This window comes from Rattus norvegicus, chromosome 5, assembly GCF_021556685.1.
Source record: "Rattus norvegicus strain SHRSP/BbbUtx chromosome 5, alternate assembly SHRSP_T2T, whole genome shotgun sequence".
NCBI classification, from domain to species: Eukaryota; Metazoa; Chordata; class Mammalia; order Rodentia; family Muridae; genus Rattus; species Rattus norvegicus.
The window spans coordinates 150,803,623-151,072,650 of NC_141538.1; the positions used below are offsets into that span (position 1 = coordinate 150,803,623).

General features: G+C 46.0%; 7 protein-coding genes, 3 long non-coding RNA genes, 3 other non-coding genes and 1 pseudogene across 40 annotated transcripts in view; 5 read left to right on the plus strand and 9 right to left on the minus strand.

The window, feature by feature from the left end:
- Ptafr (platelet-activating factor receptor) overlaps window positions 1–2,067 on the plus strand; it is a 29,578-nt gene extending 27,511 nt beyond the window's left edge. For all 3 annotated transcript variants that reach the window (NM_001429782.1, NM_001429784.1, NM_053321.3), the window contains 1 exon segment: window positions 1–2,067. This exon segment is cut by the window's left edge and continues 1,195 nt beyond it. The gene's annotated coding sequence lies outside the window, so the exon portion shown is untranslated.
- An 11,676-nt stretch (window positions 2,068–13,743) lies between these two features.
- LOC148006083 (uncharacterized) lies at window positions 13,744–33,287 on the plus strand. 4 transcript variants are annotated; one of them, XR_015621183.1, is made up of 3 exons: window positions 13,744–13,838; window positions 32,552–32,778; window positions 32,862–33,287. It is a non-coding gene; the product is annotated as an uncharacterized LOC148006083 (long non-coding RNA). The 4 variants fall into 4 exon arrangements; XR_015621184.1 differs by having other exon boundaries at window positions 32,883–33,287; XR_015621181.1 differs by having other exon boundaries at window positions 32,646–32,778.
- Window positions 19,132–32,962, minus strand: LOC102548282 (uncharacterized). 3 transcript variants are annotated; one of them, XR_015621185.1, is made up of 6 exons: window positions 31,977–32,962; window positions 30,589–30,944; window positions 29,970–30,390; window positions 28,668–28,793; window positions 25,447–25,592; window positions 20,845–21,012 (listed from the first exon to the last, which is right to left on the minus strand). It is a non-coding gene; the product is annotated as an uncharacterized LOC102548282 (long non-coding RNA). The 3 variants fall into 3 exon arrangements; XR_015621186.1 differs by lacking the exon at window positions 20,845–21,012 and adding an exon at window positions 21,183–22,450; XR_015621187.1 differs by lacking the exons at window positions 28,668–28,793; window positions 31,977–32,962 and having other exon boundaries at window positions 19,132–21,012.
- Window positions 33,288–61,074: 27,787 nt separating the features above from the next.
- Window positions 61,075–141,175, plus strand: Eya3 (EYA transcriptional coactivator and phosphatase 3). Of its 16 annotated transcripts, XM_087548696.1 has the most exons (20): window positions 61,075–61,176; window positions 62,743–62,830; window positions 77,590–77,691; window positions 82,330–82,373; window positions 82,650–82,751; window positions 86,258–86,337; window positions 89,415–89,481; window positions 92,612–92,748; window positions 99,787–99,924; window positions 107,400–107,485; window positions 108,813–108,996; window positions 111,162–111,298; window positions 116,435–116,518; window positions 118,422–118,511; window positions 121,767–121,825; window positions 124,531–124,691; window positions 127,665–127,779; window positions 129,029–129,150; window positions 134,720–134,820; window positions 137,658–141,173. In XM_087548696.1, the coding sequence occupies exons 6-20, from the start codon at window positions 86,325–86,327 to the stop codon at window positions 137,736–137,738; spliced, it is 1,575 nt and encodes a 524-aa protein (XP_087404822.1). In that variant the 5' UTR covers window positions 61,075–61,176; window positions 62,743–62,830; window positions 77,590–77,691; window positions 82,330–82,373; window positions 82,650–82,751; window positions 86,258–86,324; the 3' UTR covers window positions 137,739–141,173.
- Window positions 141,176–144,820: 3,645 nt separating this feature from the next.
- Window positions 144,821–151,942, minus strand: Xkr8 (XK related 8). Its single transcript, NM_001012099.1, is given in 3 exon segments — window positions 144,821–146,099; window positions 149,031–149,227; window positions 150,765–151,942. Coding segments are annotated over 3 exon segments (1,200 nt in total). The 5' UTR covers window positions 151,058–151,942; the 3' UTR covers window positions 144,821–145,389.
- Smpdl3b (sphingomyelin phosphodiesterase, acid-like 3B) lies at window positions 151,365–173,423 on the minus strand. Its single transcript, NM_001025737.1, is given in 8 exon segments — window positions 151,365–152,149; window positions 154,309–154,442; window positions 154,527–154,707; window positions 156,008–156,180; window positions 158,096–158,239; window positions 163,643–163,740; window positions 165,108–165,321; window positions 173,255–173,423. Coding segments are annotated over 8 exon segments (1,371 nt in total). The 5' UTR covers window positions 173,316–173,423; the 3' UTR covers window positions 151,365–151,783.
- On the minus strand, window positions 165,758–165,864 carry LOC120103193 (U6 spliceosomal RNA). Its single transcript, XR_015621634.1, has one exon. It is a non-coding gene; the product is annotated as a U6 spliceosomal RNA (small nuclear RNA).
- A 10,070-nt stretch (window positions 173,424–183,493) lies between the features above and the next one.
- Window positions 183,494–194,051, plus strand: Rpa2 (replication protein A2). 4 transcript variants are annotated; one of them, NM_021582.3, is given in 9 exon segments: window positions 183,494–183,622; window positions 183,820–183,926; window positions 185,530–185,631; window positions 186,601–186,714; window positions 188,875–188,949; window positions 190,548–190,664; window positions 191,762–191,869; window positions 192,193–192,287; window positions 193,451–194,051. In NM_021582.3, coding segments are annotated over 9 exon segments (813 nt in total). In that variant the 5' UTR covers window positions 183,494–183,612; the 3' UTR covers window positions 193,536–194,051.
- Window positions 194,052–197,623: 3,572 nt separating this feature from the next.
- On the minus strand, window positions 197,624–212,945 carry Themis2 (thymocyte selection associated family member 2). 2 transcript variants are annotated; one of them, XM_087550670.1, is made up of 7 exons: window positions 212,837–212,945; window positions 211,663–211,793; window positions 208,825–208,965; window positions 205,585–205,995; window positions 201,304–202,373; window positions 199,192–199,339; window positions 197,624–198,855 (listed from the first exon to the last, which is right to left on the minus strand). In XM_087550670.1, exons 4-7 carry the CDS (start codon window positions 205,931–205,933, stop codon window positions 198,746–198,748), a joined length of 1,677 nt encoding a protein of 558 aa, XP_087406796.1. In that variant the 5' UTR covers window positions 205,934–205,995; window positions 208,825–208,965; window positions 211,663–211,793; window positions 212,837–212,945; the 3' UTR covers window positions 197,624–198,745.
- A 7,797-nt stretch (window positions 212,946–220,742) lies between these two features.
- Window positions 220,743–221,247, minus strand: Swi5l1 (SWI5 homologous recombination repair protein like 1; annotated as a pseudogene).
- A 2,641-nt stretch (window positions 221,248–223,888) lies between these two features.
- On the minus strand, window positions 223,889–230,355 carry LOC148006084 (uncharacterized). 2 transcript variants are annotated; one of them, XR_015621190.1, is made up of 2 exons: window positions 230,260–230,355; window positions 223,889–224,169 (listed from the first exon to the last, which is right to left on the minus strand). It is a non-coding gene; the product is annotated as an uncharacterized LOC148006084 (long non-coding RNA). The 2 variants fall into 2 exon arrangements; XR_015621189.1 differs by having other exon boundaries at window positions 230,246–230,355.
- A 7,808-nt stretch (window positions 230,356–238,163) lies between these two features.
- Ppp1r8 (protein phosphatase 1, regulatory subunit 8) lies at window positions 238,164–255,263 on the minus strand. The gene is given in 7 exon segments (NM_001107911.1): window positions 238,164–239,241; window positions 241,656–241,720; window positions 242,944–243,088; window positions 245,200–245,420; window positions 246,790–246,943; window positions 252,846–252,906; window positions 255,195–255,263. Coding segments are annotated over 7 exon segments (1,056 nt in total). The 5' UTR covers window positions 255,251–255,263; the 3' UTR covers window positions 238,164–238,887.
- On the plus strand, window positions 242,746–242,852 carry LOC120103195 (U6 spliceosomal RNA). The gene has a single exon (XR_015621635.1). It is a non-coding gene; the product is annotated as a U6 spliceosomal RNA (small nuclear RNA).
- On the minus strand, window positions 250,471–250,634 carry Scarna1 (small Cajal body-specific RNA 1). Its single transcript, XR_015621567.1, has one exon.
- Window positions 255,264–269,028: the final 13,765 nt, after the last annotated feature.

Below are 269,028 nucleotides of genomic sequence, written 5' to 3' on the forward strand. Positions count from 1 at the left end.
AGGCAGTTACTTCCTCACAGAGAGCCATTTGCTGGAAAATACAGAACTCCAATGCTCCTTTTCATCCATCTTTGAGTCAACACTAGAGGGTTGTGGCTGATGGACTCATCCAGGGCTTCAGATTGTGACAACCCTGCTAGCACCAGACCTTGGGGAGAGACGCTGAGCAGCCCAGTTCATTCAACTGGGACAGCAATTTAAGGATTGGGCAGTGACTTCCGGGTGCTACAGGAAGAGGGGAGAGGGGTTGTGGGGACTCTTCACTGATTGTGATCTTTGGCAAAACAATTGGGTTTAGGATGGTGCCTTCCTTTATCCATCTACAGATACAAGGTCTTTGTGGCTCTTCCTAAAGGAAGTGGTTTGGTGGTTATCGCCTGACTCACCCAGCACCTTGCCTCAGACATAACCAGAGGAGATAACACAGACGCTGACCAGAAGCTAGGATGGGTGCATGTTTGCTGAGGCAGCTGAGTTTTGCCCGGGCCTGAGTGAGTGCTGAGGGAATGGAAGAGAGGTGGCTACCTCAGAACACTGCACTTTCCACTTCCGGCAGGCAGCTTCTTTTGAGGTCCTCTGGCCACCTGGTGGTGATTTTTTGACAAGTGTCTTAGTCTCATTTCACTCACCGTGCCCAGCAAACAACTCGAGGAGGGAGAGATTTATTTTGGCTCACAGTTTGGAGGACCTCAGTCCCTCACGGCAAGGAAGGCATGGTGGGGCTCAGACTCTGGTGGTGGGAATAGGAGACGGAGGTTGTCCACGTGGCAGTGAGCCAGGAACCAAGACTGCACCTTAACCCAGGGTTGGGATATAACCCACGCCCCCGCGCCCCCAGCCACCTACTTCTACAGCCAGGTCCTACCTCCTCCTAAAGGTTCCACAGTCTCCCGACCTAGAGAGCACGGCCCTGGGCCAGTGAGATGGTCGTGGAGGGTAGAGAGCACTTGCAGCTAACACTGCTGATCAGAGTTTGATCCCAGAAGCCACATGGTACAAAGAGAGAACAGATTTCTGCAAGTTGTCCTTTGACCTTTGCTTTCATGCTGCGGCACACACATGTCCCGCCTCCCCCATATACATATAAATAAATGTACAAAATTAATAGGATAAAGCAAAACGAATATGACCCCATAGGAGTATACATGAAACGGCAGGTGTATTCAAAACATACCTGCTATTTCATTTAAGTGAGATCCCCCCCGGCCCTCTGAGAAGTATCCAGAAGCCTCAGACTCAGAACTCTGAGGACCTTTTCCTGTTTTCCTGAGCCTTGTGCTTTCGAGTGTCTCCTTGAAGCTGGGTCAATTGCTTCCTGTCTGCTAGACAAGCATAGGCTTGTTCCAACGGACAAGCTTGAGTTTGGAATGATGACGGCAGTCTGGATCTAGCTGAAGGGGACAAAGTGGCTAAAACAACTTGAACTTCGTAGACATCTTACAAACCCGGGTTCAAGTCTTGCCTGTGCTGAATGTTGCTTAGGACGTGGGAATATAATTTTCTACCTCTTGGTGTTGTTAGCTGGGAGGTTCAACCTACCTCACGGGACTTCTGGGCAGTGCGTGTTCAGCTGACTCTGGGCTATTTATCCCTATCCTCCCCTTTGCTGGGAATTTGGTGCCCTCAATCCTTGGTTTAGAACTGAAGGGGTGAGGGTTAGATGTCTGGATGCGGGGTGCACCTTTTGGGGAGCTGTGACCATGTTTACATGTGAAGTGGGTTGGGTGGCCACCTAGGTGACTGGTAGATAGAAGTGGCTTTTCAAAGAAATCAGGTTAGACCAGACAGAAGCTAGAACGTGGTGAGAACACTCAGCTTCAGAGGGGCCAGCAGGCACGTCCCCGGTGCTTTCTCTTGCGTCCCGGGAGGTTCTTGTCAGGATTCCTTCTCTCTCCTTCCCTAAGCTCATTGAAATGGTTGTCTAGTGCTTTCAATCAAATAACATCCTCTGCCTCTGTGTTAATATGATATAGTCTGAATTTCATCGTCTGCAAATCTCCCTTGCCACTGGTTTGCAATATCCATTTACCACAGTAGGTTTGCTTAATAAACATTTTTCTCTTCAAATTAGGCCTTTTGGTTTTGTTTTGTCGAGACAGGGTTTCTCTGTGTATCCCTGGCTGTCCTGGACTCACTCTGTAGACCATGCTGGCCTCAGACTCACAGAGATCTGCCTGCCTTCCAAGTGCTGGGATCAAAGGTGTGCGCCATCATGCTCTGCAAACTTTGGTCAACTTTAAAAACTTATAGTTCTTCTGACAGCCACTGCATAGATTATTTTTATGCCCATTTTACATGTGGGGGAAAAGGAGGCTCAGAGGGGCAGAGTCATTAATATTCAAACCTAGAATTCTCCCTGAGCACAGGCTAGCTCCCATCCCCTATCTACCATGTAATCCGTACTCACACTCCAACTCTTCAAGCAAGGCATCCTATGAGTGCTGCTGGTTCAGGAGCTGGTACAGGCCTCCACCCTGAGGTTGGAGATCTCTTGTACAGCTCATGCAGCCTGGAAGCCTCATGGGGACTCTCCCCAGGCACAAGCACTGGTGATGAAGCACTTCAGACACTGGGAGACAGGCACAGCTGTGTTTCTAGGAATCCTGGGAACCAAAGTGCCATCACTGTGGGAGCCAGGAGGAGCACTTAGTGAGACGTGGTTTTACTCGTCAGCTTGAGGGCTCTAGAACCATCTGGAAACACCGGTAGAGTTTCTCCCGGCTCTACAGGTCATCCCGAGCCACGCTTACATCTTCCTTGACGAAGAACTTCCAACTTGCTTCTGACACAGCGGCACCAGTCCACACCCTCACCCGTAGCTTCATGGAGGATTTCGTTGTCCACTTTGTTTGGGTGCGTGGTCTCGCCATGTAGCTTTGGTTGATCTAGAATCACCCTGTAGACCAGGCTGGCCCTGTACTCAGAGATCCACCTGCCTCAGCCTCTTGAGTGAGACTCATCAATCGAAGACGTGCACCACCATGCTAGCCTAATATGTTCTTGGCCTGTGTTAGCTATCCACAATCGCGGGTTTCATTATTGACATTCTCATTCTCGTGTACTCAGTACTGGGTCACATTCACCCCTCCCCCTTTTGCTCTCTGGTCCTCTCTCAACTCCGGCTGATCCCTTTCTGTACCCTTCCTCCTCCTGACTGTCTACTTCTACTTTCAGGTCTCTTTTTAGTGTGTGACCCAGAGTGTCCCTAGGGTTGTTTACTGGAACATGGACACCTTACCTGTTAACTGCATGCAAATCCTCAGGGGGACCGGGCTCCCAGGAGACCCCTCCACCTCAACGGGTTCTCTCTCTCACAAGGCTTTCTATTTCCCCAAAGCCTCTCTCCACCACTGCTGCCCAACTTCCGTGCTACAGAATGTGCAGTCAAGTCTTGATTTTAGTTGGACTCCCTCCAATCACTAAAGGACTGTAATTGGGAACTCGTTAGACATTTGTGTTCGGATTCAAATAATTCAGATTCCTGAGCTTGACACAGGGTGAGCAGTAAAATGGCCGCTGACACCCGAGACCAGGGCTCCTTTTTTCAGCCTCCTCCAGTCTGTGATTTTGGACAGACTGGGGGACCTTTCTGGGTCTATTTCTTTCAAGTGGGAATATTGGTCAGGTGGGGTGGCTCACACTTTAATTCTAGCACTCAAGAGGCTGAAGCAGGAGGATTGCTACAACTTTAAGAGCACTCCGGGCTATATGGGTAGTTATCAGGCCAACTAGGTATGATTTGCATAGTAAAATTTTGTCTAAATGCTATCTATCTATTTGTTTGTTTATGGAGACAGGGTCTCTCTATGCCTAGCTGGAACTCACTCTGCAGACCAGGCTGAATTCAAACTCAGACCTTCCTGAGGGTTAGGATTAAAGGTGTATGCTACACAGCTCTAAATTTATTTTTTCTTTTAAAGAATACATATTGTTAAGGCCTAGGTAAAATGTTAAGGCCTAGGTAACAGTTACCTGTCTAGCTGGCCATTATAAGGAAACTTTCTCATGTTTCTGATGTAACTAGGAAACTTTCTAATGCCAAGATTGATTGAATATTGTTAAGTTCTGTGCCCTTGGAAACCAATCACAATAAAAGCCAATAACTGTCTTGTATAGTTACCCACAATAAGCTTGGACCTGAACCAACCACCCAGTAGCACTTCCTTTACATGTGTATAAACTTTTACATTATAAGCTGCCCCTGGGATGGACCCCAACATCAGAGAGACTCCTGCCCCAGTATAAATAACTATTTGGAATAAGACTTCCGTTTTGAGTAGTGATCCAGTAAAGTTTAAGTTCCCATGTATGTGGGTAACTGACTCTTGGTTGGCAAGTTAGGACATGAATGTTAGACAAGGCACGTCCCCTGACACAGCTGAATACCTCAACCAATGGAAGCAGGATAAGTGTACAACAAAGACATGTTCCTAAGGAAACCTTCTATCCCTACATCCTGATTGGTGAAATAACTTGGCACAGATGTTCGCAGATTTGGACTTAAAAACCCTGAAGGATCTCAGGGTTGTGGTTCAGTTCTGGAATCTGGTTCATGCCCCTGGGGCATATGCTCAATGAACTTTCGCTGTCTGACTGAGATCGGTGTTTGTGTGGTTTGTGAGGTGATTCGTGGACCCCAACATATATATTATCAAAGAAATGGACAGCTTTGTGGGCTTAGACTTGCTCAGGACTGTCCCTGGCACAGACTAAATGTCACAACCATCGTCCCTGGCCTAACAGATTGTCCCCACCCCACAGAGCCTCCTATTTACAACATTGCAAGACTCCAGCCTTCTTCCCCTTACGACTGAGTTCATGTTGTGTAATCTGTGTAGCCTTATGAGTGGGAAAGTGTGCAGAGGAACAGAGTGTGACCAGTCAGGTTTCCCTTTACTTCTAGGTCATTCTACAGGTCTCCCAGGGAGTACGTTTTGGTGGTGGTGGTGGGCTTTTGTTGTTGTTGTTTTTGTTTTTGTTTTGTTTTGGTTCTTTTGTTTTGTTTTGTTTTGAATTTGTTTTTGTTTTTGTTTTTTGTTTTTTGTTTTTTTTTGGTTCTTTTTTTCGGAGCTGGGGACCGAACCCAGGGCCTTGCGCTTCCTAGGTAAGCGCTCTACCACTGAGCTAAATCCCCAGCCCCTGTTTTTGTTTTTTGAGACAGGGTTTCTCTGTGTAGCCCTGGCTATCTTGGACTCGCTTTGTAGACCAGGCTGTCTTCAAACTCAGAGATCCTCCTGTCTCTGACTCCCGGGTCCTGGGACTAAAGGTGTGCACCACCACCACCTGGTTGCCTAGAGACTGTTTTAAGAGGTCAGAGCCAACGCACACATGGATCAGGGGATTTCGATCTTCGATGATCGTCATGACGAATTAGTTCCTTAATTCCTTAAAAAGAGGCCAGATCATCAGAGGGCACTCTCAGCAGAGTGAGGAGGCAGTGCCTGAAATGAGGGGATTGCTTGCAAACTGACTATGTGGTAAAGGGTTGACAATATGCAAAAACCCCCTCTGACTCAATAACAGGAAGCCGAATCTGATTGAAAAAATAGACAAATGACTTGAATATGCATTTCTCTGAAAAAGCATCTAACTGGCTGATAAGCATAGGAAAACATGTTCAACATCTCTGATCATTAGAGGAAACCAAACCAAAACCACAGCGAGAGGAAAAACCAGAAAATATTAAGCAGCGGTGACAGTGTAGAAAAACCAGATTATTTCATTTTATTTTATATTATTTTATATTTTTTGAGTCTGGGTCTGGGATAGCTCAGACTGGCCTTGAACCCACTACGCAGGTGAGCATAACCTTGATCTTGACTTCCTGCTCCTTCTGCTCTGACCTCCGAGTGGTGGGATGGACCACCTATAGGTCGTCCACACACAGGTCCAATTTATGCCGTGCCAGAGACCTAACCCTTGTCTTGAACATGCTAGATTAGATAAGGCCTGTACCAAATGAGGTGGCACAGCCTCAGCCCTCCAAATAGGAGTTCTTGTGCCTCGCTCATGAGGGTGCGAGATGATGCAACTGTAGAAACTGTTCCGATGACTTCCCAAGCCATCAAATACCACTTCTGGGCCTGGTGACACCAGACTGTGATCCCAAGAATTGGAAGACTGAAGCAGGAGTTGGAGGCCAGCCTGGACCATAGAGCACGAGACCTTGTCTCAAACAAGCAAGCAAACAGGAGTTCGGTAAAGCTCAGCAGTAGAGCACCGGGTCCGTGAGGCCTCGGGGCTTCGTTGGTTTGGTTTGGTTTTTAATCCAAGACAGGGTTTCTTTGTGTAGCCCTGACCGTCCTAGAACTCGCTCTGTATGCAAGCTGACCTCAAACTCACAGTTATCCACCTGCCTCTTCCTCTTGAGTACTAGATTCGAAGGCATGGGCCACCACCGCCAAGCTTAGGGTGCCGGGGAGAGGGTGGTGCCAGGGAGAAATGGTCATATTATCTGGTAATATATAATTATCATATTATCTGGTAATTTCACTCCTAGAGGTATACCTAAAATAATTGTAATCGAGGAATCAAGTCTTTGTACATGAACACTCGGAACAGCATTATTCACAGCAGCCAAAAGCGCAAACAACCTATTTGTCTGCTGTCAGAGGAGTGAGAATATGTGGCTTAGACCTACCTTAAAGTAGAAGGGCATTTGACAGGTGGTAACAACCTCCTAAACTAAGCGACAGCAAAGGCACCAAAGGACAAGTGTGTGATCCCACTTACGTGCCTTGTGCCCATGGGGGCCAGAAGAGGGCGCTGGTCTCTCTGTAACTGTGGTTGCACAGTCGTGAGCTGAGTGCAGGGACTAAACCTGAGTCCTTTGCCAAGGGACCCAGCAAAACAGCAGGTATTCTTAAACGCTGAGCTGTCATCCCTCGAGCCCCATAAAATGATACATTTTATGTTGTCATAATGTGATGGTGTCAGTTGTTAGCTTGACAGAATCTAGAATCACCTGGAAGATGGACTTCTGGACTTGCCTGCGGGAGATTATCTCGATTGTGTTAATCGAGGTGGGAATACCCGCCCACTGTGGGTGTCGCCATTCCCTGGCTCGGATCGTGATTGGTCTAACACAGTGGTTCTCAACCTCCCTAGTGTTTCAATCCTCTAACACAGCTGCTCCTGTTGTGGTGACCTCCCAACCATAAAATTACTTTTGTTGCTACTTCGTATCTGTAATTTTGCTATTATGAATCTCAGTGTAAATATCTATGTTTTCTGATGGTTTTGGCTGATTCCTGTGAAAGAGTTGTTCAACCCCCACCCCCAGGGGGGTCACAACCCACAGGTTGAGAACCAACAGGAGAAAGTGAGCGGACTGATTTCATTCCCTTCCTGATTGTGCCTCACACGGTCCAGCTGTCTTGAATTCCCCGCCATGATGGACTAACTGTGTACCCTGGAACTGTGAGCCATGATAGATCCATTCTCCCTGAAGTGTTTTTTTGTCAGAAACTGAAAAAGTAACAATGACAATACAGTTATAAAAGGTGAAAAGGAGGCTTTGTTGGGGATGGGGGTGGGGGGAGCAGGCAGGCAAATTCAGACTCCCATGGAAGACTTCCTCACAACCGGTTCTCATGTTCCAGGTGGTGTTTCCTGCCTCTGAGGCCACAAAGTCTGAGTCACATCGTGTGAAAGAGTCTGGTCAGTAAGTCCCAACCACGTGGGGTATTGTGTGTGTGGCTGTCTGAGGGAAGGTGACACAAGGACAAGAAAACGATTTGTCTCTAAATCCCACAGATGCTTAACGGTCTAGCCCTCTACTGCAGGGCCAAGCTTAAAAAAGAGAGAAGGTCGCCACCTCCAAGTGACAGTGGCGGAATTGTTTACAAGCAAACCCACAACACAACAGATGGTTCTACTCAATACTCCGTGATCACGGGCCTTGTGAGAGTTCATTGGGAGCTTCTCTTCCTAGATGCTTGCCTCGGGAGGCCATGTTTGAAAGTGGCCATGTTGGAAGTATTCATACAAGATCCAGCAGGTGATACAGATGAGCAATATTAGAGTCTCAGGCTTAGCTCCACCCCTGACTGGTTGGCCGTGTGACCCTGGAAATCAGTGTACATCCTAAGCTTCAGTTTATTCCTAGAACAGGCATAATAAGAGGCAAATCCTTTCTCCTTCCTCTCCTGAGGAGAAGTATGATTTGATACTTGGGGTAGGGTGTGGGTTATTATTTAGTGTTAATTTAATGTTATTAATTATTATTTACTTATGCTTCGAGACTGGGTTCCATGTAAGTAGGAACTGCTCTCCAACTTATTGTACTGTCTGGGCTAGCCTTGAACCGCTGGCCCTCCTGCCTCTACCTCCCAAGCGCTGAGATTTTAGGTATGCATCACCATGCCTGACTCATTGGTAACTGGTGTGTGTGTGTGTGTGTGTGTGTGTGTGTGTGTGTGTGTGTGTTGTTGTTGTTGTTTTTGGAGACTGAAGTTAGGGCCTTGTGAATGCTCTGTGGTCTCAGCCCTCCAGAGTTGTTCTTGGCTGATAGTGAATCTCCTGGTAACCGTTGGTAACTTTTTTATCCCCTTAGTTGGTACCAATAGTGCGCAGGCTGGGGATTGACCCACGAGGGCATCATCCCAGCGGTAACTTCACGCACACCTATGATGGAGGGAGGCAAGGAAAGACGTAACTGAGATCTCCACGGCCAGCAGTTAACGTTGTTTATGATTGATTTTCTGGCCTGCTCATGGCTGCTGACCTGGGGAATGTTTCACTGCAGACGACTTTGGCTATCAGCAGCAGCCAACAAGTAGGAAGGCAAGACAGGGGAATGGGAGGGACGTGGGACTAGCATGTCTACTCTCCTGCTCTTCCTAAACCAAAGAACTCCTGTTTTCCATAGCTGATGATAACCCAGGATGAAGCTGTACCCAGTGAGATGCAAGGACGCAAGACGCATGGGGAGGTGGTATGCGGCATGCTACTAAAATGCCAGGTACTGTTCAAACTCACAGAGAAACTGTAGAGGTCAAGTTGGAACCCTGGCTCCAGACCTAACCACGTCTTTGAGTGTGCTCCAAGAGCCCTTGTCTTGAGATGGGGTCGCCTTATTCTCAGACCTGTGAGAATGGGAAAAGAGAACAGCAATGGCCCAGACTGTAGAAATACTATGTCATTGAGGACAGACAGAAGGAGAGTGGATTGTTAGAATAAAAGCAGTGTCCTTGGGGCTGGGGATTTAGCTCAGTGGTAGAGCGCTTACCTTGGAAGCGCAAGGCCCTGGGTTCGGTCCCCAGCTCCGGAAAAAAGAACCAAAAAAAAAAAAAAAAAAGCAGTGTCCTTGTCCACGGCTTGTCATTCGCAGACAACCCCCGAAAGCAAGGAGACAAAGCTACCCTTTATCCCATAATATAAAAGTGTCAGGGGTTGGGGATTTAGCTCAGTGGTAGAGCACTTGCCTAGCAAGCTCAAGGCCCTGGGTTCAGTCCCCAGCTCCGAAAAAAAAGAAAAGGAAAAAAAAAATGTCAGTAGCGGGGGAAGGGCTGAAGAGATGGTTATGCTGCTAAGATTGTGTCCTGAGCTGGGCTGTGGTGCTGCAGACCTTTAACCTTAGCACTCAGGAGGCAGAGGCAGCTTCAAAGATGTATATGTACCAGGCAAGCATTCTACCTCTGAGCCATACTCCCTCCCCCCAGAACCAGTGTTGTTGCCTCCATCACTGCTGGCCATGGCAAAGTGACCTCAGAAATAATCAACATTGTTATTATCCTTGAGAGCTCCACTGTCTCCTGTGGGGACAGCAACTGTGGACACAGACAAGGTCTTGTAGTGTTGGGAGGCTCTCCCAGGATTCCCAGGCATCAAGATGCTCCTTCCTCCATGTCGGTCCTGTCTGGAATTCTGCTTAGCTCTTCAGTTGCATCAAGCCCAGCCTCAGGCTTTGCAGACCAGCCAAGGAGCTTGAATCAACCAAGGGAGCACCTGCCAGGGCCACACCAAGCTCTGTACTTCTCTGGTCCTAGCCAGGGACCCTCTGACATCTTGTCCAAGAAGAGTTTCTGCACCTGGGTCAGTGTCACCCCCATCCCTACCTCCACTCCCTACATATGAGTGGGCTTTCGGCTACTGGGCCCCTGAACCTGTCAGAGGAAGGGAGTGTGGCCTAGAACCAGAGCTCCTGCTTGCTTGTGTGACTTTGAGCTGTCTACTTCCCCTTTGCTACTGTCTCGTCAGATGACAAGCTGTGGTGCTGAGCCTGCCACCAACCTGGGAAACAGCTTCTCCCTATACCACTGGAGAGAAAAGGAGGCAGGGTATTATCAGCCAGGAGCAACTGTCAGTGATGCCACATGTCAACCAGGCACCTAGCATATGAACCCAGAGTTGACTGCTTGAATTCAGTCAGTTCCAACATCTGTCAAACTGCCAGGCAAGTATATTGTTGTCTGGCCAATTTGACATGTTTGGAAGGAAGGAGCCCATTCTTCTAGAATGCTGTCAATGATTGCATTGAGATAGAGAGAAAGAAAGCACTTAAAACAGCCCTGACCAAGGGTGGGGGTGGGATAGGGGCAGGGATGGAGATGTCTCTGTGGTTAAGTGCACTTGCTGCTCTTCCAGAGGAAGAATCCCAGCAAATCTACCATAGGTAATGCAGACGGACTTAGAGGCAACACACACACACACACACACACACACACACACACACACACACACACACAAAAAACCCACCCACCTCAGACACACACACACACACACACACACAAACAAAAAAACCCACCCACCTCAGACACACACACACACACACACACAAACAAAAAACCCACCCACCTCAGACAGACAGACAGACAGACACACACACACAAAACCCACCCACCTCAGACACACACACACACACACACACACAAACAAAAAAACCCACCCACCTCAGACACACACACACACACACACACACACACAAAAACCCACCCACCTCAGACACACACACACACACACACACACACAAACAAAAAAACCCACCCACCTCAGACACACACACACACACACACACACACACAAAAACCCACCCACCTCAGACACACACACACACACACACACACACACACAAACAAAAAAACCCACCCACCTCAGACACACACACACACACACACACACACACACAAAAACCCACCCACCTCAGACACACACACACACACACACACACACACACACAAACAAAAAAACCCACCCACCTCAGACACACACACACACACACACACACACACACACACACACAAAAACCCACCCACCTCAGACACACACACACACACACACACACACACACAAACAAAAAAACCCACCCACCTCAGACACACACACACACACACACACACACACACACAAAAACTCACCCACCTCAGACACACACACACACACACACACACACACACACACACAAACACCCACCTCAGACACGTGACTCATTCCCCACATTCCCACTCGTTCCCTGGTTTTGTTTTGTTTTTGTTTTTTTTTTTTAATTTTTGACTCAGGGTCTCATGGAGCCTAGGTTGGCCTTGAACTTACCACTTAGCTCAGGATGACTTTGAATTTCTGAATTTTCTAAAAGCTGGGATGCAGTGCTGGGGATTGAACCTATGGCCTTGTACATGCTAGCTAAAAAAAAAAAAAAAAAAAAAAAGACTTCATCTTACTGAGCTATGGCCTCAGCCCTGATTTTCTAGCATTTTATTACTTTATTTCTGCTCTTTTCTCTCATGGTGTCAGGGATCGAAGGTAGGGCATCCCACACACTAGGCGAGCACTCCGACAGGGAGTCAAACTCTACTCGAGTTTCTTCTTTCATATAATTTAATTAGGCTAAAGTTCAAAGGTTGGGATTACTACCTTCTAAAACACATTAACAAAGTTCCTTTAATTGATTAATTATTAATTAACCTTGCGGTGCTTGGAAATGAATCCAGATCCTCATGCATGCTATGTAAGCACTCTTATCTATACGTTCAGCAATCAAACTAAAGTTTATTTATTTTATAGGATTACTACTACTAGTAGTAGTACTATTACTGCTGCTGCTGCTGCTACTGCTACTACTAGTAGTAGTAGTGGTTTTTTGAGTCAGGACTTCTCTGTGTAGCTCTGGCTGTCCTAGAACTGGCTCTATAGACCAGGCTGGCCTTAAACTCAGTGATCTGCCTGCCTCTGCCTCCCAAAGCCTACACCATCACAGTCCTACCTATTTATTTATTTTTATTTTATTTGAGGCAAGGTCTCACTCTGTAGCCATGGTTGGCTTGGAACTCATTATGAGTCCAAGTTGTCCCCGAACTCACTGAAATCCTCCTGCCTCACCTTTCTGAATGACAGGATTACAGATGTGAGCTAACCACTCTGAACTCCAAACTGCTTTTAGTGTGGTGGTATCCACCAGAGAAGACTACTCAGACACAGGTTTAAGACAATAGAAACTCGGGGTTGGGGATTTAGCTCAGTGGTAGAGCGCTTGCCTAGGAAGCGCAAGGCCCTGGGTTCGGTCCCCAGCTCCGGAAAAAAAAGACAATAGAAACTCTTAGTTAACAGGAAACTACACCAGGTGTTTGGAATCCCAGTGTAGCCCTGAGACTTTCTCAGATTTTAAGCATAAGAACCAAATTCTGGGTTGACATATGTCAGTTAACAAGAACAGTAAGCCAGAGACAGAACTACAGAAGCCAAAAAGCAAGGTTAGTCTACTTAGAGACTTTCCAGAGCTATGGACGTTGATGGATTAGGTCTCTGTTTTAGTTTTTGGCCGGTTGTGCTGTCTTTGCTGTCTTTGTGCTGAGTTTTATGGCCTTCGTGGCACTTCGTTATGGAGTTAGTTGTGCTAAGGTCTGGGGGCCTGGTGTGGCAGGCCCATTATCAACAAACTATACAGTTCTGACTGCCACATTCGTCAGTACTCACACTTACAATACTTTGTTTCTTTGTTTTTGTTAAGATCTTTTTTTTTTTTTTTTTTTTGGTTCTTTTTTTCGGAGCTGGGAGCTGGGGACCGAACCCAGGGCCTTGCGCTTCCTAGGCAAGCGCTCTACCACTGAGCTAAATCCCCAACCCCTGTTAAGATCTTTCTATGCTGGCTATTTCAGGCTGGCCTGAAATTTGGTGTGTGTGAGACTGACCTTAAACTAGCAATTTATCTCTCTGCCTCTGCCTCTGCCTCTGCCTCTGCCTCTGCCTCTGCCTCTGCCTCTGCCTCTGCCTCTGCCTCTGCCTCTGCCTCTGCCTCTGCCTCTGCCTCTGCCTCTGCCTCTGCCTCTGCCTCTGCCTCTGCCTCTGTGTGCTAGGGTTACAAGCAGGCATCATTCTAAGTTCTTTTTTTTTTAATAATTAAAACATATAAATTATTTTTTGAGATGGGACCTTATCATGTAGCCCAGGCTGGCCCGCAGCTGGCCTGAAACTCCTGATTCCTCTGTCTCTACTTGTGAATGCTGGGACTATAGGCCTGTATCATTGTACCCTGAACAATTTTTTGATTTTTATTAACATTTAAATGACTTCCTAGATGACTTAATTTTTGTACCTTTAACAGCAAAGGTAGGCAGGGTGTGGCACTAAGCTCTTTAGAGCCCGGGAGGGATAATTTCTTTGAAGAGGGAACTTAGAAAGAAAAAAACATACCCACACTTTGTAAATAGTTTGAAAATTGAGGATCTTGGTCTTCCTCTCAAGGCTGTGACTTCTCTTTTTCTGAGACATCCATTTCTATACGTTTCCTTCAGTTCCGCAAGCTTTGCCACTTGCAAATCTAGAATGTGGAAGTGCCCACATGTGACGGCAATCTGTCAGCTTAGATGACACCTCGGAAGAATTTTTCGGGCTTTCTGAAGGTAAGCTGTACCATCACTGTGTAAGTCAGGGGAGAAAATTGCATCAGCTACCAGGTATGGTGGCACATGCCTGTAATCTCAGTTCTGTGGTCTAAGAGGTAAGAGGATCTTGGGGAAAACCAAACCAAATGAAACAAGATAGTTGGAGGCTGAGGCAGGAGGATTGCTGTGAGTTCAACATCGGCTGGAGCTATGTAGTAAAGTTCCAGACTGGTCTGGGCTATAATGTGAGACCCTGTCTCGAAAAATCAAAAACAAGGGGCTGGAGAGATGGTTCAGAAGTTAAGAGCAATTGTTCTCGTGGAGGATCCTGGGTCAGGTCCCAGCACCTACATGATAGTCCACAACCATCCACAGCTCTAATGCTAGGGAACCTGAGATCCACTTCTGACTTCTAAAGGCTCCTGTGTACATGTGGTGAGCATAAACTCACACACACACATAAATAAACTCTGTCTCTGTCTCTCTGTCTCTCTCTCTGTCTCTGTTTCTGTCTCTCTCTGTCTCTGTTTCTGTCTCTGTGTCTGTCTCTCTCTGTCTCTGTCTCTGTCTCTGTGTCTGTCTCTCTCTGTCTCTGTCTCTGTGTCTGTCTCTCTCTGTCTCTGTCTCTGTGTCTGTCTCTCTCTGTCTCTTTCTCTGTCTCTTTGTCTCTCTCACACACATAAATAAACTCTGTCTCTGTCTCTCTCTGTCTCTCTCTGTCTCTGTTTCTGTCTCTCTCTGTCTCTGTGTCTCTCTCTATCTCTGTCTCTCTCTCTCTCTGTCTCTCTCTCTGTCTCTCTCTCTCTCTCTGTCTCTGTCTCTGTGTCTGTCTCTCTCTGTCTCTGTCTCTGTGTCTGTCTCTCTCTGTCTCTTTCTCTGTCTCTTTGTCTCTCTCTCTCACACACATAAATAAACTCTGTCTCTGTCTCTCTCTGTCTCTCTCTGTCTCTGTTTCTGTCTCTCTCTGTCTCTGTGTCTCTCTCTATCTCTGTCTCTCTCTCTCTGTCTCTCTCTCTGTCTCTCTCTCTCTCTCTCTCTCTGTCTCTCTCTCTGTCTCTGTCTCAGGCACTTTAATAAATAAGTCTTAAGGGCAAAAACAAAACAAAACTCCGAAGGGGCTGGGGCCATGGCTAAGAGTGCTTGCCTGCCTGGCGTATGAGAAATACCCTGGACTCCATTTCCAGTATCACAAGGAGAAAGGAAGAAAGGGAAGGAGACAAGAAGGGAGGGAGGTGGGTAAGACTCAGTTTCTCTTTGTGTAAAATGGGGAGAAGAAAAATAAAATAAAATAAATTTAAAAAACACACAGGGAGAAAGGTCCGCTTTTGATTTGGTCCTGACAGGATTTTCTCATCAAATTCCTTTGTCTTGGGAAAAGTCAGGATCAGAAGAAGCTGAGAGAAGCACAGAATTTGTTGTGGATGGAGGCAGTGGAAGGCAGTGGCAAGTGAAAACATTGTTAAGTGCTTTTCCACGGAGTTCTTCGAGGTTTGAGACCTTTAATCTAATGTACAGACAGACACACTGGACTCAGAGACAAAGTTAAGCTGTCTGTCCCAGGTTACATAGCCAGTAAAGGGAAGACCCTGAATTCTGAACCCTTCTCTACATTGCCCCGCCTCTCGCAAGAGGCTGTTGGCCACCCAGAGACTTCAGCCTACCATCAACTCCATGGGTGAGACTGACTGGATGGGGTGGGATGGGGGAGGAACTCTAGGAGAAAAGCTGTTGAGGAGCTGCTTTGCAGGGAGATTCTCAGTGAGCTGTTTGTTTATCTGTGTGATTTAGTGGATGGCTGGGAATTCCTGGATGACAGGAATTCCTGAGAAGAGCTGTTAAACAGAATAGGGCCAGAGTCAGAGGTCCCTGATCTCACAGCCACTCCCTTAGATACTGGGAGGGATTCCAGGTTTCCAACTCTAGGACAGGGAGTTCAAGCCAACTTTAACTTCCCAAGAATTACTGATTCTTTTTTTCCCTTTTGTTTGTCGATTGACTTTTTAGAAGACAGAATCTCATGTAGTTCAGGCTATTATTATTGTTATTATTATTTTTTAATCGTTATTGTCACCATCATTATTACTATTATTTAACTGTCTGTCTGTCTGTCTGTCTGTCTGTCTGTCTGTCTGTCTGTGCATGTAAGCCTAGTCCCTATAGAGGTCAGAAGAGGGAGTTGGATTCCTGGGAGCTAGAGTTACAGGCAGTTGTGAGCTACCCAATTTCCCACCTCCCAAATGCTGGGATCACAGGCATCCACCCATCTTCTTGTTTCCTTTGTGGGACTAAATGTTTGCATTTTTACCCATTACTGTCTGTGCCGGTTAGTTTTTTTAGTTTTTGTTTTGTTTTGTTTTTCTGTCAACTGGATACAAGCCAGGCTCATCTGTGAAGCAGCCTCAGTTGATAAAATACCTCTATCTGATTGGCTGGCGGGCATTTTCTTGACTGGTGGTTGTAGGAGGAAAGCACAGCCCACTGGGAACAGTGCCTCCCCCTCCCCTGCCCTGGGAGGTGGGCCTGGGTTGTTTAAGAGAGCAAGGGGAATAAGCCATGGAGACAAAGCCAGGGAGCTGCGTTCTGCTGTGGTTTCTGCTTTAGTTTCTCCCTCCAGGTGTAGTGGGAACTTTGGTTTCTTCAAAAACGGGGTTATGCTATGTGAATAGATTTTTGTTTTAATCCCGATGTGGCACATGGGGTTGCCTCAGATCGTCCACAGCAGCTGACTGTGATTTGTCTTGTGCTCTGGCAGGGGCGTGATTTTGCCAGCTGAAGACAGTTTACATTTGGAATTCTGGGGACCCTTGAGAGAGTATATAAATGTCAGAGTCCTGAGGGAGTGGTGGCAGCTGTTGCCCCTGCTGCTGCTATGACGGGGAAGTGAAAGCCAAGCAAACCCTGTCCTCCCTAAGCTGCTTTTTAGTGACGGTGTTTAATCACAGAGATAGAAAGCATGATCTATCTTCTTTATTAGAATAAACCCCATGAAGTCAGGGGTTTCCGTAACTGTACCCCCCAGTTTCTGACAAATGTCAGGTATTCGAGAAGCTTTAGTGAACAAGATGGGCAGGATTGCCCATGCTTGTAATGCTGGCACCCAGGAGGTGGAGATGGGGATCAAGCATTCAAGGGAAGAACTGGTGAGATGGTTTGACTTGCTTTGCAAGTCTGAGAACATGAGTTCCATCCCCAAAGCACACATAAAGTGAAAAAATAAAAACAGACTTTATAAAGTAGTTCTGTGTTTTCTGTGTGCTCCAGTATATATACAGTACAGACGTGCACACACACACAGAGATGTGATGATGATGATGATGATGATGATGATGACGACGACGACGACGACGACGATAAAACGTTTTAAAAGCGAAGTTGGTAGTTGGGTGATGATGGTGTATAACTTTAATCCCAGCAGTTGAGAGGCAAAGGCGGGGAGATCTGAGTTCAGGGCCAGCCTGATCTACAGAGTGAATCACAGGACAGCCAAGGCTAGACAGAGAAACCCTGTCTCAGAGAATAAAGAAACAAATTGGGTACCTAGTGAGCTGTTTATCTTGTTTGTGTTTGAGACAGAGTCTCTCTATGTGTCCTTGGCTGTCCTGGAACTCACTATGGAAATCAGGTTGGCCTTGAACTCCCAGAGATCAGCCCGCCTTTGCCTCTTAAATGCTCGATTACATGAAAAAAAATATGAGAAAGAATAACCTTACTTGGTTGGAGATTCAGGGGACATGTGGGCTGCCAAACACGTGGGTTACATCCGTTCCTTTCTCAAAGTGGACTCTGAGCCATGGCTCTGGTGGGAGAGGAGGTACAGAGAAGGTGTACTGGCTTCCACTTTGGTTATTGGACTATTGAAGTGAAGACTCCAAGGAATTAAAAGTAACCCCAGGAAGCCCATACTGAGGCCAGTAAAGGTTAAAGTCTGGGTGACACGGGGGCAGGGACTTTTCTCCCAGGTAGGAAGACATTGACCCTGTTCTGAGAGCTTATCTCACAGTTGAGAAACACAGGGCTGGTGAGAGGGCTTCTTATTAACATATATTAACATATATTAATATATATGATCATAGGTTTCATTATGGTATTTTCATACATGTATATGATGCATTTTGGTCATATTTACCCCCTTCACTTCCTCCTGTCCCCTTCTGCAGGTGCCGGTCCTCTTCTTGTCCCCTTTCTACTTTTGTGTGGTTTTTGTTTGTCTTTTGTGTGAGAGACTCGGTGAGTTTAACTGATTGCTTACAGAGCACAGGCACTGTATTGGTGACTTCAACACTAAAGAAACAGTTTCTCCCTCCCTGGTCAATCAATTAACTGTCTCTAAGTCCTCAGGGATGGGTGAGCCTTGGGAACCCCTCCCCACAGTGTGGTAGGAAGCTGATGGGCCTCCTCTTGTGTAGGGCTTGTGCCTGCTGAGAGTTCAAGAGCTCAGTGGCCTTGCTCTGCCTGAATGAAGGCACTTCATGGCACTCAGCTCTTCTCTCTGCCTCTCACATTCTTCCCAACCCCTTTCCCAAGACGTTCCCTGAGCCTTGGAGGGGGTGACATGTGTGCCATTTGTGGCCACGCATTCAGCAGTCACTGAGTTATAATCCCTTCCTGAATCTCTCTATCTCTCTCTGTGTGTCTCTGTGTCTTTGTCTCTCTCTGTCTCTGTCTCTCTCTGTCTCTGTCTCTCTCTGCCTCTGTCTCTCTCTGCCTCTGTCTCTGTCTCTCTCTGTCTCTGTCTCTCTCTGTCTCTGTCTTGTTCTCTGTCTCTCTGTCTCTGTCTCTTGTTCTCTCTCTCTGTCTCTCTGTCTCTGTTTCTCTCTGTCTCTGTCGCTCTCTTTCCACCCGCTCTCCTCTTCTTTCTTTGACAGGGTCTCATGTGTAGAAGGCACATAGATAGGGCGGGCCTTTAACTCTATGTAGCAGAGTGTGACGGGGGAAGCCTGATCCTCCATCTACCTTCAGAGGGTTGGAATTGCAGGCATCTGACTCCACGCCCAGTGACTTCACCTTTTCTGTAAAATCGTGACAGTGCTCCACAAAAGGCATAGAGAAACCAACTTTCTTTCCCCCATTGGTTCAAACTGTAAATAAATCTACTTGGCTTTACCAAATCCTGTTTCCTAATTTCAGCCACGAGACAGAAAAACTAAACAGCAGGCTTATGGATCGAAGTGCCCCCGTAGCGACCATCAAATATCCTTGGCATGGGTGGGATTAAAAACAAGGCAGGTCGACTTCACAGCCTATGAACATAAGGCTTTATGGCCTTGCAAAGAATGGCTGAGTAGCCGTTAAACTCATGCACAGAAGACTCTTCATTTTAAATTACATTTTTATTTGTGTGTGTGTGTGTGTGTGTGTGTGTGTGTGTGTGTGTGAGTGCAGGTACCCTTGTAGTCCAGAAGAGGGCACTGTGTCTCCTGAAACAGGAGCTACAAGTGGTTGTGAGGCCACCGATGCTGGGAACCAAACTGTGGTCCTGTGCAAGAGCCGCAGGCACTCTTGACTGCTCAGACGTCTCTCCAGCCCCACTTAAACTTCTTTGTCTCATTATTTGTTTATTGATTTATTTCAGCATTAGAGGTTGAAGCCAGAGACTCACACCAGCTAGTATATATATATATATATATATATATATATATATATATATATATATATATATAGTCATTTACTGGGAGGGGGACTGTGTGCAAGTGTTATGATACACACATGGAGATTAGAAGACAACTCGAAGAAATCAGTTCGTTTTCTACCCTGTGAGTCCTGTGGATTGAAGTCAGGTCACCAAGCTTGATAGTGAACCCTTAACCACTGAGCCATGTCATTGGCTTGGTGTTCATTTTTAAGATGGAGCTCACCGTAGCCCAAGTCAGTCTGAAATGTGCTGCCATGGAACCTAGAATGATCTTTACGTCGTGATCCTCCTGCCTCTGCATCCTGAGTTGTAGGATGACAGGCATGAGCCATCTCCAGCCCCTGCATCTTCTTTTCTTGCCTTGTGGTCAAATCTTGCTATATAGTCCAGACTGGTCTTAAACTTGCAATCTTCCCACTTGAGACTCCCAAGTGCTGTATGAGCCACATGTGCTTGTGTATCTGGTTTATATAAAAAATTTTTAAAGATTTATTTATTTATTTTATGTATGTGACTACACTGTAGCTGTCTTCAGATACACCAGAAGATCCCATTATAGATGGTTGTGAGTCACCATGTGGTTGCTGAGAATTGAACTCAGGACCTCTGGAAGAGCAGCCAGTGCTCCCAACCTCTGAGCTATCTCTCCATCCCTGGTTTATGTCATTTTAACAGGAGTTACGAACTCTGAAGATAAGAGAAGACTGTGGGAAAAGGAATCTGGACCATGATCAATTAACTGTGGGACAGTGATGAGAGTGGACTATGGAAGATTTGAATTTGTTCCACAGGGTTGGTAGGAAAAGATGAATCTTATCAGCAACTCTCCATTCCCAGTAATAAGAGAATCTCCTCTTCTGTTACTCATCAAATCAGTGCTTTGATTTTGGGTAGAATATGGGCGGCAAGAAATTCCCTCCGGAGACTCCCGTTTCTCCCTTACCTTCCTCTCAAAATGATTGACGTGTTAAGTGCTGCATTTGGGCTTGTACGTTCCAATCTCATTCATTAGCTGCACTCTTTAGCCTTGCCACAGCCCAACTAGCAGACAGTAAGGTTGATGATAGGGTCTCCTCAGGGTTGTCTCTTCATAGCATTCTCTCTCCTTTCCACATCCTGATTCCCTTCCAATGTCTTTGATCCCGGTGAGAGGTCTGGAAGTGATGGATTAGGTCCATTTTCCTTTGTCAGTTCTGCGTACCAGGAGGGCTCACATTCATTTCAGCATAACAACATGTTATGGTCTCTCCCTAGACAGAGAGTCAGGTAAAGGTCTTCTGTCCAAATTCTATCACGTGACTGTGGTTATCATCTTGGGTTCTGGGTGGTTCTTGGTCTTTGCGTCTTTCTTTCTTTCTTTCTTTCTTTCTTTCTTTCTTTCTTTCTTTCTTTCTCCTAGTTTGAAGGAATTTAATCTTACAAACAAGTGATTGCTGACCAAGGCATACAATGGCCCAAACTTGCCCAGGGCGTGTGTTCCTGCTGTAGTGGGCAAGAGAAAGAGGAAGCACGACTGAGGTTGGACAGGATGAGTCAGAATCTTCCACAAGTTCAAAGGCCCTAAATGGGGCAAAAAATAGCAGAGTTAGGGGTCAGGGCAGGGTTGGTGGAGAGGAGGTTGAGCTAAGTGAGGTGACACTTGAGGCAGTGGCCATTTGCTTTTCTCTTTTTGTTGTTTTTTTTTTTTTGTTTTGTTTTTTTGTTTTGGATCAATTGTCTGTGACATACGGTTGGCTGAAAGAGCTTTGTAACGGTCACTCGCATCTGCATTCCCCTGGCATTTGGTTTTTTTTTTTTGTTTTTTTTTTGAGGCAGGGCTTCTCTATGTAGTTCTGGTTGTTCTGGAACTCCTTCTGTAAACCAGGCTGCCCTCAAACTCAGAGATCTGCCTGCCTCTGCCTCCCGAGTGCTGGGATTAAAGGCATGAGCCATTACTGCCTGATTGGGCATTTTTTTTTTCTTTTCTTCTTTTCAGAGCTGGGGACCGAACCCAGGGCCTTGTGCTTGCTAGGCAAACACTCTACCACTGAGCTAAATCCCCAACCCCGGGCATTTGGTTTTAAATTAATGACTTTTAGCAGGAGTCAAGTTAGATGACTTGAGCCTTTTCAGAGTTTAGTTTATCATTGTTTTTATTTATTTAATTTTTTAAAAAAATTATGTGTTTGTGTGAATGCAGGTGCCTTTGGAGTCCAGAAGAGGGCATCAGCTTCCCTGGAGCAGAGTTACAGGTAGCGATGAGCCACCTGAAGTGGGTGCTGGGAACTTAACTGAGGCCCTCAAGAGCAGTATGTGCTTCCTACTCCACTCCCTAAAAGCTTAAAAAAAAATGATTGTGCTTTTTTTGGAGACAAGGTGTCACGTGTTCAGACTGGCTTCTGACTGGCTGTGTAGCAACTTCTCATCTTCTGCCTGTTGAGGGCTAGGATTCCAGGCTTGTCCCACATTGTCCAGCGGATTTGAATCTTGGCATCAGTTACCAATGATCCTGCCCCACATAGAGCCAGTTAGTTCTGCTCCATGAGTCGTATTAGCATAGCTAGCAGCCCAAAGGCAATCAGAGGCAAAGGACCGTATAGGACATTTCAAGATCTATGTCTTTAAGGGAAGGGACAGCTGCAGGAGGAGGGGCAGGGAAAAATGTTAAGGAAACTAAGGCACCAAGCAGAAGCTCAGCATTCTGGACATTCTTTTGGCCTTGCTCGCCTCTGACTTGCTGAAAGTTATTAATACTTTTCTTTATTCTTTGGAAATTTCATACGAATGTATAATGAATCTTAATTATATCCACCCCAATCCTTCCCAGTCTCTTGCTTCAGTGCTTCTACTCTTCTTCTTCTTCTTCTTCTTCTTCTTCTTCTTCTTCTTCTTCTTCTTCTTCTTCTTCTCCTCCTCCTCCTCCTCCTCCTCCTCCTCCTCCTCCTCCTCCTCTTCCTCCTCCTCCTCCTCTCCTCCTCCTCTCCTTCTTCTCCTCCTCCTTTTCCTCCTTCTTCTTCTCCTATAACCCAGTGAGTATAATGAGTGCTGACTGCAAAAGCATTAATCAACCTACCACACCCTTTAAGAAAAAAGATTTCCTCTCCCCCAGCAACCATCAGTTGCCAATAGCCCCTCAGCTCAGGGTGGAGCCTCAAGAACCTCCCCCCACCCAAACTAACTGTATCCTAACTATATCCCCCCTTTCCTGGCTAAGGCTTCGATAGTTTGTTCCCCAAATATTCATGTCCTGAAAGCTCAGAACAACCTCGGGATGGCTGGCATTGAGTCTGTAGAATCTTGAAGGTTCAGCCTTAGTCATGGGAACTCCATGATTGCAAACAGATGAATTCTGGCTCCTGAATGTGCGTGTCCATTCTCCCATGAGTTGGTCAGTTCTCACAAGAGCTGGCTTTCATAAAGTGAGGTCGCTAGAGGATGGTGGCTTCTATTTATACTTACTTGTCCATGTTACAAATTTTCCTTCCTGCTTCCCTGCCTTGTGTAGCTGGGAAGTGGAGGTTTTGACAGCAGCACACAGTGATGGAGCAAATAGTCCCTGGGATGAAGAGCTAAATAAACCTCTCTCTGTAGAAAGTATCCAGACTCTGAGACAGGCCTAGAACTCACTATGTAGACCAGAGTGGTCTTGAACTTATGGCTATTCTCCTGCTTCTTCTCCTCATGAGTACTACCTACACTACCTGGACTACCACATCTAGCTCTTGTCTCTGGTGTCCTTGCTGGGTTGGGAATTTAACCCAGGGCCTCACAGAAGCTAGATAAGCATTTACCACTGATCTACCTTCTGGTTTACACAGTAACACAAGCCAGACTACAACATCCTTCTTGTCTTAGGGCTGCTATTGCTATGAGGAAGCACCATGACCAAAAGGCAAGTTAGGGAGGAAAGAGTTCAGTTGGCTTACACTTCTACGTCATTGTTTGTCACCAAAAGGAGTCAGGACAGGAACTCAAGCAGGACAGGAACCTGGAGGCAGGAGCTGATGTAGGAGTCACATGCTGCTTACTGGCTTGCTCAGCCTGTTTTCTTTGTAGAGCCCAGGACCACCAGCCCAGGGATGGCCCCACCCACAGTGGGTAGGGCCCTTCCCCATTGATCACTAATTGAGAAAATGCTTTACAGCTGGACCTCATGGAGGCATTTTCTCAACTAAGGCTCTTTCTGATGACTCTAGCTTGTGTCAAGTTGACACAAAACCAACCAGCCAGTACATTTCTTTCTCTGCTTGTTGCCATCCCTGTATAAGGGAAGGTTTCTGTTCCTGCCAGTCTTTGCCTTTCTGGCCTAGAGTGGCTCCCTGGAGCTCCTGAGCCTCTGTTGGCCTCTACTTCAAGGGCTTCCCCCTCATCCCTCATTCATCGCTTTTCTTCACCTTAAGTAAGTCAGGGTAGCAGTGTAGTTCTTAGCACAGGACTAGAGCTTTGAGTTGTAAAGATGCTTCTCCTGCTTGCCCAGCATTTTGGACCAAGCTATGCCACCTCCTTGTGTCTGCTTTCTCATCTATAAAAAGGATATAACAATATGTGATATACCTGCTCAGGGCTGTGGAGGTCTCTGAGGCCTGGGATGCTGGGCTTGCCACAGTGAGCCAGTCAGTCCTGTTCAATGGAGTGCCACTAGTGTGCCTGCAGACACTGACCTGAGGACACAGCTCGGCTGCTTAGCACACACACAGTTGGGTCTGGTGGCACAAGCTGCCTGTAATCCCAGGGGAGGCAGAGGCAGGAGAATCAGGAGCTACGGAGCAAGTTTAAAGCCAGCACAAGCTACACCAGGTTCTGTGTCATGAGAATGCTAGATGGAAGCATTTCTGTCTTTCCACAATGTTGGAATTTGTTAAGGAATAACAAATCAGGGGCTGGGGGTTTAGCTCAGTGGTAGAGCGCTTGCCTAGGAAGCGCAAGGCCCTGGGTTCGGTCCCCAGCTCCGAAAAAAAGAACCAAAGAAAGGAATAACAAATCACAAAGTTCATCAGCTCTTTTCTATCTTTATCTATCTATCCATCTATCTATCCATCCGTCTGTCTGTCTATCCATCCATTCATCCATCCACCCACCCACCCATCTATCCATCTATCCATCTATCTATCTATCTATCTATCTATCTATCTATCTATCTGAGGCAGGGTTTCTCTGTGCAACCCTGGCTGTCCTGGAATTGGCTCTGTAGACCGGGCTGGCCTCGAACTCAGAGACTAGCTTGCCTCTGCCTCCCAGGTGCTGAGATTAAAGGCATGCGCTACCACTACCCAGCTAAGTTGAGCAGTTTTAATGACAGAAATCTGTTATGCAATCCCACCTCCCATGGTAACCTGGTCAAGGCCAACGCGGGTTCTTTTTTTTGCCTGTCTTAATTCATATGAACTCTCATATCACACACTGCAAACACACATTAAGTACAGCTACATATCTATATGCACTCCTATGGGTCACAGAAGGAGTACAAGTTACAAAGGCTGCAGAAGAGGTCGAGGGTCTCCGAGGTAGACCGAGGATGAGTCTGTCGTAAGATAGGAACCAGACCAGTGCCTGGAGGGAGGAGCTGCTGGAGTAAAGAGAGCAAAGCCGCAGAGTTCAGCTGAGAGGAAGAGTTCAGCACTGGTGTCTGGGAGTAGCAAGAGTGGGTTCAGGTCTAGGTTCAAGGCCAGAGAGGGAACAGGTGAGTGGAAAGGCAGCTGAGTGGGGTGCATCGACAACAGGGAGGAAGCTCCAGAGACAGCTGAGAAGACCCCTGTTTGTTGGTTCTGGATGCACATGTGTAGTTGGTCTTTGCTATTTTGTGGATTCTTTTTTCCACCCTTTACTCCCTTCCCCCCATTTCACCCCCTGACATTAGGTAGGAGAGAAACAAGGATAGAGGGGAAAGAGAGCTCTGAATCCAATTTCTTTCCTTTCCTTTCTTCTTTGACCTTAGCTGCTAATAAACCACAACCAACTTCCCTAAATGCCTGACAACCACCCACCCAATCGCTTTGAGTCCTCGTACTTACGTACCCTCTAAGAAGTTCTCAGAGTTCCAGACATCGCACAATCGCAGAAACTTCCTGCAGCTGGCAAAACCACGCCTCTGCTAGAGCACGAGGCAGACAGAGCACGGTCAGCTGCTGCGGAAAGTCAGAAGCAGCCCCTTATCCCCACACCTGGGATTAAAGCGAAAGCATAGTCTTATGTTTTTGTATTTTTTAAAGAAACAAAAGTTCCAGAATTCTCAAAAGTGTTACTACACACGCAACAAGTATCAGATGAGAGGCTTGTGTGGGACCATTGTAGTGTTAGGTGTCTCTCACATGATGGAGTCCAAGTGAGGGAGGTGTATTCTTTCCTTGGTCTGGTGTATCCTCTAAGTTTATGGGCTTGATTTTTTCAAAAATATTTTTAAGTGTTATTTTATGTTTAATTACATGTGTGTGAATGTGTGTATGTGTGTGTGTTCGTGTGTGTGTGTATGTGTGTGTGTGTGTGTGGTGTGTGTAAACTCAAGTACAGGTGCCTGTAGAGGACAGAGGCATTAAATCCCCCTGGAGCTGGGGTAACAGGTGTTGTGAGCTCCTGATATGGGTGTCGAGAACTGAACTCAGATCCTCTTCAAGAAAAGTACACATGGGGCTGGAGAGATGGCTCAGAGGTTAAGAGCACTGACTGCTCTTCCAGAGGTCCTGAGTTCAATTCCCAGCAACTACATGGTGACTCACAACCATCTGTAATGAGATGTGGTGCCCTCTTCTGGTGTGTCTGAAGACAGCGACAGTGTACTCACATACATAGAATAAATAAATCTTAAAAAAAAAAAGAAAAGAAAAGTACACATACTTAATTACCGAACCATCTCTCTAGCTACCTCCCAATATGGTTTTAATCCATCTGTGTGTGCCCATGGTGTCAACTCACCCCATCTATCCTCAGGAATAAGTAGTTTACCAGTCTGTGCTGAAGGGATGTGACCGACACACAGTTCTGGGTCCACCCAGCTATAGTCATTCTCTTCCCATGAGACAGAATCAAAAGCTGCTTGCACTGTGGAGACCCCTAGCAAGACCAAGGCCAGGTCACTGTTCTATATAACATGAAACATCTTAGAGTCCAGTATAGCTTGATTTCATCCATCTGAGGAAACAGACGGATACTGGTTGAGAGCATGAAGCAGAACAGTTGGGCTCACCTGCACACTCATTTTATGAGTATTATTCTATTTTATTTTATTTTATTTTATTTTATTTTATTTTATTTTATTTTATTTTATTTTATTTTATTTTGAGACAGGGTTTCTCTGTGTAGCCCTGGCTGTGCTGGAAGTCTCTCTGTAGACCAGGCTGGCCTCAAACTCACAGAGATCTGCCTTCCTCTGCCTCCTAAATGCTAGGGTTAAAGGCATGTGCCCCCACCGCCTGGCTTGTGAGTTTTACTCTTGTGTATGATGTTGTGGGCCCAGGACAAGAGTCTCGTCCATCCAGACTAGCATTCCACTGCAGAGCCAAACCCAGGCTCCCCAGTCCGTGATTCTTTTCTGTAAAAATAGAAACAGGAACAGCCTACATCTTATCATTTCCCTGAGGCTTAAATGAGCGAGTACATGCAAATTCTTTAGGACAAAGCCTGGCTCAGGGTATGCATGTCAGTGCCTGTGAGAGTTCCCTGCACTTCTTATCTGGTGTGGTAGACATCTCTGGGTATATCATAAGCATTCTTTCCACACCATAAGGTAAGCCATCGCAGACTGCTTCCTTCAGAAGTGCCCTGGAAGAAGGTTTCCCTCAGGAGATCGACTAGTCCTGTGTGCATTACTCACACGTCAAAACGTGTTCTTTTCTGCTGGGCAGATGGCACTGGGTGGTGGGTGAGTTGGAGCAGGCTAGTGAGCCTGCACGTCTCATTGTCAGGGTGATTTGGGTGCAAATAACAGGACCCTCCCCTTACACATTAGCTTACTCAAGCAAAAAGGAAACGGGGTGAGAGTGAGGGTAGGAAGGAGATCGAAGGGGAATTTGGCATGAACTCAGGGGCAAGATGAAAAAGCCTGACTTTATGAGGAACCAGAACCAGGAAGTGGAACTGTCAAAATAGATCCAGACTTCCACTCTTCCTCACTGTTGCCTCCATGGACAGCCTGGCTCTGGCTACCAATACATAGGTCATTCTCCTCGCCCCTCTCTTGCCCAGCTGTTCCCCTGCCCCCAAATTTACACAGTGCCCAGAGTGACCTTTTATTTGAGTTAATTAATTAATGTTTGGCCTTCGAGACAGGTTCTTACTTTTGTTGCCTGCTCTGGTCTGGAACTCACTCCATAGCCCAGGCTGCCCTCAGACCCACAGCAATCTTCCTGAGGATTACAGATTAGAGCTAGCACGCGTTGTTCAGAGTGATTTTAAAATGCTGTGTCTCTGCACAGAGCCTCTCAGTGATGTCTCAACGGACCCGAATCTTTCCAAGTTCCTCACCAAACCTCATGCAGATCTGCTTGTTGCCTAACCCTTTCCCTCCCTCCCTCCCTTCTCCTTGTACAAAGGCCCAGGCGCCTTTCTGGCTGGTTCATGACTGTAGCGCCTCCTGCCACCTCAGGGACTTGACCATAATCTCTGCCCCAGGACTTCTCACGCCCATGCTCTTGAGTCTTCAGAACACACGCCCCAGAGGAAAATCCCTTCCCTCCTGGAAAACAAGTCTGTGGTGGCAATCGCCCTAATGCTATGTCTGGCTCAATTCATCCCAGTGTAATGAGTAAGATAAATAGACTACAGAAAGAAAGAGAGAAAGAAAGAAAGAAAGAAAGAAAGAAAGAAAGAAAGAAAGAATCAAAGGATCAAAGAAACAAAGGAACAAAGAAAGAAAGAAACAAAGAATCAAAGAAACAAAGAAAGAGCGGCCTTTTCAACCATCTCTGTCTCTTTTTTTTTTTTTTAAAGATTTTATTTATTTATTATATATAAGTACACACTGTAGCTGTCTTCAGATACACCAGAAGAGGGCATCGGATCTCTTTACAGATGGTTGTGAGCCACCATGTGGTTGCTGGGAATTGAACTCATAACCTCTGGAAGAGCAGTCGGGTGCTCTTAACCGCTGAGCCATCTCTCCAGCCCCCATCTCTGTTTCTTAACTCTGTTTTGAAAACAGTAGGGCAGTTCTTCCTTCCCGACGCGGTAGTACTGATTCGTAGTTGTGAGACAGGGTCTTGATGGCCTTAAGCACGTGATGATCCTCCTGCCTTAGCGCCCACCTGCTGATATTATAGCTGTCACTGCCACCTTGCCTGTCTTGCAACCGTGACTTCTATTCCCTCTTTAGTGCCAATTCCTCCTATATTGTAGGTCTCTTGGGAGCAGGAAATCCCTCCTTTTGTGACCTGGGAAGAGATTCAATACATTTGTTGAGTGAATGGACAGTGCTTTAGGATCGGCTGTGGGCTGTCTCCGAAAAGCTCGTGTGCTGGAGGCCTGGTCTCCAGTGTGGTCAGAGCTGGGGAATATTTATGGAAAGGGCATTAGGTCCCCGGAACTGGATCAGAGATGGTCTGTGAGCCACTAAATGGATGCAGAGAACTGGACCCAAGCGATCTGCTTAACCCCTGAGCCATCTCCGTGCCCTTCTTGTTGGTTCCTGAGAGAATGAATTGCTTTCAAAGAGCAAGCCTAGTTCCTGGATTTCTCTGCCTTAGACTTAATAAATTAGTTGTGTCTGTTTTTGAGTGGTTGCCAACTCTGATGTTTATGAACTAGGGCTGGGGAGGTGGCTCAGTTGGTAGCTTGCTTGCCTAGTGAGCTTGGAGTTCATAAGCCCGATAGGGCAGTGAATGCCTGTAATCCCAGTACTACTCTGGTAAAGATGGGGATCCGAATTCAAGGTTACATCGTGAGTTTGAAGCTAGCCTGAGTTACACATGATCCCGTCTCTAAAATTAGAAAATGAAAGGGAGGGTTTGGGAGGAGGGTCATATGAATAATCTGGTCTCATCCTGTGATGTCTCCCTCCCTCCTTCATCACAGGGTGACTCAGACAAGGGGGCCATCACCGTAGGCTGAACTGATGGGGCCATCTGATCTTAGCCTTCTAGTTTCCCAGTCTGTGAGCTAAATACTCACCCACGAAGATGGATTTTATTTTGGTACATGTGCACGTGTGAGTGTGTGTGTGATAATGACAGAAAATGGACTAGGATCGAGATCCAAGGCAAAAGCCCTCTGTCTGTCTCCCTCCAAGCCTCTGGGGTTTCATGATCCTCTCTGCCCTGAGAGGGGCACAATCACAGAACACATAAGGCTGCCCCAGCCTGAGGCATGTCACCTCCCAGCTCCCCACGACCTGTTAACGATCCCAGACAATGAAGTCTAGGTTCCTGACTTGGTTGAGGATCATTTAGCTATGGATGGAGACTTCTAGAGCTCACCTTTGTTGGAGAGAGCATGGGCTGGCAGGTTACCTCTATTTGTGTACTACCTTAACTAGGGTTTTACTGTTGTGACCAGATACCATGGCCAAGGCCACTCTAAGAAAGGACAACATTTAATTGGGGCTGACTTACAGGTTCAGAGGTTCGGTCCATTATCATCATGGCAGGAAGCATGGCAGCGTCCCGGCAGACATGGCACTGGAGGAGTTGAGAGTTCTACATCTTCATCCAAAGGAAGCCAGGAGCAGACTTTCCTCAGGCAGCTAGGAGGAGGGTCTCAAAGCCAACCCCAACAGTGACACAATTTTCCCCAACAAAGCCTTACCTCCTAATAGTGCTGCTCCCTGGGTCAAGCATATTCAAACCACTACACCCTCCTTGAGGGCAGGGCTTGTCCCTGGCCAGTGGGGTTCAGTACTAGGTTTCAGTGGGCATCTTGAGCAGTTTACATCTTGAGCAGAAGAGCTCAAACAGTATGTAGGACATAAAATAATTACAGATAAACTAACTACTATTTATTGGACTGCGTCTGAAGCATAATTCTTAAAAATTGCTAAGTATGGGGGCTGGAGAGATGGCTCAGTGGTTAAGAACACCCGACTGTTCTTCCAGAGGTCATGAGTTCAATTCCCAGCAACCACATGGTGGCTCACAACCATCTGTAAAGAGATCCGATGCCCTCTTCTGGTGTGTCTGAAGACAGCTACAGTGTACTTATATATAATAAAATAAATCTTTAAAAAAAAATTGCTAAGTACCAACTCGGTCTTAAAGTCTCAATCATCCAGCGATGTGGGTCTCTTTGACTCCACTTAACAGACGATTATTGATGACAGAGGCAGGACACTAACAAGATCTCCAGGCGCAGGGGCCAGGGACTGTAGATCAGCTGATAGAGTGCTTGCCTGGCACACATGGAGGCCTGGGTTTGATCCCTAGAACCTCATAGACCGGGCGTGGGCCCAGCACTCAGGAGACAGAGGCAGAAGGACCCAAAGTCCATCCTTATTGGCTACATAGGGAGTTCGGGCTTATCTAGGCTACATGAGACAGTCTCACAAGCAAACAACAACAACAACAAAAAGAGAGAGGGGGGAAGGAAGGGGGCTGGAGAGATGGCTCAGCGGTTAAGAGCACCGACTGCTCTTCCAGAGGTCCTGAGTTCAATTCCCAGCAACCACATGGTGGCTCACAACCATCTGTAATGGGATCGGATGCCCTCTTCTGGTGTGTCTAAAGACAGTGACAGTGTACTCACATACATAGAATAAATAAATCTTTAAAAGAAGGGAAGGAAGGAAGGAAGGAAGGAAGGAAGGAAAGAAGGAAGGAAAGAAGGAAGGAAGGACAGACTCTCTGGCTTTCAGCCATTCATTAGTTCTCTCTTACAAGCTGGTAAGATGCTTCTACAGTAAAGGTGCCTGTTGCCAAGCCTGAGACTGAGTTCAATCCCCTGAGTTCAATCCACATGGTGGAAAGAGAAAGGGTTCCAGCACGCTGTCCTCTGACTTTCCGTTACACGCAGAAACACACCAAAGGAATAAAGGCAATCAAAAATTTAATCCTCCTCACAATGAGGAAAATTAGGTTTAGGAAGACAAGGACATGTTGTCCTGTGGCGGCAAAGTAGCAGAACTTTGGTTGCGACAGACCTACGGCCGTCAGACCAGTCAGACCACACTTCCTCTGTTACTTAAGCCGCTATAATTGTTCCCCCACCAATCCTAGATCCAATCCTCCTGCATGCTAAACAAGTGTTCTACCACCTACCATTTTTTTTAAAGATGTATTTATTTACTTACTTATTTATTATAAGCACACTGTAGCTGTCTTCAGACACAGCCAGAAGAGGGCATCAGATCCCATTACAGATGGTTGCGAGCCACCATGTGGTTGTGGGATTTGAACTCAGGGCCTCTAGAAGAGCAGTCAGTGCTCTTAACCGCTGAGCCATCTCTCCAGCCCCCCACCTACCGTTGTTTAAAAAGCAATTTTACTGATACGCAATTTGCATACTGTTTCGTTGACACATTGAAAGCATACAATTCAGTGCATTCTAGAATAGTCATGGAGATGTTTACCATCCATCACCATCATCAAGTCACTCACTGTGTTTGTATGAATAAGATAACTCAGGGCTGGAGAGATGGCTCAGCCATTAACGTGTTTGCTAGGAGGGAAGTTCAGATCTCCAGAAACCCATGTAAAGGCCGCTAGGTGAGGCAGTCATTCTAGCCTCAGGAAGAAGAGACAGAACCCTCAGAGCAAGCTGGCTAAGCAGATCTAACTGCATCAGGGAACTCTGGGATTGACTGAAAGACCCTGCCTCAGTGATGCAAGAATGAAGCTATCAGGACCTTAGCCCCAGGCCTCCACATGTGCGGCACACACTCATGCCCATAGACTCAACGTGGAAAAAGAAAACAGAAAGGAAAAAAAGATAACCCTTCAAGAGGGGAAGTTCCTGAAAGAGTGCTGCTGTAGCCCACCGTCCCAACCAATGCGACAATGTTTCTGGAAAGCCCCACTGTGAATAGAGCTGGTGACTGTGAGTGGGAGAGCTGGGAAGAGGAAGGAGGTATGGGGCTGGGGGCTGGGGGCTGGGGGATGGAGTGAGAAAGTCCCCAGCAGTGAAAGAGCGACAGACAGATCAAAGTCGAAACTCTGGTTTCCCCTGCTTACGTAAGTAATTCTCCTTCATTGCGTTGTACCAGGACTCTCCGGGGCATTGACAGTCTCTGCAGTGTTTTTGGCCTCAGAGGAAAACACCTCCTCCTCCAGAAGATCTTCCTTGATTTCTCTTCCTAGATTGTGCTGAGTGCCGCTCCATGGTGCCTCTATTATCAGAAGTGTGCAGCATCTCTCTACGGTGGCCTCTCTGATCCATATCTGTCTTCTCAATGCTAACCACATGGAGTTTGGAACCAGAAGAAATAGACAGGTTGGTCTAGGCTCTTCCATCTTCCCCCTCTGCAAGCTTTGGGAGGCACAGAGCATGCCTTCCAAAAATCCAAATCCTTTTAGTCTTTCCTCCTGTGTCCTCAGAGAACTGCTGCCAGGCACCAGGCTGGGACCTCGGCCCCTCGCTCTATGGTCAGCGACGGATTCTTGCCCTGTCTTCTTATGGGAAGTCCTTCTGCCACATCCAGTCTCTGTGCTGTTAACCGCAGATTCCAACAGAGTGCAGGGGATCTGAAACAGGTCAACCTAGGTCAGCCTTCATTTGGCCCCAGGAGTGATCCTGGGTTGGGGCTGAGAGGCCCACCATGGTATCTGTTACAAGGTTAAGAAATAAAAAGGGGCTGGGGATTTAGCTCAGTGGACAAGGTTAAGAAATAAAAAGGGGCTGGGGATTTAGCTCAGTGGTAGAGCGCTTACCTAGGAAGCGCAAAGCCCTGGGTTCGGTCCCCAGCTCAAAAAATAAATAAATAAATAAAGGAAATAAAAAAAGTTGTTTCCTCTGTCTTTCCTCTTCCTCCTCCTCTCTCCCCTGTTTTCTCTCCCCACAGCATGTTAGATGAGCCCTCTACTAGCTGAATTGTGTCCCCAGTTCTAAATCGTTGTTCTTTAACATTAGGGGAAAAAAAGAGGCAAAAATATGAAACGTCTAAATTTGTTGTTTCCATTTCTGTTTTTATACAGTGTCTCATTGTGTAACCCCAGCTGGCCTAGAGCTCACTCTGTAGCCTAGGCTAGACTCAGACTCACAGAGATCCATTTGCTTCTGCTTCCCTAAAAATTTTTTTTTGTTTTCCTTTCCTTTTTAAAAAAAATTATTAACTTATATGTGAGTACACTGTTTCCATCTTCAGACACACCAGAAGAGGCATCAGATCTCATTACAGATGGTTGTGAGCCACCATGTGGTTGCTGGGATTTGAACTCAGGACCTCTGGAAGAGCAGTCAGTGCTCTTAACTGCTGAGCCATCTCTCCAGTCCCTGATTTTTTTTTCTAAACAAAATTAAAATCTTGGGTCCATTCTTGTGTGTTTTCGTAAATGAAAGAGAATCCTATAACAACTAACCCTGGTTTAGGCCAACTGCTAACAAGTACAGGATTTTAAAAAACCTTTTCTTGGTATAAAAATCATAGTCGTTCCAGTGTAAGTTTATACATCATCCATGTTCACGTACACTTAAGTACTTTTTATTCGAGACATAGTTCACATATCAGAAAGCTCCCTTCTTTGAAGCGGTGGGGTCTGGGTATTAATATACACATTTATGGGGCACCATTGCTGCTGTTTAATTTCAGAATATTCTCATCATTTCCAAAGAAACCCATAAAGTGCCATAAAGCACTCCCACTCTCCAGTCCCTCTCCCTGCGGCCTCCGAGAATTGTTCTCTTATATTTATTACCTCTGCGTATTTGTGCCACTGTGTGCGTGTTGAAATCAGCGGGTGACTGTGGGATTCAGTTCTCTGTTTCGTCCGTGTCTGGAGATTGAACTTAGGTCGTGGGATTTGACCGAAGGACTCTCTGTTCACTGAGTCCTGTAGTCCTCCCTGGAGTTACTGGTCTTGCCAGTCTCAGGGGAAGGTCTGTCTTTAGGCTTTCATCAGTGAGCATGATGGATTTTAGTAGAGAGCCTTTATCAGGGTGGGAAAGGGAAAATTTCCATCCCTTCCTGAGCGGTCATTTTTCATCTTGAAAGGGCATTGTACTTTATCAAATGTTTCTTGTGTTGACGACTGAGCTGACCGTACTTTTGTGTTCAGTTTCATAGATGTGTTCTAGTACATTCATTAGTCTATAAATATTAACATAATGGTTTTAATATGCTTCGTGCTGATGTGTTACACTACCCTCGCCCCTTGAGATACAGACTTACTATGTTGCTCAGGCGCCCCTCCCCCACACACTAGAGATCCTTCAGCCTCTCGATTGAGGGCATTGAGGTAAATGGTTTGACCATATTGTTCTGTAAATTCAAGTAGACCCGGTGTTAGGAACTGGAGAGATGACTCAGAGATTAAGAGCACTGGTCGCTCTTGTAGAGAACCCAGGTTGGGTTCCCAGCACTCACGTGGTGGCTCTTGAACATTTTTAACTCCAGTTCCTGGGGATCTGACTCACCCTCTTCTGGTCATTGTAGGCATCTGCACTCGGGTGTGCATACATACACGTAAGGGTGATGACCCAGACTTTAGGAACTGCTGTTATGAAATACAATCCAGCAAGTGGATACCTGGTGGGCCCATTCCAAGGTGTGCCCTTGCTTAATTATGCCAGGCAACAGATCTGGTATAAAGGAGTTTGAGGGGGGAAGGGAGAGGAGTGAGGACCTGGGAAGGGGTAGAGGCAGACAGTAGACAGGTAGACAGAGAGAGGGGAGCAGAGCCGTGAGGGCAGAGGAGGGTACACAGGAAAGGGGAGAGGGTGTCGGCGCCAGCACCGACCTGGTACCAAGAATCGGGCGAAAGCCTACGGGATGAAAGAAACACACATACACACAGGTTATTGTGTCAAGCCAGGAGAGGAAGAGAGGAAGAGAGGAAGAGAGAGAGAGAGAGGGAAGGAAGAGTGAGAGTGAGGAAGAAGAGTGAGAGTCTCCTGTAGCTTTATTCACCACTTATATACCCAAGTCTCCAGGTAGAAAATAACTGGGAAGCACAGTAGGAAACCCTGGCTCGTGACTACCTGGCTCGTGACTTCGGTAACAAAAGACCAACTACGAGACCTGATTAGGGAGAAATCCCAGAAGACCAGCCTAAATCTCAAGGATAAAGGCTGAGGAAGTAAAAGGCAGAAGTAAATTGACCACCACCCAGGTGTGGTCCAGGTGTGTCAGTTCCACATGCATCAGCCGGGCTCAGCAGAGGTCATGCAGTGGAGATATCGGGTGTTTACTACTTGGTCTTTTCTTCCTGTGCCGTAAATACATGGGAGAGGCCTCTGTCTAACAATCCCATGACTTTTACTGTGGCCATGCAGTTACAAAGCGGCCAGGCCCAAATCCAATATGGCACTACAAGAGGGAATGCTGGGAACAGAAACAGAGAGACAGAGACAGAGAGACAGAGAGACAAAGAGAACACGTGGGAAGAGAGAACTGGGGTAGTAGGCAGCCCACCCTTGGTAAGCCATTGCTAGGTTCCTGGGAGGAGCCTAGCGGAACCACCTGTAAACTAGCAACTGTAGACTTGTTCACATAGGTCAATACCATTTTGTTTTTGTTTTCGTTTCCTCTCCTTTCCTCTCCTTTCCTCTCTTTTCCTTCCCTTTCCTCTCTTTTCCTCTCCTTTTTTCTCCTCTCCTCTCCTCTCCTGTCCTCCTCTCCTCTCCTCTCCTTTCCTTTCCTTTCTCTTTGTTTCGAGACAGGGTTTCTTTGTGTAGCCATTGCTGTCCTGGTACTCACTCTAGGCCATGCTGGCCTCGAACTCTTAGAGATGTCCCTGCCTCTGCCTCCCAGGTGCTGGGATGAGTGCAGCCAAAGGCTTGCTTTATTTCTTTACAAAATTTTTCTGAGGTGGGAAATTCACTGTGAATGAAGGGATTTGGGATATGCCGCTCTAGACATGTCACTTCAAAACTTTTAATTTTATTTTTGTTATTTGTACTTCTTTTTATTTTTTTGGAGCTGGGGACCAAACCCAGGGCCTTGCGCTTGCTAGGCAAGCTCTCTACCACTGAGCTAAATCCCCAACCCTTGTTATTTTTAAAGTTATGTGTACCCATGTATGTTTGTGTGAATGTGTGCCACATGTGTGTGGATGCCTGTACAAGCCAGAAGAGGGCATGGGACCGCTAGGAGCTGGACTTAACCGGTGGTCGTGAACCATCAGATGTGCTGCTGGGAATGGAGTCCAAATCCTTGTCAAGAGCCACAGGAGTGAAGAAATGCTCAGCTCTCTCTCCAGCCCTAAAACCTTTTTGTCAGTTTAGAAGATTAATTATTTGTAGCTGAAGGCCCTGAGATACAGTAAATTCAGGAAAAGCTGAGATTCCACTTTCTGCCTAAAAGCATCCTATGGCCGTCTCTCTGAAGAGCCCTTGCTGGTTCCAGGATGAGAGCAGTCTTCTTTCCAGATATGGGCAGCTGACGCTAGAGAGGTACGCAGACCAACCTGTGTTCTGTTAATCTCTCCCTACTGAAATAGTTGTGTGCTAGACATTGTCTCACAGTGTCCTGTTCCTGGTGCAGCCCTTTGTTTGGTCATAATTCTGGAGTTTATTATTGTTGTATTGAACATATAAACCGGATCGGGAGGTACTTACCTAGGATTGCATTACTTGAGAGACTGAGGCAGGATGATTGTGAATCTGAGGCCAGCCTGGGCTACTTAGTGAGACCTTGTCTGAGAAACAGATGAATGAATGAGTGAATGAATGAATGGAGGCTGAGAATGCAGCTCAGTTAGCACAGAGTGCCTGGGTAACAAATACAAAGTCCTTGATTCAATTGCCAGCACCAAACACAAGTCTGGTATGATGGTGCACATTGTAGTTAAAAGTCATTCCTGGCTACAGATAGTTTGAGGCTAGCCTGGGGTACATGAGATGCTGTCTCATTAAAAAAAAATCAATCAACTATATTAACTTTGGGGCCTTATGACTTCTCCCATGTATGTGTAAACAAATTTGAATACTTCTTTTCTATTTGCTTGAGACAGGGTCTCATGTAGCTCAGGCTGGACCTGAACTCCTGACCCTCCTGTCTCCATCTCTTTTTTTTTTTTCTTTTTTTCGGAGCTGGGGACCGAACCCCAGGGCCTTGCGTTTGCTAGGCAAGCGCTCTACCACTGAGCTAAATCCCTAACCCCCTGTCTCCATCTCTTAAATGTTGGTATTCAGGTATGTGCCACCACACCCAGGATTCCTGTTCTTTAATTTAATTTACTGAACTTTAGTTTAATTTTTGGGCTTGCCTCAGGACCTAGGAAGGGAGAAGGAAGTTTTTTCCTGTCCTGGTCAGCATACAAATCTGGTGCAAGAATGAGGTGTTTGAAACTTTTTAATGTAAATGAGTGATCTATCTGCATGTACACCTGCAGGCCAGAAGAGGGAATTGGAGCACTTTACAGATGGTTGTAAGTCACCTTGTGGTTTCTGGGAATTGAACTCAGGCTCTCTGGAAGAACAATACATGATTTTAACTGCTGAGCCATCTCTCCAGCCCCAGAGATATTGAGCTTTTAAGGGACAATCAGTGCTATGATTTGGATGTACAAAGTCCCCACGAGCTCACGCACTTCAGGTTTGGTCCTGAGGCAGTGATAGTATTTTGGGGTTAGGATAAATTGAAGCAGGTGGGACCTGGCTAGGTTAAAGAGGCCCCAAGGGGAATGGCTTTTTACTTCGTTTCATGTCTACTGTGAGGTAAAGAAACTCTTGTGTTCTATGCTCCTGCCACCAAGCAAAAGGGCAAGCAACCTCAGACTTAGCACCCAGGGACCTAATCATCTTGAACCATGAGCCAAGATGAACCTTTCCTTCTTCAGGTTGTTCCTGTCCAGCATTCTGTGACAGTGGTGCAAAATTATCTAGAACAACGATCCTGGCCCACCGGCCTCTCTTAGGTTGAGATTCGATTCACAATGACACGTGTCCTGTTTAGAGGCCTGACTGGTCCAAAGAGGTCCCAGCTCAGTCTCCTTTAGTCTTTTGTATTCAAGAAAGCAGTCAAGGCAGGAGTCTCCTCTCTTGGTCCAGAAATTGAATAGAGTTTGAATAGAGAGTCTGTATCCTCCCTGCCACACCCCGTGCTTTCTTTTAGAACTTTGCTTGTTTGGTTTTTTTTTTTTTGGTTCTTTTTTTTCGGAGCTGGGGACCGAACCCAGGGCCTTGCGCTTCCTAGGTAAGCGCTCTACCACTGAGCTAAATCCCCAGCCGCTTGTTTGGTTTTTGAGACAGGGTTTCACTGTTCTGCAAGTCAATCTGTAGACCAGGATGGCCTCAGACTCACAGAGATCCACCTGCCTCTGCCTCATGAGTGCTGGGATTAAAGGTGTGGCCATCACTGCCTGGGTTCTTCTAGAACTTTTAACCATGACAGAAGCTTGCTGGAGAAGACCTTGCTCCAGAGGGAGAGAGCATGTCCAATACCAGCTTTGAGGACATGTAGTTTTGTGTGCCCACTATTCCTGCCTTCAGAGAACTTCCCTCCCGACTCCATTCAATACCCACAAAGCTGCCAGTCGCAGGATTTCTTCTCTCTGGCCACAGAAGTTACTCAATCGTAGGTCAGCTAGAATGTCTCAGTGGGTAGACACTCTGGGGGCGGGAGGCATGAGGAACTGACTCATTCGGTGTTTCTTCCCTACAGCAGTCCTTTTCATATGGATCTTGGACCAGTAACACCACCATCTGGGAACTTGCTAGAAATACACTACACTTGGCCTTTTCCCTCTTGTACTGACTCGGGAATTCTAGAACTGGGCTCCAGAAGTCTATTTTAATAATCCCTCCGCATGTTTCCTCTGCATACTAAAAACTGCCCCAGAGAGGCTAGAAGTTTCTTGCCCCTCTCTCTGTCTTGGCTGTTGGCATTCTCCATAGCTCGTTTGACCAGTCACTGTAATTCTAGGGGATCCGACTCCTTTCTGACTGCATGAGCACTGCATGCCTGCGGTATACATATATACATGCAGGTAAGAGCCTCCTACTTCAGGCTTTTGCTTCAAGAAGTTTGCCAAGATCCTTCTAATTTCCTGCCATTTATTACTCCAAATCAGCAGCATCGACCTCTCTTGCCTTCTGCGGGCACGAGTGCACGCACTCATGCATGCACGCACGCACGCACGCACGCATGTGTAGCCACATGAGCCACACCCTCAACTATGTCTTTTTTTTTTTTGAAACAGGGTTTTGTTACTTATGCTAAGCTTGCCCTGAACTATTAGCCATTCTCCTGCTTCAGCCTCATGCCTAAACTAGAAGCTATTCTCCTGCCTCAGCCTCATGCCTGAACTAATAGCAACTCTTCTGCCTCAATCTCTTGAGCGCTGGGACTCAGGTATACATCCAGCCCTGCAGCTGAGTGTGGATTTTCAACAGTTCCATTGTTCCCTCTGCTCTCTGCTTCCTCAATGTAACCAGTCTGGGCGCTATAATTTTCCCCAGAACTCCTGTTTTCTAGCTCATGAGTTACCTTACTGTCACTTTCGAAGGCTTGCTGAGTTTCCCTGAGGTAGCAGAGTCCAGAACGGATGTGTTTTTCTAAAACAGTAACTCTGGCTCACGACCAAATAGCATTTGAGCATGGCGGCTCCTGGTAGAGCTGAGTCCCCGGAGACATCTACCTCGTGTCTTCCCATTTCCCATCCCAACTACAGAGTGGAGGAAGTTCAGGGAAGCAAAGGAGGGTGTGACTGTGGGAAAGTCGAGGGAGCAACAGGAAAGGACAAGCCTTGCTGTTTCCTGCTCGGCTGGACGCCTCCTTCGGGATGCTGTTGGGCGGAAGGATGCTGACATCATCCGTGTCTATTCTGCGCCAGGTACCTGAATTTTCCGAGACTCTTGGGATCTTTATCACATCCCTTCAAGTTAAGTGGGAGGCGCTCTGCTGTGTAGCTCCTCAGAGGTGAGGAGCACCATGTCCATGCCTTCCTGCCCCTGAAGATGCAGTCAGGCCCAGATGGAAGGAGACTTAGGTTCTAGCTCCATTCTGTCTTACTGTCTATTGTTGGTTCATTTTATATTCAAGTTCTAGTTAAAAAGAGCCTCGGAGGGGCAGGGCGGCTGGAGATCTGATCTGGCAATTTAAAGTACAATACTGCTCTTGTAGAGCCACAATTGACTGTGGCTCAAGTTCCAAGAGATGCAACACCTCCTTCTGGACTATGCTGGCACTCCACACACACACACACACATGCACACGCGCTGCATACATACATACAGAGTTGAAACACTTATACATATGAAATAACAAAATGATTTTTAAAAATTAATTCTTTTTTTTTTTTTTTTCTGGAGCTGAGGACCGAACCCAGGGCCTTGTGCTTGCTAGGCAAGCGCTCTACCACTGAGCTAAATCCCCATCCCCCAAAAATTAATTCTTAATTGTGTGTGCTGGCTGACTTTATGTCATTTTGACACAAGCTAAACTCACCTGAGAGGAGAGACCCCAATTGAATAAATGCTTTCACGAGATTGGGCTGTGGGTAAGCCTGGAGAGTATTTTCTTAATTAGTGATTGATGGAGGAGGGCCCAGCCCATTTGTAGGCGGGGCCATCCCTGGGCTTGGTGGTCCCTGGGTTCTATAAGAGAGCAAACCACGATGAGAAAGCGCTCCTCCATGACCTCTGCATCAGCTCCCGCCTCTGAGTTCTGGCCCTGTTTGAGTTCCTGTCCTGACTTCCTTCAGTGATAGGCCATGACGTGGAAGTGTAAGTCAAATAATCCCATTGCAATAGAAACCCTGACTAGGACAAGGTGTGTGGGGTTGGGAGGTGAGGGTGCGGGAGGGTGTCATGTCCATGTCAGTGCAGAACTCCTGGTTGCCAGCAGAGGGTGCTGGATGCCCTGGCACTGGAATCACCGGCAGTTCTGAGCGGCAGGATGAGGGTGCTGGGAACTGAACTCAGCTTCTCTGAAAGAGCAGCAAAGGTCTTTAACCACTGAGCCATCTCTCCAGGCTCCCCTTGCCTCCAGTAAGAATTTTGGTATCCTAAAGACCCAGTTATGCTTTGTGGAGTATGTTTTTGTTGTAATCCCAGGTGTGGGATGTGGGGTGTTTCAGTTTGCCCACAGCTGTTAACTATGGTCGTCTCATGCTCTAGTGCGGTGTGATGTTTCTGCCAGCTGCAGAGGGTTCAGTTCTAGGGACTCTGGAGAGGGCGTAAATAGGAGAGCACCAAGTGGGCCTGTAGCAGCTGCTGCTCCTCGCTGCTCCTCACTATTGCTGCTGCTGCTGCTGCTGCTGCTGCTGCTGCTGCTGCTGCTGCTGCTGCTGCTGCTGCTGCTGCTGCTGCTGCTGGCTTGCTGGACTCGCCCCTGGGAACCCAAAGCAGGGAGTATATAAAGAGGTCTCTTTCCCCTCTAACCTTCTTTCTCTCCAACCTTGTGCTGGGGAGTTGGAAGAAACTGGGGTGGAATAAGGGTTTGGAAGGGAGGTAAATGTAAGAACCCCAAATAACATAGTCAAAAAGTATACCTACACCACCACTTTTTTTTAAAGAGGAAAAATGGGGAAGAGCCCAAGCACAAACCTGATGCAGAAAAATAAAGTTGTGTGAGGCCCAGTATGGGGTTTCTGAACTATAGTTAGAAAACTCAGGATTAGAAGTCAAGGTCATCTTTGACTACTTAGCCAGTTCAAAGCTAATCTAGGCTACAGAAGACCTTATCTATAGAAGAAGGAAAAAGAGGAGGAAGCGGAGGGGGAGGGGAAGAGGAGCAGAAGGGAGCTGTGAGGTGTAAATGAGTTTATTCTAGCTAGCCCCTATAAAAGACACGTAATCTTGGAATTTTATTTCAAGCTATAAGCCTAGGCTGGCAGGTTGTTAGTTAGTCTGACTAACGTCCCAGCCATATGTCTCCTGTTACTTGCTGTTTGAGTCTCACCTGGGTTATTTCTGTTCTCTCAGCCTGTCCTCAGGGTGCCCTTCTCTTGGCCATGTGCTCACGGCCTCCTCCGCTCTACCCTGTCCTCCTTGTCATCCCTACCTGTTAGCTTGGTAACTGAACGCCTGCCTCTCTGTTCTCCCTGGGAATTGGCTGTGGCCACTTTTATTTAGCCAATTAAATAGCTTTAAATTAGGGAGCAAGGCTTACACAGCATCACTTGGTGCACTCGAGGATGTGCTCAAGGGGGAAGGAGCAACCAGACCTAGGGGTCAGGTGTCGGTATTTAGCATTTGAATACATAGCAGAACCGGACCAACCCCTAACAGAGAGAGAAGAAAAGGAAGGAAGGAAGGGAAAACCAAAACTTTAAAAAAGAACTAAACACTCCCAGGTGGTAAGATTGAAATTAAAAGCTGAGCAGGGTGGTGCCAACACTCAAGACGCTGAGGCAGTGGGATGACAAGTTTCCAGCCAGTCTGGGCTACATAGCAAGACCCTGTCTAAAAAGAGGGGGTATTAATCCATTCATAACGGTGCCAGGTTGGTGGCCTAAGCCTGTCCATTGGGCCCTCACCTTTTATTACACTGATTTATCTATTCATTCGTGTGTGTAAATGTGTGTCTCAGTACACAAAAGTAAGTTGGAGGGAGGTGGCCCTGGGGCTTGAACTCAGGCCCTCAGGCTTGGTGGCAAGCGCCTTTACCAGATGAGCCATTTCACAGGCCTAACACCTCTTTAAGTTCCAACACCTCTACAATGCCACACTCAAGACCAAGCCTCCAGCATGTGAAGCTGTTGGGGGACAGTCTACTTCCACAGGGCAGCAGCCACGTGTGGTGGCAATGGTCAGGCAGAGGTGGAGGCTGGGGTCAGCTCCCCTCCAAAGCACTGGCTTAACTGAACCATTAATCTTTCTTAAGTCAATGAGAATGGAACAGACAAAGTCCCCTCCTTGCACAGCATGGAGGTGGGTCGGGCTGGCTCAGACCTGGTGCTGAGAAGCAGTGTGGGGAGTCATGGGGGCCTTGGGACAAAGCAAGTTGAATGCCATTAATGTTCTTGGGTTCAGAGTAGGTAGAGAGAAGCAGGGCCAGGCAACATCTATTGATCTCTCTCCAGATCGGCTTAGGAATCTTATCCACAGAGACAAACGTATGAGGCTGGACCAGAGAGCTGCCTTTGGGGGTTTCCTGATGCTGCTCCTGTCTGGATTTGAGCCCCACTCTCCTGCAAAATGGAGGCAACGCGTGTGTTCAAATATCAGATTATACTTGTGACTTGACAAACATTTAATTAGCACGGATAAGTAGCTCAGCGTGCTGGACAGTGAGTCTCTGGCTGAACAGAACTGTGCTCAAGCGTTGTTAACTCAGAGGCTGCTGGGAAGTTTTCTATGGGGTTGGGTTTTTTTTTTTTTTTTTTTTTCTTGCTTGTTTTGCTTTTTGTTTGTTTCCTCTGCCCATGTTCTTCCTCCCTCTGCCCTCCCTGATAGGGGAGTGCCACTCTTTAGAAGTGACTTTCTCACCTTGCACTCAAACTCTGAATGCTTTGGGTTGCTTTTGTGGCTTGGAGCTCATTTCTCCATTGCCTTGTCCGGAAGATGGGGTAAATGTTACCTAAAAGCACCAGACCGCTCGTGCTAAGACTCTGCTCTATGCTGTAGCTTGCTTTTGAGGAACTGAGTCAGCTCTTGCTCATGTACTGTCAGTGAAAGGTTCTAGGTTTTTGGGGTTTCTTGTTTTTTTTTTTTTTGGTTCTTTTTTTCGGAGCTGGGGACCGAACCCAGGGCCTTGCGCTTCCTAGGCAAGCGCTCTACCACTGAGCCAAATCCCCAGCCCCAGGTTTCTTGTTTTTGTTTTGTTTGTTTGTTTGGTGTTTTTTTTTTTTTTTTTTTTTTTTTTTTTTTTTTTTTTTTTTTGTCTAAGCAGGGTTTCTCTGTGTAGCTCTGGCTGTCCCGGAACTCTATGGACTAGGTTGAACTCCCAACTCATAGAGATCTGCCTGCCTCTGTCACCCGAGTGCTGGGGTTAACTGTCACCACAGTTGGCAACAAGTTCTGTTCTTCACAATAATAAAAATAATATGGGGGTGCTGGAGAGATGGCTCAGTGGTTAGGAGCACTGACTGATCTTCCAGAGGTCATGAGTTCAAATCCCAGCAACCACATGGTGGCTCACAACCATCTGTAATGAGATCTGATGCCCTCTTCTGGTGTGTCTGAAGACAGCAACAGTGAACTTATATATAATAAATAAATAACATCTTAAAAAAATAATATGGGGAATTGCGGGGTCTCTCTAGGAGGGAGAAGCTGAGTATAAATTACAATCTCGGGAGTATACCCAGAGTGGCCCCTGAATCCAGCAGGGAGGGCTGAGCAGTTTCCCAAGTAATGCACCCAGGGTTACACTTTTTTTCTTTTCTTTTTTTTTTTTTTTTTTTTTTGGTTCTTTTTTTCGGAGCTGGGGACCGAACCCAGGGCCTTGCGCTTCCTAGGTAAGCGCTCTACCACTGAGCTAAATCCCCAGCCCCCCCTTTTCTTTTTTTAAAGTGTTATTTATTTCATATACGTGAGTACACTTTTGTTCTCTTCAGACACACCAGAAGAGGGCATCGGATTTCATTATGAATGGTTGTGAACCACCATATGGTTACTGGGATTTGAACTCAGGACCACTGGAAGAGCAGCCAGTGCTCTTAATCACTGAGCCAGCTCTGCAGTCCAGTTACATTCTTTTTATTCTTTTATTCATTTATTTTATCAGAGTCTCTTTATATAGCCCTGGGTGGCCTGAAACACTTTGCAGGCAAGGCTGGCCTCAAATGTGCAGCGATCCAGCCTCCGCTGGCCTTGAATTCTTAATTACAGGCATGTGACACCTTGCCTAGCATTTGTACTTGAAGTGGAAACTTACAGTTTCTTTGGAAAGTGAGTTGTGGTGGATGGTATTTTGCTGGGGAAGACACGTGAGGGAGCAGACACAGGTGAAAGGATGTTTTGCTAAAGCAGACACGTGACAGGACACATGATGTTAAGAAGGACCCAACAGTGGACAACACTGGATGGTGTTGTTAATGTCTTGCCACTCCTGAGTAGTTACTGTTTGTCCTGACTTCATAGAAAGAAACACACCAAAAAACTTCTGGTGGTGTGCTGGCGCCCTCTTGCCACTTCCTAGGACTCTGGCTGATTTGCAGAGTGACATCAGAGGATACTGACTCATGTGGTGTTTTGCTGAGGCTAGACCATATGAGGCCATGTGATGTTTGGAGAGAGTATAAATAGGACTCAATGAACAGTGACGGGAATGCATGGCTACCTTTGCAATGCTTTGTTGGTCTTCCTCTTTGTCTTCGCTGATCTTTGTCGAGAGAGACAGGGCAGAGAACTTCTCCTGGTGTCTGTGCCGGGTCCCGTTGTTCCTGCTGACTTGGCTGATTCGGTGGAGGCCTGGCTGTCTCTGCCGGGTCGTGTCACTGCTGCTGATTTGTGTTTGAATCCTGACACTACTGAACAGGACTCTTGGTATCCTGACAATTGAAGACTGAAATCGCCCCGAAGAATATTTCTAAACATGTCTACTTCCCCCACATCCTAATAACCTTCCTTCTCCACTACCTCTGGAGGGTGGTGGGCTAGAAGGGAGGTTAAAGCATTTAAGAACCCTTAGTAAAAGTAGGTCTTGCAAAATATAAGCCTACACATACTCTAATTTTTTTGTGTGGTATGTATGTCTGTGCAGTGTTGTGTGTGTGTGTGTGTATGTGTGTGAGTGTGTTTGTTTTTATGTGTGGTGTGTATGTGCAGTGTTGTGAGTGTGTGTGTGTGTGTGTTTGTGTGTGTGAGTGTTTTTGTGTGTGATGTGTTTGTATGTGCAGTGTTGTGTGTGAGTGTGTATAAACTGGAGGTCCATGTCTGTTTTATTCCTCTTCATTTATTAAATATTATTTTTTTAATTTTCTCATGTGTTTGGGTGTGTTTTGCTGCACATATGTCTGTGTCCCACAGGTATATAATATGGTGAGAGGTCAGAAGAGAGCATTGAATGCCTTGGAACCGGAGTTATAGATGATTATGAACTACCACACGGATGCTGGGAACAGAACCTGGGTCCTTAACTAGTACATGCAGTGTTCCTAACTGCTGAGCCATCTCTCCAGCCCCTAAATATTTTTTTTCTTTCTTTCTTTTTTTTTTTTTTGGAGCTGGGGACCGAACCCAGGGCCTTGTGCTTGCTAGGCAAGTGCTCTACCACTGAGCTAAATCCCCAACCCCCTAAATATTGTTTTTTAATGTTATGTGTACAGGTGATTTGCAGGCATGTACAGATATACAAGTGATGCCCCACAAGGCCAGAAAAAGTCTTTGGATCCCTGGAGCTGCTGTAACAGATGCTTGTGAGCTGCCAGGTGTTTGTTGGGACTCAAGCCTGGATTCTCTGAAGAACAGCCAGTGCTTTTAACCATTTAGCTGTCTCTCCAGCCCTCTCCACCTTATGTTTTGAGACAGGGTCTCTTAGTAAAACCAGGACTTACCAGGTTTCTAGATGAGCAGAATCCTAGGGGAACCTCTTGTCTCTTTCTGTCGTAAACCACTGGAATTACAGGCTCATGCCCGTGTGCCCAAATGTAAGTGGTTCCGGGGATCCAAACCCAGATCATAATGGCTGTGCAGCAAGAATTTTACCCACTGACCCTTCTGCCCAGCCACCTCACCCCACTTAAAATGTGGGGTTCTTTGTTTTTGAGGCAGAGTCTTTCATAGTCCAGGCTGACCTTGAATTTTTGATCTTCCTGCACCAGCTCACCCGGCTCTGACAGGGGGGCATCTGAGTGACTTGCTTAGGATTTGCAGTATACCCTCTTGAAGGAAAGAGGAGGCATATTCTGGGCAACTCAGGACAGGAACCCCTGCAGGCCAGGGGAGGCCATGTTACTGAAAGGACTGTATGCTGTGTGGGCACAAACAGCAGATGACCTCTACAGACACTGTTCTCTCAGGGATGAGGAGTATGATTCTGACTTTCCCGGACACCCTCAAACTACAAAATGTTGAAATAATAGTGCAAAGAACATTTCTATCTTCTCTTTCAAAATGCAATAATTGTACCCTTCACTATATTTGTTTTTTTTTAAGGTTGGCACTTCCTATGGAGACCAGGCTAGCCTCAAACTCACAGAGACCTGCCTGCCTCTGCCTCCCAAGTACTGAGATTAAAGGCCTGCACCACCACCACATCAGGCTTAAAATGTTTAATTTAGTTAGATTTATTTATTTTCTGTATGTTTTGCCTGCATGCACATCTGTGTATCATATGTTTTTCTGGTGCCCATAGAGGGCAGAAAAGAGCATTGGCTCTCTTGGGACTACAGTTATGGACGGTTGTGAACTACCATGTGGGTGCTGGGAATTGAACCAGGTCCTCTGGAAGAGCAGTCAGTGCTCTTAACTGCTAAGGCATTTCTTTCTTTTTTTCTTTTTTTTTTCTTTTTTTTCTTTTTTTCGGAGCTGAGGACCGAACCCAGGGCCTTGCGCTTGCTAGGCAAGCGCTCTACCACTGAGCTAAATCCCCAACCCCTGCTAAGGCATTTCATAGACCCTATGTTAGTCTAGCGCGTGTGTGTGTGTGTGTGTGTGTGTGTGTGTGTGTGTGTGTGTGTGTGTGTGTGTCTTTGTGTGTATGTGATATGTTGTGTATGTGTTGTGTGCATATGAGGTGTGTGTGTGTCTTTGTGTGTATGTGATATGTTGTATATGTGCTATGTGCATATGAGGTGTGTGTGTCTGTGTATGTGATATGTTGTGTGTGTGTGTGTGTGTGTGTGTGTGTGTGTGTGTGTATCTATAAGGCCTACTAAACAAGTATTCCACCACTGAGCAACATCCCAGCCTCAATCTCCTCAATCTGTTAGTCATATCTTTGATCACGTTTTCCCCACAAAGGGATCTGTTTAGATATATTCTAAGTGTAAGAGCATCTGCCTCTAGGAATCTGTACCTCAGATCAGACTTAGACCAGTCAGGTCACTGCATCACTAATTTGTCTCTGAGTAGAAGTAAACCCGACGACCGTCTGTAACAAATGCAGCTTATCGTCTTAAATGAATAACCACTGTTTAGTACTGCAAACTTGAGAACAGTGTAGTTTCTTATAAGTTAAAATTAAATGGCCCTCACAGCTCCCAGTATTTCTGGAGTCTTTCATGCTGTTTTCTTTTTTTGTTTGTTTGTTTGACCCAGGTTGGTCACCAACTTGCTATATAACCAAGGCTGTTCTTGGATTTCTTTTTTTTTTTTTTCTTTTTCTTTTTTTCGGAGCTGGGGAACGAACCCAGGGCCTTGTGCTTGCTAGGCAAGCGCTCTACCACTGAGCTAAATCCCCAACCCCTGTTCTTGGATTTCTAATCCCTTCACCTCTGTCTTCTGAGGGCTGGGATCGTAGGTGGGTAGCACCATGTTCAACTTCCTTGGTGTTCAAAAAGGAGTATTTTGGTACAGAAAAGCTATTTTTAGGGTATGGTCACCCACATCTGTAATGTCAGCACTCGGGAGGCAGAGGCAGGAGGATAGAATGTAGGGCTCACCCGAGCTACACGAGTCTAGCCTGGGTTACGCTCTGTCCCAAAGTGGGGAAAAATGGGGGCTGGAGAGATGGCTCAGCAGTTCAAAGCACTGGCTGCTTTTCCAAAGGACCTGGGTTGGGTTCCCAGCACCCACAGAGCAGGTTACAACAGCTTATAACTCCAATTCCACGGGATCTGACACCCTCTACTGGCCCCTGTGGGTACCAAGCATGCATGTGAGGCATGCTTGCATGCAAAACATTTATACATGCATGCATGCATGCAGGCAAAACATTTATACGTAGAAAATAAAATTATATATTCTTTCTTGGTGGCAGGGAGCGTCCAAGTGTCCTCAATTTGATGCAGTTCACATTCTGGAAATGACCAGGGATAAAGGTGAGGCTAACTCAGGTTAGTTGTGGGCAGCGGTCAGTCATCCCTACAGCAGGGGGATGCCGAAGAAGCTGTTGGCAGACAGATGGCCAAATGGATTCCCATTAGGATTTGATAGGCTTAAGACCGTGACAGAAATCTTTTCTGTCAGAAAAAGTAATTTGGTATGTTAGGGACCTGGCCTTGGGTCTAACATTGTTCATGAGGACGCTCCACAGTTATGTGGCATTCCCACTGTGCCAAGACAGCTGTTGCTAGATATCCGTGCAGGAAGACTATGTCTCAAGGGTGTTAATCATAATAGAAAGGCATCCTGGCAGGAGAGGGCTGGCCATCGCAGGAGGATGGGGATGTGTGTGCAGCAGACATCCAACAATTGTCAAAACAGGGCTGCTGCAAACACTGAAGAAATATATACCCTGGGCAGAAGCTGGCAAACGCCATATCCTGCCTGGCTCCTCCTCCTTGCTCGCCTCTTCCTCCTCGTTCTCTTCCCTCCCTATTCTCTGGTTTTGTTCTTTTTGAGACATTTTGTCAGGCAACCCAAACCTGCCACAACCGTTGTGATCCTCCTGCCTCCACCACCCCAGGGCTGAGGATACAGGCCTGTGCCACCTTGAATGTTTCTGTTTGAGGATCTGTTAACTAAGTCTTAAAAATTATCCGGGGGTATGGGGTTAAGGCTCAGTTGGTTGACGGCTTACCTAGCCTGAAGCCCCGTGTTTGACTCCGCATTATATAAATCAGGCTGGGGGTACACACTTGTAATCCTAGCACTCAGGAGGGTAGACACAGGAGCATCGGCTCAAGGTTAGACTTGGCTCCTTAGTGTGTTTGAAGTCAGCCGAGGGCTATATGAAGCCCTGTCTCATAAAACCCAAAACGCATTTCAGACATTGAGGTCTCAGGTGACACATACCGCTCAGGTGGCAGCTGCCTGGCATGCACCAAGTCTTGGGTTCAGTCTCCAGCACCTAATCTCATCACCAAAATGGTGGACACATGAGAGCCATAAATTCAAGGTTATCCTCACCTACACAGCAAGTTCAAGGCCAGCCTGGGCTACATGAAAAACTATCTTTAAAAATTAGGGGGGGGTGGGGATTTAGCTCAGGAGTTGGGGATTTAGCTCAGTGGTAGAGCATTTGCCTAGCAAGTGCAAGGCCCTGGGTTCGGTCCCCAGCTCCAAAAAAAAAAAAAAGAAAAGAAAAAAAAATTAGGATCCCAAAGGGCTTTTGCTTAAATGGCTTTTTATTTATAATTTCTCTTTCCAAAACTACAGATGATTAGTTTTTAAAATACTATACACTACCATGGTGGAACACATTTTTTTAAAAGATTTATTCATTTATTATATATAAGTACACTGTTGTTGTCTTCAGACACACCAGAAGAGGACATCGGATCCCCATTACAGATGGTTGTGAGCCACCATGTGGTTGCTGGGAATTGAACTCATGACCTCTGGAAGAGCAGTCAGTGCTCTCAACCACTGAGCCATCTCTCCAGCCCCAAGGAACACATTTTTTTAGGATTTACTTATTTCTGTGTATACTTGTGTTCTGCTTGCGGGTGCCAAATCCTCTGGAACTGGAGTTACAGACAGTTGTGAGCTGTCATGCTGAAAACTGCATGCAGATCCTCTGAAAGAGCAGCCAGTGTTCCTACCACTGAGCTATCTCCCCATCCCTGGTGGCCCACATCTTTAAACCCAGCATTCAGGAGGCAGAGGCAGGCAGATCTCTGTAAGTTCCGAGGCCAGCCTGGTCTACAGAGCAAGTTCCAGGACAGCGAGGGCTACACAGAGAAACCCTGTCTTGAAAAACCAAACCAAACCAAAACACAATACACAGGCAAGGGTACCATTACAGTGTTTAATGCAATCAATAGGTTAATGTAGCCAGACTTGGGCTACTTTGTGGGTTCTTTCAACCCTTCTCCACCCTTTCCCACCCCTAACACTGGATAGGGGAGAAGAAAAGGATGGACAGGGAAGGGGTGTTGACATTATTTATTGTTAGACTACTTCCTGTTGATAAGGGGCGTCGAGTGCATTGGGGCAAGTTTGATCTTTACTTCGCAAACTGTGACCTACAGGGACCACTATCAACCCATAACAACCCTCACAGAGGCTCTAGCATCTATATACACTCTGAAAAGTCCCCAGGATGCCAAGCATCCCGCAACCACAGAAACTATCTACCACTGGCTAAACCACTCCCCTGCTAGAGCACGAAGCAGATCATGGTGGGCAAATCACAGTCAGTTGCTGTAGACAGAGGGGGCAGCCTCATGTCCCCACCTGGGGTTAAAATGAAAGCATATGCCCAAATATTTCTGTCTTTTTTTTTTTTTTTTAATGAAACCAAATCTCCAAATTGTCCCTACAGGTTAGAATTTATTTAGTTTTTTCTTCTGGTTACATACATCATACATATATTTCACAACACAGTTTTATAAAAAATGTTGAATTTTCTTCATACTCTAATTTGTGTGCGTTTTCATGCACAGATGCCACGGTGTGTGTGTGTGTGTGTGTGTGTGTGTGTGTGTGTGTGTGTGTGTGTGTGTGTATAGGTTAGGAGACAACTTTGTGGAGTCAGTTCTCTCTATCTTTGGGTGAGTTTGGGGGATTGAACTCGTCACCAGGCTTTCTTGGCAGACCCCTTCGTCTGCTGAGCCTTGCGACGACAATTCTTCATACTTTTCAGATGTGCAGACTTTATGTAATATTCCTATCATGGTCCTCCCACATCTTACTGCAATGTGGATGCCCTTCGGTTCTTTAGAGCTTAGAGACTCACTGGCAAACGTCAGGAGGAGGGAAGAGTACACGTTTGTTTTACAGAGCTGCTCCACAAATGAACTCAAGAAGATAAAGAGAGTGGCATAGTCTCATAAGCCCTGAGGATGGCAGGACCCAACTTGGAGAGGTGATCCAAGTCCAAACACTTAGGCGGCCTCAGGGCCACGGGACGCTCAGTTCCTTTCTCTCAGACATGTTGCTGCCTATCTCCCTAACACTATAGCCAGCATCATTGATAACCCATGAAAGCAATTTCAAATTTGAGCTATACTTTCCCTCTAGCATCTTGTAGCTTTTTGTTGTAGCTACTGTTTGTTTCTTGAGATGGTGTCTGAGGTAGAGTTTTCATTGGTGTGAGGAGACACTATGACCAAGGCAACTCTTTTTTTTTTTTTTTTTTTTTTCTGGAGCTGGGGACCGAACCCAGGGCCTTGCGCTTGCTAGGCAAGCGCTCTACCACTGAGCTAAATCCCCAACCCCCCAAGGCAACTCTTTTTTTTTTTTAAATAAAGATTTATGTATATGAGCACACCATTGCTGTCTTCAGACACACCAGAAGAGGGCATCAGATCCCATTACAGATGGTTGTGAGCCACCATGTGGTTGCTGGGAATTGAACTCAGCACGTCTGGAAGAGCAGTCAGTGCTCTTAGCCACTGAGCCAGATCTCCAGCCCCCAAGGCAACTCTTATAAGGACATTTCATTGGGGCTGGCTTGCAGGTTCAGAGGTTTGGTCCATTATCATCAAGGTGGAGCATGGCAGCGTCTAGGCAGGCATGGTACAGGAACTGAGAGTTCTACATTTTGTTCAGAAGGCAAACAGGAGAAGACTGGCTTCTGGGCAGCTAGGATGGGAATCCTGAAGCCCATGCACACAGTAATATAATTCCTCCAAAAAGACCACACCTCCTAGTAGTGCCACTCCCTGGGCCAAGCATATTCAAACCACCACAGATGGCATTTCAACTTGGCATGGAGACTAGTCTGGTCTTGAACTTGTGGCGATCCTCTTGCATCTGGTTTCCAAGTGCTAGGATTACGGATGAGACTACCACATCAGCTTGTAAAACTGGGTAGACTACACTTTACTAAAGCAGAAAGTTCTCCCAAGGCAGAGTCCATCCAAGTGCAGGTCTGCATCTGGTCAAAGGTACTTTTACTGGGGAACTAGCCCATCTGGTGGTGGCAGCTGTTGTCTGTAGTGAGGACTGGCAGCAGGGGTGAGCTTGTCTTCCCACTGGCTGACTAGCTTTTCTACATTCCCTGTATATCCTCCAGAGGGATTCCTCTGTCCTCTCCCACCTTTGACCTAGAGATGCATTCCCTGACCTTCCAACTCATGGAGTCTTCATTTTGGCTTTTCTTTTCTTTTCTTTTCTTTTCTTTTCTTTTCTTTTCTTTTCTTTTCTTCGGAGCTGGAGACTGAACCCAGGGCCTTGCGCTTGCTAGGCAAGTGCTCTACCACTGAGCTAAATCCCCAACCCCCATTTTGCCTTTTTTTGGAGACAGGGTAGCTCTGACTGGAACTCACTATGTAGACTAGGCTGGCCTCAAACTCACTGAGATTACCTCCTCTTGCCTCCTGAGAGCTGGGATTAAAGGCATGTTTCGCCCTAAATTTCCTTTTAGGAACACTAGTTGCTACAGTGCTTGCACTGATTTTCAACCCTGTAACTTTAATTTTTTTCAAACCTTATTTTTAATGATGGTCCTTAAACACTTTAACATCCCTTGTAGCCCACCATCCATCACAGGTAGTGGGAAAGAAAGGCTATGGGGTAGGGGTGGGGAGTGGACCTGTTTAGAATGGTTCTTTGGAGCAACTCCTGTCTGTGTCATCTGGTAATTGGCAATTTAGTTCACAGGTCAGCAGATAGCGGGAGCTCCATCCTCTCACAAGCACTTTAGGGATATGCCAGGAGTCCAGCAGGTAGTCGGGTTATCGTAAAGAATCAGTAGCAGTGGCACTACCTAGGAGTGACAGCCAGGCCTCAGCCTAGGCTAGAGTCAGCAAGAGGGACACACGGATTTCTTGGCTGTAGCTCTCTCAGCGAAGTAAAGATCAGTGAACAGTCAAGACACGGGGCCCAAAGACACGGGACCCCATGGGTCTTGCCTCAGCAAGAGCATCTGTCTTGGCTGATATCACTCTGCCAATCAACTCGAGTCCTTGGAAGCGGCAAGAAACTGCAGCACACCACCGGAAGTTTTTTTTTTTTTTTTATATTTTCTTTTTTTTTTTTTTTAATTTTTATTTATCTAATGTATATTACAGATGGTTGTGAGCCACCATGTGGTTGCTGGGAATTGAACTCAGGACCTCTGGAAGAGCAATCAGTGCTCTTAACCACTGAGCCATCTCTCCAGCCCCACCACCGGAAGTTTTTTGGTGCACTTCTCTCTATGGAGTCTTGACAAATGCAGCCCAACTACGCAATGTAAAGTGGACCAATACACGTGTATCGTTAGGAAAGAATCCCTCATCACATGTCCTTTCACGTGCTTGCTTTAGCAGAACATCCTCTCTCCTGTGTCTGCTTCAGCCAAATGTTCCCTCATGAGTCTGCCTTAGCCTTTCACACCTGTGTCCACTTTAAATGTCCTTCACGTGTTTGCCCCAGCAGAACACCATCCAACCAGCTTTCCAAAGAACCCTTAAGTTTCCACTTCACAATCTCACTCTCAACTGATTTTAGAGGCTCCCTGCTATATGAAATGCTCAAAACAAAATGGGGGAGGGGAAGATTGGGTACAAATCTGTAATTCCAGTGTTCAGGAGGCTGAGGCAGGAGGACTACCGGAAGTTGAAGGTGAGTCTGTGCTACATAGTGAGTACCAGGCCATTCAGGGTTATATAGGAAGGAGGGCTTTATCACACACAAAACTGGTCATGGTAGTACACACATGCAATCACAGCACTTGGGTGGGTGGGGGCGGGAGGAATCAGGAATTAGGTCAGTCTGGGTTACATAGCAAATTTGAGGTTAGACTGGGCTACATGAGACCATATATCAATAAGCTAAATGGTATCTAGAAATTCTCTCTTTTTTTTTTTTTTCCGGAGCTGGGGACCAAACCCAGGGCCTTGCGCTTCCTAGGCAAGCGCTCTATCACTGAGCTAAATCCCCAACCCTAGAAATTCTCTTGAGGCTGGAGATGTAACTCAGTGGTAGAGAAGGAGCTTAACGTTAAGGAGGCCCAGCCAGGGTTTACTCTGTAATCCCCCAGTCCCCAATGGTTCAATAGGTGAAGCCCAAACTTGAGGACTTCTGATTTGGAGAATCAGGTGGATGTGGTGGCCCTCCTGCAATTCCAGTGACAGGGAGGTGGAAACAGGAAGTCTCTGGGGCAATGCAAGCTGGCTAGCCACACTAGCCAAAAAACTGAGTCCCGAGTTCAGGGAGAGACCCGGTCTCAATCTATACAGCAGAGCCTGATTGAGGAAGACTCCTAATACCTGCCTTGGACTTTCATGTGTCCATGCACACAGGTGTATATGAAACTGCACACATGTGCACCCACACATATGAACGTGCACCTATACATGAACTTACCACACATACATACACATACAAAGAATAGAAGACACTGACAGACATAAACCCAGGTCCTGTTCTTCAGTCATGTCAAGCATGGAGGCTTTTTCCAAAAAAATTTTATTAGACATATTTATTTACATTTCAAATGTTAATTCCCTTTCCTGGTTTCCTGTCCATAAGCCCCCATTCCCTCCTCAATATGGGTGTTCTCCCCCATCCACCCCCCTTACTACCTCGCCACTGACATTCCCCTGCACTGGGGGTCCAACCTTGGCAGGGCCAAGGGCTTCCCCTTCCCTGGTGCCCCAACAAGGCCATCCTCTTGGGCAGTTGGAGCCCTAGGTCAGTCCATGTATAGTCTTTGGGTAGTGGTTTAGTCCCTGGATGCTCTGGTTGGTTAGCACTGTTGTTCTTATGGGCTTGCAAGCCCCTTCAGCTCTTTCAATCCTTCCTCTAATTCCCCCCAAGGGGGTCCTGTTCTCAGTTCAGTGGTTTGCTGCTAGCATTGACCTCTGTATTGGACATGCTCTGGATGTGTCTCTCAGGAGAGATCTATATCTGGTCCCTTTTGGCATGTAATTTTTAGCTTCATCGATCTTATCTAGTTTTGGTGGTTTTATATATACACACACACACACACATATATACACATATATGTATATATATATGTGTATATATGTATATATGTATATATACACACACATATATGTATATATATATATATGTATACACACATACACATATACGTATGTTTTCCCCCTTTTAAGAAGGAGTGGGAGCATCCGCGTTTTTGGCCAAGCATGAAGGCTACGATGACCATTATAAACATGGTCTTTTAACTGGAAATAAGCTGGAGTGGTGGTGCATGCATTTAGTCCTAGCACTCGGGAGGCAGCGGCAGGTTGTAGTTCTGAGTCTGAAGCCAGCCTGGTCTATATATATTTAGTTCCAGGACAGCCAAGGCTACACAGTGATTATCTGCCTGTAAGTAAATAAATACAAAAACAAAAACTAAACTAAACTACAATAATTCAACTCAGAGACCTTATAGACAGTTTTATTTCAGTGTGTAATTAATTTTGTGCTTTGATTTGTACCTTGACTTTGTTTAGTAATAGCTGTCTACAATAGCCTTCTTTTGTGTTAAAGTTTGAGTGAATTAGTCCTAATCTATAGAAAAAGAATAGGACATTATATAGATATGTGAGCATTTGCAACTAAGCTTGAAGAAGTCATAACAGCATTTTTGGTATATTCATTTAGGTTTGTCCTCAGACATACCGTACTAAGGCAGGGGCAAATAATACTCACGAAACATTTCCACTGACAATAATATCAAAGGAGGGGCACTGTGGTGTATGCTTGGAATCTCACACTGGGGAGCAGAGATGGAAAGACTTTTAGGACAGAGAGATATAGCAAACCCGTCTCCAAACAAAAACCAAAAATCAGAGAGGGGAGGGAGGAAGAAAAGGAGGAAGAGGAGGAGGGTGAGGAGGAGGAGGAAGAGGGAGGGGAGGAGGAGGAGGGAGAAGAGGAGGAGGGAGAGGGAGAGGAGGAGGGAGAGGAGGAGGAGGGAGAGGGAGAAGAAGGAGAGGAGGAGGGAGAGGAGGAGGGAGAGGAAGGAGAGGAGGAGGGAGAGGAGGAGGAGGAGGGAGAAGAGGAGGAGAAGGAGGCAGAGGAGGAGGAGGAGGAGGAAGAGGCATGAAGTCTCTGAGAAGCCTGTAAGTAAATACAAACCTCCTTCATCCTTGGCTCCCCTGTTTGTTGCTCTTCTTAACGTGGGAGAGAAGCGTGACCCAGCAGTTTAAGATCCTGGGCTTTGAAGTCATCCTAACCTGGCTTAAGTCCCCGTTGACTCTTTTGAAGTTATTAAGTTCGAGAGTAATTTTTTTTTTTTTTTTTTTAGAGCTTAAGAGAAAAACAACAGGGCAGGCCAGCTGTAAGTCTTGGCAGCTGCCAGGAGTAGAGAGACAGAGCAGAGAAAGGTGACTTCTGAGTTAGGTCCGAGGTCAGCAACCACGGCCTGGGAGGGTGCTTAGGAGGAGGGAGAAAGCACAGAGTATCAGGGGAAACAGGCAAGTATCTGAAAGAAGGAAAAAGAATAAAAACATGGAAAAAGGGAGAGTTACACTTTGATGGTGGCTCCACTGCTGTTCTGAGGTTTTCTGAGACAGGACCTGGCTGTGCAGCCCAGGTTGTCTTTGAACTTACCATCCTGCTGCCCCAGCCTCCAGAGTCCTGGGGTTGCAGACATGCATCACATTCCCCAGCTTTGTTGGTTTCTTGCTAGTCATGTGACCTCAAGCGAATGCCTTCATTCTTCTCTGATGGAACCCCTCACCTCAGAGTGAACTAAGTTGTAGTTTCTGTGTGCACCTGTAAAACTCAAAGTCAAGGCCTGTAGTGTTTGTTTTTTTATGTTTGTTTTTGAGACAAGGTCTCCGTAGTGAGACTGGGCCGGCCTCCAATTTGGTGCATTCCTCCTGTCTCTGTCTCCCCAGTACTGGAATTACAAGCTTGTGCCACCATAACCTCAAAATGCACAAATACAAAGAAAGAACTATTTTGGCTAGAGGTAACTATGTGAGTGGAAGCTTGCCATGCAAACTGAGAGCTGGGAAGGGCTGGCTAAGTGGGGCCCTGTAGATTATAGTCGGAAGCAAGGATTTTTTTTTCTCAAAAGATGCCAAAGACTGGGAGTGGTGAGGAATGTCTTTAATCCTAGCAGTAGAGAGGGGCAGAGGCAGGCAGATCTTTGTGCATTTGAAGCCAGCCTGGTCTACATAGAGAGTTTCAGGACAGTCAGGGCTACATAGTGAAACTGTATACATATGTGTAGTGTGTGTATGCATGTATGTATGTATATATATATATATATATATATATATATATATATATATATACTACAAAGACACTGGCATTTTTGTTTTTGTTTTTACATTTATCCACTTACCCATGTATATGTGACAGACAGTAAGTACGGGGAGGTCGGAGGACAGCTTGCAGAAACTGGTTGTTTCCTCCCACCATGTGGGTCTTAGGGATTGAACTCAGGTCCTCCAGCTTGAAGGCAAGCATCTTTACCTTCTGAGGCATCTTGTTGGCCTAGAGTGTTGTTTTTCTTTTTTTTTTTTCTTTTTTTTTTTTTTTTCGGAGCTGGGGACCGAACCCAGGGCCTTGCGCTTCCTAGGTAAGCGCTCTACCACTGAGCTAAATCCCCAGCCCCGGAGTGTTTTTTTTGTTTTTTTTTTTGTTTGTTTGTTTTGTTTTTTTTTTCTTTTTTTCAGAGCTGGGGACCGAACCCAGGGCCTTGTGCTTGCTAGGCAAGTGCTCTACCACTGAGCTAAATCCCCAACCCCCGGAGTGTTGTTTTTAATTGCTCATTATGCAGAGGACTGATGTGTATGTACTTTGGGAATAGTGTCTGAGGACATCACATTGTCCTCTGGTGGATGAGCAATATCTATCTAGCCTTTCATGTACTGGCTGTTTACTACACAATATACTGTGTTCTGTTGCTAAAACACACACACACACACACACACACACACACACACACACAAATAAACACCCCAGCAGGACACAAAATCACACTTGTGATTCTTTTTTTTTTTTTTTTTTTGAGCTGGGGACCGAACCCAGGGCCTTGCGCTTCCTAGGCAAGTGCTCTACCACTGAGCTAAATCCCCAACCCCACACTTGTGATTCTAAAACCTGAGGGGAAGAGGCAGAGGAATCAGGAGTTCAAGTCCATTCTCAACCACAAATCTAGTTGGGACACAAGAGACTTCATCTCAAAAACACAAAACAAAAGTCAAACAAACAAACACTAACCCCAAACAAACCAAACCAAACCAAAAAACCCAAAACAAACAGACACTCCTCTGAACCCAAATCCAAGCCCTCATAGAACTAGTGGGGAGACAGTAAGCCAAACCCCCAACCAACTAGTTGGACAAACGTCATGAGAACAGCTATCGGGGGTAAGAAAGTACAAGGGAGATAATCATGCTCTCACATAAAGCACATCGTCAGAGAAGGTCTCCGCGTGAAGGCACATTGGAAGCTGTAGAGGGGATGACAAGGTGAGCAGTAAGAGGGAAAAGCACTCCAGTCAAAGCGAGTAGAAAGCACACAGCACCGAGCCCTCTGCAGGCTGAGAATAGCAGAGGCCATTGTGTCTTAAGTGGAAGGAAGACAAAGTAGGCTGGAGTTTTACTCTAGCCGAGTTAAGTCTTCTGGGTCCTGTAGGCGATGTAAAGATTCACACCGAGACAGCCATTGGAAGAAGCACGTGATCTCCTCCTTCGTTGAGTAGAGGGTAGTAGGCATATGATTAGGTCACTCAGTATTACATATTAACTGTGGTTTACACCAACACAGGTATAAAATGGTCTGCTTTTGCAAAGACTTTGAAGACCACATCTACTGATTGTGCTCGTTAGGTATGATGAAGCATCCCAAAAGTAGTTGCTTAGAAAATTGTTGAAATAGAAGCAGTTAATAAAAACCTTTTGTTTTTATTTGTATTGAAAAGCTAGGTTTTGGATTTTTAACTTTGTGGTTAATTTGATATCGTATTGGTAATTCTGGGTCTTTTTTTCTTGAGGCTCTTTCCCTTCTTAGATTGAATACACTGAAGACTACACAAAACCTGTTTTCAACTCCATCCGTTGGCCACACTCGAGTTGTATTTTAAAGTTAATGAAGCATTAAAAGATGATTCTGAGCCGAGAAGGTCGTTCAAGCCCAGCCTGATCTATAAAGGGAATTCCAGGTCAAGGTACCCAGAGAAAACTTGTCTCGAAACAAAACAACCCACCCCTCCCCAAAGCAAAAAATGTTCCTGAAAACAATATCCACAAAATGAAGGCAGCTGCAAGTGTAATATAATACTAGGTATAAACTAAATTCTCGGATAGAAATGTTCACGTTGAGTTAGCCTTTCAAGTCTCTTCAAAAGTTTCTATCCATTTTTCCTCTCCTAGCTTTTCTAAGTCAACCAAACGCAGTCAATATTTTTCAACCTCGCCGTCCCTTTACCGTAAGAATCACACACATTTTTAGAACTTAAGAGAGCGGTGGCTGGGCATGGAGGAACAAGCCTGTTCTACCAGCCCTAGGCTGATGGAGGAGGATCCTGAGTTCGAGACCAGCCTGAGTTGGACTTTGTCTTGGGAGAGGGGAAAGGGCAAGGAAAGGAGGGCGGGAGTACTTTTCATGACGGCGGCTTCAGCTCAGCAGGACCAGGATCCAGAGAGGCCAGGGAGTCAATCACAAGCCTCCGCCAGCGAGGTGGGCGGAACCTAGGCCTTGCCCCGCCCCGAGAAACCTGACGCATACTCGGGGTTCGGGCGGAACGGGGTGTGGATTGTTAGGCGGCCCCAGAAATCTACTTCCGGTTCCTAGGGATGCGCATCCGGGTCACGCTAACGCCGCGGTTTCCGCCACTCTGTTGGTGCCAGAGTGGGTCCGAAGTGGTCCCATGTTGTGCTTTGGAGTATCTGCAGCCGTCTGGTGAGTCTCCGCCGCGGCCAGGGTGTCAGCACGGTGGCTCGGGTGCAGCCTTCAGGGCCCCAGCTGAAGAGTTCCTCCCCGGTCGTACTGGGTAGGGGTCCCTTCGCCGTCCCCTCGTCCCTGCCGATCTACCCTCGAGCATTTTCCGCTCTGGCCTCGCCCCTTCTCACCTCAGCGTCCTGTTTCTCCCTCCCTTTCTCTTAGCTCTTCTTCCCGACTTGTGTGTTAAGAGCCCACTGTTTTTCCATCCAGAGCGTTGGGGTTCAGCTCTGTCCCCCCCCCCTCTTCACCTGTGACCCTTCCCCACTCCAGGGACTTGTAGATGACAAGAGTGTTTCGCCTGCCTTTTCTGCAAAGTCCAGATCCGGGCCGACTTCTCCAGCCCGGAGCAAGTTCTGCCTTGAGGCGCGAGGTTAGATTTGAGGTCGCTTCCCCAGTTAAAGAACAACAAAGGCGTTCCCAGTTTCTCGCTCTGCCTCAGTTTGCTGGGCTCTCTGAACAGCAGCGAACAGGTGGCGGGCTCGCTGTTGGGCTGGTGTGATCTCCTTAATTGACAGGTCTTCGTTTTGTGTCCTCTGTCCCACGAGAATGGATATGTACAGCTGAGGCAAAAATGCAGATGTTCTGCACTCTGCATGGATATAAAGTTAGAGGACTCCCGGCTTATAAACTTTTAAAACATTTTAGTGTGGTGTTGCTGTTTTCTTCCAAGATTGACCACTGTAACGTAATTTTCCTTATAAGCCAGATATTATTTCTTAGAACATTCTTTTAACTTCTTTTTCTTTAGTGTTGCTACCATGGTTTAGAAATCATGATCTTCTCGTTTTAAAATTTAAGACATCTTACATTTTCTGGAGGCTTTAAATTATCTATACTGTGAAAAGGGTTAGACTTAATAATGGTTAATGTCCTGTTTCTCAAGTTTTGTGATCTAAGATATATGTAGAGGTACAAGTTTGGATAGTATTTTTTTTTCTCCTCCCTTCAGTTATTTTGGGTGTTTGTAGCATTTCTTTGCAGCCGTCATTTTCTTTTGTGTGTGATCAGTCTAAAATTCGGTATTAATAATTAAATATGAACAGAACAAATACTGCGTTTATTATTGGTCTCTCTTGGCTCAGTTCTTCCTCATATACACGTATACGAGTATAGCATAGATTGGCATATTCCAAATTGGGCTGTTCCCTTCACCTATTTTTAGCAAAGCACTTTGGAGCTTGGCCATGTTAGTCCTAGATGCCACAGAAAAAGACCCTTCCGGTTGGCTTTCAGGACTAACCTGACCAGGGAAGCCCCTGTGAACATTTGTCTCTCTTCCTCTGCACCTACACTGACCGGAAGGAGTTGCCTTTGTTCAGCTTGACCCCCTCACTTCCCAGCAGCAACCCCAGTAACCATAGCTGCTCAGTGACTTCTTTACCTCCAGGTTTGATGAATATTTCTTTTTTACATATATAATTGGTACACAACGTTTTTTAGTTTTTGAACTTTATGTTCCTTTCCTCCCGTTCACTACCTTTTTTCCCTCCTTTCCTCTGTTTTTCTGTTGTGTTTTAACCCTAGGCTGGTCTGGAACTTTTGGAATTTGCTTTGTTGTTGAAGATGGCATTGAACTCATGATCCTCCTGCCTTCTAACATCTGGGATTACAGGTTTGTGCTATCCTGCTTGATTTGGGGGGGGGGGGGGCAGGTTTTTTTTTTTTTTTTTTTTTTCCCCCGGAGCTGGGGACCGAACCCAGGGCCTTGCGCTTCCTAGGCAAGCGTTCTACCTATTTTGTTTTGTTTCTCTGTATACCTCTGACTGTCCTGGACTCATTTTGTAGACCAGGTTGGCTTCTAACTTACAGAGATCTGTCTGCCTTTGTTTCCGCAGTGCTGGGATTAAAGGCACATGCCATCAGGTCCAACCTACTTGATTGCTTCTTAAGCATATTTTCAGTCTGAACCTTTTGAAGTTTTTATAGTCTATAGCCAAAGGGAATTTATTTAGAGTTCAAATATCCTCCCTTGTTGATAACCCAGCTTTAAGAATGAGGGGCCAGTTGTGGTGTGGTACATGCCTTTACTCCCAGCACTTGGAAGGCAGAGGCAGTGAGTATCTGTAAGTTCAAGGCCAATCTGGTCTGCAAAGTGAGTCCAGGACAGCCAGGTCTGTGTTACACAGAGAGAAACCCTGTCTCAAAAATCAAACAAAAAAGATCATCTTCCTCCTCCTCCTCCTCCTCCTCCTCTTCCTCTTCCTCTTCTTCCTCCTCTCCTCTCCTTCCTTCCTTCCTTTCTTTCTTTCTTTCTTTCTTTCTTTCTTTCTTTCTTTCTTTCTTTTTAAATTTTTCTTCTTGGACTAGAAAGATGGTTCAGCGGTTAAGAGCACTGACTGTTCTTCCATAGGTTCGGAGTTCAATGCCCAGCAACCACATGGTGGCTCACAACCATTTGTAATGGGATACGATGTCTTCTTCTGGTGTGTGTGAAGACAGTGATAGTGTATTCATATACATAAAAATAAAAGGGGTTGGGGATTTAGCTCAGTGGTAGAGCGCTTGCCTAGCAAGCGCAAGGCCCTGGGTTCGGTCCCCAGCTCCGGGGGGAAAAAAAAAAAGTAAATCTTTAAAAATGTTTTTTTTTTTTTTTTCTTTTTATGGTGCCTTCAGAGGCCAGAAGAGGATGATTTTCTGGAACTGGAGTTACAGATGGTTGTGAGCTGGGACTCAAACCTTGGTCCTCTGGAAGAGTAGCCAGTGCTCTTAACCTCTGAACCATCTCTCTAGCCCACTAAGATCATGTTTTAAAAAAGAAGTTCTGCACTTGCATTCAGAGCGATGAGTTTCAGTTCTCTGAACACTGTAGACTAGTGAGCACAGCGTAGTATGTGGTGGGTGATTTTAATGGATTTAAGTTTTAGGAATGAAACTATTAGGCTAAAAATACATGTGATAGCCCTCATGGTGGCACATGCCTTCAGTCTCAGCACTTGGGAGACCGAGGTAGGTAGATAATCTGAGTTCCGGGCCAGCCAGAGTTGCATAGTGAGACTGTCTCCAAAAAATTTATAACCTGGATTGTCTTTTAAAAGGGATCAGAGAGGGGTTAGGGATTTAGCTCAGCGATAGAGCGCTTGCCTAGTGAGTGCAAGGCCCTGGGTTTGGTCCCCAGCTCCGAAAAAAAGAAAAAAAAGGGGGGGGGGATTAGAGAAACAAACTGCTAATGCAAAATAAGTTAGATTTTTTTAAAAGATTTATTTATTATATATAAGTACACTGTAGCTGTCTTCAGACACACCAGAAGAGGGCATCAGATCTCATTACAGATGGTCGTGAGCCACTATGTGGTTGCTGGGATTTGAACTCAGGACCTCTGGAAGAGCAGTCAGTGCTCTTAACCTCTGAGCCATCTCTCCAGCCCTAAGTTAGATTTTTAAGTGATTCTTTCCTGTTGTGATCTATATTTTACATAGAAGCCTCTAAATGAAGTACAGATTCTATATTGTCATTGGAGCATCAGTGTTCATGTCCCTGGACGTGGGACAGAACGTGGGTAGACTTTCTAGGTACTGAAGAACCTGGCTTTCTTATTTAGCTGCTGTCTTGGTCAGTGTTCTGTTGATGTGAGGAGACAGTTTTAGAGGACTAATCCATGATTACCATGGCAGGAAGCAGATGGGAGGGAACATGCAGGAGCTGAGACTGAGCCTTGTGAAACCTAAGACACACCTCCAACAAGGTCATCCTCCAGCAAGGCCACACCTACTTCAGCCAGACAACATCTCCCAGTCCTCACTTTTATAGAGGACCAAACATTTAAACATGAACCTATGGGGACCATTTGCTTTCAAAACATCACAGCTGCCAACTCTTTCTAGTTACTCAAGACTATGTGCTTTTAAAGATGTGAAGAGAAATCCCTAGGTTTTCTGCAGCAATTTTTACCTTATGTTTGTTTTGGTTTTTAAGCTCGAGGACTCAATTTAAAGAGCATTTCCGTACGTTTTATACCTACCATGTTTTCTGGAGTTTGCGTGATCATTTTTGGTTACTATTTTTGTCAGCGTCCCATTATACTTTGTCACAGTGCTTTAATTTCTTCCCTTGAGTACTATGATGTTGAAAGGATGATGCAGTTTTAAATATTCAAGATGCAAAGTGCCCGCCCACATGCCTTGCCGTTGTATCTGGGTTTTGGGATCTGCCTATGCTACCTCATGACTTCATCGTCTGCTTTCACAAATAAAAGGCTCTCATTAAGCTTTTTAGTAGCTTTAGTAGAAGCTTTTTATCTAAAAGACTTCTGTGTATTGTATGTTACTGTAGTCTGTGTATCATTTAAATGGAGGAAGAGAATTTCAAATAGAAACATACTGTGCTAGGACTGGGATATTGTCCTATAAATTCACCGAAGTAGTTTATACAAAAGATTGAATTCTGTTTATAATGAAATACAAAGAAAAACAGCTGGGCTTTATATTCTGATTAACTTAGACATGTAAGCACATGTTCCTGTTCTAATACAGGACTTAAGTGTAAGACACATGACATCCTTTACATCAGAGGACATGGCACATGCTGGCACATGCCATCTTAACTGTTTGGCAGAGTCAGTCAAGTCATGGTAGCTAGTCAGTGAATGTAGAAACACGTTATTTGTGGAAGATTGAAAAATCACTCCTTTAGGCCTGGCAGTGGTCATGCACTTCTTTAATCCCATAACTCAGGGAGAAGCAGGCAAATCTCTGTAAATTTGAGGCCAGCCTTGTCTACAGAAAAGTTGCTACAAAAAGAAACCCTGTCTTAAAAAACAGGGGCTGGGGATTTAGCTCAGTGGTAGAGTGCTTACCTAGGAAGCGCAAGGCCCTGGGTTCAGTCCCCAGCTCCAAAAAAAAGAACCAAAAAAAAAAAAAAAAAACAAAGCCAGACATTTAAAGCATGGGCCTCATATCTGTCTTTAATGTTTTTCCCGTTTGAGTGTGAAAATCATTTTAAATCAGAAGAAGTCTATAGTTTAAGTATAACTTTTTTTTTTTATATGGAGGTCATATATCTCAGAGTGACTTCCAACTTCCTGTATAGATGAGGATGGCCGTGACCTCTTGACCTCCTGCCTCCGTCTCCCAAGTGTTGGGATTGTGGCAGCACAAGTACCAGAATCGTGGTTTATTTTAGAAAAGTCTCCAAATCAGTGCAGTAGAGTGAGTGTTTAGTGTTTTAAAGCCCCCCATAGACCGTGCTGGACATACTTTAACTGACTAATTTGATTAACGTTTATACCAGCTAGATTTTTTCCTTCTAGTAAGCTAGCGAACAGTAACCGTCGTACAGTCCTTCAGTAAGTGTAATTTGGGCGTCTGTTGTAGCCATTATAGCGTTACATGGTTAGACTGCTGACATGGATCAGACGACCTTATGTATAGAACCAGCAATTAAATTCTGAATCTCGCTCATAAATTTCTGAGTTAAATATAAGAATTAATAGAATTAAGCTAATTTAGGAGGGACATTGTACACATTTGTAATCCTGGCACTTGGGAGGAAGTAGGATTTTGGTGAGTTTGAGTGAGATTCCATCTCAGAAAAGTCAAACCAAACTAAAAATAGAAACTAAACATATAGAAAACGAGCACCTAACTTTTAGACCTTAGAATGTGTCAGCAATGACAATGGTATATGATTTTTTAAAACTAGATTTATGATTTCATATTGCCGTGAAACCATTAAGAGTTTAAGATTATTGCATAAGTCTCTATCACAGCTTAATATAAAGATTATTTTCTTTATAAGTACAGTTTTTTACATTTGGTGACTTCTTTTACAACTGAACCATAAAAATCTGTAGTAAAGAAAGAAAGAAAAGTGAATTCAGGTGCCTGGGCCCGCACTTCCAGGACTTAGGTCCCAGCAGGACAATGGTGATGGTGAGTTCCAGCAGTGCCTGGACTACACAGCAAGACCTCACTGTAAATAAATAATAAACAAATACATACATACATACGTACACAGATATCAAACCACATGGCAGTTACGTTTGGTATTCTTTTCTCAATGGTTCATACATTAGTAACTCCAATTCTTTTTTTTTTTTTTTTTTCTTTTCTTTTTTTCGGAGCTGGGAACCGAACCCAGGGCCTTGCGCTCGCTAGGCAAGTGCTCTACCGCTGAGCTAAATCCCCAACCCCCAGTAACTCCAATTCTTAAAGCCTTGTGAAGTCTATTCCCATTTTCTATGTGAAGAAGCAGAACCACAGAGCACAGAACTTGCCCAGAGTAGCAAAGCTGGTTAAGCAGATTTGGACTTGGTCTTTGTGGCTTCAGCCTCCTAGCCTTGTTTGTTGGTTTGCTCAGGAGGCTGCTGTTTAATAGTGATGCACTGCAGTACTTCCTGTCTTATTACACTCATTTAAACAGACCGCTGGCTGCTCGTCACAAAGTTGCTGCAGTAATTCATAATGCACTGTACCTACATTTTGAAAATTCTAGTTCAAGTTTTCTGTTTTTGTTGGTTTTTTAGCATTAGCATTTGTGGGGATTGAAGTTGGGTTTTGGAAGAAGATTTATTTATTTATTTAAAAGATTTGTTTATTGTATTTATATGAGTACACTGTAGCTGTCTTCAGACACACCAGAAGAGGGCATCAGATCCCATTACAGATGGTTGTGAGCCACCATGTGGTTGCTGGGAAGTAAACTTGGATCTTCTATAAAGACATTTCGAACTCTTAGTTGTTAAGTTATCTCTCCAGCCTCTGGGTTTACTAAGTTTTGTTCTCTGAAAGTTACCTTGATTTTGTAAAGATTTCAGCTAAATAATTATGTAAGACAATTGAGAGGAGACCCTACTGCACCGTGACCTTGAGTGCAGTCTACTGCAGTGCACACAGTCCTTGCTCTTTGGAGGTACTCTCCGGCAAATCCAGAGTTAAGGGTCATCACAACTACAAATAAAATTCAAGGCCAGTGTCTGCTTCATGAGATCCTGTCTCAAAAAACACAAACAATGAGAAGAGTGCCTGTGAGCAAAATTATGTACACATGTAAATATATGACACATATGAAAGTGTTATATTGAAATCCACTCCTGGGCTGGAGAGATGGCTCAGCGGTTAAGAGCACCCGACTGCTCTTTCAGAGGCCATGAGTTCAATTCCCAGCAAACACATGGGGGCTCACAACCATCTGTAATGGGATCTGATGCCCTCTTCTGGTGTGTCTGAAGACAGCTACAGTGTACTCATATATAATAAATAGATCTTTTTAAAAAAAAAAAGAAAAGAAATCCACTCTTGCGTATAATTTCTAATTTTTATTTTTATGTGTATGTGTGTTTGGCTACACAAGGTCTTGTGTACATGTGTGCAAGTGCCCTCAGAGGACAAGGGTATCCGATCCCCCGGAACTGGGGTTAGAGGCAGTTGTGAGCTGCTTGGTATGGGTGTTGGGAGTGGAACCAAGTCCTCTGCAAGAGCATGTCAGTCTTAACCGCTGAACACCTTCCCAGCTCCTGTATAATTAACATAGTAAACATTAGGGAATAAGAAAGAACCCCCACTGCTGCAGTCATCTCAGTCGTGAGGCTGTGAGAGTGCGTGAGCCACAGAGCATCTTTCAGATGGTTTCTTATTTCCACATAACAGTCAAGTTCAGCCCATTCAGTGCTCTCATACGCATGGTTTTTGTTCTGGCATTTAGTCAGTGAGTGGCAAAACTGCTTTATTCTTCCTTTCTTCTCTCCACTTCAGACTTTAAAACAAATACATCATACTTATGTGCTAGGTACTCTTAAGTTTTACAGATATTAACACATTTAATTCTTTAATTAATTAATTTTCATTGGATATATTTCTTTATTTACACTTCAGATGTTATTCCCTTTCCTGGTTTCCTGTCCGTAAGCTCCCTATCCCCTTCCCCTCCCCCATAATGGTGTTCCCCCTATCCGCCCCCAACACATTTAGTTCTTATGAGAAAGGTACTGTTTGTCACTCAGGTTGTACACACAAAGTAACTGCAGTCCAGGAGGCCCCTCGAGAATATCAGAGTTGGTAAACTCTAGAGTCTGATCCCACAGTGTACATCCCAAATTCTTAGGCTTGTCAGGCTGCCTCTTACAGAAACTGCTTTGATGAAACGGTACTGTAAGTTAGAACTGGCTTCACGGCTGTTCTTCACTGTGTAGACTGAAGCAGCAGCTCTGGGGAAGAGTGATGGGCTTTGTTTATACATCTTTGAAGTAGAGTTGGTGATGTGGCTAACTGTCGCCAGCTAGCTCTGGTGATCCCGGCTACACCTTCCCAGCACTGGAATTACAAATGGTCACCACCCTTACCAGCATTTATGTGGGTTCCGGGAGTCAGAACTCTAGCCCTCATACGTCTGCAATGGACACTGTAACTACTGAGCCACCCAGCTTCCCACTCGATTCTCATCAGCAAATTCAGATTCGCCCCTTCCTTAGTACTTTGCACTGTGGCCTTACTGTGTAGGCCGAGTCTTCCTTGAACTTGCAATCCTCCTCCTATCTTTGCAGTCTCCTGCTGAGATTAGGGGCTTGTGCCCTCACAGTGGGCTGTGTGGTTCATCTTGTAGTCAGTAGAGGTGGATGTAGATGACTAAAACCTCCTTACAAAAATAGCGGAACAGATTCTCACCACCTCCTCTAAGGAAAAACTGGTTATCCACATAACCTAGACTTACCAGTCAACTGTAGGAAAATAATATGGAGACGGAGAGGTAGCCATGATTTGTTTTCCTAGCTTGCGGCACTATTTAGGAAGCTGGAGAACGTTAGAACTGGGGCCTAACTACAAATGGTCTTTGAAGGTCATAGCCCCTAGTTCCAGAGTTTTAAAATTAAACAGTTAAGCCCTTTACTTGGGAAGCCGAGGCAGGAGGATTAGGAGTTCAGGGCCACCCTTGGCCACTTGAGGACCCTATCTTAAATTTTTTTTTTTTTTTGGTTCTTTTTTTTCCGGAGCTGGGGACCGAACCCAGGGCCTTGCGCTTGCTAGGCAAGCGCTCTACCACTGAGCTAAATCCCCAACCCCTTAAAATATTTTAAAACAATTAAATATTTAATAAGTGCTTTTATGGAAAAGCATACTATTCTGTAGATGCCACAAAATGATGTAAATCTCTCAAAAAGAAAAACATGAATTTCATAGATACCAGACAAAAGTATCATCAAATGGGGCTCACAACCCAGCAGAAAGCGTCTGGGGAAGACGAGGCAGTCAACTGGAGTTCCTGCGGAGAGCTTTCCCTTTGGATGAAGACATTGTCATTTTCCTAGACGGGATAAACAGCAGTAATGTCTGTTACCTCTAGCTGTTCTCAAGGACACAGTGTTTTTTAATACCCTTAGCTGCTGGATGCTTTCCTTCTTGATAGTAGAGTGAAGGGGCCAGACTGTTCTAGGAAAAGGTGTTTTGGAGAACACTTGAAATAAACATGATGGGGTGTGGACAGACAGGAGGACAAGGCCAAACAACACAGGACTATAGAGTGTATTACAGCTGGTCTCCAGCTCCCTATGTAGCCAAGTGTGACCCTGAAGTCCTGACTCTTCTGCCTCCTGGGTCCTGAGGTTACAGGTGTGCCACCACCCCCCACTTCCTGCTGTCCTGGTTGTTTAGAAGTAGTTGGATGGACAGGTACTTCCTGGACTTTCCACACCTTTTTTCATTTTCCATATTTCATTTTTTGTATATTTCACTCAGTACCCTGGAGATAGCCAGCAAACCCAGAGATTTAATAAGAAAACCAAAATTCTTTGCTATTTGTTTTCTGTATCTGCCGTGACAAATCACCCCCAGCCCCTCCAGGGTTTCTCTGTGTAGCACTGGTCGTCCTGGAACTTGTACAACAGGCTGGCCTTGAACTCAGAGATCAGTCTGCTTTGACTTCCTAGGGACTAAAAGTGTGCCTCTGCTTTGGAGTCTTCAAACAGTAGAAATATGTTTGCTCATAGTTCTGGGCCATCAGTAAGGAACCACGGTGTTAGCAGCCTCCTCCAGGAGATCAGTCTCCTTATTTGGCCACTTCCTCCTGAGGCTGATCAAGGTCAGCTATCTTTAAAGTATTGAAGTCCAGCAATCAAAACCCCCTTTGGTCGCCCTAATTAACACGGCCAATCAAAACAAACCAACTCATGCTTTCCCTTCATAACTTGCCTGTGGCTCACCTCTGTTCCACCCCAACCAGAGGCCTTCCTTCATCCCTCTGAGGCAGATCCCCCCCCAAAGCCCCTGTTCTTTTTCCTTTCTCACTTGTCCTCTGTCTCCTGTCTTTGTCCTTATTCACTGCTGTTTGTACTTCTGGGGCAAATGAATCTTCTTTGTGCTGAGAACTTGGTCTTGGTGTGTTGGTGTGTCCACTTTATACCTGGATCTGAATGTGATTTATCTTCCCTCTCTTGTTTTTGGTTTTTGGTTTTGTTTTGTTTTATTAAGTCTTTTAAGACAGAGTTTCTTAGTGTAGTCCTGGCTACCCTGAGACCAGGCTGGCCTCAAACTCAGAAATCCATCTGCCTCAGCCTCATGAATGCTGGGACTAAAGATGTGTGCCACCACTCACAGATGTAATTTGTCTTCTTAACTCAGATAACCTTTGGGTGTTTTTTAGACTTATTTTTGGTACTTTAGTGTATGTGAAATAGACATTTTCATTTCAATTTGTATTTCATCAGTTAGCAGTGAATGTGATCTTTGCAGTTTCTTGAACTGCCTATTTGTGTCTTTTGGTGGGTGTATGTACTGAGTCATGGTTTGCCCTGTAGTTATCAATGACCGGTAGGTTTTAGCTAAGGCCTGGTTTGGTTTGTAGATATTAAACTTTATCCATCACAGCTGTGCAGATGTTGCCTCTGTTTTATCCTCTTAAGCCTACATTTGTCTTGTTGCATGACCGCTTATTTCATACACAGGATCTGTTAATCTGTCTCTTCTGCTTTCTTAAATTGCTCATAAATTTATCTCTTTAAGGATAAACATGGAGTACTGTGGTACTCTGTTTTTCCTCTCAAATCTTTGAAAACCTAGTTCTTCATATATTTGTAATTAATGATAGCAGATGGTGTGAATGTTCTCTACACATTGATAATCAACTTTTCTAACTGTCTCACATACTAGTTTGTCTCTGTTGCTGTCTGGCATGGAACTCACTCTGTAGACCAGGCTAGCCTCACAGAGCTCCTCCTGCCACTGCAGCCCCAGTGCTGGGATTAAAGCTGTGTACCACTGCACCCAGCTGTTTATTTCATATTGTAAATACTTTTTAGGTTTGATCATAAGTTTGTCCTTCTAGTCTGCAGTCTGTATGTGTGTGTGTGTGTGTGTGTGTGTGTGTGTGTGTGTGAGAGAGAGAGAGAGAGAGAGAGAGAGAGAGAGAGAGAATTGACATACACACAAAGTATTTTAACCATTTTAAAGTCATTTTGGTGACCTTAGGTGAATATAGTAACATTATTTCTGTTGATCTTTGGCAGATTGTTTATTTAAATACCATGACTCCAAGATGCCGCCCGTGTCTTAGGATAAAGGTAGAGCCCAGTGAGGCAGTAAAAGGAAAAGCACTCACGCTGCACCCTGCCACCCATGTCCTCTCTAGCTGGTGCTGAGACTTTCAGTTTTTATAGCCTCTGTTCTTCCTCACAGAGAGTTATTATTGCCATTTTTGTCTCATTCTCAGTAAGAAATTTATAAGCATTAGAACAAGCCTTTATTTACTTATTTGAAAGCTAATGGATAAAATTCAGATTCTCCCTTGCATTCTCCACTTTCAGTCACTGATAAGAGCAAGTGAGGATGGCCAGAGACTGACAGAAAAACCCTGTCTGGGTTAGAGTAGGGGACGGAACTATGTTAATCTCTGAATACTTTTGTGCACACCTAACTGCCTGTAAACTCCTTTGTTGTGCATAATATAATCAAGTATTTCACATTATTTATACACTTCCCTTGAAGTCATAACTAAGAGTGAACATACTTTTGCATAAGCACATATATATAAATACATACTTCATGTTCCTCTCTGCAATAGCACATTGAACTAGACCGAGTTCTGCTCGTGGCTGTTATGATCACAAAATGAGTAATGTGTTGATCCGGCCACGAAAGAAAGATTATGAAGTAAGAATCTAGAATTTTGAAGTATAAAGTATTACTATTTACTTTCTAACTTCATAGCCATGAAAATATGTTGTTGTGCTATTATAAAAAGATTTGGCTTTGTTTATGACCATGTGAAATTGCAATAGTATTCTAAAAATTGGGTGTTTCAGGGCCAGTGAGATGATGGCTCAGCTGGTAACAGCACTTGTTGCCAAGCCTGGGGATCTGAATTGAATCCCCAGAACCCACATGGTGGACACAGAGAACTGACTGCTGCCGGTGGTTCTCTGGGCTCCACATGGGCACCACACAAACCCCTTATCCCCTGCAGAATAAACAAGTGAGAGGAAATGATGTTGGCACGGGAGTGGTGACTCAGCAGAGGGCTGTCACTTGAGAGCAGGGTTTCTTAGTAAGCCTGGGCAACATTGTGAGGACCCCCCTTCCCCAAAAAAGTTTGCAAAAGAACAGAACTGTCGGCTTCTCTGAATCAAACCAGTTTTTAGCATTTTTGTTGACACATTTGTAGAGAAATGTGAACTCTTAGGAAATACTCTTTTTCTTCTTGATATTATTTTCCTTGTTTTTTTTTTTTTTTTGAGATTGTAGTTTAATTTCACATTTCTCCCTTTCCTTTCCTCCCTCCAAACCTTCCTGTATATCCCTCTCTCCTCTCCTTCAGAGTCATAGCTTCCTTTCCTTTAGTTGCTATTACATGCGTACATGTTATATATACACCTATATCCTAAATATAACCCATTAAATCTGTATGTTACTCGTGTTTATATTTCCATGAAGGCAATGAATACTAAGGAGTTCTCGTTTTCAGAAAAGATGATAAAGCAAGTGTATTTAGAAACCAGTAGTAAGAACTGAAACTTGGGAGTTGTTGAGACTTTACTGTTCAAATGCTTGAAAGGTACTCAAACTAAAGATTAACCCGGCATGTTTGTGACTTCATCAGCTAGTGACTGCATTCTTATCATGACCATTTTCAAAGCACTAAAGTCTTTCACTTCTGTGTCGTAGCTGTTATTAGTTGGTGTTTTTAAATCTCCATCTTACCACAGAATAATGTCAGGTTTCACTAGTGGTAAAAATACATAGAACTACAACTCGTCCATGGAAGTAAGAATTCGAAGATCTTCGCAGCAATTCAGAGTGGAAACAGGAATTGTGTTTATGCTGTACAGCTTCCTAGAGTATGACTTTCTATTATGTAGCCTGTTAATTAAAATAAAAGTTGGGATGACTTAATATTGGAAGTTTTATAGCTGAGCTGGTATATGCTCAGTGGTAGACTATAGAATACTTATCCTGGGTGAGGCCCTTGGTTTGCTCTCTAGAATCACAAAAATTAATTAATTAATAATACAAGTTTTAGCACATTGATAAATGCTGAAAATGTGAAAAATACTTGCATCTTTCTATTTAACAGACATTTATTTCAACTTAAAAGTTATTGGAAAGAAGCATACTATTGATAGCAATAGTACGTAGGTGTGTATTTTGCTGGATTGCAACAATATAATTTATTGCTATTACTATATTTTATTCACAGATGTTCTAGAATATGTATTTGAAAGTGTCCCAAATATCATAATTGCCAGGACTGAGGAGATCCTGAAATACATAGTGTTATTTCTTTGTAAGCTGCTTTGATTTGATTTGGTTTTGATGGTATTGTTGTTTTTGTTTCCTTTGATTTTGTTTGAGATGGTTTTTCGCTGTATAGCTTAGGCTGTCCTGAGTTGCAATAATTCCCCTGCCTCAGCCTCTTGAGTGGCGTAATTACAGATGTGTGCCACCACACCCAGATTTATTTATTTATTTATTTATATTTTCTCTTTTCTTTTTTTTTGGAGCTGGGGATCGAACCCAGGGCCTTGGGCTTGCTAGGCAAGTGCTCTACCACTGAGCTAAATCCCCAACCCCCAGATTTATTTTAAAATGATGGAAATTACTGGTAATAATTGACCAATTACTTAAAAATATTAAGCCTGAGTTTTCAAAGTTCTTTTCTCTGAAATATGGAAACTGTCTCCTTTTAGCCCTTCAGTTGAAAAGCTGAGAAGAAGGAAACTGGGAGTTTTCAAAATGTTAACAAGAATGTTTATTTTCAAAGAAACAGTAGAGAAAATTATTTTCTAATTTTTTAACTTATATATATTTTTCATATATATAAAATTTTCATATAACAAAGTCACCTTATAACTTACTACGTAATTCATCTTGAATAGCTCAAGATTATAACTTACCTTACCTTGAATTATTTTTGCTTTAGTTTGAATAGTTTGAACATTTGATTATACATATTCAAGTAATATTTCTTTTACCCCCTTTTGATCTGTAAACAATTTTATGTTCTCTTTTAATATTCCGATTTTTAAAATAAATTAGTTGCATGCTTAAAATAAAATTAAAAAATACTACTATCATTTTTAAAACTGTCCTCACCTTCCTCTGTCATGGTACATTTTAACTCTGCCCCAGGGAAGAGAGTTCCCTCCCTCTTTGCTAAGAGCAATTCTTGAAAAAACTAGAGTTTGCAGTTTTTACATTTATATCCTTGATTGAGAAACCATGAAGTATTACCACTTTGTGTGCTGCTAAGAGTCAGTGTCAGCAGCTAGAGAGTGAAGACGCTCTGTTTCTCTAATAATTTGATCCTATTTTGTTTGCTCTTACGGGTTGAAGGCATACATTTCCTAATGTATGTTTGCATAGTGCAATAATTAGAGATTTTAATTAATCAAAAACCGGTGAGACATTTATTTTCTACAGTTACAAATCCATTTCATGGTCACATAGATTATGCTCTTCTGTGTTGAGCAAAACAGTCTGGGGAAGGTTGTATCCTGTAATTCCACAGTGCAGGCTGTCTGCGTCATATACTCGGAGCACAGCTTTCGAGGCTGTGCATGAGCCGCACGTGAGTGCATTGAGCATCGAGTACTTTTGACCTTTAAACTTTTCCTTTTGACATTTAAGAGCAGAGGAAGGAGTAAAGCTTAATCATCTATTGTTAAAGTTGTTCATCTGCTTGTATTTCTTTTTTTTTTTTTTTTCTTTTTTTCAGAGCTGGGGACCGAACCCAGGGCCTTGCGCTTGCTAGGCAAGCGCTCTACCACTGAGCTAAATCCCCAACCCCTATCTGCTTGTATTTCTTAAACTTGTTTTCTGTCCTTTTCCTGTTTTTATGCCTGGCTCTAAAAAAGTATATTCCAGTGTACAGACGAGAGCCCCCGAAACAAAGGCTTTGCTCTTCTCTGCTCTGGTGCTTGTTTCTTTATTGCTGGAGCAGGAGTCTAAACTTACTTTAGCTGTTTGCTGAGTTCTGTTCCGTAGTTGGTAGGAGAGCTCATACAGGTGAGACTTCGGCAGCATTCTCTGGGAAACAGCCAGCCCCCGTTAAGTATGAGTGGAGTATTTCGTTTTTATAATGTGTCCCTGGTAGCAGGTCAAAGATGGTGGTTTTTTTCTTTTGTTAAAAAATTAGGAGTAGAGGAATAGGGTTTGAAAAGTAAAGATTTATTTAAATAATAACCTAGGGGCTGGGGATTTAGCTTAGTGGTAGAGCGCTTACCTAGGAAGCGCAAGGCCCTGGGGTCGGTCCCCAGCTCCGAAAAAAAGAACCAAAAATAAATAAATAAATAAATAAATAATAACCTAGTATATTTAGTGGAAGTTCATTATTTCAGTCTAAATTGGATCCTAGCTTTACATAATTATTTTCCTTAATTTTCATATTTAGGGTTTCATTTTATCTGTTGATTTGCCTTATGGAGATCCAGAAGACTTACATTTTCATTTAAATTGATTACATATAGATAGATAGTTGATTGTGATGTATTTAATTGATTTTCCCGTTTGTCCTATTTAAATCGATTCTGTGAGTCTGTGTTAACAGTTATGTAAATGTTCCACATTAAAGCAGGTTAGATGTTATCATAACTTACTGACCTGCTAGGCCAGTCTCTATCATTTTAAATGTAACCCTAATCCTTAAAAAAATTGTTTTATTATCTTCGCATGGCTGTCACTGTAAAGTGTTTAATGCATTAGGCACTATAGTAACCAGCAGAAGCGGCTCCACGTGTCGGCTTTTGCAGAGCCTTACGGAAGTCACTGTGCACAGCTCTCGTGACTTGCAGCATGTCAGTGTTGAAAAGCCACGTGCAAGTTTGAGATTTTGAGATTGGAACTAGCGTAGAATGCTGGCTTGAGGAGCAAAATATTAAAAAGTTACTCTGTGATGGCCTCAATGATAATAGTTTACTAAACCATAAAGCTTTGAATTCCTCTCTTTATACAGACAGTTTGTGAAGACCGCAGAGACTTGCAGTCCAGTCACATAAGTGTGTGTAAAGAGACAGCGGTCCTCATGGAAGAAGAGCAAGACCTACCAGAGCGACCGGTGAGTTTTTCCTTCAAGTTCAAGTCGGTTGTATAAAGCTAATCTGAAGAAATTTTGAATATTACTCAGTTATATGTACAGAATCCAAATTAGAAATAGGTGTAAAGAACAGATTCCTTAGTGATTTTCTTCTCGGAAAGCAATGTTCTGTGTTGTTGTGTTTTGCTCTTGAGATGGAGTCTTGCTATGTGCAGTCTACGCTGGCCGCAAATGTGTGGTCCTCTTTTTTTTTTTTTTTTCTTTTTTCTTTTTTTCGGAGCTGGGGACCGAACCCAGGGCCTTGCGCTTGCAAGGCAAGTGCTCTACCACTGAGCTAAATCCCCAACCCCATGTGTGGTCCTCTTACCGCAGCCTCCCAGATTGGGATCACAGATGTGCATTGCCTTGCCTGACAGCTGATGTTTTAAACTCCAACTTGACTGCCTTAAGGAATGTGTTTGGTGAGCTCAGTGTTACCTGATGAGCGTTGCCCTTTATGTGTTGAGAGCTCCATACTCATGATCACTTTGCTGTTCTATTAGCCCTTCAGTCAAGGTAACTGTAAAAGTTACGGAGACATAAGCAGCTGATGAAAAGACTTTTTGAAATTATTAAATGTGCCTATATTAAACCCTGTGCTTGGTGAGTTATTAGTAATCAGGGGAGTAATAGTGTTGAAATCGTCTCGAACAGCATGTATAGGGTGTGCGCTGTCAGCAAACTGTTAGACTACAGATGCCAAATGTACCCGGGAAAGTGACCTCACTGAGTCAGACAAAAGTCTACTCATAATCTAAAAACACTCATGGGCATGTTAACATACTGTTGAAATGGGACTTCCTAGTTATCCCTGCCTAAGTAACAAGACCTTGTGAGGCTAACCGGCTAACGGCGCTCCTCTTCTCTCTGCTTCCGTTCCTTCACACTCTGTTCAGTTTCCATAGCACTGTGTATGCAAAGCCTACATGTTAGCGAGGGGTAAGACTCTGAAGCACTTTAAACCTAGAATGTCTGTGGTGTGGTTATTGTTACACAGAGTCACTTTCTTACTTGCTTGTCCCCCTGGTATAAATGTGTCGGTGCCGTTGGAAAAGGCACACTACCTGACAGATCGCAGGGAGGAGTACCAGTGTCAGGAAGGAGGCAGAAAGCCTCCAAGGGAAAACATAACCAAATTCATTCGATTTTCTTCACAAAGATGAGGCAGACAGAAATGGTATGACTCATTAAAATAATTGTAGCAGGCCGTTTTGTGATTTAGAACAGGGAAAAAGGAATGTAAGAGTTCGGTGGCCAGCCGAGCTGGTGCAGACCAGGAGTCCCAGCACTTGCTGTACTGATTCATGTTTTGCTAACTTGACAGAAGCTAGGGTTGTCTGGGCAGAGGAGCCTTGATCTGTAAGGCCTGTAATAGCACCCACCGTGGTTGTTGCTTCAGTTCGTGCTCTGGCTTCCCTCAGGGAAGGATGATTACCTGAATGTGTAAGGTGGAGTAAATCCTTTGCTGCCCAAGCTGCTTTTGGTCACAGTGTTTATCACATCCATGGAAACTCATGGAGACATTCGGGAAGTTGAGGCAGGAGCATGAGGAGTTCAAGCTCAGCCTCTGCTGCATAACACGTTCTAAATGAGCACAGGCCACATGAGACCCAGCCTCAGACAACATCTGAAGATGGAGAACTTGAGGTAGGAGAGGGAAGCTCTGGTTCTAGGTAAGATACAAACAGCTTTGTCCTCTAGGTAGGTCCTGTAATTAGTAGATGCCAAGCAGACAAGTGCAGAATCCAAGAAAACATGGAGTAGTTACCGTTTAAAGGAAATACCGAGGCAGAGTGAGTGGTCCACTTTCAGGAGAGCAGCTGTGCACAGGTTGCAGTAGAGATCCCAGATAGGATAGAACCAGTGGCTCTGCCTCAGGAGGAACGACTGAGGCTGCTCTGACTTCGTCTTCCTTTTCCACGAAGGGGACTGCACTGTAGGTTATAAAGGACAGCCTCCTTCTTTCTGTTTCGGAGGCAGTGTCTCACAGAGGAGTCCAGACTGCCTGACACTCTGGGGCCAGGATTGCAGGAGTGCACCACCATACCAGGCTTCGGAATTTTAAATGAGTTCTGATCTTCTAGACTCAAGACGTTTTACTTCATAAACCTATTTATTTCCTTGAGACAAAAATCCCAGTTTGTGATCCAGGTGGCCTTAATCTACAGGCAGTCCTCCTGCATTAGAATGAGTGGCTCAAATGACTCTGTGATACTAAAATATTGGTAAATTCTTCAAAGCACCAGGTAATAAAAACATTTTTTTATGGATGCTCTCTCTATAAATTGCAGTGAGCCCTTTTCTCCTTTCTTTCTTTCTTTTTTTTCTTTTTTTTTTTTTTTTTTTTTGTGTGTGTGTGTGGGGGGGGGGGGTTGTCTTATCTGTTTCGGTTTTGTTTTCTTGTCTCCAGTACTAAAGATTGAACCCAGGGCCTCCCTCATGTTAAGCAGGTGCTTTATCTCCGAGCTAGCCTTTGGGTGTTTCCTAGGTTTAGTTACTCTGTTTTCCTTATGCAGTAGAGGCTCACATCAGCCGAGAGAAAGGGTCCTCCATCTGTAGATAGGGTTGCTGTATTTTGTAAGGTTGCTTTCGATAACATTACAAAACTATTAGTAATTTGATGGTTTCCCCTCCTTGTTAGTCAGCTAAGTGCAACCTGATATTATCTGCTAGATGTGACTGTTTTTTCAAAAATAAAAAATAAAAAAAGGGTCTACGTAGCCAAGTGTGGTGGCACATGCTGTTAATCACAGACCTCAGGAGACAAGACAGGCAGATGTCTCTGAGTAATGAGTTCCAGGCCAGCCTGGCGTGTAAAGCAAGTTCCAGGATAGGCAGGGCTGTTAACACAGAGAAACTCTGTCCTGGAACAAACAAAAACAAACAACAAAAAGGGAGGGAGGGTCTACCATTTTGTTTCCTGTTTTACCATGTTATGAATAAAGAATGTTGGGGCTGGGGATTTAGCTCAGTGGTAGAGCGCTTACCTAGGAAGCGCAAGGCCCTGGGTTCGGTCCCTACCTCCGAAAAAAAGAACCAAAAAAAAAAATAAATAAATAAAAGAACGCTGGCTTTATGCCCCCACGAGTTTAAGGGACAAGAAGCGCTTTAAATCGATGAGCTCATTCCCTTCATTTGTTATCAAGATTGCTCAAATGTAGATATGTGTGTGCATGTTTTTGTGTCTCAAGCAATTGGGTTTAACAACTCATCCCCATTTAATTCCTGAAATTAGCACATGGTTTAAAAATTATCATAATGAAGTCAACAATATAGGGAAATATATCTAAAACCAGCACAGTTCAGCCGTGGTCTTTAGTTTACTCGGAAATTTACTTAGGTCATCGTCTCCCATCTGTGTTGATCCAGTGGCCTCTGTTTTTACATTTAATGTTTCCCTCCTGCCCACTTTCTGTCTTTGTTTTATCATAATGGTGTCTAAAATTCAGAGTAGATTCTGCAATCTTGCAAGTGCTCTAAGTCTCCCGGTTATCCTCAAAGTAGACTTGAGCTCCCTAATCTGATTCCTATGGGTGGACCTTAGTGATGGGCGGCTGCCGCTCACTGCGGCTGCACTGTCGTGGTCTCTTCCCCCGGATGTGCAGTGGGTGTTCAGTACCTTGAATCCGTGTTCTTTACTATCATGGAACCCTTTCTGCCTGTTTGTTCTCCCCGAACATAGCTTTTTTCCACTCTCAGATTTCTTCCTCTTTTCCTAGCTAAATTATTCATATCAGGTTCATCTTAGACTATTTTTTTTTCTTTTTTGGTTTGATTTTAGACAGATTCTATAGCCTGAATCTCCTCAGAACTTGCTTTGTAGTCCAAGCTGACTACTTTGAACTCTCAGAGAGCCATCTGCCTCTGTCCCCACAGCACTAAGACTAAACACATATGCTACCGTACTAGGGTTCTCAATTGAGTTAAAACCATGGGATATTATTTAAAGGTGGAAAGTGATGGTTTAGCAATAGCTGAAAGTTTTTCTTTTCTAAAATTACGGCAGGCATTAACTGTTGCAGAATTTTTCTTTCTCAATTCACAGTTTGTGTTTACAACATTGTTTTCCTTTTTACTTGGGCTACATCTCTTTCTCCCACTTTTATAGTGGGGTCGGATTCTTGGTCAGAGTCTGCGTGTCCTCCTGGGGTTCTTCAGCCTCTTGGCTAGCTTATTGCAAGTAGCTACTTTTACAGAAGTTCTGCATTGTAGGTCAGAGCAGAATGAAACACTAGCATATTAGTTAACATACAGTCAGTCTTCTCTGCCAAGTGTCAGTCAGTGTGTGAATCTAGCCAAGTGAGGGTGACTATAACGGGCAGAGGATACTTTGAATACACACATTCTTCAGACAGTCACATTTCCTAATAATATTCCCAAGTGACACAGCACAGTAACTATTCACATAGTACTTGTATCATGTTACCTATTATTATAAGTTATTTAGAGATGGCTTAGAGCAATGAGAACTATGTGTGGTAATATAAAGTCTACCGAATTTCCTACAGCAAGGGCTCCTGGAGCCCACTGCCTGAGATACTGAGAGACAACTGTGTTTGAACAATTAGGGTTTCAGAATCAGATTACTGCACTGATCTGTACGTGTGCTAATGTTTACAGGTGAAAAAGGCCAAGATGCAGGAACCAGGAGAACAAACTTTAAGGTATTTGTAAAACTGGGCTTCTTTTTAACAATCTGCTATAATTTTTACCTCTTGCTGATTGATGTGGGGTGTGCTTAGTGTTGATAGCGTGGTTCTCACTGTTACCTTTACATCTGGAAATTACTTGGTTTCGATTAAAACTTCTCTTCAAAATTGGATTTATTAAACCCCAAACCAAACCAGAGATTAGTTTGGGCAATTTAGCAAGACTATCAAAAGACAACAGACAACAATTCCTCTAAGATGTATGCAAATCTTTTGTTGGTATGCCCTCAGGCTTTTGTGGAGAAACTCAAATGAATGAACGATAAATTCTTCAGTCAAATGTGTAGTGTACAGACCTGAAGAAGAGCTGAAATGAGGGAAACACAGAACTTGGTATTACTTTTCAGTTGAATATGGTACCCTGGACCTCTCTGCTCTTTTCCAGTGTTATGCTTGCAGCAAAAGTATGTTCTTGCATGAACCCGACTGTCCACCTGTTGTATACGTATTCCCAATCCACTTGCCAATACAACTACAACTTTTCTTAAGCCCAGATCATTCATCTGCTCCCCGTCACTGTAACCTGTACTAGAACAGCACAACCGCACCGCCCCCCTCTCCTTTCCACTCATGCTTACAGCTCAGGTAGACATCCTCCGTGCTGTTCCTGATTTCCCAGTGTCTAAAAATCATCTTAAGTCTGTCTTCCTTTTGACTTTGTCTCTGGTCTTCTCCCTTTCTCTTTACTTCCCACTACTTTTATTCACTTAGCTGGGGAACTTTGCTACTTAATTCAAAGAAAAATTAAGAGATATTAAAAAAGAAGCATCTTGCCAGGTGATGGTGGCACAGGCCTTTAATCCCAGCACTCAGGAGGTGGAAGCAGGCGGGTCTCTGTGAGTTTGAGGCCAGCCTGGTCTACAGAGTGAGTTCCAGGGCAGCCAGGGCACACAGAAACCCTCTCTTGAGAAACCAAAAATTAAATAAATAATTTTTTTAAAAAAAGCATCTTGCTTCTCATCAGATCTGTCATGGATATTTGGACTGTGCAGTTGATAAACTTTGACTTTTTTGTCATTTTTATTTTTAAGCAATTTTTTTGTTAAGCAAAAGTTGACATATGTTCTGAAGGTAATATTTTCAAATTGTATAGTTTCTTTAGTACAATTAAATATTAACCAAGTGCTAGAGTTAATTTACTGTCTTGGTGGTGTGTTTCTAGTCTGTGCATCCTGAGTTGTATATGAAGAGGAGTTTGCTATAATAAAATTCTAGAATCAAACTGGAATCAAATGCCCTTTTGAACTGGTGTGCCCAGTATATATGAGAACATATTACTTACTTCTAAGTTGATTCAGGATCTAAAAATATTCTTTTTAAAAAATTTTTATATTTATTTAATGTATTTGAGCCCTACCAGCCCTAAAAATATTCTTTAGCAGTGGGTATGAGTTTGAAACTCATACTTACCCTAAATACACAGAAAGACAAAAAAAAAAAAAAAAAAATCAGAAATTCTGGTCCAGTTTCAAGTTCTTCCTTGTGTGGATTATGTTTAAGCAGGTTTGAGGTGGAACTCTGAAGTCCCTAACTTTTAAAATTCAGGTCACTATAATAACTTAGCCATTACGGTTTGTACCACTGTAACTAATCCATGTTGTTCATTTCCTTGTCCTTTACTTCCCATGGTCCTAACTTGGCCAGTAGTTTGGTGTTCAAAAGTGAAATCATTTGAACAGAGGTAAAACTGAACTTTGAAAATTTAACTTTAAAATTTAAATTTCTGGGCTAGAGAGATCGCTTGGCGGTTAAGAGCACTGACTGCTCATCCAGAGGTCCTGAGTTAAATCCCAGCAGCCACATGATGGCTTACATCTGTAATGGGATCTGATGCCCTCTTCTGGCGTGTCTGAAGACAACCGCAGTGTACTTATATATAGTAAATACATACATGTATGCTGGCAAAACTCATATACATTAAAAAACTAATTTTTTAAAGTAAATGTAGTAGACAGAGTGATGCCTGCCTCAAATCCCAGCATTTAGGAAGCAGAGGCAGGTGGATCTGTGAGCCTGAGTCCAGGCTGGTCTTACTGAGCTTCAGGCCGGCCACGGATATATAGTGAGACGCTGTCTCAGACAAACAAACAAACAAACAAGTAAATGTAACTGGAGGAACAATTAATTTAACATTTAAAGTATATCAGAGGGGTTGGAAATTTAGCTCAGTGGTAGAGCGCTTGCCTAGCAAGCACAAGGCCTTGGGTTCAGTCCCCAGCTCCAAAAAAAAAAAAAAAAAAAAAAATGGTATCATAAAGTATATCAGAAGAAAATTCTTTTTTAATTAATGCTTTGATATTAGAGGTTAGCTTTCAAAGTCATATGAGAGCTGTAAATGCTTCTATGTAGAAACTACTTTTACCTCAGGCATTTTTGTCCTCAGATGTAGAGCCTCTGGCACAGTCTTTTCCTCCCTGGGGAAAAAGGGTAAAGCAGGTTTTTATCAGTGACATAAAGGTTGGAAGGGTGCGTGACTGGAAACAAGAAAAGAACAACTGTGGTTGCTGTGTTCTTGCTGGGTCTGGACTGCCTACTTTTTATATGTTGTCTTTACCCTTCTAACCCAGGGAGGTAGATTGTTTGTATCCTCACTGACAGACTGGGGCCTAGAGAATTTAGTGACTTGTTCAAGCCATACAGCTAGTTAATTGGAAAAGTGGCTTTGACTTGGCATTCCAGCTCTAATGCTTGCCCTCAGTAATAAAGTTAGCTAGGTTTTTTGTTGTTGTTTTTGTTGGTGGTAGTGGTTTTTATTTTTTTTTTTTTTTTCTTTTTTTTCGGAGCTGGGGACCGAACCCAGGGCTTTGCGCTCACTAGGCAAGCGCTCTACCGCTGAGCTAAATCCCCAACCCCCTCATTCTGTTTTTGCAGACTGGCTTTAAACTAATTTTATAAACCATATTGGCATTAAACTTATAATAAATCCTCCTGCCTCAGTATCCTAGAAATTAGGAGTCACTCTGAGCAGTTAGAATCTGTACTCTAACCATATGCTCTTGTGGTTGGAAGTGATGAGTATGGGACTTAAAGGGAAAGAAAAGGAAGAAAACACTCTAAAGGACTTAACTTGGAGTCATCTCTGTTCCAGAGCTTCTGCAGCTGGCTTACAACATTGTAGTTTCTCAGGCGCTCTTACAGCCTTGGCTGGCCTCAGACTCCGTATTTATTAGAAGATGACCTTGAGCTCCTGATCCTTCTGCCTTGCCTCTCCTGAGTGCGGGGATTATAGGTGTACATCAACTCACCAAACTTACCTCCTTTTAATAAAAATAAAGAAGTAATACAGCAAATTGAACAGATGACACACTGTCTCTAATAAAACATCTCCTACTTCATTATACTTTTAACCAAAGTATCAGATACATAGAAGGTATGGGAATAGAGTACTGTGTCTTTCAGAATTACCAAGAGAATGGATTTCAAGTGCTGTTACCACAAAGATAAAGTGTGTGAGCTAGTGGGTTTGTTAACTAGCTTGGCTCACTGTTTCATACATTACCTTATAATTCAACCATATACAATGTCTATATTAAAAGTGTTATTGTTAGCTGTTCTAGGGTGTTTTAATGAGTGAACTTAAAGAAAAGCAATGCCTTGTCTGTGACTTAGCCAGGCCTTCCAAGTAATATAAACCTTTCAAGGAGTCTGGGGCTATGAAAAGAGCAGTGGGAGGCTGAGGTCCTGGCCCTGGCCTTCTGTCTTAGTTGGTGAAACTAAGAACGGGGAGATCATCTAGATTTGCTTCTTCCTGGGCCAGCCTAGGAGGAGATGGGTTTGACTTTATCATCCAGCATCGCAGCAGCTCATTCAGGCCTAATGTGTTTGTTTTCTTCTCCTAGTCAAGTAAACAACCCAGACACCAGTGATCAGAAGCCTGAGACCGCCAGCCTTGCGTCAAACCTTAGCATGTCAGAGGAAAGTAAGTACCACGTTCTGTGCACGATGGGTGTGGTATTTCTATAACCAGATTGTGTTATTCTTGTATAACGAGGTTTCGCTGAAGAGCCTGGGTGGCTCAGTGTGTCTGGAAGGCTTGCCTTCTTCCCCTGCTCAGTGTACTCTGATAAGCATCTTTGACACAGCAGCTGAGGACAAGCCTCGTGGATCAGCTCATCCAAGGAGTCAAACTCAGGGACTTTATTGTTGTTGTTTGCAGGTTGAACTTCTGAAAGTAGTAGCATCTTATTAAAATCAGAAAAGCCATGGCCAGTGCCTGACTGTCCTCAGGAGCACGGAAACAAAAGCTTAAGACCAAATATCTGCCTCTCAGTCTTTAATGCTCCTCACGTTTTTTCATTCTAAACCCCAACCCTAATTTAACTCAACTCTCCCTCTTTTCGGTAAATGTGTACAAATAACTAAGCATTGTGAGATAGAATTATATACTTGAGTAGTTACTGTTAGTCATAACCACAGGGCTTCAGGTGAGTGCTCAGTCTGTGTGGAAAGTCTTCATTTCTCTAACAAGTGATTCCTTTTAACTTACAGCTCTTTTAAACCATCGGGATTCACTCACCTTTCCACATGCTTAACTTTTGTCTTCTCACAAAAAAGCTTCACACAGCTTATTACACTAGCCCCACCTCCAGGCTTCCCTGCATGCCCATGCTGTCTTGTGTCCTCCTTGTTAGAACTGAAGGGATTCTTGCTCTTGTCAAATGTAAGTCCTTATATTTGTGTTCTGTGTCCTCTCTGGCCTTCCCCAAGACTTGGTATGACGCTTACTCCACTCCATTCCTGCATATCACATTCTTCTTAATCCTTCTCATAGAGACACAGGCTCTGGGAGCTACCGTCTTTTAGGACATACAGGTTTCCTCGGTGTTTCGTGATACATCAGAACCTCTGAAGAGAATTGCTCCTGCTTGCTTCCCTCTGATCCTTCTTCAGCTGGTTGACTTAGCTTCTGTTGTCTCCTGTGAAGCTGCTTAGCGAGGACCTCGATGGCTGTGATATTGCCAACTCTAGGGACGTTTCTCTCTCCTCAGTCTGTCTCTCAGCACGTTTCCCCTCACTTTTCTTCCCCGATGGCCCTTCCTCCAGCTGTACTTGAGTGTTAGAAGCCTCAGGTTTGGGTTCTAGGCTCTCTATCGTCCTCCTCAGGGATGCTTCTGTGCATCACATCACGCTCCTTTAAATGTCATACATTGCTAACAAATGCCCAATTAATTCATTAGGAATTAGAAGCAGGGTTTTTCTGTAGCCCTGGCTGCCCTGGAACCTATTAGGTAAACCAGGCTGGCCTTGAACTCACAGAAATCTACCTGCCTCTGCTTCCTGGCTGCTTGTATTAAAGACAGGGAGCATCATGCCCAAATATCACATTTTTCTTTTCTGTGTGATTTCTCTGATTTCATCTGTATATCCAACCGCCTACTTGAAAGCAAAGTCATATAATATGTAATATATTCTTTCTTTTAAGTAATCAGATCTTCTCCCAAACGTGCCCATCACCGTCTAAAAGAGAAACCAGGAAGTCATCCTACGCTTCCCTGTCTTCCTGTTGCATACATCCGAGCTGTGCTGGTTATGCCTCTGCTCTTTGCCTCATCCTCACCATTGTTCCTGTACTCCAGAACATGTGCCACTTTTTTGTTTGTTTGTTTTTTTTTTGGTTTTTTTTTGTGTTTTTTGTTTTCAGAGCTGGGGACCGAACCCAGGGCCTTGCGCTCTCTAGGCAAGCGCTCTACCACTGAGCTAAATCCCCAACCCCTCACATGTGCCAGTTTTAAAGCCCCTGTTGTGTGATATGAGATTTGCTCTGACTTTGTAATCCATCACTGTTTCCAGATACTGCCAAACTCCAGGCTTACTCTGCCATTGGAGGAGGGGTAGACAAGGGTTTGAGTATCTGTCAGTGGAGAGGGAACCATCTCACAAAGTTTGAATTACCCTAGTTCTGTGTCCCACGATGACTGAAATATTCCCATCTAATTGAGATCACCTTCATTTCTGTCAATCTGAATATAGATAAAAGTGATCTTCAAGCTTGTAATAATCTTTTAAAGACCTCAAACAATGGCATTAGATCTTTTATAATAAACTCATAGGTGTTAGTTTGTCTTTCTCCTGGGTATGAAATGGTCCCTGACCATCTCCTGGCATTTCCTTTCTGTACAAGGCACTCTTTCAGGGAACCTAGTTTAGATATAAGCTAGGTGTTCTTCTGCAGGCCATCTTCTCAACAGAAGTGCTCCCCTCCTGGTGTTAGAGAAAGTCAGACTGGGGCAGGAGCCTGGCCAAGCATTCATGGTGCAGCTCTGTGTATAACGGCCTGCAGTGGAGCGGCCTTCCGCACCTCTCAGTCTTGAGCTACATATGATAGATTTATAGCCTTTATCCCAGTCGTGAGCCTGAGGGTCAAGCTTTCATTGCAGCCTTTTCCAGATAAGTCATGGAGGATGAGAGGACACAGGTGGAAAAGTACTTCACTGCATGAGTCTTGGAGCCTCTGCTTGCTCAGACTTCAAGCCATTCTTAGTATAGAGCAGAAAGTGGTAATAAACACCTGCTCCCATCTGTGTTGCTGTTGGTTCTTTAAAGCCACAGAATGAGATCGCAGACTTGTACCAAGCCTGTCTCTCACTAGCTGTTAGGGCTTTTCACTTGGGGTGAGCATCCAGGTCTAAGGACATCAAGGAAGCATTGTTGGTTTCTTAAATGCGGGTTTGGCTAAGTTCGTCAGTGAGCGTAGCTGAGAGCCCAGGGTTTGCTTTATCAATGTTGAGGTCGGTGACGAGAAAGTACGGATGTTAGTTCACCTGCAGCTGTTTTCTGTGTCCATCTGTCCCCTCCATCCTGTCCTGCTTCTTCTACTGCCTCTTAAACTCTACAAATAGGTCTGTAAATGTAGAAATGAGGTGTTTTCTCTGCACACGTTGACATTTTTAAACATCCAGTCTATTATTCACTTTGAAGAACTATATAGTAAGGTATGTAAATTTTCCATTTAATTTTTTAAATGTTCTAACGTTTTTACCCAATAATATCTTTCAGTTATGACATGCACCGATTACATCCCTCGCTCATCCAATGATTATACCTCACAAATGTATTCTGCAAAGTAAGTAGAGCGATTGTTTCCAGACTTGTCTCTAGGCTCATTACAAGTTCAATATCTAACTTTTTTTACTTCCCTTGTTCTCTGTCTTTATTCCAATTTTTAATTGCATCTAAATATACTCTATCATCCTTTTAAAAATAAGGAGGTTGCTGGAATAGATTACTATTATGGAGCCTACTGATCAAGTAGGCACTCAGAATATAGAATACTGATCAAAAGTATGTTTATGATCTGATTCTTTCTCTATGTTGATACATTGATCAGTAAAAACAGCTCAGCATCACTTCAAATCGGCCACTGCAAACCGTTGAGCTTGAAATGGAGCAAGTGTAATGGGTTGAAGTTACTACAAAGAGGTGTATTTTTGGCCTTTACAGTGTAGCTAGTGTTTGCCCACAAGCAGTTGAATCATCTTTAAGGTGGGTAGGGTACAGAACAATGTTTGTACCAAGTTGCAGTTCTGTCTTAATGAGGAGTGGGCCTGTGCCCATACACAGACACAGACAACTGCACTCATTAAACTAGCGTGTTCTTATCAACTTACAAATGTGAGATTCATGAAGAGATTGGTTGCAGAGGTGGGAGATCCCTAGAAGGATGTTAGGAAATGAAGCTGGCGTTTGTTTTCTTTGGTGGGCCATTCACTTCCACCTTTACCCATGTAACTAGTTCAGCTTCTCCATATTGCCATGTTAATACTAATATCTGCTCGGGCCAGTCATTGTCATGTGGTTTTCTGTCTGGAAGCATCATGGGGAGATTTTCCATGCCATGGGAGTGTTCACCCTTTTGACATGTGACATTGCATTGTTATCTGTAAATGTACGAGGTCTTATGCAGAGCTATTCTGGGACGGATTCAGCCTGCAGGCCACAGATTGGGACACACGTTGGTTAGACACATCAACTCCACAAGCTTTCTGCTATCCAAATTGTACCATGTTATTTAGTTTCAAAGACTAAAGATTGAGATAATGAATCATCTCAGTTCATTTTTGAAATATTGTAACTAACCTGGTGGTATTTTCCTTAAAACCCTGGGGAAGGAGAGTTTGTTCTTTACAATATCTGGAAGTTGGCTGTTTTGAGACACTATATCAAATCTCTGTGACTTGAGTAGCAGCTGTTGTCTAAATTACCTTGCAGGCTTAGATCTGGCCAAAGCAAGTCTCTGAGACATTGAACATGAGTATATTGCAGACAGCAGATTCGTCCCTAACGCGTGCACAGTGGCTGCACTTAGACTCTTTATTCAGGTGTGCCAAACGGTGCCTTCTCCTCCCCCCCTTACCCCCTCAGCACTTACTGGAGCCATCGACTTAATCGCCTTGTTTAACCAGGCCTCCATTTTTACGCCCTTTCAATCCATTTTAGAAAGCAGTGAGTCCAGGCCTTCCAGTTGTTTTGGATTTGTCTGAACTCTAGCCTGGCACTGAGGGCCACGCTCCTATCTTTCTCCTTTTTGCTTGTTCCTGTCCTTTCTCAGTGTGCCTGAGAATTTGTGTAATTAGGATTTGTGTAAGGCTTCCTCCTGGACCCAGAAGCCCTCACCTCCGCTCTGTACCTTTGCCAGGGCTTTATTCTCGCCCCGGAACACTCTTGTGTTTATCTGTGGATAGCTCACCTGCTCACTGCACGTGCTACTTCCTTCTGGCCTTCCCTTGTTATCTGCTCCCAAAGATGGGTTCTTTTGGAAGATGGAGGGGAATCTTTTCCCTTGTTAAGATATAACCCTTCTGGGGTTGGGGATTTAGCTCATTAGTAGAGCGCTTGCCTAGCAAGTACAAGGCCCTGGGTTCAGTCCTCAGCTCCGGGAAAAAAAAAAAAAAGATAGAACCCTTCTATCCCTATGTTATTTATTAAAACTTTCATGATATATAATAGCACTTTTCATACAACCTAATATGCCAAATAAGTAGAAGTATAAGTAGAAGTGTGTATATTTATATACTATATATAATACATGTAGCATTATATACTATACATACGTACATACGTACATACGTACATATAGTACTATAGGGTATAGTAGAATAGATATCTACCAAGTTAGCAAGCCAGGGTGAAGTTTTGTGGTTTCACTGGTGAAGTTGATTCCCTGGCTTACCCTGGTATGACTGGCCCCAATTAGTGGCAGTGTGCTGAAGCTTAAAGTGACTTCGGGGTCTATAAGCCAGGCTGACTCCAGTTTCACAGACAAGTTGAGAATAACTGGAGCACATCTCTACTCCCTGCTTCTGTTTGTTGGTTTGTTTTAATGTGTGTTTTGTTTTGTTTCCTGAGACAGGGTCTCTCTGCGTAGCCCTGACTGTCCTGGAACTCACTCTGTAGTCCAGGCTGGCCTCAAACTCATAGCTCCAATCACCTCTGCCTCCCAAGTGCTGGGATTAAAATGCTGCGCCACCACCTGCCTGCCATGTTTTTTGATGTGACTGCTTGTCCTTGCTCCCTCAGCCCCACTCTCCTCCACTCTCCTTGCTTGGAGCTGCAGTTGGCCCAGTGCTCGCTCTGGGTGAAGTAGAGCCAGCTGCTAATTCTCTTCTATCTGCGCTTCCTCGTCTAAAGTGTTGCTTTTGCTTTGTTTTCTGAGAAAGTGTCTGAAGTAGCTGGCCTCAAACTCACTATGTAGTCAAGGACAACTAAATTTGCTCTGTAGTGAAGGGTGGCCTTGAACTCCTGATCCTCCTGCCTGCCCCTCCCAAGTCCAAGGGATAGACTTGATGTCTGGTCTCTGTGGTGTTGAGAATCAGATGAATGCTAGGCAAGTGCTCTGCCCATGGACTATGTCTCTAGCCCCGACTTGAGACGTTATCCAAACACAGGTATAACTGAGTCATCCTCGTATTTCATTTAGGGCTTCCGTGTAACACTGTTATTTGTTGGTTAGTAGCTAGAACTTGGGAAGATGTTTGAAACTGCTTGATTTTCCATAAAATTATTCTTTGGAAAGATTAGTAATGGAACCTAAAAAGGGCCAAACTTGTGTTTTCTGTCCATTGATAAAAGTTATTTTACTGTGGAAAGTTAATCTCATTCCTGGATTCTTTGTTTCAGTAATGTTAACTGGTTTGCCCATTTTCATTAATTAAGTGGGCCACATATGGAAATTTTCATCTTCTTGATTTTCCTAGACCTTATGCACACATCCTCTCGGTTCCTGTTTCGGAAACCACTTATCCTGGGCAGACTCAGTACCAGACACTGCAGCAGTCTCAACCCTACGCTGTCTACCCTCAGGCAACCCAAACTTATGGACTACCTCCTTTCGGTAAGCCAGCCTATTGTGAGCAGTTCTTAAGAATGTGTTGGGGTGAGGGGTTGGGGATTTAGCTCAGTGGTAGAGCGCTTGCCTAGGAAGCGCAAGGCCCTGGGTTCGGTCCCCAGCTCCGGAAAAAAAAAAAAGAACCAAAAAAAAAAAAAAAAAAAAAGAATGTGTTGGGGTGGGGGGGCTGGAGAGATGGATCAGCGGTTACGAACACTGACTGCTCTTCCAGAGGTCCTGAGTTCAAACCCCAGCAACCACATGATGGCTCATAACCATCTGTAATGGGATCTGGTGTGTCTGAAGACAGCTACAGTGTACTTGTATACATAAAATAAACAAATCTTTAAAAAAAAAAAAAAAGAATGTGTTCTGGGTTGGGGATTTAGCTCAGTGGTAGAGCGCTTGCCTAGCAAGCACAGGGCCCTGGGTTCGGTCCCCAGCTCCGGGGGGTGTGGCGGGGGTATGTGTTCATCAATCAGAAACATCTGGCCCTGCTCAGAAAGCAAGCATGGCTAATCCAGAGTGTGTACTCATTGTAGAAGCTGTGTTTACAGTTATCCATCGTTCTGTGGTTAGCTGCCAGCATTTGAGTCTTTGCAAGCTCCTAACTCTGAATTTGGATGGTGCAAGCTTAGGTGCTCCCATCATGCGAGGCCCTCTGACACTGAGCTGTGTTTGCTGACGGTTGGCTTATTGAGGCAGTGTCTGCTGCGTTACTTCAGTCTGGACGTGAACTGGGTGTGTAGCCAGGGCTCGCCTGGAAGTTTCAATACTCCTGCCTCAACTTCCTGAATACCAGCATTACATGAAAGTGTAGAAGCATGGAGCCGTCGTTTGGGAAACTGACTTGACTGATTTTATGTAGGGCAGAATGCTATGCTAAGGTAAACATGATCAAGGTATTTTGAGGTGACGGATTTCAGCTAAAACCATTAAGTCTAAGTGTTCAGCAAGGCTCTTGTCTCATAGGTTTTTGTTTTGTTAATTGTTGTTTTCTATTTTTGTTGTTGTTGTTTTAGTTAATTTCTCCTTTCCTTCCCCCCCACTTGGTCCCCAAATTAATCATATGTTGTTTTGATGAAGCAGAAGTGCTTTAGACTAGAGGACATCTGAAGTGATGTGTATGGGGAGTTGTTCTCCTTAGTGTTACGTATCATTAGTGTGTGTATGAACTGTAAGGTGATGTACTGGAGGCTGGTTTGAGGTTATTGAACATGGAGTATGGCTGCCAGATCTTCTGCACATGGATAGATACGTACAATATGCTTATGCTCCTTGTCTTAGCACTGATTTTAAAAATTATTTTAATATTACTTTAACTTAATATGTTAAAAGCTATGGTTTGGGGGGGACTGAAGGGATATCTTAGTAATTAAGAGCACTCGGTGCTCTTGCCAAAGGCCCAGATTCAGTCACTAGTACCCACAGTTCACGTCTTCCTGTGACAGGATTCAGCTACCATCTTCTCTAGTCTCCTTGGGCACCAGGCATATATGTAGATATATATGAAGGCAAAATATTCAGACACATAAAGAAATCTATAAGTTTTTTTAGTTACAAAAACGTTACGTTTTTGAGACATCATTTAAACAAGCTAAGAATTTTTTTTTTTAACTTTTAGAAAAATTATTACCTAGATTCTGGGCATTTTGATGTTGCCTTCTTTTACCTTCTCCAAACCTACTTCTATTGGTTCACTTGGCCAGTGTCTTGTGTTACGAACAGCTGTCTAACTTTTAGGCTTCACAGCCTTCTTTGGCTCCTTGGCGAATGCTAAAAAGAATTGAAGGTGTTTGTATGCTTGCTTGTTTTGCTGTCTGGGGATCTGTCATTCTGGCCTTATGCACCCTAAACAAGCAAGTGGTTCATCTCAGTCCAAAGACTTATTATCTCTAAGTTTTTGAGACAGTGTTTTATAGCTAGGCTGACCTCTAATTCTAAATCCTCCTGCCTCAGCTTCCCAAGTACTGGAATTACAGGTATTTGCTGCCATATATGATGCCTAGATGGTAATCATTCATAGCAGGGTTCCCCTGTGTCCCTGGAAGCCTGATGGTCCTCTTGCTGCAGACTTCCGGAAGTGCTGGAAGTTTCTGGCTTGCACCACCTCACCCAGCTGTGTGGTTATCTCTTTTATAAAAATAATTTTAAAAAGTCTATTTATGTGTTTTCTGTGTATGGCTGTTTGTCTGCATGTATATCTGCATACCAGAAGAGGGCATTGGGTGCCATGGGACAAGAGTTACACAGTTGTAAGCCCACGTAGGTGCTGAGAACTGAACTCAGGGCCACTGGAAGAATAGGCAGTGCTCTTAACCGCTGAGCCATTTTTACAGCGCTATGGTTATTATTGCACATAGTAAGCCGTTTTCCTCAGTAGCTCATAGTAGGCTAGCAGTTGTACAGTAGTTATTTTCATATTTCTCTCCCTTGTTCTGATCAAAATTTGTGATTAGCAGACCCAAGCTCCATAACGCACTGAAGAGTTGATCCCATTTGTTGATGAATAATAAGGGTTTTTTTCCTTACCCCAAACTCAGTTAAAAAACACCTCACAAGGTGCTCCTTGCGTCCTTTATAGTCATCACATCTCACATTAAAAAAGGAAATTCTGTAAGTGGAACTCGGCTGAGAACTTTGAGAAAGTATTGTGCTATAAAGAATAATTGGTAATTATGAACGTTTGTACTCTGTTTATTGTAGTTCAGGCATGAGAAACTTACATTGCATAGATTATCCTGTGAGTAAATGAGACAAAAAATAATCAGTTAATTATTTTGACTTGATTTGACTTTAAGTAATTGTTGACTTTTTGGTTGATTTATGCAGATCTCTGCTGCTGGGCTGGGATCAGAGCGGAAAGAATGGGGTGGACACAGTTGCTGTTGACAGTCGTGTTTTAGTGTCTGTACTTTTTTACACCAGTGTAACACAGGAAGCAATGATCCAAGGAAGGTTAAGTTTAGAAAAAACATGATCAGGAAAACATGTAAATAAATGCCAGTAAGCATGTACCTAATGTTAACAGAGCAGCCCTTTCCCAGGACTTTCCGAGGAGAAAGTAACTGAGACACAGTTGCCTGACACATACTGTAGATATCAGGGAAAGCAGGAAAGGCAGAAGGCCATACTAGATTCACGATACTGACCAGATTGAGTCCTATAGCTATATTCTGACATCCAACAAAAATAAATATGTCTTATAAATTGGATGTAAATGTTTAACATAGGCGGTATGAAATCATCACCAAGAACAATCCAGGTAACAAAATGCTGTTTTTCCTGGAGCCTCTCTCGCAGTTCCCCAAGGCATTGTTCACTGTGTTTTAATAAGTAGTGTGTGAGACTTACGGATAAAACGATTTAGGTTGGGGCAATGTATATAATAGATTTTTTTCCATTTTTCCAGGGAAGTTTTAGGAAATGTTTGTAATATATTTGTGTGCTCGAGTGCGTGCATGTGATGTGCAATGTGTGTGTGTGCAGGTGCAGGCGAAAGGAGGTCATTAATTAACCTCCTCTGTCACTCTGTCTTATCCCCTTTGAGACAGATTCTCTCTAAACCTGGATTCTGCGTCTTGGGGTAACAAACCTCAGCGATCTTCCTGTCTCCACCCAGGCACAGACTGAAAGCCTAGACTGTGACATGGGTGCTGGGATGCAAACTCAGGTCCTGATGATTGACTAGCAAAGCACTCTCTACCACTGGCCCTGTTTGTGATATTTCTTCAGGTTATTGTATCTGTTTTGTTTCAGTTTTGTTAATTTTGTGTGCCTCTAAGTGTGAGTGCAGCACAAGTGTGAGAGTCAGGTCTGTGCTGCCACCTTGTGGATCTGGGGAAACCAGACATCAGGCCTGCATGCAGTGCCTCTCTCTCTACTGGCTAAGCTATCTCACCAGCCTTATGTTCTGTCTTTTAAGTCAGGCTGGCTTTGAATTCTCTATACGTTTTAATCTGGCCTTTAACTCCTAATCCTTCTGCCTCTGCATCTCAGATGCTGGGATAGGAGGCATGTGCCGCAGTGTCTTTAACAGTCATTTACTTGGGACCATCAGGGTAGCTCAGCAGGTTACGGCTCCTGAAGTGCCAGTCTGACAGCCTGAGTTCAACCCCTAGAACTCATAGACAGGTGCAGGGAGAGAACCAGCTCCACAAAGATTCCTTGTGTCGCCTGTTGTGTTTGAGAGGGTTTGTACACATGAGTGCAACATATTTAAGTAATAACTGTTTTCTTGTGATTTAACACATGGTTCTTTTTTGGTAGTATGTTCATTTAGATATGAGAAAACCCTTCTTTGTTGTGCTTTTAGTGCTGTTTTCAGGGAAACTAGGTCTGTTACTATAGTTCCAATACAGTAGACTTTGGAAAATATAATTATAGCCAGCCATGGTGGTTCGCTTCTGTAATTACAGTACTTGAGAAAGGGAAGCAGGAACATTGCCCTGAGTTTGAGGTTAGCCTGGGCTACATGAAACCCTCACATGTACACAAAACCCTAATAAATAAACTTTCATTATATATATACTTTTAAATGTTTACTGTATCAATAGGTTATAACAAGATTTGACATTTTATATTATTGATTCATTTAATCCTTAAAGCAGACCGTAGAGGTAGGAAGTAGCATTTGTCCCACTTCAGCAACTTAGAGTTGGTTAGGTCATTGTCCCTAAGTCATAAAATTAGTCAATGCTTGGGATTACATTTAAGCCTTGATCTGCTAAATCCTCCCAAATTTTCATCTGTATCAAAAAGATGATTGTTCAGCTTCAATCAAAAAGTGTCCTCTTTTAAAAATATGGGAAAAAAAACTAGAAGAAATAGGGAAAAGTGCGTGCATGTGTTGGGGGAAGAATGAGCACAAAGTACAACAGCGTACTCTGTATGCTCACTAAAAAGTTAATTTTAAAAACTTACACATGCATGTATAAAGAGCATTTGAAGTTTTAAACGAGATGTGATAATGTACAGAAGTAGTCCGTCCCTTGGGAGGCAGAGGTGGGAGGTCATAAGTTCAAGACCATCCTGGGCTGTATAGTTAGACCCTGGTTCAAAAGGTAAATGAGTGAGTGAGCGTGTGAGCGAGTGAGTGTGAGTGTGAGTGAGTGAGTGAGTGAGTGAGTGTTTGAGCGAGTAAAGGAAAAAAGAAATGCTGCTGAGATGGCTGAGCTGGTAAAGCTGCCTGCTGACGAGGCTGATGACCTGAGTTTAATTCCTGGATCCTAACATGGTGGAAGAGAAGCTGTTCTCTGACCTTCCTATGTGCTCATGAGCGCACACACAGACACACAGACAGACACACAATATATCAAAAACAAAAACCCGGGCTGGGGATTTAGCTCAGTGGTAGAGCACTTGCCTAGCAAATGCAAGGCCCTGGGTTCAGTCCCCAGCTCCGAAAAATAGAAAAAAGAAAAAAAGAAAAAAACAAAAACCTATGGTTTGGTTTCCTCATCTGCTCTGTACAATAGTCCTATAGAATTCAACTATTTAGTCATATTTCTTAATATAAGGAGCTATAGATAGGTTGCCTTTAAAGGAATAGATTTACTTACCCAAAGGACAATGCTGTTAGAGGCAGTTTTCATATTGTCTTTTATTCCCCCTTTCCTTAAAAAAATTATGTATTTGAGTTTCTGGCCTGGCATGATAGCATACACCTCTAATCTCTTTCCTGAGGAGGACTGGTCCACATGGTAAAACTTGGCCTCACGTAGTAAAATACTACATAATAAGGCTAATGGGAAACTCTTACTTGACGCATTGGTGTTGATGAGATGTCGCTTTAATTCTGTGTTAATTCTGTGTCAAACATGTTCACAAATCTAAGTCTTCCGGGTCTAAACCTACTTGGGAATACAGTCAAGTCACACTGCTTACAATAAATATGGAAGTTACTGTATGTGTAAAGGGTAATATGCCTAACAGGTATACAAGCCAAACCACGAGAATCCTAGCACTCATTCTTACCTTTTGTGTATAAGTTTTTACAAATAAAATAGTGGCCCATAGAGATGGTTCCTTTGAATCAGGGCTGGCTTCTCAAGGATCTGAGGTCAGATCCCTAGGACCCAGGTAGATAAAGCGAGGTGTGGCAACGTGTGTGCCTACAGCCCAGCACTAGGAGTTGGCGCAGAGGCAGGGGGATCACCAGGGCTGCCAGCCTAGCTCCATGTCAGCAAGATGGAGCAGACACCCTGAGAAACACGGGCGATTCTTCTGCAATCCATTAATAGCGGTTATGTTTGGATGATAGAATCATGTATAACTTTTTTTCCTTACATGTCATTCGTTTTTATTTTATACAATGCTATAGAGTGTAGACAGTCTTGATATATAATTTTTATTTTTATTATTTATTTATTTATTTATTTTTGCAACATGGGCTCATGTAGCAGAGGATACCCTTAAAGTCGCTAGGTTGTCAGGCTCTGCCTTTACATCAGTGCTGCGGTTGCTGACTCCCCCCCATGCCCACTCTATGTGGCAGGATTGAAGCCAGGGCTTTATATATGTTAAGCAAGCTCTTTACCAGCTCAAGCACATCTAGGGCCTATGTAATGTTGTTTATTTGTTTTTAAAGCAGGCTCGGCTTTCCTAATATAGGAAACAAAGTTTATAAAATAATCAGTTTAAGAAAAAAATGTATCTAAAGCATTTAGAAAACTTGTTTATTCTATGGGTAAGTGGATTTTAAGTTATAAAGGATATCTCCCAGCTCGACAATTTGAATTTCTCACTGTACATTGACATCAGTGTTTCTGACAAGTTTGGTGTACTCTTTTCTGACTCCTGGTCACTTGCTCCAACCATTGAAATGAAGGAGCATAAGTGCTACTGTTAGGATTTTAGCAGTTTTTGTTCCTATGGCCCCATCCTCTAATTCTTTGAAATATGTTTGCTTGAGTTATAAGTGGGTGAAGCAGTAATTTTCTTCACAAGCAGATTTGAGATTTCGACCAGCTGGTATTTAGAGCATAGCCGGCTCCTCAGCCCCGTGTGTTGTTTGTAATTGGTCCACTTTATCATCTGATTCAGGTGCACTGTGGCCAGGTATGAAACCTGAAAGTGGTTTAATTCAGACTCCATCTCCAAGTCAACACAGTGTTCTTACCTGCACTACAGGCTTAACCACAAGCCAGCCAAGCCCAGCACATTATTCTTACCCCATTCCAGGTAAATAGGCATGGTTGTGTGTTTGCTATTTAACGTTATCTTTATCTTTTTAAAAAATTGCCCGTATGTCCAGACAGACTGGATGATACAGGAGCACCATCTACAGTAAAGGGGGTGGCATGCAAGGTTGTGCATGCTCTGTGTCGGGCGAATCCATGCAGTGTGTGTGTAAGTAGCTTAGGTTGGAATGTGAGCTGCTTACTAGAAGTGAAGCCTTCTCTTGCATGCTGACGCTAGGAAGCTTCTCTGGGTCTCGTGCTAGTTTGTTCTCAGTGGCATCTTACATGGAGCACAATTTGGCTGGCTTCTATGTGACTTGTCAGTGAATGCAATGTGACTGCTTTTCTGCTGGTGGCTTTGTGACACCCATCCTGTTTACTATTTCTTGGTGAGAGTATTTCTTTTACTCAAAATGATGACTGTGGGGTGAGGGTATAGGTGAGTGATGGAGTGCTTGCCTAGCATGTGTGAAGAAAAAAGAAAAGTTCATGTCTGTTTCTATTCAGGGTGAACAGCTTTACTTCCTCGAGTTCTTCTCTGACAAGGTCAGAATCCTATAATCAGGGTGAGTAGGCAGAAGGGCAGTGTGGTGTTTACAAAGCCTACTCTCCCAAATCCACTGCTCTAGAGTGGAAAGCAGTGGCCACCTACCTGATTTCTCGTCTACGTCCATGCTTCTGTTTTTGTCCTTTGTTTATTTATTTTACAGCTTTTTACATTTCATCACTCATAAAATAAACTGTGCGTGTGGTGGCACACCCCTTCAGTCCCAGTGCTCAGGAGGCCGATCTCTTGAGTTTGAGGCCAGCCTGGTCTACAGAGTGAGTTCTAGGACTGCCAAAGCTATACAGAGAAACCCTGTCTCAAAAAAGAAACAAACAAAACATCTAGAAGGACGAGTATGGCGCCCACACACAGCCTCTGTAGTTAGGGACCTTGCTCATGAAAAAGATTTAGTTTTAACTTTTAAACTGTTTTCATTCAGTTCATTGAGTTGAGATTTGTTTGATTTTACAGTAGCAGCTCTAGGCCACTTTTGGGTTTTGTTTTGTCTTGTTTTTTAAGATGAATTTCCTTTGTGTGTGTGTGCATGTGTATGAAGGTACCCACATGGTGCTTATGGAGACCAGAAGACAGCCTGAGTGACAAGCTGTTGTGATCTGCCCAACACGGGCTGTAGGACTAGAACTCAGGTCCTCTGGGAAATCAGTGAGTACCCGTAACGCTGAGTCATCCCTCCAGCCCCCCACTTTGTTCTTAAGACCTAGGTCTGACTTCCTGTACCTCTGCTTTCAGAGTCTCCTCTTTTCCGTTTCATTCTTTCCTTGCCAGCTCCTCTCTGTTCTCTTTCTTCCTAACAGGAGCAACCCAGGAGGAACAAAACGTAAGGACATGGTCCAGGCTCGCCTTGAACCTGTGAGCCCAACATAGGAAACTCCTAACCCAGCCTTTCACCCATCTGGGAGTAGCACACAGTACCGTTTCTAACTTTCATTTTTATTTTCAGTGATTTTCTACAATAATAGGTTTTGAGGATTAACTGCAAGCAGTAAGGTACCAGGTCCGTCTTAGATAATCCCTGTTTAGGGATACACATAGGTCATGAAGGAAGAGAAGAAAGAGTACGGGTCCTGAGGTATAAAGTCTCTACTCTTCTGTAGTTTTGTCTTGAACTTAACATTTCTCTTCCCTTGCAGAATAAGTGAAGTAGAGCATTGCCTGACTTTCATTAACTACCGTCCTTACTTGTCATGTGCTGAGGATATGTTCTTTCCCTTTGAACCTGTTAACCTGGTTTCCCTTGTTTTTCTGTTAGTAACTACTGGTATTTAGTGCTCATAACTAAGTGCTGAGACATTTTTCTGGCCCCTTTTAAAACCTGTCTCGGTAAGTGTGGGTATGTGCATGTCAGTGCAGATGCCATAGAGGCCAGAGGAGGGCGCTGCTTTCCTGGACTGGACTTACAGTTAGGAGCTGCCCAGAATACTCCCTGGGAACCTAAGGTCCTCTGCACAGTGGTATGTGCGCTTATTTGCTAAGCTCTCTCTCCCCTAGCAGACTTTCTTGTTAGTATACTTTTAGATTAACAGAACAATTGGGCAGGGTGCACACAGTCCTCAAATGATTTGTACTGCAAGGTCGGAGAGAGAAATACAGACAAGGGGGTGAGCAAGTCAGCAGTAGCACAGACTCCATCCAGGAAAAGGACTGTGCAGGGTCCCTAATACAAGAAGCAAAGTGTGGTCAGCTTACAGCTAGGGCATTTACAGGGCAGTAAAGAAGGAAGGAGAGGACTGAAAAGAATTTTCAAGATAAGGATTAACATCTCCCATGGCTAGCTATACTAGGGGTTCATAGGGTGGGGAGGGTAAGAATGCAGAAAAATAAGGTACTTTGCTCTGGGAACTAGGTGATTTTAGTTCTTAGAATGGGTTATTGTGTGAGGGCTTCACAAGATGGCCTGATTGTCACTAATGTGTACACCTACAATTTCCCTACAGTTAGCATCCCTTATGAGTATGTTGCATTTGGTATGATTAATGAAGTAGTATTAGAAATTATTATCAGTTAAGGAGGTAACTTAATCAAACATAAGATGCATCCTTTGGTTCCTATAGACTTTCTGTTCTTACTTTTCTGATTTATGATGGCCTGGGTGGCTTTGGGGATGCCCCTCTGTTAGAACTGACCTGATGTTTTGTTCATGATTAGACTGGTATTGCAGGTTTCTCAAAGGGTCACAGAGGTAAAATGCCATCTCATGTCAAAGGCACATTCTATCCATATCACTTGGGACGGTTGGAATTAACCTTGATCAGCTGGCTCAAGGCATGTGGTGAGGTATTTCCACTGGAAAATTACTTTCTAAGTTGTTTTTCCATTGTGGGGTGTGTGTAGTGCTTTTGAGACAGGCTTTTACCATGTAGCCCTGGCTGACCTTGACTCCTGACCTTCAAGTGTTGGGATTATAGGTGTGAACCACTCACCTGGTCTAGAAGCTGCATCTATGCTTAAAGGCTCTCTGCCTCTCTTTCATGGCCATCCGTGTCTCTCCCATCACTTTTTTTATCGATCATTTGTTTCTGGACTCATATACATTTATTTTATACTTTGAATTTTAATCTGTAGCATATGTTTGTGTGTGTGTGTGTGTGTGTGTGTGTGTGTGTGTGTGTGTATAATCACATGTAGTCACCCGAAACACATTTAGTTGACTCTGATGTCTTTTTCATTTTTTTATTTTTGTTTTTTTAAGGCAGGGTTTTCCTGTGTAGCCATAGCTGTCCTAGAACTCACTGTATAGACCAGGCTAGCCTTAAACGCTACCTGTCTCTGCCTCCCAAGTGCTGGGATTAAGGCACATACCATCACTGCTTGGCTGATACCTTTTTACATTAACACCACTGCTGACCTGTTTGTTTGGCTTTGAGTGTTTTGGGTTTTTTTTAACTCTTTAGTATCTGACACTGAGGTCTTGTATATAATCAAGTCCTGATGAGCCATTTCTCTGAAGAGACTTTGTTTCTCTTACTGAAAAGAATGGTATTAGAGACTATTCTCTGAAGAGACTTTGTTTCTCTTACTGAAAAGAATGGTATTAGAGACTAAGATAGAGGGATTATCTAGGTGATCACCAGGACACACACTGGAAGGAGAGAACTGGTGTGTCCTCTGACCTCCATATCAAATACATACAAATACACAGTGAATGAAACTGTTTTTTAGAGGGACACCTTTTTTTTCTTAAGATTTTTTTTTTTTTTTTTTGTCTGTGAGTACTGTATCTGCATGTACACCTGCATGCCAGAAGAGAGCATCAGATCTCATTACAGATGGTTGTGAGCCACCATGTTGTTGCTGGGATTTGAACTCAGGACCTCTGGAAGAGCAGTCAGTGCTCTTAACCACTGAGCCATCTCTCCAACCCAAATCTAACTTTTTTAAAAAAGAAAATAAATGTGCGAAAACACATAAATGAATAAATAAAATTCTTAGAAAAAGCAATGGAACTACCAGGAGGGTTCAGTGGATAATAAGATAACTTGTCTGTCATGGAAGCCGTATAGCCTGAGTACAATCTCCAGTGGAAGGACAAGTCACCCTCTTACCTCCATTCTTACACCATGGCACACATATGGAGACACACACAGGTAAGCCTCTGGGGTCCATTCTTTTTCAAACCGCCATACATACACATGCAATACTAATAAAACATTAAAAAAAAACAAACCAAGAGATGGGTACATTGCAGCTGTGCTGTCAGATGTCATTTCTTTTAGATATTCTCTTAACAGAGCAAGAAATCTGTGTGTGCTCTAACCTGTGTTAAGTACACAGAGTATTTTAAGCTAAGTACATGAGTCTTTAATGGTGTCTCTGTCTCTAATCTGTTATCACATAGCTCAGTTCAGACTCTGTCCACTGCTGGTGTAAATCTCTCCTCCAACGTTATTGTGCATGTTTGTGCATGAAAGCATGTATGAGCACGTGCCCCAGCATGCATTTGGCGGTTGAAGGACAACGTTGGGTATGAGCTCTCTCCTATAGGGTGGGTGCTGGGGTTGAAGTCAGGTGCTCAGGTTTGGCTGCAGGTAGCTTTATCCACTGGATCACCTCACCAGTCCTTGTTAGGAGGAATTTGATTTATTACTAATCTTAAGTACTGGTGTTTTTTCCTCTCTTATATTTCTTATATGTCTCACCTGCGCAGTCAGTTTTAACCAGACATGCAGTTTCTGCTAGGTCCCAAAGGCTAGGACTTGGCCGAGTTTTTGTTAAGTATTTTGGTGACATGCTGAGAATATGTAACTCTTAAGAGTAGGTAGCCGAGTGCTGGAGAGATGGCTCAATGGTTGGGAGCGCTGGCTGCTCTTCCAGGAGTCCTAAGTTCAGTTCTTGGCAACCACATGGTGGATCCAGTGCCCTCGCGTGGTGTGTCTGAAGACAGCTACAGTGTACTCATATAAATAAGATAAATAAATAAATCTTTTTTTAACATTTATTTATTTATTATGTATACATCACACAGCTTTCTGCCTGCATGTATGCCTACAGGCCAGAAGAGGGCACCAGACCTAATTACAGATGGTTGTGAGCCACCATGTGGTTGCTGGGAATTGAACTCAGGACCTCTGGAAGAGCAGACAGTGCTCTTAACCTCTGAGCCATCTCTCCAGCCCAAATAAATAAATCTTTAAAAAAAAAAAAGAGTAGGTCCCTGACTGTCAGCCTCTAACAGTCAAAGACTGTCTCTCATACCTAGAATCTCACAAATAGTCATTAAGCCTCATCGTTTTTGCTTGATTGGATGGTTTTGGTTTTTCAAGACAGGGTCTCTCTATGTAGCCCTGGCTATCTCTCTCTGCAGACCAGGCTGACCTCAAACTCAGAGATCACCCTATCTCCTCAGTGCTGGGATAGGAAGAGGGCCACCACTTGCCTGGCTAAGCCTCATCCTGTATGCGTCAGGACTTTGCTGGACACAATAAAGCAGCAAGGCTCGTCGTCATTGTCGTCGTCGTCGTCGAGCTTACAGTCTGGTGTGGGGAATGAGTGATTTTTTATTCTTAACTTCTTAGTCGTAGTTCTTTATAGGGTAAAGAATGGTTATGTACATTTTTAGGTTGATTAACTTGGGTTCAGTGATAGTTAAACCTAAAATATACCACTTATGTTTTAGATTTAGGGTTATTAAATTTTTTATTTTTACTTTTTTCCGGTTTGGGGGTTTAGATCTCATGAAGCCCACACTGGCCTTGAGTTCGCTATGAATATGAAGTGGCCTTGAGCTGACTCTCCTATCTCCACCTGCTCAGTGCTCCGTGCTCGGCTGAGTCTTGCATTTCTTTTTTCTTTTTCTTTTTTAAGATTTATTATTTTATTTATTATATTTCTAAAACTACTTTGCCAGAGCACATTTCTTCCTTGCGTGTAGTGACCAGGTATAGTTGAGTCTGGAAGTGTCCAGTGTTAGTATTTAAGAGAGTGCTGGGCAGGAGAGAAAAGAAACTCAACGCACACCCAAAGGAAAGGGACTGAGCACACTATCTGAACTCTTCTTTGGCCCAAGCTCTTCAGTGGGCTGAGCTCGTGGCAAGAGCAGTGACTTTCCTTGTCTAGATGTGGCTTTTAGCACAGTACCCTCCAGAACCTGGTTCGGGTCTAACCTGCGTCCTTCCTATTTCATTTTCCCGAATGCTGTTCTTAGTGGAGATTTTCTTGCTTGCTTTCCACTGGAGAGCTTTGTGCTGGTCAGTTTGGTCCTTCTGGTGGGTGACGGCAGCAGGAACCATGTTTCTGTGCTTGTCATAAGTGAGAAGAGTTCAGAACTGGTGCCTGGCAACGCTGACTACTACTCTGTCTACCTGGCAAAGCCCTGTGGTATTTGCTAGTCACTGAAGTTTGGGGTCAGAACCTGATAGATTCTGTTACCAAAAAAAAATGTAAAATTTAGAGACGTTCCAAGTAATTATCTGAATACATTTTTACCCGACCAGATGAGATTTAACGTTTTCTGAATCTTTGTAGGTTTGTTGATAAAGTTTCTAAGTAACAAATCATTACTATTTAGTGGTATTAAAATTGTATTACATTTATGTGTGTGCGTGTGTGTGCATATGGACACCGATGTGCATGTGAAGCCAGTGGAGTCAGACCTCTCCTTCCACCATGGGGATCCCAGGAATCTAGCGCAAGTTATCAGTCTTAGCACCAAGCAGCATTTCCTACTAAACTATCTTGAGGGTCCTCCTGGTGTCTTTTGATTCACATTAATAACTTATTATTTGAATATAGCAGTTCTAAGCATTTTAGAGTTTGGAGAACTAGCTCTGTTTCTTAAAGTAGGCATGTCCCTCAAGAGAGACATAATTTTGGGCAAATGGCCATAACTAATGCCACAACATAGGACCCACCAGAGCTCTACAGACTGTCAGGTCACTTGCAGGGGACTCATTCTTCAGCTTCTAGAAAAGACTGGGATGATTTGACGTAGTTCTGACTTCATTGGTGTGCAGTGCGAGCTGAGTGTGGATGCACACCCTTTCCATAGACTCAAATTGAAACAAAAACTCCAAGTGTTTTGTTTGTAATCAAGCCTCACTGTGGTATTGCACTGCAAAACAGATGTTTACTTTTCAAGAAAAATTGTTAATGGATTTTATGTATATGGCGTTTTATTTGTTTTATGTCTCTATCATATGTATGCCTGGTACCACAGAGGCCAGAGGAGGGCCTGGAGTTACATATGATTTCCTGTCATCATATGGGCACTGCAGCTTGAACCCAGGTTTTCTGGAAGAGTAGCTAGTACTCCTAACCACTGAGCCATCTCTCCAGCTTCCAGCATTTGCCTCTTTACCCAGTGTTCTTTGTCTTCTTGCCAGTATGTTCAGTTAAAACAGGTTATTTTCCATATCCTTAAGCCGTTTACATCTAATTACATTTAACATCTCCTAATCCTCTCAATCCTGTAGCTTCAAGCACAAATGCCAGCTTGATATCCACTTCATCTGCAATTGCCAATATTCCAGCAGCAGCCGTGGCCAGCATCTCAAACCAGGTACCGTGCCCTGTTTGTTCTCCTCCTGGATATGATTCACCCAACTGTCACTCCCTCTCTTCTTTCCATGCTCAGCTTGCCCATCTAAGGGACAGCTAGGACTAGTGTAGACTGTGAGCCCTGTTGCTGGATGCCCTCAGATCTGGCTGCTCTCCTGCTTCTCCTGTTCTTTACTAATCCTCCCCAGGAATATGGCTCTGTCTGTGGTGTTATCTCTCATGTTAACCCTAACCTTCCCCAATGCTCTCACTAGAGTGTGCACTCCAAGAAGGGCCGGGATTTATTTTTCTGTTTTTGATCAGTTTTATATTCCCAGAGCCTGGACGAATCCCTGGCACTCACTTCAAAGGAACTCCTAACTATTGTGGGATGAGTGAATGCTACCTCCACCATCTCCTTAGTAATTGTTTGTAGTTTGGTTTGTTTTTCTTTTCATGTTTGAGACAGGATTTCTTTGTGTAGCCCTGGCAGTCCTGGAACTTGCTTTGTAGACCAGGCTGACGTCAGAGATTTTCATGCCTCTGCCTTCTAAGTTCTAGGATTAAAGGCGTGCACCACCACCATCACCATGCTAAGCTGTGATTTGGTGATCACTTGATCTGGTTCTGTGTGTGCTTAAATGATCACTAGAATGTCTTCATTGATTTAGAGTTTGTTTTGTTTTTAACATGCTCAGACTTTCTCTGCAGCAGCTGCTGTGTCTACTGTTATCTCCACAGACTGTGATTTGGGGGTACAACTAGCCTCCTCCTTGACTCTCTGTGCCTCACTGTTTCACTGGTGCTGTGTTTTATTCTTTTTTCTTTCTTAAGTCCACAAGTACCTCGGGTTCATAGGGGGCTGTTCTGTTTTGGGTGGGTGGGTTGGTTTATGAGGCAGGGCCCCACTATGTACCCCTGGGTGTTCTGGGATGCGCCACAGCCCAGGCTGCCCTCAAACTTGCATTCATCCTCCTGCCTGTCTCCTGAGCTGAGTTCATGTGCCACCATGGTGGCCCCGTGTTTCTGTTATGTTCCCAGCTATGTGCCGTGCAGCCCTGTGGAGGCTCTCTCCTTTCACGGCCCTTGTTTTTGACCTTCAAAGGGTAGCATCTTTAGATTTTCACATTATAACTTAGTCCCGAAGCAGGTTTGCCAAATTCACATTGTCCACTTAGATGATGCGTCTATACTCAGGTTCTGCACTTTGAAAACCATTGAATACTTGGGACTGTTAGGTGGAAAATAAGAAACCGTTTTAGGAAAATAATTTTGACTAAGAGGGAAAACAAAACCTCTTGTGTTAGTACCTCTTGTAATCGTCTTGTTTTCCTCCCTTTGGCCCACAGGACTATCCCACCTATACTATTCTTGGACAGAATCAGTACCAGGCCTGCTACCCCAGTTCCAGCTTTGGAGTCACAGGTCAGACTAACAGTGATACTGAGAATACAGCATTAGCAGCTACAACGTACCAGACGGAGAAGCCTGGTGCTATGGGACCTGCACCAGCCACACAGAGGCTTCCTTCCGGTAAGTACAGAGAACCAGATTACGGCCAACTCATCCAACGGTGTTTCCAAGCAATCATAAATGATTTTGTTCTGGGGTGAGTTAGTTTCACCATGCTGTTGGTTTCCCTTTCTCAGTTTAAACTGCAAACGGACTGTGGTGAGAAGCTCTTTGGCAGGATATCTGTAGATGCTAGAACAGAAGAGGGCCGATAGCGGGACGACATGTTCTAGTGTACACTGTCCCGCATCCTCAGACCAAGAGCTTGTTTGGTGACGGGTGCAGGCCTCTAGTTTGAATATAGGCATGTCTTGAGCCCCTGCTAGGGACTCAGAGCAGGCGCTCTTTCTGTGTCTTAAACTTCTTTAAGGTTCTGAGTACAGCTACACTCCTTTCCCAGTAATCCTAACATTTGACTCAGGAGGCCAGAGACTGCTTGTGAGTGGCACTGGGAGGCCTGGCCCTGCCTGCACTGCCACCTGCAGCCCAAGGAGTTCCCTTCCACTTCAGGACTTCTTACTCGTGGAAAGCCCAGTCCTTGATTATACCACAGAATTTCAGGATGAGCCAGAGTGACACAAAGTGAGTGAGTTGATATCAGGGAGAGCACAAGTGTGGGAGTTGGAACTCTTGGCGAGGATTCCACAGCCCTCGGCAGCTGTGGCTTCTCAAGAGGAATTGCACTTAGGTAGCTGTACAGTGGCTAAGTACATTGTTCAGAAGAATGTAATTACAACAGAGTTTAAAGAATAAACAGCTTAAATCTTAAATAAAGTTTAAATACTAAGTAAAAATACTGAACACTTGGGAGGCTGAGGCAGGTGGATATCTGTGAGTTCTTGGCCAGCCTTGGCTATGTCTCAAAAAATAAGTTAAGTTAGAGATTAGTTCTTCAGTTCTGGACTGGAGAGACGACTATGTAGTTAAGAGCACTGACTGGGGCTGGAGAGATGGCTCAGCGGTTAAGAGCACTGACTGCTCTTCCAGAGGTCCTGAGTTCAATTCCCAGCAACCACATGGTGGCTCACAACCATCTGTAATGGGATCTGATGCTCTCTTCTGGCCTGTAGTCACATATGGAGGCAGAATGCTGTACATAAAATAAATAAATAAATCTTTAAAAAAAAAAAAAAAAGAGCACTGACTGTTCTTCTGGAGGACCTGGGTTCAATTCCAGGCATCCGCGGGGAAGCTCCTAACTGTCTGAACTCCAGTAGTTCCGAGAAACCTATGTCCTCTTCTAACCTCTCACGTCACTGCATGCATGTGATGCACACTGACAGACGTGCAGGCAAAACACTCATTCATGTAAATAAAGTAAGAATAGTTTTTAAAAAGACTATAAAGCCGATTTATTTCTCTTAAATAGTTTTTAGATTCATTTATTTTTATGTCTGCATGTGTTTTGTGTTATATGTACATATACCACTGCTCGTCTGCTGCCCTCAAAGATCAGTAGAGAGGGCTTTGGGTCCCTTAAAACTGTAGCTAGAGATGGCTTTACTTAACCCCAGGACTCTTCAAAAGTAGCGAGTGCTCTTATCCACGGAGCCGCCTCAGTCAGGGACATTACTTCATTTCATGAACATTGCTTCATAAGGAGATTATGGTGCTTTTCATGAGGTACACTTAGGATGAGAAAGGGGTGCTAGTGTAATTAAACTGGAGGTCACAAACATTCTGGCCAGAAGTAGGCATAATTTGTTGTTTAGACTGTCCTTTAGGGTGTCTTTAGGAAGGCAGATGTTGTCTGTAGGCAGAGATACGGTCTGTGTAAGTAGATCTTGTCTCTGTTGGCCATTCTGGTTACTCGGGGATCCTGGCAAGATTGTGGTGTAAGGGCTTTCTTGCTCTTCCCAGGTTCCTTTATTTATAAGATAAAGACCCTGTCTTTTTTTTTTTAACAATATGCATTTATTTTATGCATGTGAGTACACTGTAACTGTCTTCAGACACACTAGAAGAGGGCATGAGACCCTTTTACAGATGGTTGTGAGCCACCATGTGGTTGCTGGGAATTGAACTCAGGACCTCTGGAAGAGCAGCCGGTGCTCTTAACCGCTGAGCCATCTCTCCAGCCCTGGACCCTGTCTTTTTTATTGCTCCTCTTGCCAACCCCTGTCTCTGCTGTGGATCTCAAAGCCTGGGACTACTGACAGTGTGTGTCTTGCTTTTCCTTTCAACAGACTCGTCCACAAGCCCACCTTTGTCCCAGACAACACCAAATAAAGATGCTGATGATCAGGCCAGGAAAAACATGACTGTCAAGAACCGAGGCAAGAGGAAAGCTGACGCCAGCTCTTCCCAGGACAGCGAATTAGAAGTATGTGATGGAACTCACTTGACCTACCTGTTCTGTTTCCCTCACCTCTGCAAGCATATGTCTGGAATTGGCAGCGATAATGTTGTTGGATGTTGTGTCTGCTTGAATTCCTTGTGGGAGCATTTAATTGGCCAAGAGGGAAAAAAATCCACGCAAAAGAAAATCCCTCTGGGGGCTGGGGATTTAGCTCAGTGGTAGAGCGCTTACCTAGGAAGCGCAAGGCCCTGGGTTCGGTCCCCAGCTCCGAAAAAAAAGAACCAAAAAAAAAAAAAAAAAAAAAGAAGAAAGAAAATCCCTCTGTGCTCACACCTTAGCTTCATATCCCTTCCAGCTGTTTCACCTTTTATGATTCACATAATTTTAACAGAAGGAACAAATTGTTCTCCACATGCAGAGAACAGGAAGGATGCACTGCATCTCAGGAGCCATGGGAGCTGGGAACGATGTCCTAGTGTTTCCGTATAGATATCGAGAGTGGGAGGGGTAGTGAGCGCATCTGTGGGACACACGTGTGCTGACTGCTTGATGACCTGCTAGCACACTGCGCCATGCTGTGAGCACTGTGGGAGCTTACTGTGGACATAGGCTTCAGTTAGGGTTGGAAAGATTAGAAAAACATACAGAATTCTAATGTTAGAATTTTTTACATTACCTTATTTTTGTGGCTTTAATTTTTTTCTTTGATGATATTTAATAAAGCAAAGAGATATACTTAAATATGCTCTTAGACACAGATAATTGAAGCTGTACATAGAATCTGTCTTCTTCCTTTCGGGGAGCAAATATAGCAAAGAATAAGGAAACTAAATTTCTGATATCATTTTAAGGAAAACTAGCAATTCTCATTTTAACAACTGTACCACAGTGCACATTACATAAAACTTTACAGATTTCCTGGACATACTATATACCTGTAATCCTAGGACTTCAGAAGGCAGGAACATCAGGAGTCCAAGGTCATTCTTGGCTGCATAATTGCCTGAGTCTCCACCTAAAATCCTTTTTTAAAAGAACTGTACTGTTTTGTTAAGATTTGAAAAATGTTATGAGTTATGGATGTTTTGCTTTTTTAAGATTTATTTATTTTGTGTATGTGAGCACACTATAGCTGTCTTCAGACACACGAGAAGAGGGCATCGGATCCCATTACAAATGGTTGTGAGCCACCATGTGGTTGCTGGGAATTGAACTCAGGACCTCTGGAAGAGCAGTCAGTGCTCTTAACCGCTGAGCCATCCCTCCAGACCTGTTTTTTGTTTTGTTTTGTTTTTAATGTGTGTCTGTCTTGTTTGCGTATATGTCTGTGTATACAACATTTCTGCCTGGTGTCCAGAGGCCAGCAGAGGGTGTTCAGTCCCCCGAGACTGGAGTTACAGACTTGTGAGCCTAACTCAGGTTACTGGGTGCTGGGAGTCCAACCTCTAGATGAGCAGAGCCTTAAGTGCTCAGCCATGTCTCTAGCTCCAACTTTATTGTTTGAAGAGCACAATTCAGTGTTGTTAGATATATTGGCCACTATGTATTTCTGGAACACTTTTGTGGTTTTGTGTTTACTTGCTTTGTTTGAGACAGTCTCACTCTTGACTTGGACTCCTGGGACTCCTTCCTGCCTCATACTCCTCTAAGCTTTGGCCAACAAGTGTGAGCCACTCTGCCCTGTGCTCACAACCTTTAATTGATCCTAAACAGACTGTCTACCTGTTAAACAGTAACTCCGTACGCTTTCCTAGCCCATGCCAACCATGATTCTGCTTTCTGCTCCTGTGAAGCTGCCTGGTCTGGATGTATCTGAGTTGAGCACACAGTATCTGTGCTCTTCTTATCAGGCGTGCAGTCAGTAGGCTGCTCTTGAGACCTGTCTGTGTTGCAGCACTGCACTGATCATAATTTCATTTCTTTCAATGGCCAAGTGATACTCCATTGTATATATACGTGCGTTCTGCATTTTGCTTATCTTGTGTCTGTTGAAGGACACTTCCACTTCTAGGCCATGGTAAATAATGGAATTGCTGGCTCTTGTTGTGTGTTCAGTTTATGAGGAGCCGCCAGACGTCTGCACTTGTATCCTCTCACATTGCCACTGTTGACCACATTCTCATCCATGCTTATTTCTCCTCTCCCCTTTTTAACTGTATCTTAAGTGGTGGAGAGACAGGCGTTCCACATACCTCTGCCTGCGGAACTTGCTCTGTGAATTGGGCAGGCTGGAGCTCACAGAGCTATGCGTGCCCCCACGCCTTTAACAAGGAAAGCTGGCCTGTCGTGTTACCCTGGCATCTCACTGTAGTTCTTCAGTGCCTTTTCCTAACGACTAATGGTGTTGAACATCGTTCCGTGACATCGAGTCCCAAGTTAAATCGCATGACTCCTCCAACTTTCTCCTCTCTGGAGTTTGTTTTGGCTATTTGGAGATCTCCTCAGATTCCCTATGCATTTTTTGAAGTTTTTTTTCTTCTTTTATTAACCTGTTTTTTTTTTTAAACTGGTAGTAATTAAATCCAGTTCCATGTAAACACAAGTGTAGCGAGCACTGTGGTGTGACAGGAGAGGGGGGGAGGGGATTTGTTGCTCTTGCAGGTTTCCAGCACCACATGGTGTCTCACAAGCATCCATCACTCTAGTCCTAGAAGATCCAACACCATCCTCTGATTTCTAAGAACACCAAGCACGCACGTGGTACCCAGAGACATACATGTGGGCAGAACAGCCACGCATGTACGATAAAAATAAATAAGTCTTAAGAAAAATGTTAAATAAGAAACACTGGAGATCTGAGTGTGATTCAGAGTGCGCTGGCGTTGCCGTTTTAGCGACATTGCCTTCCAGTCTGTGGATGTCGATGTTTGTGTTTTCCAGGGCCAGCCGTGGTAGGGTTCTCAGTACATTGTGCAGATCTTTTGTTTCACTGACTAAGTTTACTCCTGAGTATTATTTTTTACTTATGCTTATTTATGTATATGGGTATTTTGTTTGCATGTGTCTGCACATCAGAAGAAGGTATGAGACAGACCCTGTGAGACTACAAATGCATATGGCTGTGAGTTGCTACATGGATGCTGGGAATTAAACAGTGCTCTTAACAGCTGAGCCATCTCTCCAGCCTCCTAAGCATTACTTTTGATGGGATTGACTTTTAAATTTTTTATTCAGATCACTCATTACATTAAAACATCAGATTTTTTAAGTAGTGTATTGAACACATTATTTTCTACTCCTAACACACACACACGCACACACACAGACAGACACAGACACACACACACACACATACACATACACACACAGAGAGACAGACAGACAGACACACAGAGACAGACAGACACACACACACATACACAGAGACACACAGAGAGACCGACAGACACACACACACACACAGAGTGAAAGGGGACTGGACTTCTGTCAGATGCAGTTTCTTTTATCTGTTGAGATTATGTGTTTTCCCTTTCTTAAAATTAATAAATATTATATAATATATAATCATTGGTTGATTTTATATATGGAGTTTTAAGTATAGCATAGAGTTTATTCAGGACCTGGGGGGAGTTAAGAGGGTAGTAGGGTAGAGAGAGAGACAGAGACAGAGAGAAGGAGAGAAATAGAGGAGTAGAGGAGTTGAGGTCAGCCATGTGCATTCGGAGAGAAGGGGGGAATAGAGAAAGAAGGGACAAAGGGGGAAGAGTGTGAGAGCAAGAGAGCAAGAGCAAAAGAAAGCAGAGAGAACCACTCTTAAACTCACACCCTGATCCCACTCAGTCACGATCCACAGTTATTTCTGTGTTGGGGACTTGGGTGAGATCTGTGCACTGTTCTTCATGAGGACCGTCATCTCTCCATGCCACTCTAGTCCTGGCTGCTTCCTGGTCTGCTCTTGGAGATGCTGACTTCACCGCATGAGTTAGAAGAGGCTCCTTTTTAGTGCGCTTTGGAAACATTTAGGAAGAGCTGTGCTGATTCTTAACTGGCTGCTCTAATTCACCATAGCTGAACCTCAGGCTTTTCTCTTAGGGCTGTTTTAAATTACTGGATCCATCTCCTTACTGGTGGCTGGTTTTACCACATTTTCTGCTTTTTCCCTGGCCAGTTTAGGTTGTGTTGTATGTTTAAGCATTAGACGATTCCACCTGGTTATCCAGTTTGTACAACTGTTGACAAGTCACTGTCGGGGTCCATTTACACCTGTGAGGTGGGCAGCTCCGTCCCCATGCATTCCTGTTCGTAGTCATTTGAGTCTCTGTCTTGGTAAATGTCAGTTCTGTTGAAATATTTAAAGAACCCACTGTTGTTTCCATTGTCTTTTCTCTATTCTGATCTCGCCTCTTTCTACTTTATTTCCTGTTTCCTTCTTCCCTTCCCTAGCTTTAGCTTTAGTTTGCCTGCCTTGTCTAAGTAGTCCTTGGATGTATAATATGGCTGTGATTTAAGATTCTTCTTCTAGCACTGGGGATTGAACCCAGAGCCTTAGGCCTGTAGAATGTAAGCTCTGCCCTGAGGCTTAAGGCTTCTTTTTCTCTCTTCTTATGGGCTTCCTGTGCTCTGAGGCTAGCCTCAGCAACTAGTGATCCCTGTCTGCTTCCCCAGTTTGGGGATTGCGGGCGTGCACCCGGGCCAGCTGCTTGCTTGTTTGCTTGCTTTCTGACTTCCTTTCCCTTCCCTTTCTTCCTTCCTTCCTTCCTTCCTTCCTTCCTTTCTTTCTTCCTTTCTCTCCTTCCTTCCTTGTTCCCCTCTTTTTTGCTGAGACGGGGTCTTACGGGATAGCCCTGTCTGGCCTGAAGTCTCTAAACTTACATAACTCAGATTCACAGAGATTCCCTGCCTCCTATTCCCAACTGTAGAACAAAGCCACCCCACCCCGCCCCCACCATGCCATTCCATTCACAGTTAGGGTTTCCTTGTCAGCATTGCTCTCACTGTCTCATAAGTTGTAATATGTTGTATTTGCTTTCATTTGTCTGAAATATTTTCTGATTTTACTCATGATTCTTTTGAATCATTCTCTAAAATTATGTTTTTACACTTTCACATATTTGTAGGGTTTTTTGTTTTGTTTGGTTTTTTGTTTTAGTTTTCCTTGTTTTTGGTTTCTCATTCCTCTGTGATTGACAGATAACTCATTTTTTTGTCTTCCCCCCTCAGCGGGTATTTCTCTGGGACTTGGATGAAACCATCATCATATTTCATTCCCTTCTTACCGGATCCTATGCTCAGAAGTATGGAAAGGTAACTGGAGTCTTTTGTTGTAATTGACCCTCCCCTGAAAATCCCTTTTCTCTGCTGCCTCTCTTGCCCTATTGACTTTTTGCATATGTAGAGTTGACAGTGTTAGGAGTTAGGGCTCCAGAGATGGCGTATAGTTAAGAGCACCCATAGCTCTCACAAAGGACTTGGTTTGATTCCCAGTGCCCATGTGGCAGCTGACAACCATCCGTATCCAATTCCAGAGGATCCAACATTCTTTTGTGGCCTCTGCTGACATTGTATGAATGTGTACAAAGACATAACATGCAGGCAAAACACCCATATACATTAAACACTTGATTCGAAACAAAACAAAAAGTGTTGGGATCAAACCCAGGACCTCACAAATGCTAGGCAAGAATTTGTTTCAGGTTGATGAGATGATTTACCAGGTAAAAGTGCTTGCTGCCAGTCAAGCCTAGTGACCTCCTGAATTCAGTCCTCAGTACCCACAAGTTGTCCTCTGACCGTATGTGTACATGCGTGTACACGCACGCATACACACACACACACACAAAATAAATAAATGTGCTTTTTTTTTTTTTGGTTCTTTTTTTCGGAGCTGGGGACCGAACCCAGGGCCTTGCGCTTCCGAGGTAAGCGCTCTACCACTGAGCTAAATCCCCAGCCCCTATAAATGTGCTTTTTAATGTACTTCATAAGCATTAAAGTGTAGAAATAAGGCTCAAAATTGAATGAAATATCAGGATTTTATATTTCCAAAACTAACTTGTTAAGCCTTAAATTACTAAAGGTATAAGATTTTCATTTAGCTAAAAAATGAGTTAGGGAAAAGTCAATTAATCTTATAGATAATACTTCTAAAAAAGATCATCTCATCACTTTTATTATGTTGTATTTTCTTTTGAGATGAGGTCTCATTCTGTAGCACAGGCTGGCCTCTAAATCTCAATTAGCCCACTGCCTCTGAGCCTCCCAAATGCTAGGATTATAGGTGAGCCCCCACATCTAAAATAGATGTGCTTTTTAAAAACCAGTTGTACTAGACAAAATTCAATGTGATTAATCTTCATTGTAAACATTCTTTTAGCAGAAGAATGAGTTGTTATTAGTTCTGTGTATTTCTTTGTCTTGAGAAAGGATCTCACTATATAGCCTTGGCTGTTCTTGAACTCCTGCCTCAGCCTCCTGACTGCAGAACTGTGTTTTGCCGCAGATTATCTCCAGGATCATTTATTTCTAGAAATAACTTATAAAAACAACTCTTTGCTGTCTTGCTACTCATGGTTTTCTAGGATTGCCAGGAGAGTCTTCTGTGAGTGCTTTTACACAACCGAGCAGATGACGCCTCCGAAACTACATTCCCAAGACAGCTAAATACTTCCGCTCTAAGGGAAGACGGACACTTCCTTGTAAAGCAACCTGCTTCTGTTTCCCGGCTCATGCTTTGACTCTGGCTTTCTTTTCTTCTTAGCGGGTTGGATTAGTCGGTGTCCGGTGTTCCCTGTGTCAGGGAGCAGAAAGGGACAGTGCGTATTACATTAGCAAGGGTTTTTCGTTTTGTTTTTTTTGTTGTTGTTTTTTTTTTTTTTCCAAGGCGGGATTTCTCTGTAGTACTGGTTGTGTAGACCAGGCTAGCCTCAAAACACATCTACCTGCCTTTGTCTCCTGAGTGCTGGGACTAAAGGCATGTGCCACTCCTTGGCTTTGACATTTTTAATAATAACTACCCATAACCTCTGTATTTCGTAAGCCGGTTCTTAAAAATGTGAGTGAAATTGCCTCAGTAAGATGTGAAGTCCTGTTGTGTTGGACTAGGCTTAAAGTAGTCCATCTGAATGTCAGAACCAGTGTTGTGAGCTGAATCAAGTAGTACTGTTCTCACTTGGTTTTTTTTTTTTTTGTTTTTTTTTTTTTATTCCAGGACCCAACAGTCGTAATTGGCTCAGGTTTAACAATGGAAGAAATGATTTTTGAAGTGGCTGATACACATCTATTTTTCAATGACTTAGAAGTAAGCGGTTTAAATTGTTTTTCTGCTCTGTGAGGTGTTTTATTCTGTGAGGTGTTTGTTAGTGCCTGATAAGAGACAAGGTAAAACAGGATGAAGGGGGAAGGGGTTCTATTAACAGGATCACCACAGGCTTCTATCTCCAGGCAGAACAGTGTCGCAGTTGAATTTGCAGATCTTGGGAGTTCTAGTTTTGACTTAGTTGATTTTGTTTTGTTTTGTTTTGTTTTGTTTTGTTTTGTTTTTTTGGTTCTTTTTTTTTCGGAGCTGGGGACCGAACCCAGGGCCTTGCGCTTCCTAGGTAAGCGCTCTACCACTGAGCTAAATCCCCAGCCCCTTGTTTTGTTTTTTTTAGCAGAGTTGAAGATGGGATGTTTTATTTCATTTTGTTTTGAGACAGGGTCTCGTGTAGCCCAGAAGGACCTCAGACTCACTATGTGGCTAAGTACAACCTTGAACTTGCGGTCCTCTTGCCTCTACCCCTGATTGCTGGAGTTAGCAGTGTGCTACCATGCCAGGGTTTAGACAGAGCTGGTGGGGAGTGAAGACCACTGGTGCATGTTAGGCGGCCACTTTACCAGCTGAGCTAGCGCAGGTCGGAGTTAGCAGAAAGAGTGGCACTAAGAAAAAGGTATGTGGTTTCTCAGAATGGCTCCTCTGAGCCGGGTCTGGAAGTGCATGAAATGAGGCCTTAGCCTGCATAACCCAGATGGCTCTAAACCTAAAATCCTTCTGCCTCGGCTACCTAAGTGCTGACATTGCAGGCACACGGTCACACTCCTGGCTCTCACCGTATTTCTATGCGTGTGTATTATCTGTGAGTCAGTGACTTGTATATTCCACTCTTTATGAAACTAGAACACACTGAGTATGTGGTGAAAAGCTCTGGGCTTTGCCTTTTGCGTTCCCTTTAGGGTAAAAACGGTATATTAGATCCGAGGCCTGGGGCAGTGAGAAATTCAGAATGGGAGTCTCAGGCTGGGAGCAGCGAGTTCCAGTCTGGGCTGGAGCAGGCATCCTGTTCAAGAGCCCTTGTACTAGGTTGTTCAGGCCAGAGGGGAGGTTGTTGGGAGAGGCCGAGAGTGAGCAGGTGTTACCACTTCATGACTTTGCACTCCCATTGTGTGGTGCTGCATAGGTTTTTTCTTATAAGGACAACATTTAACTGGGGGTGGCTTATAGGGTCAGAGCTTCAGTCCATTATTACTGAGGCTGGAACATGGCAGCATCCAGGCCTGCGTGGTGCAGGAGGAGACTTTTACATCTTCATCCGAAGGCTTGAAAATACTGCGAGATATTTTTTTAAAGTAGCAATTTTAAAGTAAAGTAAAAGAAGATTTACAAACACAAAGTTAGGCCCGGGTGTCTTTAAATGCAGACAGCTCTCCTGCACGCAGATGACTGAGGTAAACTCCAGCGCCACAACTACACTGTTAACCAAGTGACACAGCGGCAGCTTCTAATCAGTAAACATTAGTTAAAAACCTACTGTGTCGGGGCTGGGGATTTAGCTCAGTGGTAGAGCGCTTACCTAGGAAGCACAAGGCCCTGGGTTCGGTCCCCAGCTCCGAAAAAAAGAACCAAAAAAAAAAAAACCTACTGTGTGTCAGTAGTTACTCCCAAATCATATTTGTAATGATTTTCTAGACCTACTGAATTCAGGACTGAAAGTTTTGGAATAATTTGACCTGAATGTTTTTCTGCCCTCACCTTCCCCCAGTTCGGTATAGAGGTTCTCAACTTTAGGGGGCATAAGAATACCCTGGGGAGTGTCTTAAAATTGGAGAGTCTAGGACTTCATTCCAGAAGTTGGAGCAGGTCAGACATGGACCCCAGAATGGGAATTTAAAAACCTTCCCCAGAGGATTTTGGTGCAGATGCCCTAGTGGTGTCAGGGATGACAGCAGCCAGCTGGGCCGTTGGTGCATCTGACTTGATAGAAGGTCTCGGCTCCTCTTTATCACTCACCAGAAGTGTGGCCTGAGAAAATGATGCAGATGTAAACAGTGACTTAGATGGCCTGGACTTACATTTTAGGTTTGCATTCCTCTTCCAACTAGTCTGATCGGGAGGGTTTTTTGTTTATTTGTTTTGTGGGGTGTGTTGGTGGTGGTGGTGGTGGTGGTGGTGGTGGTGTTGTTAAGATGTGTATACTTAATATGCTCTATCTGCATGTATGCCTGCAGGCCAGAAGAGGGCATCAGATCTCATTACAGATGGTTGTGAGCCACCATGCGGTTGCTGGGATTTAAATTCAGGACCTCTGGAAGAGCAGTCAGTGCTCTTAACCGCTGAGCCGTCTCTCCAAGCCCCTTTACCCAATTTTGATACCATACTTCCCCAACATTGTTTCATCTATAAAAATTAATTGTAAACAAGTCAAGAATTTTAAACGAGTTGGGCTATGGTGGCACATGCCTTTAACCCCCAACTCTTGAGAGGCAGCGGCAGGAGAATCTCTGAGCTCAAAACCAGCCTGGTACCCAGAACAAGTTCCTACACAGACACCCTCTCAGAAAGACAGAAGTAATTGGCTACCTGTACATAAGGACATTGGAATAGAGTACAATGATGCACTGAGGTCTGTAGACTGGCTCAGTGACTAAGCACGTACTGGCTTCTGAGGACCCGCGTTCAGCTCCCAGCACCCAGGCCATGTGCCTCACAACTGCCCATAACTCTAGTCCCAGGAAATCAGAGCCTCCTTCCAGCCTCTATGGAGAGATTGCACTAGTTACAAATACAGACTTACATATACACATAAATAAAAACAAATTATGCAGACTGTAGTGGGACACACCTTTAATCCCAGCACTCAGGAGACAAAGGAACTCTGCGTTTGAGAGCAGTCTGGTCTACAGAGTAAGTTCCAGGACAGCCAGGGCCACACAGAGAAACAATCTTAAAACAAAACAAAACCAAAAACCAACCAAAAAAAAGTAAAGTAAATTTTAAATGAAGCAAGGAGATATAATATCTGAGCCCTGCAGCCTCTCTTATAGCAGAATTCAGTCTGATAGGACAGAGGCACGAGGCAATGTGAGATGTGGAAATGAACTCTTGTGGTAAGAGCAGAACCGAGCAATAGGACTGACTGTTAGGAGGGTTTTATAAAGTACTTGGGCCCTGGCGGCGTCTGCGTGCCAGAGAGACTGTGAGGTATTTCATCACCTACCATCATATGTGGTCTTTTATACGATGTCATGGAACAACGTCTCTGTTCCCTGGAATGAACGTGTGCGTTTTGTCTTTTAACAGGAGTGTGACCAGGTGCATGTGGAAGATGTGGCTTCTGATGACAATGGCCAGGATTTGAGGTGTGGTAAACCCAGTGATCCTTGAACATCAGTACACCCAGGATGTGCAGAACACTGCATTCAGAGAAAGAGAAAGGTTACAGTGCTCACAGTCTACTGTTAGACGGTCCAGAAACCAATGTAACTGACCATGACACAGAGTAGAGTGAGGCAGTGATAGAAAACTGATGAGAGGCAGAGGAGGAAGTGATGTGGTACTGCTTGTAAGGGAGCAGGTGGCACATTAGAGAGGCCTCAGTGGTGTGGCATTTGACCAAGGCCTCAAGAATTACCAGGTAACAGCACTGGATGAAGGAAGCAGCAGCGGCTCGGAGTGGAGGGTCACTGTGCCACTGGCTTCTCGTTATACAGGTTTCCTGCTGTGAGAAAGCATGCTGCTAGGCTGGGTAGTTCTGGTTGCATATAAGCATCAGGAATTTCCCTATGAACTGTTGTCTTGACTGTTACATTTCAGTGAAGACTATACCAGGGCATCTCATTGTTAGCTCAGTCTCCTCATTCCTCTGTTGACTACTGTTTCTTCTGGCCTGTTGATCTTTTTAAAAAAATATAGGGGTGTGTGTGTGTGTGTGTACACTTGTGCATATGTGTATGCATAGAGGTTGGAGAACAAGTTTATGGAGTCAGATCTTTCCTTCAACCTTTATTTGGTATCCAGGAATCGAACTCAGTCATCAGTCTTATGTGGCACAGCACATTTACTGATGGAGCCATTTCAATGGCCTTGGCATAGTGGCCTTGTCTAAAAAGTATCAGGCGTAGGTGCTAGAGAGATGGCTCATTGGTCAAGAGCGCTGGCTGTCTTCCAGAGGACCTGAGTTCAATTCCCAGCACCCACGTGATGGCTTGTAACCATCTAGAGTGAGCCCTGATGCCTTCTTCTGGCATATAGACATACATGCAGATAGAGTATTCATATATAATCAACCAATAAGTCTTTTTTAAAACAGCGCTGTCCTGTCTTCCTGCTAATGTGTTTTGTTTTGGTTTTTTGTTTTTTGTTTTTTGTTTTTCCTTTTCTTTTTTTCGGAGCTGGGGACCGAACCTAGGGCCTTGTGCTCGCTAGGCAAGCGCTCTACCGCTGAGCTAAACCCCCAACCCCCCTGCTAATGTGTTTTAATGTTTTATAGGTATACCTCATGGGTAAAGGGTTCCTCCCTGAGACTCCCCTAGTATTAAGCATTTCATCTGTAGGTCTTTGTTTGTTAGGTTGGGTTTTTGTTTCTGTTTTGTTGTGTTTTTTGAGACAGTATTTCTTTGTGTAGCCCTGATTGTTCTGGAACTCATATTGTGTAGACCAAGCTAGCCTCCAACTCAGCTCTAAGTGCTGGGACTAAAAACATAAAATTTCTTAAATGTGTAGCAGAGCTGAACACACCTTCCACGTTAGAACCAAGAAGGAGCCCTCCCCTGCAGAGGGGCAGGCACTCCATGTGTGTTTCTCTGCCTCGAAGTTAAGAAAGCCTCCTGTCAGGCATCTTCTGGCTATGTATGTGTCTGTCTTCTGTAACATGTGACTGAGCAGATTTCCTAGTTTATGTCTTGGCAGCTTTTCTTGGTTGGTTGGTTGGTTGGTTGGTTGATTGGTTAGTTGGTGTGCGTGTGTGTGTGTGCGCGCGTGCGCACGAGTGTTCCATGAGACAATATTTTTTTGGGTAACTTCTTGAAATTCAGCCCTGGAACTCTCTCTGTAGACCAGGCTGGCCTGGAACTCAAGAGATCCAGCTGCCTCTGCCTCCTGAGTGATGAGATTAAAGGCGTGTGCCACCACCCAGCTTCTTAGCTGCTTTATTTAGTATAGAGTCTTTTTTTTTTTAAGATTTATTTATTTTATTTATATGAGTTCACTGTTACTGTCTTCAGTCACACCAGAAGAGGGCATCAGATCTCTTTACAGATGGTTGTGAGCCACCATGTGGTTGCTGGGATTTGAACTCAGGTCCTCTGAAAAAGCAGTCAGTGCTCTTAACCACTGAGCCATCTCTCCAGCCCAAGAATCTTTTTTTTTTTTTGGAGCTGGGGACCGAACCCAGGGCCTTGTGCTTCCTAGGTAAGCGCTCTACCACTGAGCTAAATCCCCAACCCCCCAGCCCAAGAATCTTAAATTTAATGTATTGAACCCTATTTTGACATGTTTAGCTCTTTTAAAAAAAGTCTATCCCAAGCCATCCTGAACTTGTTATGTAGCCCATTTGACTTTCACTTACGATCATCTTGCTTCAGTTTCCCAAGCTAGAATTGTAGGTGTGTGTGTGTGGCCACCATGGCCAGCTCTATTTTTTCCTTTTCTGTAGCCATAATCATATTTCCATAGTTGTATTTGTTGGGTAGTCAGTCTGCTTTCTTCTCCACTGTGTATTCTGTCATCCCAAGGCAGCCTCTGTGGGGCAGGAGTGCTTAGGTTCTTCCCCTTTGCTCTCAGGAGTCACCATCAGTTCGTCAGGAAGGTGAGGAGAGGCTGCACATACACGATGGAGCACGCCTGCTCCCGCACCTAGGGGTGCAAGTCCAGCCTCAGCTATAGCAAAGTTGAAACAAACTAGCCTGGCCTACATGAAGCTTTTCCTCCAAAAACAAAAAATAACACATACTGGTGAGAAGGTTGTGCATTAGATACCAAGAACAGGCCATAGACTCTCAGGTAACATTTATGTCTAAGCCCTGTGGGTGTGCAGTTTAACTTGCATTATCCTCTTTCTTTGTAGCAACTACAGTTTCTCAACAGATGGTTTCAGTGGTTCAGGAGGCAGCGGGAGCCACGGATCCTCTGTGGGAGTTCAGGGAGGTGTGGACTGGATGAGGAAACTGGCCTTTCGCTACCGAAAAGTGAGGGAAATCTATGATAAGCATAAAAGCAACGTTGGTGGTAAGTGTGGCCAACCATTCGGAACCTGATCCTGATCCTTCCCTGCACTTCTTTCTTAGAGTGCCCCAGATCTGCCTTGCAACTTTCTAGGAGTGGATGCCATGTTAATTAGGAAGAAAATAGAGATCTAATTAAACCCTTTGGAGAGTTTGCAGTACCCACGTCCGTTAGAAGGGAAGACATTGGGAGAGGCTCTGCACCGTTGGTGGCAGTTAGAATGGGGCATGAAGGGCTAGAAAATGGCTCCGCAGTTAAAAGTGCTGGCTGCTCGGACGGAGGACTTAGGTTAAGTTCTTAGCACCTAACAGTAGCTTTCAACCATATGTAACTCCAGTTTGAAAGTATCTGATGTCTTCTGATCTGTGAGCATCAGACATGCACACTATATACATACATACATACATACATACATACATACATACATACATACAAACAAACAAAACATACACATAAAATAAAAATAAATTTAAAACATTTTTACAAACGGAGACAATATTTGAGGCTCTGCACCACTGACAGCATTAGAGTGGTGATTTCAGTAGACGTCCACTCTGCTTTCCTAATTCCTCTTAACGTTACTTAGGACAACTATGGTATTTCCTTTAGACAATACCATTTTAAAGGAAATGTTCTCTATCAGTCAACTTTACCTCTGTAATAAGATACCTAAAATGATCGGTTTAACAGGCAGAAAGATCATTGGCCCTATTATCTTGAGCTTGTGGTAAACCAAAACATCATGGCAGGGAGAGGCTGCTTACCTCATTGCCCAGGGAAAGAGGGAGGAGTCTGAGAGGGCAGCTTGATTCCTAATATCACGTTAAAGCACACTGCCGACTGCTTCCAACTAGGCCCTACCTAGTATCAGTGGTACTTCCCTGAGAACAAGCCTTACCACCTTAGTTTTGGGGAGTATGGTTAGATCTGTTGGCTGGGTGGTTGTTGAGATGGTCTTATTAGGTAGCCCAGAACCATCCGTGCTTCCAAGTACTGGGATTCTAGACATGACCCCCAATACCCACCTCAATATATCACCTGGTGTGGTGCTGTTATTAGTTTTGAGTCATAACCACTGTTGGTCCTAGTTAACAGACAGCCATATTTTATAGAGCAACTGTTTATATCCATCATGGCAAGTCAAATAGGCCCAGTTGCTACATTGGCTGGATGGTAGGCCTAGGATTGTAGTAGCAGTGTCCATGTGAGATAATCAGAAGTACTGTAGGTGTTAATGTGCCTAAAATCCTGTTAGTCAGAACTAATTAGTCATGGATTGTTCACAGTGGGAGAGACATTAGAAGTCTACTTTGAATATCTCATTTAGCAGTTGAGAAATTGACATCCATCCTACAGGTAGGAACAGCATACACAGTCACATAGCAAGTTAATAAGATGGCTACATTCCCTGACTTTCAGCCAGCACCCCTCTGGTCTTACAGCTCCTTTGCTGGTGATGTGCTCCTATAGGAAATTACTTAAGAACTATGAGCTATCGTCCTCAAAGGGACTGCATAGATAATGCTGCATAGGTCTAGGACTTGTGTAGACAGAACACGATACCCTTCCATGACAAGTGATGTCATGCAGTGTGGCTGAGAGCACAGATAGGGCTTTAACGTTCAGTTGGGTCATTTCTGTGACAATCCTCTAATACCAGATAAAAATCATGGGCTTTCAAATCTCAGGAATCTAATTTCTTTTTTCAGATCCTCCCTCCCCTAAACCTAGGTCCCTGATCTTCCGTATGTTCTGACTGAACCTAGTTTCTCGGACACACAAGTCTCCTAAGCCTATGTGGGAGAACATGTAAAAAAAAGCATACGGCACACATCTTTAATGCCAGCACTAGAGGAACTGAGGCAGGTGAATCTGAGTTCAAGGCCAGCCTGGTGTACCTAGTAAGTTCTAAGCTTGCCAGGGTTTCACACTAAGATTGCCTCAAAAAGAAAGGAAGGAAGGGAAAAAGTAATACTTCCCCATATGTTTTTGTAGTGTTAGTAGAATGTAGGACTTACTTAACCTTTGCTACAGAAATTTCTGAGTCCCACTTGCTCTTTGAATATACCAACTCAGTGTCTTACAATGGGCTCCCACATGAGACTTCTGTTTTATGCAGAACCAGTCTAGTCTCCTAGAGCACTGCATGAGTCTGCTGTTGCTGGAGCTGCTTCAGAGGTGAATATAGGACAGGAGTTGGTCCTTCACTCTGGAATCCTGGCTGAAATGTCCTGTGCAGGCAGAAGTACAGTGTTGTCACTGGGAAATGGCAGCTGGGAAAGGATCCCCAACCCTGGGCATTCCCACTGTCTGTGGAACTCTAGGCAGCCTCCCTTTGTTCTTTGTTTTTTGTCTTAGCGGTAAGAACTGTTCTAACAGTCATTTGTCCCCGCATGGTGTTGTGTTGTAGAGTCGTACTTTTCAGGTGTGTTCCATGAGTCTGCAGGTAACACCCTTGTCAAGTGTTTCCCACAGGGAGCAGACATTTTGCCAAGGAGTCCCAGCTGAGTAACCCCATTCTCAACGTTTTCTAAACCATGGGGATGAATATTCTCAGGGGCTTGGAGAAGTTGCTTCTTTATATAGCAAGTATGTCGGCTACTTGTCTCCAACACAGCACCTGACAAAAGCAGCCTAAAGAAGGAGAAGCTTATTTTGGTTCACAGTTCACTACTGTGGTCACGTACAGTGCAGGAGGCATCGGTCACATTGAGTCCACAGTCAGGAACAAGAATGGGAGAGCACTGGGCTCAGCCTTCCCCTTTACTCAGTCCAGGACGCCAGCCCATGGAGTGAGCCACCTCCATTAACGTGGTCTCCTCACCTCAGTAGTCTAATGTTGATGATCCCTCACAGACATGACATGACCAGAGCTTTGTTTCCATGCTGATCCTAGATCCCATCAGGCTAATGATCAAGTTAACTGTCCTAGCAAGTCCCTGTTGTCAGCTAACAAGTGGCCTGCTTCTCCCATAGGCCTTCTCAGCCCCCAGAGGAAGGAGGCTCTGCAGCGGCTCAGAGCAGAGATCGAAGTGCTGACGGACTCCTGGCTAGGAACCGCGCTGAAGTCCTTGCTTCTCATCCAGTCTCGGTATGGAAATTGTCTTTATATCTCATCTGCTCATGGTGTTTTCTAATCCTAGAATAGGTTAGGCCAGCGTCTAAAATGGGAATTAGGCACAGAGACGAGAAGAATGAGCCTCGGTGGTGGCAGTAAAGTCAGAGGGCAGATCTCTGTGAGTTTGAGGCCAGCCCAGTCTACAGAGTGAGCTCTAGGACAGCCAGAGAGAGAGAGGATGGGGGGAGACAGAGACAGACAGAGAGAGACAGAGATAGAGCGAACATGAGAGCGCAGGATTAATATGAAAAGGGGTCTAAAGCCAGGCATGGTGGTGCACACCTCCCGAGTCAGAGAGATGGAGAAGCAATGGATACGTTAAGAAGACTTAGGGGGCCAGTGAGGGCTCAGCAGGTGCTTGCTGCCAAGCTTGATAACATAAGTTCAACATACATACATATATACATACATACATACATATATACATATATACATACATACATACATACATACATGTAATTTTAAAAATTAAGAGGATTAAGAGGGTTTTTGCCTTGAAGCCTAGACTGGAAAATAAATGTAGCTTTAATACCAGGTTGTTCCTCCCTCTCTCCCTCATGTCTGTATCTTGGGATAGACTCACACTGAGGATAGAAACCCACGGAGGTTAAGGACCCAGAGACTTACTGTGTCTCCTGGAACCTGAGTGGTGAAGAACAGAGAGCGCCATTTCCATTAGTACAGTAGCAGATGAAAGCTCCCCACCGTGCACCAGTTTTTCTAAAATGTGGGATCCATAACACAAAGACAGCGATAGCGACTAACAGACTGCAGCGAAGGCGATGGCCAAGGTGGAGAGACGGACGGCTCAGTGGTTGAGTGCACGCACTGTTCTTACAGAGGACCCAGGTTCAGATCCTGACATCGCATGTGTGTGTATAAGCCATCTCACTGGCCCTTCTGCCAATTAATAAATAAAACTGAGCTGGATGTGGTAGAACACGGCTTTAATCCCAGCACTAGGGAAGCTGAGGCAGGAGGATCTCTGAGTTTGAGATCAGCCAGGGCTACACAGAGAAACCTGCCCTAGGAAGGAAGGAAGGACGGAAGGACAGAAGGACGGAAGGACGGAAGGACGGAAGAAAAGAATTAATATGGTATTTAACAGTAGCGTCCACCTCGTGAGATTTCCTTGTAAGACCCTGAAGAGCTAAGCGGTTTGAATCCGTCCTCCTGGGCTGCTTCACTTTCACCAGTCTCTTTCCTTCTTACTTCCTTTTAGAAAGAATTGTGTGAATGTTCTGATCACTACCACCCAGTTGGTTCCAGCCCTGGCCAAGGTTCTCCTGTATGGACTAGGAGAAATATTTCCTATTGAGAACATCTACAGTGCTACCAAAATCGGTATGGTGTCCCCTCCCTCTCCCGTGACCTCTTGGGGAAGCTTTCACCGGGGCTTGTGTTACTGCCAGTTCTTCTGCTACCCATACAACCGTGCTTCCCCTCCAGCAGTCTTCTGAGGAGGTGGGTGAGGCTTATTTAGCAGGTGTGCTGTCTGCTTCCGGTGTAAGAACTAGTGAGGCAGGTGAATATGGCCCTCTGTCCTACCGTGTCAGCATTTCTCACCTGAAAATCTGTTATCGAGACCAGCTAGCTGGCTCAGTTTGTATCTGTCACCAAGTCTGATGACCTAGGCTCAGTCCCCATGGCACATGGATATACATCCTCACCCACTCACACACCAGATCAGTAAAAACCTTGTGCAGAGCTGGCTCCGCACTTAAGAGCACTTGTTCTGGCGGGGCCTGAGGTGAGTTCCCAGCACCTATATGTTGGCTCACTCCTAACTCCTATCCTGGGAAATTCGATGCCCTCTTCTGGCCTCTGGGGGCAGTAAGTATATATATACATGATACACATACATATATGTAGGCATAACACAATAAAATGATACATTTAATTTTTAAAAATTCTAAATAAGATTTAAAAAAATAAAATATTGAAAGCAACCATGAATTGTTAAGAGTGGAAAAAACTGAGATGGAGGTGGTGCATGCCTTTAATCCCGAACTTGGGAAGTCAAGGCCAGCCTGGTCTACAGAGCTCCAGGACAGACAGAGAAACCCTGTCTTGAACCTCCCCACCCCCACAGAAACTTTTAAGAGAAAGCTGAGTTAGTAGTAGGAGTTGTGTTATCAGTCACTGCCCCCGCTCCCCTGAAGGTTAGCTATTCCACTGACAAGGGCTTTAGGCACTGGGCAGACATGCGCTCTCCGCATGATGCAGGGAACCTTTCCTAAGAGCCTCCCACACTGAGGAGCTGTGTTTTCTGTAGGATTAGCCCAGTGCCCACAGACTGACCAAACTAATGGAATGGCTGTATTTTCTCTGAAAATCAAGAGAGCTTGTTTGGTGATTTCCCTCTTCATGGCTCACCCAGAGCTAGTGTTGGAAGCTGCAGTATGTGGGGAGTGGGAAACACAGGAAGAGCCCGAGTTTTCCTTGACAGAGCTGTGAAATGGGAGCAAGGAGGCTCTTCTCCAGTTTCTCTGAAGTCTTTTCAAAATTATGACTTTTCTTTGTGTATATTTTTGGGACAGGGTCTCACGTAGCCCAGGTTGGCTTCAAACATACTGTGTAGCCAAGGATTATCTGGAAGTTCTGATCATCCTTAGCTTCCCAAGTGCCAGGATCAAAGCATGTGCCACCATGCCCAGCTAAAGTTGAATTCTGCATAGTCACTCGGTAACCTTGGACAGTGAATGCTCAGGATCGTTTCTGAAAAGCCAGAGGTGGGCTCGCAGCCTTGGTTTGGTTAGGTCTCTTGAGTCTAGGTCTCTAGCTTAGGTTGCCTACAACTCACAGTGATCCTTCTGTCTTAGCTTTCCAAGTTCTTGGTTACAAGCAATTGCTCTACACCAGATATCAGTAGTATTTTTCCTGTAGGAAACTCTGAGGACTGGTTTTCTGCATAGACTTGGTTGGCCACATCCTCCACAACAGAAGAGCTCACACCGGAGTGTTCTGGAGTGGAAAATGCAGTGTCTGTTAGAGCTGGCTCTTTGTGTACGTCTCTCCTTCTTCACTTGTAGCTGATAAGCTTCCTTGTCCCCCAGCATGTGGGGAGGAGGCACACCAGAGGCCTTGATGAGAACATGTCAGGACAATGGGGACTTCATCCTTATTTCTAACCCAAGATGGTCCTTTTGCTTGATCTTAGGGAAATGTCTGACATCTAAACCAATTTTTTTTTCATAAGCAGATCCTGACTTAATTGAAGAGGCTATCATGGAATTAAAGAGCGAACACTTTGAACATAAATATTTAGGACTAGGCATAGAGAAAAATGAAGTATTACATTTGTAACTAGAAATTGTTATACAGGCCAGATTCAGAAAGAGATTCAGGAGGCAGAAGCAGACCAGTCTCTGTGAGGTCAAAGTCAAGCTGGTCTACAAAGTCAGATCCAAGACACTCAGGGTTATGTTGAGAGACCATGTCTCAAAAAGAAAAGAAGAAAGAAAGATGTACCACATATGTTCTCTCATACATGAAATCTTGGTTTAAGTTGGGGTCAGGGAAAAAAAGGTTCAGAAAAGGCCTATGAGAAGAAGGAAGAGATCTCAAGAGAGTGGAGAGAGGCTGTTTGGGAGACAAAAGGAACCAGCACAGGCGGACTAGAGAGCTGGAGGTTTGATGGCTCAGCAGTTAACAGTGCTTCCCTGAGTTCAGCTCCAGCACCCACATCAGGTGCTCACAGCTCCAGCTCAGCCCCTGTGACCTCTGCAGTCACCTGCACACATGTACCTAGCGATGTGGGTACATGTGTGTACATGTACACATAATTAAAAGTAACACTTAATAACATGTGTGGAAATGCCGTTATGCTGACCTAAAAAATTTAATTTTGAAAACTAATTCAGGTCCGGGGTTATAGCTGATTGTCAGAATGCTTACCTAGCATTCATCCCTGGGTTTGACCACAAGCATCATAAAACAAGAGAAAAGAGGGAAAAGTTTCAGGAGCTGTTTGAAAGCTTACTTGGTTAATATTTGCAACGCACACCTAAGAACCTGATTTGTTGTCCAGCAGCCTTATGTTACGGGTGCAATGACAGACACTTGTGATCCCAGCATTGGGGAGGCAGAGGCAGGATGTCCTTGGTGCTTACTGGCCAGCCAGTCTAACTGGGCAGTGAGCCTTAGCTCCTAGTGAGGGACCCTGTGTCATAGAGCTAGGCATTTATATAGTGCCCGAGGAGTGACATTTGAGACGTCTCAGGCTCCCGTGTTCACGGTCACACATCTATCCTTGTACAGACACAGGCACACACAACATAGAAAATAATAGTTTAATTCTTGAATTGAATTATCTAATAGTTAGACCAAATTCAGCATAACGAGTGAGTGGTGCAGAGGAAAGCAGGCAGGACGGCCAGGGAAAAGTTAGCCCTGAAATGCGCACATGCCCAAAGAGCTTTGTCTCTTAAGTAGGACACTGAAATCCAGAGTGGACCAGGTCTGGACCAGGGTACCATGGAGATGCCACTTGGCTAGGGTGTCAGATGTACAGCTGTTCTGATAGACCAAGCAGTGTAGACGTATAGGATTTTTATCAGTTCCCTTAGTTCCTAGGTTGCTGCATCTGTGTTGTTACTGTTTTTTGTTGGTTTTGTTTTGGATTTTGTGTTTGGGTGTCGTTGTTGTTGTTGTTGTTGTTGTTGCTGTTGTTGTTGTTGTTTTCTTTTGGTTTTGGTTTGGTTTAGTTCTGGCCATCCTGAGTGCTGAGATTAAAAGTGTACACCAGGGTTGGGGATTTAGCTCAGTGGTAGAGCGCTTGCCTAGGAAGCGCAAGGCCCTGGGTTCAGTCCCCAGCTCCGAAAAAGAAAAAAAAAGTGAACACCAGCACTATCTGGCTTTGTTTTGTTTTTGTTTTGAATGCAGTGCTTTATTTAATTAATTTGTATGTGCTCATGCAGGCGAGCAGCCAAGGCACACTGTGTATGTCAGCTGCTCTCTTTCCAGTGTGTGGGGACTGGGGATTGAACTGGAGTCACCAGGCTTGGCAGGAAGCCTCTTTATTTGCTGTGCCATTGCACTGGCCTGATCTTTTTGTGGTTTTTTTTTTTTTTTTGGTTCTTTTTTTCGGAGCTGGGGACCGAACCCAGGGCCTTGCGCTTCCTAGGTAAGCGCTCTACCACTGAGCTAAATCCCCAGCCCCTTCTTTTTGTGTTTTGTAATCACTTTCCTGCAGATGGCAGGCACGTGTGTTAGGGAAGGATCTTGAAGGTCACTGGATCTGGCAGGAATAAAAATGAGTTTAATGGAGCAGGATGAAAGGAGCACAGTTAGGCCTTGCCTACCTGAACAGGGACAATAACTTGTGAGCTGTCAGGAAGAGCAAGGCTGGCTCAAGGCACACACCTAGCTTCCTAGCACATGACAGCTAAGGCACAGGATTCCAGTCCAAGCAAGGCCTGAGTAGCCTTGCAAAACTTTCCCATTATCTCCCCACTATCCCCAAAAAAGCAAGGGCTATAACTTCCTATTATTTCTTCAACACAGTATTTTTCCCATAGCAGTACTCTGCTTAAGTAGGCTTGAATTGTGATATGGCAAAATGATTCTTAGAACTATCTACAGTGAGCCAGGCAGTGGTGTACACCTTTAATCCCCATGCTTGGGAGGCAGAGGCAAGCGGATCTTTGAGTGCAAGGCTAGCCTGGTCTACAGAGTGAGTTCCAGGACAGCCAAGGCTCCACAGGGAAAAAATTACTCATTAATGATTTAATGTGGTCTAGTAGCAGAATGCTCCCCTAGTGAGAACATGGCTCTGGTTTGGTCCCAAGCACCACCAAAAATCAACATCATCATCATTTTAAGACGTCCATTTCCCAAGGTCAGCTAAACACAGCAGCTGAACTACAAATACCATGTACAGTTGTTGGTTACAACCATAAGCCTGCCAGGCTCCAGTGGATAGCTCAAAGCTCTTGGTCACATGGATGGCCCTGGTTAAAACCCTGTGACACAGAAAGTCATGAAGGTGGGAAAGGGACTTTGGGGGCCATGGGAGTGGAATGGGCGTAATCAAAACATATTAGTATATACAGATGAAATTCTCCAAGAACAAACATAATAGTAAAAGACTATTATAGAGTTTTGGGGTTTTTTTTGTTTGTTTGTTTTGGTTTGGTTTGGTTCTTTTTTCGGAGCTGGGGACCAAACCCAGGGCCTTGCGCTTCCTAGGCAAGTGCTCTACCACTGAGCTAAATCCCCAGCCCCTTGGCGTTTTTTTTTAATTTGTTTATTTATTTGATGTATGTGAATATACTGTCGCTGTCTTCAGACACACCAGAAGAGGACATCGGATCCCATTACAGATGGTTGTGAGCCACCATGTGAATGCTGGGAATTGAACTCAGGACCTCTGGAAGAGCAGTCAGTGCTCTTAACCGCTGAGCCATCTCTCCAGCTCCCCCCCCCCTTTTTTTTTAATTTTACAGAGTTTTAAAAAGAAAGAACATTTGTTTAGATCCAGGCTACAGCCTGGATTTATAGTAGAGACCCAAGTCAAACCTAGTTGCTGGCTGGCTTGGGATCTGGAGTGCATCGCTAAACCTGTGATGGCCCATTCTCTGTAACGTGAGGAAGGAGAGCTGATGAGAGAGGTGGGTGGTGTGAACGCTGCACACATGAGACACACGGGAAGAGCTTGCTCACCACTCAGCCTCGCTCATTGTCTCCTTCGTGCTAAGATTGTGGGATCCTTACTCCTGATGGAAGACTAAAGTGAGTTGCTTCGGTGATGGCACTCACATTCTTTGGGCTCCTGCCCCTAACTCCTAACTGAGTTGTCAGCAAAGGCGTCGGTTATCCTGTGCAAGCACAGGCAGATGAACGGGGCGCAGAACTTATCTTTGGTAATTGAAAAGATAAAGACTGTCCTAATAGGAGATTTTTTTCTCTCTAGGTAAGGAGAGCTGCTTTGAGAGAATCGTTTCGAGATTTGGGAAAAAAGTCACATATGTAGTAATTGGAGATGGACGAGATGAAGAAATTGCAGCCAAGCAGGTAACGGAAAAGGAAAAATTCTGTTATGTGGTTGTGCATGAAGCAGTTAGAAAAACTACCCTATACTCTGGAGGCCGTAGGAGGGAGGGATGAGCTACCGAGGGGTGGCGGGCTATGAGTAAAGGAGGAAGAGAAGTCTGAGGGCGTGGCTTGCTGGATAGGGTGCTGTCTAGAATGCATGATCCCCAGGTTCAATCCTCAGCAGTGTATAAACCAGGATGGGGCATGCCTGTACTCACAGTGCTTGTGAAGTCGATGCAGGAGGATTAGGAGTTGAAAGAGCATCCTTAGCTACTTACTGAGCTCATGGGATACATGAAACCCTGTTAAGGGATATGGGGAGAGAATGGGAAAACCGAAAAACATTTACAAGTCTTGTGTATCTGTGGTATGCATCGTCCTTCCTCACTTTTCTTTAAAGAAAAGAAAAGTTGTTCCCAAGTGGAGTTTTCCTGTAATTTGTTAGACTTCCTGTCCATTCCTCCCGGCCTTTCAAGAATCTTAGAACCAGCCTTGGGATCCAGTGGATGATGCTTGCTTACAGACATAGGAAGCCCTGTGTTCAGGCCCCAGCACCACATAAAACTACATAATGTTGCACACCGGGGTCCCAGTACCCAGGAGTGGAGCAGAGAATGAGAAACTCAGGGCCATCCCTAGGCTACATTGGCAAGATTGGGTCCTCATGAATCCTGATGTGGACCTCGTCTTCATCTGAGGGGAGCAGACTAACTGCAGACAGGCAAACTATTCTGGCCTTTTCAGGCATTGGCTCTGTTCTTGAAAGTTGGGAGGGAGGGGCTGGAGAGATGGCTCAGCGGTTAAGAGCACTGACTGCTCTTCCAGAAGTCCTGAGTTCAAATCCTAGCAACTACATGGTGGCTCACAACCATCTGTAATGAGATCCGATGCCCTCTTCTGGTGTGTCTGCAGACAGCTACAGTGTACTCATGTAACTAAAATAAATAAATCTTTAAAAAAAAAAAAGTTGGGAGAGAGAGAGAGAAAGAAAAACAAAACATTTTTTTTTAAACTTATTTATTATGTACACATCATACAGTTTTCTGCCTACATGTATGCAACTACAGGCCAGAAGAGGGCACCAGATCATAGGTGGTTGTGAGCCACCATGTGGTTGCTGGGAATTGAACTCAGGACCTCTGGAAGAACAGACAGTGCTCTTAACCTCTGAGCCATCTCTCCAGCCCCAAAACAAAACATTATTGTCAAAAAAATCATGGTTGCTTTTGAAAGCCCTGAAGGTTTGTTCACATAGTCTTCTGTCACTGTGCAGGCCAAGCCTTGGTCACCCTTCCTTCACACAGAAACTGTAGATGAGTTTGGGCTATGGAACCTAGCGTCCTGTAGATGAGGCCAAGCATGGTTGTGTGTGCCCAGCTGTGTCTACTTGGGTGGAAGGGGAAATTGGGCCCAGGCTTTGATTGGCTTCATCGACATAAAAAAGGCCCTGTCTCCAGTCAGGTGACATCAGTTTGTACCATGAAGTCTGTTTGCTCGTCTGCTGTGTGGGCATCTGAAGTTCTCTCCTTGGCCTTTATTGCTTTAGTTTCAGATTAGTGCCGTGACTTACCAGCTGTGACTGATGTCACCCAGTTCATAGAAGCCACAGCAGCTGCTAGTGAGGATACGATTGACACGGTTGGCACCACTATTTGATAAAGTTTCATTTGTCACTTAATAGAGCAATTTGAGAAGTTTGCTTTTCCGTGTTAGTCACTGGAGCTTTGACTCTCCTGCACTGCTTAGTCTCACCTTGGGGAAAGATCAGTGGCTTCTCAGTCTGGAGATGAGAAAGAACTTGAGCTTCAGGAGTTCACCCCTAAGCTAATGTCTGCAATCTGCTAGAAAGTTCAGAAACCCAGGGTGTATGTGAGTCCCCGTAGCCAAGTCCTCAGCACTGAGGATAAAAACACTATATTCATTAAAAATGTCTGAGTACAGGCGGATCTCTGTGAGTTCAAGACAGCCAGGGTTATTCAGAGAAATCCTGTCTTGTGTGCCCCCTTTCCCCAAAAATCTAAGTGCTTTATGCAACTTAACCTACTTTCTGTCAGGAACCTTTCTGCCAGCCTTTATGAAAGAAAACCAATCCTTGCCTGAATGTACCCCAAGGATGAGGGGACTAATCTGAAGTGGCCTGCCCATGGGGTCAGCCAGACTGTCACTGTTCTTCCGTCCATTCATTCCCTGATCTGGCTGCTGCACAGGGAACAGTTTACACCTCACAGAACATGGATTCAGGCACTCAGTCCCTTCCAGCACTGTACATGGTGTTCTTGGCACCAGTCTGATGGCCTGCCATCTGCACAGCCTCCATCTGGGCATGGGCAGGTTTGAGCCTGCTAGAGCTAAGGCTGACAGGAGATTGGCCCTCACAAGGTAGTGAGACTTACCTTAGTGTCAGCTTCTTCCCCAGCCTAGTAGTTGTAACAGGATCTCCTGTTACTCAGCCTGGCCTCAATCTTATAATCCTCCTGCCTCAGCCTCCCAAGTGTTGGGATCACAGGTGTTCACACCACATTCAGAAGTAGTAATTTTTTTTAATCTGAACCATTTTATTTGATCCTGATCCTTGATCCTTAAAACCTGGAACAAGTATCTTATAAAAGTACAGGTAGCATTGAAATCTCCTAAAACTTCCTCATGTCAGTATGGTGGCCCATGTTGTACAGCGTTATCACACATGACTTGATCCTTCAGTCCTGTGAGATAGGCAACATCAGAGGGTTTCCGAGAACCTCAAGATGTCTGTGGAAGAGGGGTGTAAGCGGAGTCCCAGATGCTGAGCTAACGAGCCCTCCTTCCTTCCCTTCCAGCACAACATGCCCTTCTGGAGGATCACAAACCATGGAGATCTGGTGTCCCTGCACCAGGCTTTAGAGCTTGACTTCCTCTAAGAACTGGAATGTGGGACCTTCCTTCCTTGTGAGCTTCTTTTTACCTCCGACAGGAGCCAGAAGCCAGAACCCTCTGAGCCCCTTCTCTCCTGTCTGTCTCTCCATGTCTCAGCGCCCCTCCCCCTCTCCTGCTCTCTCTCCATGGAATGCTGGCGAGCACACAATCAGAACCAACAGCTGCAGCCCACGTCCACTGTACAGCAGGAGGCGCCTGGATAAAGCTGCAGACCGGCTGCAGCCACTGTGCTTTAATTTTTCAGTTTCCTTTGGGAAAGGAAGAACAAGGAAAGCTGATGCTCAGGGCACAGCTGTGCTCACACGGACAGACTGGGAGCTGCTCCTGAGCGTGGGGATGGAACGTGCGTCCCCTTGAGATCTTCTGTTCTCTTAGTGTAGACTGTCTCCCAGTGATGGGTATGTTGTTTTTATAGGTGAGGGTCTGGTCTCTCAAGCAGCCTTCCCCACTTCTCTATGAAGAAAGCAGTGTGTAAAGTTTCCGTGACAGTAGTAATGGAAATATCTAAAATACCTCCGTGACAGGACCTCTTCTGGACAGGACCGAGGCTCCAGTGCTCTGCTCTCTAGCGAGGCTCCTTGCCATCTACAGGGCCCTGGTCACTTACTTTAGACTTTGGCATCTCCCATCTTGTAAGCCTCGGTCTCCTTGGCAATCCTACTTCACCTGTAAGCAAATGGCACAACCCTGGAAACAACTTCCACAGACAATAAATCTAAGCCTTTAGCTTGTAATTCAGAAGCTCTGTCCCAGGAAGCTACCCTGCAAACTGGAGAGAAGGGGCTTGGACTTCTTAGGAATTCCATCCTTAGTTCCTGAGGTAAGACTTCACCCCGTGCACCTGCAGATGCTTCTTCTGCGGTCAGCTTAGTTGTCAGATGCTGGGCACACTTCTGCCCTCACAACCGCCCCTCTCCATGCAGCTCTGGCCAGCCCCTACCCACTCCATTCAAGTCAGAAAGGCCAGGGGCGGGCTCTAGCTGCTTCCTTCACCTGCACTTGCATGCGGTGATCCCACCTTGTATTTACACAGATCTGTGCCTAGGAGTGGAGAGCAGAGAGCTAGAATCAAAACCCAGTTTCACATGAAATATCCCACTGCTCAAATTCCATGCTGAAGTGGGAAACCCGACCAGAAAGACTTTCTTGACTTAAACACTTGAAAATAGAATCCTGAGCTTAGGTGTAAGAGCACTTCTCAAGCCTGCTCCCCTGCCCCTGCACCCTGGACAGTTAGGAGGGGAACTGGTCCGAAGTCCCAGCCCTCAAGCCCAGCTGTGTTTTTTGGTTTTATTTTGGTTTTTGTTTGGGTATTTTGTTTTGGTTTGATTTAGTTTGGTTTTGTTTTTTAAGGCACTATCCCTTCAGGACCAATGTCGGTGCCTGCTTAATTGGGTTAAACTTCCCTGAAGTTGAGAATGTGCAGCCTTGGTCTTCAGGGGGTCTTGAACCAACCCCTAGCTACAATCACTGTCCCCAAAGATACTGCAGCCCAGAGGCAAAGTTCCTCTTCATGCCAGGCTACCAGACAGTGGCAGAAAGGCTGACACACCATCTTCAGAGCTGTTGGACACTTCTGAGTACTTCTGAGACCAGCAGTTGAGGAAGGAGCTCAGGAGGCGAGGTTGGTGTCTTGGCCACGCCTTTGGCTTTGTTTTGAGGTATGGGGTTGGAGTAAGGAGCTGGAGTCTAAGCCAGACCTTCCGAAGCTGTATTTGGCACCACTATCCTAGTCCTGGCCATCCGTGCTTCCTGGTCCAATAGAGAAAACTCCAGGGTAAGTTTTACTTTAAGTCTCCAACCCTCCCCCCGTTGCCAGTGTAGTTTCTTGTCCTGGACAATGGCCACCTATTGGTGCTGTGCTTCAGGCTTACCAGACTGCCAAGTGGTGACACACCCCTCTGCACACAGGTACCACCACAAACCCTTCAGGGGAGACTCTGTTCTTAGAACAGGGAATCCCTTTCCTTTTGCCCTGACTGGAGTGGCAAGGAGGTGTTCTGAGCTGAGTGGCTGTTCCAGCACCAGCAGCCACTCTGACAGGGCAGACAGAGCAGGAGTGCATTGGTGTCTCTAGGGACTGCTGGCCTTTGAGCTGCTGACCTTCCCTCCCTCCCATAGAGGCTTGGGAAGGAAAATGAGCGGGCAGCATTAAGAGCTGCTAGTAACAGAAGCAGGCTTGGTGGAGGATAGCGCCTGCAGCCTGTGCAGAGGTCCAAGGTTTGAGTGCCCACAGGACTCCTCACGACCTCTCACTGCAGCTCCAGAGGGTTTGGTGCCCTCCTTTGGCCTCTTCAGGCACCAAGCACTTACATGTAAGAAAGCACTCAAGTATACAATAAAATTTCTTTTAATATTAAAAGCTGTTGGAGGTTAGACCTGAAGGAAACTGGGTCCTTTCATCAACATCAGAAGGCAGTCCTTACTGGAAGGACCCCTTGAAGAAATTAGCTGGTGAGTCCTTTCCCTGCCGGATCCTGTGTTCTGGAAGATTAGTTTGGACATCTCATGGTGACAGCTAGTTCTAGGAGAGTCTGTGGAGTTGCAGGAAGGTCCTGGGATACAAGGTGGCTTGACTTCGAATGTAACAGTGACTGTGCCTTAGCATCACCCTGTCCAGTGCCCCTGGGGCAGCTGGTGATGTCCGTCCGAGAGAGTGGATACCTGCTCCACAGTTTAGGTGCCTATTTGGGCTTTTGATTTGGGGGTGTTCTCTTCTCTGCTAGTTGGGTGTCAGAGCTAGTGTCCCAAGAGACTTGGCACAGCTGGCACAGCTTGTCTTATGTTTGCCCAAACTCAGCCTTCACAGCTCCAAGTAGAATCTGATTGGCAAACTGCAACTGGAAGCCCGCGGCGCTTCTAGACCCTGCTTTGAATGGGCGTCACACGACCGACAGGAGCACCAGGCAAAGCCGGGTGCTGTCCTGGAAGAGTACAGGCTAGCCTCCAAGTGCCAAGCTTGGGCCTCATTGTTCATCTTCCCCAGGTTGTAGCTGAGGGCCCCTCGAGTAAGCTTGTGCTCCTTGCTGCTCACCTGGTCAGCAGCTAGAATGACCCAGTTCACTGGAGACGCTAAGTTGGAATTCTGAGCTTCCCAAATATCTTAACCACAAGAGGGAAAACTCCGCTTGTACCCCAGGCTTTTCGGGGCCGCTTGCCCTCCTCTTCCGTGAGTGGATTCTAGTGAGCATGGCCCCTGGCTGCCTCCTTACTGAGCAGAACCCTCCCAGTTAAGGACCATTTCTACTTGGATCACCACTCTCCCTCTGGACTCTGCCTCTAGCAGGGAAAGGCAACAGTTGGGTTGGATGTATTTATGTGACTGCGGGCATTTGTGGCTATAGAGTCCTTGACCATAATGTTATATGTAATGGGAACTATCTTATAAACTTGAAAAAATAAAGTTTTTATTTTCTATACAGTTTTCTCCTTTGTCTTTTCTAAATATGGTTAGCCCATTTGCCAAGCCATTCAGGGTCCTAATCAGGGCTTCATTAAGATGTCACCCTTTAAATAACTGAGTCATTCATTTCACACATACAAAAAGGGATCATTTGATCAATGTTGGAAAATAAAAAGTTGTAAAGTTTGCAAGAGAAATGTTTATTTGAATTGTTTCTAAAATACACTGCTTTTTAAGGTATAGAAATGGAATAGATTTCATGAGCTGTCCATGTGCTAAACTTGACTAAGGAGAAGTCAGTCTGTGCTGAGCATTAAGCTGCAAACCCAATAAAACTAATGAACCAATATGAAACCTTTGATCTGGCCTGATTTCATGTCACATCAACCAGTTTTTCTTCATTCCTCCACATTTGGTCTGATTGGCCTCCCACTAGCCAAGAAGCCATTTGTTCCAATGAAGGAAATTAGAATTTGTTTCTATTTTCCAAAGGTTAGAAATGTCCGACCACAAGGTGAATTTCATCCAGGAAGTAGAAAGTTGCCTCAGTCTCTGTTGGTGATCTTTTGCGCCACAGTGCAGCTGTGGTCAACTTAGCTGCTGTCTGCACTCCTTCTCGGTTACAAGTACAGGTTCTACTGTGGATGGCTTTCCAAACCCTGTGCGGCAAGTCAGTCAGAGCCCAAGAGCTCTCTGGATTCTTGAATGACTCACAACTCCCCCTGTAGGGCGCCCTCCTGTGGTGAACAACGGTACTGTGCATGCGCAGGCTTTGCACCTGGCATCAGTTGGCCAGTAATATGCTAATGAGGGAGCAGCACCATGCTAATAAGATAACTCATGCTCCGCCAATCCCTGAAGGACAATTAGCATAGCCTCAGCCTGCTGTCTATATAAGGCGAGCGCTTGAGGTCCCCCTGTCCCTGTTCAAGAAAGCTGTACAGTAAACACTTTGCTGCAAAAGGATCCTGGTGTCCGCGTGCGTTCTTGCTGGCGAGATGATAGCGAGGGACACTCCCCCCACACACACACACACATTCATTTCTCTCTCTCACACACACACACACACACACACACACACACACACACACAATATCACAGCCTATTGGGGGCAGGCTTCCTTTAGCAACACAGATTCCCACGTGATTCCGGAAGCCAAATGAAGACAGCATCAGAACCAATCCCCAACAAACCCAAAGAGTAAACACCATCTCCCAAAAATTTTAAGGTTTATTTTTCTAAAACCAGTTTCTTCAAATTTCAAAGTTCTCAGTCAGGTATGATGTTTGCAGTTTTCAGAAGCTGAGTCAGAGGACTGTCAAGAGTTTGGGCTAGCCTAACCTACAGTGTGGAGCCTTGTTTCAAATGACCAAAACCAAAAATACATGTGTTATACTGAGAATCTTCAAGGACGTTTTCCTTTTATTTTTAAAAGATTTACTTATTTCATGTATGTGGGTACCCTGTCCCTGACTTCACACATACCAGAAGAGGGCATCAGATCCCATTACAGATGGTTGTGAACCACCATGTGGTTGCTGGGAATTGAACTCAGGACCTCTGGAAGAGCAATCAGTGCTCTTAACCACTGAGCCATCTCTCCAGCCCTCAAGGATGTTTTCTAACTACAGGCAGTGTTACTAACCTGGGTTTACATTCCCTAAACATTAAGAACTTTGCGTGGCAGTGTTGAAGCTGAGGCAAGAGAAGCAGGATCTATCTGTTCGGGGCCTCTCAAATACACCAGGTTGTGTGTCATACAACAAGAACAATGTTTTGATGTGTCTTTTTTTTTTTAATCTTAAAAAATTGTTATGTGTTTGTGTGTCTGTATATGCATGTGCAAAGGCCAAAGAGGATGCTGGGTCCCCTGGAGCCAGAACTAGGCAGTTGTGAGCTACGCAGAATGAGTACTGGGAACCAAACCTCGGTCCTCTACAGGAGTTGAGAGTCCTAACTGCTGAGCCACAGCTCCAGCACCAGCCCTGGCGAGTGTGTTTAGTCCCAATGCATGGTAGATGGAGGCAGGCGGACCGGGAGCTCAGCCCCAACTATGTAATCTGTCCCAAGACAACACAGGCTAAGCCCTGATTCATAAACACAAAGCATGCCTGAGTGTATTTCAGGTTAGTATATGGCTATATGTTCTGGGCAGTATTTAATAGTTTGGATTTAACTAAATACATGTTCCCACCATTTGACAACTTCAGCTTCAAAGGAAAGCTCAGCCAAAACTCAAATTCTAAACCCACGTTATGGTTTTGTTTTTATAATCTTTGTTTTGTTTGAGACAGGGTCTCATACAGTCCAAGCTGGCCTCTGACGGTGTCACTGAGGAGTCTGAACTCCTGATGTCCTTGTCACACCGGTAGGTGTGTCACACTGGCCCAGCCCTCTACAGATCTTACCGGCTTCATAAATGAGATAAGTGATTTCAGGTGTGTGCCTCTCCAGAGGCATCTGTTTACAAATGACGCCTTCTTCTGTAATTCCATCTGTTTTTTCATGAGAGTGAAAACAGAGATAGTGGTTGATTTTCATGCCCTTTTAACATCAACAGCCACTTTGGCTCCTTTTACTGGTCTGTAAAATTCAGGTCTGAAAATCACTAGGTCCTTTCTGTCCATAAGGTCAGCCCGTATCGCGTAAGAAGCACTTTCTCTCAGGCCCCAACCAGCATCTCGGCAGCCTCCTTAGCTGTGGGCCAACAGTACCCCACAGTCCTCACAGAACAGCATTTGCAGATTCCTTCTCCAACATACCCACGGTTCTAGGCTCTGCTTACCCCTCAGGGGCTCCGGGCCGCAGTCACTGTTAAAGTAGCCCACCGTCATGGCTCAGTTTCTCAAGAGGGGTCTTCCCTAATGGTTCTTACAAAGCTACAACTTCCACCCACGACGTACATCCTCCCTCTCACTTCTCCATCTGTTTTTCTTTCAGCACCTGGCACGATGGTGCTTGTTTTGGTCACAGTTTCTTTTACCTCCACACAAATAAAATGACTCATAGAACTATCTTAGATCCCAGCACTGGTACCTAGAACCTTTTCTTCTGCCCCTGGTACCTTTCTCCTGTTCCCTGTTCCACCAGACCACAAACCTCCCAGAGCAGAACATCCCATCGCCACAGAACCATCAACCACATCCCAGAGCCACCGCACCTCTCACCCAAAACGGGCCCCCAGTACGTTCCACCCAGCCCCTCAAACTTGCCTCCTCATCCTAAAGATGTTATGTCCTCTTTAGGCTCCGTACAGAGCTGCTAAGAGAAGGCACTCAGGTCTACCCGCGAGTTCTGCCAGCCCAATGAGCAACCTGCCCTGAGCACCCCGACCAATGAGCACCCAGCCAATGAGCACCCAGCCAATGAGCAACCCGCCCAATGAGCACCCGCCCAATGAGCACCCCGCCCAATGAGCATCCCGCCCAATGAGCAACCCGCCCAATGAGCATCCCGCCCAATGAGCACCCCGCCCAATGAGCATCCCGCCCAATGAGCAACCCGCTCTGGCTCCTTAGCTCCTTTGTCTTGGAAAGCAAAATTAAGTCAAACCCAAGATGGCCCACATCTGTATGCCAGCGGTCAGTGTCGGTTTTAAGGGCTTCCAGGCCCCTGCTCCGTATCTCTGACGGTTGACAGATTGCACTTGATGGTACATACTGGTTTGGAGACTCTCGTGAGGTTTTAATACTGTTAAACACATGCACACATGTTCTTCTTTCACACAGACTGAGGTAGGAGAATGAAAAATACTTGGTGGGCATCACATGGCCTAGGCCACAGGTCCATAAGGCACTTGGTGTAAGGTGGCCTAAGAGCCTGAACGTCAGGACACTGGAGGGGCATCTCTGGCCTCCCTCCGCTCTTCAAGAGTCTACGGAGGATTTGTCCAGGTGGGCAGGGAAAGAAGCTAGGGTGGCAGCCAGTTCAGAAGTCAGGATGATGCTCCCAGAACATCAGTGCATTTGTTGGGGGAAGTGAATGGATGGGATAGGTTAGGGAAGAGTTCTCGAGAACATCCCCCAGAGTCTGTCATCTAGAGCAGGCTAGGGAACCAGGAACCAGGACGCCACCAATCACGTGAGAGGTGAAAGTGGTAACAACTGAAGATTTGGCAATGGAAGCTCTATCGGTTGGAGAGGAAAAAAACTGGCTTGCACATGATTGGCCCCCTTGTCCCTTGCAAGGCCCCACTCTCCTCATCTTCCTCACTGGCTGAATCAGACCCTGCCTCAGAGGACTCCGTTCAGCTGTACCGCCTGTGGCAGGGCGGCCTGGGTTTTGAGCTTGGCAAAGAAGTTCTGTGCTAACCGAGTGGCACGCCTGTTATAAATCAGCTTTGGAGGACGCTCGGGAGGGAGGAGTCTTAGGGTCCCATCCACAAAGTCGGGTTCCCAGCTGCAGCTAGGGTGCAGCCGGAGGTAGTAGATCATACGCAAAACCAGTCCCAGGGAGAAGCAGGCGCCGCCTAAAGCCGCCCACAATAAGACCCCACCGGGCAACCAGGTACTATCTGTCACCCAGGAGGTGGTGACAAGCAGAACACTGTCACTGAGGATGAAGCCCAGGTGGATAGTGGCCCGGCCTCGAGTGCGACCCCCAGACACATTGAACCAGGAGAAATAAAGGATGAGCGCCACCGTCACCCGGTATAGCCACTCGCCATTAGAGTTTGGCATAAACTTCGTGTCTTGAAGCCAGACCCAGTACAACAGCACCAGCCACAGGCTGAGGAAATGCAGGGCCAAGCAGTAGGGAAAGACGACCGAGAACGTGGCGATGGCACAGATCCGGGGCCCCAACAGCAGCAGGTTCCACAGGAAGTAGACCGCAGAGGAGCACCAGCCCAGGCGCGGCTTGGAGGGGAGGCAGGTGCGCAAGGACCGATGGTAGTCCAGCAATGCCCACGAGATGCCCAGAAAGGATGAGCTGATGCCAAACCCTACCAAGAGCAACAAGAATGACGTCAGCCTGTGTGCGGCCTGCCTGTCGAGCCCCAGACTCACGGGAACCCTCGCAGAAACCCAGAAACCAGGTCTTAGAAGCCCCACCTTGCTCAGTATACGGTTGGAGAGGGAGAACGTTTGGAGACAGCGCTGTGCTTTCTTTTTTTTTTTTTTTTTTTTTTTTTGGTTCTTTTTTTCGGAGCTGGGGACCGAACCCAGGGCCTTGTGCTTCCTAGGTAAGCGCTCTACCATTGAGCTAAATCCCCAGCCCCAGCGCTGTGCTTTCAAACACTGTCCCGGTGACATTCTTAAGTATGAAAGGGTATGTGACATGAAGATTCGACTGTGCCTTAGCTGTGCCTAAAGCCTCTTCCGGGTTCTGTAACCTTTCCCGGAAAAGCCCAAGTTCTCAGGGTCTTTGAAAACCTGGCAGCTCTAGTCCCCTTTCTCCGTGTCACAAAGTAGACATATCTCAGAGAGGAGTAGCAGGCCTTCAGTTGCAGCTCTCCTCAGGACTGGGAGTGATGGCCAGCCCACCCCTCTTCACTCTCCTCCATGTCCAGCCTAGCCCATCATCCCGACTTCCCAAGATCTAGGAGTTTATGGTAGGGTTCCTGTCCCATCTCTGCATTGCCTAGGGCACATGGGCCTCCAGGAAGAGAGTAGCCTGGGCATACCCTACGAAGTATCTCTCCTCGCCTCTTTAACTCATCCACTCAACCTGGGTTTACTGATAATCTAATGTGTACTCAGAGCCCGCTTGGGGCCTGGTATCAAATCTCTAGCTATCCTTAGCTCTTAACTACCTGCCTGTACCTCACCCTACAAACCCCAGTCCGAATAAATTCTGGGGCTACCCACCTAGATTCCCCTTTGCTGTCAGAGGCCTCTGTAACAACCCATTAACATAGCAATTACCTGTTTTTTTGGTTTGGTGATTCCCACCTACCCTCACCCTATCCTCTCCACCACCCATCCACCACCACCACCCCCATCCCAGAGACAAGGTTTCTGTGTATCCCTGGCTGTCCTGAAACTCACTCTGCAGACCAGGCTGGCCTCGAACTCAGAGATCCACCTGCCTCTGCCTCCCAAGTGCTGGGATTCAAGGCATGCACCTTGATGGCTTGGCCTTTATTCTACCCTTGAGCTCCTGGAGGGTAGAAAACATATGCTCGGGTTGGGGATTTAGCTCAGTGGTAGAGCGCTTGCCTAGCAAGCGCAAGGTCCTGGGTTCGGTCCCCAGCTCCGAAAAAAAGAAAAAGAAAAAGAAAAAAGAAAAGAAAAGAAAAGAAAAGAAAACGTATGCCGCTTCCCTGGGACCTGCAGGGTGCCCAAAATGTGGTACATAAATGTTTGCTCCATCAAAAGGAGAGAAAAACCCTGTCTCCTCATGTTCTACCAACAGTGCAGACCGTCTCCACCTGGCTCTGATCTCAAACAAATGTCAAGTACCTAGCAAGTGCTGGAAACGAGCAGTCACCTTTCTGCACCTCTCTCTTCTTATATGACATGAGGGGTTCTCCCAAGTCCCACCTCAAGTGATGACAAGACCAGTTCTTTGGAGAAGCCACTGCAGAGGACCGTGAGGTATGAAATGATGGGCAACAAAGGGGTGCCCTGTGCTCTCAATAAGGTGTTAGGTAAACCCCTGCTTAGTCTCAGGCTGGGCCGGTGGTCTTGACGAAGTCTCTCCCAAGGCTTCTCACTGCCCAGATTTCTCTGAGGGTTTATGGGGTGCTGCCACCTACCTGCCTCTTCTGGTCACTCGGGACACCTAGAGTAACTATTTGTTTTACTGGCTGGGTTGAGGCTCTGTATACAGTATACAGTTCAGTGTATCTTGGTTACAGCTGTGTCCCCAGCATTGTGACAAAGAACCTTGAGTGTAGGAAGGCACTGTGGGACCAAATGATGTCCTGAGCAGATGTGTATTTTGAACATGTGCACGTCTATGTCAAGTACTCCGTTGTCTCAGACCCATGGAGATGACAGAGACCCTGGGTCTAAGTACGGATGTTTAGAAATAGCTGTCCTTTAGCTAAAACCAGTATATGCAGAAACTGCAGACTGCAGCTCCACCTCCAATGACACAACCTGAGGCGGGTCCCCTACAGAAGCCTCCAAATGTGTAAGTTGCTGCTGCAGAGGCCAAGGCCCACCCGACTCCAGCTTTTCCCATGTACCTGTTGTTTTCCATAGGGTTGCCAGTTAGGCCAACCCCTAAACTATGGAGGTCCAGGCAGTGTTCAATAAAATGTCCATTACCTACCAAACCTATAAAGTGTCCGATAACCTACACATTTCATTTATTACCATCGGAATAATAAAGAGTGCAGTACTGGGGAGGCGGGAGCAGGAGGATTTCTGGGAGTTCAAAGCCAGCCTGGTCTACACAATGAGAGCCCGACTCAAAAATAAGAAATGGCGGGGGGCAACTGAGAAACACACCTGACACTGGCCTCTGGTTTCTGCATATGCACACATGTACCTGCAAATGCACACAAACATGTACAGATACACATTCGCACAAGTCCTTGGACTTTTTTTTTTTTTTTTTTTTGGTTCTTTTTTTCGGAGCTGGGGACCGAACCCAGGGCCTTGCGCTTCCTAGGCAAGCGCTCTACCACTGAGCTAAATCCCCAGCCCCAAGTCCTTGGACTTTACATGCATGCGATTCCCCGCACCTCATCGTCTCGATCCTCCATGAGTTAGGCACATCGATTACGCCCACTGCTCAGATGAGAACCAACTGATGGCTTGAGTCACTCATTCTAAGTCCCTGCAGCTTGAAAGGGACTTCAGATTTGAATCCAGACCAACTGCCTAACGCTTAGTCACCCTCTTTTTCTCCTGTGCCCCAAGAGTGAGAACAGCACCGAGAAGAGAAGCAGCAGCAAAAGCGACAGCCCGGGCCCAGCACTCACACTGGTAGTATTCGGCATTTCCACTCTGCAACACGATGGCCAGCACCAGCGTGAGCTGTGGGGTCGCCTCCAAGAAGCTCTCAAAAAGCCGCAGCATGCTGATGTCCAGGGAGAGGAAGTCAGCATAGGCCAGGTCACATTCAGACGGTACCTCCTGGCAGCACATGGACAGTCCCTGCCGCATTCCGTGCAGGCACCTAGGCAGAGCACACAGATGCCCAGTGGACCAGGTCAGCGTTCTGTGAAGTCTTCCCTCTCCTACAGCTGAGTGCATGGAGGCCGACCTCAATCCTAACTTGTCACCTAAAAGCTACGGAACCTGAAGCAAGCCACCCAGCTTACCTCCTGGAACTGTTTCTCCATCCACAAAGTGAGGGAAATTCAACTTCTACTCTTGCTGGTCAGCCATGACCCCAGAGCATCAGCACCCTGCCCTACCTACTCACAAGAGCCCCATTTTAGAGATGGGAGATGGAATTAAGAAGCAAACAGGAGGGCTGGAGAGATGGCTCAGTGGTTAAGAGCACTGACTGCTCTTCCAGAGGTCCTGAGTTCAATTCCCAGCAACACGTAATGGGATCCGATGCCTTCTTCTGGTGAGTCTGAAGACAGCTACAGTGTACTCATATACAAAATAAATAAAAAGAAGAAGAAGAAGAAGAAGAAGAAGAAGAAGAAGAAGAAGAAGAAGAAGAAGAAGAAGAAGAAGAAGAAGAAGAAGAAGAAGAAGAAGCAGCAGCAGCAGCAGCAGCAGCAGCAGCAAACAGGAGAGGCCTGAGAGAGACAGCTTAGCTGTTAATCGCATCCACTGCTCTTTTTTTTTTTAAAGATTTATTTATTATATATGTACACTGTAGCTGTCTTCAGATACACCAGAGGAGGGCATCAGATCTCATTACAGATGGTTGTGAGCCACCATGTGGCTGCTGGAATTTGAACTCAGGGCCTCTGGAAGAGCAGTCAGTGCTCTTAACCACTGAGCCATCTCTCCAGCCCACATCCACTGCTCTTACAGAGGTGCCTCACCTCTAACTCCAAGGGACCCGACACTTTCTCCTCTTGGGGCCTACCTATAATAACCGCCCTTCACAGTCACCTGAGCTGTACTCATGATACAATTGTTCAGGCAAAATGCAAATATTCAAAGGTCCCTTCCCACAGCTAAAGACTCTAGGCAGCTTTGCCAAGATCTGAGACTTGCACAAGATATCCCGGATCCATCCACCCCACTTTACCCAATCCCATCCCTCCTCAGGAAGCCCTGCCTTCATCACATGATTCTGACCCCTTGATTTCACTTTCTCCCATCTAACAACCCAAGGGCCTACTCACAGTGAGGTGGACGGGGACGGGGGGGGGGGGGGGGGGGGGGGGGGCGGGGAGGGGAGGGGCCGGGGACTTTCTCACTGTCCTTACTTCAGACTGAACCTGGGTTCTATCCAGTTCAGAAAAGTACACATTTCACACACATCTTCCAAGAACCAGTCTATCTGTGTCCAGTCCTGACTGGCTCCAGGAACACAGATGAGCCAAGCAGAACCCTCCCATCTTCAGTCCTTGATGGGAAAGCAAATGTTCGCAGAAAAAATAAATGAAAAAGAAAGGGGAGGGGCATCTCTAACTCCAAGACCCCGATGTTCCCTTCCTCTTTCCTGAACCTGTGTTTCACCTACGCCCAGGGGAAAACTGAACTGGCTCTGTCAACCCACTTTTCTCAACCGACCGGGCACTCACCTATACAGGTAGCCGAGCTGCAGCAGGTGCAGCAGAGCCAGGAAACGACGCGAGGGCTGCAACTGGTGCAGCTCGGTGGGGTCAGCTGTCAGCCAGAGCCAGCTGAAGAGCTGCAGCAGCACCGAGGCTTGGCCCAGCAGCACCACTACCAGCGCGGCCCACAGGTAACGGCCAACGAGCACGTACTGGACGACGGCCCACAGGTCGGCGACCAGGTCCAACAGGAAAGACAAGGTACTCACCAGACCTATGACCACGTCTAAGGCCACTTGGGGGTGCACGGACAGAGGCATGGCCCTCCAGGCAACCTCACAACCGCGGATCTGCCCTCCAGCCCGGCTAGTCCGGCAGGAAGGGGGTGGGGCAGTCCTCCCAGAGGCCGGGCTGCTGGGCGGAACTTCCCCATCTCGCCCCGTCCGGGGAGGAGCGAGTCCACGACTCCGCCCCCTAGGCGGTCCCACCGCCCAGACCCCGCCCCCAGCCCTCCCTGTCTTGAGCCCTGCCTCTACTGGTTTGGATTCTGCCTTTTGAGGCTCTAGTTAACAAGAGTGGCCACAAGACTAGTGTCTGGGTCGCAGCTGTGATCCCTCACGGTTGCACTGTTGCGAAACCAAATCAGAAAAGTCTTTTATTTAAAAGTACCAAGGGATTTTGCAGACCACGTGGGTTCCCAGTTTTAGACCTTGAGCAGGGACTCAAAAGCACAGACTCTCCAGGGCCCATCTTCCTGCGGGTTCACTTTACTGTGGCGATCAAGTGCATGATAGTTTGATGTTTGTATTAAAGGGAATAATGCACCAAGACATGTACCGCAAACAAGCTCTGTGGATAAAACATAAAACTCAGAAGAAATGTGCTTCTTAGCGCCCTCTCTGGTGAATCCAAATGTCCCATCCCACCTTACTCTCCACAGACTGATGGCAAAATTCATCTCCCTCTCTCTCCATTGGGTAATGTTGCCCAGTTTTACCAGGGAGAAAGATGAACCAAGTAAGAGGGTAGGCTGGCAGTGCCTACAGTCATAGCACCTCCAATACGTGTAGGCTCGTCAGCAGAGTCAGTATGAGCAGGAAACCAGGTACCAGGTTGGCACCAAGACCATGCAAGCAGGTGGCGTAAGTGTCGAACTCCACGTGCTGTATGGCGCACACATGCTCCCTTCGGCAGACGTCCTCACAGGGCTGATGGCTGTAGCTGACCGAGTTGTAGACGTAATAACGTTGCAGGATGTGCTGCTCACTGGCGATGCGGGTCAGTGCTGTATACATAGAACTGGTGCTGGCGTCCTGCACCTCGTAGGCCTCTGTCAGGCGGTATTCCTGCTCCCACTGCGGGGTCTCTTGTGTATCCGCCTGCCTCAGGTTCAAGTAGTAAGTCACCATGTCCTGGATTAGAGGCCCAGGGCATGTCAGCAATGAGCAGTTGATTAGTTCTGCCTACAACCCAACCTGTCCCCAGGCTCTCTAGATCAATCAGACAGCTGCTCTTTTCACCCTGGGCTTGGTTCTGACGAGGCAACTGCATCTGAACCCCCATTCTCCTGGTGAGGACATGAACCTGAAGTGACCCCCCACAGGCTCATTTTGAAGATTTGTTCCCCAACCGGTAGCACTATTTTGGTTGGCTATTGAACTTTTAGGTGGATGCCAGCTGGCAAAAGGAAACCTTTGAAGCTGGTTCTGGACCCTGCTCAACGGCGATGCCAGGGGTCCCTGATACATGCCACGTGATTCGCCACCATTAAATGCCCTGCCTTCCCCACCAGAATGGAGTGAAATGCCCTAAAAACCGTGATGTTGGTACTGCAATCACAGCATTGCAAATGTAGTTACCTTCTCAGGTAACACACACACCATGCACACACATACACACACATACACACTCACACACACATACACATACACACACATACATACACACATACACACACACATACACACTCACACACACACACTCACACACACACACTCACACACACACACACACACAGTTTTTTTCTCCTGCAAGCATTCAGGGGCAGGGGCAGGATTAATACTTCCTTCCCAAGGGCACCTCTGCGAAACTCCGAGGGACCTCGTTTAGTTCACTCCCCCAACCCATTCCCATCCCCCAGACCAAGCAGGGCATCGTGGCTCATAGCTGTAATCCCGGCACTCAGGAAACTGAGGCAGAGAGGATGTATCAGGACTGGAGAGATGGCTCAGCGGTTAAGAGCACTGACTGCTCTTCCAGAGGTCCTGAGTTCAATTCCCAGCAACCACATGCTCACTCAGTTGACACAGAACTCAAATGCCTCCTTCCTGAGGGCATTTCCCTTGTCCCACCTAGTAACACATCTCACACACTACAAAAATCACCAGCCTCTTCCTTCCTTCCCTCCCTGCAGCCCCAACCCCCCACCCCACCCCCACCCCACCCCACCTTCTGAGACAGGGTCCTCTCGCTAAGTTCCTGTCTGGTCTTGAACTCACTATGTGGTCCAGGCTGGTTTTAAATTTCAGTCTGAGACCTCGGCCTCCCAAGTGCCTGGTATTACAGTCCTGTGCCTGCAGGCCCAGCTACCAACCCCGCCTTTCCTGTCTCCCATGTTAAATTATATTTATTTATTAACTGTCTTCCTCCTGTAGGGGTTTTGGTGCAGGAAAGTGGTTATTCTGTTTGGTTCTACACCTCCTAAGCTTTGGGCAGGGCCTGGCCTGGGACCTGTGCTCAGTACATTTTGTTGAATGAATGAAGTAGGATTCCTTTCTCCTTTTCAACAATCCTAGCATCCTAGGAAGTGAAGAAGTGTTCGAGGGGCTAAGTCTGGGTGCCAGTTGGTGAATGGAGAGGGGTAATGGGCTTGAACTTGGACTGAGGAGTCCCCCATATCAGCCTCAGGAGAAACAATTTTATCTTGAGGGAACTGAGGAGATCTTTAAGGTTTGTGAGCCGCACGGAGGCAAAATGAAGTCAATGATTTAGGAAGACTAATGCCCTCTGGATGTGGCAGCAGGAAGACCAGGTAGTCATAGTAACTCAGGACAGGGAAAGGCTTAGGGGCTAGAATAGACCTGATTTGGTGGCAGGTGGCGCCAAGGTTTTAACCAAGATTCCTTTCAGTGGCGGTTTAAATATGATTGGCTCATGGGAAGTGGCACACTGAGAGCTGGTGGCCTTGTTGGGATAGGTGTGGCCTTGTTGGAGAAAGTGTGTCACTGTGTCCGCTGGGCTTTGAGGGTTCCTAGTGCTCAAGCTCTGCCCAGTACGGAAGAGACTTCCTGCACCTTGTAATCCAGACGTAGCGTTCTCAGCTCTTTCTCCGGCACCGTGCCTGCCTGGACTCTGCCACACCTCCCACCGTGATGATACTGGACTGAACCTCTGAACCTGTAAGCCAGCCCCAATGAAATGCTGTCCTTATAAGAGTCGCCTTATCATGGTGTCTGTCCACAGCAGTAAACTCCTAACTAGGCTCAGTGGTCAGTATAGTTGGTCAGCTGAGGGTTAGGAGAGGGAGCGACAGGCTTAGATTCTGCCAACCCAGCAGACCCAGACTCCTAACCTTCAAGTTGAGAGTGGCTCGGTCATACTCAAAAATGCGGATCGCTGGATTGTTGGCCCCATCGACCACTCCAGGTAATGTGGTCTTCCACGGGGTGACCCCGGGTGTGAGGAACATGACGCTTATGGGGGCACCTTTAGGGGAGAAAGACAGCAGTAAGGAAAAACAGTAAGGAAAGAAGAGGCTGGCAGATGGCCAGTTCCCTCAGGATGGCGTACCTGTGCTGCTGTAGAACATTCGGAAGCTGTCGGTATGGTGGTGCCCAAAGAACTGCCCTGCTATGACGCGATGGTGCTGCTGAACCACCTTCAGATACTCCTCGTTGAAGCTCTCTCGGAACCAGGCCTTGTCCTGTGTCTTCTCAAAGAACCCTGGGGGCACGTGGCCAATAATGTACACCTGCAAGAGTGAGGTACTGGGGTCAGAGATGCTCTCGCCAGCCCCCCATTTCCACCTTCCAGAACCTGCCCGCGTCCTCCCTCTGAACGTAGCCCCAGAGCACATCTTCCACAAACTCTTCCTGATCCTTCAAAGAGTGCTCCCTGATTCCCAGACCTGGGGCTGATCCTCCATGAGTGTGAGAACACTAGGAGGTCGTGTGCACATCCACTGCGAAATGTAGAACAGAGGCCGAGTTAAGAGCATGTGCTGGGGCTGGGGATTTAGCTCAGTGGTAGAGCGCTTGCCTAGGAAGCACAAGGCCCTGGGTTCGGTCCCCAGCTCCGAAAAAAAGAACCAAAAAAAAAAAAAAAAAAAAAGAGCATGTGCTTAGCCAGGGGTAGCGACTAACACACCTTCAATCCCAGCACTTGGAATGCAGAGGCAGGCAGATCTCTGGGAGTTCAAGGCCAGCCTGGTCAACGTGTGTGTGTGTGTGTGTGTGTGTGTGTGTGTGTGTGTGTGTGTGTGTGTGTTTAATGTATGAATGCTCTATCTGTATGTACATCTGTATGCCAGAAGAGGGCATTAGATCCCATTACATATGGTTGTGAGCCACCATGTGGTTGTGGGAATTGAACTCAGGACCTCTGGAAGAGCAGTCAGTGCTCTTAACCACTGGGCCATCTCTCCAGCCTGCGAGCTTAAACAAAGGGTATGAATGAGGTTTTGGCCTCTAACTTCAGCTAGGACACCAGCTATACACCATCTCTCTGAGCTTCGAGTTTCTCCTTTGGAAGAGTCTCCACTTGAGGGAGCTTGCTACCCAATTAAAAGAGGGGGATCTGTCCAAAGCACTGCGTGCCTGCTGCTGGCATGATAGGGCTCACGAGCACCAGTCACAAAGTCCCCCTGGGGTTTGCCGGTGATGCATGGACTCACACAGGAGCCACTGTGCCAGTCAGACAGGATGAACACACCTCACATCCAGGCTCCTCCTTGGGTACACAGTGCACGCTACTGCTATGGGTGTGGTGGCGACAGAAAGACATTGGAACTTGGAGCAAGGAGACTGGGGTTCTAGGCTTTTGCTTACTGTGGGATGAGGCCCTCGCAGGCCCTTGAGGCCCTAAGACATGGCAGTGTGCTTCAGGACCTCAACTCACAGGGTGGCTGTGGTGGGAAGAAGCCTCTTCAGGGGCTAGGCTACTGCAGGACCCTCAGGGATGTGAGTGTCCCCAGTGGAGCTGTAAGTCTGTGCCTGGTGGAAGATTTCTGTCAGGACGTGTCCAGGTGCCCAGGAAGAAGCAGGAGCACTTACCATCTCCCCGTTCCGAGATGCATTGCTTAGGACATCTCCTAGCCACTGGAACTGCTGGCCTGGGTCGGCCATGCCGGCTGTCTGCTCATTGCTGCTGTAGTACAGATTGGTGTTGAGGACCACAACTCGCCCTGTCTTGCTGGGACTCGGCAACTTCTCAGAATAGAAGGCACCTAGGAGGACAGCCGTAAGTGGGGGTGCCTCAGCCACCCTGCACCTCACATTCTGACCTCTTTCCCTGGCGCCCTCCCTTCCCGTAGGAAAGCCATCTAGGGATACGAGCAAAGGCTCTGAAGCTGAGTTCTAATCCTGACTCTACCATTCATATAACTGTGCAACTTGGGAAAAGTTACTTGACCTCTCTGCTCAGTATTCCTCATCTGGATAATGGACTAAAATAATGTGTGGTCTCTACCCACTGCTGTCTTTCTTCCATCCAGCTCTCGGCCCCAGGAGCTGACCTATTCAGACTAAATCAACAACGGGGTTGTCCCACTGTGCTATGGTTTGACCAACAAGGAGCCCCAGCGACAGGAGACCAGGGTCCAGGAAGATAGAAGTCAGGGAAATGTTGGGTTGGCTCTCTCTCTCTAACAGCCATTCACAACTGAGCGATGTGGTCCCCCAGGGACATCTGCCAATGTTCAGAGACACATTTGGCTGTCACACTAAAGATGCCACTCGCATCCGGCAGACTGAGGTCAGAGACACTGCTGAACACCCTACTTGTAGGGAGAATTCTGGAATTTTGGTTTCTTTTTTTTTAAAAAAGATTTATTTATTTATTATATATAAGTACACTGTAGCTGTCTTCAGATACACCAGAAGAGGGCATCAGATCTCTTTACAGATGGTTGTGAGCCACCATGTGGTTGCTGGGAATTGAACTCATGACCTCTGGAAGAGCAGTCGGGTGCTCTTAACTGCTGAGCCATCTCTCCAGCCCCCTGGTTTCTTTAAAAAAAACACAGAAATAGCTGGACAGTGGAGGCATACGCCTTTGATCCCAGCACTCAGGAGGCAGAGGTAAGCCGATCTCTGTGAGTTCCAGGCTAGCCTGGTCTACAGAGTAGGTTCAGGACAGCCAGGACTACACAGGGAGACCCTATATAGAAAAAGAAATTAAAAAAAAAAAAAAAAGAAAACAAGAAAAAAAAAGGGGGGGGGTTGGGGATTTAGCTCAGTGGTAGAGTGCTTGCCTACCAAGCGCAAGGCCCTGGGTTCGGTCCCCAGCTCCGAAAAAAAAAAAAAAAAGAAAAGAAATAAACAAAGCGACAACACAGAAATATCGAAAGAATGCATTTTCCTCTTGGTCCCCAGTGGTACAGAGGTGGGGCTGCTTCAGACAGTACACGGCAGCTGTCACAGGATTTGCCTCACGAGCTTACAGAGGCACGGTTTGGCCAGCTGCAGATAATTTCTGCCATTGTGTGACGTTTGGAACGCTGGGAACTTTTCAGAGGGTACATAAATTCCAGCTCCCCAAGAGTCAGTGTGGGTGGCTGTTGGTCATTTAGGGAGGTTCGCTGCGGTTGGCCAGCAGCCATGATCAAAGGTGAAACAAAAGAAAAGAAATTAGATTCAGGGGTTTTCTTAATACCTCTCTCCCCTCTACTTTCTCTCCTATCTCGTGTTAGAGGGTAAAACCGGGAGATAAAGGGTGGGAAAAGAACCCACAAAGTAGCAAAACCAGCAACATCTGCTTCTGTAGGAACAGAATAGCTCTGTGGGAGAAGGAACCCACCAGCCAGACTGCAAGGGTAGGAGTTGCCCAGGTTCAAGTCAGCTTGAGCTAAAGCTCCCAGAGCTGTCCTAGGGTTGCCAGGCGAGTGCAGTAGGCTTCTGCCAGTAGCGCCTGGCACCCGCTGGTTAGGATTACTGCTAGAGTTAAGTACGAGGGTTTTGGGAGCTGTCCTAGATTCTGTTCTCAAATCCATTGCCAAGCCGTGGGGCCTCTGTCTCATTCTCTTGTTCTGTAAAATGGGGATAAATTCTGTACCTACTTCAGGGCTTGCAGTGAAGATGAAATTGAATCGGACGCGGCCTGACACACAGAACGTGTCCACAGGGCACAAGCGTCATTAGTACCTTCTTTGAAGAGAGTGAAGGATTCGTTGCTAAGCCAGGGTCTCCACAGCTCTGCCACATGAGTGTAGATGCTGTTGCTCTGGGCTGGGAGCTGGTTCTTAGGGTGAAAGTCATGATTTCCCAGAGCAGCATAGACTTTAGTACCTGAAAGAAAAGGAAGAAACATTAAGGAGATATGCAGAAGCGCTGAGCATCTTCAGTAGCTGCCGGCCCTCAAAGCCAGAGGGGAAGAGAGAGAACACAGATGAGGAGAGAGGCATAGAGAGGCAGGAAACCACATCAGCTAACATCTGGCTGAGCATCACTTAGAATGGGGAAGGGAGAGTCATGAGTTGCCTGGTCCCATTTCCCAACCTTATCCTAGCAGGGATGTCCTGACCATTTCGAAAGGAGGCCCCTCAGATGATAAAGCGGGGGTTGGGGGGGCAATTCTCACGGTGATCAGTTACTTGCGTTCTTATCAATTACAGATTGTCTTGCTTCTGGGAGGAGGCCTGGCTCACCTCCTGAGACCTTAGGATTTTCCCTCACTCGGGTGAGCCAACAAATATTCTATTGCACACCTGCCACAGGCCAGCACGGAGCTGGGAGCCAGGCTCTCAGACCCAGAAGCATGGCAGAGCAACAGGGTGTGAATAATTCAGTGTGTGAGGCCTGTGTGCTGGGGGAGGGGTAGCCAAGGTGGGGAGAGGAGGGCAGGAAAGTCCCTCCTTCAGGTGACTTACGGATGAGACTAACAGGTGTAGGGAGCCCAGAAGACAGCGTCCTTAGAGACGGCCTCATGCTTGCTTTCTATGCTGTGAGCTGTGCTGGGTTATGTTTACTTTGGTCTTTTTTCCCTGAGACATGTGCGGTCTCACTGTGAATCCCAGGTTGACCTTGAACTCTGCCTCCTACTGTAATTATAGACCTGCTACGGCACCTCAAGCTCCTTGTTCCTTTCATTTAGGCTCTGTGTCTGGCATGCAGTAGTTGACCAATAAATATTTAACAGTGAACAACAACAATAGAAATTCTTAGAAGGGCTGGAGAGTTGACTCAGCGGTTAAGGGCACTGACTGCTCTTCCAGAGGTCCTGAGTTCAATTCCCAGCAACCACATGGTGGCTCACAAACATCTGAAATGAGGGATCCGGTGCCCTCTTCTGGCCTGTAGTCATATATACAGGCAGAAGACTGTACATAATAAATAAATAAATCTTAAAAAAAAAAAAAAAAAGGAATGAAATTCTTAGAAAAAGCTAAGCATGGCAGTTAATACCATTGATCCCAGCACTCCGGAGGCAGAGGCGGGCGGATCTCTGTGAGGTGGAGGCCAGCCTGGTCTACAGAGCTAGTTCTAGGTCAATCAGGGATACACAGAGAAAGTCTGTCTCAAAAAAATGATAATAATAATAATAATAATAATAATAATTGTTCATTGGTGTTTAATAAATATAATTAATTAGTTTTGAAGTTATATTATTATTATTATTATTATTATTATTATTATTATTATTATTATTCCAGCTACACAAGAGGCTGAAGTGAGAGGACTTCAAATTCACATCGTGCCAGGGCTACAGATGAGTTCAAGGCCAGCCTGTTGAACTTAGTGAAACCTTGTGGTAAATATTAAAAAAGAATCTACCATCCCACGCTATTGCTGGCTCCAGCAGGCCACAAGGCATCTGCAGGATATATTCACCTCAATCAGCAAAACCTCTCCACCCGATTTGATTCGTTAAGTTCCCAATTTCCATCCCACGTTGCCGCTGGCTACTCTCTGGGCCCTGCTGAGATCTCACCATGTATCTAGTTCTCAAGGCAGGTCATTGCCAAGCCAGTTTCACTCAGAGACCACCTATCTGGTGGCTCTCCTGCTGCAGACCCTGCTCACATTCCCACCATCCGCAGCCCCCTGTGGTTATTGTCACAACTCCCAGTGACCCATTAAATCAAAACTCAGTTTTGATTTATCAACCAGATTTATATCAGTAAATCCTCACCCCACAGAACATCCACACAATAAACTCTGAACCAACTAATATTGATATAAAGCAATTAATAGTGATATAAAGTGCCCACCTAGATAAGACAAATTGTCCTATAAAATTCCATCCATTATGAAATATTCGTAATTACCTGTGACCCATTAAGGCCAGACAAATCTGGGTCGTCTTTCTCTGCCTCCATCTTGGCTTTTCTTTTTTCTCCTCTCTCCTCTCTCCAAAACTCTGTGCCTCCCTTACTTTTTCACTGTCCAATCACAGGCCTCTCCTTGTCTTGTGCCTGCCCTCACCCGAATATAGACAACAATCTATAAAACCTGGTCACAAAGTAGGCGAGGGCAAAGCTCTTAGTACAGCGCCTGCTTCACCGAGCAAGAATCCTGAGGTTCAGCTCCAGTGCCTCAGAATGAGGAGGACCCATTTCAGCGAAAACAAATCCCTGGCAACCCAAGTGCTGATGGGAAAGGGGAGAGTCCTTTACACCGTCCGCTGCTACTGGGAAAGCAAAGGCTATGTGAAGGCTTGAGCTGTCCTGTTCATCGAATGTCCCCACTTTCCACAGGAGTAGCTCAGTAAGAATCTGTCGATGGATTCAAATGACTGAATGAACTAGCTTATCTCATCCTCAGGGCAAAGTCACCATGTCCCCGTTTGCACACCTAGCAATGGGATCACCTAGCTCACGGCAGAGTAAACTTTGAGGTCCTTTCTGGTCCTGCCTTGCCTACCTATGTTCTCTGTCTCTCTGCTACACTAGAGAGGCAAGACCAATGTGCCAAATGAATGTGGGAAATACAGGTGCACCATAACTGGAGAAGCAAAACTCCCCAGGTCGGACCTTCTTTCTCCAAACCCAGGGCCTGTGCATAGCAGGCAGGCCTTCTACCACAGAGCCACATTCTGGGTCCTCTTGCTCATTTCGAATGAATTCTTTGACCTCTCTATACTACAGTTTACACCTGCAGAATGGGAACTGTCCTGTCTGGCCCGTGTTTTCATTCTCTCTCATATCTTCCACTATGGTCTCATTTTAACATCTCTCCAAATGAGCTGGGTCCTCCCACCATGGCTGTGAGTAGGCACTGCGTCATTCTTTAACAGCAGCACTTTTCCCCATGGCTGTGTCACAGCCAGTGGCACCTTCAACATTAGTAGTTTTAACAGATGTGACATAGACTTGACAAAATCTGTAATGTCCACATGTATGTCAAGTCATGGCCAGTGACGTGTTCTTTGGTTGGTGTGTGCGTGTATGTGGTATGTGTGTGTGTTGTATGTGGTGTGTGTGTGTATATGTGGTATGTGGTGTGTGTGTATGTGGTATGTGCGTGTGTTGTATGTGGTATGTGTGTGTATGTGTGTGTATATGTGGTATGTGTGTGTGTGTTGTATGTGGTATGTGTGTGTATATGTGGTATGTGTGTATGTGTGTGTTGTATGTGGTGTGTGTGTATATGTGGTATGTGTGTGTTGTATGTGGTATGTATGTGTGTGTTCTATGTGGTAGGTGTGTATGTGGTATGTGTGTGTATTGTATGTGGTATGTGCATGTGTGTTGTATGTGGTGTGTGTGTGTGTTGTATGTGGTGTGTGTATATGTGGTATGTGTGTGTGTGTATGTGGTGTGTGTGTGTGGTATGTGGTATGTGTGTGTTGTGTGTGGTATGTGTGTGTGTGTATGTGTTGTGTGTGTGTGGTATGTGGTATGTGTGTGTTGTGTGTGGTATGTGTATGTGTTGTGTGTGGTATGTGTGTTGTATGTGGTGTGTGTGTGTATGTGGTATGTGTATGTCTGCACATGTGTGCATGAGCACACTCGCCCATGTGGATGGAGGCTTAAAGTGGATGGTGATGTCTTCCCCAGACACTTCTCTACCTTACTTTTTTACTTTTCTCACTGTCATCTTGGCTAGACTGACTAGCCAGCAAGCCCTCAAAATCTGTCTGTCTCTGTCCCCCAGTGCTGGAGTTACCGATGTGTGCTGCTGACCCTAACTTTAATGCCTTTGTAGGGGATCTGAACAGACTCGGGTCTTCATGCCTGTGTGACAAGGCACCACCATCTACCCAGCCCCAGCAAATACCTTCCTATCCATTATTTCATATGTATTCTAGAACTGCTGTGTGGACCAGAGGAAAGAGGCTCAGGGTTGGATAAGAGTCTGAATTCATCACTAGAAAGTGACTACTAGGGGCTGGGGATTTAGCTCAGTGGTAGAGCGCTTACCTAGGAAGCGCAAGGCCCTGGGTTCGGTCCCCAGCTCCGAAAAAAAGAACCAAAAAAAAAAAAAAAAAAAAAAAAAAAAAAGAAAGTGACTACTGACTGCATTGTGGGTAACAATACCTATAGCTGGGGGGTGGGTCAGTAGCCCATTTGATCCTAAGTAGCGACCTTTGCTGGAAAACAGACAAGCTCTATCTTTGTGGAACATGCCAGGCCGAGACATCCAGGCATCCAGATGCCCGAAGGATCCAGGCATCTTTGCAGACGTTGCTTTCGGTCAAGGGAGGAAACCATGGGAACAAGAGCTGTGTTCAGATAGGAGCATAGTGTCCCACGCTTGCCACATGACCTTGACCAGTTGACTTGATGCCAAGACTCACATTCTTCATTAGGAAAATCATAATAGCCCCTGTCTGCGGTTGTCAAGACAATGGATGCACTGAAGCCTGCCAAATTCTTAGAGCAAGTCATGGTACTTATCACTCGATATATGCATAGCTGTTGATTATTTTTCTTTTTTCTTTCTTTTTTTTTTTTTTTTCCAGAGCTGGGGACCGAACCCAGGGCCTTGCGCTCGCTAGGCAAGCGCTCTACCACTGAGCTAAATCCCCAACCCCGCTGTTGATTATTTTTAGCACCATGATTCTGTATGTGGGTCCCAGGAGCCCATGACTATGACCTTTAGAAGGAACAGAGGGAGATGGGGTGGATACTGATAAGCCCTATCTCAGGTTCCCAGTTGGCAGCCTGTGGGCCTGATTGAGCCCCTGGGACCTTGTGTTTTGCATGGAGCATTTAAAGCCACCTTCAAGGGCCAATAGTTGGGGCACACAGACCCTCTTCTCCCTGTCTTGGTCCTTAGGGTGGCTCACACACTCCCATTCCCTGCCCACTCTGCCTTGCTTGAAACACTTAGAAAGCACTGGGCAACAGCACTTTGGCTGGCAAGCCACGTCTCCCAGATGCCTGGCAGCGGGATGGTGGGAGGACAGCAGATACCAGCACTAGCGGCAGGGCAGGATGGAAGGTCCTGTGTCAGCCTGAGTGGGGCTTGCCCAGGGACACCTGTGTGTAACTGTATACACCGTGAGATGTAAGTCTGGCAGAAGAGTGTAAGACACAGAAATGCCAAGCAACTCTTTAGTGGCCGCCTGTGTTTTCACAGGCCAGTGAACTGGGGGAACTGTGTAAGTAAGGAACGGATGCTATCAAGCATTTGAAACCTGGAGGCAGCCATTGTTGTCCGAGAAGGTCCTGTATCCCAGTTCTGCTAATGCTGCTCTAGGTCCCCCTAGAGGGGTCAGGGAGCACTGGCAATCAGACAGAGTCCTACCTGGAAAGACCTCCTTGATGAGGTTGGTCAGACGGTCCACCATCGACAGCACAGCTCCCTCCCCCAGCCTCTCATTGGGGACGTGTGGTGTGTCATCCCTGTAAAACATCAGTGAGACAGTTGGGACGGGCGCAGGAGAAAGAAATGACAGTGAGTGACAAGGAAAAACAAGCCACAATGCAGCCAGGCAGGACAGAATTAAAACCCACTTTCTCCCTTTTTTTTTTTGGTCCTTTTTTTCGGAGCTGGGGACCGAACCCAGGGCCTTGCGCTTCCTAGGTAAGCGCTCTACCACTGAGCTAAATCCCCAGCCCCACTTTCTCCCATTTCAATGGCTGTGAGTCCCTGGGTGGTCGGTAGCCTGTCTGGGCTGCTACGGGCTCATCTGTAAAATGGAGAATGGGTATGTAACCTTAGAGTCATACACGCTAAATAAAAACAAGACATCTGATTTCCACACGTTATCACCTAAGAAACTGTAGCTCCTCCGAGAGCTTTATAACAAACAGAGCTATAAAGAACCCTAGATGTCATCTTGTCCAGTGCCGGTCAGTCCTGCAAGCTGCCAGAGACTTCTCGAAAAATGCTGCACCTGGGGAAGATTTCTAGTGTCTCTCCCAGAGTGTATATTTCAAAGTGTTACACAGTTGTTAAGGGTCCTTCCTCAGAGGTGTCAGAGCCCTTCCCCACAAGCAAGGCCCCTCGATGGAGTTTATTGATTACTGGGCCCGAGAAACTGAGGACTGGCCGGGTGGTGATGGCACACGACTTTAGTACCAGCACTCCAGCGGTAGAGGATCTCTGAGTTCAAGGCCAGCCTGGTCCATAGAGTTCCAGGACAGCCAGGGCTATGTAGAGAGACCCTTTCTTGAAACAGCACCCCACCCCCCAGCACCTGCCACCGAAACAAAGAAACAGAGGATTGTCCAGGTCCTCCTGAGACATTGCCACACTCCTAAGGAGGTCAGCCTTCCCTCTCCTTCTGCACAGGGCCCATGGCGTGGTCACTCCCACTTCATAGTGAGTGGGCAGTTAAGAACATCATGAGTTTCATCCCAGCTCCTAGAATCGTCCACTAAAACTGGCAGGGGGGGCACCTGGAACTGTCCTCACACCTGGGTCGCCACATCCTGTAGGAAGTCCTTTCCCATCCTGCCATGTGGGTCAGGTGCCGTGTGCAATTCCCACCCCCCCCCCCAACACACACACACACAGGCGGCTCTCTGCTGGCTGGAAAGTTAGGGTCACCAGGCTGACCTGGATCCTCTGGAAGCCTGAAAGCCCTTTGAAGGCCAGTCCCTGTCTCCGCCATCTCAGCTCCCCAGTATCTACCCCAGGACTGAGCAAGCGACAGGCTGATTGGCCACATTCTCGAAAGCCTGGATGTTCACCTGAGAGGAGGATTAGGAGACAGAGGAGGTAAGGGGCCCCGCCCGGCTCGAATGTGAAATACGACTGCTCTTACCCTGTCCAGAAAATGAAGTCTGGCTTTGGTTCGATCTCCTTCATGGCATAGATGGAAGAGTTGATAAGGGCCCAAGGAGAATCGCAGAGGTAGTCACCCCAGGGGCCTGCATTTAGCACGGGCTGGGAGCCGGCTGACGGGCACACCCGGAGGGGGTCTTTGGATACTGTGTAGTTGGGGTCCAGATGGAGGTCGGAGATGTGCCAGAACCTCCCTGTGGGAAAAGAGAACCTCCCTCAATGCTGGATGAGGAAGAAGCCCTGAGATAAACACAGGCTCCTCTGGACACCAGGTTTCAAGACAACGTTCTACAGCGAGGCTCTGCCCAGCTGGTGACTTTTTGTCCAGGTTCTTACCATTGCCCATCCCTGCACCCACAGCAGCTGCATGAGGGATGGGGCCATGTGACCCTCCAAGGGCTGAGCAGGGGGCTGGTTTGCAAGTTAAGGCGAGAAACACTCACGCTGGATCCACCTAGAAACTGTATGGCCTTGGGCGAGCTCAGTCTCTCAGAGTCTTTCTCTATCACTAGATCCAGACCCTGCATACCTCGGTGAGAGATAAGGAAAAAACAAAACAAAACAAAACCTGGCCCGAGGGAGAAGGCTTATGCACAAGTGAGTTGGGAGACTTTTTTTTTCTTTTTTTCTTTAATATGGAAACGCTTCACAAATTTGCGTGCCGTCCTTGCGCAGGGGCCATGCTAATCTTCTCTGTGTCGTTCCAATGTTAGTATATGTGCTGCCGAAGCGAGCAAGAGTTGGGAGACCTTGAACCCCTGGGGAGTATGTGTGGAAATGAGAGGGGGTCAGAGCAGAGGAGGATGGACTGTCTGGTGGATGGCGTGCCTCATGTGGGTGTGCTCACCGAGATACAAATTTGGGACTTCAGCATGTACTGTGGGAGGCGTGTTTGTAGCAGTCGTTGACAGGATTTTTGCTCTAAACCAAAGGAATCTGGTGTAACACAGAGAAAGGAAATAGAAGCCGGCAAGGTGGAGCATGGAGCTGCATAGCGAGACTCTGTCTCTGACTCTCTCTGTCTCTCTGTCTCTGTCTCTCTGTCTTTCCCTGTCTCTCTCCTCTCTCTCTGTCTCTCTCTGTCTCTGTCTCTGAGACAGAGCTAACTTAGAACCCAAGATCCTCCCACGTCAGTCTCCCAAGCGCTAGGACGACTACGGGAACGCACCACCACGCCCAGCTCTCGATGACTGCATACTGAAAGTAGGTCTAGCCTCTGCTCTTGATCCTGTGTTCTGGGCCGACATAGGGAGAAACCTGGGGATGACCTCACCCTCCACCACTGATGTAATTTCTTCCTCCACCTCCTCCAACTCAAAACGAACAGCCTGCATCCTTCCCCACAGGAAGCTGAGCCTGAGGCTGGGACCAGAACATGAATGTGAAACCAAAACAGGCTCTACCTCCTCCCATTCCTAAACCTCTCCAGGTGCTCCAAAGAGCTCGAGAGGAAAAAACAACAACAACAAAAAAAGACCTTGCCTGTCTCTCCTGACCTGTGCCTGATTTGGGGAAAGAACCTAAAACTTGCTTACACTAAGGTCTGAATGACTGATTAAGGCGTCTTACAGAGGAAGGTTTGGATTACTATGCCCATTTTCCTGATGAGGAAGCAAAGTTCAGAGGTCACCAGGCCTGCGATCCTGTGGCCAGTGGTCTGGGTCCTATGGTTCAGACTCCCTAGGGAGATAGCTGTCTAGTGAGCTCAGTACCCCACTGTCTTAGACGGGTGTCTCAGTTGACAGCGTGAGCCTACATTTTTGATTTTTCTTACCCAAATGAAATTTTTGTTTATAACGGGAGGGGATTTAACCTTTCCATACAGATTTCAACCCCTAATGTATTTGAAATAATTCCTACAGGAGCAAAACCCTAAGCCAGGGTAAAGGAATTAGGTGCCCCATTCTAATCAACAGGTGGATGGGCCAGTGTACCTTCCAAGTGCCTGGGCATCTGCTGCCTCATGCCGGTGGCCATGTTTTAGGCCAAGCTGGCCAGCCTAATGCAGCAAGATGATACCAACTTCTGTCTGGTGTCCTCGGAGGACCCGGACAGAGACTACTGTCTGGCCTCAAGGGGGATCTTTCTCAGTTAACCACAAGCACCAACCACTTCGTCTCTCTGCTATCGGCCACAGTGAACATTTCTTCATTCCACAAAGTCCTGGCCAGTGGTAAGGCCAGGCCAGTTGTCAGTAAGTAGTAAAAATGAAACTACACCCAGCGGCCCCAGCACTTCTGACCAGGGTGTGTGTGTGTGTGTGTTGCTGTAAACCAAACTAGCCCTCTCCCCACTGCCTTGTTTTGAGAAAAATCTGCTCAGATGGGGTGATTGTCCCCCATTCAGTCTTCCAAGTAGCTGGTACAAAAGGTGTGTGCTATCACTAAGCAGATGAAATAAAGATTCTTTTTTTTTTTTTTTTTTTTTTTTTTTGAGGGGGTTAGGGGATGGGTAGGGTTTTAAAACAGGGCTTTCCTGTGGAGCTCTGACTGTCCTGGAACTCACTCTGTAGCCCAGGCTGGCCTTGAACTCAGAGATCTGTCTGCTTCTGCCTCCTGAATGCTAGGACTAAAGGCCTGCACCAACGCCACCTCCCTGAAGTAAGGATTTTTCTTTTTAATTACGTATTTTACACTGTAGCTGCCTTCAGACACACATCAGATCCCATTACAGATGGTTGGGAGCCACCATGTGGTTGCTGGGATTTGGACCCAGGACCTCTGGAAGTCAGTGCTCTTAACCCCTGAGCCATCCCTCCAGCCCTGTAATTAATGAAATCTTAAAAAAGCAAGAGCAGAGGCCTCAGGTCAACGATCTTGTTAGGATTCAGATGGTTTATACAGACTTACACTGTTTGAATAGGAACAAACCGTTCACTTGAGCTGTTAAAAAGGAAAGCCACATGTTACGCAGTGGCCAACACCTGTAATCCTAGCACTCAGGAGACTAAGAAAGACCACACACAACTGGAGGCCAGCCTGGTCTACATACTGATTTCCAGGCTAGCCGGGCCACATTCCAAGGCCCTGTCTCAAACCAACAAAAAAAAAAAAAAAAAAAAAAAATAAGGGCTGGAGAGATGGCTCAGCGGTTAAGAGCACTGACTGCTCTTCCAAAGGTCCTGAGTTCAATTCCCAGCAACCACATGGTGGCTCACAACCATCTGTAATGAGATCTGATTCCCTCTTCTGGTGTGTCTGAAGACAGCTACACTGTACTCATATAAATAAAAAAAAAAAAAAATTAAAAAAAAAAAATAAACCAAGCTTGGCTACTACTTGTGAGTCATTGTGGCTCACTAATATTATTAATTAAGTGTTATGGGTACAAGCAAACTTGGCATCGAGTTCGGTGAGAAGCTGAGAGCACAAGCCTCAGTAGGTAGGAATTCTAGATTTATCGCTCACTTGCAGCATGGACAAGGGTGGCTTTTCTCCAGTCTGTCTCTGCTAAGCAGCTCAGATGTGAAAACAGCGTCTGGAGGTGGAGGTAGGATAAACGCAGCAAGTCGGGAAGAGTCAGTTACTTCGTACCCAGCCTTTGAGGGGGTCTGACAGCCTTCCTCTCACTACAGAAAGGACAAGTCCTGCCCACCCAGCATGTCTCCTTGGGACAGTCCTCTGCTTGTAATGAGGCATATTTGAAGGAGGACAACAGAAAGACTGATTTTGTCTTATTCTGGTTGGGCCTACAGACCCAGCCATCCCACGTTCATTCTGAAAGTTTAGACCAGTAAAATGACAGAGCAGGTGAGGCACTTGCCACCAAGCCTGAAGACCTGGAGACCAATCTCTAGGACCCAAAAATGGTCCCCTGACAGCCACAGGCATGCCATGGCACATATGTGTACACACATGTACAAATAATAAGTATAATTTCCTTAAAGACTTATTTATTTCAAGTATGTGGGTATACTGTCTCTGTCTTCAGACACGCCAGAAGAGGGCATCAGATCCCATCACAGATGGTTGTGAGCCACTATGTGGTTGCTGGGATTTGAACTCAGGACCTCTGGAAGGACAGTGTTCTTAACCACTGAGCCACCTCTCCAGCCCAAGTATAATTTTTAAAAGAAAAATAGAATAAATATTTTAAAAAGAAACAAAAAGAAAAACAGAAAAAGTTGGGAAGTGATGGCTCACACCTTTAATCCCTGCACTCAGGAGGCAGAGGCAGGCAGATCTCTGTGAGTTCAAGGCCAGCCTGCTCTGAAAAAGAAAGTTTGTTTGGCTCAGTTCAGCTCAGCTCCTGGTCCTCCTCCTGTCGACCCACAGTGCCCCAAACTCCTTTATTCATTATTGATCATAGACCCAGAGCCCAGGGTCAAGTAAAACATCTATGACCTAAAAAAGAAAATAGAAACTACTCTATCAAAACTAAAATTTCATTTCAAAAACAATATTTAAAAATTCATTGAAGCCATAAATAATGTGGGATAGGTTAATTGTTTGTTATTTTGAGACAGGGTCTCACTGTGTAGCCCTGGCTGACCTGGAACTCACTCTGTAAAACTCAGAAATCCGCCTGCCTCTGTACCCTGAGTGCTGAGATCAAAGGCCTGCACCACCACACCCGGCAACCATTGCTATCTTGATCCCGCCCACCAGAGCCAAGTGTTGGGATTACAAAAGGCAAGGCCAGTTTAATTCTTTCATCAAATTGTCTTAATTACTCGTTTATTTTGTATATCAGTGTTTGTGTGTGCCACAGTACATGGGTGGTGGTCGAAGGACAACTTTCAGGAGTCTCGTTCCACCATGTGGATCCCCGGGATTGAACCCTGGTCCTCAGGATCAGAGACAAAGACCTTTTTACCCAGGGTCATTTCATCTGCCCCTTATTTACGTGTGTGTGTGTGTGTGTGTGTGTGTGTGTGTGTATACACGACAGAGAATATGGAAATATGGAAAGGCCACAGGACAACTTGCAGAAATTGGCTATCTCCGTTCACCATGTGGGTCCAGACTCAGTTCAGGTTAACAATAAACAAATTTACCCTCAGCCATCTTGCTGATTCCCCTTAAGCTTTCCTAGCATTTCACCATGCACAAGCAGGGCCTCCCTAACAAATGCCTAACACTTTAGTTTACTTTATTCTTCCAAGTATGTGTGTGTACATGACTTCATCAGCACCACATGCTTGCCGGAAGCTGTCAAGACCAAAAGACAGAGCGGCTCCCCTTGAACTGGACTTACCAATGGTTGCGAGCTGCCATGTGAGTGGTTAAGCTCTCCAGCCCCTTAACAATCGCATTTAAACCCCCCTCTGCTGTCACCCCACTTTTAGATCATGAAAGGGTCACATAGGTCTTCAAAGGTAAATGTCACACCAGTGACTCTGGCCTCAGTGACTCTGAGGCAGGGGGCTGTTTTGGAATCGAGGAAACCATATACCTTTGCTTAGGAAGTCAGGCTCATCCACACAGACAGTGGTGATTTGAACCAGGAACTTCCCTAGCTGAGCCTCAGTTTCCTCATTGGGAAAGCAAGCATGAGAATGCCCAGAGAAAAGGGATACAGATAAAAGTCCTCTCCCGAGAAGCCTGGAGTAAGGGTAGGAATGGGGACTAAGATATTAACCAGCCTTAGAACCCATTGCCATGGCCACACTATCTCAGAAAGTGGACCTTCCCCTCCCTTCTCCTTCCTTCTCCTCCATTCTCCTTCCTTCCCCTCCCTTCCCCTTTCCTTCCTTCCCCTTTCCTTCCTTCCCTTCCCCTCCCCTCCCTTCACTTTCCCTTCTTTCCCCTCTCTTCCTCTCCCTTCCCTTTCCCTTCTTTCCCCTCCCTTCCTCTCCCTTCCCCTCCCTTCCCTTCTCTTCCCCTTCCTTCACCTCTTCACCTCCTTCCCCTCCCTTCCCCTCCCTTCCCTTCCTCTCTTTCCCTTCCCTTCCCTTCCATTCCCCTTCTTTCCCCTCCCTTCCTCTCTCTTCCCCTCCCTTCCCTTCCCCTTCCTTCCCCTTCCTCCCCCTCCATTCCCCTTAGCCTGTTTCCTACTGTGGAAGATGATAACATTGCACAAGGTTCCTCCACAACTCTAGCCCCTGATTCCATATCTGTCGTCACCATGTGTCGTCACACTACAAAGTGCCCTTGCTCCAGCTTCAGTCCTCTGCTGTTGACACTCAGCAATGATCTAAAGGATGTCCCGGGCAGACAAGACGGCCCAACGTGTAGACACTTGCTGCCAACCCTGAATACCTGTGTTCAATCCTAGGGATGTACACGGTGGGCAGAGAGAAATGAGCTTTGTAAGTTGTCTTTTGACTTCTACATGTGCGCCCTGACACAAGTGTGTGCGCACACACACATCCCAAATTAACAAACGTAGTAAAAACTTAAGTACCTCACCTGTAATTCCTTCTCTATAAACTAAGACTTGAGGTAAACAGGGCAGTGGTGCCCCATGCTTTTAGTCCCAGCTGATTATATATACATAATTTTTTTTATATCAAGACTTTTCTTTTTTCATTTTCAAGTAAGTTTTAAAGAGATGGTTTTTCAAGAACCTAATGCCATGTCTAGGATCACTGAAAATGCTCAACGACTGTTAACGACTTCCCTAATGGGCTACTCCCTCAAGTACCACAGTATACACAGGGCTCAGCTGGATAGCCTGGGTTCAGGCCAGACTCAGCAGCTGTGTAACCCTGGGATAGTTACTCTCTCAAGTTCAGTTTGTCTGGGTAAAATGGAGATAACAATACTTCACAAGTTAAGTTGTTGTGAAGGTATTCTGTAAAAAAAAAATCATGTGCACGGGGGCTGGAGAGATGGCTCAGTGGTAAGAGCACTGGCTGCTTTCACAGAGGATCCAGGTTCAATTCCCCAGCACCCTTAACTGCCTTTAAACTGCCACAGTCCCAGAGCATCAGATGGCCTCTTCTGGCTCCCACAGGGCAGCAGGCACACATGTGCATACAGGTAGGCAAAACACGCATGTAAAACAATAAACTTCCTTCAGCAGTGGCTTGCAGATCTTTCGGACGACACCTACCTCCTTTTCTGAGCTGTAATTCAAAAAGCAAGCATAACTTTTGACTGGCGTGCCGCACACCTTCAATTCCAACTCTTGACAGAGCAGGTGAATCTCTAAGTACAAAGCCAGATTGATCTACATAGCAAGTTCTAGGCTAGCCAGGGCTACACAGTAAGACTATGTCTCAAAAAAGCCTTCAAGGTCACCTTGGACTACTATATCTTTTAAAAAAAATAAGCAAAAAACAAAAAACGGGGGCTGGAGAGATGGCTCAGTGGTTAAGAGCACTGTCTGCTCTTCCAGAGGTCCTGAGTTCAAATCCCACAACCACATGGTGGCTCACAACCATCTGTAATGAGATCTGATGCCCTCTTCTGGTGTGCATGAAGACAGTGACAGTGTACTTATATATAATAAATAAATCTAAAAAATAAAAAATAAGTGGATTATCGTTCCCTCGCAGCTGAGGGAATATTTCTTCCTTGATGGGCTTTTAACTAATGCTTTCGTTTTTATGATTTTTGGGGTTTGGTTTGGCTTTTTTACATGTATCTATTGGGTGGACAGACACCACAGAAGACAATTTGCAGAAATAGATTTTTCTCTTTCCACCATATGGGTTTGGGGAACTGGACCTCCGGTTGTCAGTCTCAGTGGCAACGTTTTGTATGTTTCTTTGCTAGAGTCCCGGAGATGGAACCCACTCATTTGAACAACCACTGTACCACAGAGCTACACCTGAGCCTTCAACCAGAGTGTCCTGATTAGTTCGGGAACCTTCCGGCCACCTGCTTCCTCTTAGTGGCTGGCTTTCCTGTACTAGATCCTTAGCCAACTCTGTCCCTCTGGCAAGCCTGCGTCCTGCCCCTGGCGGGCTGCTACTCCCACTTAAAATCCCCTGGCACAAGGAGACTTTTCGGTGTGGTTCTGCTTATGGAACAATGTTTCACGTATCCTAGGCTGCCCTTGAACTGGGTCTACCGCCCGAGCTACACCACGCAAACACCTTAATGGCTAACTCTCCGCACTTTAACCTTTAAATTACTTTCCTTTTTCAGCCTCGTTCCCTGAGCGTCCCGGGCAGCCCAGACCCCACCCCCCAGTTCCTAGTAGGAAACAAAGATCAAGCAGGATTTCCCGCAGCCCTACCTAATTCAGCCCCTGCGACTCCCCAGGAAGCCAGGAATATCAGCCACCCGAGCAGCGTCATCCTCTGGAGATCACCCCACGGCGGCTGAAGCTCCTCCAGGTCTGTCCGCGCCGCGCCGCAGGTTCCCACCAGCGTGTGGCTAGACACGTGTCTGAGCAGAACTTCCCGTTCGGCTGCTACCAGTGTTCCAAGTTATCCTTGGCGGATGGCTGCTCTGGCTTTACCTCCCTTGCCCAGAAGGGCGTGCGCTTGCTTGATTGGAGGAGGGACTCACCAGTGAGCGCTGGAATCTTTTGCAGGTCTCTGTGGAAACCGCATCTGTGTGGCAAGATGTTGTGTTAGAGAGTCCCCGACCTTTCGAGAGAAAGACATAAGTACTGGGAGCAAAATGATACGATCTTTGAGGTGTGCTTTAAAGTTGTCTAATCAAATCGAAGGCATTTCAGTTCGGTCAGCCTCCTTTTTTTTTTTTTAAAGACTTATTTATTTATTTATTTATTTATTTATTTATTTATTTATTATAAGTACACTGCGTCTGTCATCAGACACACCATTAGAAGGTATCTGATCACATTACAGATGGTTGTGAGCCACCATGTGGCTGCTGGGAATTGAATTTAGGACCTCTGGAAGAGCAGTCAGTGCTCCTAACCACTGAGCCATCTCTCCAGCCCCACACTGACTGATTCACAGCCACACTCCCACGCCTAACCAGCTTGAACTTGATGAACAAAGGAGAAAACAGGTTGTGTGGGGGTGGAAGGGGAGTGTTAGTGAGGCAGGAGGAACAGTGGAGAGGGAATAGAGTTGCCAGGGAGTTGTGATGGGGGCGTCTAAGGCTCTGAAGCAGGCAGGAGGCAGGCTGTGCTTAGATGTTTGAGCTGGGAGCTTTGGAGAGACAGGAAGAGAATGAGAGGCAAGATTGGGGCTGGAGGGGGGGCTCGGCAATTACGAGCACTTGCTGGTCTAGCACAGGAGTCAGGTTTGATTTCCATCCATTGGAGGTTCACAGTTCCAGGTCATCCGGTGCCCTCTTCCTGCCTCCAAAGTACCAAACACACACACACAGTGCACATATACGAAGAGAAAATACTCATATACATAAAATAAATATAAATAATTTTTCTTTTATTTCTTCCGTTCTTTTTCTTCTTCTTTCTTTTCTTTTTCTTTTTCTTTTTTTTTTTTTTTCTTGTTTTAGACAGGGTTTCTCTGTAGCAGCAGTGGCTGTACTAGAACTCGATCCACAGACCAGGCTGGCCTGGAACTCTCAGAGATCTGCCTGCCTTTCCTGCCTGAATGCTGGGATTAAAGACATATACCAGTGTACGCCCATCCTAAACAAATCTTTAAAAAGAAAAGAAAAGGGAAAAAAAAAGACAGCCCAATTCGCATCAAAGAAAGATGAATACGGGAGACAGTGGCAAGTTGTCTGAGGCACAGAATTTGTCCTGGCCCATTTTTCTGTTACTGTAACAGACCTGAGACTGCACAGTTATAAAGAACAGAGATGTATCGGTTCCCATTCCTGGAAGCTTGAAAGTCTATGGTCAAGGTGCTCGTGTGCTGTGTGGTGTCTGCAGGTATTTCTGTGGTAGAGAACCAAACTTTGAAGAGGTGAGAAGGAAAACTTGGTACAAACTCCCTTGCAAAATACCCTGAAAGATCCCTGCTTGACATCAGTACAGCCATTTCTTAAGAGTAAAAATTTTCGGGGTTGGGGATTTAGCTCAGCGGTAGAGTGCTTGCCTAGGAAGCACAAGGCCCTGGGTTTGGTCCCCAGCTCCGAAAAAAAAGAACCAAAAAAAAAGAGTAAAAATTTTCTAGATCAGCCTCTGCGCCTCTGCTTAGCTAGTTGTTAGACAATAGACCAAGAAGCACAGAAAGCACATTCCCATCCGATCCGCTCTCCAGGAAGCTATGGCCTTGTCCTGGGAACTTGGACTCCAGGAGGGAAAACATCTGCCAAGTTAGATATTCTTGGTCCGGGATGAGAAAACATTTGTCAAGTCATGGTTGTGGCCTTGTCCCGGGAACTTCAGGATGAGAAACATCTGCCTAGTCAGATACACGTGGCACTAAAATAGCTGGGACCGTGTGGAGCCCCAGTGCACTGGTATCCCGAGTAAACCTCTTGTTTTTATATCAAGACTGAGTCCCGTGGGTTTGTGGGGTGGTGGGTGTCCTCAGGATTGGAGCGAGAGTCTCCTCAATCTGAGGGTCTTTCAACCCCACTAGAGCGAAGTACCCGAGACCTTTATCATAAGAGTGAGTTCTGCCAGAAAGAAGGTGGTGCACACCTTTAATTCCAGCACTCAGGAGACAGAAGCAGGTGGATCTCTCTTAGAAGCCAGTGTAGTCTAGAGTGAGTTCCAGGACAGCCAGAGCTACACAGAGAAACCCTGTCTCAAAAAACATAACCAACCAACAAACAAGCAAATGTATATATGACACCAATGAGGTTCCAGCAGGAGAATGGACTTACCTAGATGAACCAACAACTTCCTGGGGAGTTCTCACAGAGAGTTTGAAGCCAGCCTGGGCTACAGGAGACGCTGTCAAAACAAAACAAGGTGGATGACAAGGAATGTAGCTTAGATTGCTTGCCTAGGTTATGCAAGGCCCTGGGTACCACCCTTAGCGTTGTACAAGCAAGGAAGGAAATGGGAGTGAGAGAAGGAAGGGAGGGGGAAGGAGGAAGTGAAAGGGGGAGGAGGAGGGGAGGGAAGGAGGAAAAACAACCTTTGGCCCTTGGAATGGTTCAGACTCTGTCCTGTGAGTAGAGTACCAGCAGGGTTAAGTTCTGTCCTCATTCAGGGCCCCAAGTCATCCAGAGGAGGCGGGTGTCAAAATGACTACCTAATCTGAATTTTCTGCCAGGGAAAAGAAAGAGAGTGAATGCTGTTGACTTAGTCTCAGTAAAGCAATGTGGTTTTCCTGTGAGTCAAAATGCTGGAAGGTGTCTGAAGCGTGGGACTAGGGACCAAGGAATCAAGGGCTGCTGCCTCCAGGGCTGACAAGGCTGACAAGGAGTCAGCAACCACTAGGCCTGGAATTGTAATAAGTGGGAAAGGCTCCTCCTCAACCCATCTGGGGGTGCTAGAGACCCACCCATTTTCTGGCCAGGTGCAGGGGCTTCTCTTTAAGTACTTCATGGTTTTTTTATTAGTTTTTTTAAATGAGTGTTTTTATTTTATTTATATGAGTACACTGTCGCTGTCCTCAGACACACCAGAAGAGGGCATCAGATCTCATTACAGATGGTTGTGAGCCACCATGTGGTTGCTGGGAATTGAACTCAGGACCTCTGGAAGAGCAGACAGTGCTCTTAACCACTGAGCCATTTCTCCAGCCCCCTTTTTATTAGTGACCCTATCACCATCACCACTACTAACTCATAAGACATCGTGTGCACATAGAATAGGCCTTTTTTGTTGTTGTTTTTTTTCTTTTTTTCGGAGCTGGGGACTGAACCCAGGGCCTTGCGCTTGCTAGGCAAGTGCTCTACCACTGAGCTAAATCCCCAACCCGTTGTTGTTGTTTTTTAAAAGTGCTCTCAGCTGAGAGGTAGTAACAGTGCATGCCTTTAGTCCCAGCAGATCTCTGAGTTTGAGGACAGCTTGGTCTACAGAACTAGTTTCAGGAGAGCACAGCCAGGGCTACACAGAGAAACCCTGTCTGGAAAAACAGAAACCAAACCAAACAAACAAACAAAAAAGAGTGTGCTCCAAGGCCAGAGGTGTAAGGCAGATGGAGCTTCAGTTACGGGGATTGTGAGCTGCCCAACACGGGTCCTGGACACTAAACTTCTGCAAAAGTTGTAAATTCTGTTACCCATTGAGTCATCTCTCCACCCACCTTCCCTAAGCTTTCATATGAGTTAAAAAAGGATGCCCTCATCCCAAGCAGACACAGGTAGGCCTCAGAATGAATCTAGGAGAGTAGAATTTCTGCCCTGACTCAGTCCTTTGACAGACCTGCTACCTCAGTGGTTATGGTGTTTCCTGATCTGAGCTGGATCCAGCTGGACCATCTGTGATCGAAAGGAAAGGTAAGGAGGTTAAAAAAATCCAAGTGGTTTGGACTTGACTTTCTTAAGAACAAAACAGCCTTCTTTTAGAACACTGGCCGGTTCCTTTAGGCCTGATCCCATAGCCTGGATTAGGACAAATTCACGTGGCTCTCTTTGGGATAAAGAGTTAGGAAGCCGTCTGTGCTGAGGCTGGACAGTGATTCCTCATGGTCCCTGTCACATGAGCTATGCTGGACTACATGAGGTGTCATGAAACATCCCGACACCCCTGAGAGGTTATTAACAACTAGACCTTCCTTGTTGTGGGGATTAACCTGAGACTTTCTTAGGGGATTCTGTCTGGAGTGTTCTCTCTGAACAACCTCCACTGCCTCCTCATCTTTCTCAAGGTGCCTCTTTCTCGCCCTCTTTTCTCTCTCTCTCTCTCTCTCTCTCTCTCTCTCTCTCTCTCTCTCTCTCTCTCTCTCTTTCTCTCTCTCTCCCCTTCCCTCTCCATCTCTTCCTCCCCCTCCCTCTTCCCCCCTTCCCCTTCCCTCTCCCCCTCCCCCACCTCTCTCCTCACTCAATGATGCTTTTCTCCAAGCTTTACAGGGAAGTCTGTCCTTCATTAAGCTCCCACCACCTTTAGATCGTTAGATTGCCATATTGTTTCTGTCTAGTGCGCTCGGTCCCACCTCAAAGCAGCGGGACCACGAGGCCCTTTTATTAATAAACTCGTGTATCTGCTTTCCTGCGAGGACCAAGCTGTTGCTGCTATTTCACTTGTTTTTTTTTTTTGTTTGTTTGTTTGTTTGTTTGTTTGTTTTTTGGTTCTTTTTTTCGGAGCTGGGGACCGAACCCAGGGTCACTTGTTTTTTTTAACACTGGTTCTTAAAATCACTCCCAAGGATGTGTGTGACTCCTAGCAACTGTAATTTCCACAATCCCCATCTCACTATAGGGGGAAAAAGCCACGTTGGGGTAAAGCTGACAAAAGAGTCAGATATGGTGGCCCATGCTGTAATCCCAGCATCTGGGAGTCAGAGGCATGAATTTAGAGATAGCCTAAGCAGCAGCTAGGAGGTAAGTACAGGGACTTTCCCCATCCTCCCCTCAAGCCCAGAACCTGAACTATGCATAAAAACAAACACCTGCTGATGAAGATGACATCCTCAGTCCTCATAGAAGTGGGGAGAAAGCAGCCCTCCGGGCAAGTGACCTTGGTCCACATATGGCCTCGGAGCCTCTGCAGTTGTGGTAGATCTGGGGAACAAGTCCACAGAGAACGTAGTCCAGGAAGAGATAATGAGTAATGACGGCGCCAGGGTTGAATCTACAGGAGCTCATATCTAGCCTGGGCAATGACAAGCACAGACAAGTTGCCCTTCTGCACTCATCGGCGAAACCCTTTGTTCACTGGTGCACTTGATAAACATTCGGTACGCCTCTTCATGCTGGGCGCAGGAGAAACAATAACAAACAGCTTACAGTTTAGGGAGAGAAGTAGGATTTGAGCAGAGCCATACAACTACATATAAGGTTATAATGGCCGTGTTCCTAGTAGGGATGCGGCTCTAAAGATCTGAAACCATTGAGTCATAGTGAGGAGACGCTAAAGGTCTAAAGGAGCACAGAAGGGAAAAGGTCATACAATAATTGTTAATGGGCCTACAGAGATGGTCCCCCAGATAAGAGCACTGGCCTCTCTTCCAGAGGACCCGAATTCAATTCCTAGCACCCATGTGATGGCTTATAACTGTCTGTAACCCCACTCCCTGGGAATCTGATGCCCTCTTTCTGGCCTCCACGGGCACCAGGCACACATGCAGGCAAAACACTCTTACACATAAAACATATTGGGGGTCGGGGGAGGGTGTTTGTTTGTTGGAAACAAGGTCTCTCAACATAGCCCTAGCTTATCCTGAAACTCACTATATAGACCAGGCTGGTCTTGAACCCATAGAGAGCCACCTGCCTTTGCCTCCCAAGTGCTAGGATTAAAGGAATGTGCCACCATCACCTGGTCTTTTTTTTTTTTTTTTTTTTTTTTCTCTTTGAGCTCCCGGACGGCACAAAAGTGATTTGGCTCACCTGGGATCCCCAGGTGGCCCACTATGTGGCACATAAATGTTTGCTCAATCAAAAGTTGAGAAAATCCTGTCTCCTCACGCTATACCAACAGTGTAGACCGTCTCCACCTGGCTCTGTCTTCTCCGGCTAAGACCACTTGCCCTGATTCTCTGGACCTTCTCATTTTTTCTCTGAAAGCCTTGTAATCCCAGCTACCCAAGAAGATGAGAGCAGGGGCTGGAGAATGGCAGCAGTAAAGAACACTTACTGGGGGGTTGAGGATTTAGCTCAGTGGTAGAGCTCTTGCCTAGCAAGCTCAAGGCCCTGGGTTCAGTCCTCAGCTCCAAAAAAAAAAAAAAAAGAACACTTACTGGGGTGGGGTGGGGTGGGGTGGGGTGGGGTGGGGTGGGGTGGTGGAGAGATGGCTCAGTGGTTAAGAGCACTGACTGCTCTTTCAGAGGTCCTGAGTTCAAATCCCAGCAACCACATGGTGGCTCACAACCATCTGTGATGGGATCTGATGCCCTCTTCTGGTGTGTCTGAAGACAGCAACAGTGTGCTCCTCTACAAAATAAATAAATAAATCTTTTTTTTTTTTTTTGGTTCTTTTTTTCGGAGCTGGGGACCGAACCCAGGGCCTTGCGCTTCCTAGGTAAGCGCTGTACCACTGAGCTAAATCCCCAACCCCAGTAAATCTTAAAAAATAAATAAATAAAAGAACACTTACTGGGGCTGGAGAGATGGTTCAGCCATTAAGATCATAATCAGGGGGTTGGGGATTTAGCTCAGTGGTAGAGCGCTTGCCTAGCAAGCACAAGGCCCTGGGTTCGGTCCTCAGCTCCGAAAAAAACAAAGATCATAGCTCTTCCAGAGGTCTGTGAGTTTAAGTACCACTACCACATGGGCTCACAATCACCTGTAATTGCATCTGATGCCCTCTTCTGCCATGAAGGCAGAGGTGCAAAGAAAGCACTCCTCACAGACATAAATAATAAATCTTTTAAAAAAGAACACTTGGCGATCATCCAGAGGACACAAGTTCAGTTTCCAGCACCCATGTCAGGTGGTTCCAGGTGCAGGGGATCTGATGCCCTCTTCTGGAAAGCTTAGGCACCCACACGTGCATGGCATGCACTCACACAGACACAGACACGTGGATAAAAATAAATGAAAGTGGGGTTGGGGATTTAGCTCAGTGGTAGAGCGCTTGCCTAGCAAGCGCAAGGCCCTGGGTTCGGTCCCCAGCTCCGAAAAAAAGAAAAAAAAAAAGAAAGAAAATCAAAAGCCAGTACAGGGAGCCTGTAACAAAAGAAGGAAAAAGGAAAAGGAAATCTCAGAAATTCTGAACTTGGCCCAAGACCAGCCACAACACACGTACATACACATACCTATACACACACACACAAACACACACCAGTACACCTACAAATTTATTATACATTCACAGATACACACATATGCATACACAAAATACACACATTTACACACAAACATGCATAGGCATATACATACACATATATAAATATACACATACCACTATACCTACACACACATACACATATACAAATAATACAACTACATGAAAATACATACACACATATACATGTATACACACTCACACACATATATATACACACTCTGTATACCTACACACACATACATACATATATCCTCACCCACCTACACCCACCTCACCTCACTCATGCGTACACACATATACACACCTCACACGTTTAACAGTGTACATGTGGAAGACCAAGGACAATGTTCAGGAGCTGGTACTTGAGGCCTCTTCCGTTTCTGCTGTTTTACTCCAGGGTAGTGAGCATGAGTGCTTCTACCTTGCCTCAGGAGTGCAGGAGTGCTGGGACTACAGATGGCTTTTTGTGTGTTCAGGGTTAAGAGCTCAGGTCGGCAGGCTTGCTTTTTACACACTGAGCAGTCTCATCTACCCAACACCCATTAAACAACTGAACACATAGGACTGGGAGGATAGTTTAGGGGTTAGAGGACATGTTGCTCTTGCAGATAACCTGGGTTAGGGTTACAGAATCCACATGGACATCGGCAGGGGACAACTGCCTATAACACATCAAGGGAACCCTAAGACCTCCTCTGGCTTTGAGGACACATAGACTCATGTGCACTTACACTTAGAAAACTAAACACAAAGGTCTATGAGTTTTGCGTGTGACTCATATAATAACTAGCTGAAGTCATAGGAGAGTACAAACCTTAATTAGACTGGGAGGGAGACTAAGCTGGGGGTGAGAGGGCAGGACATCTTCAGATCCTTTTAATTGTGGCCATGAGGTTTCTTTTGTTTTCCTTTCTTTCAAGATAGGGTTTCTCTGTGTAGCCCTGGCTGCCAGGCTGGCCTCATACTCACATAGATCCACCTGCCCATGCTTCCTAAGTGTTGGGATTAAAGGCATGTGCCACCCACCTCCAGCTAGGTTTTCTTTCTTTGAAACCATGAACATATATATCTGTATTCTGGATACAAGCCTCTGCATGTGTGTGAACATGTGTGCTTGAGTGTGTCCTTTTATATATGCAGAGGACAACTTGTGGGGCTTGCGATGGACCAGCTTGCCTCTGTTTTAACATCAGAAGCCATCTTATTATACCCTCAAAATAAGTTCATTCCTGATTTCTGTAAAACTTAATTTTACCAGGTCTTGACCCATTTTCTGAATTTTGACAGGTTCCACATCCTATACCCTGACCTTCACCCTGATAGATGTTCTGCCAAATAATACTGAAATGTTTGGCCAAATTACTATGTAACCCTTGAAAACGCCCATATTCTTGCAGTTTGGGGGGCCTAATATAAACCTCACCTTCTGTGTCCAGTGTTTTCTCAAACACCTATTTGGGGAGGTAGCCATGTCTAACAAAATAAAGCTTGTTTAATTTCACCAAGAGAAAAAAAAAGAGCTAACGCTCTTTACTCTCCTTCAGTGGGATTAACAGTTGAGTCTCTCCTTATACTCTGCAGGTCTCTGGGGTCAACCTCAGGTAACCTGGCTTGCTGAGCCATCTTGCTGGCCTCCATGAGGTTTCTTATAGGAGCAACAATCTTGGAAACGATCTGTGACTCTACAGGAAAAATTTCATTTCTTTTATTTCATTTTTTAAAAGATTTATTCATTTATTATATATAAGTACACTGTAGCTGTCTTCAGATACACCAGAATAGGGCGGATCTCTTTACAGATGGTTGTGAGCCACCATGTGGTTGCTGGGAATAGAACTCAGGTCCTCGGGAAGAGTAGTCGGGCGCTCTTAACCGCTGAGCCATCTCTCCAGCCCCTATTTCATTTTTTAAGACAGGGTTTCATCATGTAGCACCGGCTAGCCTGGAATTTGCTATGCAGACCAGGAGGCCTCGAACTCATGGAGATCCTCCTGCTTCTGCCAGAGTTCTGAGAGTAAATCGTTATACTTGGAGATTTTAATTTCTTATAGAAAATAAGTAATCCCACGATGACCTGTGAGACTAGTACTGAGTCAGAGTCAGTCTCTCTCTCTCTCTCTCTCTCTCTCTCTCTTTATTTAATGTACAGTTCACTGTCGCTGTCCTCAGACACACCAGAAGAGGGCATCAGATCTCCTTACAGATGGTTGTGAGCCACCATGTGGTTGCTGGGAATTGAACTCAGGACCTCTGGAAGAGCAGTCAGTGCTCTTAACCGCTGAGCCATCTCTCCAGCCCCCAGTACTGAGTCTCTTAAGTTTGCAAATGGCATGCCACAACCGAGCACCAACGTCGAAAGTGTGACTTCTACCACAGCTCCTGAGATTCAGCTTTGAAGGCAAACTCGCAGTTTGGCGGGAATGGGGGGCGAGGGGTTAGCTAGCGAGCGGCGGAAGTGACGTAAGGAGTTGCGCACTCGCCGGGGATGGGGGGGTGAGGAGAACTTTTGGTTGGCCCAGGAAGTATTGTTTTGATTGGTTGTTTTCTTGAATACTGTCCTGTCAGGAATTCGCCCTCAGTAAAGATGGCCGCGCGGGCTTCCATTTCTTCTTGGGGCCGTGTGTTTTTCTTAAGCTTGGCCTTGATACCGGAAAAAGTGAGATTCGTGAGTTCTGATTGGCTAAAGGTAGATGTGTCCCAGGCGCTGATTAGCTGGCTCTTCGCGGGAAGGAATTTGTGGCGCCAGTGCAAAGTAGCTACAACGCCGCCACGCCGGAGCGGCAAACACTTCTTAAGTCTTCTTATTTTCCGAGTCCAAACTTCTTGGCCTCTTTCTCAGGAAAACTGCGACCAGGATGTGGAATAGTAATGGCGGGCATACGGGAGAGAAGGCAGAGAGTCGCGCGTGGGAGGGCAGGGCGGGAGCGAGAGGCCGGAGGCCGGGGCGGTGGCCTTTGAGGGCTGGGAGGGGGGTTGTGGTGGCTGGGGCGGTGGGGACAGCGTTTGCCAGGTACAGAGTTGGGGAGCGCCGTGCAGATTCTGACTCTGTCGTTCACTACCAGGCGGATTCGAAAGCTTCAGCAGCTCCTCCTATGGCGGAGCGGGCGGCTACACGCAGTCCCCCGGTGGCTTCGGGTCACCCACACCGTCGCAGGCAGAGAAGAAATCAGTACGTAGAGTGACCCGCTCTGTTCTCATTTGTGTCCTCCTGTCCCGAAGGTCCTCACTGGTCCAGGAGGGAACGTGGTTTTGCGGGGGAGGATGGCACCCCAATTGGTTCGGAAGCTGTGGGTTGCCTACTTTTTCTCTTGTCTGGTCAACTGGGTAACCGTTTTCTCTAAGTGTTTGGCAAGCGTGCTGTGGTTGGCCCGGCCTCCACTTTCCTGCCCTACCGCTCAGAAAGTATGCTTTTGCAGAGTTAAATGTCGCGGTGCCCATCCACAGCTGGGACTACTAAAAAGCCTAAAGAACAAGAGTCCACTGTGTTCAGAACAGGTTTGGGGTTCATTCCTGTTGGAATTTGACAGGAAGAACGTAGTCATTGTATGACCAAGTGTTTGGGGGATGTTTGTTTGAGACAGGCTTACAGCGTAGCTCTGGCTGGCCTGGAACTCAGATATCCACCTGCCTCTCTACCTCTGGGGCTGGGACTAAAGATGTATGGCCACCAGGCTCATCATAGTGTTAGGGGTAGGGAGCAAGCAGTCTCTAAGGCTTACTGAGTAATTGCCCTTAACTTGTGGTTAACTGTTCTTTACCTTTTTTTTTTTTTTTTTTTTTTGAATCGGATGTACCTCTGTTGCCTAGGCTGATAGGGCTGAGGTGATTCTCCTGCCTTTCTGCCTCAGTTTCCCTGATAGTTGGGAAACGTTCTGGTGTTTGAAATTACCAGTAAACATTCTGAGATCCCAAATAAGGGGCTTCTTTCCATAATGTATCAGGATGTGGTCTTTTGTTTACATTAGTACTCTGCTTAAGCAGAGATAGTGTTGAGTTAAAGGCTTATCTTTTGTGCCGTTTCATTCGTTTTGTTTTTGAGACAAGTTTTTACTACCCATTTGTGTGTTGCCTGGAACCTGCTGTGTGTAGACCATTAATTTGTGGTGACCCTACTACCTGTCTCTCCTGACTGTAGGGATTACGTCGAGGACTACACAGGTTGCCTGTTGCCTCTGTGGTGTCCTGAACACTTTGCTCTTGCTGTATCTGGGATTTGCTCTTGCTATCCTCACTTCTCTAAGACAGAGGGGTGTGTGTGTGTGCGTGTGTGCGTGTGTGTCTATCCCTGGTTGTCCTGGAACTTACTCTGTCGACCAAGCTGGCCTTGGTCCACCTGCCTCTGCCTCCTGGGTGCTGAGATTAAAGCCATGGGCCACCACTGTCTAGCCCTGGGATGTGCTCTTGAAGGTTTGTTCTAAAGGCAGGCTTTCCTGTGTTGTCCTGACTCCAGTCTGACCTTTTCTTTGTGAACCCACAATATGATACAAACATCTCTCCACCTGGAGGTCTAGTATCAGATCAGTGTAGATGTGAATTCAAAAGTGTGGCATTTGCCATGTGTAGCAAACACTGTGAACCCTAGCACTTAAGGGGAGAGGCAGAGGAGTCAAATGTTAACTTTCTGGCCTTGTTTTCTGTCTCTTTGAAGCAAGGAGAACTTGGTTTGAAGTTTCTGGATTGTGGTATATACAGAGTGCTTGGCACATGGAGACCTTCGGTGAATGGTTGTTACTCTCTCAGGTTGACGTGATGCGTCCTTTCTCTTTTTGTAGAGAGCCCGAGCCCAGCACATTGTGCCCTGTACCATATCTCAGCTGCTCTCTGCTACTCTGACTGATGAGGTGTTCAAAATTGGGGATGTCGAGATTTCACAGGTATGTGAGATTTTGTGGAAGGACTGTGCAGGAATAGGATATAAGGGGTGGAAAGATGGCGGGGCCAGCATGAGCACTAGACCTCAGATCCATGTCCATGTACAAAGCCAGGAGTGATTACAAAACTGTAGGGTCAGAGACAGGAAGATCCTTGGGGCTTGCTGGCTCCAGGTTCAGAGAGAGACTCTGTCTCAAGGGAATAAAATCAATAGTGCTAGACCCGGTGGCCCAATGTCCTCTGGCCTCTGCAGAGGCATTCATTGCACATCTGTCTGCTCATTTTTGCACACCATTCATATGCATTCACGCAAGGAAAAGGAATTAAGACTTGCTTAATCGAAAAGTAGATAGCTAGTAACGTGCTCTATGGGTAGAAATGAATGCTTGGGCCTTTTGCACAAGCCTGATGACCTGAGTTCAGTCTCCACATTCTACACTGGAAAAAGAACTACATCCTCAGACCTCTGGATCATGGCACACATACGCACAATGGTAATATAACAATATTTTCTGAAAAGTATTTTTTAAAGCTGGGCAGTGGTGGCTCACACCTTTAATCCCATCCCTAGGGAGGCAGAGACAAGTGGACCTCTGAGCTCCAGGCCAGCTTGATCTGTATAGTTCCAGGATAGCCAGGCCTACACATTGAAACCCTGTCTCTTTAAAAAAAAGTGTATGAAGGCATTCTTCCGTTGGAGCCTCTCTTGCTTGCAAGAGTAGTTTCTCAGTTTTCCTTAATGAATGTGTTCTATGCATAGAAACAGGTAAGCTTTGGACTGGACATGGCAGCTCATACCTGTAATCTTGGCACTCAGAAGGCAGGCAGGAGGATTTTCACACGTGTGAGGCCAGTCAGACCCATGAAACTAGTGAGACTATCTCAAAAAATGTTTCATAAATTGTGTTATGTGTGTGCATCTTTGATTTCCAGGAAAATGAGACTGTGTTTCTTTTCTTTTTCTATTCTAGGTCACTATTGTGGGAATAATCAGACATGCAGAGAAAGCGCCAACCAACATTGTCTACAAAATAGACGACATGACCGCAGCGCCCATGGACGTTCGCCAGTGGGTTGACACAGATGTAAGTGTCTGCTCCTGGATCCAAGTGGGGCTTTGGATGTTTTAGCCTTCTAAAGGTTTTCTTTGGTGTAAAAATTCATAATCAAGGGCTGGAGAGATGGCTCAGTGGTTAAGAGCACCGACTGCTCTTCCAGAGGTCCTGAGTTCAATTCCCAGCAACCACATGGTGGCTCACAACCATCTGTAAAGAGATCCGATGCCCTATTCTGGTGTGTCTGAAGACAGCTACAGTGTACTTACATATAATAAATAAATCTTTAAAAAAAATTCATAATCAAGATACCAAAGGTTAAAAACCAATAAAGTGAGAGCTTAATAGATTTGACCACATAAAAATTTAAAACCACCTAAAATACTGTGTAAGAGAGTAGAAAGTAAATTCTCTAAGAAAGATTTTTCTCTTGGTTGCTCTCTTCCCCATTACCTAGAGTGGTGCCCACCACACAGTGGCCTTGAGTAAGTAAATACTGTTAAGTGAGTGGGAAGCGTACTTTGATGGGTTCCATCACTTTATAAAGAGCTCTGCAGGGGTTGGGGATTTAGCTCAGTGGTAGAGCGCTTGCCTAGGAAGCGCAAGACCCTGGGTTCGGTCCCCAGCTCCGAAAAAAAGAACAAAAAAAAAAGAGCTCTGCAGCGTGAAAGCAAGTAGCTTCACCTTAGAGACATGGACAAAGATGCACAGGTCACTTGCAAAAGACCAGATAAAAATGGCAGCAATGATGTAGGTTAGACTTGGTAAGTATTGAAAATGAGGGTTTCTAGGCTGTATGAGAGTAGCACTTAGCCCAGTGCTTTGATAGCTAGAAGTCAGTCACTTGTTGACTTGTGATTTTTTTAATAAGGAAATGACTACTGTACAACCCTGATAGTAAGAGTATAAATTCCAGGATATTTTCCCAAAACTGATCATGTGCTGAAATCATTGACCATTCTGGGCTTGGTGATGTATGCCTTCAATCCTAGCCCTCAGAAAGCGGAGGCAGGTAGATCTCTGGATTCAAGGCCAGAACTCTACACAGAGAGTTCCAGGAACACCAGGACTACACACACACACACACACCTGTTTCAAAAAAGAGAAAGACTAACAAATTTACATTAAGGAGTAAAAGATGTGTACCAAGATTTTTGGTTCTTTTTTTTTTTTTTTTTTTTTTTCTCGAAGCTGGGGACCGAACCCAGGGCCTTGCGCTTCCTAGGCAAGCGCTCTACCACTGAGCTAAATCCCCAACCCCCAAGATTTTGTTTAAAGGTATTGACCAGGCAGTCAGGAGGAATGACTAAGCGGTTAAGAACAGTGGTTGCTCTTCCAGAGAACCTAAGATCAATTCCCAGTATCCACATGTCAGCCCACAGCTGTCTGTAAGTCCAGTTCTAGTGGATTCTGGCCTCCATCAGCACTGAGAGCACAGCTGGTACACAGACACTCCTGTACCTGTAACACATAAACTTTATGGGCAAAGAAGTGGTGACCAGGAACTAATAAGACAGCTCGGGGCTGGGGATTTAGCTCAGTGGTAGAGTGCTTACCTAGGAAGCGCAAGGCCCTGGGTTCGGTCCCCAGCTCCGAAAAAAAGAACCAAAAAAAAAAAAAAAAAAAAAAAAGACAGCTCAGCTGGTGACCTTAATGCTGATCTGTGTGATAGGAAACTAACTTCCACGTCTTCTGACCTCCATTCACTTAACGAGAGACGTACACACAATGTAGGGGGAATGATTAAATACTGTTGACCAGCCTTGTGTGCTTAGATCACATCTATTATATTGGCAATCCAGAAACTAAATCAGGATTTTGCTGTAAGTTCTAGACCATTCTGAGTTACATAGTTCCAAGACAACTGGACTGCATTTAGAAGACCTTCTGTGTGTATCTCTGTGTGTGCGTGCGAATGTGTACACGCGTGTGCGTGTCTGTCTGTCTCATACCTCAAAAGGAGGTGAGGGAGCAAAACAAACAGTAACAAAAGTAACTGGTGCCAGTTCTATCTCTGGCACCGAATGAGTTGTGTGAGACACTATAGGCCTGTAATCCAGTACTTGGAAGATAGAAACAGGAAAACGTTCAAAGTCATCCCTGGCCATAAGATAAGCCTGTGTTACATGAGACCTATGAGAAAACTGAGAGTAAATAAAGAAACAATGAAGTGTTTATGTTATTTGTCAGGATACCAGTGGCGAGAACACTGTGGTTCCTCCAGAAACATACGTGAAAGTTGCTGGCCACCTCAGGTCTTTTCAGGTAAAGTAAAATGGTAGCCTTAGAGCTGGGGAGATGGTGTAGATGAAGAGTTTGCATCCTTGTAGCCACAGTTAAGGCCACACTTGGTAGTGCATACTTGTAATCTCAGCACTCCTATGGAGAAAACGGTGGAGACAGCCTTTGAAGCTCACAGGCAAGCTGTCTTGACATACAGATTGGTGAACAAGAAGAGAACCTGTCTCGTGCCAGGTGGTGGTGGTGGTGCACCCCCTTAATCCCAGCATAAGGACCGCAGAGGCAGGCAGGTAATCTGTGAGTTCAAGGCTAGCCCGGTCTATAGAGCGAATTGTAGGATAGGGTGAATTGCAGAAATGCTGGGCTAAACAATGTCAACAACGGGTGCAGAGTACCCAGAAGAGAATGGGAGACGAGAGACGGGAAGAAGGACGCCAAGACAAGAGTCTGATCAAGGCGACAATTTTTCCCAAGGCTGATTTTATACCATAACAAGGGTAACAGAGGGAGGGGACACAATATTCATGTGGTTGGGGAATCGGCTGATGTTGACAGGATGTCAGAAAGGTCACAGGTTTGTCATATCTATTAGTCATCAGGATGTTGGTTTTTCAGAAAGGTTACAGGTCATCACATTGGGCATCTTGACGTCATATGTATTTCTCAGCAAGGTCAGAGCTTTATCATATCATTATTCATCCTGACCACCAGAATTGTATTAGTCTTCTGCAGCTGCCTGGGGATTTTCCATGAACCCAGTCATAGTTAACTCTAACCATAATATTAACATGAATAATGGAGGGCTTCAAGGGCATGGCTCCTAACAGTACAAGTTCTATATGGAAAAAAGTAATAAAAATTTCTGAATTTACATCTTCACTAGAAGAATGAGTAATTATCCTTAATCAAGTCTTCAAATTAAATGAGAAGATATTTTGTTTTCTTCATTGAGAGGAAATCTAGGTTCTATCTTAAAATTAAAGCAATGTGTGGTGGCACATAGGCATTCTCCTTCACCCCCAGGAGGCAGTGGCAGATAAATTTGAGTTTGAGTCCACTGTAGTCTACATAGCGAGTTCCAGATGACCAGGGCTACTTAGTGAGACCCTGTCCCAAAAGGGGGGCTCAGTTCTAGGCCAGCCTGGTTTGCATGGTATGCTTCGGGACAGCCAAGGCTACATTGCAAAACCTTGCTTCAAAAAAGAAAAAAATTAAGTAGGGGTGGGAGAGTGCCCACTGGGTAACTTGCCATGCCAGTGTTAGGGACCTGAGTTGTTGAATTCAAATCCTCAGGAGCTGTGTAAAAGCCAGGTGGCTATCCAGAGCCTCTGACAAACCTCTGGGGAGTTGGGAGGCAGACAGGAGAATCTCTAGCTTTGGGGCTCCCTAGTTGGGTATGTATAGTAGAAGGACAACCTATTTTGAGGTGGGAAATGAGAACCAACACATCGAGGCTGTCCTCTTGACTTCCCTCGTGTCCATGGTACATGTGCTCACATTTACGGTCACATTTTAAGTCTGACAGGCATTTTCCCCAGAGAAAGGTAACCGAGGAAAAAGCCGTGTTTTGCCCAGAAAGTCACTTGCATGTTTGTCTTTTCCTTCTATTTCCTCTTTAATAGAACAAAAAGAGCCTGGTGGCCTTTAAGATCATTCCTCTGGAGGATATGAATGAGTTCACGGCGCACATTCTGGAAGTGGTCAATTCACACTTGATGCTCAGCAAAGCCAACAGCCAGGTGAGTAGCTGAAGTCACCTTGACCTTTCCTGAGAAGACAAACTTAAGGTTTATATTCATACATCTATGTGTGGTGTGAGATCCCCGGGAGGTAGGGTTACAAGCAGTTTGTTCCACCCGGAATCGAATTCAGGTTGTCTGGAAGAGCTCTAACTGCTGAGCCATCTCCTGCCATCACCTTAGGTCCTCAACACATTTTCAGTCTGAGCTTTGCTACTGTGTTTCAGTCTCAGTGAAAGTGTGAGTCGTTTCTCACCCAGTGTCAAGATGACTGCACAAACATTTCAAAGCCAAGCAGCATTTTGGGTCGCGACAATGGACATTTAAAGGCTATTTGACTGGGTGATCTACCAATGGGGGAAATCCTGCTGTGTTTTCAGCCTGCTTTAAACCTCACAGGACATGTGCATCTCTGTCATTCTGCAGTAGATACAGCACTTAATGACCTGTTCATCAGGCAGTGTTCAGAGATGCACTGATGGTTCTGAAAAGTCTGAGTAAGTAGGAAACCAGAGAGTATGGCATGCAGAAGACTGGAGGGGCACATCTGAGAGGAGGGTCAGGATTGTCCGGTGCTAAGAGGTCAGAGGTTGTGAAGGCCAAAAAAACGCCTTGAGCAGCCAGTGACTTGAGAAGTCACTGATGACTTTGGTAGAACTTGGTTGAGAAGACTATTTGAGATAATCCTGATAGTGGGAGGCAGAGAAAGGAATGACCTAAAAGAGGGGGGCGTCTGTGCCTCCCTCCTTGTGTTGTGATGTGAACTCTCGGCCTTTTCCGTAGCGGGCAGGCCCTCTGCCAGGGATCTGCACCCACAGGCAAACCCGTACCCTTTTCTCTCCCGACAGGGTCTCACGATAATAAATGCTCACGTGACCTCACATGGGGAATCACAGTTCTGAGCATCCTTTGCTGGATGGGGCCAGGGTCTGGGAGGTTACTTTCCTTCCCTTATGCAGTTTCATTGTTGTGGCTTTCCTGTGTGCATAGTCACTAGGAAAACTGGTGCGATTGTTCCTCACCAGTTGGTCAGTAAATCGTCTGAGGTAGGGCTGCTGTGGTGTCTCTTCTAATTTCTGATGGTGGTCCTAATTCAGGCCTCTGTAGGGAGACCATCTATGAGCAACCCAGGAATGGGTGAGCCAGGAAACTTCAGTGGGAATAACTTCATGCCAGCAAATGGCCTCACCGTGGTCCAAAACCAGGTAAGCTGCCTGTTTACCCATGTAAAGCATGGGCAGTCCGAGATTTTTCTTCCCAAATGATGTAAGGTGGTCTTGAAGCCTGCTTCACACCAACACCCCCCTCCCTTTTAACTTGTGTGTGCTTACCTGCTTGTACAGATGTATGTGTGTATGTCCATAATGCCTGATGCCAGTGGAGGGGAGAGAGGGTGGAAACCCAGGTTCTCTGCAAGGCTCCTCCTGACCCATCTTCCCAGCGCCTCTTTGCCTATGAAGTGACTCAGGCTTACTTGAGTAAGCTGACCCAGAGTAGTTGCTGAAGTCTTTTTAATCTGAACTGCCAGGTGCTGAATTTGATCAAGGCTTGCCCAAGACCTGAAGGATTGAACTTCCAGGATCTCAGGAGCCAGCTCCAGCACATGCCTGTAGCCTCAATCAAGTAAGTGTTGTGTCTGTGACCTAGAGGTGCAGACTTGTACCCATCACCCACAGGCTTCTGATAGTGAGAAGCAAGTGGCAGAGGGAAAGCTGGATCTGGGCCTGCTGGTTCTCACCTAATCTCAGCACTTGGAGGATAGAAGCAGGAGGGGTCTGCATGAGACCCACACAAGGAAAGCTGTGAGGAGGGAGCCTCAGCAGCCTCTTGGGGGAGAAGTTGAGCAGCTGTGAAAAAAAACGTTAAAAGCACTCACAGGTGGCACTGTTGCCCCACTTGCTGGTTTGTTCTGGATCTGCAGGCATCAGACAGCTCTTCTTGCTCCTTTGATGTGATTCTGCTTTAGGCAGCAGATTCCTGATTCCAGCGCAGTGAACTGTGATGAAATATGGATGGATGGATGGATGATGGATAGACAGACAGACAGACAGACAGACAGAGAGAGAGAAAGAGAGAGAGAGAAAGAAAGAAAGAACGAACGAACGAACTCATGATACTTGAGTTCAAGGCCAGCCTGGTTTACATAGCAAGTTCCTGAACAGCTCTAACTATATAAAGAGATCCTGTCTCGAACAAACAGACCCATTTAGTGCTGGTAGGCCTAGATAGAAAGTAATGCCCAGGCCAGTTCCCCATTCTGTGCTATAAAGTGATGGTCCATCTCAAAGTCACTATGGTGATGAGTGCAGAGTCACTAAATTCTGGCTGTTCCTGTCTCTGAGGACCTGAGGGTTTGGAGGAGTCGCACACTTTGAATTACCTTTCCCCTCCTGCTCCTCTACTGCCCATAGGCAAAGCACAAGGCATCAGTATGTGGTTGTGGGGCCTGAATCCAGGGACGGGAGACTGGAGACCCCTGTATGCATGCCATGTGCGAGCTGACGGTAGCTTCAGGTTCTTATGTCAGCTTCCATTGGCATTTTAAGGGAAGCCCTGCTGTACTTTGAAATTTGAGACCCGACCCAGGGCAGCCCTGGTAGCCCTGGTCTTGCATGGGCAGTCTCAATTCTTAGGTTGTATGTCATGAGGCTTCCACGAGCAAAGTGACTGAGCAACTCACAGCTAAGATAAGGATTACAAAAAGTGATGTTGGCTTTCTCAGCTGTATTCAGAAGACACTGGTTTTAAAGTGGGGTCTCCCCCTTTTTTTTTTTTTCTCCTTTCAGACAAGCAGTGGATTTTCTATGCAACGAGGGCCACATTTACTCTACAGTGGATGATGATCACTTTAAATCCACGGACGCAGAGTAACGAGCTCTGGGAACTGGCATCCCAGCGGGCCTGTCATCATCTATCTGTTCTTCCCAGCTCTGCAGGTTTTGGACAGAAGTTCCCTGTAGAAGGTCTCAGCTGAAGTCCTTTTGGAACGCATTGCTCTTTGTTTTGTCACTTATTGTTTAGAGGTTCAAAAGGAGATAGGCAGTTGAGAAAGAAGTAAACTGAGCAGGATTTCTTAAGAGAAATTCCGATAAGCTAGTCAGGACTCCAGATGGATGGTGGGAATGGAAGGAGGACCAGCAGAGCAGAGCAGAACCACGTCATGCTTGGGAGCCTCTGTTCTTGAAAGGCTTCCGTCGAGAACGAACCATACTAGGGCCAAGGGCCCAAGAAGAACCTACCTTCCTTCCCCTTGTCCTGCCTGCAGTTGAAAGAAGGTTTAAATGAGCCTGAGGTTCTGTGCAAAGGCCTCATGAGGCAGACAGGAAGAAATGTTACTGTGTTTGTAATATAAATGTTCATATGTTTGATAAAACAGTTCACTTGTAATAGCTTCTGAGATGTTGGGTTTATTTTTAGTGTTTATTATGTGAGTGTGAAAGTCAGAGGACAGCTTGGTAGAGTCTGCTTTCTCTTTGTACAGTGTACAGAGAAATCTTCCATTGTGTGTATTCCAGGGATTTGGGCTTGTAGTTGTGCATAGCATATGCCGTTGCCACCAAAGATTGTGAATAGACCTTGGGCTGGGGTTACAGCTCACAGTGGTGAAGCATTTGCCTGTTTTCTACAAGGCTGGTCAGCCTCTGGCAGCACTGAGTAGGGCTTTAATGTTGGTGCTGGCTGTGGTCTTGCAGCCGAGTTGGCTGGCTGTCGTGAGACTCAAGAACAAAGGCTGTTCTTGAGAGGAGACATGCTCACAGCTCTCAATGGTAGAGAGAAGGCTTGAATGGAAACTAATTTGGGAGTGGAGTTGATGGTGTGGAACATACAAATGAGCCCTCCCCCGATTGCTGACGGTAAACATCTGGACATTTGCTAGACAGAGCACTTCCCTCTGCGGAGCCACACCTGTGGCTAAGGCTCAGCTAACCAGTCATGTTACTGGTTGTGGATCTATTCTTAGACAACGGAAATGGCTGGGAGAAAAAACAAAACCCGTTCCAGTGTGGGTTGTATGACAGGGTACTTTCACAGGTTCCCGGTTTCCTCTAGTTACCAGGTAGGCAAAGCTGTGGTTTTGTGCGGAAGTCTTTCCATAGAATTCAAATCACAACTTAAGCAGAGGCCAGTGGATCTCAGTTCTGAGGCCAGCCTGGTCTACATACCAGGTTCTAAGCAACCAGGACTACATAATGAGAGCTTGGTTCCAAAAAGGGGCCCGGGAGACCTAGAGAGATGGCTCAGGCGTTAAGAGCCCCTGCTGCTCCTGCAGAGGTCCTGAGTTCAGTTCCAAGCACACACATCAGGCAGCTCACAACTGTGAGTCCAGTTGTAGAAGTTTCAAGGCCTCTGACCTAACACCTGCATTTGCTTGAACACACACAAGTTGTTAAATGCCTTTATTGGACACCAAACTTTTGGTTAGGTACCAGCAACGGGAGAGATTAGCATCAGGAGGCTTGTAATGGACTGCCCTACTCCTGGTTATGTGATGCCTTTCAGTGGTCACATGATTGGTGGGCACTGTGGGAGTGTGAGGCTGGACACAGGCCGCAGTGTGCACTCCGGCCCCTCAACGTGCTGCTCTGCACAGGTGCAAGAGCTTGCATTCGCTCATCCGGGATGAGGTGCTCAGCTTGCTGGGACACTAGTATTACCCATGCCCTTAGAAACTATCCAGCGTCTCCTGATTGTACGTTCAGCTTGCTCTCAGGAAATTAAGACTGCAGCTGGGAGGGGGCTGGAGAGGTGGCTCAGCGGTTAAGAGCGCTGACTGCTCTTCCAGAGGTCCTGAGTTCAAATCCCAGCAACCACATGGTGGCTCACAGCCATCTGTAATGGGATCTGATGCCCTCTTCTGGTGTGTCTGAAGACAGCTACAGTGTACTCATAAATAAATAAATCTTTATTTTAAAAAAAGCCTGCAGGTGGGAAATGGAGCATCATGAAAAACAATATTTTACAGAGCTTAACTAGATAAGGCCAGGGTAAGAATTAGCATTGCTGGGGTTGGGGATTTAGCTCAGTGGTAGAGCGCTTGCCTAGGAAGCGCAAGGTCCTGGGTTCGGTCCCCAGCTCCGAAAAAAAAGAACCAAAAAAAAAAAAAAGAATTAGCATTGCTCAAGGGCCAGCCCCAGCCCCATTGTAATCCTTCCTCTGATGGTTCCCCAAGCAGCTGCCATTACTCTGATAGGGAAAATCAGGTGCAGTTGTTGAACATACTGTGTGCGCGCGTGTATTGAGAACTGGTTGAGAACATCTACTCATTCGGGAACCTATGGCCAGAGGTTGAGACAAGGTATCTCCCTCAAATGGATCCGCTAAGACCATTCACTGAACTTAGGACTTGGTGTTTCGGTTAGACCAGCTGCCCAGCAAACCCCTGGAATCTGTTTCCGCCTCCCATCTGCCAATGTTAGAGTTGCAGGTAACGTACCACAAGGCCTGGCTATTATGTAGGTGCTGTGGATCCCTGCTCAGGTCATCAACCTTAACACGGCAAGCACTCTGCCCAGAGGATACCACCCCGTCTCTGCTTCTTTTAAGCCCAGCTTCCAAGCTAAAAGATTGCTGCCTCTCTCTACACTGAAGCATCCTGACTACTCAGAAGCCCTTTTTATTTAATGTGTATGAGCATTTTGCCTAGTGTATATGTACCATGTCTGCAGAGCCCCCAGAAGCCAGAAGAGAGTGGGTCCCAGGAACGAAGGCAGCTGTGAACACCTGGCTGGGTGCTGGGAACTGAATGTGGACCCTCCACAAGAAAGCCAGTCCACTTAACCACTGAGTCATCTCTCCAGACCCAGAAATCATACTTTATAGGAACTGGTAGCCCTCTTTTCTGCCCTCCTTTTGAGGCTCATTCAGCTGTGCCAAGATTGGCCATATATGTGGAAGTGAAAGCCAGAGACACCTTGACCATTGGTTCACCCTCTGGTAGTTCACAGCCAGGAAGGAACTTTGTCAAAATCTTGTTCAAATCAGTGGTAGAGCGCTTGCCTAGCAAGCGCAAGGCCCTGGGTTCGGTCCCCAGCTCCGAAAAAAAGAAAAAAGAAATCTTGTTCATTGCTTTTCTCTGGGATCTGTCCCTGGATCTCCCAGTACAATGAACACTGGCTTCTGGGGAGAGACAGGTAGAAACTGTGGATGAGGTCCCCATAGTTGGGATTGGCCAACAGGCTGTAGGAATTACCTGGAGAACTCCATTCCAAGGTTCAAAGGTCAGGGAACTTGCTAGAACAGGTCAAGGCCGCCCAGAGAGGAGCAGACACAGGAGCACACATGGGTGCAGTGTCTAAAATCTGACCCAAGTTGGACCCAGTCTCAGGACAGCTGTAAACTCAGTACCGTTTTATCTGTTCCCTGTCTTCTCTGGTGGCTAAATTCTGTGGTTCATTTCCCAGGCTGTGGATAACATCACCCAACACGCCTAGACCCACCTTGGAGGGTGCATGAACAAAGTTCGTATTTGTTCTCTTAGCTCCAGCTCTGAACACAGGTTAAGCCACGCTGTTAAGAGTCCAGGGAACCAGTGGGGATTTTTGGTCTGTTTTTAACACAGTGACTTCCGTGAGGAGATGACAGGCTTGGAGGCCAGTGCCTGAGACATAACTGTGACACTGGTTATCAATGACACTAACAGTGAGTGCCAGGTACAGGTACTAGATGCCTTGTAAATATCTCAGTTGATCCTTAAATAAGTTTACATGTCATGAAACTAAAGCCTAAACTGAAATAAACGCTCAAATCGGCAGCTGGTCCATGGTGCGCTGGGAACCCAAACCCAGACTGTTGCCTTTGGAGCCCTCTAACCACTGATCTAGTCTACCTCCTTGACCATCAGTCACTAAGCCTGTTGCCTAATCTTAAAATCAGGCAGCCGTTTCTCTGTAAGAGTTCAAGGTTTGGATGTGGTTTCTAAAGGGCCTGGTGCACAGACAAGATAATAAATATCACTCACACAGAAGCATGTGTCGTTTTTATTCTGAGGCTTTACCATGAGATGATCTTGGGTCGTCAAGTCACCTAACAGCTTTCTTTTTAACAGTGTCAGAGCATCACCCAGATTTCCACAACTTTGGGTCTCCCCAGCTTCTCAGTTTTGTTTAATAAATAAATAGGTAAGTCAGGCTGGCCTGGAATTCAGATATCCACCTGCTTCTGCCTCCAGAGGTTAAAGGTGTGCACCACAAACCCCGGCTTTAAATTTTTAGATTGTGTCTAACTGTGGAGGCTTGCAGGGGCTCGGCTCTGTACATGAACTGAGTGCTCACAGCGTCCAGAAGCAGGTGACCCCTGGAGCTGGAGTTACAGGCAGTTGTGAAACACCTGATGTAGGTGCTGGGAACTGAACTTGGGTCCTCTGTAGCACCAAAGTGCTTTTTTTTTTCTTTTCTTTTTTTCGGAGCTGGGGACCGAACCTAGGGCCTTGTGCTTGCTAGGCAAGCGCTCTACCACTGAGCTAAATCCCCAACCCACCAAAGTGCTCTTAACCACTGAACCATCTCTCCAGTCCCTCTGCCTTTGTAAATTAGCTCTCTTAGTTCCACTAACAGACTTGATGAACTAGTGTCCTCCCTAGGATTTTATTCTTGGAAGCACATGCCCACATTTAGTCCCACAAGGCCATTTACTGGGTACCGATCATGAGCTGGGTTCTAGCCCCCGTGAGAATACTGTCTGCCCCCCGGCACAGGGCAGAGCAGGCAAAGGCGGCAGCCTACACTGGGTGACATAATGAAGACTGAGTTCTCTTTACTGAGAGGCAGGCAGCACTGAAGGGTGGCCTCTGATTCTTCTCTGTGCCTAGTAGTGGGTCAGCTGATGGGTACAAGATGAGCCAGAACCTGAATGGCTTCTCTGGACACCAGTGTTCTAAGGCTGAGGGTGTCACATGCAACTTTCTGGGACCAAGCCGACCTGGAACCCAAAGAGGCAGGAGTAGTGTCAGTCTCACGCCCATCGGAGTCTAAGTCCCTTGAGACTCTGCCCTAGGTCCTCCAAGAGTTAGCTGGTAACCCTGTGAGGCGGCAGCTGGGAAGTGTGGCTTTCCCCGAGCACCTAGATGTTTTTTCTGAAAGTGCTCAAATTTCTTCATAGTCGTGGTCATCTATATCTGGGTCAGGCGGGAGATGTGACTCAGTGGTGGAGTACTTCCCCAGCGAGCTCGAGGATTTGGGTTTCATACTCAGCACTGAAGAAGAAAGGAAAGTCCAGGTCATTCAGAATCTTTGCCTTTAGGCAAGTTCCTTCCCCCTTCAGTTTCATCCCCTGAACAGGGAAGGGACTGGCCTGACTGTGGCTCAGAACCACTCTCCTTACACACTGTAGCTGTTTATTGTCACAGAGGACACCATGCCTTAGGACTGGACTCATTGCATCGCTGGGGTCTGGAGTCTATAGAGAAAGACTAGCGAGGCCTTTCCCTGATCCGCTCCATATAAGGTTGGCTTTCAAACTAGGACCATGACAGGGTCCCCCTGGGTAGAGCCATCAGAGATGGGAGACGGCTGTGATGGGTCAAACTCACCTGAATTCTGTGCTTGGGGATTGGATTTGTGGTCTTTCTTGTTAGAAATCTTGCTGTACACACTTGACTTGTTCGCGGGGAAGGCTTCCAAGGTCTTCGCCTTGCGTTCAAGCTGTGGGCAGGATGGCTTCGGTTCTACAACTCGAGCCTGAGCAAGATGAGAAGAAAAAAACAAAAGCTAGAAAGCAGTAACGGTGCAAGACTCGGCTGCTGGGACCGAGTCGCCTGACAGGGACAATTGGCTGTGCGCTTTTCTGGGTCAGGTTTCTCATGGACAGAAGTCCCTCGTGAGACTGAAACTACTCAAGGACTCATCATTTTACCCACTATCACATGACTTATACGATAATAAATTCAGGCCTCCTGAGGTCCCAGCACAGGATACCTGTTGAGCTCACCAAGCAGACTTTGGATAGCTCACTCAGTCACCCTGGCTATGTAGTCAGGGCTGAATCAAACCCAGCCTAGCCGTCCTCCTAGCTGTGTGAGCTCAGATGACTCGGCTCTCTTATCTCAGCTGTAAAGAGAAAAAGAGAACACTGGTGCCTCTCTCTCTCTCTCTTTCTCTCTCTCTCTCTCTGTGTATGAATACACATGCATGCATAGGCGTGTGGGCTGTGAGAGTAGGTGGGGTCAGCCACCAAGTTAGCAAGCTATCGACAAACAGGAAGTAGCTAACTAAAGGGCTTGTGGGAGAAGTCCTAGCATGTCAATCACCAAGAGAGATGGATGCTCAAAGAGCTAGTCTAAGCCGGGATCCCACTCTCCCGCCTTTGATTCCCCTTGGTTCATTCAGCAGCCTTGAAGTGGTGGAATTTTTGCTTTTCACCCCGCCCCCACCCCCATATCCTGCCCCACTCTTATTAGGAAGAGAGACAGTGAGTGAAAAATGGCGGTGAACACAGTGAGGTGACAGAACAGGGCCAGCTCTGCCCAGAAGTCAGGGCCTCACTTCCGTAGCCTGAAGGAGGAATAAAGTTTCTAGCCCTGGGTCTAATGGGTCAACAGGCCGAACCTGAGCCTTCCTGTGGCTGGAGTGGGAAACAGGAAGTAGTGGTGGGAGGGGGCCCAGGAATGCCAGGCTGCAGCCAACCCATGAGAGACCCTGATGCCGTGTGAGCCACTGAAGCCTTTAACACCGAGCCCAGCAGTTGAAGATGAGGAGCCCTGGAGGTCAGATTTAACTTAACTTAGCACGACCTAGAATTTCCTGGACCTCTGTCAGATCAGGTAAGGTCTGTGGGTACGTCTATGGGGATTGTCTTGACTGCCAATCAATATAGGACAATTGAGAGCACTGTGGAGGACATCATTTCCTACGCTGGACTCTGAATTCTATAAAAGTAAGAAAGTCAGCAAGGAGTTTGTAGAGCATTTGATGCACCTGCTCTTTCTGCTCTTGACATGGCGTGGCCAGCTGTCCCCGGCCTCTGTGCCTTCCCTACAGGGACCGACTAAACTGGAATGGTGAACTAAAACCCTTCTTCCTCTAAGCTGCTTTTGGTTCAGGGCATTTTATCACAGGACCATAAGTCAAACTAGGACAGGAGGCCATCCTAAGAGCCATGGGGAGGACTGCAAACGTTTAGGTAAGAACAGAGGATGCTCTGCCTGGAAGAAGCATGAAAGTGACAGAGAGGAAACGCTCTAGGAACTTGGAGTCAGAATGCGTCCACACTCAAAGTCAAGCTTTCTCTTTGCTGACCCCGTCAGAGTCTTGATCTTCATTTTCCCAATCATAAAACACTGATAACTACCCCGGCTTTAAGATCGTGAGGACTAACCAAGTGGGAATACCTGGTACAAAGACTAGAGAGATGACTCAGAGGTTAAGAGCACCGGCTGCTCTTCCAGAGGTCCTGAGTTCAGGTCCCAGCAACCACATGGTGGCTCACAACCATCTTTAGGGGGAACCTGACGCCCTCTTCAGGCAGGCAGGTGCATATGCAGCAGAGCACTGATACATTAAACAAATAAAATATTTAAAGAAAAAGAATTGAACCCAATGAGCTGCAAATTCAGTACAACTGAGAATCATTGCAGGCAAAAAAGCAAGGCCCCAGGGTGAGCCTCACAGGTGACCCCTCCCTGCCGCTGAGGTTCTGTCCATACCTTTACGCCACCCTCCTTACAGCGCTGTGTGTTCTGCTGCTTCTTCGGGGGCCTAGGCGGAGGAGCTTGGTTCCCAGAGACTGGCAGCTTCCGGAGGCCGTAGTAAAAAGCTTCTGACAGTTCCTCCACCGTAGGGACAGACAGCGGCCCAGCCACCTGGCCTGGCCGTCCCTCAATCTCCACCACAGTCAGATCCAGCCACCTGGGAGGGATCTCGAAGCACATTTCCGGCTGGGAGTCCAGGCTTACTACCAAAAAGGGCTCTGTGAGCTTCTCCTCCAGGCGCAAGCCAGGGAAGGAGGTCAGAGGGTCAGTGGGGTGATGGGAATCTTTGGCCACCACCTTGACCTCACAGGGCAGGGTATACTGGGCAGTGAGATCTGCTAGGCTATAGCGTCGGCTGTCATTTACCTCCTCCACAAAGCTACCAGAGAGGTAGAGGGGTAGCAGAACCTGTTCTTTGTCCTCTACCTCCTCCCCTTCCTCTTCTTCCTCCTCCTCCTCCTCCCCAGACTGCTCATTCAACCGCTGACATATCAAGACATCTATGTCCTGCCCTTGGGCCCCACAGACCTGGCCGGACCTCAACACCTCCAGCCGATCACCCACAGCCAAGAAAGAAAACTCAGGATTCTCCTCTTCGTTCCCATCACAGTCTTTCGTGGCCACCACCCGGAGGGGCCGGCCCGGCTGGAGAGCACCCAAAAGGTCATAGGCCGTGGGGAACTCCCTTGGCCTCCGTTTGAGCTTGCCCTGGTAGGCTCCGGAGAGCAAGAAGTATCTGGGAACTTTTCGGCTCTTGCTTGAGGCCACAACCCGCCACGGTGATGAGGCTGGACCATAGATGCAAAGCCTCTGGCCTTTGCGTAGGAAGCTCATCCACGGGCTGAGGAAGATGGGTGGACCATCAGGAACCTCCAGGATCTCCGTGGACAGAGGGAAGGGGCCTCCCCGGGCCAGCACCTCGCTCAGCCGCAATGGTTTGAAGAAGTGGATGTGCTGGGAAGAGGCCGTGACATCTTCTACCTCCACCTCCAGAGTAGACGGGATCTTGACGACGCTGCTGCGCACTGTAGGGAGAAGGCAGTTCCGGAGCCCGGCACAAAACATCCGGTCGCAGCCCCAAGCCTAGCTCTGACTCCTTTCCCGCCATCCTTTTCCTACTATATAGATTTTTCAGCTCAGTCTTTTTTTATTTTTATTTTTACTTTTACTTAATTTAATGTTTTTATTTAAGAATTTAAATTTGTCGGGGCTGGAGAGATGGCTCAGTGGTTAAGAGCACTGACTGCTCTTCCACAGGTCCTGAGTTCAAATCCCAGCAACCACATGGTGGCTCACAACCATCTGTAGTGAGATCTGATGCTCTCTTCTGGTGTGTCTGAAGACAGTTACAGTGTGTTTATATATAATAAATAATCTCTAAAAAATAATTTAAATTTGTCTTTTAAAAAAGATTTATTTATTTTATTTATATGGGACTACACTGTAGTTGTTTTCAGACTCACCAGAAGAGGGCGTCAGATCTCATTACAGATGGCTGTGAGCCACCATGTGGTTGCTGGGAATTGAACTCAGGACCTCTGGAAGAGCAGCCAGTGCTCTTAACCGCTGAGCCATCTCTCCAGCCTTTAAAATTGTCTTTCTTACTTTTAACTGTGCATAGATGTGGGCACATGAATACAGGGGACCACAGAGGCCAGAGCAGTTGGGCCCTGCAGGGGCTGGAATTATGGGGGGTTGTGAGCCACCTAGCCTAGAACTCCAGTTCCAGAGATGCGATGCTCTTTTCCGGCCTCCATAGGCACCAGGCACATACATGCTGCACAGACATACATGCAGCCAAAACACCATACATGCAAATTTTAAAACTTATTATTATTATTATTATTATTATTATTATTATTATTATTATTATTATTACTTTGTTTGAGGCAGAATTTCTCTGTTAACAGTCCTGACTGTCTTAGAATTTGCCTTCTAAACCAGGCTGGCCTCCAACTCACAGAGATCCTCCTGCCTTTGCCTCCTGAGCACTGGGATTAAAGGCCTGCACCACCACACCCAGCCCAATAATTAATTAAAAAAAAAAACCTCTTTATTAAAATAGCAATAAACACATGATCCAGGTGTAATGCCACATCATCACAGTGTCCGAGCTTGGGAGACAGAGGCAGGACTCTCAGGAAAGAGTTCGAGGCTGGGCAGGCTACATGAGATGCTGCGTCAAAAATTTAGAACATGCTAATTAAGGAGGCTGTGGAGAGGGTCGAAATATCGCTGAAGGGTAATGTAAGGGGCGTGCCGTGTTGAGGAAGCCAGGAAAGTCAGAGTGAGGTACTTAAATGGAAACTTTGAGGACGAAAAAGGTGACCGAGTTAGGAGTGGTGTGAACTCTGACAGAGGAAATGCTGGTGCTAGGAAAAAGGGACACCTGCCGCTCCTCCTGTCTGTCTCTTCCACAGTGACCTGGAAAAGCATTTGCTTTTCTTCTCCATAAGCAAAATAAAATCTACTTTATCAAGCCAGAGGTATGCATCTTTAAAAGGGGGATAACTAATTTAAAAGCTTTCAGGCGTGTTTGGTTTTTAACCGGGTATGGTGCCACAGATACAGACACCAGCACTGGACTCGGGAGGCAGAGGCAGGAAGATCAGGAGCTGGAGACCAGCCTGGGCTACGTGAGACCCTCTCTTTGTTTTATTCAATTTTGGAAATGCTGGAGATCAAGGGCTAGCAAATGCCCCACACCGAGCCAGACCCCAACCTCTTTTTTTGTTCGATTTTTGGTTCTTTTTCTTTTTTTTTTTTTTTTTTTTTTTTTTTTTTTTTTTTTTTTTTTGGTTCTTTTTTTTCCAGAGCTGGGGACCGAACCCAGGGCCTTGCGCTTCCTAGGCAAGCGCTCTACCACTGAGCTAAATCCCCAACCCCTTGTTCGATTTTTGTTTGGTTTTTTTGGGTTTTTTTTTTTTTCTTTTTTTTTCGGAGCTGGGGACCGAACCCAGGGCCTTGCACTTGCTAGGCAAGCGCTCTACCACTGAGCTAAATCGCCAACCCCTTGTTTTGTTTTTAAAGACAGGGTTTCTCTGTGTAGCCCTGATTGTCTGGGGCTCACTCTGTAGGCCAGGCTGCTCTCAAACTCGGAGATCTGCCCACCTCTGCCTCCCAAATGCTGGAGTTAAAGGTGTGTGCCACCACCCGACCCTGTTCCCCTCTATTGATTTTACTATTTCTAAAACCTTTTTGTGTTTACACTTATTCATTTATTTTTATGGTTGTGTGGTTTTTTTTTGTCTGTCCACCTATATATGTGCAGGCGTGTGTTTGTGCCATGCTGTGAGTGCGAAGGTCAAAGGACAATGTGCAGAAGTCAGTTCTTCTACTGTTTAGGTCCCAGGGATGAAACTTGTGCATGATGGGGCAGGACCCTTACCTGCTGAGTCACTCCTGCTTTATTTATTTACTTATGTGTGTATGTATGTATGTAAGTATGTATGTATGTATTATATATAAGTACACTGTAGATGTCTTCAGACACACCAGAAGAGGGCATCAGATCTCATTACAGATGGTTGTGAGCCACCATGTGGTTGCTGGAATTTGAACTCAGGACCTCTGGAAGAGCAGTCAGTGCTCTTAACCGCTGAGCCATCTCTCCAGCCCCACCCCTACTTTTAAAAACAATTGTAGGGCTGGGGATTTAGCTCAGTGGTAGAGCACTTGCCTAGGAAGCACAAGGCCCTGGGTTCGGTCCCCAGCTCCGAAAAAAAAGAACCAAAAAAAAAAAAAAAAACCAATTGTAATTTTATTATTGGTGTGTGTGTGTGTGTGCACATGCCAGGGAACATGGAGGTCAGAGGGCCATTTTCACAGCAAGTGCTTTTATACACTGAGCTGCCCCCGCCCCTTTAATTAATTAATTGTTTGTTTTTTTTTTTTTCGGAGCTGGGGACCGAACCCAGGGCCTTGCGCTTGCTAGGCAAGTGCTCTACCACTGAGCTAAATCCCCAACCCCAATTGTTTTGTTTCTCAATTTTGAGACAGCATCTATGCAGCTGGTGTGGAGCCTAACCTTCATAAAGCATGGAGGAGAGCTTAGGTGCCTTTATCCCTTTTTCTCATCTCTTTTCATACCACATTTCCGTTTTCACAGGCCATCGGTATCCAGTCACATTGCGGACATTAGGTAAGCAGCCTGGAGCCCCCGGCCTATGCACGGATCGGGGCTATCTTCGACGGTACAGCTCCCAGCCACCCATGCCCGTGCCCCAGGGAACTTACTGTGCATGATGGCCTGGAGCTGGTACTGGGGCTTTAGTATCACAGAGGCCCAGGGGAGGCTGGGGCAGGTGAGCCTAAGGCCCTTCATAGCTGGGTCCTGCAGGATTTGGAGCAGGGTTTGTGGAGCACTGGGCTTGCATCTCCAGAAGGGTCCCTTCTGGGAAAGGGGCAGATGAAGGATGATCTCCTGGGTCTTTGAGGCCTGCACACAGCGTGCATAGCGGGTCCCGTGGTGTACTTCCACGGCCTCAAGTCTGAGGGGCTGATCCTCAGGCACCACCCTGGCCTCCGTGACAATTCTTTGAGTTGACTTGAAGTAAATGGGACACTGTGTGGAGTTCTGGGGCATGGCGGAGACGAGATCCTCCAGGGTTCTATAGCTCTGCAGGCTGGTGAGTGTGCTGAAGAGGCCTGTGGGATTCAGCAGAGGGAGGAAGCATGAGGAGGGAGGGGTGTGCTGGGGACAGGCTCTGCAGATAACCCAGCCAGACCCTCCCAGGACGGGTGTCAAGGATGGACCTGCATCTGGACATCTAGACTAAAGGTATAAGGACAGAGGCTGAATGACAGTGTGCAAACAGTGAGGGCAGAAATGATGACACAAGGGACACAGGGAACAGAATCAGGGCACATTCTCTCTCTCTCTCTCTCTCTCTCTCTCTCTCTCTCTCTCTCTCTCACACACACACGCACACACACACACCCTCCTCAACGTTTCCGTCTTTAACTTAGCCAACCCATTTTTTTCCTTTAGACCCCTCCCCCAGAGCTCTGGAGCTCCAAGCCCACACACCCAGTCTATCTCTCCATCTCGGGGTAGCACCGGTTGTCTCTTTGTCCCAAGTGAGAGCCCCAGAATCTACTAGCCCAGGGGCCCTACCACTCAGTGGCTCTGCCACAACCAAACGACAACCTCCTCCCATTCCTGCAGCTCCCAGACATTCTGCCACCAGGCTGCCCAATTGCCCAACTTCTAGAAACAGTAGTTTCCAGTCCCAAAAGTCACGGCCCAAATCTAATCAAGGAAATCTCACAGAGCTTAGACTGGAGCACATCCTCCAGAAATACTGGTCTGGGACCTCGGGAAATAGTTCAGTGAAACAGAAAGCTTAGAACGTCTGTTATCTGAGCTTACGCTCGGTGTGGAGGGAACACTGCCTGGTGTCCACAGGATGGTTGACAGACTTCAGATTTAAGCTGTGAGGTAGACAATAGCATGGCATTGAAACTAAGTCCCCTGACTTTGCTCGCTCCCCTCTTAGTGGTCTGCGAGCAAGTGAGGGAACTGGTTTCTGGAAAGAGGCATCACACTCTCAGTCAAAGCATCCCAAGGAAACATGTCTACGCACCCATGTATGTGTGCGCAGGTGTGGGCCTGGATGCGCACTGTCGTGTGGGTGATGGACCTGTGTGTACAAGTGTGTAGACTGGTTGGACCTAGTGGTAGGTATTCGAGAGCTCAAAGAAGTCTTCTGTAGAAAAACAGAGCCCTCAAAGCGCAGCAGGAAATGCCTCATTTAAATATCTGAAAAGCCCCGGATTCCTCAACACGTTCACCAGCCAGAGTGTGTTCGTCCAGCCGAAGGGATCAGCTTCTGTTCCCATCTGTGTGTGCACACACGTGTGCTCAGAACGCGCCTGCTCTGTGCCAGCCCCTCTTCTACTCTGTCTCCTCTTCAAAGCTCACATCAGTCCTGGGGCTCCCAACAGAGGAGGAAGCTGAGGCCACCAGTGTCAGGCTTTCTACCTACGCTGCTCCCAGCCACAAACAACACACCTCCTGTTTTGTAATAACTAAACCCTTTCAGGGTTCATTTTTCTGTGTGGCTTGCTTGCTTGTTTTCCAGACAGGGTCTCATGGATCTCAGGCTGGCCTTGAAATCCAAAAAGACCTTTTTTTTTTTAAAAATTATATATATTTTTTGGGGTTGGGGATTTAGCTCAGTGGTAGAGTGCTTGCCTAGGAAGCGCAAGGCCCTGGGTTCGGTCCCCAGCTCTGGAAAAAAAATATATATATATTTTTATTTCACGTCCACTGGTGTTTTGCCCGCATGTATATCTGTATATACATATACATCTGTATATCTGTGTGAAGGTGTCAGATCCCCGGAAACTGGAGTGGTAGACAGTTCTGAGCTGCCATGTAGGTGGATGGGAATTGAACCTGAGTCCTCTGGAAGAGCAACCAGTGTTCTCAACCATCTCTCCAGCCCTCCAAAGAGATTAATATTACTTTAAATTAAAAAAAAAAAAGTCACCTTTAAGCCAGGCATGGCAGTACACGCCTTTAAATCCCAGGACTCAGGAGGCTGATCAGCATGAGTCTGAGGCTGGCATGATTTACACGGAGACCAACCAAGGCTATACAGTGATACCTTGCACCAATAAAATAAATCACATTTATTTATTGTGTGCATGCATGTGCGTGCTACAGCACATATGAAGAAGCCAGAGGACTACTTGTAGGAATCACTCTCTCCTTCCAGCATGTAGGTGCGGGGAATTGAACTCGGATCATCCGGCTTCAGCAGAATCTGCTATTATCTCCCAGGCGTGAGACCTACTCCTGCTCCTCCTGCCTCCCTTCCAGGATTACCGGAATGTGCCGCTACCCCCGTTGGAGTACACAGTGCTGGCGACACGACCCGGGACTTCATGTTCACGCGGGAAGCACCTACCAGCTGAGCTATGTCTTCGTCCCTGACCCTTTCTGAGATGGAGCCCCATGCATCCTCGTCTGACTCACTATGAAGCTAAGGCTGGCCAGGACTCCCCAGTCTTCAGTCTCTACCTCCCCTATGCTAGAATCCAGGCTGTTTCCCCTGGGGTTGCTCGCGCCTCTACAGACCCACCCCACCCTGAGCTGTGCCTGCTTCATATTGCCCTTGTCTTTGCTCCCTGTCACTCCAGAAAGGCCTAGTTCGTCCTGAGTCTACACATCCAGCTCCCCAAAGGACACGTGGGTGTCAGGAGATGTTTGATGAATGAAGAATGGGTGAGCAAACACAAGGACCAAAACTTGAAGACCTAGAGGCAGATGCCATCCGAAGAAGGCTGGGACAAGCCAGACTCAGGGATGGCCTCTGAATATGCCCTTGGCCTTCCAGTTACATAATGGTAGTTATGTCGCCCTCATATGCAAAGCCAGAGGGGCAGGCATACTGCCCAAAGTGGCGAGCCAACCCACAAGTGGTTCAAGATTCACCTACACGATGCTAGAGCACCAGGTACAAGCCTTACCTGTGAAATTGGGGTTGAGCTCCAACGTCTGACCCGTCTCTGGGTCCTCACACACAACCTTCTCGAGGTGGATATGGGTGACCTTGATTAGGTCCCCCGTGGAGAGGCAACATTCATTCCCAAAGAGCTCATAGACGGAACCTGTGGAGACATGGACTCAGTTTTTCCTTTTGGCAAAGGCCTGGGTGGCCTGTTCCGTACAAACACTACACAGCGGTTCCTGCTGCCGTATCTTTCTACTTTGAAGTACTCGGGACTGGACCTAGTTCCAAACATACCCGTAAGTACTCCAGCCCACCCCACCCCTCGCCCCACTGGAGTAGCAGGCTTCTTCCTTGCCTTTCCCTGCTAAAGGGAAGCCAGCCTCAGCCTGCTTACTCGGTCTCCTCTGACCACTGCAGGCCTGATGGTGCCCTTTCTCCCAGCTCTCCTGGAGTGAGCACACAGTCAGGGCTGGTCTCTTTCAACATCTTTGCAGTCTCTAGGGGTAGATTTCACCCAAGAGGCAGGAACTAACCAGGCACCCACAACACCTGTACTACATTTGCAAAATCAAGCTCAGAGTAGGTGGGCTTCGCAAAGATACAGGCGACCAGGCAGGCACCTAGCTCCTCCCACTCCCTGCTCTCTGCTTCAGATGAATGAGCTGCGCGCTGTCTGTCTGTCTGTCTGTCTGTCTGTCTTTCTTTCGAAGCAGGCTCTCTGGTAGTTCAGCTTGCCCTGGAACTCTTTCTACTAATGATGATTGATCTGCTGATCAACTCTACCTCCAGGGTGCTAGGAAGGCAGGTGTATGCCACCGTGCCAAATTCTTTGGAGTACTCAGTACTCGGAATCAAATCTAGGATTTCCTGCATGCTAGATGAGCGCTGTACTAATTGAAGTACACGCTTCCGGCCCAGCGAATAGCTTTTCGCTTTTGTTTTTTAAATCAGGCTTATCTAGAATGCATATCTAGAATGCAGGCTTATCTAGAATTCCACCAAAGGTGTGGAAGTCAGGACAACCTCCCGAGTCAGTTCTTTCTTTCGACCCTGCGAGACCCAGGGATTGGATTGGGTTGTCAAGGGCAGCAACCACGCCCCTCCGCCCCGCCTACCAGCTAACTCACCCTCCCGCCAGCCAGCCCCGCAATCTATTGAGTTGCTCTTAAGAGGACAGAGAGGAGATTGAGGATCTGAGAGCCACCTCCAAGTTCAGCAGCCACTTGCCTGCATGCAAAGTGCTAAAGCTATAAAGAACACTGGGAAATAAACAGTAAAGCTCTCACAGTGCTGTGTGCCCGAGTCCATGTCCAGCGGCAGAGGATGGGAAACCGCAGGTGACAGGACCTTGAGGCAACCAGGGAAAGTCCTAGGAGAGCTGCTTACAGGGTCGGGAGAAACTGGTGTAAGCCTCACCCTAACAACTCAGGAAAGTGCACACAGTCGGTCAGAGGCGGACCTTACAGCCGAGGAGTGTGTTAGCCACGGAGTTATATATACCTGGCTCTGTACTGAGTGTTAACTGACGCTTCAGTGCCCTGAAGACGCGTGACTCCCCTTCCGGGAACAGGCCAGCAGTTTCCCTTTTCTAAATAAATAGCGACAGCAAGTTTCTCATTCCTAAAAGTGACAGCTTGGAGAGGCGGTACCAGCTCTTCAATGATCAATAAAGGGGAAGAGTAGGAACTCAAACAAGCTCACCCCTGGCTTCAGTAGGGTGTTCCAGGTCAGCCTCAAAAATATCAAAAAAGAGCCAGCAAGATATTTTCAGGTAAAGACTCTTCACTCCCCAAGTCCCATATGACAGAAGAAAATGGAAGAAGACAAAAGTCCTGTGACCTTCACATGCATACTGTGACACATGCACGCTCGCCCCACAAACAGACAAACAAACAAACAAACAAATAAATAAATGTAAACAAAGGCTCAGACGGCCAGCTGTGGTGGTACACATCTGTAAACAGAGAGTCTGGAGAAGTCTGGGCTACACAAGAACAACTTGTCCTAAACAGGGGCGAGGGGTGGGGGAGGTTAAGGGTGTTAGCCAAGAGTGCTGATCTAGGGCTGGAGAGATGGCTCAGTGGTTAAGAGCACCTGACTGCTCTTCCAGAGGTCCTGAGTTCAATTCCCAGCAACCACATGGTGGCTCACAACATCTGTAATGGGATCTGATGCCCTCTTTTGGTGTATCTGAAGACAGCTACAGTGTACTTAAATATAATAAATGAATAAATCTTTAAAAAAAAACAATTAGGGGTTGGGGATTTAGCTCAGTGGTAGAGCGCTTGCCTAGCAAGCACAAGGCCCTGGGTTCGGTTCCCAGCTCCGAAAAAAAGAAAAAAAGAAAAAAAGACAAAAAGAAAAAAAGAAAAAAAGAAAAAAAGAAAAAAAGAGAAAAAGAGAAAAAGAGAAAAAGAGAAAAAAAAAAGAAAAAAAAGGAGTGCTGATCTAGGATGTTAGATGGCCCGTCCCCACTGCAGCAGGGAGGGTAAAGTGGGGATTGGAGGCGGAAGATGAGAGGGTAACAGGAGGAGGGTATGAAGTCCAGGGTATTTACCTCCAAAACTGGAATTCCACTGCATCTTGCCCTCACGCATAGTTATCTACCCTCCAGGTAACTTCATTTGCATACCGACACTCTGTGACATCCGACATCCGTCTGTCCTCACGTCACCACCCCAATTTCTTCCACTTCCCACCACCCCAGGTCAGAGCAGATGAGGAAACTCAGATATTGTGACATAAGTAAGCAAGAGAGGCTGGGAGGATGTCCTGAGCTGGAGAAAGAAAGACCAGACTCCCAGAGCCCTGCTTCAGGGACCCTTCGGGGTTCCGATGGACGGGAGAGACTCACCCTTGTGTGGTCCTCCTTCGTCTACAATCCACTTGGCCAACAGAACACGTTGCTGGCAGCTGCTGTGGCAGAGCCTGGTTCCCTCATCCCAGAGAGCAGGATGAAGCAGGCATCCATGAGAAGCTTGTCCTCTGAGGGAGAAGCCCTGAATCTCAGTGTCTCCCTCCACAGTCTCCTCTGCCCTCCTCAGAGCAGCCTGGTGGGTCTTGCTCACTCACATCCACATCTCTTTTCTTCCCTCCCTTACCCAAGTGGCCACTTGCTATTTGGCCAGTAACTGGTGGCTGCGTCCTGATATGTCCATCTCTTCTTTACTATGAGACGGGGAGAGCCATGGGCAAATGTGCAAGCGAAAAGCGGCAAGGCTTCAGGGGGTGGCAGGACCATTCCAACTGAGAATCCAGCAAAGAGGAGAAACAGGGAGGCAGGGAGGCAAGGAGCAGAGAGCGCACGGGGTGGGGTGTGGGGCTGATCTGGTGCTTAAATAATGAACTGGAATGTATCTCATCAGCGAGAGTTCAGGGTCCTGGGTTGGATCCCTGAAGAAAGGGAGAGAAGATAAGAAAAGAGAACGGAGGGAGGGAGAGAGAAAGAAGAAAGAAAAGTGAACCGGGCATGGCAAATTCAGCCAGAGGCAGAAGGATCGTTGCAAATTTGTGGCCAACCTGGGCTACAAAACAAGATCCTCTCAAAACAAAACAAAACAAAAACCCAGTGAGCATCCTAGTGCCTGCCCGACACAATGAACAGTGACCTCCATTCACTTACTAATCCATTTATTATAATTGTTCTCGGTGCTTGAGACAGGATTTCCTAGGCTGTTCAGGTTGCCCCTGCCTAGCTGCTACCCAGTTTCTGTTAGGATTACCCAGCAACCTCAGTTGAGAAAATGCCTCTGTGTTAAACTCAGGATTTATCGCCTGCGGGACCGAAGCTGAGACGCAGGGAGGTGGCGCCTTTTGGTGCGGATTCCTAAACTTCGAGCAAGTAGCAGCCTCCGAACTCAACCCCCAAATTCCTCAGGGTCTCACTCTGTATCCCAGACTGACCTGGCATCATTTTATAGGCCAGGCTAGCCTCGAACTCGTGCCAATACTCCTGCCTCAGCCCCCCAGTATTGGGATTACAGGCATGACCCATCATGCCTGGCTCCTTCCACCCAAAGCCCGCTCACCCTCGAAGTAGACTCCGGAGCAGACCCGCAGCACGCGCGGAAGGGAGGCGGGGTCCAGGCTGCTCGCAAAGTCCTGCAGCGGCACAGGCTCCATGGTCGCGACCCAACTAAAGTGGCTCAGACCAGTCCGCAGTTTGCGGAGGACTGTCCGGAAGCCACGCCCACTAGAGACCACGCCCCCAGGTCCGGTTGGTAGGAGCCCCACCGGGTTCTCTGAAACCCCGAACTCTCGAATGAGGACTTTATTCCTCCTGATCTGTCTCTTCAACTCTAAAATGGGATCATTTCTTAGGGCTTCTACTGTTGTGATAAAAACAATTTGGGGAGGGAAGGGGTTATTTCATCTTACCACCCTGGGATCACAGAGGGTAGTCGGAGCAGGAACTTGGGACAGATACAGGAACTGGGACTGGTCCAGAAGCCATCAAGGAACACAGCTTACTGGTTTGCTCAGCTTGCTTTTTTTACACAGCTCAGGACCACCTGTCCAGGGTTGGCTCTATCCACGCCCTCTGGGCTGGGTCCACCCACATCAATCGTAAGTGGAGAAAATGCACTACAGACTCTGATGGAGGAGGCATTCTCTCAACAGAAGTTCCCAGATAGTTCTAGTTTGGGTCAAATCGATCAAAGAACAACCAGGACAATACCTTTCTTTACTTTGCTCCTTGGGACAGATCTAACATAAAGACTTGGTAATTTGATACCCAAAGGTCTGGTGTGTGTGTGTGTGTGTGTGTGTGTGTGTGTGAGAGAGAGAGAGAGAGAGAGAGAGAGAGAGAGAGAGAGAGAAACAGAGAGAGAGAGACAGAGACAGAGAGACAGAGACACAGAGAGATAGAGATACAGATAGAGACAGACAGAGACGCACAGAGAGACACGGAGAGACAGAGAGAATCCTGTAGCACAAATTGTACTCAAAATTTCTGTGTAGCTGAAGATGACCTTGAACTTCTTCTTTTTTTTTTTTTTTCTTTTTTTTCAGAGCTGGGGACCGAACCCAGGGCCTTGTGCTTGCTAGGCAAGTGCCCCTACCGCTGAGCTAAATCCCCAACCCCGACCTTGAACTTCTGATTGTCCCTCCCCCACCATCTGAAATGTGTGCATCCACACACACTTACTCTATTAGGTGCTGAGGATCAAGGCTAGGGCTTTATGCATTCAAAGCAAGCACTCTACCAAGTAAGCTACATCCTCTTCCTTGTTCTGGGTTTTTGAAGTAGGATTTCATGTGACCCACTGTGTAGCTGAGGCTGACTTCCTTAGACTCCTGATGTTCTTGCTGCCTCTCCTGCCAGGTTCTGGGATAACAGGCATGTACCACTTACCGCTTCAGGCCAGGAAGATATTGAACAGATAAAAAACGGTTCCACTTCCCCAGCAGTGCCAGGGGAATACTCTTCCACAGTATTCCAAGTCCAAACGAGGTACCACAGCTCCCTTGTGTTGTTGGGGGTCTGTCAGGACATACACACTCTTACCCTTTGGGTCTGAGGAAGAAGACATATTGTCCTGTCCATCCCCAGATACACCCTGGTCCTCTGCCCGGATGCCTCTAGTGATGAGAAATGGCTACCGATCTCTCTAAGACACTCAGGTCCTCTGACACGGGTGAGTAAAAATGGCGCCGTGGCACAGGCTGTGATCCCAGCACTTGGGAGGCTCAGGATTCAAGTCATCTCTGGGTTATAAAGAGCATGGTCGCCATGAGAGCCTAGCTTAAAAACAGAAGGCAGGGGGTTGGGGATTTAGCTCAGTGGTAGAGCGCTTGCCTAGGAAGCACAAGGCCCTGGGTTCGGTCCGCAGCTCCGGAAAAAAAGAACCAAAAAAAAAAAAAAAAAAAAACCAAACAAACAAACAGAAGGCAGTTTCTCCTAATGCCCTGCCTCCTGCTTTAGGAAATAAGACTTGGAAATAAGAATGGAATGACTTGGGGTTGGGGATTTAGCTCAGTGGTAGAGCGCTTGCCTAGCAAGTGCAAGGCCCTGGGTTCGGTCCCCGGCTCCGAAAAAAAGAAAAAAAAAAAAAAAAAGAATGGAATGACTTCCTCCTGCTGAAAAAAAAAAGTGTAAGTAGAAAAACAGAAGTTCTCATGGCTCCTGGGAACCCTGGTGGTGAAGGGCTATCCACTGTCTCTCAACTATTTTCTAGAGTTTTCCATCATAGACACTACGAACGGCTCAACAAGGCTCAACAAGAATCATGGGACATTGGGCTGGAGAGATGGTTTATCGGTTAAGAGCACCGACTACTCTTCCAGAGGTCCTGAGTTCAATTCCCAGCAACCACATGGTGGTTCACAACCATCTGTAATGGGATCTGATGCCTGAAGACAGCAACAGTGTACTTATATATAATAAATGAATAAATCTTTTTTTTTAAAGTGAAAAATCCAAAAAGAGATTTAAAAAAAAAAAAAAAGAATCACGGGACATGCAGGAGACAGCCAGGAACACCTCCATCTTCAGGGCATTAGCTCAGGGGAGGAGGGGGAAGGGAGGGGGAGAGGAGGGGAGGGGGAGGGAGAGGAATGAGAAGATGAAGGAGCACAAGGGAGAGAGGAGGGGAGGAGGGGGGGAGGGGAGGAGGGGAGGAGGAGGTGGGGAGGAAGAGAAAACAAAGAAGACTGAGGAAGGGAGGAGGCTCCTACACTCAGGGATGCTTAGGGAATTGTGAAACTGAGAACGAAGGACTTTTGGAGGCTTGTCCTGTTGTCTCTAGATTCTTTTAATTATTTTTTTAATCATTTTTATTTCGTTTTCTAATTTTTGAGATGAGCTTCGTAGCTCAGGCTGGTGGGAAGCTCAGGTCCCCCTGCCTTAGTCCGGGACTACAGGCACGTGCCAGTGCCACCGTGTTCAGCTTCCAGCTTTACTTAAAAAAAAAAAATTGGGGGTTTGGGGATTTAGCTCAGTGGTAGAGCGCTTGCCTAGGAAGCGCAAGGCCCTGGGTTCGGTCCCCAGCTCCGAAAAAAAGAACAAAAAAAAAAAAAAATTGGGGAACTAGAGAAATGGCCATCGGTTAAGATTTCCCTCAGGGGCTGGAGAGATGGCTCGGCGGTTAAGAGCACTCGACTGCTCTTCCAGAGGTCCTGAGTTCAATTCCCAGCAACCACATGGTGGCTCGCAACCATCTGTAATGAGATCTGATGCCCTCTTCTGGTGTGTCTGGAGACAGCTATAGTGTACTTATATATAATAAATGAATAAATCTTTAAAAAAAAAAAAAGACTTCCCTCAGGCGACCCCAGGCTCATTCCCAGCACCCACACGCCAGCTCACACAACTGTTGGTAACCCCAACAGTAACTTGACGCAAGACACATATGCTGGCAAAACACTCATGCATGTAAGGTAAAGTCAGTAAATCTAAAAAGGATTCCTTTCAGTTTTATTTCACGCACATTGGCGTTTTGCCGGTGCGTGTGTCTGTGTTGAGGGTGTCAGATGTCCTGGAACTGGAGTTACAGGCAATTGTGAGCCACCGTGGCGATGCTAGGAGTCCAACCTGTGCAAAAGCAGCCTGTGCTCTTAACCTCTGACTCATCTCTCCTCCTTTCCTCCCATTTTATTCAAAGCAGAAGCAGGCTTCCTTAATAATGACCACAGAAGAGTTGGACGTGAGTGAAACTCGTAAGAGCTAGGTTTCCAAGTTTCAAATGTTCTAGAGGCTGGAGGGATGACCCGGTAGTTAAGAAGAGTGCTGTACGGAGGACTCAAATCAGTCAGTTCATGACTACCTGTAAAGCCAGCTCCAGGAATCACCCTCTTCTGGGCTCTCTCTAGGCACACACACACACACACACACACACACACACACACACACACACACACACCTCTTAAGTCTTAAACCTTGAAAAAGCCAGACATGGTGACTTACACCTTTAATCTTTAAGCCCAGTTCTTGGGGGCAGAGGTATGCAAATCTCTGTGAGTTCGAGTCTACCCTGGTCTACCTACAGTTCCAGGCCAGCCAGAGCTACATAATCAGACTCTGTCTCAAAACCACTTCTTGTGGCTGGGGCTGTAACTCAGTTTGTAGAAGTCTTTCCCGGCATGCAGGAAGTCTGTTATGCAGGCATAAACAGAACATGGTGTTGGGAGGTAGAGGCAGGAGGGTCAGAAGTTCAGCGTTATCCTCAGAACACAGTGAGTTCAAGATCAGCCTGAGATACATAACCTTGCCTGAAAACACATACTGTATATGTTACTAATTTTTGACAAGGCTGGTGGTCCAGCACTTAGGTAGAGGCAGGTGGATCAAGTAGACCAGGTAGTTCAAGGCCAGCCTGGTCTACAGAGCAAGTTCAAGGCTGGCCAGAGCTACACAGTGAGACCCTGTGTCTCATTTTTCTTTTCTTTCTTTTTTTGTTTAGCTCTCCTCCACCTCCTTACCCTCTTTTCTCTTCTTTTTCTTTTGTTTTTCAAGACAAGGTTTTACTGTGTAACCCCGGCTGTCCTAGAACTCACACTATAGACCAGGCTGGCCTTGAACTCAGATCCACCTATGTCTGCCCCCCAAGCACCCATGCAAATGCAAACACACAGGCGAGTACACACAGACCCACAATTTAAAGATAAAATTTGTTTGAAACCACCAAATTTGGAAGCATAAAGAACACTTCCCACGGAAGCCATGCTGTGAACAGGGACTGAACTGTGACCTCGTATGCTCACGCTAATGGAGTACTTCCTAGCCAGCAGCCATCTTCCCTACCTGCGTCCCTTGTACCCCTGACTCTTCTCTTAGCTGCCACCTGCTATATCCTCTTTTGTAAAGTGTCCTTTGTAAATCGGCACCCTGTAACGGGGGTAAAATACAGGTTGGGTATTTAAACGGAGAGGCCCAGGGAGGTACCTCTTGGGATTCCCACAGCGGCCTTGAGAAAGCACAGAGCAGAGCCTCGACCCAAAGTGAAACTGGTTCTGGGTCTGGGGAAGTGGCTTAGAGTGAGGAGGAATTTTTTTCCTTCCCTGTTTTGGCAATGCCCAGATGAAAGCCAGGGTGCTGCACCCTCACCAGGTCAGAGGTTCTTCTCGAATCTGATACCCACAAGTTGGAATAGGAAGAGGAAGAAGCCACAGCCCTGATTGCTATGCCAGATGACTTTATTTTCCCTACCGCCGCAAATGTTTCTGTCATTTCTGACGTTCAGGGAGGCAGCTGAGGCTCCTGTCCCCTTCACACACATACATACATACAGACAGACAGACATACACACACACACACACACACACACACACACACAAATACACACACATACACTACATAAACACACATACACACATACACACACACACACACACACACACACACACACACACACACACACACTTCTAGTGGCTGAGACAATGGTTCAGTGGGTAAAGCGCTTGCCCAGTAAGCCTGGCAGCTTGAGTCTGAACCCTGGAACCTACATAGCAGTAGAAGGCAAGAATCAGCTGTGCTTACGAAGTTGTCCTCTGACTTGCACAGGCCACCACAGGACTAGTGCCTTCTTCTCCCACGCCCTACACCATCGTAACCAACCAGGATTACTAGTTGGGCTGGTGATGGTGGCACACACCTCGAATCTCAGAATCCAGAAGGCTAAGATGGGAATGTTCAAGGTCAGCCAGGGCTGCAGAATAAAACCCTACATTAAAAAAAAAAAAAAAAAAAAAAAAAGGAATAATTTCCGACTCAGTGATTCCATGCGACTAGATGCTCAGAAAAACTGAAACTAGGGAATCTGGAGAGAAGGCTCAGTGGTTAGAGCAGCAGCTGCTCTTGCAGAGGACCTGAGTTCAGATCTCAGTACCTACATGGTGGTTTACAACCATCTGTAACTCCAGCTCTAGGAGATCTGATGGCCTTTTCCGACCTCCTCTGGCAGCAGGCACATAGGTGACCCAATGCATACATACAGGTAAAACTGCTACACGCGTGAAGAATCGAAGAAATAAATCTAAAACAAGAGCTTTGAGAGAGACGTTTGCACATCGCCGTCCTAGCAGCCAACAGGAGAGGCAGCCCAGTGATGGATGAGCCGCTACCATAATGTAGACTTCGCTTACAGTGGGGGAAACGTGTTGAAAGGGAGACACACATGGGAACATGGGTAAGTCTTGGGGCTCACAGGTAACTAGGGCGGGATTCCACTCACATGCAGAAGCTACAACGGTCAAAGCCACAGATACAGGAAAGGCATGCAGGGACAAACAGCAACTGATCTGGAGCAGGGCAGAGCTCTGGCTCAGCCGGGAAGGATTTCAGTTGTGCAAGACCAAAAACTTCTAGAGATACGACGAGATGACGACGACGTCACAGAACGCTTTCTGGGCTACCGCTGTTGCAGGGAATAGCTTAGCTGAAGCCCTGGATTTCAAAATCTTCGGCTCTGAAAAAAGTTTGTGAATTTTATGTTATGTGTGTATCTTCCCGTATTCTTCTTTGGCGGCCTAGAAGCATTTAATAAACCTTTATAAAAATCTGGTGAAAGCCTGGTGTGGGGGTAGCGCCTTTAAATCCCAGCACTTGGGACACGGGGGTTGTTCACACAGGGGGTCAGCTAGGTTTGCACACAGTCTCAAAAAAGAATCAAAAAGGAGGGGGCTGGGGATTTAGCTCAGTGGTAGAACGCTTACCTAGGAAGCGCAAGGCCCTGGGTTCGGTCCCCAGCTCCGAAAAAAAGAACCAAAAAAAAAAAAAAATAATAAAAGAATCAAAAAGGAGAGGGGAGACGGGGTGGGGGTGGGAGGGAGGAAGGAAGATAGGAAAGAAGCTATCTGTGGAGAGATTTCTCAGTAGTTAAGAGCTGCTTTTGCAGAAGTTCAGGTTCAGTTCCCAGCACGCACAACAGATCATTCACAACTGTCCAGAACTCCAGTTCCAGGGGAACTAAGGCCCCTCATTCAGCCGCTGCAGACATCTAAAGTGTGCATATGCACCCCACGCCCCCCTCTGTCTTTTCTGACTTTTTCACCTTCATTTTTATTTTAAGTGTACCGCTGTTCTGCTTGTTGTGGCTGTCCTGGGACTTTCTCTGTAGACCAGACTGGCCTCGAACTCAAAGATCCACCTTCCTCTGCCTCCCTAGTGCTGGGATTAAAGACCTGCACCACCACAGTCCCTGTTAGGATTTTTTTTTTTAAATGGGTGGTGGGGGTGGGACTTGCTGGAGAGATGTCCCTTCAATTAAGAGCACTTTTGTTTTCTGCAGGGGTCCCAGATCTGGTTCCTGGCACACGGTGTGTCACAGTTATATTTAATGTGTTAATTTTTTAATTTAACCTCATGTTATACTGACTAATGCTAATCTTACTGTAAAGATTTCTCCTTGTGGACCCCCCAGTGTAGGGGAATGTCAGGGTGGGGAGGTGGGAAGGGGGGTGGTTAGGGAGAGGGGAACACCCTTATAGAAGAAGGGGAGGGGGATGGGATAGGGGGCTTATGGATGGGAAACCTGAAAAGGGAATAACATTTGAAATGTAAATAAAAAAATATCCAATAAAAATAATGAAGAAAAATATCCAATAAAAATAATGAAGATAAAATTTTTTTTAAAAAAGAAGAAAAAGATTTCTCCTTGTAACTAACTAACTTTCTTTCTTTCTTTTTTTTTTTTTTTTTTCCGGAGCTGGGGACCGAACCCAGGGCCTTGCGCTTCCTAGGCAAGCGCTCTACCACTGAGCTAAATCCCCAACCCCTCTTTCTTTCTTTTCTTTTCTTTTTTTTTTTTTTTTTGTTGCTCATAGGTTTATTAACAAAAGGGACAACCACACATCCACTCACAAGAAATGTTTAGAAACCTTAGCACTGACAATACCCACACCTCCCAAGACCCCTCTTCTCTAGGACCCACTCCAAACTCTGGAGGGCTTTTAGCATTTTTTTAAATCTGGAAACCATACGAAAATACTGTCTGGGCTCTCTGCCTCTTATGCCTCCATCCTCCTGTCCCTGTGGACTGCAGATAGAGATCTCCGAGGAGCTGCTCAGTCATTTGGGTTTAGATCAAAATCCAGATATGACTCCTTGGTGGTAACACCTCGAGTCACAGTCGGTTTGCCCGGCAGCATCTGCGACGTGTTCTTGATGTTGTTGTATTCATAGAACTCAATCACACGGTAGCCCTCTGCTATTAGCTGGGAGATCTCCTTGTCCAGCATGTCCTGCTTCTCCTTCAGTTTCTGAATGTCAGAATTCAAGGTCTCCTCGGTGACTTCCTCACCCTCATCAATCATGGGGAATGGCCGTTGGGGTGATCGGTAGCCCCCATGGTAAATTCGGCTGAATTCTGACTCACCCCTCCTGAACCCTAAGGTCCCGGGACACCCGGAGCAGCGTGGGCTTAAACTCTGAAGGGTCCAGGGTTGGGGTTAAATGGCTGCTTTTCAGGTAACCAGAAATCGAAGATGGAGACCACCAACTGCCTCATGGCCGGATGCCGTAACTTTGTTTCTTAATGTTCCCCACAAGGTTATACAGATATTACCTTCTGACTTACTTTCTGGATCTTTGGCAGCTCCTTGGATGAACCCTCTTCTGAGCTATTCTAACTGCTGCCACCCTCTCTTTGCCTTTCTGTAACCTTGAAGCAGTTACTGAACCCTAAGCCCCTAAAAGAAGTTTGGGTGATGTCTTAGGGTTGTACTGCTGTGAACAGACACCGTGACCAAGACAAGTCTTATCAACGACACCATTTAATTGGGACTGTCTTACAGGTTCAGAGGTTCAGTCCTTTATCATCAAGGCAGGAACAAGGCAGCATCCAGGCAGACATGGTGCAGGAGGAGCTGAGAGTTCTACATCTTCATCTGAAGGAAGCCAGGAACAGACTGGGCACCCTCGGGCAGCTAGGAGGAGGGCCTCCAAGCCCACCCCTACAGTGACAAACTTCCTCCAAAAAAGGTCACAACTTCTAATAGTGCCACTCTGTGGGCTGAGCATATGCAAACCATCACTGGTGACTTCTAAAAGGAGACTAAGGGGCCATTGGGCACCCACTCATGCCTCTTCTTGCCACTCTGGACTTTGTTTTGGAGACTAGAACTGAAACAGTTGGACGGAAGCTGTTAGGTATCAGTGAAGCTCTCCCAAAAGCTCTCCAAAAACCCACAGCAGACACCCCATCAGCCTCAGCTTCTTGGCTGCTACAGAACAGCATCTGTGCCCCCCTCCACAAACAATGCTGTTTCCACACCAACAAACTCTGACTGGTTTGAGATGGAGCCTAGAGTCAGGGACCAGAAAAACTTCAACCTCAACCCTCCTTCGGTGTATGGGCTACCAGTTCCCTCTCCTCTGGCCCTCCCCTGGATCACCGTCTCCTTCACAGGGGCCTCATCCTCACTTTTATAAATGTTTTAATTACCAAACAAAGTGTCCCGGGCTCTCGAAGGGGACCACATTGTTACTATGGTCATCATGTTGCTGGCTTGTGATGAGCGCTTGGCAACCATGACTCTGTTTCAAGGGGTTGTCACGAGCACTTCCTTGTGCTTGTGTTCTGTTTCTGTACCCCCAACTCTTTGCCTACCAAATCCCCCATTTGGAAACTTCCTACTTCTGGATTATATTTTTTTTTAAAAAAAGTCCTTATTTTCTCCATGTCCAAGGCTGATCTCTTGAACCCCATCCTAGGGAGAGACAGCCCCATGTACATGAATTAAAAACGAAGCTTACTTTGATGAATTAGGCCATGGTGATTGGGTCAATGGTTTCCTCCTCGAATCTGTGTGATTAGCAAGAGCCTTGCAGGTTTAAGACAGAAGGGGGTCTCATCCCTAACCAAAGAGCTACCTCCAAGTGACATCTGCTCGCCAAGGACAATTTAGTTTCTCCAATGGGGTCTCTCTGCCAGTAGTGGATGACCGGTAGAAAAATGAACTCAGTCGTATTTTCAAAAACCAAACAACCTGAGTCGAATTCCTGGAAACCACGTGATAAAAAGACAGGACTGATTCTTGCAATTTGTCATCTGACAACTTGTCACACACACTCCCATGCCCAATCAATCAATCAATCAATCAATCAATAAAAGTGCATAAAGAAATAGCTTCCCGGCGGCTGGAGAGATGGCTCAGTGGTTAAGAGCACTGACTGGGGGTTGGGGATTTGGCTCAGTGGTAGAGCGCTTGCCTAGCAAGCGCAAGGCCCTGGGTTCAGTCCCCAGCTCTAAAAAAAAGAATAGAAAAAAAAAAAAAAAAGAGCACTGACTGCTCTTCCAGAGGTCCTGAGTTCAAATCCCAGCAACCACATGGTGGCTCACAACCACCTGTAATGGGATCTGATGCCCTCTTCTGGTGTGTCTGAAGACAGCTACAGTGTACTCATATACATAAAATAAATAAATAAACATTTAACAAAAAAAGAAAGAAAGAAATAGCCTCCTTTGGCTGGCAAGATGGCTTAGTGGGTGAAGCCTGACATGAGTTTGAGCCCTGGCTTCTGCGTGGAGAAGGAGAAAACTGACTCCTGCAAGATGTCTTCTGATTTCCAAGGGCTTGCTTTGTCACCCGTGAGCACAAATCACACAGTAAATAAATGCCAAATGGCTTGTGTGTAGGGGTGTTTTCCCTACATGTAACTTTGTGCACCATGTGCATGTCCCACACCCAAGAAATCCAGAAGATCCCCTGGGACTGGAGTTACAGAGGGTCCTAAACCAACAAGTAGATGTCGTGAATCAAACCCAGGTCTTCTGGAAGAGTAGCCACTTAACCACTGAGCCTTCTCTCCAGTCCCTTAAAAAAAAATGTTTTTTAAAGAAATACCTTCCTCCTAGCACTTGTGGGGCAGAAGCAGGCAGATCTAGAACAGCCAAGGCTGCACAGAGAAACCCTGTCTCAAAAAAAAAAAAAAAAAAGAAAAGAAAAAGAAAAAGTGCTTGCAAAGCTTGAGCTGCCCCTCCCCCAACCCCTTCGAGCCTTCCTTAACAAATCAGCCTGGCCCTGTGGCACACCTCTGGAGGCACATCCGTGGATCTCTTCACCAGTGTAAAGACAGACTCATCTACATAGCAAGTTCCAAGACCGCCAGGGCTATGTAGAAAGACCCTGTGTCACCATTGTGAGACAAAAACAACAGAAAGATTTGTTTTATTTGTGTGTGTGTGTGTGTGTGTGTGTGTGCGCGCGCGCGCGTGTGTTTGGATATGTGTGTGTAAGTGCAGGTGTCCACAGAGGCCAAAAGGCTCCTCCTCTTCTGTAACCTCCAGGCTGTTGGACTCAGATGCTGCAAACCAAACTTGGGTCCCCTGGAAGAACATCACGGGAAGTAACATTGTATTACAGCTCCGACCTCAAGCCCAGCAGTTTGAAGCCAGTCTGAGCAACGGCGATGAGACCATGTCTGAAAAACAAAAAAAACAAACCAGAAAACCAACCCACCAACCAAACCCACAAAACAAGACAGAAACTCTCCCTAGAGAGAAGATTGACGTTCCTGCTTCTTGTTCTCACTTGGGAGTGTGGGGGAAGGATGCTGATTTTTGGAGAAAGAGAGCAAAAGGCAATGCCCTCCCAGCTCCTTCTTGAAGACGCAAACGGAAGGCCCAGGTGTCCTGCTTTCTCACGCACAGGGTATCATTTATTTACGCAGCAGCTCTGCTGGAATTCGTGCCAGCCCCAGCTGGCCACCATGCTGTGCTCACAGTTTCAACTTACACTTCACCCTCTGACTGTCCACAGAGCACACCCTGTCTTTCAGTTCACTGCAGTATGATGACCTCTCTCCCACACTCTCCTCAGCCGGCATGCGCGTCTATGGTCTCTCTCCGCAGAAAGAGCCTGAGGCCTGGACGATTTCTTTTACTCTTAGACTCGCCCTAGAGCCTAGTGTTTTCTGACTGGTGGAAGATTCTGGAATGTGAGGTCTCCCTCACTCCTTCACCCCCACACTCCTTATCCTTGATGCTTGAGTGTGATTCGGCTAGAGCCTGTGTACCTGTCCCGTCTCCCACCCCTTTCCCAGGGCACCAGCCTCTGAGTAATGCTTAGGGTCAGTAACAGCCATTGCTCCCTTTCAGACTCAGTTTCCCCAGCAGCAGCCAAATGGGACTGACACTGAAAATCAAAGATCCCTTTCCCTCAGTCCTTTATGCAACAAAACCATCAAACTAGGTCACACCATACGAGGAAAGAAGGTTTATTTGGGGGAGTTCAAAGCTCCCATGACCGCCTCTGAGGGGCACAGAGTATAACAGAAAAGACGGGAAAAACCTTGCCAGTTAGCAAGGAAACAGGTGGAGGTGGGGCGGAGCCTGTACACTGGAGCAGCCTGGAAGTTAGAGTAGCAATGGGGACTGTTTGCATCGTGACCTCCACAGAAGAGCCAGGGCGGTAGTGTAGAAGCTTTGGCACATTAGAGATAAATGGTAACAGGTCTGTTCCTCATTTGCCTGAGGTGAAAGAACACAGGAGAAGTTGTGGTTCTTTCTGACAGACAGATTTCTAAGGATGGCTGAGTGTAAGGTGTGTGTCCATCCGTCTGTTCACCCACCCTGCCAGAGTGTATCTTGAGCTCAGCCAGGCTGTCATGTAGGACAGCACAGCGTCAGTGCCAATGCCATTTTGATGGCTTGGGGAGGGCTCTTTAGACTTAACACCCAGTACCAGGGCTCACTCCACAGGCAGCATATATGTGCAGACACCCTCTGTTCCCCCCTGCTGGGTCTGTCCCGATCAGCTTCGGTCTCAGTGAGTATCGCACACGTTTGGATCTTCCCTTGGTGACTCATTTTGCTCCCAGTAATCTTTAGAAATCCGGCCTGGGACAGGATCAGCTCACTGCAGAGCCCCACAGCTTGTGAGAGGCCCACACATGTGGGAAGGCCCCTGTCAAGTTCCCCTTTCAGGCCAGGGATGCCTCCCACAACTCTTCTCTATTTCCTGACTACTCTTACTTCCCTGAAAGGCCTAAGTTTTGTCGAAACCAAGCTTAGTTTGTTTGCATCCCACCCCCAAGCATATCCCGGATCCCTAGATTCAGGGCCGAGACCGTGGGTGTCACAGGGGAAAAGCCATTTGTTAGGTTCAAATTAAACTCCAGTTCCCTGAACTTTAAAAGGCAGGCCAATGAACTCCGCCTGGACGACAGGAGGATTTCTGGTCGTTAGATAAAAGCCAGCATTCCTCAGGAACTTGTGACACTGGTCCTATCTACCAAAGGGAGTCATTTACCTAAGTGTGGCAGAAGGCACACATGGCGACCTGTGGTCCCTACAGCCTATCAAAGGTTCTGCTGATCTCTAGTTTCCCTCAGCATCAGCATCCCAAGTACCTGCTAACACATTCCAAAGACCATGCTAGCAACTTAGCTCTTCCCACCTCTTCCACTTAATGAACAAGCCTGCCTCCATTTTAGGCTTAAAAGATACCTTATAGTAAAGACAAAACAAGTCCATTCCTACCTATAACTGATGCTCCAGGAATCGGCTAGGCCCCACCTGTACACTTAGTTACGAGTGGGTCTGTATTGCCTCTTCCAGGAAATGGAAACCATGTCTTCGTTTCAAAAAGGTGTGTGTGTGTGTGTGTGTGTGTGTGTGTGTGTGTGTGTGTGTGTGTAAAATCACCCTGCAACCCTATCTTCATTTCAAAAGGTTGTCATCACTACTGTGTTACACCAGCCTTTCGACGCTATCTTTGTTTCAGGAGGTTGTTATGACTAACTTATTACGCCATGTTCTGCTCCTATAATCAAGCCTAGTTTGCCCACCAAGTCCCCTATTTGCAATCCCCCTATGCCTGAGCTATAAACACCTTGTCTTTCTTGCATCCAAGGTTGATCTCTCGAACACCACCTTAGGGGAAGGCAGCTCGTGTACATGAATACAAGGATTGCTTTAATTACTTGTTTGCTTTAATTAATTAGCCATGATGATTTGGACTAGTTGGTCTTTCTCCTCCCATCTTTGGGATTAACGTTTGGAGGCCCCAGCCAGATCAAGACCATAACTCAACCCTTGGCCCTCTGGGACTAAAGAGAAGCTCTCTAGAGGGTACATACACACCTTGGAGACATCCCAAGGTTCTGAGACACTTTGGTTTGGCAGACTGCCCGACAGAATTGACAAAAAGAAAACAGCAAGCACCTTTATTCTTTTCTTCCCCCCCCCCCCCCCGGAGCTGAGGACCGAACCCAGGGCCTTGCGCTTACTAGGCAAGCGCTCTACCACTGAGCTAAATCCCCAACCCCCTTTTTTTTTTTTTTTTAAATTGAGGTCTCCTCTAGTGAGTCACAGAAACTTTTTTTTAAAAATAAATTTGTTATTTATTTTATGTAATAAGTACAGATGGTTGTGAGCCACCATGTGGTTGCTGGGAATTGAACTCAGGACCTCTGGAAGAGCAGTCAGTGCTCTTAACCGCTGAGCCATGTCTCCAGCCCTGAAACTTTTTTTTTTTTTAACTCTTTCTGTAATATCTGTTGCTGTTTATGCTTCTGTTCTGGTTCTGTGGATCCCATTCTGGGCCTGTGGAGACCGGTATCTGATGAGATCCAACATTTTCCCTGTCCAGGACAACGATCAAGAAGTTGTGTACTGGTTGGGGATTTAGCTCAGTGGTAGAGCGCTTGCCTAGCAAGCACAAGGCCCTGGGTTCGGTCCCCAGCTCCGAAAAAAAAATTTTTTTTAAGAAGTTGTGTAGTCCATCAGCTTATTTCTGGTTATTTGGGAATTCCACTGGAACCATCAGTTCTTTTTTTGACCTATCCTAGGGTTCTGAAGACACCCTGACAAGACCAAGGCCTGAGAAACTAGAAACCTTGGAACCCGAGTGCCCATTGGTCAGGGTTTCAACACCTTGGCTGCACAACAGAACTCAGGAACCCCGAGGACCTTCCTTGATGGGGAAAGAGTTGCAAGAGATTGGATAGGCCCGGGACGAATGTCAGGCAGGCAGGCATTACCAGGAGCTGAGACAGAACTCAGAGAGGCCCAGACTATCTAAACTAACAGGAAGTCTCTGACAGGTTCCCCGAGCCTGGATTGTGCAAAGAATAATTTGAGAAAAAGCCTCCTATCTGAAAAAAACAAAACGAAACAAAGGCAAGAACAACAGAAACCACATCAGTCAAACTGGCGAACCTTGGATACCCCTCCCACTCTGTTGTCCTCCTTCTGCTGTGTGGGTTTCATTTGCTACCTCAGTCTCCTGCATGTCCTGGGTTCTGTCAGGTGCTCTGGGTTCCTTCCTTTCTTCTGTCTCCCTTCCTTGTATGTGTTTCCAAGCCTCAGTGAATCTTCTCCAGTTACAGACAGACTTGGGAGTCAGATCAAGCTCTAGTGGCTGCCACTCCCACTCAGTCACGTTGGGGCAATGTAGACACCTTCCTCCATAACAAGCCTCCCTGACCAGCTATGTGCACCGCCCACCCCACTCCCAACTCCCCACCCAGGCCCAAATCCACCACTGCTGCTTGCCAACGACTTCAATAGCTAAAGCTGGAAACTTCTCTCTGGTGACTGGATTCAGTTTAGCAGGGATTCAAATGTCTCTTGGGTATGGGTAATGTTGAAATACTGTCTTGTGCTATTTGTGCTATTGTGTTGTATTGAAAAGCTGGTTTTGGGGCTGGAGAGACGGCTCAGTGGTTGAGAGCTCTGGCTGCTCTTCCAGAGGTCCTGAGTTCAAATCCCAGCAACCACATGGTGGTTCACACCCATCTGTAATGGGATCTGATGCCCTCTTCTGGTGTGTCTGAAGACAGTGACTGTACTCACATACATAAAATGAATATTTTTTAGAAAAAAAATGAAAAGAAAAGCTGGCTCTGGAGTTGGAAAGTTTCTGTCCTATGTCAGGCAAACCACCTGACTTAATGGTAACAAAACAAACGAACAAACAAACAAACAAAATTAATGAGGCGGGGCTAAAACAATTAGAATATTACTTCATTTAACTGTCTCAAACTGTACCCCAGGGTTTATAAATTTATTGGAAATGGTTTGAAATATGTAAAATCTGTAACAAAAGACAAAAGTTGGCTTAAAACATATAACACAGAATTAGTTAGAAAGCTACATAGTTCTTGAAGACCAAAGACCAAATCCATCAATGTCTACAGTCTTGGGGCAAGTCTTTCTCTCTCTCTCTCTCTCTCTCTCTCTCTCTCTCTCTCTCTCTCTCCCTCTTAACCTTGATTTCTTAACTCCTGTAGTTCTGCTTCTGGCTAACTATTCTTGTTAGTGTGGTTTAAATGTTCGAGGGCTCACCCTGAGGAAGTGCTCAATACTGCAATACTGCACTGGAATTGAAAACGCCCAATGTCAATGTTGTCATCAGACAACTAAAGTCAGAGTCACAAGGACTGACCACCCGAAACCGGAATATTTGTATTCTCTGATGCAGGAAGACGATGACCTAAGTGGTCTGGCAAAGAACCTAGAGAATGCCTCTCCTTACCTAAGGTCTTCTCTTCAGGCTAACAGAGGCTGACAAGAATGTAAAAACAAACAAACAAACAAACAAACAAACAAATAAATAAATAAATAAAATGTAAAAAAAGTATATCTACCATCTTGTCTTTGTCAACTTTGTCTAACTAAACTTAGTTTAGATAAACTGAGTCATACAAGAAACTGTGACCTTATGCAATGACACACTATGAAAGAATTGGGGGTGGGGAGGGGGCGCAGAAATGGCTCAGCGGTTAAGAGCACCTTCCAGAGGTCCTGAGTTCAAATCCCAGCAACCACATGGTGGCTCACAACCATCTTTATTGGGATCTGATGCCCTCTTCTGGTGTGACTGAGGACAGCTACGGTGTACTCTTTTATACTAAAAGAGCTTCAATTCAAGAGCTGTAGTTTTTTAAGGCTAAATTTAACAGGAACAAAACTACAAACTCCTGAGCCAAGTGGTAGTGGCAGGCACGTTTGATCCCAGCCCTTGGGAGGCAGAGGCAGGAGGAATCTCTGTGAGTTCAAAGTCAGCCTGATCTATAGAGCCAGAAGAATCAGGACTACACAGAGAAACCCTGTCTTGAAAAACCATAAAAAGAAAAAGGTACATTTCATAAATTTATAAAAGCTACTAACTTATAAACTATTAAAAACTATTAAAGGTAATTAAAACGTGCAGAATAGTAGTCACCTCATAAATGATCAAATTATTTATAAATACAACCCCTTTACAAGGACAAGTTATTTTTTTGTTTGTTTGTTTTTTCAGAGCTGAGGACCGAACCCAGGGCCTTGTGCTTGCTAGACAAGCGCTCTACCACTGAGCTAAATCCCAAACCCCTCACAAGGACAAGTTTGATTTAGCTTCCTGTATATGTTTTCTGTAAAAATGAAAAAGAAACATAGAGATCTGCATTTCCTTCCTAGTCCTCCTCCTGGAAATGGGTGGGCCACACATTTTGGTTCATCCCCTGGCTAGTGCATAGCTTACTTAACCCATTCAAAGGAGTCTATGGTTACCTTTTCTGAGTTACCTGTCGCTCAGGTCCGGCCCACTTCCTCCTTCACGGCTCCTCTGCTTCCTTGGTCTGTCTCCCTCCCTGGTCTCTTCCATTTCTCTTTTCTCTCTTACCAGTTCCCAGAATCCTCTCTCTTCCTGCCAGTGTCCCACCTCCTACTTCCTGCCTCACCTCAGTGTCAGTCACAAGATTTTAAATTTCCTTTTGGATGTCATCCAAATAGAGACTTAAATATGCTTCTCATCATGCTAAAACTGCAGCACTGTCCAATCTCTGTCCAGCCCTCTGGACAGAAAAAAACATACATGCTTTTAACCCGAAGCCATCGCTTCAACTGTGACTCAAAGGCACGGGTGGACTGAAGATGTTTTACAGACTTTTAGTGTAGATCACAATGTAAGCTTCAAAAAATGGAAAATGTCGTGAGACTTGAATCCACCTCTCAGAGGTCAGACAGACTCCAGACCTGTCAATCAGCAGCCTAAGGGTCCCTGACTGTTGTTACCGATTCCTGATGGGGAAGCTCCAAATGTAAGCGTTTCCTTTAAGCTCTTGAACTTTAGTTCCCGTCCTTATTCTAAATCTGTCTTGGCAGAGCTCCACTAGGCTGGTAGTCGCCACCCAGAAATCAGCTACAAACTATCAACTGCCTCAGAGATGATGTTCGCCGCCCCACCAGCCCCAGGTCATCTACAAATCCAGAAAGGCCTGGACTTGCTGGAGGGTGATGTGAACCGGTCCAGCGGATGTGACTGTTCCCCATGTCCTCAGCTGGGCCAGCAAACGATGCTTCTGATGAATACCCCATTACCCTAACCTTCCCCCTGGCCTTTGCCTAATATTATAGCCTTCCTGGGCCTGGACAACAGCTTCCTATTCCAGCAGGAAGTAGTTTCAGAGGACAGTGGATCACCCCCGGTCCTCAAGAGGCTGGAAGATTAGATCCAAAGGAAACTCCCTGACTAAGGGGACAAAACATCTGCCTAGTAGTATACCATATTTGTAAACTATTTGTTCTAGGCTCACCAAATAGGCATAATTCATAAGCAGGCCTGCATCTTTTGATGCATTACACTTTGTCCCTCCCCCCACTCCCCGGTAAAGAACATTAAGATCCAATCAGAAATTTGACAGGGACACTTGAGATAAGGAGGGAAATTGAGCTAGTTCTCCTCGTCTTAGGTGTAAAAGCTGTCTTATAGCACAGACAAACTGGGCTCAGTCCTGTTTATAATTAAGCCTGGTTTTCAGGGTTCGGATATGCTCCACCCGTAACCTTAACTACGCTCCACCCGTAACCTTAACTACGACTGCTTCCGTACTGCTACCATGACCTTGTTTAAGAAAGTTGTTTATAACCATCTTGCTTCCCTACCACTGTTTAAAAAGGTTGCTATGACTACCTTGCTACCACCCCTTGCAACCACGTCTTTGTGTCAGGGGGCAGATTTGACTAATGTGTTAGGCTTGCACTCAGCTCTTATCACCACACATATTTTGACCACTAAATCCCCCATTTGAAAACACCTGGGCTGGAGAGATGGCTCAGTGGTTAAGAGCTCTGGCTGCTCTTCCAGAGGTCCTGAGTTCAATTCCCAGCAACCACATGGTGGCTCACAGCCATCCATAATGGGAACTGATGCCCTCTTCTGGTGTATCTGAAGACAGCTACAGTGTATTCATATATAATAAATAAATAAATCTTAAAAAAAAAAAAAAAAAAAGCTTGCTTTAACTAAATTGGCCACAGTGATTTAGGCCAGGGGACTTTCTTCTTCCATGGTTGGGATTCGAACCTGACCCTAAACTTCCTCCAGCTCTCATGCCTCCCTCCCTGGCTACTCCTCCTTATAACCCTGCTAACCCTGCCTGCTTTGTCATACTCTGCTCTGTCAGTGTGTCTTCTCTCTCTTCTCTCTCTTGCTCTTCCCCCACTTCCTCTCACAGCCCTGGCCACATCCAATCTGCTGGCCATGTTCAGTCTACTCTCCCTTTCTGCTCTGGACTCTTCCAGATGTTTCCGGCTGTTCTCTCCTATCTAAAACCAAGACCTTCCCATTCACCATATGGTGGAATGTCCATATTGTCAGTTTCTACACTACCAAGCTGGACTCTGGGCTGCTCTTTCTGGCTGGGAGGGAGAGTAGTTCACAGATGATGTAGAACCTAGGCACCAAGAGAAGGAAGAAAAGGAGTCCCCGAGGCGGGCCTTGTTTAAAGGCCGAAGTGTAGTTCCCAGGGAAACAGTTGTCACAATAGACAAGACAGTTTCCGTGTGTAAGGGTTACTCAAGTGGCCTTCCTGCTGATGCAGCCTGGGAACCAGAGAAAGCTGGTCTGAGGAAGTAACAGGGCCGCAGAGGGGGAGGTGTGGAGACCAACAGGAGGCAAGACAAGAGGACAGCGAGGAACTGAAAGGACTTTCTTTCATATGGAAGGCAGAGTTTGGCCTTTATCTTAAAAGGCTCTGGGGAGCTGGAGAGATGGCTTATTGGTTAAGCAACTGAGTGCTCTTCCAGAGGTCCTGAGTTCAATTCCCAGCAACCACATGAAGGTCTAAGGAACACATGGTGCTTGTAAAGCACTAGGTTGCCTGTCACTGAAGGAAACGAGAGGCCTTCAGAGAACTCTCGGCAGAGATCCAGCTGTGAACCTAGTGGGACTAGGGGAGACTCCCTGGGGATGGAGGGAAGAATTGGAGGGCACAGTGGAGCAGAGAAGTGGGCATGAACTGAGCTAGATGCTTAAGGACTTAGAGAGGAGACATTTTTGCTTTGTTTTCCTGTATTATCAGAATAATGCCCACCCCTTTTGAGATGGGGTTTTATGTAGCCTAGGCTGTCCTGGAACTTACTTCATAGTCCAGGATTGTTTTGAACTCCTCTTCCTCCTTCAGATTTATTTATTTACTATGCCCAGTGTTCTGACTGCATATATGCCTGCCCACCAGAAGAGGGTGGCAGATCCCATTATAGGTGAATGTGACCACCATGTGGTTGCTGGGATTTGAACTCAGAACCTGGAAGAGACGTCAGTGTTCTTAATTGCTGAGCCATCTCTCCAGCTCTGAACCGAGTCTTCTATCCTCACTCCTCAAAAAAACTATCATTTTTTTTTGGTTCTTTTTTATCTTATTGATAAATTACAATTAGAACTTTGATACAGCCTGGAGAGGGTGGCTTTAGAATGCCTGGGGCTAGTGTGGCATGGCGCCATGCTAGAACGGCCCTCAGAATGGATGTATGTGTCAGGTGTGGTAAAAACCTGCCAAGGGGACAGTGTGAGAAAACAGCTGGCAGAGAGACGGCCAGAACGCAAGGCTCCCACGGATCTGCCAGGAGTGGGAATGTGCAGGTACGGGTAACTACCAAACTATTTTTTTTTTTTTTGGTTCTTTTTTTCGGAGCTGGGGACCGAACCCAGGGCCTTGCACTTCCTAGGTAAGCGCTCTACCACTGAGCTAAATCCCCAGCCCCCAAAAATCTATCATTAAAGGTATGTGCTGCCAGGGCTGGAGAGATGGCTCAGTGGTTAAGAGCACTGACTGCTCTTCTAGAGGTCCTGAGTTCAATTCCCAGCACCCACATGGTGGCTCACAACCACCTAGAATGGGATTCGATGTCCTTCTCTACCATGTAGGCATACATGCAAATAGAGCACTCATGGACATAGATACATCTTTAAAAACAATAAGGTATGTGCTACCACACCCAGTGTATGTGGCACTGGGAGATGGAGCCTCATACATCCTAACAACCTCTCCAGCAACTAAGCTACAGTCCCAGGTCCCCACAGAATGCTGCTGTGAATGAACCGGAAAAGAGGCAGGTGTGGATGTCAGCACTGCAGGGCAATGACAGCAGGTGAGCAGACAGCCTCCACGAAGCTGCAGCAGCAGGCAGGGTGTGGCAAGGAGAACCTGGAGAGTCTCTTTTGATGGCCATTTTAAACATCTCACCTGCCTTTCCTGGCAGTACCCTTAACCCAGGGGAGAGCATCCCAAACCCACACCCTGCTCCAAGTATGGATTCAGTACTTGAAAGCTTCACCCACCACCAAAAAGCCCAGAGGTGGAGACAGATAGGTAGGCAATGGGTAAGAGAGATTAAAAAAAAAAAAAATCAGAAAGGGGGCTGGAGAGATCGGCTCGGCAGTCAAGAGCACTCCTGTTCTTCCAAACACCTGCAACTCCAGCTCTAAGGAATCTACTGCCCTCTTCTGGATTCTGCAGGTACTGCACTTGTGCACACAACACTCTCCACCATACGCATAATGAACACTCTAATCTTTTTTAAAAATAAGGAAGGGAACGAAAATCCTAGACTCTCTCCTGTCCTAGGAATACAAATGGCGGCGGCGGCAGCCAGAAACTGCCTGTGCTGTGTTATGGATCTCCTTGAGTTGTGGGCACTAAACCTTGAGTGATCCATTAGTAAAGTGGAGACACTTCTGTCCTCCCTTGGGGGCTCCTGGGGACAACACACAGAGAATGCTCTGCAGCGCGCTCAACAGTGAGTCCTTCCCTTCCCTTTCTTCCAACGTCCTTGCCTAGCACTTGCCTTAGGAACCTGGATGCTTGCCGAGTGGCTCCAATGGTAAACACAGAGCCCCACCTGCTGGTAACAGCTGGAACTGCACCCAGCCTAGCCTGCTCTCTTTAGGACACAGGACACTAGACCTTCCCACCCATCACATGCCAGGGCTCACATTCACTGTGTCCTATCATTGCTTCTGCAGAGTGAAGTGGCCTCTCCTCCATTTCTTGGTGACAGTAAGTTTCACACTCCTTGGAAGAGTCCACAACTTTCTCTATTTTGTTCCCTCCTGCTCTGCCAATAAGAAAATGAAATATTCTCTTTCATTTTTCTCAATATTTGGATTTATATCTAAATTTGCTAGACAGACAGACATGGGAGGACCTAGAACATCTGCCTGCCCCTTACTTGGGAGAGACTCCCAGAGGCCAGGGCCAGCCTTACTCACCTGTTTCCAGGGTGTCCTTGCATAATTAGTCACTGTCCCACCTGAAATCTCCCCAAGGAAGCTCTCCCCTAGTGGGTGAGGTGACATGTGTACATCGTTTTCTGGATCTTCCAAAATATCTGACTATGTCTTTTGTACTGTTTAGGAAATTTTTTTTGAGCTGGGCAGTAGTGGTGCTTGTCTTTAATCCCAGCACTTGGGAGGCAGAGGCAGGCAACTCTCTGAGTTTGAGGCCAGCTAGGACTACAGAGAATCCCTGTCTTGAAAACCAAGGGGGGCATGGAGGGACAAAGACAGAGAGACAGACAGAGACAGGATGTCTCTAGCCTTGGGGAACATATGTAGATCAGGCTGGCCTTGAACTCCTTACAGATCTGCTCTGCTTCCCAAGCCTGACCTATGTATGTATGTATGTATGTATGTATGTATGTATGTATGTATGTATGTATGTATATATGTATGTACGTACGTATGCATGCATGCATGTATGTTTGTATGTATGCATGCTCATACACGTGTGCCCAAATGTTTACAGCACTGTATGCAATTGGAGGTCAGAGGACAGCTGTGTGCAGTCCATTTCAGGGATTGAACTCCCTCCACCAGGCTTGGGAAGCAGTGCCTTAGCCACTGAGTGACCCACCCCCTTTTTGAGGCAGTCTTGCTAAAGTAGCCCCTGGAACTTGAAATCCTCCCAACTCAGACCCCCATGTTGAAATTACAGGTGTTTAACACCACATCCAGCTGAAAAAAAATTTTTTTTAAAAAAACTATTTCCTCTTCTTTTCCAGAATTATTTTGTGTATATGAGTACACTGTGGCTGTCTTCAGATACACCAGAAGAGGGCATCAGATCTCATTACAGATGGTTGTGAGCCACCATGTGGTTGCTGGGAATTGAACTCAGGACCTCTGGAAGAGCAGCCAGTGCTCTTAACTGCTGAGCCATCTCTCCAGCCCCCAGGTGAAAATTTTTTTTTTCCAGAGCTGGGGACCGAACCCAGGGCCTTGTGCTTCCTAGGCAAGCGCTCTACAACTGAGCTAAATCCCCAACCCCCCAGCTGAAATTTTTAACTAGCATGAGGAGAGATCCTTTAAGTACTTCTCAATTCTCCAGCAAAGCTTGTGTTCTCTTCCAGCGACTGACCATTCCATTGCCGTGTCCCCCTTCGATGGATCTCCCATCAGTTCCTCTGCCTGCAAACCTTGGTCCTCTTCTGGGTACAGTTCTTCAGTTCTCAGCTACAGCGTCATCCAAAATCTACGTTGACCTTCTAGGAATGATGGGTCTTGCTGGGCTCATCTAGCTTTGTCAGAGCCTTCCAGTTTAGACAGGAGTTTAGCGAGGCCATTTCTTTCTGGCTTGTCTAAAACAAGGTCTCACCTATCCCAGGCTGGATCCTAAACTCATGAAATCGAGGATAGGCCGGAGCTCATGATCCTCCTGCCCCCAGCTCTCCAGTGCTGGGATTTCAGGCGTGCACCATCACACCCAGCTGTAATTGAAGTACCTTTTGAGGGTGTGTGCGTTCCCCATGGGGTGTGCGCACATATCCCTCCATTTGTTGAGACAGACTCACAGAGCCTGGAATTTTTGGATTTGGCTTGACAGGATGGCCAAAGAGCTCTGGGGACAGACCTGTCTCTGCCTCCCACACTTCCCTGTCCCAGTGGCTAGGGCTTATACGCCTATGCCATAGTTCTTGGGGTATGAAGGATTTAGACTCCAATCCATGTACTTGTGTGCCAGGCACTTTACTGAGGCAACGCCTAGCTCCTGGATCCTTTCTAAAACTTCTTACATGTATGTTTGTATACCGGTGCCCTGGCAGTCAAGAGGGCATTTGATTCCCTGGAATTACAATTAAATTGTAAGTCTGTACTGGGAACAGACCTGGGCTTCTTTGCCAAGACAGCAAGTGCCTTTAACCCGAGACATGTCTTTAGCCAAACCTTCTACAATTTACATTCATTCATTTTTGAGACAGGGTTTCTATATAACCCTGACTGTAGGCCAGGCTAACCTCAAACTCTGGGATCACCCTGCTTCTCCCTCCTGGGTAAGGGGATTAAAAGTGATATATATATATATATATATATATATTTTTTTTTTTTTTTTGGTTCTTTTTTTCGGAGCTGGGGACCGAACCCAGGGCCTTGCGCTTCCTAGGTAAGCGCTCTACCACTGAGCTAAATCCCCAGCCCCTAGATATTTTTAAACTTCAAAACAGAGTACTGAGACACAGCCAGGCAATTGAAGCAGCCACACAGACACGAACTGAGATTTCCCTTCCCCAAGGTGCTCACCAGCAAGCTAATCCGAGTCCAATTCTCCTAAGAATAGAAAAGTCAATGAGCTGTAAATGGCTCCATAGGATGCAGGATCTCAGTGAATGACTGCAGATCCGAAGGCTTTGCTTCAAAGACGAGATCTTCATGAGACCTTATCTGTACAAACTGAAGCCAATCCTGTACCACGGTTACAGCTCTCCACTCTTAGATGTCGCTAATCCTCTTAACCAGGCATGGGCTTGTGAGGGTTTGTGTTGCTCAGGCTGGCCCTGAACTCCTTTCACAACCAAGGACAATGCTGAGCCCCTGGTCCTACCCGGTCCTCGATTCCCAGATGTTGAATTCACCTGTGCAACTGGAACTTGGTCCCTTCCTAGAAGCCATGTCTCTGCACGGTGAATGAGACTCCAGGACATACCAGCCTTAATGGTGCCCACACCTCAGAAGGGGCAACCTCTTCAAACCCGAACCTTGGGGTCTCAGGATGGGAATTAGAATATTCAATGATAATTTTTTATTCTTTAGGGCCTAATTTTATTTGCGGTAATTAATGGGGGGGGGGGTGCAGGGCACCAATTCTCAGGACCACTTTCCTGGGTCTGACAAGTGGCCCCTGGCAACAAAACTCAAGACTGCACCCAAATGACAAAAGTTACATTTAATTTACAATGTAATAAAGGTGACAGGTAAAAAGCTACACTTAAAGCAGAAAAGGCCTATTACACAAATGTACAAATCTGTACAAAGCTCATACAATGGTTCCTACCTTGTCTCCTGTTAACCAGGTCTATTCTGGAGATTTGAATAACCAGAACTCTCCATGGGGGTCAGGGGAGCCTCCAAACCAATGCCTGAGTGTCTTCTCCTAACAACACCCGGTCCCTGCAAAGTAGTCTTCCTGTCCACCAGAACTGCCCCAACGGGTCACTCCTTAAGGAACTGCCTCATGGCACCCGTAAACAGCGAGGCCACAGGGGAGGCTGCAGTGGAACTAAATGAGTTCTCAATGTGGACAAGGAAAATAGGTAACGTCCAGCAACACTGTACAAACCCATTAGCCTGTCCTGTGACACTGGTTACAAACTGGCCTCATGCCACCAGACAGGACAGGACCTCTCCACTGGGAGAGGGCCAGGACAGTCTGCTCAGAAGGCCTGGGCAGCCTTTCTCTGCACTTCAGTGTTCTGACTCAGGTCTTTACTGGTCCTCTAGCCCCGCCCCTAGTCTCAGTATTACATGGTTAGGGCCTTAGGAGACTTTCTCAAAGACGATACTGCACACATGGAAAGTTTTCTCCCTAGTTCAGTAGCTCCCCTTGTCACCCCTCCACCCTCCCCAGCCCTCCCCACCCTCTCCATAACCAAAAATATCAAATCAGTAAGGAAGGCGTGGGCTTCTTGCCGGGCCAAGCCTCCTTCGCGTATTTCTTCTTCTTGGGTTCATTTACAGCTTCAGGGTTATACACTGCGGGGTTTGGTGTGGGATTTATGGTCACTGCTGACGGCACAACAGGAGTCAAGTCCACATCAGGGGCGAGGTTCGGGTATGGCATGGGCAAGCCACCAATGAGCGCTGTCCCGTGAATGCCATGTGGTTGGGAGCCTGGTTCACTGTGTGTGGGGGGCAGGCCCCCATATAGTCCTCCGCTGAAGGCAAAGTTCTGCATGCGCCTGCTCCCTGACTCCTCCAGGCCCAGGGAGCCTGAGCCCTCCATCCGCTTCTTCTGTGGTTTGCCACGGGGAGGGGAGAAAACAGAAAGGACATATGAGATGACGCCCTGTCTGTGTTTTTCATTCTAGCTGTAGAAAGCTAACATCTGGGAAAAGTCCCACCATGCACCAAGCCCATTTCTGAAATCTCAGGGTCTGATCCGATCCATCAGAGCAATGGCTCTTTTTATTTGAGACAGTCTCTCTCTAACACAGCCTTGGCTGTCCTAGAACTCACTCTGTAAACCAGGATGGCCTCGAACTCAGAGATCTGCCTGTCTCTCAAGTCCTGGGATTAAAAGCCTGGCCTTTGGAAATTTAAAATGAAAGGCAGAGGCTCACTGTACCGCAGAGGCCATCCATGGGCACTGCTCATCAGTTCCGAACTCCACGAGGCTGCTTTACTCCTCCTTAGGTGACGTGGTCTCTATGCCCAGGAAGTCACTGTGATGCTCACCCAATTGGCACTATGTACTATAGTTTTTGAACTTCTAAACCACAGCAATCCTCCTGTCTCTGCCTTCTAACTAGCATGCACCACTCACCCAGCTAGGTGCCATCTCCCCTGCCCCTCCTCCCCTTTTTTTGAGACAGGGCCTCTCAACACAGCTCTGGGTGCTGTGGAACTCATGTGCACCAGGCTGCCCTTGAACTCACAGAGACCCACCTGTCCCGGCCTTCTAAAGGCGTAGAAGGTAGAGACCACACCTGCCTGGCTCTGAGTACCCAGTTTTTTTGTTTTTTGGTTTTTTTTTTTTTGGTTCTTTTTTTCGGAGCTGGGGACTGAACCCAGGGCCTTGCACTTCCTAGGCAAGCGCTCTACCACTGAGCTAAATCCCCAACCCTGAGTACCCAGTTTTTAAACAGCAAATGTTTTTAACATTGAAACAATGACTTAAATAATCACATGGGTCAAACACATGGGTTCCTGGGGCTGAGCTGAGTGGGAGGAGGCTTGTGTTGAAGGGTGAGCGAGGAGTGCCCTGTCTTGCCGGGGTGGTGGCTAAGCACATGCACCCAGACGTTAAACTCGAACCACACACACGAACTGTCATGCTTTCCTAGCTGCACATATGACGCCACAGTAACAGCGACATGATGATACTTGCTGGGTTTGTATGTTAACAACAGAACATAAGAAAAGAAAAACAGAAAGAAGGAGCTCTGGGCGGGGGAGGGGGCATCAGATTACATAATCCTGCAGAAAACAATCTCCGGTCCACTTAGCGTGCTGCACAGCACCCTGGGAAGGAGCCGCCCTGTCCGAGACTCTGTTGTTGCATCTAAAAATTTATTTATTATGTGTGCACATGTGCAAGTCTGTCACAACACACATGTCCTAGAAGAGGACAAGCTTAGGAGTTAGGCTTCTCCTGCTACCCTGGAGGGGAGTGGGTTTGAACTCAGGACCCCAGGCTGAGCCATCTTGTTAGCAACTTTTTAGTAAAAGTAGCCAGGCTGGTTTCAAACTCAGTCATGCAGCAGAGAGTGATTCATGACCCTCTTGCTTGTGTTGAGAATTATGAACACCATCATGCCCTAGAGTTTTATTTTCAGAAAAACCTGAAAACTTAGGCTGGAGGGATGGCTCAGTGGTTAAGAGCACTGACTGCTCTTCCAGAGGTCCCAAGTTCAATTCCCAGCAACCACATGGTGGCTCACAACCATTTGTAATGGGATCTGATGCCCTCTTCTGGTGTGTCTGAAGATAGTGGCAGTGTACTCATATATAGTAAATAAATCTTAAAAAAAAAAAAAAAAAGAGTAACAGTAATTTTTTAAGAGGACATGGCAAAAGCCGCATGCTAATGCATCTCTTTTATTTTGAGTCAGCAGAGAGGACAAAGGAAGGCGGCCCTCTGCACTTAGGGAAGGCAACTACACTTCCACGGCAGCGGTTAGTACACTTATTCTCGATGTCCACCTGCAGTCCTTTTGCAGCACTCCCCGGTTTCTGAGACACGGGTGAGGGAAGGGTATTCCCAGAGAATGAGAAACGGGAGAGAGGGCTGGAGAGATGGCTTAGGAGCTGGGAGAGCACTGGCTGCTCCTCCTCCAGAGGACCAGGTTCAGTCACAGCACTGACAGTTCCTAGTTCTTACACAGCAGCTCCAGGAACCCAATGACCCCTCAAGCCTCCTGGGGCACCAGACATGTATGGGTTACACATACACGTATGAGTCAAAAAATTCATACATACAAAAGAAAAATAAATTAAAAATAATTTTTTAAAGGGAGAGAAACACAGAATGTGTTTCAAACAGACTAACATCCATCTACACAAAGTGGGGTTTTCTCCCTTTTTCTTTTTGTATTGCTGGGATCAAAGCCAGGACCTTCTAAGTGGACACACTAAAACTGAGTTATAGACCTAAACTGGGGTTTGGAGACCAGACCATCTCAGAGGCTCTCAAAAGGGGCTTCCTACCTTGACTGGAACCACTGCAGTCTGCACCATGTTCCGGAAGCGACCAACAGACGGATCCACATCCTCTGCAAAAAGACGGGAGCAGGGTTGGGAGGATACAGGGTCACCCAGCCAAACACCGTTCAAACAGGAAAATACAGCGGACGCTAAGGGCCTTATGTGCGAAGCCTTCCCAGCGGCTCCACGAGGCAGGGGCCAGGGCAACAGCACCATATACTCGAGGAACAGACCAAGGCAGGTCAAACAGCAGACATCACCATCTTAGTGACAAGGTGCAACCACATACTCCTGTTTGCTCATCAGATGTAGGCCTCAGAGCCAGGGTTTCACAGTCCCAGCTCTCTCGTGAGGGTCTGAGTGGCCCATCAAAGCAGCTTCTTTTCACAGCTTGTGACACGCACGGCCACCCTACAGAACACCTGGCTTCACTCCAAAGGGAGCAACCATCAAGGTAGGTAAGGGACGAGCTTCCATGGCTTCCAAGCCTCCGGCTTGCCGGTTTTTCTGTCTCCTGTAGGCTAAACCCCCTGGTACCACAGGCTCTGGTTTTGGCCTAATGGAGCCTTGCTTGGTCCCATAGTCCCCTTATACCCCAGCATCCAGAGGATTCCATACATGGCTGAGAAGCAGGCCTTACAGGTCACTCAGGACTGCACCACACATCAGGGTGAGTTCTATTATTTGCGCACTGGTAACTGGGGTGACAATCCACGACCTTCTCTTAATGCAAGTTATATTTAATTGGTTTCTACATACCCTGATGGCCCATGTTTTTTTTTTGTTTTTTTTTTTTTTCTTTTTCTTTTTCTTTTTCTTTTTTTCGGAGCTGGGGACTGAACCCAGGGCCTTGCGGTTGCTAGGCAAGCTCTACCACTGAGCTAAATCCCCAACCCCGATGGCCCACGTTTTAAATTAAGTAAAACCCTCAAAGTCATTGGTCATCCCCTGCCCCACAGCCTACCACACACGGCCTGGCTGTCAGTGGAGATCTTTCACAGAACTGGAAATTGCTCTCACAGCATCTGCACTCACTAAGCATGGGCTGCTCCTCTGTGCAGCCACCTATCAGGGCACTTACAATGTCACAGGAGTGGTCGCTTTGGCAGCACACATACTAACATTGGAACGACACAGAGAAGATTAGCATGGCCCCTGCGAGAGGATGACACGCAAATCCGTGAAGCGGTCCATATTAAAAAAAGAAAAAGACGGTCTAGTGGCGCTCCAGAGGTCCAGGCTCGCGCTCGTGCTCTCTCTCTCTCTCTCTCTATCTTTCTCTCTCTCTCACCTGGGTTGATGATCTCATCATCATCACTGAAGGTCACCCTCGAGTTCTTCCTCTTCCTCTTTGGTCTCTGAATGTCCAGATTTCCCTCTTCAATAGTGAGGGTTGAAATCCGCTTGTTGTGGGCAGTGTTGAACTCCGTCAGGTTCTAAGCCAAAGTTCATATAGGAAGGACCAGAATTAGTACACAGGGAGTTTTCTGGAGAAAATACCAAACACTGGGCAAAAAGACATTTGGGGCTTACTCTGATCTCCCAAGGTAAGCCAGACAGCCGTCTGTATTCAGAGGACTTGGACTGTCCTAATTAAGACTATTAATAGAGAACTCGGAACATCCTTATTGGTCATGAGAGTTTAAGAGGAGGTGAAAGGCTGAGTGAGAACAGGTCTCCCTTGAAATGAGGGTGTGGCTCTTTCTTGACTTTCCTGGTTTGAAGGATGCTATTGTGACTTGATGTCAAGAACTAAAGGAGAATTAACTAGGAAGAACATTTTATTCTAGAGGGCTGGAGAGATGGCTCAGCGGTGAAGAGCACCGACTGCTCTTCCAGAGGTCCTGAGTTCAATTCCCAGCAACCACATGGTGGCTCACAACCATCTGTAATGGGATCTTATGCCCTCTTCTGGTGTGTCTGAACACAGTGACAGTGTGCTTACATATAATAAATGAATAAATCTTTAAAAAAGATTTACTTTAAAACTGCAAAATAGATGAGAATGACAACCGAATGCTTCTCAGTAGCTGGCCGTAAGACCACCCTGAACTGTCTGTTCCACCCCCATGTGCTTGTGTTTGTGTCTGTGTGAATGTATGTGTGGTGTGTGCATGTGTGTGCGTGGTGGTGGGGGCAAAGACAGACAAGATCTATGTAGAGTAGACTGGCTTCAAATTTCTAACAATCCTCTTGCCTCAATGTCTGCAGTGCTGGGATCACAATAAAGCCACCACATCTTACTGTCCCCTTTGAAACTCCTAAGGACACTGGCATTGCATTTAAGTCTTGGCAGACTCTCCGTCCTACATCTGGCCCCAGGTCCATTCACAATCACCCACCCACCCACCCACCCATCCATCCATCCATCCATCCATCCATCCATCCATCCATCCATCCATCCATCTCATGATTAGTGTGGCCTTAGCACTGCTTCCTGCTTCTTCCCTTCACTGGACTCATCCAACCTGCAGTGCGGCTTGAGATATTCCCAACCCAGAGAGAGCTAACAGGCTGATCCGAGAGACAGGGATGCACAACAGCCTGGAGGGGAGACACAGTGACCACCAAGGCCCTCCGATGTGGGGCTGCTCAAGGGGTGACAGACTAGGGTTCTCAGTAGCCTTTAAATCACCCCCAGTTCCATGTGGCTGCTGGGAACCAACCAGGGACCTCTCTGGAAGCAGCCTGTGAACTTAGAGCCACCTCTCCAGCCCAAAGACCTCTGGGCTGTCTGGTGAGTACCAGAAAGGCTAAGTGGATGAAAATTTTGTCTTGGTAAGCTAGCGTTTTTCAATAGAACTTATTCTGAGGATGGACATGATAGTGTTCCGTGGGTATCCAAGGCGTGTGTCTGTGTACTTTCAAGGACTCCCATGGATAACAAAATATACTGGATTCTCAGATGCCTAGGCAGTGTCCCACAGACAGCGCTAGATCATAGCTAATGAGAATATCTGATTCCTACTACAATATGACTGTGGTAAGAAGTTATAGTCAGAGACTCTCCTGACACAGATGGCTGAATACCCAATGTGTCACCCCTACCCTAGAGATGAAAAGACAGAATGCAGGAATGTGGTCAGTGATGGCCACGCTGGACAGTGAAGCGCAGTGCAGTGCTGAAGGATGTAGAACACGGGCTGGAGAGAGGGCTCAGCGGGGAAGAGCAGGGGCTGCTCTGCGCAGGACCTGGGTTTGATTTCCAGAGCCACATGCTAGCTCACGACTATCTGTAGTTTCAGGGTACCTAATGTCATATCCTGAAAACACACACATACACACAGGCAAAACATTCTAAAACATAAAATAAATAAAATGTAAAACAAAACAAAAGCTAAAACAGAAAAAAGCAACTCCTTGTTCTCGGCCTCTAAGTTTCCTGGATCTAGTGCAGGGAGCTCTGGTCACACAGCAGCCATATGCATTGCTGAAGGCTCACAGGCCGAAAGAGCCCCCTGATGCTAGAGCACTGTCATTTCAAACTGGGACGAACAGCTCCACACTGCAAAAGCAAGAACCCAAGAGACAATGACGAGAGAATTACATCCAGCTCGGTCTCCTCCTCAGGAAGTCCCAACAAGCCCTTAAGTTCATCGTCCTCTCCGCCCATCTTCTCATCTCCTTTCACAGCCGATGGCAGTGTCTGAGGCTTCTCTCGCAGAGTGTACGCCCTCGTGGACGCGCCGAACGAGACCGTGGAGTCAATGGGAATCTGCTGAGGCTTGTGCGGTTCCAGCCGGATATGACCCAAAAAAGTGCCATGTGCTGCAAAACCAAGTCAGAAGGGTAAGGGGGAGACCAGGACGGAGGCAGCCAGCGCACGAGGAAAGCATCGCCTCGGACGCTCACAGGAAGTCGGTCGGCTCCCACAGCACATTAAGTTTGCCTTTCTGATGTCAGATTTTAATGATAATAAATGTCACATTCAGGATCATAAACACAAAAGCACCTCTCCTGTTTGTTGTCTTTTGAGTCAGGTGTCACTCTATAGTCAGGACTGGCTTTCAACTTACTATGTAGCCAGTCTGGAGTCAAACAAACTACGTCAACCAGGCTGAACTCACAATTCTCCTGCCTCATCCTCCTGAGTGCTGCAAATATAAACATGTGTCATTATGTATAAAAAAAAAAAAAAAAACCTTAAAAGTTTATATGCCACTGGGTTCACTTCGCCCTGTCTTCTGTTAAAGGAAGAAGGAAGCTCTGAATCCCTTCAGTGGATCTGTTACACACCTTTAAATCTGCTGCCTGGTCTCTGCGGCCAGAAAGGTTTGGCTCCACTCTGGGTCCAACAGAAATGGTTCCAACCTAGCAGAGGCCATGATCTCCAAGGCAAACATGGGCAGTGGTCTGCTTCTCTAGCCCCAACTCTAAGGACCATGAACTGCTGCTCTGCTGGCCTAAGACTTTAGCTTTCCCCAGGACAGCGAGATTGGCCAACACAGATGCAATGCCAGTACCAAGGCAAGCCAAAATCCTACCAGGGACTCTGAACGTGTCCTTGCCAGCATTTCTGCATGTTATAAAGTGGGAAGAAGAGTTAAGCACCTGTAAGACAAGGCTCACCGAGTCTGTATGTAATCAGACCGAGCCGTGTGTCTGTATGCGCCACGGTGGGGGGAGGGCTAACCTGGCGAGCAGAGGAAGTATGACTGCGAATTATACTCTACTAACCATGGCAAACAAGTAAACTGTAGCAGTCCCCAGCCCAGTCTCAACTGTATCTCTGTAGATTATTTTAGGCAAACTTATGAAATTAAATTGTTGTGATTCAGTTAAAATAAGGTATATTCAGGATAAACTGTCTATTGCTCAAAACAAGCATTCTGTAAACACTCTGTATTGATGCACTTAATGACTCTATTCAGACTCCAGCTTAAACTGATCACCTGGCCTCGTGAGGACCTGAACACCAGCACCTCAGTCAGTTCCTTCATGCCATTCTCATTGTCTATATACAAATGTCTCCCAGAAGAATCCCCCAAACTATCTTTTCTCCTTAGTCAACTATTTCAGGAGAGTAAAAGAATCTCAGAAATAAAGACAAGACAATTAAAAAAAAGTTCTCCAAACCAAGAGCCCAAGCAGCATTTCCGTGCCCGTGGATGACAGGACACAGGAACCGGGTACTTACTGCTGTTGAGATCTATCAAGAAAACTCTCTTCAGGTGCTTGTGGTACACCAGTGCTGCGTGGACCCGAGAGCAAGACTGGTGGTCGATGGTAAAGTCGCACAGATCGGGGTTCCTCCCAAATAAATAATACTTCTTCTCATCAATAATCAGCTTCTAAATGAATATGAGAGTGAGTGTTACTTCCCTTCCGCTGCAAGCCAGCTTAGTAAAAACTCCCCATCCTGTAAGTAGAGGGTCCTACATAGCTAAAATGTCTGGCCATGGAGAATAGCATCTCTCACTGTCTTTAAGTACTGCATCTGGTAAGATTAGTGCAGGCACTTGCTTTCCCCAGCACACAAGCGTCTGACACCGTAAGATCCAGATCAGGAATATCTTTCACACATGACACACACTAGCTCCCTGGTTCCTAAACAGCCAGCAGTGCCCTCCTACTTGTTGCTAAGGCTGACAGCACTAATGCTGTTGCATTAGGTCACTCCTACTGGGGACATCATTCACCCAGTTCCAAGCATGCCACTGAAATCTCCTCAGGGCCATGGGCTGTCAGCTGAAGAACTGCCTTTGCATTTCAAAGCACTCCTTCAAGTCAGTGGCATGACTTACCTCAAGAACGCTCTCCATATGCCCCCCCTGTGTGTACCCGAACAGCAATTTACTAAGCTAACACTTTCTGTCAGGGAATTAGAGCTCATCTCTCTAAATATTATCTTCCACTGGATAGTGCTGGTATGAAAAACAAAACAAAAGAAACAAAACAAAAACTGTTCTCAACCCTATGAGATGTAAGTAGCTTCTCCCTATGAGATATGGATTCTCATGATCCCCTTTGTCTTTTTTAAATGTAACTCTAGCTGGCTTAGAACTGTATAGAGATCAGACTAGCCTTAAACTCAGATCCCCCTGCCTCTGCCTCCTAGGTGTTAGGATTAAAAGCACCAGCCACCATACCTTGCTGAAATAAGAATTCCACCAAGGGCTGGAATGATAGCTGAATTCCTTTAATTCCACCACTCGGGAAGCAGAAGTGAGGATGAGGGCAGGGGTAGGTCTCAGAATTGGAGGCCAGCCTGGTCTATATAGTGAGTTCCAGTCCAGTCAAGGTTAGGTAGTAAGGCCCCATCTCAAAGGGCAAAGAAAGAGAGAGGGCTGGAGAGAGGGCACAGGATTAAGAGCACTCAAGCCAGGTTCTGATCCCCAGCACCACACAGTAGCTCCTCACTGTCTGAGACCCCAGCTCCAGGGTACAGCCCTTCTGGCCTCTGTCAGCACACAGTACACATAAAATGGAGGCAAAACACTCATATACGTAAAGTAAATTTTTTTTAAAGATTATTTGATTAGCAAGTGAGTAAGAAGGGCAGAAAAAGGAAGTGTATTCCTCCAGCTGAATCATGCTCTATGAAAAGCTACTGTTGTCACAGATGGTTACAAACCACAGTGCATATCTGAAGGACACGGGGGAATTGTTACTAACACTTTCCTAATTCCAGCCCAATATTAGTGGCCGAGCACCTGAGGACCCCATTTAATATGCTGTCCGTTCCCTTTAAATACGAGGTCTTATAAGCTCTAGTTCACACTCCACCCTAGATTCCTAAAATCCCTGGGAAACCAGGAATTGGCCAAGCATGGTGGTGCATGCCTTTAATCCCAGGCAGGCAGATCCGAGAGTTTGAGGCCAGCCTGGCCTACAAGTTCTAGGACAGCTAGAACTATACAGAGAAACCCTGTCTTGAAAAACACAAAATAAGGGGTTGGGGATTTAGCTCAGTGGTAGAGCGCTTGCCTAGGAAGCGCAAGGCCCTGGGTTCGGTCCCCAGCTCCGAGGGAAAAAAAAAAAAAAAAAAAAAAAAGAAAAACACAAAATAAAAAAGGAATTTCAGATGTTAAGGCAAGATGATGCCAAGTTCAAAGTTAGCCTGGGTAGTAAGGCCCTATTCTAAGACAGACAGACAGATAGACAGACGCACGCCCCACCACTACCACTTCCAAGAAAAGCTAAAAAGCTAGAATGAAAGCTCAGAGAGGATGTAAAGTGAAGTCAGTATAAGGATAGAAATCAAGGGGTTGGGGATTTAGCTCAGTGGTAGAGCGCATGCCTAGGAAGCGCAAGGCCCTGGGTTCGGTCCCCAGCTCCGAAAAAAAGAACAAAAAAAAAAAAAAAAGAAATCAAGAGCTATCCCCTGTGAACTCCCAGTAGGCGGTGCCCAGGGAGAGGCTCCCCACTCAGGATACATGCGTCAGTGTCCTCACACCTCATGTGCTGTTAGCAGCAGCAACTGCTGTGCACTTACCTGCCATACACTTGCATGAGCTTTAATTGTCTCACTGGTGAGGACCATGCCCTAGGGTTGACACCCCTTCCATTTGTAGAGATATGATATGGAGACACCCCCCACTGTAATAATTTCTTTAAATAAATACAATTCAAATTTATGCGATTTTACAGTTTAAAATTATTTAAGTATAGGAGTACACCATCACTCTCTTCAGACACACCAGAGAAGGGCATCAGATCCCATTACAGATGGCTGTGAGCCACCATGTGGTTGCTGGGAATTGAACTCAGGACTTCTGGAAGAGCAGTCAGTGCTCTTAACCGCTGAGCCATCTCTCTATGGATGTAAACCACCTGGGAACAAATATTTTGAGTATTCATATTCTTATCCCCAACCCCCGCCCATTAAAGCTCTGAGCTCTGGGAAGCTTAGCTTTAAGATTCAATCAATTCAAGTAGTCTGTGGACTCCTACGTGACAGTTCACACCTGCTGCTGCTACAGCTCAGTCAGGGCCACACTGCTATGGAGACCCAGTTTAGCAATGGCCCGACAGCCAATCAGTCACCCCAATGTTACATTTTAAAACATGGATCAAGATAGGCAGTGGCTGTGTACACCTGTAACCCCAGCATTCAGGAAGCAGAAGCACGAGGACGGCAGCCAGAGGGGACCTTCTCAAAAACACAGGCCCACTCCCAACCCCCAAAACAAACCAAAACAGAAAGATCCGTGTAACTAATAAGACACGAGAAGCCAGTGTAGTAGTTGCTGCCTTTAACCCAAGCACTGTGGAAGCTGAGGCAGGAGGGTCATTGTGGGTTAAGGCCCACCTGGGTGTCACAGTCTAAATACCCATAGCAAATGGTGACAGGGAACTCACTCAGCACACAGGCAGAGCTCTGGGTGAAGCGGCCTGATCTCCACACAGTGAGTTACTGGCCAGCCAGGGCTACATGATGAGCCCTTGTCTCAAAAAACAGAACAAAACCCCCAATTATTAAGACAACATAAATTTAAGATTAGTGGCGGGGTCTGAAAGCATAGCGTGTCTTCGAGGAAGCATGCATGCAGGTTTATCTCACCCCACCTTCCACTCATATACTGTTGTTTATTAAGATGGTGTCATCACAGACTTGTTTGCTAATAAGCACACTGCATCGAGAGCAACCATTCTAGAGTGCAAGAGATTGCGTTAAGGAAAAAGAGAGGGCTCTCATGTTACAGACACACAATCACCATCAACAGCACCCCAAGCAAAGAAATGTTAAAAGGGAATTTAAATGAAAAATAATACCTCTTAGAATTAAGGAAATATAACAAAAAGTGAATGAATCATGCCTTGTTCTTTCTGGTTCCTAAGGCTGTGACTTTTGGCTAGCCACGGCTGATCACTATCCAAATGTGCCTCTGAGTTATAACTCAGAGTGTGTCTTTACACACTGGGCCTAAAAGACTCATGGCTTTGACTTTAATATCGCACTTCTGCAACCCAACTATCACAACATATCCAAGCCTTTAGACAGGACGAGGATATAGATAGCTCGGTTAGTATCAAGTGCTGGTCACATCTAAATCCTTAAAATAAATACAGCTATGCTGAGGGCTAGAGTTGAGCAGTAGCACACTTAACCAGAATGCACAAGACCCTTGTCTGAACGCTAACATGACAAACTAAATACAAACTCACACATGTGTACACACACACACACACCCTAACACACATCTCAGGCCCATTCCTTTAACAGCTATGTAGTGATATCTAAAAACTGTAACCTGACAACGTTGTACAACTCAGCATCATGCAGGAGACCTGAGATACAAGAACAGCAGATGGAGACCAGTAACCAGAGAGTGGGGAATAAGGTGAAGGGACTTTGAAAAGGTTCATCTTCTATAATGAAATGTAAAGTTATCTGGGCCTCTTTGCCTCTTTACTCTTGTTGCAAATTAAAGATTTACTAAATTCCAATAACAAAATATATTTCATCTTTTAGTCTGCTATTATACTTTCTCTTTGTGTCTGTGTATATTGGAAGAAACAGGCAGTAGAGCCAAGGGGCAACTGTGTGTAGTCGGTTCCTGTCTGCCATGTTTACACGGGTTCCAGGATCCCGCCAAGTTGTTAGGCTTGCAGAGCAAGCCTTCTACGTGTTGAGACATCTCCCCAGCCCACAAAGTGTATCTCTAGAAGTCTTCAAACTTAACACTATTCTATGCAACAACAACAAAAATTCTTCTATCTATGGTACCACCTGTAGTGAAAGAGGTTTCGGGATATTTTTAATTATTTCCTTGAATAATTATTTGAGTTTTGGGCTGTGTAAAACTACATTTCTGGGGTTGGGGATTTAGCTCAGTGGTAGAGCGCTTGCCTAGGAAGCGGAAGGCCCTGGGTTCGGTCCCCAGCTCCGAAAAAAAAAAAAAAAAAAAAAAAAAAAAAAAAAAAAAAAAAAAAAAAAAAAACTACATTTCTTCTACCACCACCCCAAAACCTCTTACTTTTCAAGCTACCATCTGTAAAATGTCAGTTTTTTTTTTTTATTGAATACACCAAGGAAAAATAATAATAGAGCTTTGAACTTAATTTGTAACTATGAAATCAGTGGGTTTATTCTCTTTTCCTTGGTAAATAACTATATATCTTAATATGTAAGTCAGATATGGTGACTCACACAATCCCAGTATTTGGAAAAGGGGGTGGGGGTGGGGGTGGGGGATTGGATTATCACAGAGTCAGAAACCAGCTAGGGCTACACAGTGAGTTCAAGACTAATATGGGCTAGAGTGGAAATCTATTTCAAATATAAAAGAACACCCAGCCCTTGGGAGGCAGAGGCAGGTGGATCACTTTGAGTTCCAGGCCAACCAGGGTTACAGGGTAAGACCCTATCTCAAACCGGTTGAACAAAATAATACCCAGTTACTATACTGTAAAATCTGATGTGACTCTAGAAACTTTCTGTAGAAGCTGGAATTCCATTAAACTTACTTTATAATACTTAACTGCGATGATGTATTTTTATGTGTGTGATTCTGTCTCTCCTTAGTTTTTTTCAGACAGGGCCCCACTATAGAGCCCTTATGGCCTCCAACTCACAGGCACTGGCCTGGGCCTGGGCCTGGGCCTGGGCCTGCCCCTGCCTGTGGCACGAGAGCTGACCTTCCCCTTAGTTTAAATGAATGAATTTTAGCTCCATTTCATTTTCTTTTTTGACAAGTGCCCTTCCTGACCATACTACCCTGAAGGAACTAATCCTGAATCTCACAGAAGCAGCTTAAATGTTAAACTTAATCTAGATCACAGCTTTCTGTAGTTAATAAGAACTATGCACTCCACAAACTCCAAATCAGTGGGTTTCCAGTCTGTGTGGGTGCCCTGGACCTATGACCTGTCAAAAATATCTTCATTTGTGAGGGCAGAGGAGTAACCGTGGGAGAGTGTTGCCTGCTGGAGAATGAATCCAAAACAGTTTCCGAATGCCAGCCAGCCACTCTGTCACAGAGCTACACCATCAGTCCCTGGGAGCTTTTAGCAGGGGGACCCAAAAGAGGCATGGCAGCCCACGTCTTTCCTTACAGGACTGGGAGGCAGAGGCATTCAATCTTTGTTGAGTTCAAGGCCAGGCTGCCCTATATAGGGAGCTCCAGGATACCCAAGGCTAACTCTGCCTTAAAAAACAGAAACAGAGCAGAAAAGTAACAGCGATGAAAACAAAGCAAAGGGAGCAAAGGGAGACAGGGTGGGGAAGCCAGTCACAGCAGGCTGCAGTACCTCAATTAGCTTGTCTCCTTTCACTACATCCAGATGTAAGCCTGGTGGCGGTTTACCTGCCCTGAAAGAGAAGAGTGAAAACAGCGGTTTCAAGGAGGAGTCCAAGACTGTTTTTAATAATCAACACCGAGGCTCCCCTACCAGCCTAGAGTTAGTTCATATTTAAACAAAAATGTCATATTTCACTGTGTTAGAGTGAAATGTGTTTGACATTTTCTTCCTAAGTGATTCAGTTGTTCCAGAGATTTTTCTGTGGGTCTGTATTTAGAGCAGACCCCCCCCCCCAAAAACTCCTGCATTTTAACACTAGCTATGCTCTTCAGAGACAATGCAACTCAATGTCCTGTCCCCTGAGGAGGTTTTTCCTTCTTGCTTGTTTTTGGAGACAGAGTCTCATGTCTCGGAAAACAAGCTAGGCTCTAACCTTAGTGGGTTTGGATCTGAGGATGACCTTGAACATCTAAACCTCTAACCTCCACCTTCCCTGTGCTAGACTACATTGTGGTGTATGCCACCAAGCTTGGTCTAACCTGGGGTTTTTTAAATAAATTTATTTTTTTTTTGTTCTTTTTTTCGGAGCTGGGGACCGAACCCAGGGCCTTGCGCTTCCTAGGCAAGCGCTCTACCACTGAGCTAAATCCCCAACCCCTTAACCTGGGGTTTTAATCTAAGATTTACTACTCCTAATATTAAAAAACAAAAACAAAAACAAAAAACCCAGTTATTTTGCTGGGTACAGAAGTACACATGAGAATTCCCATCAGAGAGATCATTTCAAGGCCATCCTACTTTGTATAGCAAGTTCTAGACCAGCTACAATTACATATGGAGATCTTGCCTCAAAACAAATAAATGTTAAAACAATCAAACAACAAAAACTATTTGTTTGGGGACTGATCAATATTATTCTCATCAGAAAATAAACAAAAACCATTACCCAAATGAACTCTTGGTACCAATCAGAGATAATGTAATTAGGGAACTTGAGTGAATCAAAGTCACGCCCACGAAATCAAGTTCCAAATGAATAAGAGGTGTATCCTGAACAGGTCTTTCTGAAAAATTCTAAGTCATCAAACTTTTCTCTATACTTCATCATCCAAGGGGTTGTGAGAGTGTCAAATTACCTGACACAATTCCTAGTATGCACCAGATTCTGAAGTAATGACAGGTGATCTCAAAGAGTCTCTTTATATTTGGCTGGCCCAAATTTGAAATAAGTGCAGCCAGGGACCAGTGTGGATAAAGAATGTGTAGGCTGAAGCACATGGTTATGTTAAAAGTATAAAGAAATCCAGTGAATAGCCAAACATTCACTTGCTTCCTGGGCTTGTTCTTTTGAACCTTCTGGGGCCCTTACATTTGCACAGAAGAAACGGTATCCTGTCTAACTGTATCTATCTAATTGGAGATTCAACGCAGTCATCTCACAGTTCTGCTCGGATCTTTTTTATAGCTAAAAGGACAGTGCATTGGACAAAAGCCCCCCCCCCTTTGAGAAACAGGTTAAAAATGAACATTAAAACCAAAATATATTTTCTAAATATCCTATTATGTGATTGACTCAGGCCTAGGAGCTGAGAATGATGCAAGGGTTTTTGCCCTTGAAGATCTCAATGTAACAGAAGCCTGAGAAGTAACATGTTAACAACCGGGAAAAGCCGCAACAGCAGAAAGCGCTTTCACTCGGATGCATCTTCCTGCAAAGCAATTCCTATGTATTCATCTTGCACCTTACTCAACGCCTAAACCATCCTACTACTATGAACGTCCCAGGGAATGAAAACGATATAAGCTAACAACTTCTGGTGTCTTTTGTACCGGGCTTCGTACTGGTCTGGTCAGAGAACAGGGGGAATAGTTCGGCGCCATCCATGCCCTCAAGGAGCTCCTAGTCCTCTTGGAGGATGCAGCAGCCACAGACGGATGCAGCATCAGGTTGGGCTGGGGTAGGGAAGCTAGCTCATGCGGGCTCTGGACGTTCAACACCCGGGGAAGCTAGGAAGCTCCCTGAGAGCATCAAGCACTCAATGATGAGTTAGGGCAAGTTAGGGGCCAAGGCCTGAAAGCACCCCGGTGAGCGGCTGACCTCCCAAGCGCTGTCTAAACTGAATGCCTTCGAGCCCCCAAACCTCGGGTTTCCTCAGAGCCTGGGCCCCAGCTCCAGGTTCCTCCACACAGCGTCGCCCGGCCCCTCACAGCGGACAGTTTTCCCTCAATCATTTCAGGATCTTTTTGAGCCGCTCGTTTCATCGCAAAAAAAAAGGAAAAAGAAAAAAATACAACCTCCTTTTCTGCCCTGGTTAACTCACACCAAGATGCTCTAGCCCCAGAAATCGTATTACTCACCAAGTCGGGCAGTCGAACAGCGGGAGGCTGGAGCCGGAGTTCACGGCTGCCGCCATCTTGCGTCTCCCCCTCCCATTTGGCGGGCCTGAAGCACGCCGGGAAACTGGGAGGTCGGGAGGGAAGAGGCGGCCTCCCAGCAGCCTGTGCGCAGCGCGTGCGTGCGCACGCGTAACGCCAGGACGCTCGCCTGGGAGCGCCTATGGTGGAGGGGATTAGGGGTTGATTTTGAAGTCTGCAGTGTTTGCTGGGGAGGGTTGGGAGGGGAGGTTCTCCTTGATCACGGGGTCAGAAGTGGTTTGTACCGAGGTATGGGCTTCTCGCTCCGTTCTCCTCCAGAAACTCTTGGGCTCTGTAATCTGCATTAACTCCCAGCACTCCAACCATTCACACTTCATCTAGCGATAAGCAAGTGATCACTAGAGATAAGACGTGACCGCTCATTCATTTTTCTAGCCCTCCTTCGGAAAGCACCCCCGAAAGCAGAATCCTTACTCATTTGTCCTTTCTAATCCAAGTCTAGATTGTTTAGCTTAATGTTAGTGTGTTGAGCATGCGCGAGCGAGGCCACTGATTCAATTCCCCAGAATCAGTAATTTTCTGAGGTTTGGGGGCTTCCATAGATTAGAAGTCTGTCAGAAATCAGGTAGTCTGTTTTTGAAAACTTTGACAAACTGCACCAAGGCACAAACTCAAACAGAAAAGGGCGTCCAATTTTATTTTATTTTTTTACAGACTTCACCAATTCTCAAATGTTTAATAAATGGCCCCTTAGGACTTCCTAGGTGGGTAACAGTGACTGTACTATACAAAGAGGCATTAGGGTTGTCATCTTCCTCTAAGCCATTAGCTTGCGGGTTGTAATCGCTTTGTCTATTGAGTGCTTACTGGGAAGTATATATTCTATATGGATCATTTCACTCGGTAATCCCACAACTCAAGACAAATTGATACCAGAAGAGAGGCTCAGAGTGAGAGTTATCCAGCCTCACCTTACAAGGAGTGGGATTCAAACCTGAGTCTGTATAAAGCTAAAGGCCAGGCTCCACTAGTCTCATGCATTTCTGACAACATACCATTACTTAGTATGCACTTGATGGTCCTTTTTGCACTTTTACAGAAAATCTGGGATGATGACTTCACAGTTTTGTTTTGTTTTTTAAGGAGGGTGTGGCAGCACAGGTCTGAAATCCCGTCTGCCTCTGCTTCCTGAGCGCTAGGATTAAAGGTATGCAACACCACACCCTGCTAGACAGCAAAATAAATAATAAACAAACTCCAGGTTTCAGGAAGCAATGGCATTGGTTTGAATGTGCTTGGCCCAGGGAGTCACACTATTTGGAGGTTTGGACTTTTTGGAATAAGTGTATCACTGTGGGTGTGGGCTTAAGACCCTCATCCCAGCTGCCTGGAAGTCAGTCTTCCACTAAAGCAGCCTTCAGGTGAAGATGGAGAACTGTGCTTGCACCATACCTGCGTGGATGCTGCCATACTCCTGCCTTGATGATACCGGACCTGTAAGCCAGCCCCAATTAAATGTTTTCTTTTAGGAGTTGCCTTGGTCGTGGTGTCCACAGCAGAAAAGCCCTAAGACCATGAGTTGGTACCAGGAACTGGGGTGTTGCTGTGATAGGCCTGACCATGCTTTTGTCTGGAAGAATGTGGATTTTGGGACTTTGGCTTTGGAAAGCAGTGGAGTGCTTTCAATGGGGTTTAATGGATCATCCTAGTAAGAATATGAAAGATTTGTTGTTATGATTGACTTGAACTGTGCAGACCTGACCCAAGTGAGTTCAGCGGAGAAGAATTCCAGTATGTGGCCTAGAGACTGTTGTGGTATTTTGGTGAAGAATTTGGCTGCTTTTTGCCCTAGTCTACATGAGTCTAAGGTAAAAAAGATTTATGTTAATTGTATTGACAAAAGAAGTCTCAAAAAAGCCCAGCAAAGACTTTGTTCTCTGGTTAAGTCTCATGAAGAGTATTTTGATCAAACTTAGCAAGCTTAGAGGAAAAATATAAAATATGTGGTTCAGGTATTAAAGGGGCACCAGGAAGTGAAAGGGAGCTGAATCCTATGCTCTAGGAGATAACAGATTCAGGGATTTGGAGCAAAATCACATCCAGCTAAATTTAGTTCCAGGCATGGTGGATCCCAGAAGACAGAGCCAAACAGATCAAGGCCAGCCTGGGACAAAGCAGGTTGTAGGTGAAGAAAAGCTTAAATGCAGGCATGGTGGTACACACCTTTATTCCCAACATTATAGGAGACAGAGTCACGCAGATTTCTGAGTTCAAGGTCAATCTACAGAGTAAGTTCCAGGAAAGCCAAGCTTAGGCAGTGAGAGAGTTGGGAAGCAGAAAGCCCCTAATAGAATGGGTGGGAGGTAGGCATGTTGGTAGCCCCAGCAAGCAGCAGAACACAGCAGTTTTAGCCATGTGGCTCTGGGTTTAGAGTGAAAAACAGAAGGGACTGCTGGGACAATTGATGCTGGGTGGCTGGAGCTAAGAAATTAGTGGTGATTAAGAAGACACCAGTATCACTGAGGTGAAATCTTCTGGGTAGTGTTTTCTGAGAGCACAAAGAAGCTGTGCTTCAGAGATGGCCAAGGTTGTACCTCAGGCTGCAGCTGTACTTAGTAATATGTGAGAGTCGCCCAGCTGATACAGGCTTTGAAGGCATGAAGGGGTCATGCATAGCAGCTGAGGCTTGGCACTGTGAGAGGCCATGGAAGGCCATTGGTGAAGGTGCAGCCTCAGTTGCAGTTGATGGCCCAGGACTGAAGGGGTCATGCTGCAAAGGGTTTGAGGCTTGGCACCATAAAGAGAGCCTATGAGAGGCTATTGGTAAAGCCTAGTTGCAGCAGAAGACCCCAGTGTATTGGTGATGCCGGTACCATGGGATGATCACCAAGAACAGCAGCAGCAGTGGAGTGGATCGACCTGAGTTTAGAGCGCTACAGAGGGCAGAGCTGGAGAAGTGACGCCAGCCCTTTCGAGGAGCTCAGAAGATCGTTCGTGGATCTCAGACACTGAAAAAAAAGAAGCTGTAAATTTAAAGTTGCCTTGGAGACCCCAAGATGTTTGAGATGCCAGAGCCATGGGCTATTGCTGAGGAAAGCTGCTAACAGGGAGTAGAACCAGCCCATGCAAAGAAGTTTGTTGCCGTCAACAAAGATGAAAACAGAGTTGGAGATCTGAAGACTCTCTGACGTCAGACATGGAGATGCAGGTTGGAGTTTGCCCGGCTGGTTTCATGTCTTGATTTAGGGATTACAGTTAAGTGATTGGATGGATCTCAGAAGGGACTTTGAACATTGGGTTTTTCACATTGTTGATACTGCTATAGACTATGGGGATTTTGGAAGTTGAGCTGAATGTATTTTTTAAATTATGGTCTGACTAGATATGGTCCCCAGACTCATGTGTTTGAACAAGCCTATGAGGACAAGGGAGTGGATGTCATGGTTTGAATATACTTGGCCCAGGGAGTGGCACTATTAGATGTAGCCCTGTTGGAGTAGGTGTGTCACTGTGGGCATGGGTTTTAAGACCCTCATCCTAGCTTCCTTGCAGTCAGTCTTCCACTAGCACCTTTAAGTGAAGATGTAGAACTCCCAGCTCTGGGCTGGAGAAATGGCTCAGCGGTTAAAAGCACCGACTGCTCTTCCAAAGGTCCTGAGTTCAATTCCCAGCAACCACATGGTGGCTCACGACCATCTGTAATGAGACCTGATGCCCTCTTCTGGTGCATCTAAAGATAGCTACAGGCTACAGTGTACACATATAAATAAAGTAAATCTTTAAAAAAAAAAAAAAAAAGTCCTTATGAGAACTGCCTTGGTCATGGGGTTTGTTCACAGTAAAACCCTGAGACCAAACACCAGCTGACTTTTTAAGTTATCAACTTTATTAGGTAGATTACAAAATTTTTCCTCTGGCCTTCAAAGCACATTTTATCCAAAAAGAGTAGCAACTAATCAGGTCACTTATCAAATGACTTAGTAAGGGGCTGGGCTTGTAGCTCTGGTGGAAGAAGATTTGCCCTGAAAAAGTTACATTCACTATAAAGTCCTGTGTAAAAGTGGATGTGATGACACCCACCTATAATCCCAGAACTCAGGAGGTAGAGATGGCAGGGCCAGAAGTTCAAAGTCACCATCATTCCATAGGCAGTTGGAGGCCTGCCTGAACTACAGAAAACCCCGTGTCAATGAGATAAAACGTCAAGCCTGATGTAGAGGTGCACACCCTTTATTCAGGAATGAGGGAAGCAGAGGCAAATGGATCTCTGAGTTCCCGACTAGCTTGATCCATATAGTGAGTTCCAAGACAGTCAGGGCCATAGAAAGAGATCTTGTCTCAAAAAGTCAAATAAAATAATATACAAAAGGACTACTGATATCCCCCATTCATTGTGGTGAGCCCAAGGACCAAGCTGACAGGAAGAGAGAAAAAAAATCCCAATTCTAACTTGACTTTAAAGAAATAATCCCGGCCGCTCTCTAACGCCAGCACCGTCTCTCACTTGCTGAGCTCCAGCAGGAGAAGTGGGTAAGTAAGGAGGTGCTCATACCATGGCTCATACAAAGCCGACTGCCCGCAAATCCACCGGTGGTAAAGCACCCAGGAAACAACTGGCTACAAAAGCCGTTCGCATGAGTGCGCCCTCTACTGGAGGGGCGAAGAAACCTCATCGTTACAGGCCTGGTACTGTAGCACTGGGAGAAATCAGACGCTATCAGAAGTCCACTGAACTGATTCGCAAGCTCCCCTTTCAGTGTCTGGAGCGAGAAATTGCTCAGGACCTCAAAACAGACCTTCGCTTCCAGAGAGCAGCTATTGGTGCTTTGCAGGGGGCAAGTGAGGCCTATCTGGTTGGCCTTTTGAAGATACCAATCTGTGTGCTATAGACATCCAGCTAGCACGTCGCATACGTGGAGAATGTGCTTAAGAGTCCACTATGAGGGGAAATATTTCATCCTCAAAAAAAATTTTTTCCCTCTTCTTCCTGTTATCAGTAGTTCTGAATGTTAGATATTTTTTCCATGGGGTCAAAGGTACCTAAGTACATGATTGCGAGTGGAAACGTAGGGGACAGAATCAGGTATTGGCAGTTTCTCCACGTTCATTTGTGTGTGAATTTTTAATATAAATGCAAGATGTAAAGCATTAATGCAAGCAAAGTGTTTCAGTGAACACATTTCAATAGTTCAACTTTATAACAATTATAAATAAACCTGTTAAAATTTTCTGGGCAATGCCAGCATTTGGATTTTTAAAAAATAAGTAAATTTCTTATTGACAGCAAAAAAAAAAAGGGGGGGGAGGGGGCTGGAGAGATGGCTCAGGGGTTAAGAGCACTGGCTGCTCTTCCAGAGGTTCTGAGTTCAATTCCCAGCAACCACATGGCAGTTTCTCCACGTTCATCTGTAATGGGATCCGATGCCCTCTTCTGGTGTGTCTGAAGACAGGGACAGTGTACTCATATACATAAAATAAATAAATATTAAAAACAAACGAACAGGGGCTGGGGATTTGGCTCAGTGGTAGAGCGCTCACCTAGGAAGCGCAAGGCCCTGGGTTCGGTCCCCAGCTCCAAAAAAAAAAACAAAACAAAACAAAAAAAAAAAAAACGAACAAACAAAAAACCATGACTCCCTATTTGGAGCACAGGATACGATTTTCTGAGACATAATCCTGAGTGTAAAAATGTAACCTATATTTGTAAAGATTGTTTTAAAATGATGCGAGCTGGGTGGTGATAGTGACAGATGTCCTTAATTCCAGCATTTGGGAGGCAGAGGCAGGTCTATCTCTGCGAGTTTGAGGTTAGCTTGTTGTATGCATGGGGACCACATGCATGTCTGGCACCCTCAGTGGTCAGAAGAGGGTGTCAGATTCCCGGAAGTAGAATTATATATAGATAATTATGGTCTGCCACGTGGGTGGTTGTGGATGATGTCATTATGCAGCAAGGCAGGTCCGGGATAAAGCAAAGCCTATCATTAGATGAGAAGGAAGGGGGAAAGTCTATCTAGGAACGAGAGGAGGAAGAGAAGTGGGGGGAATCAAGATGGAGACGACAGAGCAGGATGATCCAGGACTATGTCAATTTTATCTTGTCTAGGTGGGTGGTTTATATCTTGATTAATTGGCAGTGAATTTATTGTGTGGATATATTGTAGATTGAGAATCTAACAGATAAATCTTATTGATAAATTACAATTAGAACTTTGATACAGCCTGGAGAGGGTGGCTTTAGAATGCCTGGGGCTAGTGTGGCATGGCGCCATGCTAGAACGGCCCTCAGAATGGATGTATGTGTCAGGTGTGGTAAAAACCTGCCAAGGGGACAGTGTGAGAAAACAGCTGGCAGAGAGACGGCCAGAACGCAAGGCTCCCACGGATCTGCCAGGAGTGGGAATGTGCAGGTACGGGTAACTACCAAACTATTTTTTTTTTTTTTTTGGTTCTTTTTTTCGGAGCTGGGGACCGAACCCAGGGCCTTGTGCTTCCTAGGTAAGCGCTCTACCACTGAGCTAAATCCCCACCCCCCCAAACTATTTTTTATTTTTTTACCGCAGTGGTTGGTAGGAACCAAACCTAGGTCATATGCAAGACCAACAAGTGCTCTTAACTGCTGCGGCATCTGCCCAAGCTCTACAAAATCCAACACTTTTGACTGAGTGTAGTTGTTTAAGGGGCAGGGATGCTTGCTTAGCTTGTGCAAGGCAGTGCATTCCACAGCACCACACACACATACGCAGGCATCTGGCAATCGGTGTAGGAATTTTGAGTTTTGAATTCCCTTTCGGCCATGAGGTAGGGCTGGTTATTTTGAGCCAGCAGCGACTGGATGAGATCTTGAAGTTCAACTTTCAACTCCTCATCTGTGGTCTACTGGTGTGATCCCCAGAAATCCAAGAGGTGTATTCTTAGCTTTAGGATTCTCTACTCCACTGTCATACCCTCTCAACCATCCCAAGTACAGCTTCGGGGTATTGGCTCTTTAGACTCAACAAGGCCCTTACAGTGCAAAATATTCTTTGTTTAGGGGCCAATGGTGTTAGTGCAGACCAGTAAACTGGAGGACAACGATACAGTTAACCTTTTGAAAGGAAGGCTGTAAGGTTAGCTATTATGGCATATGGTCAAAGAGAAGTTAATTTCTTAAGTCTCTGACAGATTTCTTTAAAATTGACTTTTTTAAAATTTATTTTATTCTGTGTATATGAGTTACACTGTAGCTGTCTTCAGACACACCAGAAGAGGGCATTGGATTCCATTACAGATGGTTGTGAGCCACCGTGTGGTTGCTGGGAATTGAACTCAGGACCTCTGGAAGAGCAGACAGTGCTCTTAACCGCTGAGCCATCTCTCCAGCCCTTGAAAGACTTTAAAAAAAAAGTTTAAAAAAACAAAACAAAACTGTGTGGTGGTGGCACATGTCTTAGTTTCAGAACTCTGGAGGCAGAGGTGGACACAGAGGAAGGCATATCTATGCCAGTTCAAGGGCAGCTTGTCTACAGAGTGAGTTCCCAGACAGACAGCCTACATAGAGAAACCCTGTTGCAGAGAGGGACAGGGGATGATACAACAACAAGACATTAAAAGCTACCTGTACTGGAAAAAACAAAACAAAAAAACTTAAAATGGTCAGATGTGGTGACATGTTACCTGTAAGCTTAGCACCTGAAGGCACTGAATCATAAGCTTTCCTATACAGTCAGTTGGACCTGGTGATCAACGGAAAAAAAAAAAAAAAAAAACCCAACCAACCAAACAAAAATCCATGATGTAGGAGAGATGGTTCAGCAGCACCCAACTCCCTATGTCTTTGGCCTCCTCTGCTGGCCTTCGTTTGTACACGAGTGGCATACATATGTACATAAGTCAAAATGAATCTTAAAATCTTTGCTATGGGCCTAGAGAGATGGCTCAGTGGTCAAGAGCCCTGACTGCTCTTCCAGAGGTCGTGAGTTCAAATCCCAGCAACCACACGGTGGCTCACAACCATCTGTACTGAGATCTGATGCCCTCTTCTGGTGTGTCTGAAGACAGCTACAGTGTACTTATATATAATAAATAAATCTTAAAAAAACCAACTTTGGTATGATCAAATGAAGACAGTGAAAAAATTATATGATGCAGTGGTTTGAATATTTGGCTCAGAGAATGGCACTGTCTGGAGGTATGGTCTTGAGTGGGTATGTCACTGTGGGTTTGGGCTTAAGACCCTCATCCTAGCTGTATTCTGCTAGCAGCCTTCAGATGATGTAGAACTCTCAGCTCTGCCTCCACCATGCCTACCAGGACGCTGTCATGTTTCTACCTTGATGATAATGGGCCAAACCTCTGAACCTATAAACCAGCCCCGATTAAATGCTGTCCTTGTAAGAGTTGCCTTGGTCACGGTATCTGTTCACAGCAGTAAAACCCTAAGACAGAAGTTGGTATCAGGAATGGGGTATTGCCATGATAGACCTGACTATGCTTTTGTCTAGAATACTGTGGATTTGGGACTTTGGATTTGGAAAGCAGTGGGATGCTTTAAATGCTTTAATGTGCTATCCTAGTAGGAATTTGGAAGACTAAGTTACTAAGAATGATTTGAATTGTGGGGACCTGGCCCAAGAGGTTTCAGTGAAGAATGTCAATATGTGACCTACAGACTGTTTTGTGCTATTATGGTGAAGAATGTGGCTACTTTTTGCCTTTGTCTGAAGAGTCTGCTTGAGGCTAAAGAAACTCAGATTAATTGCATTGACAAAGGAAGGCTCGGAAATGTCCATCATAGACTTTGTTTTCTGGTTAAATCTCATGAGGAACACTTTAAACAAGCATAGCAAGCTGAGAAAGGAAAAATATAAAATATATGGTTCAAGTATTAAAGGGGTACGAGGAAGTGAAATGGAGTTGAATCCTGTGATTTAATTAAGGGAGTAGTGACCTTGGGGCAAGATCCCACCCAGCTAAATTTAGTTTGAGGCAATGGTAGTACAAGCCTTTAATCCCAGGAGGCAAAGACAAACAGGTCTCTAAATTCAAGGCCAGCCTAGAACAGAGCAGTTCTAGGTGAAGAAAAATTTAAATCCAGGTTTAGTGGCCATACCTTTAATCCTAGTGTTTAGGAGACGGACAAGCAGATCTCTGAGTTCACTATCAATCTACAGAGCAAGCTCCAGAACAGCCAAGCTTATGGGGATGGAAAACAGAAAGCTGGTGATGATGTTATAGAAAAGGGGGACCATGTTCCAGCTCCTGCAAGCAGCAGAACTTGGCAGATGTGTCTCTGGCTTTAGAGTGAAAAACAGAAGGGACCCCTGGGACAATTGACACTGGTTGCCTAGAGCTAAGAAATTAGCAATGAGTAAGAAGAGCCCAGCATCACTGAAGTGAAATCTGGGAAGTGTTTTCTGAGAGCACAAGGAAGCTGTGTTCCAGAGATAGCCAAGGTTGTACCTCATGCTGCAGCTGGACTTGGTAATGTGTAAGAGTCACCCAGGTGGTACTGGTTTTGAAGGCATGAAGGGGTCATGAAGAGCAGCTGAGGCTTGGCACTGTGAGAGGCCAGGGAAGGCCATTGGTGAAGGTGCAGCCTCAGTTGCAGTTGATGGTCCAGGACTGATGGGATCATCCAAAGAAGTTGAGGCTTGGCACCATGAAGAGAGCCTGTGAGAGGCTATTGGTGAAACCAAGTCGCTGTGGGAGACCCCAGTGTATTAGAGATGCCAGTACCATGGGATGACCAACAAGAACAGCAGCAGTAATGGAGTGGAGTCAACCAGAGCCTAGAAAGCTAGAGGGCAAAGATGGAGATGTGACCTAAGCCTTTTAGAGGAGCCCAGAAGATCATTGTGTAGATCCCAGACATTGGAACAAGAAGCTGTGAGGTTGAAGTTGCCTTGGAGACCCGAAGATTTCAAGATGTCAGAGCCCTGGGATACCTGCCAAGGAAAGTTGCTAATAAAGAGTGGAACCAGCCCAGGAGAAATAAGTTTGTTGCAGTTAATAAAGGTGAAAAAGGAGTTGGAGATCTGAAAACAGCCTTGGAATCAGACGTGGAGATGCGGAGTTTGGAGTCTGCCCAGCTGGTTTCCTGTCTTGCTTTGGGGATTACAGGTAAGTGATTGGATGAGTCTCAGAATAGACTTTGACCTTTGGACTTTTTTTTTTGGTTCTTTTTTTTTCGGAGCTGGGGATCGAACCCAGGGCCTTGCGCTTGCTAGGTAAGCGCTCTACCACTGAGCTAAATCCCCAACCCCCGACCTTTGGACTTTTTTTTTTTTTTTTTTTGGTTCTTTTTTTTCGGAGCTGGGGACCGAACCCAGGGCCTTGCGCTTCCTAGGTAAGCGCTCTACCACTGAGCTAAACCCCCAACCCCGACCTTTGGACTTTTAACATTGAGATGGCTATAGACTATGGAGACCTTTGAAGTTGGAGTAAATGTATTTTCCATTATGCTACATTTAGGTATGGCTCCCACAGACTCATGTTTGAACTAGCCTATGAGGGCCAGGGAGTGGAATGTGGCGATTTGAGTATGTTTGGCCTAAGGAATGGCACTATTTGGAGATGTGCCTTTGAAGTGGCTGTGTCACTGTGGGCATGGGCTTAAGACCCTCATCCTAGCTGACTGGAAGTAGCAGCCTTCAGGTGAAGATGTAGAACTCTCAGCTCTGCCTGCACCATGCCTGCCTGGATGCTGCCATGTTCCTGCCTTGATGATAATGGACTGAACCTCTGAACCTGTAAGCCAGCCCCAGTTAAATGTTGTCTTTTATAAGACTTGCCTTGGTCATGGTGTCTGTTCACAGCAGTAAAACCCTAAGACATATGGCTAGACATTATAAGCAGGACAGTTCATTTAGCAGGGTGACAAAGAGTGCACAAAGTGGTGTGAAGGAGATGATGCTGGTGAAAATTTAAGGAGGAAGTGCTGTTTTTCTAGATTTGTCTTAGAGGAAGCAGTCTGAAGATGTGGTGAGGGCCGCTTCGGTCAATGTTGTATACACTGTATACACTGGATAATGGTAGTTTGGAGTATGAACACTCAAGATGACCATCCTTAAAGCTGTGTGATCATGGGAAGTTTACCTGTCTTAGCTTCTTTTTTTTTTTTTTTCCCTTTTTTCGGATCTGGGGACCGAACCCAGGGCCTTGCACTTGCTAGGCAAGCACTCTACCGCTGAGCTAAATCCCCAACCCCCTGTCTTAGCTTCTTGATCCACTGTTAAAGAGTACACAGGCCCTGGGTTCGGTCCCCAGCTCCGAAAAAAGAAAAGAAAAAAAAAAAAAAAGAGTACACAGGGCTGGCAAGATGGCTCTGCTACCCTAACAACCTAGTTCAATCCCTAGAGCCAGATGGTGAAAGGACAGTGTCCTGCAAGCTGTCCTCTGACATGCATTCTGACATATACATGACCTTTCCAAATAAATGTAATTGGCTCTATCAATGGCTCAGCCTTAGAGAGCACTTGTTGCTCTCACAGAAGACTTGGTTTTGATTCCCAACACCTACATGGCTGCTATAATCATCTGTAACTCCATTTCCAGGGATCCGACTCCCTCTTCTAAGACTTCCCAGCACCAGGCATGCATGTGGTGTATAGACACGCATGAAGGCAAAATACATGTAAAATAAAAATAAAAGATGGAAAAGGGCTGCAATAAACCTCCCAGATAGCCTTTCAGGTATACTAGTGTATGAAGATCTAGCACAGTAGCTTACTGGCACTAAAGGCTCCATTATTCCACAAGGGATGTCTACGCACAACAGACCTCTACCCTCTGAATCCCAATTTCAAGCTGTCATTCCTGCCTTGAACCTTTGCGTGTGTGTATGTGTGGGGAGGTGAAATCGGTGTGGGGAGGTGAAATCGGTGTGTGTCGATTTTTATTTTGCCAACTCAGAGCTACAAATGAAGCTGCCGTCTACCATCACCTTTTCCTGCCAGTGCTTGGGGTTGAATTCAGGGATTCACCTATGTTGATCACGCAGTTTACCACTGAACTGTAGCCTAAGCTCTATCCTCTCGTTTTAATATTTAAATACTCCTTTTTTAAAAAATTGGCTTTGTAGCACAGGGTCTTTGATGCAGAATCCAGGTCCGTGTGCATGACATGTATGAAGTCTCAGGTTTGTTCTCCACCATCAACAAAAATGGTGGTGGGAGCTAAAGTGATGATTCAGCCAAAAAAGCACTTGTCTTGCAAGCCTGAGGGCCTACGTTTAGGGCTCTCAAACCCAAGTCAAAAGCTAGGAATGATGGTGAATGTCAGTCTGAATGAAAGCAGACAGATCCAGGACACTGAGCTGGCCCACCCCAACACCTACTCCATCTATGAGCTGCTGGAGCATGTGAAGGGCTGGATCCTCCAGAACTAAAGCTGAAGGGCCTCCATGATACAGAGCAACAGCAGGGATCAGCGAGGGGTGCCAGTGAGGATTACAGTGCAGTAGAAGCCGGAGGAGAATCATTGCAAGGAATATTTGCAAGTAAAGCTGTCTGGACGAAGGGCTATACTGTGGGACACACCAGTTTCCATGGCAAGACATTTTTCATCTTTTATTTTTTTATTTTCTACTTTCTTTTGTGGGGGGTTAGAAGGGAAGAGAGAGCAAACATGGAAGGACTGGGAAATTAGTGGGATTGGTTGGGGTGTATGATATGTAATTCACACACACACACACACACACACACACACACACAAATCAATAAATTACAGGGGGTAGAAAATAGAAAGGCAAAGCTATGGAAGCTCACTGGCCAGCTAGTCTCGCCTACTGGGCAAAGTCAGTTTGAAAGAGACCCTGTCTCAAACAGACACCAGAGGAACAATATCCAAGGTTATTGTTATATGTAGCATAAACTCTACACATATGCATACCTACACATACATATAAACCTCAGTTCCCACCATACAAACAATTGGAACGAATATTCTCTCAGACACAATTAAAATTACAAAACAAAGCCTTACTATAGCATTATTCTCATTTCTCCAGAGGTGAAAACTTTAAAACTTGTACTTTGAACATCTATTCCTCTTGCTATATCAGACTTGGCTTTATCTGATCCACCTGCCTCTGGCTCACAAGTGCCACCATGACCAACATACGTTTATTCTTTGAAAAGTAAATGCTTTTTAAATCTGTAACTCCAGTCTCAGGGGACCTGATGCTCTCTGTCCTCACCTCCATGGGCATCAGGTACACGCAAGGAACACACACACACACACACACACACACACACACACACACACACACACACACACACACATCTTCTAAACTATAGTTAGATTTTAAAGGACTTATACTTTGAAGTGCTAGAGAGCCATATTGGAAAGAATCCTTTGAAGCTTAGAGCTAAACATCCATGTCTGGAAAACATGGAAGAAAGCTGGGGCTCCTAACCCTAGGAAATGGCATGCACTGAGGGCTGACATGAGTTCTGTGGTCTGCACTTAGTGACATAAGCAAAAGCTTCATTCCCATGACGAAGATAGTCTCTGAACAGAAAATACAAATCAAGTCACATAGTGGAGTATGAGGGGCTTAGTGTTTTATTTTGCCGACTGAATGGTAATTTATTTTCCTTTTTTTTTTTTTTTTTTTGGTTCTTTTTTTTTCGGAGCGGGGACCGAACCCAGGGCCTTGCGCTTCCTAGGTAAGCGCTCTACCACTGAGCTAAATCCCCAGCCCCTTTTTTTTTTAAAACAAAATACGAAATACAAACAAACCAAAACAAAGCAAGGTGGCCTGGCTGGCCTGGAACTTACTCTATAGGCCAGGACAGCGTTGAATTCATAGAGATCTACCTCCCTCTACTCCCTG

Bases quoted from the DNA above. Each gene is read 5' to 3' on its own strand.
- Eya3 (XM_087548692.1), top strand. From the start codon at position 77,659: ATGGAAGAAGAGCAAGACCTACCAGAGCGACCG. The intron at 99,925-107,399 runs GTAAATAGGCAT...TCAATCCTGTAG, and splicing joins TTATTCTTACCCCATTCCAG to CTTCAAGCACAAATGCCAGC. The intron at 116,519-118,421 runs GTAACTGGAGTC...TTTTTATTCCAG, and splicing joins ATGCTCAGAAGTATGGAAAG to GACCCAACAGTCGTAATTGG.
- Themis2 (XM_087550670.1), bottom strand. From the start codon at position 205,933: ATGCCCCAGAACTCCACACAGTGTCCCATTTACTTCAAGTCAACTCAA. The intron at 199,340-201,303 runs GTATGGACAGAA...CATCTTGCTCAG, and splicing joins GTAAGGAGGGTGGCGTAAAG to GCTCGAGTTGTAGAACCGAA. The intron at 198,856-199,191 runs GTGAGTTTGACC...TTTCTTCTTCAG, and splicing joins TCCCCAAGCACAGAATTCAG to TGCTGAGTATGAAACCCAAA.